We start from the raw sequence: 233,004 nt of genomic DNA, 5'->3' as shown, positions 1-233,004 counted from the left end.
TGTGATTTCTGCTTGCACCTTGACGAGTGCATTTGCTAGTATCTTGCAGGATCTTTATGCATTGTGTGTTTTTGGAACCTTGGAGTGTTTTTGCTACCTGACTGCTTTAGTTACAGTGCAGACCGCCTTCGTGTGCATGCCCTCTGCTGAGTTCATTCAAATTTGGGACTTTAATCTGTGCCCTCACTAGTCTGTGTTTAAATCTGCGTTTGGTTCTAGATCGTTGGATTGGTTATGCAGTACGTTCGGTCACGTGAAGAAGAAAGATTTTGTATGACTCTATGCAGTCCTGTTAAAAACAAACTACACATAAGCACGCAGGACATTTGATAGCTTGTGGAAAAGACCTTTAGGAGCAATAACTTGTAGTAATCATTTTCTGTATGACTTTATCAGTGTCTCACGTCGCTGCAAAGGAATTTTGGCTAAAGTTTCTGTTCAGTTTTGCTACAGTTAATCGACATCCATTAATGCACTGCTCTCTTAAGGTCCTGCCACAGTGTTTCAGTCGGGCTGGGGTCTTTGACTAGGTCATTGTAGCACAGTGATTCTTTTCTTCTTCAACCTTTTGGCTTGTAGAGTTGCTGCGGTGGTTGAGATCATTGTCCATGACCTAGTTTCAGCCATTAGCTGTCAGACAGATGGCCTCACATTTGACTTTAGAAGACTTTGGTATACAGAGTTCATGATTGACTCGGTAACTTCAAGGTACTCAGGTCCTGTGGCTACAAAAAAAAACCTTAAAAGCCCAAATCGTCACCCCTCGACCACCACGCTTTTCAATTGGTATGAGGTACTGATATGCTGTGTTGTGGTGCACTTTGATCTTGTGTGTCCAAAGGACGTTGTTTCAGAAGTCTTGTGGTTTGCTCAGATGCAACTTTGAAAACCTAAACTGTGCTGCCATGTTCTTTTTAGAGAGAGGAGCCTTTCTCCTGGCAACCCTTTCACACAAGCCATACTTGTCCAATCTTTTTCAAATTGTACTTTCATGATCTTTAATATTTAACATGATAAGGGAGGCCTGTAGAGTCTAAGAGCTCTTGGGGTTTTCCTGCAGTTACTCTGAGCGTTGTATGGTCTGACCTTTGGGTAAATTGCTGTGACGTCCACTCCAGAGAAGATTGTGACACTGTGTTAACGCACATTTGTGGGCTCCAGACCAGCAAACTGCCAGAATGTCTGCTTTTATCGAGGTACTCACACTGGCTGATAATTAATTAATCAAGTGCAGTTGATTAGCAGCACCTGGCCGCTACTTACCCCCTAATTCCTATGCACAGTTTTTTTTTTTGTTGTTGTTGCTTTTTTTGTTTGTTTTTTAACAGTACTGCAAAAAACTGGACTCTTGCAAAAAACTTCCTTTTTTCATGACTGTACTCTGTCTAAGGTATCTTAGACAGAGTACAGTCTGCACTTAAATACAGGCTGCACTTAAATACAGGCTAAAATTTGTAATCTACCCTGAGCATCTCATAAACGGTTAATTTCTGAATGTGACCCTTGGTGGTCAGGAAGGGGAATAACGATCTGTCAAAATAGAGCTCAGGTCCACAAAGCCTGCTTTCAGTGTGGAGAGCCAGATATGTGAAGTATATAATTGCATGCACTGTTTAACATTTATTACATTCAGTACACCATTGCGGTTTGTTTATCGTAACATACCAGGCAAACAGAGTAAATGTGCCTAGGCAAATATTTGCAGCACTATATCAAATTCAGCTACCAAATTAAGGATATCAGAGAGGCCAAATAGGGTCGCGTGTGAAATAACAGAGTTGTTAGGCCATTCACTGTTCCATACACACATGCCCTATCACACGAGTGGTTGAAGTGTTTGCACACAGAGCTTTGCTGCCTGCGGGCTTATATATCACACTGTGTCTTATTAAGAGCTTTTACAAAATCTGGCTTTCACTAGCCCCCCTTAGTCACCACTGTGAGGGTAGCGGACTTCGGGACCTTGGTTTGTACACAGCCCTGACTAAATGCTTTTTCCTCCCTGAAAAGATTGGGGGCAGTGCATGTGGATGATAGATAAAAGCAGAGAGTGGAGATATCATAGATGTTCTGAATATATTCACGGGGAAACTGGTTTAAACTGATATCCTTTAAGGAGATCACATATATTCAGCTTTCCTGGATGTCATGGCTTGAGGTGATTAAATTTACTGTCTATTTAGATGTGCCTCACGACAACCTTTACAGCATTCCAAAACATACAAAAAGTGACCAATACTGAAAAAAACATTCGACTCTTTGAAAATGTCATTTATAACCAGATTGTCTAGTAACTTGTTGTGATAACCATGGCGACAGTGCAGTATTAGCCTCGTGTTGCAAGTTCAGCTGTCACAAAGACAAGCCAGACAATTTTGCACAAAAGTTATGAGCAGTGACCACTGACCCATAAATTGTCTCCAGCTGCAACGCTGAGCCACAGAAATGACTTCACTGTAATCGTTGAAAGTTGTTACAAATTCTGGGTGTAGCCTATGTCCTATTCCTATAGTCACCAAAATAGAGGACTCCATTTTATTATAGAATGCTGGGAATTCCCCACCATTTCCTCTTGCTCTTGACCTCCCACCCTCCATTGTATGTGCAAGGAGAAGGTCTGAGGCCGGAGAAGAGAGCGCAGCTCTGCCAGGCTGACAGATCGGCTTGCCGTGCCCTCTGCTGCTCCGTCTGCACTGCGGCTCCATTGTTCTGCCCTTTCAGGTCGAGCCCCCGGGCAACTCCTCAACATTGTGTCGGACAGACCTGCAACCTGATACCACAGCAGCAGGCGCCTGCCTACATCCCCATGGAACACTGATGCTTCATCATGCACTGTATATGAGCATGTGGGTGTGTTTGAGTATGTACATTAAGTTTCAGGAGAGAAAAAAATTTTTTCTATATAAAACTATGGTGGAGTAACTGTTCACCACTTTAGTCTTATCTGTCGAAGATGTGAGCGATCAGCGTGCAAGCAAATCACTTATACGTTCATCACATGGAAAAAATGTTTACATATTCAAGGAACCATAAGAACAGGGGCAAACCTTAGACTACACTGCAGTGGTATGTATGTCTACACAGGCTTGATGCTCTTATTTAGCAGCAAACTATACAGCCGCAGTCACATCTTTACAGCAACAAGAGGAAGACTGACATCTTATCTCACCTCCACAGAGAAATGGAAAAACTGAGTCTGAAGAAGCCTATAGCAGACACAACACAACAGCCTATACACATCAAAGCAAACCCCAACCAAGCTGAGCATGCCGTTGTGTGTCACTGAGGAATAGTCCTCTTTTTATGTAACACACAGATGATTAAAGAGTTCAACACAGCAAGCAGACTAATGACTCCACTGGGTTGCAGGGGAACTCAGGAGAGAAGAAGGCAGGGCCTCTGGAGAATATGTGCTGAAACAGGGATAGGTTCTAAAATATACAAATTTATTCATCAGAAAGCAGTCTTTTTTATGCCATCGTTGTGTGCGTATGCGAGTGTGTGCAGGTGGCAGAGAGTGAATGTGAGCAAGGAAGGCGGAGGGGGAGAGAGGGAGAGAGATGAGAGAGAAAAGGATATAGCAAGTCTGATAGTATCAGCCTTCTGTGAGCTGTACAACATCAAGCAACCAGCAACAAACACTGCAACAAAAAAACTGCAACTCTGCCATAATGTCAGTTCCACTTTCTGAATCTCTCTTTTTTTCTCTCTAATACTATAATGTGTATTTTTAAAAATCATTAATAAGTCATCTGGCACCATTTAACAGAGTTTTTCATTTGCTTTTGTCCTCCGTTTGTGAGACATAGCAAAGGAGGCAGAAATATATGAATACACATACATACACATACATAATCCATTTTATTCCAATTGTTAAACTGTCCATCATTATTACAGGAAGGATTCATGACCACAACCTAAATTTGATTTTTTTTTTAAAGTACTTACTATACTATACAAGAAATTTCCTCGCACAGCACACAATAGATACTTTTCCTACTCTTGAAATGATTTATCATCAGTCATATTCATGTACTGTTTGTGCACGGTTATTGCTGTACTGGTGTTAATTCCAAACACACCCACAAACTAGTCCTTAAAGAAACATTTTGTATTTGTACAGCAAATTCCACACAATTTTTCCCTGCCCAAAACAAAGTTGATTTTCCACCATTTTTTCTAATGCCTGTCATGGGATACTAAAGCCTGTCTCAACACATACTGGAGTAAATGAACAGAGCATAGCATACCAGGCAGATTCAAGTTATATCATTAACTTTGTACTGTTTTCATCTCTTTCATTTGTCACGTTGTTGTATCAGTGGATAGCTCAGTGCAGTCAGTACATGTTTGTGTGTGTTTTTTTTCCCTTTTAAATCCAGTAGCCATGTGAACGGAGACGTCTAAAAATTACAACAAAGCAGCGTGTCTTAAATTTTGGGGAGATTCCATTCCCTCTCTTGTTCACTTAACTCTGAGTTTTTTGTAACCCATTGTGCTCTGAGAGGAAACATATTTCATCCTTAGATTGAGGTGCTATTTTTACACAAACAGGTAGCAGAGTGGCAAAATGAGTCAGTGGTAGAAAATTACATCATATTGTAAATATATAAACTAGCCAGCTGCTTTCGTAGGCACATCTTGTTAAAAGGTTTGACTCCAGAACTGCCTTAATTCTTCATGGCATAGATTCACAAGGTGCTTATTTTTATTTTTTTGTTATTGACACATATTTCTGCTGTAAATCCATGCCCATCTACTTGTGCATTTAGAGATATTCTGCTGCATATGTTGGTTGTAGCAAGTTGTTATTTGAGTGACTGTTGCCTTTCTATAAACTTAGAAAGGCAAGAGTTCTCAGATCTCTGGTCTTAACAGAGATGTCGGCCATGGCTGATTACATATTTACATCAACATGCAGTTAAGCACCTGTACCGAATGAAATGGCTGGTGAATGTATACTTTTTACACAGCTTCTATATGACTGAATGCAAACATTTTAAAATATGTTAATGACAATATGTTTCAAATGGAAACAGGTTGTTTGTGTAGGTATTTCCATCCATCCATCCATCCATCCATTTTCTGCTGCTTATCCAATTCATGAACTCCGGGGGGCCAAAACATATTCTAGCTGCCAAGAGGCAAAAGTGGTAGATTTTGAGACCTTTAAACATGACCACAAAACATGTATCACTTTATTTTCTATCATTATTATCTTACATTGTGCACACACTATATTGAGCAAACACACATTTCTCTAATTAGCATACCGCACTTTGGAAAATTAAAACAGTTTCCTCTTTTTACTTAGTGGTGTTTAGATCTGATTTGATTCTGCATAATCTGAATCTTTTTCTAAGGAATCCAGGAATTGTTTAATTTCAGCATTATATCCTTAGAAGCTTTGCTACTCCTTCTATTTGGTTTAAGGCTTCCTTTAGAAAAATAAAAACCCACAATGGTACAAACACACATGTTTTCCTTATCCCTGGGCATGGCATTGAAATAGTAAATGTAAATCCACTAAATTGGTTACTTCTCACGAGTACAATCGAGAAGGGATGACAACATAAACAATGGTGCAGAAAGTTGTTCAAACCAGCTGCACAGTGCTATTGTTAGGATTAGAGGGGTAATCTCATGGCTGGAAAATCTCATACTACAGACACCTGATCAGCCAGGGTGCTTGTTCCTCTTTCATTTTGCAGTTATTGCAAACAGCATTCCTCAACATTAGTCATATTATCACAATATACATTTTTACCTCCCTTCATGAAATGTCTATTATTTTGTGCCATGCCTTACATATTTGTACAACCTGTACTACAAGACTGGCAAGAGTTTGTAGTTTTTACCTTGGCAAAGTAAATCTTATTTGATCAAATATTTCTTATGATAAAATGAACATTCACTATGATATAGATAAAGTGAAAAGTAGTGCCTAAAATATGCCTGTAGCATATGAGTATTACACATGAAACAAAGCAGAGGAGGGCTGAGACTAGGCCAAGAGATGAAGGAATGAAAATAGAAAGGAAGAGAAAACAAAGAGAAATGAGAGCTTGTGTTTGTCTGTATGGGCAGAAGGCCTGCAGAGCTTGGCAGGAGTCCTGCTTCTGACAGCAGCTGCGGCCTCAGTTTTATATCTTAAGGTGGTGCCTTGACTCCACACCAGTCTTTCAATCTCCAGCTCTCATGTTTTCAATCAGAGGGGACCATAAATTATTGTCAGCAGTAATCACAGCTGTCCATGATGGGCCTGCTGAGGGGTCCCAGCCTGTCCTGGTGCATTAAGTCACACTGAAAAGTGGCACCTCCGATATTGGCAGTGGGTTGGACCTGCAAGCGGCCTAAGACACATCACAAAAGTTAAGAAGAGGTGTTAAGAAGAACCTGAAGCAAATGGAAAAGAAATGCTTTGTTGAGACTATCTCGCTTTGACTTAAAAGATTTGATTACTTGCACATGACAACCAGTCAAAACACACGAAGACCAGTTTCTAAAGAGCTGTAGTTATGCTGCTAAGCTTCAGCTTTTTGTGGCAAATGAGTATTTGATATCTCTTCAATTTATATTTTTTGTTCTAACCTCAGGGGAATTTCAGGGATGAGGTCTTGAAGTTATTAATGAATATTTAAATTTGAGTGAGCCCTTTATTCCGTAACAGTGGAACGCAGTGCAAATGAGACTGTACATCTGTGATCAAACATGATCATTAGCTGTTGCAGTCTTTTAAAAAAAAAGAAGACACGACGTTATCTGTTTGTAGCCCTGGAAGAAATGACAGAAATGCCTGTTAGATTTCCACTAAATGCTGGCACAGCTCTCCTCCCTGAAGTCGTAAAGCAGAAAAAGTGGGCTTCCCCTCTTTCTTATGTCCGCAAAATTCATCTGGCTCCCCTGGCAAGTTGCCCGGGTAGTTGTGGCATGGTCTATGTTTTTTCACGACAGCACTGTTATTTTGCTGTGAAAACTCAGCATGGGGTGGCACACCCACCTCTGGCAAGACACTGCTGTCAGAGCTGATCAGCAGAGAGCAGCCTTCCCTTTCAATTAGCCTTGTCTGTCTAAGAACAGGGCCAGGAGCACCAGCATACAGCCACACAGGCACCCAGTGAAGGAACAGCAAGGAGAGCAGGTGGGAGAAGAGGGGAGAGATGGAAAAGTAAGCCCCAAAACTCCAGACGGGGACTGAAATACCCTCCACTGCTGTGCACTAAGTCCCTCTGTACCAGAAAGGGCCCTGCCATGGCACGTCACAGTAAACACAGGCAGGCTCCATGGAAACATGGCCATTTGGCACAAACGCATGGGATGAGATATGGCACCAATGAGGCAGATAATTCCCTGAATAACTATATCTTCCCCCTCATGTGCTATCACAGTGAATAAGAGTGTAGTGCATGTGCGTGTGAAAGGCAAGGAAAAAGAGAGCATGCAGGAAACAGCCGTCTCACATATTACCCATAGTCTTACTTGGGATAAGAACAGTTTATAAGCCAGTGATCAAGATACAAATTAGAGGCTGTTCAGGAGCCTATAAACAGCATTGAAGGATCTTCAGGAAGAGCACTGGGAGTGAAGAGAAAGGATAGCAGCCATGCCCCTAGGTTGTTTATTACAAATGCCACATCCAGGTGGGATTTGCAGAGTTGCACCCTAGCCAGCATCTTTCTCTCAGTGGAAAGAGCCTGAGGTGGAGGATGGTAAACATGGGCAGCTGTAGCACAAGCACAAATCCACCCATATGCTTGATGGAGAGTTTAGAAAAAACTGCTAAGAGGAATAAATGTATCAATAACTTTATTAATTCCGTGGTTATACTTAGCATTCAGCATACTGCTCGCAGATTTTATCAGCAACACTACCTGTTTAAAGTCCATTAAACTTTTAAATAGCTTAAGGTTAAACAAAACACCTTGTTCATTTTTTTATTATTATTATAAACTTTGGTTTATAATAATAAATCCAAGCAATACAAAGTGACAGAGAAGGAAAGGACATTGTGATATGCCCTTCCAGATTTCCGTGCTCCTTTCTCCCTAGATGCCCTACTGTAATGAGTATCATGTGTTTAACTCTGCTGTAGAAAGTCATTGTACCTATAAAACCAACGGCTCTGTCTTGAAACCTTGAAAAGTCATCACTGGCTAAACCTCAAAGGTAAGTACAGGTAAATGTGATAAACAGACAAAATCAGCACAGTTAATTCAAAACCTGTCGCTTCTGTCATGCAACCTCCCATCTAATTAAAGCAAACATTGCAGTTGTTGAGAATATAATGTCCCTACAAGGACAAAAAATACTTGTTCTGGGAATTTAAGTAAGATCACATGGTCATCATTGGCAGATTGAATTTGCCCAGTCGTCCTGCACTAGCAGATACTTGAATTTCCCCTTTTTTCTAAGCATTTTCTACATTGATGGGAATAAGATGAAGGTAATCATCTGTACGTAACTGGCAAAACCCCAGTCTGCTGATTGAGATACCCATGTGATGTGACTGAAAGGTCCAGAGCACCGTTAGTCATCTACTGTTTCCCTGGTAAATGTTTTACACTCCAAAAGACACCTCAGTTGAATGACAGACAGCTGTTGCACTACCGGGAGCTCTAAAATGTTTGCATCCCATTAAGTCCAGTATAAAGCCATCAGTTTGGGACATATTGCTCAGTTTGTTTGTACAGCTTTGTCTTTCGTGTCATAACAACTGGAAGGAATATGACAGGCCATTGCTGGGTTTTGTACAGATGAGGACACCAAACAGCGTATCTAGTAATAAATTTGTTGTCAGTGGTATAACACAGACACAGCATTATGTTTGTTATGTGGCAGGGGTGATTCTGTGTGCTCTTTTTCCCCCATTATATGGTTAACTCAGTATCTCAGCACACTTTCAAGTTATTCCAAACTCCAAAATCCTGTCGGTCTTTCATTTCTCTAGTCCCATATGTATCCTGTTCAATCCATATGTAAGTGAGGATATGATTCTGCTTCTTTGTTCTTTTGCCATTCACAACTATCAAGACGGCATTTGTGGATAATTTATTTCATCCTTTTCTGACCAAAGTTATCATGTGTATTTTCTTTTTGTATTGCCAAATCACACCGCACGCTCAAATACAACTTGAACTTCAAATATTAGTGTGCGTGGTCATAAAACAGCAATAAAAGAACACATGAAAATTTTGAGAATTTAGCAAAAGTACAGAGGGAAGGACAGCACCCTCTCTTGCCTTTCCAGCTGATGTGTGGGATGAGGGCCCCTTTGGTGAGCGTTGTTGTCAGCCGAGACAAACTGCAGCTCCTGGGAGTGCCCCAGATCTGACAGAAACCTCCCCCTCCATCAGTCATGTCATCTGAGTCAGTGAAGGAGTCTGTGCCCTGCTCGCGGTCACACTAACCAGGAGACACAAGCTGTTCCTCTCCAGGTGCTCATTAATGCACTTGTCCTTGATACCTCCACCGTACAACAACACAAAGACAAACACATGCCTGCCGTGTTCTAATTACACTTGCGCGCACACACTCATGAGGATGTGCATCATACATTTTACTAAGAGACTTGTAAATGTCAAACAATGGCAGACGCCCCTTTACTCCCCCTCCTGTTTTTCATCTTTTCTTGTTTGCGCTGGGTGCAGTTGGGGAGAACTGTTGTTCCAATGCAGGAAAAGATGGAGTGAATGTAATGCTATGTAAAGATGGTTCAAGTCTTTGAAGTGGGGGACGTTGGGGACAGCTGACAGCAGAGCCAACATTGGAGTGGAGAGCTAGGCTGGAAGAATTCATCAAGCTTTTCCAGCAATTAGCATATGGGTCTAATTATCATATGAAACCGATCCTCCATAACTAGCTTCTGCCTCCAATATGACTTTCTATCTTTCTAAATTATCGCCCATCCCACTGAAAAATGGTGAGCATGAATGACCCCTGTATTGTCTTATAGCTCTCCTCTCCAAGGCCTGCTTGAATAACTACCATACCTCCAATGTTCGTTTTTCCATTATGCAGTTAAGCCAGACAGTTAATTATCCAGGAGCAGGGGAGGCCAGGTCTCTTTGCTGGCTGCGATAACGATATGCTTTGCTGGGCAGAGAATGAAGAGGGCCAGCCCATAGGGAACCGTGCTGATGTCAGGCAATCTTTCAAAAAAGGCCCAGGCAATTAGATGCACCAGTGCTACCAGGGATGACTAGTGTTATTGAGGATACTGGCTAGCCTCTCTAATGGGGGTATTTAGGGCAATTATGATAAAGATGTCAAGGCGACCTCCCTGCGATTGCTGCTTTTACAAGGGGTGCCTCTAAGTGCAAGATCACAGAGCAGAAATAAGGAGTGACTAAAGATGTGGCCAGTCCCGTGTGGAAGTCTGGCCACCAGCAGAACTGCACTTAAGACTCGTCTCATGTGGAAAACACTGTCAAGAGGTGCTAAATGGGATAATCTGCCCTCGGAGTTGAGTTTTATGGGAATTTTGGAGTCTATTATGACAGTCTCAAGAAAGTAAACACTCAGTGCTCAATTAAAGAGTAAAGCCCGGCTGATTTGTTTCCATTTCGCATCATACCCGTTCAGCACATCTGGCCCAGGGAGACACAGAGCACTGTTATTATTTAATGGACGAGGGAAGCTGACCATCTGTAAGGTAGAAGAGCCCCACAAAGGGGCCTTTCATGTGGCTACTGTTGAACACTGCTTGCAACTGAACTGAATTGTTTCCATACACATGTTCACCTTAGCCATCACCTTTCCACCACTGCCGTTCTCCAACTCACATCAAAGTTACAGTTCAAGGACATAACTGAGAGCTACTGGTCACCACACACACTTATACCTAGCCCGCCCATTTACAGAGTTAGCATATGCCATCCACATGGCTGGCATGACACTAAACACACACTGACTAATGTCTGAAGTAGGTTCAAAGAGGTAACAGCAGAGGAAAAGTGCAACGTGGATGCAGCATGTATCCTCGTTCCTCCTTTAAAACAGTCAAACAGCTGGTCGTGTTCTTACAAAGCGCTCAGTACATTTCCATGATTGTTTTTATACCGTGTCTGTGGATAATGCACCATGATATCCCTCTCTCTGTAATAACCTCTCAGGGCAGACATTAGACAATCAGGAAACAGCAATCCCACTATCTAGATGAAGTAAAGCTCTTCAGTGAAGCACATTCCAGAAGTAAGTGTTTCTTTTGGTTGTAGTTGATGGAACAGAGCCATACGCTACTTCAGAGGGACCATGGAGATTAAATATAAGGTTTAATGCAATAAAATCCTCAAAGCACACTGAGCCTCTCATTTTAATGTTTTAATAAAGAAGTGCTGCTCAAGAAAATTAAAAAGGCAAGAGACATTAAGCTTAAAAATCAAAAGTTTTGGTCTTGAACCGTAGTGCCACAGCTTTCTATATCACTTTTGAGCTGTCTGTGTGTTTGGATGGTCTATTCAGACGTGGGGCATATGTTATATTTTCCAACTGGCAATATCATGGGAATAACATTTGTTGTTAAAGGATCATAGTGCACAACCTTTAACATTTGGTGGTGATGGAAATGGGATGGGCTTGCTAGCTTAGAAATTTGTTGGGCAAAGAAGTATTGAGTTCCATATGATGGTTTGCTTACCAGATTCCATGTACACGTCAATGCACAACTCTGAAACACTGAGTCATTAGAAATCATGGACAATGTTGTAATCTCAACATTAGCATTTCAGCCACCACCATAGTGGTGCTTTGGAGCCAATATTTGTACAAGAGGGCAGAATGCTTAGCTGGTGGTTAGCAAGTTGCTATGTTGCTAGTTAGTGCTAAGTAAAAAACAAACAAGCATAACAAAGTTATTCACCAAAAACTGAAGCAAGGCTGTAACTTACTGCAGGATATTTTCTTTAGCAGATAACTACCTCAAAAATGCTCTAAAAACACTACATTACCACATTGCCACACCGCCTTGTTTTATACTGTTTATCATATCATGTACAGTACAAAAAAATGGACACCACTACTTGTTTTCTTAATTCCATGAGCTAACAAATTGCCAATCTTTAGCCAATGAGCATACCCTGGATAACTGTCCTTTTTGAAACACAGAAAGATCAAATGAACAAAATGGTTCTTTTATTCAGTATGACCTCAAATGAGTGCCCATTTCTTCAAACTTCTAGTGCAACCACAGCTATCATGCCTCGCTGGTCATTGTAAAGAAAGCAGATTTTAGACACTTCATGTTGGCTTGAGGCCCAGAAAAGTCCTTTACACCGTCTGTGGGATTGGCTAACCCTTGGCACCATCCTCAAGTGGCCATTAGAGAAGGTGCAGTTTGCAGACAAGAGATGTCAAAGTTATTTTACACCGAAGGCCACATACAGCTCACTTCGATCTTAACTGGGGCGGGTTAGTAAAACTGAAAAACTAGCATGAAAAGCTGCAAAAAATTACAGTTAAAAGTCCAAAACTGTATGCCCTTCTTCATATTTTCCAAAACTGTTCAGCAGGCCAGATTGGAGTCTTTGTCAGGCCAATTCTGGCCCCCGAGCCTTATGTTTGACACGCCTGTTATAGATTATGTTGTGAGGTTTGATGTAAGTGATACTGACACAGATGCATTCAGATTTGTCATTTTTAAACACCATTTCTAGTGTTATAAACTAGAATGTCATTCATATAATTTATTTGCCACATATGAGTTAAGTCCAAATGCTCCAGAAAAAAAATACTAAATTTTCTCATCTGCATTTTTTTTAAACTGATAAATAAAATACTGCCATATGAGCATTTTAGTCATTCTACAAAATGCTACAAAGTATTCCAACTTTATAAGCAAATGGGAATACAAGCAATCAATCAGGTCAGGTTTGCCCTTCTGGAGAAACAAGGCGCCATTCTACCCCACCATCAGTCATGCACCACCTCTGCTTGTCCTCTTGCCTATTTTCACACCATCTCTTTCACTCCACACCTAACACAGTGACTTATTATGTTATCCAACTTGATTCCCCTTGATGTTGCTCTCTTCTGCTCTCTTTCTGCCCATGAGTTACAATCCCATCTTCAAATGTTTGGCAGATTCAAGAAAGCAGGGGGGGACAGAAGGAAAAAATATCCTTTTAATATCTACAGTCAAGTGTCTTCAGTTGGTGTGTGTAAAGCTTCTATGTTTTGCACAAGGTCAGTTAAAAAGTATAGGATGTAAAAAGGCTTTCCATGACAAATTGCTCCTTGTAAAAATAAAATTTATAACACCAGGATCATGTGGATGTGTGTTGTCTTCTTGGGGGGTTAAGTCTTCACTCCAGTTTAACAAAAAAAATGAAAAAAAAAGTCAAAGCATTTCCCAAAAGGGTGCAACATATGCCTGTACTATATAAGGTCACCTTTAAGACTGCTGTGCTACACAGCTAAGAGGTACAGGTAAAACACCTGGTAAGCAACAACCCACAACTTTAGATTACAAGTGCAAATCGTCATGAAAATCACTGAAAAAAAAAGGCAGGTTAAGCAAAGTCATCAACTACAGCCATTTGTTAATCAATCGCAGCAGAAAGATGTATTTCTCTTAAGGCAGATAGATAATCAAAGGCTCTGCATCAGGTCTGAACAAAGGACCAGCATGACCTGCTGTGTGTACATAAATCCCAGCTGTAATGATGGATGGCTACTTGGCAGAGTGTTGTTCTACGGTGCAGTTGAAGAAGAATCCCACTGTGACTTCCATCCACCATCACACACACAAACATATTTAAACACCACATGTACCTTTATTTACAGATGCTGAGATGGTGATGTGTGACCACTGATTTAAGGTGTGTAATGAAAGTGTATAAAATTGGTGTTTATGCATATGTATGTTTTCGTGTAACACACAAACATAACCGTTCACTTGGTCTGGTTACATCAGAGGGGTAGAAAAAACAGTTCTACCTCTGCTGTTTTTGACTCGTTCTTTCATCAACAGGAAGATAACAAAAGAAGAAAGAAGGGAAAAAAGCAGACAAAGAGAGTGAGAACAAGACCCACCATCCTTTCAGGAAGGACCCTGCAGGGTTTGGGGCCCTGAAAAATAAGGCTAATTTGAAGGTCATTTAAAGAGCGCCAGGCGTTGCAGCTCAGGAGGGGGGCCTCAGAACAAGTGCAAGGGGAGCGGCTAGGTTTGCACCGCTGTGAGGTAGTCGCTCCGACAATCCCTGGTGCTCTTCATCAATCTCTCCCATCCACCAAGAGCCTCCTCTGACCCACATACCAGCCAGGGGGAGGGGGGTTGCCTTTCTTCCATTATTGATATCACTGCATCACACAACCTGAACTTATATGAACCAAGTCAGCAGAGGAGGCACAAAAGGTCAGAGAACCACAGGCAGACATTTAGCCTCTCATTCACATTCACAGTCAAAGGTAGGTGACTGAACCCCCTTTTTTGATATTCCTACTGTAAACTAAACACTCGGTTTGGAAGTGTATTCTTGAAGATGGGGGTGTTAACTGAGTGGTCTTAAGCAAGAAGAGAAGGTATGCCAAAAGAGCACTAACTACAGTACAGTACTGTGCAGAAGTCTTGAGTCACTCCACATATCTTTATATTTTGCTTCCAAGGAAGCAGACATTCTTCTTGAGCAATAGTTCTCCAGGCTTTCTGGAAATATTTCAAATGTCTTCTTTGGAAATTGTTTACTTTTTCATTCATTTTCAGTCCAGTCTTTGTACCTTTTTTTCTTTTTTCTTGTGTAAACTCAAGACCACTTTGCAAAGAAGCTATTTTAAATTCTAACTTTCGGCTCTTTGGTGCCAGCAGACTGTTGCATGAACATATAATTCGTTCCAAATTTTTTTATCTAAATCTACAAAAAAATGCCAAAAAACACAGAATCCGACAGGCTGAAAATAGTATTTCTACACTAACAAGGTGCTTCACAAAGTGCTATTAGCTGAAAACATGCCGTGTCGTGACAAGGTGTGCTTAAAGTATTTGAAGAAACTGAACAAGTTTCTTGTTCGGGAAAAAAAAAAGGAGAGACAAGTCTAAATAAAACTGTCTATAGCTGATCATAGTATATGTATGACATGACATATCTGAAAGTCACGTCCTCAAGAAATACAGGGGACCTGGGGACTGCATCTGGGCCTTTAGCTGAGTCATCTACTGTTCACAACAGTTGTGTAGTGGATCTATATATATATTCACTCCTTACACACATTCCAGAGAGCCCAAACGTGCCACTGGACTAAAAGTTGTTTAGCTAAATGTATTTGAAAACAAAAACATACATGCTATTTATCCGTGTTTGTGTACAGCACTTTGTATCTGCTGTGGCTGTTTTTAAAGCACTTTATGATAGTATTGTATGGTACGGTATGTAACGTACACAGATATACACGTACTGTACACATCGCCATTAGTTTTGATATCAGCTACTACACAGACACGCACACAAAGTTTTAAAGATGGTGATAATGCTGGTACCCTCAGCAGTCTAAGACTGCTATATGTGCAATTCTTTTTCTGACAAAGTTGTACTTTTGTATTTTCTTACTCAGTTGTATATAGCATTTGTATTCTATTTCATTCCATTGTACATAGTATTTTATTTTATTTTATTTTATTGCATTGCATTCCAGTGTTTTCTAATTTCTGCTACATAACTTTGCACTTTTGCTGTAACAAAACAAATTTCCCACCTGTGGGACTAATAAAGGTCATCTTATCATCTTATCTTATCTTTTCCAGCTTTATTAATGCATCAAGAGGAGTTAGATGGTTACCTATTAAATTATTAAGGTTTTACCAAAAGTCAACTGCAAACATTACTAGCTGTAACTGTTTGGATATTAAAAGTAAGATCTTTTGATAGAGTACAAACACAATTAAATTACTATAAATTTCAGATTTCTTTCCTGGTTGGTATCAAGGTGAAAATGTGTACAAGGCTCGAGCACTATTCACCAAGGAGCTGCACCTTCCTCTCATCTCTCTGAGGGACATCCTTGGCAGTTGTTTGTGTGTATGTGTGTGCCTCTTTTGGTGTTAGCTTGGAGGGATATAGAAAAAGTCCTTTACATCATTTTGGAAATGTCTTGAGAGCAGTTGCTGATCTGTGTTTTAGCACCTAAAGCTCGATTGCCGGTTGTGGAACGAGCCAAAACCCTCCAATACACATATCTTGCTGTCACAGTGCTGCTAAAACTGTGTTTACGAAGGAATATACATGCTGTCAGCACACAAAATGGCTAGTCTATTGGTTTAGACCGCTATTGTCTAAATAAAGAATAGCAATATCAACTCCAAAGCGCCATAATCTTTGATTTTGACACTGAACAGAAAGAGAAGAATAAGCTTTAGGGGAGAAACAATAGTAGATTTGTTTTCTGCGTATGTTTCAAATTAGGCCATGGTTTAGGTAAGGATAAACACTAGTTTAAGCCATTCCAAGTGTTTACCACAGCAGAGAATTGTATGCATATGAATAAAAAACACTATTGTTTAACAAAGCACTGGAATGGAAGGATGCTGCTGGATGCAGAGAGAGCTTATCGCAGTGTAACTATCACGTCTTTGCTATAGATGGCTTAAGTCGGTTCAAAGGAAAGGGTTCCTGGCTTAAGTGTCCGCCTTTGTTTCTACTTCTTAACAATGGCATTACTTTCACAAATACTGTGCCACTGGATATGTTCCTCCAAAAACCTCGCTTTATCTAAAGTGTAGCAGCTGTCAAGGCATTTGCATATTTGCTGTGAGTCAGAATATGATACATTTGTTGAAGGGGGAAACCAGTTGTGTGGTTTAACAGTTAAAATTATGATTTGTCGAATCGTGTCCCTAAATTCAGACTGATTTAAATTCAAATGTAATAAACAATAGAGTCGTCAAAGATGAAACAGGAATATCAGAGCTCCTATAGAATTATTAATGATTTAAGGCATTCCTGAAAGCTATGTCACATTAAATGTTGTCTGCTTTATTTGGCCCCACGCTACAAACCATCTCTGACAACAGGGACTCGAGTTTATCGCTGAGGGGTGGGTGTCTGTGGGTAAACTAACACAGGAAGTGGGGACAGCTGTCTAAAAGACAGGTTCTACTTTGTGGCTTCGACAAATAACTGTGACATATTTGACAAGCATGAGCACAATATGATTGATGAGTCTTGCTGATTGAATACGACTGCAATAAGAGCTGAGTTTATAGGCTTCATTTATCTGTGAATTGGACCCATAAATTGATTGCTTGTTATGCAGGACTGGCACATTCCTGTGTGGAAAGTTAAAGCTGGGTATGCGAATAATAAAACGTACATTGTAAATTATTACAAAAATATATACATTTTGCATTAAACTGCTTGTAAAAGAGACAAAAGGATCTTTTGAAAAAAATGCATGATGTTGTTTTATTGAGTAGAATGACTCATGTCAAACTAAAACCGCAAGACCTTAAAATTACTAACAATTCATGACAACGCCATTAACTTTGCATTCATTTCCCCTTTTGATTCAGCTCATTGTGGAGTATATTATATTTCTGCATGTTCATAACGCCATCCCTTCACAAGCCGGGGATGGTGTGGTTTGTTACTTTGCCTGTTTGTGACCGCAAAGTTGTGTGGCAAAGGTTTACCATACAAGCGCAGAGAATTCACCCATGCTTCCTGTGCAACTGCATGCAAGACGCAGGTTTTCTGACTAATTATGTGACTTTTTAAGATCCCAAGTTTGGTTTCTGTAAAAACAGTGGAACATCTATGTTAGCAGCACATTGAGGAGCAGTTGCCCTGCTGCCTGCATGTTTTATTTTTTCTGCTGAAGAAAAACCCAACAGACAAGGAAGTTTTCAGTTTTCATCTAAAGCTTTGGCTTTGCTAGTGATGTTGACAAGGTTGCCATGAGCCCCTTGAACTGTGAACAGAAGGGCAAGTGCTATAGTGCCTGAAGGCAGGTTTCTATGGTGACTTGACAGATGAAAATTGAGTAATTGCAAGCTAAACCCAGGTAGGGGTTTGTCCGAAGTAAATTCAATACTAAATAAAAGCATTGCTTTTGTATTGATTATTATTTAAAGAGCTAACATGTATGATTTCAAAGCAGCACTTGAGAAAGAAAACATTCATCATCAAATAGTTATAATCTTTAAATCCTTGCAGGAAGCTTGGCTTGCCTTCTCCTTTGTCTGTCAGAGAAACGACCTAAAATAAAGTTATTCACCGCTAATGTTTTTGGAACGATTCCATGGAAAATTAAGAACATGGAAAGTCAGAGGTGTATAGGGTAAACATACATTAAAAACTGTTTTTCTTCCGCAGTTTATATGGGCTGTAGCTGGCAAAGATCTGGCCTGGAAGCTCTGAAGGGTTATCTTATATCTTCTGTTCCTACTAAGCAGTGCAGACATAGGAGTCTGTGTGCAATGCAACATCTCAAAACTACATGAAGAAAACACTAAATGTTCAATGAGGTGTGATAGTTTTTAAATCTCACGGTTTATATTTGAATTAAGATTAAGGGAAGATCAGTTTTGCTGAGTACAAAATACTGCTTAAGCTTTAAAATGCTCTGTAGATAGAAATGCTCTTTTGTTAACGCGTTATCTCGCTACATGACACTCTTTGGAGCTAATATTAGCGTAAGAACATTTTGTTAGAAAACTTGACCAAGAGTTGCGGATGCGAAAGTCCACTTAAAACCCAATACTACAGTAAAACAAAGCTAAAGAAGAAGAGACTACTCTTTTGGAAATCCTTCCCGTTTGTACTGTGTGTATACCATACGTTTGTGCACGGTGCAGTAAGAATAAAATAGAAGAATGTGCGTTTGAATGGCGTTTGGCAGTGGTGAGCAATTTTAAGTACTCACTCTCCACCTCTCATCACCCCCACACACTCTCTTGAATATCTACACATACACACAAACACACACACAGATGTCAGAGAAGCCTGAGTGACTCTAGCCCTGTCACTGGGTGCCTACTGTGAAAACACTCCCCCCTCTCTCCCTCTCCCTCCCCCAGCCCAAAGCCCCCTCCCTCTTTTCTGGACGCCAGCCTGACATACCAGACCTTGTTCGTTAGCGCATATTTTTACCCACCGTTACTAAATTAGGAAGCCAGAGGGAGCAAATGGTGTGTAGCTGCCAAGGCAGAAGAAGAAGGGTCTGATCAGGCCTGGGTTTGTTGAGGGCCCATGCCAACCCTACCAGCTTCATTAAGAGCCACTTGGGTTTCAGAAATAGAAGCCCAACAGGGACTGGGGCCAAACAGAGCCCTGAATGGCCAGCCAAAAACTCACGGGACAAACAAACAAATAAACGAGTTGTCTCATGGCCTGCCAGAATCAACCGGCAGCAGCCATCCCAAGGAGCCATTAGAAGTTATCTTAGGCAGTCTTGGACACAAAATGTGCCCTGCCCCGAGTTTAAAAGTGGTGACAGTATACACACACTCCCAGCAGCACGATACAGAATAAATTAACCTAGAAAGCTGTCTCTGGAGACCAATTTCTCAAAGCAGCCACAGAGACGTTATTTCTTGTTTATTTGGCATGAATATTGGGTACTGATGTAAGAAAGTATATTTTCACAAGGAAATGTACATTTCCTCCTCCTGCTATGGGTATATAGCTTTTATATTAAAGCACAAAATGATGGGAAACACAGGTTATCGGCACTTTTACAGCAACATTTTAATTTGAAGGCCTTTTAGTTCTTCGAATACACCTGTACTAACAATTTATAGCCATACAACTGTACTATCATACCCTTTATAAAAAGGAAGAATGTTGCACAGCATCGAAACAGACTGCATACCCAGTGACAAATAATAAATTAACTTAATCAAGGGGAAAGCATGTTGCTGTGTAGAACACTGAATCACACTTATTTGCACGAGATTTGGACAAACGACAGAGCTTGTGTGCAAACAGCATACTTTAATCTCTGGATGTGTAACTTCAGCAAAGTACAAACAATTAGAGAACACAAGAAAAAAACTCCTTTAAGCAGTAAAATTAGAAGCCATGGAAGAATGTCTTTCAGGTTCATTGTTTACCATCTCATCAAAGTGGCACCTCTCAACCTGCGCACCACTGCGACTTCAGCCCATTTAACACCCACCCATTAAAACTAATGAGCTTACAGATGACATTGAACAACTTAAAGGTCAATGTTGCCTCCCACCCATAGGTACATTAACCAATAAGCATACAGAGATTTTTGTTTTTTTTTAATTCTGTGGTCTACGCAGGTTGTTGTCATCATAAAATACGTGTGAAGGCGTTGTGAAGTCATAAGTTTTTGCCATTTGTGTGACTGCTGAAATGTGCAGATGACTAAATGGTGATTTTTATAAATCATAAGTATCTTCCTAAGAGCTTTAAGAAAACTTAATCCAGAGGATGAAGCCTGGATGACACAGAAAAAAAGAAAAGAAAAACAAAGGCCCTGAGGTATACATATTTGCACTTTAGTTTGAAGTGCGCATGCCCTCAGGGATGGCCAAAACCTCAGCCATCACTTCTTAAAACAGCAAAACAATATTATAATACTCCCTTGAGCTCAACAGTAAAACCCACGGTTTGTCTGAGTCCACAGCTCTTGTGTTGCTACACTGACATCTTGTGGCCTTATTAAGACGATAAAAAAACAAACCCTGATTTTAATGAGACAGTTCCTTTGTCATTGACTGTCTTGACCCCTCTCTTACCTCGGGTCATAGGGAATTAGAGACAGGGTGCACAATGGACAATTCACCAGTGCATCAAAGGGGCTATCACAAGAATACAGACAATGACACACCTATGCACCTTTGCACCTATAAACTTAACAAGCATGTCTTTGGTATGTTATCGGGAGATTAAAGCACCTGGGGATAACCCAAGCAGGCACAGGGAGAACATGTCGACTTCTCACAGAAAGCAGATTTTGCAAATTTTGTATGTCAAAAACCTTGTCTGTTTTCTTCAAGCCAGGGGCTAAATGGCCACTGGGAGGTTTTATGGTGGCTTGAAGTTTGTTTTTGCCTGCTAGGAACAGTCAGGTTTTTCATTGATTTTCAGGCCCTTAAAATCCATCTTTCAATGCGCACTTTTAAAAAAAAAACTCCGTAGCTAGGACTGTCAGGTGTAAGGAAGCTGATGTATTCCATCCTGTAAATTGCTGCCTCAGTCTCAGCTGTCCCCTGTTCACAGCCAAAAATATATTTCAGGTTTTTGAAAATGGTCTGTACTAATGTGTTGGGCTTTGAATACTAGAGCAAATTAAAATGTGGGACACCATCTCAGTATGTAGAACAGCGGGACAAGGACTAAAAATGACATGCGACATTACACAAAGCTGCACAGCAGTTCACTTAAGCGGTTTGTTCGTTCATTAAAGCAGCATTGGAGAAGACCAGAGATAGGGGGTAGATACAAACCCTGCCTAGAGGTGGACAGATGATCCAAATATTAATATTATCATTACCAACCCTGGTATTGGTATTGAATCGATACTAGTGGAATAGGATTAATACTTCACCAGGATAATCTGGCATACTAAGGGTTTGCCCAGTGGGCCGATGCGGGTCAACTGAAGGAGCGCTGTGCACCAACCCTACAAGCACTCACAACAGTCCATTTGTTCATTTTCATTGCAGACAATGTATTGCCCAATCAAATCTCTTAACACAATCAGACCCTCCCCCACCTTTGATGTGCACTCATGAGGCTTGTAAAACAGAGTTTAGTGTGGAAGGAGTGGCAAAAAACTAAAAATAAATGCAGAAAAATGTGTCAGATTAACCGACATGTTAGCTGTCTCTATTGCTGCTGCACCGTCAACACCAGCAACAAGTAACAAGCCGTAGAAACGTGCAGCAGGAGGAACTACAGTCACAACAAGAGAGTGAGGAAGAGACAGAGGAAGGGAAATTAATGTGGTATGAAAACAGATGAAGGAACATAATTAGGAAGTAAAGTGAATGGCTACATTGACCATTAGCTAAAGTGTGGCTTTTAATTATCACATAGTGCACTGCAGCTAAGAACTAACCCAACAACATAAAACATGTTGCTGTTTATTTTTTGTTGTTTGTTTGTTTTTTTGAGTGATCATGATGGGCTGCGTGGACCAAAAATGCCAGGGCCGATTTCTTTTGTCCCAGTCCAGCCCTGATGAAGCCTATTTTCAAACAACAGCAGAAGACCCAAAGTGCTTTAGAGACACACACATTTACATTCCAGGTCTCAAAAAAAATTGTTTCAAAATACATGAGAAGCTGAAAAGTGAGTTTAGTTGTCGAAAGTAAAATCAGAGTGATTTAATGGTCATTATAATGTGTTTGGAATAATTTGCTAATAATAATTCATCTCATAAATCATGACACACTGCTCTCTCCCCTACATAGGCTGCCTTTGTAGGTTATAAGTACTGGTATCGATATTGGTATCAGCAATACTGACCCTGTATTTACTTGGTATCGGATCCAAAATGTGTAGAATTGCATTAAGTCAACCGCCTTAATGATAAATGAATCACAAGAAAAAGAAAACGTGGATGTGGCTATTCTTTGATTTAGTGACTTTCTACCCAGGCTAGTTCAAAAAGCACACTGAAAGAGCGTTAACAAGAAGACTGAAACATGCAGGCGCAGTTTAACCATTAACGATTATATCCGGTTTGATGTATTTCATTAAACTAAGTCGTTTTGATGATGTTTGTGGTCACATAAAAAATCGTACTACACTTAAAAACGACGTGTTCGTCCACGAACAGTGTAGTTCTTGAATGCTGCCCGCTCCATGATATGCCAGTTTGCGCCTTCAGGAAGCGCTTCAGCGGTGAATATTTTTCAGCAGCGGACCCTAACGGCATCGCTGAACAGAGCCTGGCTTTGGTTTAGCTTGTAAGAAGATGTTTTTTTTTAGCTATTAATTGCTAGACCGCTAAATGTTTCCGGTGAATAACGTGGACGAGGATCCATTGTTGGTCACATTAACTTGCTACTATCGCACGCGCCGTGTGTAACCAAGGAAACCATTGTGCTGATGGCAAATAAACAAATGAATTAATAAAATTAAGCAATTTAGTGATGACAACCAAGTGAGTCATCAAGTGAGTATCCTTTATGTTTACCTTTATTTGTTTAATTCGTTTAATTAGCTCCGCTAGGTAAATGTTGATCATTTTATTTACAGTTAAAAAAAATTAAGCGTTTCTGTAAGGTGTTGGTAGTTTAAGTGGTAGGTTAAATAAACGCAAGGATTTACATATGTTTCCTTCCAGGAAAAAAAAAGTGTTAACATGACTTATTCGATTAAACCTATGGATGTTCCCATGAAAACATGGCAAGCAGAAACAGGGGTACATATTTCTTTCTTTTTCATGGCTCAGATGTAGGGAAACCTTCACAAATAAACAGTGCTAAGAAGAAATTTATATAATGATTCCTCCTGAAGAAAAGCTCCAACACTTTTAGAGGCACGCTCGAGCCCATGAGGATCATTGAGAGGTGAGTATACGGTATAGGCTGTAGTGACACAAACTACCCCTTTTTTTCTTTAGAAGTCATATTGCAGCGTTTATGTACAGATTTAAACATTACAAACAAAAACAAAAAGCTCCAGCCGAGTCCCTGTCCAGCACATAGACCAATCCCAGTCGATCAGGTTAGTGCCATCTTTGAAGCAAAAGTGGGGGGAAAAAAAAGAGATCTGATTATGGTGCAGCTCAACTGCTAAGTGATCATTTTGGGGAAAATTTCAGTTGTTTAATGTTTGGTTTAAACACCCTTGAGCTTAAGATTTGAAAATCCTTAAAGCTGCACCAAAAACAGCTCGAGTTTTCCTCCCACATGTTGACATTTTAAACTCCTAACATCAGACAGCGCTGGATATGTGCTGCAGTGTACACCAAAAAAAAAAAAAAAAAAAGCAGTGATAAACAGGCAGTTATAACATAAAACACGAAATCTGTTACAAGTATAATGTCCAGAATATAGTCACAGCCCAGTTAGATGGAGCTAGCCTGGGGCAGAGTATAATCCAGGGCGTAGTCAGGGCCCATGATCCAGAGTCCAGAAGAAACAAAGGCAAAGCAAAAAGGAAGTGTCTGTCACTTCCTGTCAGATTTCACGAAACAGAAATAAATGCAACGATACAGTCAAAGTCAGTGAACATTATAGAGCAGGAAATAGACCCACCCTGCAGAAAAGCAAAAAAACCCCTAAAAACTGTCTTTCTTGTGTGCCATTTGGTGACTCCGGTAAAGATGGAAGTATTCACAAACTGATAATAGTGCAAGAAATGTTACGAGTTCTTTCCAGGATATAGACACAGACCACACCAAGGCAGTCATTTAGCTTTTGTCGAACCATTGTGGATCTCACGCTAATTAAAGCTGTGCAGATTTTTCATTGTCCAGCTATTACTGATTGCTTTTTGTCATCAATGATGTTTTTAAACCAGGTTTTATCCAAAATAACCTGACTAAAACAAAGGGAAACATGATCACCAAATCTGGTGTTTTAATATTTTAGCGTTTCAGTTTTTATTTCTCTGAGATGTTATTTTGAATAAAAGCCATCCCTGATGAATTTGACTGTTCTGGTGTCAGGCGCTGAAACACACGGGAGACCATTTTGCATCCCAAAGCCTATAAAAAGCAATAAATAAAGGCTGGGATGCAAAATAGCTGCACAGAGTACCTGTGACATTTCACACTCTGAACTCCTGGACGTAGCCACAGCCCAACACAGACAGATAAAGCAACTCTTAATTAATCTGAGGACACAATCAGTTAACGTGTGACACCAGCTGACAGATTAACAGGAAGTTTTGTTTTGTTTTTTGTGTTGTTTTTTTGGCTTTGAGTTTTTCATTCTCGAGCATTTTGACAGAACAAAATATTAAACAAGAGACCTAATCTCCCCAAACAAGGCAACCTGCTTCAAGAGCATTCCCTTTTTTTTTTTTAAACAAAAACAAAACAAAACAAAAAAACCCCAAAGAGAACCACCCTCCCTTCCCTCCCCACCCAAGGCTCATGTAAAGAGAAACAGAACAAATCAAAACAAAAAAAAAATGTATAATACACATCAGGAAAATACGTTTTTATATAGTCAATAAATGGTTGTTTTTTTGTGATGAGAGAACTCTATATCTAAGTTTTTCCAGTGGTAAAAAAAGCACCTCCTTTAACCATTGTATGTATGAAGGAGCCTTATTAGACTTCCAGTAGAATAGAATAAGTCTACGGGCAAGCAATGTAGCAAATGCAATGGCATTTTCCTGAGGAAGTATGTATACGATTCAAACAAGATCTCCACTCATCATCAGATAAAACCACCTCAATGTCTTTTTCCCAATTATTTTTAGTTTTTTCCAAGTAATAGGCCTTAAGCTCTGTATCAGTTTGTATATGACGGAGATTCGCCTTTTGCCAAAAGAATCCATTTCCAAAATAGTATCCACTTGATTTTTAGGAGGTAGGTAAGGAAAAGAAGGAAACAATGTTTTTGCAAAACTTCGTATTTGCAAATATCTAAACATATGTGAGGTTGGTATATTGTAATCTCTCATCTAAGCGTCAAAGGTGTTAAAAGTTTCTCCTGAAAATAAATTGTAAAAAAAAACTTCAAACCAATATTATGCCAAATTTGGAATGCTTTATCTGAAATGGATGGCAAAAAAAGGGTTAAAAGCAACAGGGAAAAAATTACTAACCTGTTGCAAACAGAAATGCCTTCTGAATTGAAGCCATATTTTAATAGATGTTCTTACAACTGGATTTGTTATTTTCTGTTTTTGAATTAGAGCTAGGGATGAGGTTAAGAGGGGAAGTGGATTAGACATCAGTTCCATTTTTACCCAAGCTTCACCCTCGCTATTTTCATAAACATATTTCCAATGCAATAATTTGGTGAAAAAGATAAAGATAGATTTTGGCAACCCTAGCCCACCAGCCTCTTTTGGTACTTCCAAATATGTTTTTTCCATTCTGAGATTTGAATTTTTCCAAATAAATGTTGCTATTAATCTATCTAAATCTTTGAAACTTGATTTGGTTATGAAAACAGGAACCATTTGGAAAACATAGAGAAACTTTGGTAAGACCGCCATTTTAACTATATTTATTCTGCCTGCTAATGAGATTGGAAGTATTGCCCATTTTTTAAAATCTTATGATGTTTGTTCTAACAAAGTGTCAAAATTATGAATCCGCAACTCTTTCATTGTGCGGGTTATATTTATTCCCAAATATTTAAACGTTTCTTTTTCTAATTTAAAGGGGAAGGCAGAGAAATCTTGCTCTATGTTATTAATAGGAAACAGTAGGCTTTTCCAATAGTTCACAAACTACACTTTACAGTAGCCTATGTGCAGCACACCCAGATGCTCGATAAAGTGCTCACTGTTGTCAAGGCGCAGGCTCAAATGGAAGGATACAATATGGAGACCACACATTATTTGCGTGAAACTTAATTTTATCTAGAAACAAAAAGGGGAAAAAAATCGAACCCTAAATAATTGCATTGCACTCATCAATAATGTCTTGTGCGGAGATGTGCTGTATTTAGTAAATCAAAAACCAAAGCAAGCAAATCTAAAAGGTCTGGAGGAAAGAGAGAGAGAAAGAGAGTGGTTTATGTACAGTATATCTGCAGAAGATTAAAAAACCAAGTTTCCAACATTAGCTTTTGTGCTTTGTTAGTCAGACAGAACACAAAGTTTGGATTATATATAATAATATAAATCCTAAATAAATCCATTAAGTTGGGCAAGGTGAATGACAGTGCTAGTATATGGGGAGCGACACCTGAAACTAGCAGAGGCCCATGCTAGATTTGCTAAAGCATATTTCAAGTTAAAAGGTAATTTTACATAGATGCTGTGAGTACATTGCGAATCTCAGTCTCAATATGTAATTCTGGTCTGGTCGACCTTTACACAGACGTAGTTATGACAGTGATTAGCCATTTTTTTACATGTTGCTGTTTGGGTTTCTTTTTGTAAATGGTGTAAGGAGAATGTTCAGATCCGCTTTGTATCAGTTTTAAACTCTGCCCTATGATCTCTCTCTCTGTGTGTGTGTGTGTGTGTGTGTGTGTTTTCCTCTAGGCTGGGGACTGCAGGCCCAGACGCACTCGGCTCTTGCAAGAGAGGTGCTAAATTTTCTCTGTCCACCTCTCCAATCACAGGTGAAAAGGTTACGATTTTCACATGTCTTCTAAATGTAAACCTCACACAAGGTGGTGCGTTCCCGCTCACGGTCAAACATCGTTACCACAGTTGCTGATATAGTATTATATATAGCAATCAGTTCAACTCTGCTTCTCTCAATGACTATCGCCCTGTAGCCCTCACCTCAGTAGTGATGAAGTGCTTTGAACGCCTGGTCAGAGACTTCATCATTTCTTCACTACCAGACACACTGGACCCACTACAGTTCGCTTACCGTCCAAATCGTTCCACAGACGATGCCATCTCTCATCTCCTCCACACATCACTCACTCACTTGGACACTAGAAGGGGGAATTATGTTAAAATGCTCTTCATAGACTACAGCTCTGCATTTAATACCATAATTCCCTCCACACTCACCACCAAGCTGGAGCATCTGGGACTCAGCTCATCTATGTGTCAGTGGATCTCCAACTTCCTAACTGGCAGACCACAGGCAGTAAGGATGGGCGGACATGTCTCAGCCTCCACCACTCTCAGCACTGGAGCCCCCCAGGGGTGTGTTCTGAGCCCCCTGCTGTACTCTTTGTACACATATGACTGTGTGGCCACTACCAGCTCCACCACCATCATCAAGTTTGCTGACGACACCGTCGTGGTGGGCCTGATCTCTGATAACAACGAGACGGCCTACCTGAAGGAGATTAGGAATCTGGAGAACTGGTGCCAGAGGAACAACCTCCTTCTAAACGTCAGTAAGACAAAGGAGCTGATAGTGGACTTCAGCACTAAGCAGGAGAGGAACTACCAGACCCCCGTCATCAACGAGTGCCCAGTGGAGAGAGTGGACAGCTTCAAATACCTCGGAGTTCACATCACGCAGGACCTGTCATGGTCCTGTCACATCAACACCGTGGTGAAAAAGGCCCGACAGCGTCTCTACCACCTCAGACACTTGAGAGACTTCCAACTGCCCTCCAAGGTGCTCAGGAACTTTTACTCGTGCACCATGGAGAGCATCCTGGCGGGAAACATCTTAACCTGGTTCGGGAACAGCACCATGCAGGACAGACGAGCTCTACAGAGGGTTGTGCGGTCAGCTGAGCGCACCATCCGCTCCGAGCTCCCTGACCTGCACTCAATCTACAGCAGGCGGTGCCGGACCAAGGCCAGGAAGATCGTGAAGGACCTCAGCCATCCCAACAACAGACTGTTCTCTCTGTTGAGGTCAGGAAAGCGATTCCGCTCCCTGAAGACCAACACAGAGAGACTGAGGAGGAGCTTCTTCCCGCAGGCGATACGGTCTCTCAATCACACCACCACACAGTACTGACCCACACATATGGTTCTTACACACACACTGGACTTTCTGGACATTGTTTTTGCACAACACTGGTCACTATATTCTTCATTTCCAGTTAATACTTGTACAGCTGCTGTTATTGTGTATATATTTATTTATATTTAGATTTCTTCATACATTCTTATATAGTTCTATATTGTGTATTGTGTATTTTGTTGTACAGTTATTTTATTTTCAACTTTAATTTATATATTTTATCTTATTCTTCCCAGTTAAATTTACCCTTCATTCTAATTTGTGTTGTACAGTTATTTCATTTTTAACCTTAATTTATATTTTATTCCTTCCTAGTTAAATTTACCCTTTTTAATTTTGCATATTTATTTCCTATCTTATTCATAGCCTTTCCTTTTTTTGTTTTCTTTAGGTCACGAGCAGTTGTCCAAGCATTTCACTACATATCGTACTGTGTATGACTGTGTACGTGACAAATAAAATTTGAATTTGAATTTGAATTTGAACTCAGATAAGCTGAAAAAGTCCTTGACTTGTGAACTTTGCCTGGGGCAAAATTATCTTTTCTGAAGGCAGAACATATCCTGAAGCAGCTTCGTAAGTGCAGTGTTATCACCCAGGAAGAAAAGATAAAGACTGAGCTGGAAATATCTTCTGGGTATACAGGTATTTTAGTCAACAGATAAACAGCTGTAAACATAAAATAGAATTCCAAATTTGCAGCCATTAGTGTGTTATATTAGCTGCTACTCAGTTTTCTGATGATCTGATAATTTCCTCTATTTCCTTAAACTGTCATGCTCATTAAAAATAACTGAAACACTTATGCTTAAGTATGGTACATTATGTTTTAAGATTGGCCACAAGATGGCGATAGATTTCTGCAGATTTGCACAAAACTACCTTTTAGGATGTTTTTGGAAAGGGGAATTTTTGCTGACCACTTGTAAACAACAGCCTTTCAAACCAGAATTTCCCCTATGACTGTCCAGTCTGCTCGGCAGTAAGCAGGGGTGTTTTGTAATGGTGTTTATAGACATGGAATGTAGGACTGCTGCATGGCAACCCAGTTAATCATTAATGAAGCAGAGGCACAGATGGGAAAGAAGCACATATTTTTAAGCATTTCTCTAGGCTGTGGACTGCAGGCCCCAGCCTAGAGAAACTAGCTTCATTATTTTTTCTCTTTTTGTTTAGTTTGGCTTCCTCCTTGGCTCATAGAGATAGTGTAAAGCTTGAAGTTACTCTATTAAATGTCACTTCCTTTGTTTGTTTCCTCTAAACAGGCTAGCATTTTTATATAACTGATATGTTTACATCACTTTAGAAAATACATTACCACCATATGGTCGTATTGACAACAGAAGTCCTAAGGGCACTACTGCATGCTCAGGATAAGATTAAAGAATTAAAGGATCACGGTGACAACACCTTCCACAGATATCAAGTCCTGTATGCACTGTTACAGGAACTTCGTGGCCTGGCAACATAAGAAATAGCAGGCACTTGCATAGTTTAAATCATGGGGTGAAATTAGAAGCACAACTGGGAGAGAAAATATAGTGTTGCCTGGGTTTAGGCCAACATACGAATGCCTTTGTATTTATTTTGATCCTGTTGCTTGCTTTTCAATGCATGCATCTTAAGTCACTTATAACTAAGAGCACTGAGGCAAGGTGATGTAGACTCAGAGGAATTTGTAAATGATCCAATTTTGTTCTGTTTCAGAGAGCCAGAGTTTGTTGACATGATGTGTGTAATTGAAAAAATGTGCAGACTCTGGCTGGTGTGTAAGCTTACTAAATCTCTTTTGTTAGGTGATGAGTAAGATTTTGGCATGCCTCTAAAGCTCTATCGGTCACCACTGTTGTGATGGAAGGGAATGTTCCCACCAAAGCCTGGAACAATAAGCTCAGCTCTAGCTATGGATCCTGGTCCAAATATTTAGGTCCATTTTTGATTAACACACAAGGTGTGCACTAACAATATAATCAGTAGATGGGATATTTTTGTGCCAAACCTTTATTGCTGAAGTTTCAAATTTGCTGTGTTGTTCTTATATTGGCAGGGCATAGCCAAATAAGATGACATGTTTTTTTTTCTTGTTCTTTATCTTTAGTTTCGTAAATCTAGAGATTTTGAAAGACTTTATTACATTAAACATTTGGAAATAGTATTTCCAAACTTATCTCTAGTTAGATAATGAATTCATATTTTATGAGTCATAGATATTCCCTCCAACCTTAATTGACAACTCGTGTTTATGGTCCGTATTCACTGACATTTAGTCTCTGTTTACCAGCTTTGTGCAAAAAGTTTCCAAAGTCTGAACTGTAACACTTTGCAGCTGTAGTTATTAAATTGTCTTAGGCTATTGATTGCATAGTTTTTGCAGTGTAAGTATTATAGGTCAGATGTCAGTAGTATTCTCTTGCTTGGAATGAAGTTTTTTTTTTCTTTTCAAAAAGAACCCCTTTCTCTCAGTTTACTTTTGTTCAATTAGCTTGCTGAAATAAACCAACCTTTACTGGTTTATCTGATTTGTTGTAGGCCATGGTTGCCAATCAATACCCAAGACAAAACGGGAATTTGTTTCTCTGTGATGCTGAGTCTAAATGCTATTAGTTTGAAGCACCATACCAGTATGCTGGATCAGATAGCTGTTTTTTAGTCTCTCTGTTTTTACTTTGGTTTGCCCTTACTATATCATTTTCCAAATGAAAGCCCAACAACCTTGCGTCAGTCATGTACTGGAAACGTTTACAATAGTGAACTGTGTGGCTTGCTTGGCAACACATCTACAGATCCCTAATTATATTAATTTTCCTGCCCTGTGGGCTTTTGGTATATTTCAGTGGGATGTGACATATTATCCTTCTGCCAGGATGTGCGTAAGGAGGTAGGGTGAATTAAAAGGATAGAGAGGCATTGTATCTGTCTGTCTGTCCATGCAGGCAAAGCGGTGGGGCTTGAGCCATGCTGGAATGTAGTGATGGGTTCAGCCGTAACTGCTGCCCTAAAAGGGTCTAATGTGCCTGGATATATGGGTGGGGCACTTCTTCTATCCATCAAAGTCTGTTACCATAATCTTAGATTCATGGGAAAATTCAAAGAAATGAGCACTCACGCTGTTTTTGTAACCTGTGCTGCTGGTACATAGCCAGTAAGCCATAAATACCTAAATCCAAGCAGTGCAACGATGGGAACATAACACTGTTAGGCTTAGACTTTTGGTTCCCATATACTCTGCTCCTAGTAAAACAAGAAAAAATACAATTTTGATATTATGATAAACTGTGTGGCTTTAAATCAAATGAAATTCTTTTAAAGGCTGATATTGTGTTCATATCTAGAGAGTGTATAGAAGTGAGTATTTGCCCTCCTATAAAGGCCAGGCCCTTGACTGGAGAGCTGAATTAAATTTAGAGTCCCTTAGTTGTTTAAAGCTGTTGGCACAGTAGCCTGATGGATCCAGTGTCCTCGAAGTGGGTAATGCTGCCATCATATCATGCTGTCTCCTTCCTCTCCAACTCCCTAGTTCTGTATCAGTCAGAGAAACTCAGTATGACAGGAAATGACACACAGTTGTGGTCAGAAGTTTACATACACTCGTCATGAATGACATGGTTTTTTGGGTCTTTTAATTATTTTTGAACAGTTCTTTTTACAGGGTGGAATGACACGACTTTAAAAACAAGAAATGGGTACACAAGTTTGAATTTATTCATCCGCACATTGTCAAAAGTATACATTCAGGATTAAATCTATACATACACCCCCCACTATGGGGCGATCGTAGCTCAAGAGTTGGCAGTTTGTCTTGTAATCAGAAGGTTGCCGGTTCGAGCCCCAGCTCGGACAGTCTTGGTTATTGTGTCCTTGGGCAAGACACTTCACCTGTTGCCTACTGGTGGTGGTCAGAGGGCCCGGTGATGCCAGTGTCCAGCAGCCGCGCCCCAGGGCGGCTGTGGCTACAATTTCACCTTGATTGGACACTTTTGGTACCCAACAGGTTGACGTCAGGTTTTTGGGAAATATGAAACCCTATGAGCAAGCACTTTGGCAACAGTGGGAAGGAAACACTCCCTTTTAACAGGAAGAAACCTCTGGCAGAATGAGGCTTAGGGAGGGGGCAGCCATCTGCCGCTACTGGTTGGGGCGAGAGAAGGAAGAGCCTGTATTTGAGCCTTTATGTATGCTTTTGACTCTGTGTGAATTAGAAAAAATCAAAAATTATTTCAGACTTGTGCATCCAATTCTTGTTTTTTGTAAGTAATTGAAAGATGTATGCTGTGCAATTATTCCATCCTGAAAACTCAAAGAAATAATTGAAAATCCAAAATTACGATGAAATCCATGCCAGTGGTGAGTGTATATAACTTCTGACCACATGTCAATAAAAAAACAAACAAACAAACATGCAAAATAAAAAAGCACACAATAACAAATGGGTTACAAATTGGTATATACCATTGCAATGGTATATACGCACATTAAACCTGTGAGAACCTTCACAGACATATTAAACCTCCAAGCTACCCTGTTCTGTCAGTTCTGAAAGTGTAGTTTCCACTGAGGCTATAAGAATCTCCACTTATTTAGACATCCTTAAAATGAGAGTTTAATTAGCATTGCTACCAACAGTGTTGCATTTAACTTGTGAATAGATGCAACAAAAAGAGTCGGAAAGGCACATTTCCCTATTATTGTCTGCACTGCACCAAGCCTCAACTGGAACCATCAGCCAAAGCTCTTTTTTCTCTCTACAAGGCCTCAACCAGGCTAGACAACCTTTAGTCTTATTAAACAGGCTCATAGTATTAAAGTAAAATGTTTGTGGTTATATACTAGACACTAATTTTCTGGCAGTTTAATAATTGCACTATTACTAATAGTCTTTTCTTTGATGATCTTCTAGATGGAAATCAAAGTACAATGCCAGACACAGAATATACAGACACAAAGATGCAATGGCTTCAGTGTACTCCTATCACCTGCACAGTTCTATACCAGGAAGATCATTGTTCCATAATGGAAAGACATACCACAGATTTCTTGTGGATATAATTCAACATCCTAATTATATCCTAACATAGTTGGTTTATGGTATGGGCAATCAAAATGATCAAGGACTGCATGCATATGAAACTTAGACTCAGGAGAACATTGAGTAACTTCCTGTCAATCTGAGTATTTGCATGTCTTTCTCTGTAGAATCTATAAGAGACAGAACAAACCAAAGAAAGCTTTAAGCCAGTGTCAGAAGTCCCTGCAACTGCTGATGGACTGTAGTAATCCAGAGAGGACCTGCTCTGTCTATAGGGATATGGCCACTATTAAACAGGACCAAGGCCACAGAGCATCTTTCCAAGACAAGCAGATTCAAGTTAACACAACTTGCACATTATATACAATTCTTCTGCACAACATATACAAACACAACGGCTTCCTGAGATACTGATGTCATTTGCCAGTCTTCCTTCAGCTCTTACTTGGTAGTATGCGATTTCTCATTTTTTCATGTGCATGTTTCCGTTAGGCTCATGCCATAGCTGTGAGTCATGGCCTAGAGGAGCTGGAGGGGGCTCAGATCTCCCACAGCCTGGCCCTCATCCTTTCTGTTGCAGCAGAACCCCATCACAATGGTAAGTCTATTCACAGATACAGGCTGGGCCAGAGAAGTTAATTGGGACTTAAATATTCCACTGTCTATATGTCAAATGGTGTAATACAGAATCCAGCTTTATGGTAGCCTTTTTGAAGACCTCAGTATCACTAATGTCAACAATGGGCAATCTATTCTCTACTGTAGTCATATAAAGCATAACGTCTGGAAACTGTAAAGAGAATACAAGGATTTCTTAGTTACAACCCCAAACAACTGATCTCACTATTAAGGTGCTCATATTGAAGGTATTAGCTAGTGCTGCCAAGTTTTCAGAATCAGTTATTGTCAAATGTGTGTGTGTTATGTGTGCCTGTGTGTTTTCCCCTTTGCTGTTTTAGATTCTGCAAGTCACTAATTTGATCAAACTTTAAAAGCATAGAAGAACTCTGTAGGTCCACAGGATCCTGCTTTTATTGTTGCCCAGGATGACTTCTGTCACTTTCTCCTAAAGAATAGACAAAAACAGGTTACGTCCACTCACAAACTACGATCTCTATAAGACAGCCAGATTTCCATAAGATTATTTTGAGGCACAGAACGTCATACAAAAGTTTAAAAGGATGAATCCCCTTAAAGTTTCATTATTTACTTGCTTTATCTGGAGATAAAGTAGGAAATAAGAAGTTATTTACCTGTTGTACCACTGTAGAAATGTGCAGAGATCCAGAGAACCTCTCTTGATTTTAAAAGATTTGTATGACTTGGGTGCTGAGGTAGCCGATACCCTTCAGCTGATTGGATGAGTGGAGATGACCAAGGGCAGAATAAGCCAGGCTTACAGGACACTAACAATAATCATGTGTTACAGAGCACATATTTGTCTTGGTTAACACCTGTGTAGGTGTAATGCTGACAGAGGACTACTTACTGTCATTGAACATGACATCATAGAATTTTAATAAAAGGTCAGTAGTTGTCGTCACCTCTGACAGTAAGAAGGCGAGAGGTCATTTCAGAATATCTAGTCATTTTGAGTTGAGCTATTTCCACCATCCCTCTAGAGCTCAACGTTATCAGAGTTGCATGCTAATCTTGGAAGGCCTCTCTCTGGTGTAAAATATCCTGAAGAGTGACTTTGTGCTTCTTTGGTTTGGATGGAGTCTGACAGATGGGCAACACTTTTGGGAAGGAAATTACAGTTTGCTGTTTTCAATTAATAGGAGGCTGACCCCAATTACTGCGGTATGTCTTTATGTCCTTTGAAACAAAAGTGGCATTTCTGTGTCAATCACCACACAAGCACTGAATAAACAGCAGCTCTTTAGTTCATTTAATTCAATTTCTCTTTTCATAGCTCTTACAGGTTTTCTTTATTCCTTATGTAATGAGGTTTTTTTTAACATGCTGTATATTATTTGCCACATGAGCTCAGTTCTACCAGCAACAGAACACTGGTACTAAAATATACCAGGAAAGGGGGGATTGCTCCACACTAGTAATGACATGCCTCTAAGTGAAGGAGCCTGGTTGCTATGTTGCTGTGTTATTGCTGTTAAAGTGCAGAGTCGGGGTCCAAGTATGACATGGAACACCAGGGCTCACTCTTCTCTGTTCGCCGTTCAAGTGGTAAACTTTCTGACAGAGAGCAGATATGCCCGGAGTGTTTATTTTTCACTGCTTTCCTCATGACATCACTCAAAATGAGTAACTTTTTCTTTTCCGAAGTTAAGCCGGCTTGTGTAGCAGATACAATGCATAAGAAGTTTTAAAAACAAAGAGAACAATAGCCCACATACAGCTACGCTTTTGACATTTTCCCCCTTCCTCTGAAGTGCAGCTGAAAAAAAGGCCTTCCATTACATCAACCTTAGCAACAGTGAAAACATTCAGGAGGCCAAATGGATCTGTTCCATATTAGCAGTGTTTCACTTTCCCCGGTGAGGACGGTAACTTTTCACTCTTCTTTTCCCTGCTTTAATAAAGCTCTCTTCAACTGTTATTTATGGTGATTCTAGAAATGGCTGACAGCCATTCATCATGTCTGCTGTGTCACTTTGTGTGGGCACATTGTGTAATCATATACGTGTTTCCCGATGAAGGTTTTGATTTGTTTTTTTTGGGTGGGGGACTTACATAACAGTTTCTTATGAAGTTGCTTATTTCTCTCTCGCTCTCTCTCTCTCTCTCTCTCACTCTCTCTCTCACAACAACTGCCTCATACCGAGTCTTTATTTTACAGCAGATTGCTGATGGGTCTTCATAATAAATCAAATCCTGCTTGTTGATCTGACACTCTGGGCAGTTGGCACAGGTGTTATCTAAACCTTGGGCAGCTACAGTGGTTATTTTGGTATGTTTAGTGCGTTCACATGTTGCTAGGAAGTGGCGCTTCCCCTCCGAGCTTGAGTTTCAACACTTATCTTCCATTGACCACTCTCTCGGCTATCTTTTTTCCCCGTATGTAGTGCCTGAAATCCAGAGATCCTTGTATGGGCGTCAGCACAAGAAGACCAAAGCAGTAAAAAAAAAAAGCTGTGGACATGCTGGCTAGGTAAATTTGTGAAATAATCACAGTGTTCTTATGTTAAGAAATCTGACAGGCCTCACCAGTCAACACTTACCATTTATTTCTTTTTGATAATATGATTACATTAGGGTAAACCTAACAGACACTTATAAGAATGCAGCTCATGTTTCATGTTTTAGTAAAGCAACTGTGTCCTCTATGTTTCTCAGGGCACCAGAGGTGGCTGAGAAGAAAGGTAAAAGGAAAACGACCTCTAATCTTTCCACTTGTACCATCCAGTGGTAATAATTAAAACTTCATAACTGAACACACTTGTTTTGTTTGTTTTCAGTGTGGTTTAAAGTTTAAGCCAACGGTTGATATTCCGTCATGATGGTTTTTGTAACTAAATGGTTTTTGTCATCTGGCAGTACTTGATTTTTTGTCAATTTGCACTTTAGGTGAAGAAAGTAAAGTCTAAATAAATACTCAAACAAAACATACACATAATATTTTTTAATGATGTTATAATATTGGGGCAATTTTCATCTAAGGACTGGAATTAGTACCAATATAAGCAATGGTCTCAAAAGAATTCAGAATAAATCAATGATTTCAGTCTCTCCATTTGACCTTTATTAAACACTGTATTAGTCACTCATTCACTAATGAGATAATAACCGCATAAAGATTAATAACAAACACTTTAGGTGCACTGATATAGGAGTGTTTGAGTTTAAAGAGTAAATCACAACAAATCATGAAATGAAGGGTTCTTTTTGTAGATTGCTAATTTATTTTATTTGTAAAAGCATGGCATTCATGCCAGATGTTGTATTTTTGGATTGCTTTACCATCATACCAGAAAGTTGACTTGCAAAGACTTTTCAGTAGTTAGAAGTAAATTATACAGCCGCTGTTAGAGAAAATAAGCAAAAAAAATAACCAGACGGTACACATGCTATTTCATTTCTGTTTCTGTAACGCATACACAACACAACAAACTCTAGTCAACACTCAATGCTAAGCTGATGATCCAAAAATAGGTGCGGTTATAAACACACTCGTAGGTCAGAGCAAAGTTGAATCCTTCAAGCCAACACTGAAAGCCAACAGCTGTGGACAAGCCATAAGTGCTATACATGACAAAGATCAAACCTATGTGTGATTACTTTTTCATCACTGCAACATCCTTTTAATGCAAAACACCTCTGCTGCTACTTTAATCGTTTTATCTGGATATTGTTTTCAACTTGACAGCCATGTTTGGAATTCTAAATGGTCCCATTTAGAATTCCAAATGCAGTGTTACCCCCAATTATATGCTCAAAACAAAATCTTAACTGTTTGCAATTTACAAATGTTTGGCACATGTTAAAATAGACTTTTTGTTTTATTTTTTAAAAACATGCTTCTCCCTTGGGGGTGCTGGAGCCTATCCCTGCTGTCATAGGGCGAGTGGCAGGATACACATTGGACAGTTACACATTTACACCTATGGGCAATTTAGAATCATCAGTTAACCTAACCAACTCCACATAGACAGTCCCCAGCCAGATGGTGGAGTTGAAATCTGGACCTTCTTGCTGTGAGGCAACAGTGCTAACCACTGCGCCGTCCCTAGAAACCCCAAGAAATCACTTTTAAGCTTCACAAGAGCTTTGTTAAGACAAATTCTAATGCAAATAGATCTTCTTTTTTTTTTTTAACTCTCATGATATTATCCTCAGTCACAAGGTCAACAGTCTTGAACACATGTTAGCAATGACTTGTTAATATAAACCACTGTGTTCCAGCATGTGCTGTGTACTAACATCATTCCATTTTCTAGAGGTGCTCAAAACATAAAAAATTAAAGCCCTATTCTGCAAACAGTGCACAGCACCTTGTAACCCAGAGAGCAATAAATGCTGACCAAGGAGACTTAACATCATGGCAAGTACAGCCACGACATGATGGTTGGGTGGATTATATGCTGTAAACTGTAGAATGAGCTGTTTAAGCTGTTAAGTGTAGGTTAGTACAAAATGAAGCACTATAAAGAGAATAATCAAGGATATTCAAACTGCACCTTATGAAAAGCCAAACATACTAGTACAGCACACAGCATTGCCTACCATTAAATATGGCTACAATATGTAGATGTTTCAGTCCTTACACAATCTAGCCCACAGGGATCTCTGCAGTCAATGGCAAAAAGAAAAATTCATATATGAAAATCAGATACTTTTAACTAAATAGCTAGTACTCTGTTTTAGGTAATCTAGTCTTATGGATTATAAGTACGCTTGTTTACTTGAAAAATAGCATGAATACAGTTCCTGCAATCACCATTAGTATATGCTTTGTATGTTTAAGTAAACATACCGTAATGCACTGGCAATTATTCAATTTGAAAAAAGTAATCAGATTTAGTTCTTAGTCATTAGAAGGGCTTTCAAGGTAAACTGTTGCGATTCTTTTCTCCTGTGAAATCTTCACTGGCATCTCCAGGACTGGAGGCTGCAGCTCTTGCTCTGAGGCAGCCTCGTCATGGCCACCGTGTACATCCATCTGGAAGGAAAATGACTTGTCTGATGGCCCCAGTTTAAAATGTTTCTCACTGATTTCAGATGCAGATTCTCCTTTGTCGCTGAAGTCGCCATACTCCACGCTATGAGCAACATTATCTTCTCTGGAAACTCTAATGCTGTATCCTCCTCCCGCCCCACTCTGGAAGGCTTTCTCGATCCCTATGTTAGAAGACTTGAGCGCTGCCATGATCTGATCTTCAGATAGGTCATCTCCTTCCAGCAGCCCAGATTCTTCCAGGGTTTGAGAAACATTTAGCTCTGCAACTATAGTCATGGTTCCATTGTCAGTGGACTGTTCCACTCTTTTGACACCGACGGCTACATTCTCTGGACTTTCACTACTCACTCTGGTGAGGAAAGCTAACTCCTCTTTCAGTGGTCCCGACACTGAACTTTGTAGCTTCTCAAGAGCTCCTTTCAGCTGCTCTTTGGGCTCCAAAGAGTCTTCTCTCAGGTACTCAAGCACTGCCTCTTGCACTACAGGTGAGACCCGAACCTCTTCTTCTATTATGCACTCTGGAAAACTCTCTTTGGCAAACAACCGGTCACCTGACATAAACTCATATTCATCACTTTCTTTTACAGTCACTTTTTTCTGGGGAAGGCCATCATCTTGATAATACCTCTCATCCGACAGGTCATCTACAATTCCATAATGGCCATATGAGGTTATCCCGCCACCCTCCTCAGATTCAGAAAGATTTTCATCTGGTGTGGAGACAAAATACTCATGAGACTCTTGATCATGGGAGAAATGTGGATATTCACTCTCTCTAGAGACCTCTTGGACTTGTACAGATCCAAACTTTGACTCATCTGTGTTGGATTTCATGACATTATCATCCCCCCTGCTACCTTGAATGCCATGAGGGATATTTTCTGGCTCCTCAACTTCAAAATATGCAGAAGGCTCATGAAAAGTCAACCCGGACTTCTGCTCAGCCTCAAGTTCTTCATCACTGTAAGACTCCACTGGTTCCTCGATGATTTCCACATTGACTGACTTATTTTGTAAGTCCCCTCCTCCTTGCAAGCCACTTAGCAGGTTCTTGACCATGCTTCCTGTTGCCGTGTCCTTGATGTCCTCTAGTGACACTTTCTTCACACCTTGTTTCAACAGTTCTTCCAGGGCATTGTCCTGAGAAACATCCAGCTCTTCCTCCACTTTGGACTCCAGCACGATTTGTGTTTTAGTCGTGCCATCCTCCTGCTCAGTTTTCTCCACGTGATATCTGACTTTTGAATCTCCTGCTGAACAGACCTTGGCTTCCAAACCTGCTGGTTTTATCACTTTCTCAATTATTTCTTCTACAGACACAGAGTCTAATATCTTTTTCTCAGCTGGGCCTATTGTAAACTCTGTTCTTCCTTTGTCTTTGACCTTGCCGTCGACAACGGGGCCTTTTTCTTTTTCATCTGACACATACTTCTTGCTTTCGGTCTCGGTTTCCGTAACTAGGCTCTTCATTGATGGTGACACCACTCTTACTGATTTGGTATCAGGAGTAGAAGACTTGTCAGGACTCATCTGGCCCTCTGTGTGTGGGAGCCAGATGAGTTTCACAGTTTGCTCTTCTGCTGTTCTTTTTGGTACACTCCGACTGACTTGGTTTTCACTATGGCCTGCTTGCTTATCTTTGGTTGTAGTACTGGTGGTGGTAATGGTAGTAGCAGAGGCAGAAGCAGCTGCCCGAGCTTTGTTAAATGAGATCATATCCCTTCTGGATGCCGGACTCTGATGGCGAGCTCTTCCTGTAACTGAAATAGGGATGACCCTAGACGGACTTATGGACCCAGAGGAAGGGATGGGGGCTCTTCTCAAGCTTGAAGTCGATGGCATGTACCTTACATCCATGTGCTGTTTGGTGGTTAAGGTGGAAGCTCTTGGAGTATAGCGTCGGGCAGGCATTTTGATATCTGAGTCAAAAGTAATTAGTAAAGAAGTAATTAGTAATAATTATTTGATGAATTGACATTTTGTTTTCAGTTTTGCTTAATAAATGTGTAAATGATTTATCCAAGTAGAAACCAGTCTTGCAGTGTTTTCCCATCATTATCACATCAATAAAAATAACTGAGAAACATACCTATTATTCTTTCTCTTTGATGTTGATTCACTCGCTTATGAGCATCTTGCAGACTGATTCGCTCACCCTCCAGAAGAGCCCTAAACAGAGACAAGGCAAATTACATATGAAGACAGGGGCAAAAAGGTCCTAACTCAAGTTAATTTCTCAAATATTTTCAAAACATCAAAGACAAGTACCTCATGGGATCGTGTACATCCTTCAGCTCTGCCATTTCAACCCTCTCAAACTAAACACAACTGGCTTACGAGAAGGCATGAATGCTGTACCTGACCATATAGGGTAGTAGTCTTAAAAATTCAAATAAGCCACCGTCATTTAATATCGATGCATTACTAGTATTTGAAACAGCTCACCTTTCCTTGGCCATGCTTCAACAGACATACAATAGCAAATGAAACGAGCAACTTCTCTGGAGAGTGCCTTCCGAAAGACTGGCCTAAAAATAACGCCCACAAAGCATGGCTGTCTATGCTTCCCTATGAATCCCAGAGCAAAAACGGACACGTGACACATACAAAAACAAATGCCGCTGCCACGTCTCTAATAAGGTATTCTGTCTATTCCAAAAGTTCAAAACAAACCAGTTGTGCCTGTGGAGAGCCTGCCATATAGAGGCAAGCTAAAGCTAAAATGCTAATATCTATCACCATCTTTGATATAAGTCTGTTTAAATGTAGGTCAATATGAGGCAAGAGGTTATAATATGTCAAGGGTACATTGATATAACATTCCAGTACAGTGTTTACCCACTGTTTTATAAAGAGCTTTGAGATCTTAGCATCTCCCTGTGTCATGAACATGAAGCCAACACACTGAGTGCTATAACAAGACAAGTTATTGCTTATAAAATCAGTCCTCCTTCACACAATATGCTCTAACAGCTTTACTTAAGAATCATCTATAGTATGTGTAGTATTTATGTAACCTTGTCAGACACTAATTTTCAGTTAAGCAGCTCGGGGTTTTTTAAACTGTACAGCAGTCTCCACTGTTGGTGCATGGAGCCACTGCAGGTGGGGTGTGAGTGAACAATGAAAAATATGAATCCAAGCTATATTAGCTTAATGTGACTTTTGTTTGAGATCTTAGATTTGAGCGATTAGTGCCAAAACCAGGGATGAGCAAGCAAAGTATGTCTCCTTATGTAAATTATGAAGTTAATTGAGTTAAGATTAACTTGAAGAGGTATTTGGGCTGGTTTAATCAGTAATCTGATTTCAAAACCATAGAAATATCTCAGAATAAAGAAAGCTTCTGCATTTTAGCCATTGTTTCTACAATGTTTTCTACAATTGTTTCTTAAGAAAAGAAAAAAAAATAATGATTCCAAACAAATAACCATTACTGTCTCTGTTTTCACATGCGCTCATTCCCCAAAGGAGTTCTTCATGAACAACACAAAAATCGTTCAAAATTGTTGTAGCTTACACTTTTTAAAGTAGACTGACTGTTAGCAACACCTTTGCAAAAAGCATCTGACAGCTTTTCCTTGTATTAAACGTGTCTCTAAAACATTTAAGACGCCACATGTACTTCTTCTATGGAAGACATTTCCCCTCACAGTAAGGGAAGCAGTGAAACACATACTCCTATGTGGTTCTAGCACCCAGGTATGGTTCATATCACATAATAAAGGCTTACTGAAGAGTTGCATAACGCTGACTGCTGATTGTCTCTCATAGTGTTTTTATTCGTGCCATCTGTGCTTTTCATGCTAACACAAGTAAAAATGGCTTCTGGGAAAAGACTTAAACTTGACGTGACATAAAATATCCATTTCATTTATTTAGACAAAAAATGAACAAACTAAATGGTTTCATCACCTGTAAGTAGCAACCTCCATTCCTAGATCCATCTTCACCTGGAGAAGCTGCTGATGCTCTCTCATTTTTTGTGCTATAACATCAGCCATCACATTCCTCTCATGCTCCAGCTGTTCAATAGTCATCTGATGGTAGGGGGGGAAAAGCAAAAACAGGAAACCATAATTCATCTCAAGGCAGCTTTTAGTGCTCTTAACAGATTTGAAGTTTTTAGGCGTGTCCTCTCAAGTAGTGCTTTGTGTATTGTGCATAAACCCTCTCCAGTAATGTTAACATTTGCCTTCCTTACATACAGATAAACAGAGGAATGTATTTGGTGTGACTTTACTGAAGACAGCCCTGCAGTGGGTGGAAAGAGAAGTGGTATGTAACTGACTGGCCTGCTTTAGACTGCATCTTCAGGCTAATAAGGATTTGTCAGTCTGACAGCTAATTGGTTTAAGTGGCTGGTGTAATCTAGCAGTTGGACGGTATTAGGGCGGAAGTATAGCGTTTGTCCAGCTAATGGAGCTATGCTGTCCTGGTATACTGACGTCAAATGTTGTGCACAATCCATATTTTTTAGTTATGGGTACATAAACTTGACAGGCCTTGCTCACTGTTGAATAATGACCCCTCCTTATTTATTGTGTAGCGTTTTGGTACAGACGCCAGAATGGTGCAGCGTGTGTATATATATATATAAATTTCACATTATTGGAATGTGAATGTAAATGTGAATGTAAATTTCACATTATTAGAAAGATCGAAAACATTTGTAGCAGCCACTGTGAGCTGCAGCTGCATGAGTACCTTTAAGGACAGTGGGTGTGGCAGGGCAGCAAGGGACAAGCCGCTCCCCCGTCTCCAAAATTAGAGCTTATTTTGCGGGGTTTACTGAAAGTGGTTTTTCGTTTGTTTGTTTGTTGATAAAACGAATCAAACAATGCCAAATTAAACATTTCTTCTACTGTAGCACAATTAATTCGTCCTTACCTGATACTGACTGTAGTCCACACGGAATTTTTCCTGCATGTGCATCAGTTGCTCCTCAAGTCGCATTTGAATCTGCCCTTGTTTTTCCGCTTCCGTGCGTAATTTGTCCAACTCGGACGCATACAGCATCTTTTCCCTCTGCATGTCGTTCAGCATTGCCTGGTCCGCTTTAATTGACTGCTCCATGTCTTCTACCGTCTTCTGGTACATTTCGAAGGTCTGAATCCATCCTTCGGACATACCGTGGGCATACTCCTGCACCTCTTCCACGGAGACCACCGGAGGCCCACGATAAGTTTGCCTGATGATGGGTGCCACTCGGGACTCCACCTGACTGCAAAGGCGGCTCACTTCTTCCCTGTGTGCATCCTCTAAGCGTTTATACTCGTTCTCTAGTTGCAGCAGCCGCTGCTGGAGTTCGCTGTTGGTTTTGTGAGCGTGATGAAGCTCCTGCTCGCAGTTCTTTAGTTCGCCGCTGACGTCCCGGCACACATCGGTCTGCTCGCTGCACAGACTCTGGATCATCTGCAACTCCCGCCATAGCTTCTCCCTCTCCATCTCAGCCTGGGACTTTTCAAACGACAGCTGCCCCACCATTCTCCGCAGGTCCTGCATCTCAGCCCTGTACTTAGTTTCCCATCCGGTAGTCCTCACCTGTCTCAGTTTATTTATTTCAGCAATGAGATGCGCGTTTTCTTGCTCCAGCTGCTTGGTTCTGGATAGATACTGGGTAAGTCTGCTGTTGAGCTCCTGCAGCTGGTGCTTCTCGCTCTCAAAAGTTCTCTTGAAAGGGAGCATTGTGGTAACTAATTATCTCTGTTAAGTTAGATGGAGAAAAATGTCCGGTGATTTTATTTATTATTTAGGAGACGGATTCTCCCGGCATCAATTTGCGTCTTCGTCCGTGGGCGCGACTGTGATGTAATTTGTGATCGGTGGCCTTTGACAAGTGCAGGAGGAGGAGGAGGGCGGGTCCTTTGCTGCATCATAGCAGCGTCCCGAGCGTGTCCCTCCGTCCCTGTCCGTTGTTATGTTGCGTTTAAGTGCTCTCTGAAATACTATAATGCTAAACTCACCGCAACTATAAATAAAAGAAAGGACAAGCTAAAAAGAAACGTACACGAGTTAAAAAATGATAATAATTGAGGTTTAAACACAGTATATTGGTTTTGGCTACATTTACCTTTTGGCTTTTTCTCCCACATGTAAAAGCCAGTCTACATTTAACTGCAGCTATAATATAGCTCCATATTAGAATGTATAAATATATATTATTTAGAATGTGTGTTACACTTAAAATATATTCCCACTGATGTCGTAAGCGTCTAGTTTGCAGATTTGGTAAATTTGCTTTTTCATTTTGCTTTTTCAATTTTAATTGAATCTTTTTTACCCTAATACTTTTTAATTCAGAAGATTTACTCTTTCAATGAAGTGCTTGCCTTTGTTGTTTACTTGCCATAATAGACCGATAGATTCTTCACCCTGCATGGGAAGTTATTGTGTTACAGCACCAGGGTAAATATTTAAAAATAGAACATCCTACAATAAATAAACACAAGTTAAAGTAAATGTGCCAGAGGCAGAACATAGTGATGGCTTGATTCTGTGAGAGTGCAAGAACTTTAAATATATCCAACAGCGATTTAAGGTTAAGTTGAAGGAAAGTAAAAGGTAAACTGAGATTGTGCAAGAAAGTAGTTAATATGGATAAATACAACGTACACACAGTGGCGCAGTGGGTAGCTCTGTTTCCTCACAGCAAGAAGGTCTTGTTCATGTTCTCTTCAGATTCCTCCCATAGTCCAAAGACATGCACTTAGTGGGGTTGGTGACTTTTGGTGATTCTAAATTGCCTGCAAGTGTTATTGAGAGTACAAATGCTAGTCTGTCTCGCTGTTTTAAGTTCAATATGATTTGTGGATGGCATAACTTTCCTGAGACACCTGAATGCATCACCCTCACAGGGGCATCACATTTATCAGAGATGAGCGCCCCCAAGCGGACAGTAAACGAATAGCGAAAGCTAAAGAAAATCTATCTACGTTTTAGTATCCTTGCATGAAATCCCTGAACTGCCGTTACAGGCGCTGCAATCTCGGTTCGGCTATGAATAAAAGCGAAACTGTGGTCGTTACAGGTAAACTGTAAATGTTCATGTCCTCCATAATCGCACCGGACCGACTTTTATTTTGAATTGGCAAATTCGATTTACTTTTAAGGTTTTGGACCTTTTCGACAGTTCTTGACCAACACCAGCTGGGAAGCCGCCAAGGTAATAACGATCAACGCCACCGGCTGACTGAGTCTGAAAATAACTCATTTGAAAAATGATTGCAGGGGTTGAAACTGATCGGACTGGGGGAGAATGTTGACGTCCATGTGAGGGAGTTACCAGTGAGTTACTTGAAAACCCAGAAAGTTATTGGTGAGCTCTGGCACACTCTTAACCCAAAGGTAAAAATAAAGCGAAATGTGACTTGTAGACTGATCACCTTATTAGTTTAAAACTTAATTCTGTCAATAGATTTCCAAAATGTTTATTGTGCTTCTTCCAAATATGAAAAATAAATAATAAAGAAATCCCACCACAAGGTGAATAACTCACTCTTGTGTTTGTGTGCATTTACTTCAGTTTGCTGTACATCTGGGTTTGGCCAGAGGCTCCAGTGTGGTGATTTTGGAGCAAACGGGGAAGAACACTGGCTACAGAGACCGAGATGTCTGCGGCTACTGTCCAGAGACTCGCTGCTGCGTCGAAGGGGGGGCACAGAAGCTGGAGTCAGTCATTAACATGAGGGCAGTCTCAAAGCACTTCAGACAAGCAGGGATGAATGTAGTTTATTCAAGAGATGCTGGCAGGTAGGCAAGTGTTCCAGCACGATCAAGAGTCACTCTTGAATATGAGATAATGGCTGATTTCTTCTTTTTAGGTACCTGTGCGATTTTGCATATTACTGCTCACTGTATCATGGTCAGGGGAGAGCAGCCCTCATCCATATACCCACATCTGGTACCTTGGCCTCAGCTGACAGACTGGTGCCTCTGCTGCAAGCCCTCATTCAGAAGATCCTGGAACAGCTGGAGGAGCATTCAAAAACAGGAGTTCCCCCTTTTGTGTCAATGAGGTAGATCGTGATCCATAGCAGATACCCACTGATTGGTGTGAATGGAAAATTAAATATAGCAGGCATTCGTAGTTCTCATTCATTTATTTATTCAAAATTTCAGCAAAAAAAAAAAGAGAAAGAAAATACAAGAAATTCTCAGATACATATTCAGAGAAGGTGTTTTAAAAAATACACCATCTCAGCTATAGGTGTGAAAAACTTTGAGGCCTCAGATATAGAGCTTGAAAGAAGACAGTCTAGTGATTTTTCGTTTTGATTATTTCTTTCCCCAATCTAATGAACACACAGATTTTGTGAAAGCATCATAATAAAATAATAGTAGTAGTAGACCAAGGCCCCTCAGAAGGTACAGGAATGCAAATCATTAAAAACCGAGGCGCAGGATGATGATGAACCTCAAACTTATTATTGCAGTTTAAATGCACTGATGCATTCTCCATAAACCTGACATTTGCATGAAGAACATTCTGAAGAATTGAAATGTTGACAGACGACTAAACTGTAGTGTATATTTATGCTGTTTAAGCCTAAGGTAACGCAAAAAAAAAAGTATCGCGTGAAGCTGTAAACTATCGTCTTTTTCTAACCATGATTACTCTTCACCGTGACTACCCGTAAATCTACGCAACATCCCTGTCCTATACATGTCCACGAGTTCATTGTAAATGTTGTAAGCTTTGACAGGTTCGTGATCTAATGGTAACTAGTTATTCAACAGCTATTCACCTCAGAACAGATCAGTGTCTACTCTCAGAACTGGAAAGTTGACATATACCATAATACAGCAAAAAAACAAAAACAGAAATGCATAGATATGTTAAGTAACTACCTAAGCTGTTTGCTTGTCAGTGGTGATTTTTAAACCGTTGTGATATTAAACAGCAATCAGACAGTTTTATCTATTTTTTTTATTTACCAAGAACTTTAATTGAGCACCCAAATTTCACATTAGAAGTTACCTGGTTGCCTATCTGTGATCCCATTTTCTTTTCTTATTGCTTTTGGGTATTCATATAAATGCAAATTATCTAATGTTCCCAGCCCATCAGCCCTTGCACTGAGTTAACGCTCGCCAAGTAGCCACTGCGAGTTAAAAAGTAGCACTGAGGTTTCTTTTGTTTTTGTTTTTTAATGAGACGCTTTGAGATGTAAAAGCTACTTTGCCACCTTTTCACGCTTGTTCTCTCTCTTTTTTTCCCCTCCTATTTTGTGGTGACAAAATAAGATCTACTGAGGTGACTGAACCAGCAGCATTACTGTAAGTATCAGTTACAACGGGCCAGACAAAAAAAACGGGGGTTGCAGACTTGACTTTTGATAGAGCAAAACAACTCTGAACGGACAGTGAGGGAGTGGCACCGATAACGAGAGTGGAAATGAACGCTGGGGTCAGAATGTCTTGGCATTCAGACTGGGAAGGAAGGGGAAGGGGGATGATGACATTCACATAACCACGAAGAGTTTATAAGGGTAGAAAATGACACTGTTTTACTGCTCTTGTGATTCCAACGTGGAAATCATTGATTTAGGGGTTCCTACAGAAGTTAGAAATACGTAGGAGGCTGCTTTCCCCATATTATGGAAAGTTCACAACTATCTAGTTTTTGTTGTTGTTGTTCTGAAAAAGTGAATGCCATCTGTTTGCTTGGAATAAAGTGAGAGGTGGAGTTGCACCGTATGCTCGCAGCATCACAGGCTGCAGGTCAAATTGTTTTATTGGAGGTGATGAAAAAGTTTCCCTTTTTAAATATTTCCCGTTTTATATCTATCTATATATATATATGTATGTATATACATTTTTTATTTTAGACTTTTATATAAAAGCATTTTAGAAGAGGAAAAATTAAAAGTTTTTGTCTTTTGAGGATTTGAGGTTGTGACATTTATGTTTGGAGATGGAATGTGTGGTGTTGAGCCCTGGCCTCCTGTCTTATCACGTACTGCACCTGCCTCAGTTAAAATACAGTGTAGATCGATGTCCTCACATAAATACTCATTTACATTTAACATTGAGAGCAAAACTACACCGTACTAACGGCTGCTGTTCAATTTGAGCAAACGCGCGGGCCTTTTTTTTTCTAAAAGCTTTAACCCGCTGGGCCAGAAATGGCCGGGGTAACTTAACAACACTTCCATTCCATCTCCTGTGTTAGTCCGCTTCGTGAGGTTTATCTAGATCCCTGTGGGGGTTTAAAAAAAAAACGAGAAAGAGTGAGATGTATTTGTTTTCCATACGCATACATATATTTAAAAAGAGTGAGGTAGATATACTTAAAGGGGGGAAAAAAAAGAAAAGGTTTTAAGTCCCCCAGTCATGACACCAAAGAAAATGCATACAAAAAAATCCAACTTTATACTGAATCATGGGGCATTTATACAGTGATTTAAACTGATATCACAAAAGGAAAAAAAAAAAGAAGAAGAAATAAATAACATTTCTACAGAAAAAAATAAAATAAAAGAAGGGGAAGGGGAATCACCAGGTAACATGAGCAGAAATCCTTCAAAACACTTTCAGTATTCAGCCATTCGTGACATTGAAATGCGTTCCCTTCCCTGGATTTTAACCCATCCTTTATTTGGTTTTAAGAAGCAGTCGTCGTGAAGATTAAACAATAAGTCTGAAGAAAGGAAATCAGCAGAGGGAACACTGAGCTAGAGGAGGGAGTAGAAGTGAAACGGTTAAAAGATGGTTGGCATATATTAAGGCAAACGAGACAACTTAATTTAGCCCTATCTAATCGGAAAAAAACGAGGCAGGACGTGGATGGGTTAAAATACCAGATCTGGTAAATATCTCGTATACTGGAACTTATCCTGACTTCAGAAGGGGGGGGGGGGGTCATGATGATCAGGAGCAGGAAAGGAGGAGGAAATGGTGAAGCAAGTACAGGATGATGTTGTGAGAATGTGTGGAGAAAGCAAAGCCTTAACTTTGACCTGAGATCGAGTCGCACCTAGTGGCCAATGCCAGGCGCAGTGCTAGACAATAAAGTACAAAAAAAGGGATGCAGAAAGTACACGCTCTGCTCACAGACTGAGCCAAGGTGTCCGTTCTAAATAATAATAACATTAATAATAATAATAATAATATAGACATCCAGAAATAGAGAAAGAAACATTTCATAAAAAGAAAAGGCAATTAACAAAATGTAGTGTTGCAGAAAACCTTTCGGGGGTCACGTTTTGTGATTTAAATTGGATATTTTCTGAACAGTTTAAGGGTATTAGAAATGGACTGTTGTGGAGACCATAAAATACCAAACCTGAAGGATTTCTTTATATATATATTGGATGATAGATAGATAGATATATATATATATATATATATATATATATATATATATATATATATATATATATATATATCATCCAAAAGAGGAAAAGAATAAAATAGCAGCTTTGTTCTGTACAGACATAGAGGCAAACATTTTTTAACCGTAAAAAGGTTTTAAAAAAGTGACAAAAACCAATGAGTGTATAAAAACGATCCTGCAGTCAAAAATACAACTGTAAGACCTTTATATGTGTTTGAAATGTAGATAAACTATTGACTGTTCTAAAAAGAGACCACCTGTGACTTGAAAGCTGTCTCTAGGCTACTAAAATCACCTCATTTTCTGTCTCTTGCGTTGTATTCGGTACAGCAGTGCCGGCGAACCATGTTCACCTCCCACTGTGAAATGCACAATTGAAAATCTCAGAAAAAAAAGGTTAGAAGAAGTCAAAGTGGAGCCAGAGTTGTATTCGTAAAGTATAAAGTTCAGTGATTTGCTCATTTGAAGTGCGACCTTCTGATGCTTTGATGTTTTCAGTCTTTTTTTTTTTCTTTTTTCTTTTTTTAAATAAATTAAACAAAGACAGAGGCTGTGACTCAGAGTTGGCTGTGCTTCAATCACATGCCTTCTTCCCTCAGATGTTTGAAAGATGAAAGTAATGAAGGGCATGTAGGTGGGCAAGCAAACTTTTGATTAGCCAATCAGCACCACGGCTTTTCTCTTTTTCTGAAAATCTGTCAGGTGTTTGTAATGCTCTCACATATTTAGTGCTTTATTAGTCTTGCTGACCACTCAGTCACATTTTAAATAGCCATGGATGCAGGCTGTAGCAGACATCCGTGGCCAATTTAGAAACACCAATTGACCTAACATGCACGTCTTTGGACTGTGGGAAGAAGCCAGAGTACCTGGAGAGAACCCACAGAGGCACAGGGAAAACATGTCAACTCCACACAGTGTCTGCAGCCAGCGTTTGAACACAGAACCTTCTACTTTGTGAGGCGACAGCTCTTACCACTATACCACTGTGCCGCCATGTGATTGGTGTGCACACAGAAAAAGAGAAAAATTATTACATGGGCTGAGAACAAGTCAGCCAGTCCTCAGTTTTGAGATGGAACCAGTAAAATCTGCGTTAAACATAGAAAATAAGTGATAACCAATGGTGAAGGCAGCAAACTCCTACACACAGCTGCTCCAGGAGCAGTGACAGATAAACATGAAGACTGAAAACAGCCAGGCAATCTTGGCATTATCTTTCACACAGACAACTCTGAACCACAATCGTCAGTAAGAAGGGACACCTTTTAGGAAACTGAAGAGAAAGCATGATTTGGCAATAGTCTGGCAGAAAATAGATCTTCCTCTACCATTCTGACCTACACAGGACAAAATCCCATAGAAACATCAACAGTAAAATAAAATGAAAAAAAAAAGATCTTAGAGGATCAGAAAAGTTGGAACCTTTCTAATCCTCACGCAACATGAGGCAGTCTGCTCATGTGAATACAGTCATTTTGATGGAAAGTAATTTTAGAAATGGAGCTATGCTGTATTATGTATTATGTGTATAAATACACACTTGAATATCCATCACATCACCTCTGAAATCGTGAGGAAAAAGTGCTCTTCTGTTGGTTTTGCTGGCAGATATGCTTTAAAAAAAAAAGAAGATTTTCTTGAAGTTCATGTGTAAATCTGTAAGTCAGGATACATGCCTGTATCGTTTTCCTTCTTTAAGGACTCTTACATAACAAAGACTCAGATACAGGCTGCGCAGGATGGAGTTTCCCAGTGTTGAGCTTGAGCCACCAATTGCTCTGTGCTATCTTGTTTTCCATTTCTTCCGAGTTTATGTTTGACCTTAAGAGTGGAGAGACCATCTACTGGCAAACAGTAGAAGAAAGCAATTTCTTACCTCATCCATCCCTCCTTAAGAGACAGATGAGAGGTCTGTGATACCCTGTGTAAAAGGGGAAGGAGGAGAGGGCTGGTCTGATATCAGCAGGCTGATGACTGGGGCAGTGGTAGCGCCCGTTCGTTCTTTCTGACCCCGTTCATGTGTGCATAGGGTTGTAGCTCATCAAAACTGGGCCGCAGCACCACGACAGGCCCGTTGGCCGAAGCATGTCCTGAGTGCTTGTCCAAGGCTAGTCCTGGAGACGCCAAGGCTGAAGCAAGTGGGCCGGGAGGAGAGTTAGAAACAGGTCCCAGTAATGGCGTACTCGGGCCTTGCATGGGGGATAACTGATGCGTAGAAGGAGGAGACATGCCTCCTGCACACCCAGACGAGGAAATGACAGCAGTCGACGGCTGCCTCACGGATGAAGGGTCCAGTGGAATGTTCTCCATGTTTTCTACCTCCATGTCCAGCTCCTCTGTGTCCGGCGGCTTGTTCTCCTCGCTGTAGAAGAAGCTCACTTCCCTGAAGGGAGGATCCAGTTCGTCTTTGATGCTGCTGATGATCTCCAAGAAGGACGGACGCATCTTAGGGTTATACTGCCAGCACATTCGCATCAGTTCAAACCTGAAAGATAAATGACAAAATCATCATTTTTGTCATTTCTGTGTAAACATTTCTCACACACCAGCTTGAACTGACAAACAGAAACTTCTTAAACTGCAACATATCAGCAAACTTTACAACCGGTAAGGACAGGAGGGATGAAAACAGCATGTGGCCCTGTAAGTCTTGTTTCTGTCCAGCAGGTGGCAGGAGAAACTGAAGGCCCCTTTAGGGCTTTTTGGCACTACATCTCAGTTCATAACACTGATCATGAAGAAAGAACAGAGACTGTAATATCAGCGTTGGTAAAGTGTGCTACACTAGATTTTATGCTTCAGTTTTTTCTTTAAAAAAAAAGAGGGGAAAAAAGGATGTAGTTATTGTAAATACCCGTCCTTACCACTTGTAGCTGCTCATTAATTCGAAGCAGGTTTGTTGGCAGGTAATCTTGGTGAGCATGCCTTCTCTTTAAGTACTGTCCCGTAAAATTATATAATTAAAACCCTGTAAGACTGTGGCCAAAAGACTAAATATATGTGCGCGCGTTCCAAAGTTGCTGCAAGCTACAAGGCTTTCAGTGGCAATAATATAGTAAGTAAATCCACAAACTATTTTTATGCCAGTTCAATTGTTTTGAAATTTTGCCGTTTTTTTTTTTTTCCTTCTATTTTGGGGGTTCCGTTTGTTTTTTCTTTTTAACAACAAATACAGTAAGATCAGAAATGTAGCATGCACTCAGCAGAACAGTAAATCATACTTAAGGTTACTGTGCCAGGCCAGCAACCGAGCTTTGGGAATGTCAAAACAACATCATAAACGGGAGAATTATTACAGTTTTGTGTGGTGCTGGACCGCACACCACAGCTCCAATTATACACAAACAAGCTCAGAATACTCTCTAAGGCCCGCTGACATAAACACCTTGGCCATCGCTGCTCCGTTCTTGCTGTTCCCTCTGTCTTGTTTTTCCTAGTGGTCTCTTTGCCATCTAGAATAACCTCTGCAGCTGGGTGCCAGCTCCTCTCCGCGCCAGAGGAATTATGGGTAAAGCTTTCTTAAGCACGTGCCTCGCTTCATGCTCTGAAGCAGCAGGGGGCGGCTCAGACTTGTTTTGCACATGTGCAGGAAGTGTCTCAAAGTTGACGTTCAGATGTCCGAGCTCGGGCAAGCAAGGACCTCCCGTGAAAAAGGCGCACGGCGCTTGGAAGTAAGGCCGATGCACCAGAGTAACCCGTCTGCTGCAAACTTCCGACACCGTCTCGCACGAGGCTTCTTGATGCAAATTTAGAAAACAAACACTGTAAATCCTGACTTCTTGTCAGCATCCTGCCAATCGTGACCCACAGGCCACATGCTTTGGCTAAACTGACTAACATTGGACCTGTGAGCAACACAAAACAGATTACATGAGCTTTACTTGCACTGCATTAAAACTCCACTTGTTCTTTAGCTGTGTTTTTCCCCCCCCCCCCCCCCCCCCCCCCCCTTTTTTTTTTCCCCCCCCCCCGAATCACTTCACATTCAAATTTGAGTGCACCAAATGTGCTGTATAAATACAGCTGAGCAGCAGCTATTAAGTTACTGAGATGGCGGCTCGGATGGTTTGCCTAGGGTCTGCTTTTTTGTTTCTGTTTTTCTTTATTTGCTCTGGCTGATTCGATATCTTTGCTTGGCTGTATGTCTGTATCTGTATTATCCTGCGAATTTGCCATCTGCACGGTATTAAAATATAGTGAGAGCTCATGTGTGTTAACGTACTTGGCCAATAAACCGATTCTGACTTCACTGTCCGATATACTGTATACGGACGGTTACAAGCAAATATGAGATAGTCGGTGTCAGAATTATAAGAAAATCTTCACTGGCCTGGATAAAGCAAAATATTCACAGAAGAGATGGGCCAACAAAGCTTGATAAAAATCAGAAACAGATGCAATTTCAGGCCAAGTGTGAGTGCAAAAAAGTCTCCAAACATCTATGCTAAATGCTTAATAAACCTGAACAGGAATCCCTGCCAGATCTGAAAAACTTCACACGTGCAACCTCCCCGGCGTGGCAAAACCTTGACGGATAATAGCGTGTAAGTGATATTCCACAGAAAAATAATGATGTTTAATTTAGTCACATTTATTTTCCAATTCTGAAGGAGGAAAAGAACTTTTATCTCTGGGAAACTCTAGACAGAAACATGAGAATAACAATCAGTGACCAAAGCTACCTGAGAAACAAAGGAAACAGTACAAGTAGGAGACATTTAAGGCTCTCGAAATATGACTCATCCCTGTTTGTGTTAACCTGCCCACTTCCACTTCTTCTGTATCTTTCTATTCAGTCTTTGTATGAACTCTCTGGCTTCACTGCACTTGGGCAATCTTCTGGAAATCTCCATTAAGTCACTACAGCAGAGGCGACCATCGACAGTGGCCTGACTTCCATGTGTGCTGCTAAGCCCCGACTCCACCACCTCTGTAACACAATCCACACACTCCTGTAATCAGGACAAAACAGCCACGCTGCCATAGAAACGCGAGGTTTGTGTCTGCACAACACTTGATCCTCTTTTTCTTTTTTCTTTTTTTTTGCTACTCACACTCTTTCTAAGGTGAGGTCAGCCGTGGAGAGTGGGAGGGGAGAGAGCAGAATGCCTTCTTATTGAGGTCAGAGACGGAGAATCGAAATGCATGTATGCAGCGCTGCATGCCGACGAGCAGGCTGTGCTCGGGCTTTTCTTTCCCCTCTAACTTCCAAAGTGTTTGATTGATTGACTGATTAATTTAAAGTTAAATAATGATAACTTTCTCATCCACCACGCTGACAGACAGGCACTACCTCCCTCCGTAGTAGGAATGAGGGGCATCTTTCACACACTGATTGTGGCATCCCTTCTATGGGCCGGCGCTGAAGGCTGAGCAGGGTTCTCACTGCCAGCTGACCACTGAAGCTATGTCGTCAACGGACCACATTTATCCTGTGACGTTAATGTCGGCCCTCGTCCTGGCTCTACCTTAACTTATACACACGATATCCTTCACACTCAGAGCCACAACTTAAAATAAAACAGGGCAAAATATTAATAGGACAGAAGACATGGGTGGCTGCGGCTGTAGAGGATAAAATATCCTTCATAAATCCAAGCTGATGTTACTTAGTTTTATTGTTCTTAAGGGCAGGGTCACAGATTTGAAAAAAGAAAGACTTACAGCATGTCAGGGCAGTTGTCAGGTTTGTCCAAGAGTCCTCCCTCCATGACAAAGCGCAGCACTTGTTCATTGGACATCCCCTGGTAAGGCTGTTCAGCTAAGGTGGCGATTTCCCACAGCACGACACCAAATGACCTGCAGCGAGAAAAATTAGGCAACATATTCAAGTAATATATTGTGGTATTTTATGTGATGCTCTTTCGGCTTCCACAGTAAACGTTTATTTTAACCATCGATCAAGCACACATATTCTTCTATTGCTTAGGAATAAACTTTACTTTGAAGAGCCTATCCTACATCATCGCTCTAAATTTGAAAGAAATGACATCCATTATGTTAGTGACTAAATTGTTATCAGGGTGACCTGAAAATGCCTCACCAGTAATACTTGGTAACCATCTAATAAAAGCAAATAAAACTCCCTCCACTCAAAATTGAGCTGCACTGTTTGCATACAAACAATAAGTACAAATCATATTTTTTATATATATTCCTTTTTTAATAAGAGCCACATATGGTGCTTGTTTGAGAGCTGTTGTGCTTGAGATGTGCATAAATGTCCAACCTAAACAGAGAGGAATATTCTAGTAATGGTTTTAGAGGGAGTAAATGTCAAACAGCCTGACTGACTGATACAGAAAAGGTAATAAATGCCTTTTAATATACAGAAGAGGGAAAAAAACTGATGTCAGCATGATAACACGCTCACGGTGACAGGCTGATGCTAGGCAGGTATCTGATTTGGCGTGCTCTGTGCCTTAGTTTATTGTGTTAAGTTGGTGAGATTTACTGGAATGTAGTCATTAAAAAATGTATTAGAAGATTGAAAATTCTGATCTCGTGATGAAGGAAGATGAAAAGGCAGAGAAAGTGGCTGTAAAGCAGTAAGTGGGATTCATCTCCTGGGTGCAGTGAATGTCTGAACCAAATTTAATCTAAGGCTAACCGATAGTTTCTGACTTTTTGTTCTGTCCGTGTTGGACTGAAATACTCTCACTGCCATCCATCGATCGCAGTACTAACAGCGCACAAGCTGAGCTGACACTGCTGACTTTATTTCAGGCTTCATTTTTTTTCTTTTCTTTTTGGAGTGTGTCATGTATCCTTAGGTCATATCTGTCCACAAGTTCCCCAAAAAGATGAATGCTATTTTAAATATTGCAACTTTAAGTTCCCCAGATAATCTGCACTAGAATCCAAAATGAGCGCAGGATGTCGGAGAGCTGGTACTGAGCATTTACCCTGCTTCTTATTTTAACTTCATGACGTGTGGCACGGTATGTTGTAACACAGCTTACATGATTACAATACTGCAGGAAAAACCTCAGCATGAACTATTTCTTCAGTTTAACTTCAAGACTGCCTCGCGATGACCACAATATTTGTTTACTGTACTACTTTGGCTAGCCAAATTTTCAAATGGTATGCTTAACTTAAAAACAAAATAAATAAAATAGGCCTATTACAATACTGCACACCAGGATCTCAAACAGTCACCTACTCATGATGACATCAGGGTTATCTTACACTAAACTTCTTTACAACATCAAAGGGGAGGATATAGTACACAAATTGTGGAGGTGTGTTTGTGCTGGCACGGCAACCTCTCATTTAAAGACATCTGGAGCAGTTTAAGCCCACTCTTAGGGACTAACCCGTGACATTTGGGGAAACAAACATGCAGGGGGTTCTAGTAAACAGTAGTAAAACACAGGAAAAAAGTAGCAGTGCTGTAGGCTGGGAATCTACGAAACAGTGGAATAATAGAGTTGTCAGTAAATGGAAAAAAAAGAAGAAGAGGAATACTCCTGGCCTGTACTTTTTTGCCAGGAATTTCCAAAGAGGCAGCCAGAAAACCAAAGGTTTGGATGCTTTTGGAAACAGTAGTCATGATTTAAAAAAAAAAAAAACTAAAGTAGAAAATTATCATAAGAATATATTATCTAGTTTTTTGCCACAGCATGAACTGTTTTAGAGTATACACAAGGACAAAGGCAAAAAAAATATTGAGGTGGTTATGGAAAACTTAGCATCTTTCTGGATTTAAGGAGGTTCATACATGTCTAATGTAGGGCTGCCACAATTAGTCGACTAGTCACGATTACATCGACTATCAAAATCGTCGACGACTGATTTAATAGTCGACGCGTCGTTTGAAGCTTTGTAAGATCCCAAAAGACGCAGGAATAAGTAGGATTTAAGAGTGTAATAACGGACTGAAACAGAAGATGGCAGCACTGCATGTACAAGGATGCCAGCTGCCGTTAAACCCCGAAGAAGAAGAAGAAGAAGCTGTGTCCCAGAATTCATAGCGCAGCCCAGCTCAGTTTCCAACAATGGCAGCAGCTAGTTAGTTTTAATATTACTCTTATTATTCTTTCTGGGTCACAAAATAAGCGTGTAGCATATTTTCAGGTGAGAATGTAGCTGTGTAAACCTCAAATATCGGCTCAGTTTATCAAGACACAACATGTTTTCAAAAGCGCTCCGACGTTTTCGGAGACGTCTGTTACCCACTAGCTCGATAGCTAGCCGGGGTTACAGGCTCACTAGAGCCGGTGAGAACACCGGAAATCGTTTTCAAACCCACTCAGGTGAAACATATATAAGTGACTTAGATAACTTAAAAATGTTATTGTTTGGCTTTTTTTTTAGTATTTTATTTGTTCCTGAGTAAATCGGTTTGGCTGAGCTTAAAGTTATAGTTTTTACACAGCTGAATAAACATCAAGCAGACAACTGATTATCAGAAATGTGAGATGCTCGAGAAAATACTCCGGTGTCCTGTTATATTTTAGATAGCAAGGAGTTTATTAAACTTCACCGAAACAATCTGCAAATTTCATTAAAATTTAATAAACTATCATCTTGTCTTTATTTTTAGTTAGCACATACCTTAAACACTTAAAACTGTAAGCTAATGATAGTTATATAAGAGCAGATGCTGCTGGTGCAATAAGCTGTACATCCAATGGATGCATGATCTGATTAGTCGACTAATTGCAAAAATAATCGGTGACTATTTGACTATCAAAATAATCGTTTGTGGCAGCCCTAGTCTAATGCAGGCTTGTGTATATGTAAGAGTGATTTGCTGCCATACCAGACATCAGACATTGTAGTAAACACGCCATCTTTCAGTGACTCTGGAGACATCCAGCGGACAGGCAGCAGGCCCTTTCCTCCTTTTCGGTAGTAGTCCGTCTCATAAATATCTCTGGTCATGCCAAAATCTGGAGAAAAAAAAATGAAAGCAGAAGTTGAGGAAGCCACTAAGTATCACTCATTATGTGTGGGAGAGGAAGCTCCAGAGAGCTCATCTATCCCTCTCACCTCTTCCCTCCCCTCTGTCCATCTACATTAACGTGCTTGGGTCCGACACTGAAATCCAAACAGTTTTTTGTCAAGGCCGGCAGAGCGGGGGAGGCTGAAGGCAATATATTAACTTGACTTACCTCCAATCTTCACAGTGAAGTCCTCTGCTACCATGCAGTTCCTCGCTGCCAGATCTCTGTGGACAAATTTGTTGGCGTTTAGGTACGCCATACCGTCTGCGATTTCTCCAGCCATCTGGATCATCTTTTTGAGTGGGGGTAAGACCTGGCTGGTGGCGTTCTGCGGTAGAGCAAGAGGCGGTGAGAAGAGAAACTCCATGAAAAGCACTATTCAGTCAGTCGACATATCACGCCTTTCTGCTTTAATCAGCTGAGCGAAACAAAGCGTAGCGTGGATGATGTATAAGGGTGGCAGAAGAAATTGTAAAAATTAAGAAAGAGAGCAGAGGTGTGTGTGTGTGCACACGTGGACAGGTTGCTTACTTCTTTGCGCAGGGAGCGCAGGTGGCTCTTGAGATCTCCGCGAGTCATCAGCTCCATAATCACTAAGGTTGGCTGTCCCTGAGAGACCACGCCAAGCAGCCGCACCTACATTAATCACAGCAGTGCAGAGGGGTCAGCTCTGATAAAACAAAACTGTGTCCAAAATACATGCTACATATAACTTCAAAATAGGTTTTGTTCACATAGGAAAATATGAAATATGCTCAAAACTTTAAGCTCTGAAAAAAGTTTTTTTTTTATAAAAAAAAAAAAACAGCACAGAGTTCATTCAAATAGGCAAGTCAAGTTCAGCTGTGATCCAGCAGATTGATGATACCCTTCTACACTTCTACAAATCTCTTATGGCACCTTTAACCTGCCTGCCTGCCTTTGGTGGATCATATTGCTGTTCACCCTAACTCGTGCCAAGAATACCCCAGAACAGAGCCATGCCACCAAATCCAAATTACTGCACATGTGAGTATTCACCTATTACAGTGGTCCTGACTCAAATCACTTTGTATTTTCCACTGATCAACACCATTCTCCCACAAAGCAAACCACAAAGGAAAAGTCTCTCTAGACTTTCTCACTGTTGGGTTTTGTGTGATTTCTTGTTAGAATAAAATGTTTGGCTTCCACTAAATCTAGATAACATTAAAGACCACCACATAGTGCATTCAGTAGCAATAAATTACTAGGCAGTAAGGTAGGTTGTCTGACTCAGAAGCACACTAGGTTACAGTTCAGCTCCATCCTGCATTTGCAATTTAAATGTGTTTTTTTTTTTGTTGTTGTTGCTTGGAGCATTGTTAAAGATCTTTATCCTTAAAAAAAACAAAACAGTGACTAATAAAAAGGCTTTAACAACACATCCACGTTATGCAGTTTCTGATGTTGTGATCACACTGAAGTGAGAATATACAGTATATCCTGGAGTCTGAACTGCAAGTCATGCTGCAGCTGTCGGAATAAAGACAACCACAGCGTACTTGAGTCTACGTCTGCGAGGATCAATTTCATCTCGTGACTGGATTCATTATGACAATACACTGGTTTATTATTAATAACCACATGAGCCAGATGGTAAGGATTTGATGACGCGTCCAACTTACCACATGGTGACAGTTGAACTCCTTCATGACAGAGGCCTCGTTCAAAAACTCAATTCGCTCCCTCATGCTGGCCGTCTCATTGACCGTCTTGATGGCCACTCTCGTTTCAGGTTCGTCCTTCACTACTCCCTTTGCGATGCCTTCGTACACCATGCCGAAGGATCCCTGGCCCAGTTCCCTGTGCATAGTGATCTTCTCCCTTGCTACCTCCCACTCATCTGGGACATACACTGGTGTGGCACAAGAGACAGCGGGTCACCATCAGAGTTTAAACACCCCACCCAAAAAACCCAATGAAAAATAGACCAAATATCCAACAGTCTTACTCTCAGTAGCACTGAGGTACTCTGGATTGACTGATGCATACAGGACGCCGTTCCCCAGTCTGTCACTGTTCCTGTTAACACAAACTCAGTTAGCCTGCAGGCAAGTCTGATTGCAGATGCTGTGTGCAATTTTCAAGAGGAAGTCTACTCTTTACCACAGGGGAACGTTAATGAAAACAACACCTATTAGCGCTGATTAACATTACACTGATCATTAAGCTTCGTGAGCATAGCCAGGCAGAACAGCTTAATCAAAGAACTTTTGTCAGGCAGTTTTAAAAGCGCGTCTGCAAAAAGATACTTGCCTCTTTTTGTTCACATAGAAGAGGATGGTGATGAGGCCGGCGACAAAAATTGTCACAATGATGGGAATTATGATGACCACATACAACGTAACACCGTCATCACCTGTCAGAGAAGATAAAAACCGATGGTGTCAAGTCCTATTTATTTTTCATTCCTCTGCATTCCATGTAATTAGGGAGAAGTTCATTACGTTTAGGTGGAGACACATAGAAGAAAACACTTTCTGTCCAGGAGCCGTTTCCTGCCGGGGAAGTGGCACGCACTCGGGCGGAGTAGTTCCCCGAGCCAAGGTTGGTTAGTCGAGCTCCTTTGTACCGGCGGTAATCCTGTCGCGACACACACTTGTGCTTCTCAGGCTGGAAGAGAACAAGCACACGCTGGTTACTGCTTGGAAGAAAACATACCATCGGGTTAATGTTCTCATCTAATCAAAAATATGATTTCTTGTTTCTTATTTCAGGTGAATAAGGTTTGATGGCCTCCAATCAGCTTTCTATTGTGTAGAGTTTGTCATTTGTTTTTGGTTTTACTCAGTGTTTAAGCCCTGCGTGCATGAGCATGATTGGAGTCTGGTGTACGTTTTAAACATGTGAATCCTTCACTGAGCAAACACTGAGAGCCTTTTCAGTTGTTTACAATATTTGGATAGTCATGGATTCCAGGCTTTTCAATGTTGAAAAAGGAAATGACCTATGATAATAAGCTATAATTACCCCAGTCCAGCTCACCTCATTACCCAGGCGGAACTTGATCTCATACATCAAGATGAGTCCATTGGGCATAACGGGCTCTGGCCAGTGCAGCACCACACACCCCTCGATTTTGTCACACCTCTCAAAAATCACCTTGCCCGGGATGTCATCCGCTTTGACTGGGGGAACAGGCACAACCACGTTAATATAAACAAGGATATTTAATTTCAGAAAAGGTGCCAGCACATTTCATTTTCCATTTTCCACACCACTATGTTACCAAAAACAGCAGGGATGCTGTGTAAATGAAAACAAAATCAACACAATCACTTGGAGTCATTTTAAATCCTCAATCTATTTGAAAACTGAGAGATTTTATATTTTTATATTATATTTATATTTTAACCCTCGCCACCTTTATTTCCGAAAGGCTCAGCTTTGTTTTATACCCACTCATGGTACCGACCTCCTTCCAATTAACCCAACTAAGTGTGAGATGTTTGACCAAGTGTTTTTCAGCATTATACACCTTTTCCACTGTTTTTTGCCCGATATCCAAAAAACACTGGAAAAAGTAATATTTGTGACTTTTTCAGGTAAATAAAAGAAATGCACTCTCTTTATATTTGTCAGCATTACTGAAAACAGGTAGTTGAATGCAGGCTTTTTACTATGTTTCTAACCTGCAGGTTTGGTCCTGGAGAAGACGAAAGCTCCAGCGCTGCACTTCCCCACCACCTCGTTGCACGCATGGATATCAATGCGGTAGACGGTGAAGGGCCGCAGATTGGGGATCTCTAAATACTCTGTTGTGCTCTTGTCTTCAGTGAAGGGGAACTCTACGTTAGGAGGAATGCCATCTGTACTGTTATCCCCTGCGCCGAGAGTGGTATTCCCTCTGCCGCCCTCATAAAACAGTGTGTTGTTTGCTGTACCAGAAAGGTCTCTGCGCCGACGCTCTTGAGGTCTGAAATACAAAGACACAATTGAATATAAAACCTGTAGCACAGATCATTAAAATTCAATGAGCAGTGCTGGGGAAACAAAAGACAAAAAGGTGCATTGTATGTCCTGGAACCCTTATTGTAGCATGTCAGTGATGGTTTATACCTCCTGAAAAAATGTTTGCGCAAAGCTAAACATCTTTCATGGAAAGCACGGAGTGATTGCTACTCCCAGTTGTGCTGTGCTTATTAGGTCATTAGATCACTGAGAGGCTGACTGACAGAGAAATGCAAAAAACAGACAGTAACGCTAATGTCCAACATGCCCCTGATAAAAAACAAACAAACAAAAAAACCCAAAAGGTTAAACTCTGAAAAGTAATGTTTAGCCTTCAGTTCACTCAAAGTTCATATGATACTGGGTGGAGCTGCCAAGACCTGGACATCATCATAATTGAAAGCAAAGAGGCGATGACAGCTGTGACCTTAGCAGTAGGAGATACCACAGGACATCTTGTCCACCTGTGAAAGATGCAGGGTGGTCAATAAGACAGACAAAGAAAAAAAGCACTTGCTGTGACTGAGAAGATAAAAGCGTTACTGATGCCCTTTATAAAGCTCGTACACAGACATGTTTGGGGGTTGTCTAAAACCGAATGTGACAATGAACAAGTGACTGGGTTTAGACAGCTTAGCTCAGAGAAAAATAGCAACTTCAACTAAATGACTCAAACTGTACACTGAGAATTAGAACTGCAGCTACTTTTTTTAATAATTTGTTGTTTTTGTAATAATTAATAGATTCATTATTTGGTCTACAACACCATTAAACAGTGTTTTTAACAATCTGACTAATAATTCAAATCCATAAAATCTACTTTTTGTAATTTTTTCATGAGATGAACAGAAACCACAAATCCACAGAAAAAAGAATTTGTTCCTATAGTCATGTGCAAAAATCTTGAGCCACCGCTTCTCTCTTTATAACGTTGGCATTTACATCAACACTGGCAAGTGGTGCAATACAGAAACAACTGTGTTTGTTGTTATAGATGTATAAATATATATATTCTTTATTTTATTTTTTATTCTTCTTTTGCACTGAGAGAATTGCACCTCAATTTCATTGCTGTAATGACAATAAAGATTCAGTTCTGATTTCTTTATATTTTGCTTCCAAGAAGCCAGACTTGCTTTTTATTTTTAGAAGTTACATTGAGTCGAAGTTCTTCATTCTTTCTAAAGGTCCTTCAAATTTTTTCTTTGGTATTTCTCTGATTTTCTGAGCATTTTCAGAGAAACTTTTTGTTTTGTTTAGTTGTTAAGCAACTTAACACGAATCTCTGAATCATTAAATTGTTATAAAAGAACCCAGCTCGAGGGATGCAGCGGTGTTGTTCCTACGCATAGCAGATAACTTAGCAAAGACGTATTTCTTTAGTTGCCAAAGACAACAGGTCCAGGTGAGCAGCAATGGACAGAGGAGGTCAGGAGAGATGTGTCTGCAGCATTTCGGCCAGTGGTGTCGTGGATTTTGTCGAAATTGGTGGAATGATCAAGTTATGCAACACCATTTTGAACGTGTAAGAAAGGCAAAGAGTGATAATGATCCCAAACACACTGCCAATGCAAGTAAAACCATACGGGATAGCAAAACACACAGTGCAACACGATCAGTCATGGACCGGCCTACCCAAAAACCGGATCTCAAGATTATTGCAGCTTGACAAAGAACAGAACAAAAAACAACAAAAATTCTAAGAGATTGGAGAAGCCCGGAGAACTATTCATGAAGACGACTTTAAAAATTTATAAAGAAAGCTTGCATGTTTGCACATTTCAATAAACTTCTACACCTGTTTCCCCATTTTCCTAGCAAAATATAAAATTGAAGACTTTTACGCAGTACAGTAGACTACCATGTTAAACTAAGAAGCTAACTAAGCAAAAGCTACAGAATGCATGTTTTATTTTGCTTACTTTTGTTTTACTTTAAAACAAAAGTAAGTCTGTGAATTGGGGAATGGGAGTCGATTGCACTGCCTATGTGCGCTTCACTGAGTCCTCGGAGCAGGGAGCAATGGCCCTAACAAAATCACACGTAATTGTGGTCAGCTTAGTGCAGTGGCAGTAGCTATGCTGGAGGCTGGATGGGACTTCTTCTTTTACGCAGTACAGCAGACTACCATGTTAAACGAAGAAACTAACTAAGCGAAAGCTACAGAATGCGTGTTTTATTTTCAAGTCGACCTGCAGGAAGAGGAGTGCACAGACAAAGACAGAAATGTGGGAAAGGCAGTTTCACTGACATGTCAGCATTCCTCTCTGACAGCTAAAAGTGCTGCAGTCCAGCAAACCAAAGCCCAGCCTTTTAGTTATTACTGACTACATCACACATACATCAAAACTGACAACATGGTAGAGACTACAGACAAAAGACTCGTGACACTGATTCACTCTGACAGTAGCCGTTCATCAAAGCGAAGAAGAAGAAGAAGAAATGAGCAGGCGACAGACATTTTATGGCTTCGACCTTCTGTATGGGCGATAATGACAGTGAAATAAGAATCTGCTACCTGTCACATGCTTTGTAGCTGTAGTTACTACAGTGCCCTGACCTCACCTGCTAAAAAAGCTCTACCTTTATGCATCGGAATCCAGAGAGGAAAGCCGTGACTACACATTCACTCTATGGTTAGTGGGGCACATTGTAAGCAGTTGACACCTCATACAATACAACAGGATCATGGATAATAGTGAAATATCTGATAGAAGAAGAGGCAACATCAGGGAGTCCTTTTCACCTCATCTGTACGTATTCATCGTGAGGCAGCCCCCTTCCTTTTCCCCATAAATCAGTCTGCTTTCCTTATTTTCTACTTGTCTTCTACGGCTGATGGGGCTCTTCCCTCATTCATTTAGATTCCAGATGGATTCACTGTACATTTCCTGGCAGCTGCCTCGTTACAGGAAAGAAAAAAGAGGAAAAAAAAGCCTCGGACAAAGAGAGCATGCAAGGGAGGAGTAGCGTGAAGTGCCGAGTTGAGAAGGACAGAATGGAAAACATTTCCTTTTCTTTCTCTTTCTGTTTTCATGCACCCTCTTTTCCCTCACCCTGGGTCTAAACCCTGAACTTTTGAGAAAGAAAGAAAGAAAAAAACTCCCTCATTTTCCCTAGAGTGGTTTGTAATAATGTTGGCTGTGTTACAGTGGAGAGGCTGTGCATACACTGGCCGAGCTCCTCGCTGAGGGCCAGGGACCTGCCACCCGCCAGTTTCCTAGACACTTCTACTGAAACAAATCAGCACAGCCAGAGAGAAGAGGAGGTGTAGATAGATAACAGTTCAGCCAATTTTTAGCAGTTTTCCTCCAAAACATATTGATCAAATTCCATGAACAGCACTACGAAGTAAAAGGTCAGTGCTGTTCAATTAAATAAACTTCATCATTTTAACAAATGAATATCCATCAGTCTATCCTGTCCTATCCTATCCGAGAACTGTGGGAGAGGAACACTGAAACATCCATAGCCACGAGCAAGTGAAATGATAACACAACACAGATGTCAGTCCTGTTGCGGGAAACAAAAGCATAAGCAGCTATTGTGTAGCCAAACGAGACTCTTTAATCTCGTCTCTCTCCTGGGTTTGTTTGTTTTGTCCAAATTGCTGCCTGGTAGACCCCATCAACCCCTGTGCCACCGTTGCCGCGGCAATAAAAAAGCCACATGAGTGCTGAGGAGGCTTTGGAACCTACTCAGCATGTCTCCTTCATCTGCTCCACCCAACAAAAGGGCCGGCCTCAGCGGGCCAGCTCAGCGTCCGTCAGGTCCGTCCACACCCGTCATGCTCAGATCTTGTTCGCTCCACAGAGGAGCCATTAAACCCGTTCCACCACCTCAGTCTTCGCATTGACCCAACAAGGCAATTACATTCAGTGCTCTGATAGCTGTCTGCACTTGAAAGGGAGGTCACAGCCTATAAACGGTTTAAGGAGGCCACTGATGTGACATACCTTGCCAGAAAGATGGAATTGTGGAGGAAATTCTCAAAAACTTTCAAGAAGACACGGTCGTCCTTCTCACGGTCCTTCTCTTCTGGTGTCTTCTGGCAAGCACAGCACAGGACCTTTTCTGGCCCTGCTAGGTCTGACTTCGTGGGCTTTGTGTTCTCTTCCATGTCTGTGAGCTCCGACGCCGGGATTCGGATTGGGATCTTCAAGTCTGTTGAAGAAAATATGAAATGAAAAGCCAGGAAAAAAGAGTGTTTAGCAAGGGTGGGATTTAACCTTACCAATTACAATGGCCAGCTTTTTGTTTTGGCAAGCTAAAGCTCTTCCAGGTGATTGTCCTCTTTTAACTGTGCATTAAGATTAGTTTAAAAAACAAATAATGTTTGTACGATGCAAGAAAGACTGAGTGGCCTTCGCTAAGTAACTGGAAAGGTTTGAAAGGTCAGAGAATAAAGACATATTGGCTGCTTATTAGAATAAGGAGGAGTGCAGACCTTTGGAGCAGTAGTCATGTTGGTAGAGCTCCCTATCCTCAGCTTGACGCTGCCAGCGGACCAGGTAGTAAGTGAGATTGCCGTTGGGCAAAAGTGGAGGTGACCACTTCACCACCAGCTTTGTTGAGGAATTACCATATGCACGGGCATCTTTAGGCACAGACGGCACTGTACCAGGGGAAAGACTAGATTATTTTATGTTGTTCATGTGTTTATATAGTTGCGCAACAATAATAATGTAAAACTGAAGCCAGAACCAAAAGTGATGGTCACACTTACACGATGGGTGTGTGCGAATATAAATGATGTCACTCTTTGCTCCAGTGGCATCTTTGTCGCTCTCTTGCAGGGTGATGGCCTTCACAAAAATAGCATACTGAGTCCAAGGCTTGAGGTGCTGAAGTCTGACATTTGGGTCATTGTTATTATCTTTAGGAAGATCCACATCCACCATGTGCCAGCTATTTGAGCCACAGCCATCCTGGCCATCAAACTCAGTGATGTTCTGGAAAGGACTGAAAAAAATACATTAAAAAAAGAATTTCATTAAAAAAAAAAGACAGTTGACATGAAAGTAAGACACTAAATTACTTTATGCTCAGAGGCTAATAATAAGCCTTTGTGTACTCACGATTCCTTGTAGTAAATGATGAAGCTGATAAGGGTTCCATTTTTGGGGGGCTGGTAGCGCTCCCATGTCAGATTGATCACATGGCTGGATGTGATGTTGGATTTGAATTTCAAGATATGGCTTTCACCTGGCCACCGGTGAGACATATGTATAAAGTAAAAACGTGCACACAAGCTGAATGACTGAATGAATGAATGTGGACCAAAAATTCACACGAATTTACTCACAATTGGCTCTTTCGCCATTGTTGCGGAAATCCCCTTCCTCTGGCTTCACAGCTATGCCAGTTTTATCCCACATCTTGTAGATCTCAGACATGCAGAGTTTGGGGTTCTGACGGAAGAATAGACGTCCACTGCTAATAGTCAGGTTGTGCTCAGTCCAGTTCCACAAGTACTTCAGATTCTGATTGTTGATGGCGGAGAATGAATACATGCTGGGAGAAAAAGATCAAAAGACTGTAAGAAGCACCTCGTATAGTCTCTATCAAAAAAACCAAACATAAAGTGTTTCACAGGATATAACGTTCCCCTAAATGTTGTTCAAGGAGCTTTTTTTTGCCACCTGGTGGTCCCACTAAGGACCAGCAGATGTGGATATTACGGCCTCGGCTTTGTGTGTCTCCCTGAAAACAAGCCTCCATTACTACAGACGAGGACATAAAACAGAAACTGTCACGCCAACACTTTTAGCTCTACCAGTCCAAGTACCACAGATGAACACCTCCAGAGGGAAAGGAATGCCTGCCACCCTCAACAGCATTCCTTGGTGAAACTTAACCCTGGAAGAAATGATAACAAGAAGGGCGACAGGCCCCATGACCCCTTTGGCCATCACTAAAAAAAACTTTTACTCGTATCTTGGACTAGTGTTAATATCACAGTGAAGACACTAATGGACTGTACATTTAACTTTGTTTAAATCTTACTGAAAATGTATTATCATCATTATTATCTTCATTAATATTATTATTAATTCATCTCTTCATTGACCTATTGTGCTAAATTACAGTAACGTATTAATTTTCGCACTCTACTGGAACAGATGATAATAATAATAATAATAATAATAATAAACTGAGTCATTTTATCTCGTTTCCCTTTAAGGTCACTTTCCATTTAAGCCAATGTTAGTCTGATTAGCTGCTTCTGGTGGGCGGGGTTTTATTACCATATTAATCACAGCTGTTCCCTCAGGCGTCATACGGAGCCAAGAGTGCAAAAAAACCCCCCCAAAAACTGAGATTTTGTCTTTCAGGCATATTTGTATGGAAGTCTACCCCATTATTTGAAACGTATCATAGCAGCCCTCTTTAGACCAGCGAAGTCAAACTTATTTTAAAGGCCCGCATACCGCCTGATCCTAAGTGGGCCGGATGAGTGAAACTTGCATTCCTGTCAGTACAAAGAAGTTCATCTACACATCTAATCTCTGAGATATCTTAACGTAAGATATAGAGATGCAATTTCAACAGCACATCTTAGGTTTTATACATGATAAATAACAGATCCCAGAAAACGTTCTACTAGCTTGCTTCCTGTATTTCCTGTAAGCATTGTTTTTCTTGATTGATTAAACATTTCCATTTTTAAAACTGTGATTTCTATAGACAGTGGAAAAAAAGGAACATTTTCTGTCATTTAATTCTTTAACTAACACCTGACTATTCTGATAAGGTATAAATGGCTGTGGGGGAGGTCTTTATCGGCAGAAAAAGCCATAAAACGTATGAAAATCCAATAGTAAGTCAAAAAATTTATACTCTCCTTTGTATCCGGGCTGCTTCTGGTGTTATGTTTAGCGCTCCTGCTTCAGACTGAGTTGTTTTAACTTGATTTGTATTTTTTAACTTCCTTGTCTGTAAAATATGTGTTGCCTTAGTAGCCACAGTCACTTATCTAGCCTTTGTGCATGACATTTTATAAGGATATTGCGATATCTGTGAAAAGTGTTGCAAAAAGCATTCTTATCAACAAGAGGTTAGTTTGACATCTATGGATGTAAAGCAGTATGCTTGCTGCTTGGCTCCGATCCACTCTTGTCCTCTAATTCCCTCTCGCTTCGCACGTGCATGCTACCACAGCCTAAAAGTGCAGACGAGCCTTACTTGTCGATGAGTTCCTGCCCCTTGATGTAACGTAGGCTCTTGAGGAAGGACAGCGAGCCAAGAGCGTCGGAGTGTCGAATCTTAACATAGCCCGTCACTGTCTGGATCAATCCCATGAATCTCTCAAGCTCGGGGGCTATATTATCTGAGGACAAGAGATTTAACAAAGAAAAACAAAACACATTTGGTCACACAAAAATACAAAAAAGCTATAAAGAAAATCTATTGCTACTGTGATAACCAATTTGGTCTTCATCCAAATCTGCCAATGAACACATAACGGATTAATCTTTATCATATACAGGGATTACCTTTGAGCCACTCTATCAACTGAACAAATAAACAGGATTATAACATAATGTGATAATTGGGTTAGAGTGCAAAAAAGCACATGTGATGTTGCTCCACCCGGCCCTTCTGCTTTTACTATACCTCCAAACATAATAAATGTAGGGAAGTCAAGTGCAACAAGCTGTAGTATAGTGAGTGTAGACAGTAAAAGTTTACTATTAAGTATCATGTAGCAGATTCTGGCCAAGTTAAATAATTCACTGGCTCACACTCATCATTTTAAGTGTACAAAGCTATAGTTTGCTTAGCTGCAGCATAGCAGTGTAGTGAAGTCCACACCAAAATGTAAAGTACATGTGCTTCTAAGAGGAATGTTCATTGTACAGAGCTGCACTCACTTCCACGGCGGATATTGATGTCCAGATTGCCATCGATGACGGTGCAGTCCTGCAGGAACTCGGCAGCATTCACAGAATCGATGACAGTGGATCTGCAGACCTTATCACACGGGCCATTACAAGCACTGCATAGCATACTGTATAAAGAAGAAGCAAATATAGGGGTGAATGAGCAAGAAGAGCCATGTGAAAAAACTAAACAAAAAAACAAAGTGTCAGAAATACAGAGAAAAACTTTTTCTACCACGCCCTGAAAAAAATTTGCTCACTCCCCAGCTCCCAAGCATTCCAGAGAATTCATGCAAATAATTTCAGTGCATGATACAAGGTCACCTCTCACACGGAGAGTTTAATCTTTTATGGGCCCTTGACTGAACTCGGTTTCGTGAGAGAGTGACTCATTGTGTTGACCTCAGAGACAGAGCAGCAGTCGTATGGCCAAAAAAATATCCGGCAGCAGAAAGGCTGCATGGAAACTTTACAGACATACAAATCCGAAAGAGACAAAACGGGACAAAAAGGGTGTTTTTATTCCTCTCTCTCTCTTTCGAGAGATATATATATATATATCCTTGGTTGGGAGATGTTAAGTACAGGAAGTTTTAGGACACTCAAGCCAAGTCTCTTCTTAATACCTTTATTTGCTAGCCTGTAAAATCTACCAGTGGCAAGTGTTGAGCACATTTTACACTTTCTAAGTAGTCTGGGAAAAACCTTGAAACATTAATAGCCCGCATACTCTAAAACCTCTAGCACTTCCAGTTTTGCAGAAAGGAAGTTTTTGAAGAGCCGAGGTCAGGTGAAGTTCAGCTGAAGGATACTTCATGCAAATAGATTCATTATGCCTAAGTGCACAGTGCTTTAGTGTATGTGGGCACTGCAGAATAAACATGCATCTACTTCAGAAACAATACCAAGACCTGTGGCTCTCCTTTTGATAGCAGTCAGGTTATAACCCTTACAAATTCAAATACAGAGTATTAAGAATGATGGGCAAGCCTGGAAAACACTTAATATAATGTGAATGTATTTACGTTAACGTATATGTTACCATGGTATTTCCAAATGATCAGGGCCTAAAGTAAGAATAAAGGATTCATCTTTACCGATTAGTCTCGTTACGTGTGAAGCCAGAGGGACAGTCGAGCATACACTCTCCATCGTGGATGACAAAGTGAAAATCGCTGGCCAGATGCACTTGAGCGCACAGTTCCATGGTAATGCAGCGCCAGCCCTCAAACTTGTAGGTGCCCGGGGGACAGTTTGGGACACACCGACCCTCGTGGTAGTAGTGGAGACAGGCGGAGCAGGACATGTCATTGTTGGGTTCGGTGCAGCTACCGAGGCACTGGTTGTGGCAACACTCCCCCTTGTCCGTACAGGCAAGCCTACATTGTTTCGGGCAAACTGACAGAGACAGAGAAAGACACGGTAAGTAAGTGTCAGACATATAGAATGGCTTGAGAACACCCTAAACAAAGAAAGTATGCAAGGATAATGTTCCATATACACAGGTCTGCAGAAAGCATCATTCCATCCATATACATGGAAAGCCGGATGTAGGAAGAGAAATAGCAAGACACCCAATTGAAAAGCAAAAAAAAGTTAGACATCGCATTAAAAGGAGGAGATAAGGAGGAGATATTTGACTTCTTGGGCCTGCTGTGCTTGGTTTTAGGCAAGAACAATGCATTCTTTTACTTTCAAATATTCTGTCATGGTGGAAGAGAATCACACCCTTTCTATTACAGCGTCTAACAAAGAATCACTTCCCACAGAAAATGATTGTGCAGGGTGTTTCGAATTAAGCTCGAGCCCCATGAATAATAGTCACTGTTTTTTGGGCATCACTCAGAAACCAAGCAGCAAACAATATGTTATCAATAAAGCGCGGCATTTTCCCATTGCTTGGAAGGACAGACAGTTAGTCAGATTTATCTGACTGAGCTTGAAACGGGACGGTTAATATACGAGTCATCATCACTAGAGAATAAGTGTTTCCAAGTCCAAACTTTGATGCAGGAAAGACTACAGTTATGAGAAAGTACTCATTCAGCTAAGAACACACTACAAAACCCCGATCTTTGCTTGTATGTAGTCTTCCTAAGTACTTGTGTTAATCCCATCTGTCTTACTCTAAATGAACAGTGACATATGAAAAACAGCAAAAGCAAAAGGAAACGTCTGTTTTTAATGTTCAAAAGCATTTATTTTTTTTGCTGTAGCCTATTCACAGAAAGTCTCCTCAGGAAAAACAGATGTAAAGAGAAGAAAGCAGACGTTTCCCACCGCTAGCTAATCATGAGACACAGGGGTGCCCTAGTTTTAGATAAGCCTACTTCCATAGACAAAACACCTGGACTGTGTGTGTCTGTGTCTGTGGGAATCTGTGTGGTTGTGAAAGGCCTGGTGACACTGTACTTTATACAAATAGCAGCTGAGGAGTCACTTGGGGGGGGGGGGGGGAAGCTGCCCTCTGTAACAGATAATAAATCTATTGTTTTTTGTTAATTGTTATTTATCGCCGTTTCTTAAATCTGCCTAATTTACATAGAAACTATTTGGAAAGAGCAATGCTTTTTGCGGCCTCCACAGACGTTTGTTATTTAGATTTTGAGAACGTAAGGGTTTACCATTTATTGTTGTGCTTTTGACTACAAGATAAATTTCTTTGCATAAAATGAAGTGAAAAAATGAGGCAGAGGAACTGTGATTTCTCCATGCAGTCAGAGCTTAAAGAAAACACGAGTACACACACGCCATCAATATGTTTTATGTGTTATTTTTATATTATTATTAAAATTCGCACAGCCATGACAATACACAAATTACTTCATTCATATTGTTTCAGCCTTCCTCGTAACACACGCCATTGTCTGAATGAAGAGTGCACATGTGTGTCCAACGTGTTAGCATGCATGTAGATATGTGAATATTTGTGTACGCTGCAGAAAAGGACTCTCTGCTCCGCTTGTTTATTTGATTTTAAATTAAAGGCAGGTTTGGGTGCATTGCGTTTCATTTGTGTTCAATTTGTTAATCAGTAAAGAAAATTAAACCCTTGTGTTGGGCTAATCTCTGGAAGGGTACTTCCCCTTGCTTCACAAAACATCTGTGCAGGTTGAAACGGTTCACGGTACAGATCAGCACTGCTGCGGAATAAATGCATACTCAGTCTGAGACTTTCATTTCTGCAAGGTTTCTCAAATACATCTTTCTTATATTATCAAAACAAAAATTATCAGCAATATTCTTTGAAGGAGGTAATGCACACAGTTGTATGAAATCTCCATCACTAAATTATAGCTTCTTTAATAAACCTTTAGGTCTTTACCTTTGTTAAACTGATTGGAAAGAGGTGTTCTGATCATCATTGCAATGTGCAAGTAAAAGTATGTATGCCTACACAGATATTCCATTTTAAATAAATAAATAAAAATAATCAATTTAGAATTCCCATTTTTTCATTTACAAAATCTCCCTTCACTTTAATATTTTTAAGTTAGTTACAAAAATTTAAGAAATGTGTTTTTTCTTTTTAAAAAAACAAGAACCTATTCTCAATAAGTGTTCTTATTATGGGCCACATATTGGTTGTTTCAGTAGTTAATGACAAAAAAAATTCAAGCATTTGAAGTACTGGAATCACTAAAATTTGAATGAGTTATATGACCAGAAAGCTACTGAACAGCGTATTTAAATCATTAGTTTAATTACATGCCACATTATAATTCGTAATCATAATTATAGTTCTATACTGCACCACCACAACAAGTATTTGCATGATGACATGAGTATAATACTCAGCGTGGGAAAGGCCATAATGCTATGTATATCCTCCTCTACGCACATTTTCTGTGACGACAGGAGTCGAGCGGCTCCTTCACAAACAGTATATTTTCACCAATAGTGTATCTAACTGTTTTGGATTGGGTCCAGTACAAATACCAAAGATCTTTTTTTTAAACTACAGCATCAAATGCCAACACACTCACATACTCGCATGTAGCAGCTATGATTTGATTAGAAACATGATGCTGACTCTAGTATGCCAGAGCAGGCCAACTGGTGCTGCACATTTAGTAAGAAAAAAAAACACAGCGTGGCTTCATTTTCTTGGAATCCTACCAAAAGGGGGCAGCCAAAGCAAACTCTAATGAGCCTTATTGGAGCTTCTTTCTGCATCATTTTAAACAACTCCTCAATGAAGAAAAAATCCCAAACATGCATACCTTCCTACAGAGGAAAGCAGACAGAGGCGAGGAGGGGGAGTAACTGTCTTAAATCCATATAAGTCGACCCGGTTTCACTGCGTGACCAAACAACCCGTGGTATCAAGGATACAATCCCCTATTTATAGATGGTCGTAATGCAGCCCTATTTCCACGCTGCTGCTCTCTACACATAGCTATGCTGGGTAATGTAGGTTTCCACTACTTCAAAGGAAAGGGACTACCTAACAAGGGTCTCCTCTTAAGATAAGTTGTCATCATCCTTGTAGTCCCCCGGGTAAATGTTTAATATGAACTAAAATGCATCAGGAGCATCAGCAGGTCTGGATTTGACCCTTTTTGAGAACACACTGCATTAAGTAACCTTTTCAAAACTTGCAAATCCCACCCCCACCTCCCTGCAGAAAAGTCAGATTGCTGATTGTTGGGTTAGGGGACCTTATAATGTTGTTCCTCTCTCACAGTACTTACACAACCCTCCTCTCTCCCTCCGCAAACACTGTCTGGTCAAACATCGGAGCCAACCAACAGCCTACCCCCGCTGTTCACCAGACCGCTGCGACACGAGGAGTGGCCAGGTTCGTTTCATTAGTAGTAAATGGCACAACAATCCGCACAGAGGAATCTACTTCTGAGGAGCCGGCGAGGCCCTGGCTATAGTCACCATTAAATATAGCAGCAGGGGGAGGAAGCATTGCTAATAGGGAGACAGGCTGACAAGTTTAGTTTTTGTTCTAAAGGTATTATCCAGCTGCCGGGCTATGAGAAGAATCTGCAGAATGTTCCAGGCTACGGAGAATTCAACAAGGAGAATGTTAATCCCTATTAACAACTTCCACAACTAGCTGCAAACACGATTACAGAGCAGTCAGAGGAGAGAAAATCTTACAGACATGGAAAATGCAAATACAATATGAGAAAAATGTAGGCATACAACAGATTTTATAGGAAGTGCATTTGTCTCCCACCACCCATAGCCCCCTACTGAACCCACAGCACTCACCTCAACACTGTATGAACCAAAAAGCAGCTTTAATCTTATAACAAGATGGTTCAATTTCAACACTGTTTGTTTTCAGGAGGGTGTGTGTGTGTGTCTGTCTGATGGGTGAGAAGGTTCAATGTTATTGGTTCAAACTGGTGCATTACTTGAGAGGAAGAGGATTGCAGTGCAGCAATTCTCCTCATCTGAATGCGAGTCATGTCTTGTTTGCCGGAGAGCACACTGCGCAAGTAGACTACTACACTGTTTACACTGGAAGGCTGGTGACATGTTTACAGCCAGCTGGCCACTGCCACCTCTGAAGATGAAGTACGCGTGAAAATATAAGTAATGCGGTAAAATGTTACACTAACCCTAAACCAACCAGGTGCAGTCATGCCGAAACGTTCAAATTATCCAACAAGCAATGTTTCATTCTTTAAGTCATTCTGCACATCAAAGTTCAGTGCGTCTTCCCGGAGTCATTTAGAATAAGTAGGAAGACCGACAGACAGCTAGGAAATCATTCATTATTCACAGTGGGGCTCAGGGGAGAAGGAGGGGGTGCCGAATATAGATGGGTAGGGTTTTACACTGTTAGCTGTCTGCTGGACCAATAGCAGCTGGGAGGGGAGGTTCTTTTCCAGATGACTGACATGTTATTGAGTCTGGAGCAGAGATGGTAAACAAGTCCTCTCTTGAGCAGGCACTGGGAGGGGGAGTCGTAACCATAGTGATTAAGCATGACCTTTCCACAGATTTAGAGAAACCATAAGTTAAGGAAAAACCTGAACAGACCCTTTAGTGGAACATTCGTAAATAACAAACCTGGCTGGGCTACGCGGAAGGTGGGACAACCTTTCAGGATGTAATAGGTAACATTTAAACTGGCAGTGATTTTAAAAACGCGTCAGTTTGAAACAAAACCATACAAATACATTATAATTAACACAAAATGTGCGCTTTGAAAATATTGCACATTCATAAAAAGAACACAACCACCACATACTTTGCTGTGACTGCCTATGAAGGCTGTTAGGATAGAAGCCGTGCACATCAGGCGTCAATCACACCGCCGGTGCTGCTTTACGTTATAAATGGGGTCGTAGCTTCATCAGGACGTAATTAAATGTATCTCTATATCACCTCCATTTATGAAAGCATTCACTCGACTGCACGCTACAGTGATCCACTGCACTGGGGGGATGCACAGCCTGTCTGTGCACAGTCAAGGCATTTGAGCTCAGGTTACCAGCTCTGAAAGCAGACTGTAAGGTAGCTCAACTGTACAGTAGCAAACAGCAGGGCCTATCAGGGCCTGTTTAAGTCCAGATCCCAGGCTGACCCTCCCATCTCCCTGAGCTCAATCAGGCCACATCCTCATCCGGCAACCCGATCCTCCCCGGGAGCCCCCAGTGGATCACTCCAGACACTTGTTTAAAGCACATCAGCCCGAGCGGCTGGAGAGAGGATGCTTCCTCTACTCACAGCCAAAGGCAAACCGCATCAGAGATTCCAGTGCGGTCTCACTCCTACAGCGATAGAGTCTTAAGTGCTGGGATGATCTAATCTAAAGAGGTTTTGTTTTTTCTTTTTTAAATACTTTTTCAGGCAGATTGTGTCTGGCTGCGCACGTTCGGCAAGATCGACCGTTTCGCTGATCAGAGGGGGTTTTGTTTGGAAGAGGAACGCTGCACGGCATCATGATGCGATTTTCTCGTGCAGACAGCTGGCTCAGATGAGCTTGCCTAAATCTCTGTTCGGGCCTGCGCACAAAGGTGTGTGTGAGCCCATTTCTCCCTGTCCCACTGATTCTGGGTCTTTTCCACTCCCATGCCCTCTAAAGAACAGCAATGTGTTTTTCACACAACTATGTGCTGGTCTGTGTGTTCAGGCATGCGTGGTATTTCCCCTCACTCGAGCTCAGTCACAACAACAACACACAGGCACGCACACATGCGCCCGTACACACACACACACCTTCTTTAGGCCCTCGGGCCTTGGCCCAATCTGCAGCTGTTGTTGTTGTTGTTGTTGTTGCTTTGTTGTTGATTGATTGCACCCACTAAAAAGACACAGGTATGCAGCACCATATGTAAGAACTTTGTTTTTATCACTGTAGAGACAGAGGACGGCCTGAAAGCTATTAAAGTGCTAAAACAATGGAAAAAGTGAGTAAGAATATCCTTCAAAAGTGACATTTTACCACACAGATTAATATATTCTATGCATTCGGATGTTACCAGGCAAAATCCTCATTCTAACTAATCATTGAACAGTAAAAAGCCCAAACATTTAGTTAATCGAGGTCTTTATATTAAAGTTAGAGATGCACCCATGTTAAATAATTCGGTGTTTGAACACCATAACCTTCTTCTATCTTGTAATTCTAGCTTGAAGCAGTTAATGCATGGTTGACAGGACAGGTCAGTTAGAGTGACAGAAAATTAATTGGCAACTGTTTCGATAACAAATAGTAGTTTTAGTAATTTCCCCAGTTTCATTAGAAAAGAATATTAGATGGAAGTCAAATAGTGGGGCCTTTCTCTGTATCAAAGCTGACCTTCTGAATCCCTGTGGGCCTGACTTCTAGTCGACTAATAGCCCCACAGTCCCAGCTCATCACCCCTGGAGTGTTTTTTGTAGCCATGAAGATGAGCCTCTCCAGCAGCTCTCCAAATTATCCTCAAGACTCACATCTAGTGGTTGTCATGACTCAGAGGGGGAGTTCAAATTAAAAGCACATTCAGCTGCACTGACAAATCTAAAGAAGGCATTATTGCAAAAACTGACTGTGTGACTCGTACCTAATGGTTGGCAAGTAAGTGCTTCGCCTGACATGTCTAAAGTTGATCTGGTCATGAAGACTTCACAGAGATTTACAGAAATGTTTCAGCTGCAGGCACTGAACTTAACAAGCTAAATAAGGTCCTTAGATAGACATTAAGGATGGAAAGAGAAACTTTGCAGAGAAGTTGGGCATTTTTTCAGAGGTTCTGAGGTGTTTCCTCTTACTAAAGGTGCCTTCTAAAAATACCTGCCTTCCCAGATCTCTTTCATTAAATACAGTGCGTTTCCTGGCACTCCTCTGTTGACTAACTGTTTTGCAAGCCGAGTGACTGGTCAGGGTTAGTAAGAGCCCGCATTGCACTCTAATCCCTCCTGTTAAGTGATTGTCTTCATAGCTGTTAGTTACATGTATACACTGTAAGATGAATCGTTACAGATTTATTTCGCAACACTGGAAAAAAAAACAACATAGCTGGTCATAAAATGAACAACTTGGTGCTTCCTTTGGCTCAAGCGCTGGATGTTTGCAGGCACAGTTTAAAACCTGGCTGTGTACCCACATGCCACCAGACAGAACTTCCAGCCATATGGACCAATCTTGATTCTCAACATATTCCAACCCACTCCAATCTAAACTTTAATAAACACCTTTAAAACACTCCTGAATTTTAGTGCTGCTTGTACAAGTTGCAATCAGGGAAATGTGTAACATCTTAGTCTGCAGACAATCGTAGCCAATCATCATCGGAACATCAGAGAACAGTAACGGTTCTCATACCAGAGCATATTTCTGTAAATGACCATCGACAACTCTGACACACGGTGCCCAGACTTCATCCTGGTGCGCCATCCGGCATACATTATCCCTGCTTGCATGACGTCTGGATTCAACATGACAAATCTTCATTTCACATCGACTTCAAAGAGGTCCTAATCCCGATTAAGCACAGCAACATTTGCCTTGAGCTAAAAAGCTGATGGGGATATGTTTGTGCTCATTGCAAGCACTCCCACCAGGTTAAAATTGAGATCTCTGCTAGCACTGAGGAGGCCATTAGTTGATTGCTCCTCTGTGATAGCGAGAGGATGATAAAGCCTAAAATTGCTTGAGATTACTTTAAATAAAAACATTTTAGAAGTTAAAAAAAAGTTATACAGCCCACATTAAAACCTCTGTATGTCTGCAGACACTTTCTGGTTGTTGGCACACACAGGCAGACTGCAGTGTTGTTACTCTGCCCATCTCTTCAGTGCATCGCTCTCTTTTCTTTAGGATACACACCTCAGTATTTGGCACCTTAATGGAGCCACCGATCCCAATAGTCGCTTCATGAATAACATCTGGGTTAAGGATTTCCTTTTTCCTCCCTTTGATGTTGTTATAGAAGCAAGATTCGATTTGATTTGATATACCTTTATTAGTCCCACGAGGGGAAATTTCATGTTAAGGCTGCCGACCTATTGCACACAATGGCGGCGCCATCTTACCCTCCGACCATACGTACATTACACAAAAACATCACATGGGGAAGACAGGTCAGAGAGGTATAACAATGGAAAATGCACCACATGAGGAAAGATAAGCTTCTCCAAGATCTTATCCGTGCTGCACTCAATGAGCCCATTTTGAGAAACTCACGCCTCATCCCATCATTTCAATCCCAGCGGGCAGCATTGTGGGGGTTTGAACAGCCGGTTCCGCTTCCTTAATTCTTCGATACGTCAGGCCAGCTCCGATCAGCAAGAACCCTGTTATCATGGTTCCGAATAGGTAGATATCTTCAGCACTCAGGCTCACCCAAGCCCAAACTTCTCATTGAGAAAGGGGTGTCAATTGCATTCAGGGACCAGTTGATCAAATCCATAATTCTCTTTTAAGTTTTAGAGAACGGACTGTGAGAGAGTGTTCCAGGGAAAAGTAATACAAAAAACACGAGACTAGACAAGGACACAAGAGGCTAAGCAGGGAAACTAAGGGAGGGGAGGAGAGGAGAGGAGAAAAGTGCGACCGCCTTCGTCAAGAGCAAGAGCAGAATTCTTGAGCAGAATTCTTGAGTGTTCATGCACAGAAAAACAAAGGACAAGCACCAGAGTTAGGATGAATCACTCTCTTTATCTAGAGAGCCTGCACTGAGACTTAAGGCTAGGTCTTTCAAGTGTAATGGCCTGATAAGCTACCACAGTCCCAGATGATGTCACAGTAAAACAGTATTGTACTGATCCAGTAGAATACACACAAACCTCGTGCTTGTTTTGAACATTTCCTTTTGGCACAAGGAGCTAAAGGTTTGCAGTTTTCCTCATAAACAGTTGAACAACACAGAAGAATAGAGGCACTTACTACTGACATGCACGCTGATAAGGCCAAACAGGACCGGTGACGGGAAATGTTTGGCAGCATTCAGCAATTAGCTCATTCTCACTCGATCCTTTCACATCAAAAGGGTGTGACTGGATATCATAAATAAGGGCTACTTTACCTTAAACATCCCATTAAATCCATGTGTCTTAAAATGACAATAAGCCCAAAAGGGTGGCTTACCATGTCAACGTAAAGCCACGAACGACACTAAAGGACCACTACAGTGTCGTCAACAATGGACTTGTTAAGGTTTATCCTTATTAGTAATTGAGTAACAGCAACACCCAACATCATGCCAGTTGCACAAAGCCTTGCAGCGGGAATGAACTACTATTTACAAGTCTCTGAACAAACTGTGGGTTACGTCACTTTCAGCAAGTTTCTCTCACAGGCTCAACGCAGACGTAGCTCCTCATTTGTAACCTAAGTTTCGGTGTTAATCGGATTTTACCATGACGCAAGTCCCCCATTCACTTCTGGCCTCGAACACAAACAGTAGTCATGATAAAGAGCGTGTGGAAACAATACAAAATGACAAACTGCAGCTCTCCACCTAATCTGTACCATATTTGGTTTTGGGGCAGTGTTTCAATGGCAGTTCAGCTAGAGCATTAAGTGAGACCTCGCTTCAGGACCTTCATATGCCATACATAGAGCGTGGACTCAAAGGTCAGAAGCTAGAGACCGGTGACCAGACATGGGGCAGAGGATGGATAAAGCTGTGCCTGACCTCACACTGCCTATGTGGATGGAGCAGGACAGCTGACAGGCCTTAAACAGTCCCCAGCCCACACTTCCTATTGGCTGCCTGTGACATCATGCTTCTATCCCCATTTTTTCACCTCCTCTTTTCAGGGTGGGTGGAGAGTTCAGTTCTTCCTCCTCCTCCTTCTCCCCCGTCTCTCCTTCTCTTCCCCCCCATCCCACACACACAAATACACTCAACTTTCTTTGCCCCTTTTAGGGACCTCAGCAGCTTCAGGAGGGAAGAGAGAAGAGGAAGGAGGGAGCAAGAAAACGAAAGAAAGATGAAAGAACGATTAAAGCATGTAGTGTGGAAGCTTTGCTAATTTTATCTACATTTCTAGACAGAGGTGTGTGTGTGTGAGAGAGAGAGTTTCCTCCAACTTGTGTGGCAGGTACATGGCTTGTATGACTCTCAAACGAAGCACCACTGCCACATCACACTTGTTTATCGTTAAAGTGCTCCCCGATGGGTCAGCGTGTGGTCTGTAAGCATGAAGCAGAATCTGCATATAAGCCATAAAGTTTTCTTTTTCCTCTCTTTCCTAGGCTCTCGGACTTGAGCAAGTCCTTCCTAATTAACACATGCCAAATGAGGAGTTTTGTCTGGCGTATCGTGCTTCATCGTGTTATTGTAAAACTCTGGGTTTGACATTTTCACTAGAGGACAGCTACAGCTGGGCTTTTTCTTTTTCCAGTAATGAAACCAAAAGATTATTAAAGCAAAAGAAAACTAAAAAAAGAGAGAGAGCCACAAAGGGAGACAATAAGAGGAGGCATATTGGGAAATAATTGCTTAATATAAAAATATGCGCTGTAAAAAGAAGAAGAATCAGACTGTTTTTTTAGTGTTTTAAACTAGACATGCAGCAGAGGGATGCGGCTTTTTAGGGAGATTTAAAACACAAAAATGATCAAGACATGCATTCTATGCGTGATGAGGGACAGTGACTAAGGGCTGAGATTCCCCTGCTCTGCGACAATCAAACCTAGTGTTTAGTGCCGGATCACATCCCTCGGCGATAGATTAGCTCTAAGTCGGATTAAGGAGGAGTCAGTGCATATAGGAGAGGTGAAGTGTCATCAAAGCGCTGCAAGAGGACTCAAAGACGCTGCAGTGGTTAGCAAGCATGAGGCAGGAGGGTTTATTTGGGACTTACGGGAAGATGGAGAAAGATCTGGGGGCGGGTTTTTTATGTTGGGCACAAAGCACAAAAACTACATTTGAACACACTTTCAGCTCGTATAGCTTGTCCTGCTATGACACCAAAAGCTGCAGCTTAATCAAAAAGAAAACCTCCACAGGTGTGAACACACTATAAACCCGGAGCATTCAGAAGTCGACACAGAGGGCAGAGAGAACAGATGCCAGTGCAGAGGCTGGGAAATGGACACAGGGAACAAGACTGCTTCCAGCTACAGGAAGCGTGCTAAGCCCCCACCATGTTAAACATAAGACTTCCAGAAATGATTGAAACAAAATGCCCATGCTTTCTCCCCACCAAACAAACAATAGTCTCCTTTGTGAAAGCCCGTGGCTACCAACAGTCAGGGGAGATATAAAGACACAGTTTAGAAAGAGCGGGCATGTTTCCCCCCTTCTTTTTTGAGGCTGCAGACAACTCTCTCCTTCAGTTTGGACAGACGGGGACATAAATGTGGGGCGCACTAGTGTGGCCCACTTAGGTGCCCCCTGCTTAGAAAAAAATGCTTTTGTTTTCCTGTTGTTACAGGCCTCAAACAACTCAAGGAACAAGGCTGCAACAGTAGCGGAGCACCAGCAGGGGGTCAACGCCATGGTAGAGAGGCACGCTAACACAGCAGACATGTTACACACATTCATTGAGATTGTAAACACAGGGCTGAGGAACCAGTTTTTTCCCCCCTTGTTGTGACCTAAAAATCTGTTGTATTCCATTAATGGTTCAGTGAGCGTCTTCTAAAGCAACACAGCATATCTACCACAATCTCTCACACCATCTGAACTCTGATATTTCAGACTTATTATCATTCCTTCAGCTCCATTTTAATCAGCCCCAGGGTTTCCCCGAGCAGATCACTTTACACAAGTTTTCTGTCATCCTTAAAAGATCCCTCTGCTCCTCTGACACACATGTGGTAACCTGCGTAAAGAGGACACTGCACCAACTGCAAGCACAGGATGAGCCGATTCTATATTTACCCGAGAACTGCTGTATCTCTGCTGTCCCCAGATGCAGTAATTCATTAGTTATTTCATAAATGTCTTGTTAACTCTTATTGGTCTGAATGCTGCTAAACTGAACATCATAAACTGTAATAAATGGGGGTCCCGAGGCTATATTTTTTCTCTTCAACAGAAGCACTGGATCAGCTCTGGAATTACTTGAGAGAGAAAAAAATCATATGCCTCATAACACATGACTGTAGTATTTAACTCCACCGAGGAACATGCAGATGATAACACAACGAGCCCTTTATCCTACTTGAATTGTGTGTTAAATATTAATCATCAATAATGCAACATATTCTTATTCTACGTAACATCAACTGGTGTTAAAATGCTGCCCACGCCCCGATTAAGACCATAACAAGACACCATGGGAGAGTAGAAATCGCACCTGCTAGATCAGTGATTTCCGCCGGAATGCACTTATTCAAACATGAATGTGCGCACAGATATACACACACACACACACACACACACACACACACACACACACACACACACACGCATACTTTTGAACAGCTGGTGCTGGGCTGGCTGGCTACATACAGCCAGGGGACAGATAGCTGGCTGAGAGAGGGAATGGGAGCACGTTGCTCAATCAATGAGCCATCAATCACACACTTACACACACACACGAACACAAATGCATACACACAGCAAGAAGGAGCAAAGACATGAAACAGGAGACCATATCCTTTAACTACCACTCAAAAGAAAGCCATCAAAGCGCTGGCTCTGGCTCCAGGCCTTTTTCCATGGCCAAATTTCCAGTCACTGCTTTGTCTTGTGGTGGTTTCATTAGAGCTACTACTAGACTCCTCTGTGTGTGTGTGTGTGTGTGTGTGTGTGTGTGTGTGTTGCACCACAGCAGTTATCTGCTATCTAACTAGCTCACTGCTGCGGGGTTTCTTTTCTGCACTCTGCTGAGCTCCCAGACAGCAAGAGGTTGTGAAAAGGCTGGCAAGGAGGCGGCAGCAATCATATAGTAAGTAGCACCTTTCTGTTGTCTGTTTGGTTCCTGTAAGGAAAAAAGGCGAGTGAGGAAGTAAACAAAGCACGTCAGAGAAGGGACTCAGCAAGTGATTACTGTTATTTATAGCTACTCTTTTCCTGCTTTGGCAACACCTGTACAAGCGGTACGTGATAACTTATACCACTTAAAGGGGGGAAAAGAATACATGGCACAAATTGCAGTTAGTTACTCTGAATAGTTGGATTATTTTAGTCGAAACATTGATTTTTATTTGAAAATGAACAACCTAAACACACCAACACACACACATTCTCGTTTTGATATCTTAGTGAGGACATCTAATTGACATAATGCTTTCCCTAGCTGCTTACCCTAACCCTAACCATCAAAAACGAATGCCTAACCCTAACCCTCAGCCTAACCTAATTGCAACCCTGACACTAAAACCAAGCTTTGAGTCTCAAAAATGCCTTCAAACTTGTGAGGACAGGCACTTTTGTCCTCACAAGTGACTGTTGGTCCTGACAAGTATAGTAATTTTTGATTTTTGGTCCCCACACAGATGTCTAAACAGGTACACACACACACACGCCTATAATTTTACCAACAGGAATAATAATAAAGTTTTCAATGATAAATGCGGATATCCATCCCTGTTCTTAAATCAATACTTACATCAATTCCTGAACACCCATGAAATCAGGTGGGCCTGTGTCCATTAATTGTTAATTGTTTATGTAAATGTACACAGCGGGAATACATCCACAAACAAAAAAGTAATCCGCTTGTAAATCAGAGTCTTCAAATGATTTTAATAACAGTCCAAACATGACTCATTTGGGATAATTCCAAAATATTAGTTCTTATATTTGAAAAGCTAGAACGGGTTAGCGGTGTTATTTTATCGGTGACTCAAATGGTTAACGGATTATCTCAGTTAAAGAGAAGCAGGAAAAGGCGAGCGGCATCGCCATCAGCAGCAGGATCAGCAGCGTTAATGTACACAGGGAGGAGTAAACAACACCAGAGGACGTCCTCGTGTCCCTGAGCCGCAGTGACAGCATGTCCTCCTGTCTGCACTGTCATTCTGTGTCAGCTCTCATTACCTACAGCACTGCACGAGCAGCATTGAGTGACTGACTGGCTAATGGCACCTGCTACCTACTGCTTTATGGATGACAGCAAGGGGCTGGGAATCGCCATGACAACGCAGAGATTGCACTATGCCTGACCTCGATCACGTGGAATAATCTGTTCGTTTAAACATTATTACTCATTTATGCAACACAAGAAACCGATTTCAGTTGATTTCTTATGTGTTAAATATCTATAATTTACACAGAAGACACAGCAACCACTCAACTGCTGCCTACATCGGACTAAGTTAGGTCCAGTTCACATAGTGGCGGTTCGGCTTCGCCTTGCCATCTAAACCTAAGTTGTGTTTATTCGCCTGCAGCCATATTTCTGTGACAGCAGATATAGGGGAATCACAAACGAGAGAATAAGCTCCGTCACTTGAAACAAGACTCCCCTTGGATCGTCATTTTTCCTCTAATGGATAACAGAACAATAGATGCCTCTAACTCACCACTAAAGGATCACTGTGCCGTCATTGTACAAGGGGTACAAGGGTCAATTTCCACAGCAAAGAAGAAGAGAAGATGCACTCTCTGTGATCCCCAAACTCTGCTTTGTTTTCTTGGGTAACATTTTTTTTGTTGAAGATTTTAAAGACTTTCTGCAAATGATATCTTGAAGACAGTAAAATGAATTAACTAAAGAAAAGAGATTTACTAAAAAATGATTCAGTATGCTTGTATACCGTCTCTTCCACCTGTCTAAAACTATTTCAGCTGGAAAAAGGGGGAAAAAGGTGCTTATATCTACTGGAAGATTTTAATTAAATAACAATGCAAATAGTAAAGTTGTGTGGTGAGCCCCTGGGAATCCACTTAAAAACAAAACCCAACAAGAAAAAAAAACACTGGGGCAGTTTCACTGTGAGACAACAGGAGAGCACAGAAATGATGTTTACATGCTTCCACAGCACATGGTTAAACAAGTGCAAAATCAAGATGTCTCTCCTAACTGTAACTGGCGAAGTTTACAAAATGTTGAGGTGTGCCTGTTACTCCTCGATCTGATAACTGATCTGCAGTGGCTGCTAAGCGAGCAGCTTCAGACGGAAGCACAACCCAAATTGGGCCTTTGTTCCAGACTGCACAGTGTCTCAGCAGAGGCATGAACAAAACACAACACAGACGCACACGAAGCCTGAACAGTCACTAACGCGCACACACACAAACACACATAACTAACTCTACCACAAGCGCCTCTGAGCCGCGTCTCACCCACCCACACACATATACTAAACACAACCTAACCCGCCTCCCCTCTCACTCTCTCTTGCTCCTTTTATTCCTCTCGGTCTCCCGCTCCCTCCCCCCTAACCCTCATTCATAAAATGGCTGCTTCACAACTCCAATTCCTGGCATGGAATTTATGGATAAGGGGTCAGGAGCAGCAACAGGCCAGGGGGGACTTGTTAGTTCTATTTTTCCCCTCCCATCTTTTTCTCCTCCTCCTTTTTTGAATAAAAAAAACCAACCTACACCAATGTGATTTGTCCACCTAATTCTCCTCCACACATATGCCAGCCTTCCTCATCTCTACCCCAACCCTCCCCTTTCCTCTTACCCACTCCCCTCCAAAACAAACCTGATACCCTTGTAGCCTAGCAGGGAAACTAAAGCTATGCGTCTGGCAGAGGAAGGCAGGCACGAAGTGGAGAAGGGGCAGGAGCAAGTGCTGGTGGCTTCTCCTAAGAGGCCAGCAAGAGGGGAACGGGGACAATCTCAGGTTCCATCCCTGGAACACAACCTCCATGTTTTTGCAGTTTTACTACATCACACGGACACACATGCAAACTCCCAGGGCATGGGTTAAAAACAACAGGACATTGATTGCTATAGCATTTGCTCCGAAAACACCAATCTATGTTAAAGGAGCAACAAAATGGGGCAGCTTGAATGGCCGAGAAACTCATCCCAACCTGCCAACACATACCTGTGTTGGTATGAGACAAAAGTGTGTGTGTCAAGGTAAATTTGGGCCTATTGCATCAGTTTTCCTCACGACACCACTCTGCGATATCTGCTTCTGAAATCACACAAATTAAAACTCACTCAATAACAGCACACAAACCCTGAGGTGCATGTCAGGTTACACCGTAGGTAACAGCATAAAGTTTCAGATGGGGTTGCGGTTACAACGTAGCTACGGCGTAGATTTCCCGCTGAAGCATTAAACCCCAATAACAATCCCTCTCCTCCTCCCAGCGTCTCCCCTGTGCTGCCCCTGGAGCCCCCAGCAGAAGACGGTACGAGCAAGGAAAGGTCGAGGCCACGAGATGAACGGTCCCACCTCTTGCTGGAATGAGCCTTAATTTGTATCGGAGACACAATGAGGAAGGTCATTCTTAGGATGCAATTTGAAAAAAACAAAAAACAAAACAAAGAATCAGCCATATGCTTAAGTCGTTGCTGCACGTCTGCCGTTTCTGCATCTCACATCAAAATGAGGACACCGGACGTAAGACCTGCTGCAAAATGACACTGTGCCGTGGTTACATAATCTTTGCACTAGTAATGTAGCTGTTACTGTGCCCTGTATCTCATAAAAGCAGCAAATTTAGTTGTTCTGCTTTAACCAGAATACAGTGTTCCCCCTCCTAAGCCCACACGTTTCAGCCCACCCATCCTCTTCTTGCCTATCAGTCCTGGCCTTATTCCATTCAAACTTTTCACAGATGGGAACAGAATTGTGTTGATGTGCATTCCATATTCAGTGTAAATGCATCAGTCACACCACAGACCAGGGCGTCAGAGGGTCAGAGGTGGAAATGACAGACCTGGGCTCTTTATACATGCAAGGATACGTGAATATAAGATCCCATATCTGAGCTGGCAGTGCAAAACAGGGCAGCAGTAATCAAATGAACTAACATCCAGGCTGTGTTGCATGGTGTGGTTACGGTTGCCTGGCTATTTATATGTGTCCCTCCTTCAGAGAAGGAAGTCGCTCCTATTGGATCCAGATGTGAGCGGAAGGACAGACAACAGCTCGACTGAAAGGTAACAGCCTGGATCCAGTTGCTTAAACTACTGTGCTATCATTTAGGACACAGCAGCATTACTCCTAATGGCAAGGACAAAAACATTACTACACATGTACTACCACATAGACTACATTTGTCTTTGAAGTGTATCATAAATGAGAAGGTGGACGGATGTGAATTTTAAAAATGTGTCTAAATAAGTCAACATTCACACATTTAAGCGTTTCTGAGAGGTGAACGTCACCGCTCACCTGAGGCTTCAAGGGTTCAATTACGCTCTCGGCCAGCCAACTACCATAACTTAACACTGCTCTCCTCCTCCCTCCGTTTAGCCACAGTACTTGAATGTCAGCAAGTGCCTGTGAAGCAGGACTAAATGTGTTGTGACCGCTGGTGGTGATTTGCTGGTAGGCAGCACCCCAGTGGGCCATGAGCCAATTGATCTACTAGTAGATCCCATGACACATGATCAATTCTTAGGCCGGTCTCCTAAGAGCTAGGGTCTACAGGCATTTTCACATGCCCTCTGGACTGGGTCAGGAGAATCAGGACAATACTTGTACATGTAGGAGGCAATCTGCTGCACATGCATTCTCACTATTACACAGAACATCTATAGAGTACAAATACTATGCTTGGTTTGGGTGAAGGTGCTGCCCGGGTTCAGGGTGCACACATAATGCCCACTGAACAAGTTCTCTATTCTCCAGACAGTTACTTTCGCTATTCTACATGGGTCCACACAGACTCTGTAGTAGGATGCTGTCAGTTTAGAGACTCTTTAATTGTATTCTTAGAACATCTCCACCAGAGATTTTAAAACACAGGTGTCGAACTCCAGGCCTCGAGGGACGTTGTCCTGCAGGTTTTAGATGTGTCCTTGATCCAACACAGCTGATTCAAATGGCTAAATGACCTCCTCAACATGTCTTGAAGTTCTCCAGATGCCTGCTAATGAACAAATCATTTGACTCAGGTGTGTTGACCCAGGGTGAGATCTAAAACCTGCAGGACACCGGCCCTCGAGTTCGACACCCCTGGTTTAAAGGAAAGTTGAGCTGAGAGAAGAGAGGATATGATGTCCTGGATATGTTTTGTACAGAATGAGCTGAAATGATAGAATAACTTGTCCATCTGTTCAGTGTACAGTTTCATTCTTTTCTTGTTCTTCTGTCTTCTTACAGCCACCGGACATGATGTGGCAGACAATAGAGGCCGTGGACAGCTGTTAATCTAGTAACATCTGGCTCCGTCAACCCACATTTTTCTCTCCCATAGTGAATGGATACGGACTATTCTCAGAAATGACATGGTGATCCCTTGATCCGCTCTTGCATCAGATATGTCTGGCATGAGATAGCTGAAGCTAGCACAGACGTGTGCACACACACACACACACACACACACACACACACACACACACACACACACAAGCATCATTTGCGGTTATGGGGCATGAGACATGAGGTCTCAACAGGAGCCATTGTAGACTGCACTACCAGGCAGCCACACTGGGGCCCAATCACCCCTCTGATATGGCTCGAGTCTGAACACCTACGTCAGCCCACAAGCAGCCCGCGTGACGTCAAGCACATGTGTGCTTTGACCAGAAGCCTGCACGAGTTGGTTTCACACAGAGAACGAAAAGGAGGACGGAAAGGGAAGAGAGCACAATCTTGATGTCTCAACTATTTGTAGCCCCTAAAACAGAAAGTGAGATCAGCTTTGATTAGAACACGCAAAATAAAACAGCAGTATTAGTATTTCGCAGCAAGCATCACTGTCAGTCTAATGGTATAATTATACGTCTGCTCTCATATAACTCTGAGGCATTCTTGGTGCCCACAGTAGGCCAATGTTCAAATAAAATAGCACTCTCTGGTTGACCAGCAGCTGCTGGCTTATATATAAAGAGAAGTGATACAGATGCCAAAGGAGACAGCAATAAAAGTAAATCATTTCACCAGTCAAGGGTACATCATGTCAGATCGAATGGGCGGGTTTCTTGGAATAAAAAAAAAAAAATCAGACCTTTGTAAGTCAATATTGCCCTTTGTTCTTTGTGCTTCTTGTGTAATACAATGTTGTATTCTGTTTTCTGCGTCAGCGCAGGGTAACGGAATACAACAGTCGTGTTTGGTGTTGTATTACATTAGCTAATAAATGACATCCTGATGCTGAGTTAACTTTGTTGTCTGTTTGGCTGGATAAAATGTGCCAGAAGGAATGTCTCAAAGGCAAGAAAACACACAGAAAAAAAAGTAGGTTTGGCCATGAAATTAAATCTTGATCTTTCTCTATCACTGACACAGCCACAAAAACACCCCTGCACCCTCCTGGTACCCATTCTGCTGGCTCCAACCGCCAAGGCCACCCGCCACGAGGGAAGCAGCAGAACGGTCCGGTTTCCACAAGCCTACGTGCTGCACAACACAACCACATAACTGCGTACATTGGGGTGGGGGGGTTGGGGGTGGGTGGAGGGGGGTGTCTACCCTCACAGTGCACCCCATCACCCTCAATCACGACACAAAGACGTAAAAACACTTTGGCACGGGGTACAGCATGCACGCATGCGTCGATAATGCTTTCTTAATGATTTTTGCCACTGTCTAGTCAAAAGAGGACATATCGTCACTGGTCCACAATATTCACCCATCAATACATTACAAAACAGTTTTGAACTTGAAGCCGTTGACCAATGAGGAGTAAAGACTAATGTGCTTAAGTCAGAGACCAGACTGCCCACTGCTCTCGTAAGCCTGTTTGACCAGCTGTCTATCTTCCTAAAGACAGACTGGAGAGCACTTTGCGTACACACACCCACCCACTTGAGGGAGGGAGCACCAAAGGCACTCCAACTTCCAGACATCCGTCCCATCTGCTCGACCAACCGCCAAAATCAAATCACAACAACAGGAGAGGACCTGCGCTTGGCTTCCCTCTTTTAACCTCAAGGAATTAACCCTTTGAGGTTATGCGTGACAACCTTGAGCATAGCCCTAATTCTAACTGTGGGCATTCGAAATATCCTATTTCTCTTTTTATTAAGTAGTTCTTCAAATTAGTGGCAATCAGGGAACAAAGGAAATAACCTTTCTAACTGAGAGAAAGGTCAGGAGTTAGGATTACCATCTAAGACGTCTTAGAACTCAGAAGGTTAAAACATGCACATTTCTCTTCATAACACATCTAATGTACAAGTTTCCAAGTGCTAAAAAGGCTCTGAGTCAACTATTAAATCTAATGTGTATGCTCACTCAGTGGTCACTTCATTAGATGCACCTGCTCAAGTGTTCAGTAACGTAAACTTCTAATCAGCCAGTCACGTAGCAGCAAACAACTGGATTTGGGCATGTAAATATGATCAAGTTCAAACCAAGCATCAGAATGGAATAGAAAGGTGATTTAAGTGACTTTGAGCATGGCATGGTTTTAATGGCATGAGTATTGCAGAATCTGCTGATGTGCTGAACTATTCTCACACAACAGTCTCTAAGGTTTACAGAGAATGGTCCAAGAAAGAGAAAATATCCAGCGAAAAAGGCAACGTTGATATCAGAGATCAGAAAGAAAGGCCAAACCCCTTCAGGTGGTGGGCAACAGTAACTACTAATCATTTTTTACAAGCATGGTGCAGAAGAGCACCTTGAAGCAGATGGGCTACAGCAGCAGAAGTGCACAATGGGTGCCACTCCTGTCAGCTAAGTCAGGCTCACAAAAATTAGACAACCTAAGACTGAAAAAAAAACTTTGCCAGGTCTCATGAGGCTCAGTTTTTGTCAATATTAACCAAAATCTCAGAGGACGTTTAGAGCACCTTGATTAGTCTATACCCTGGAGGCGAAAGGGGATCCAACCTGGCAACAGCAAAGTGTAACTAGTGAAGTGGCCAGTGAACATATAGTTCAACTTTAATAGAGAATTTGCAATGTTAATCTTTATTATTTATATACACTTTTGTCTATCTCGATTGTAAAACATTGTGTTATCCCTGGTATTCAGCCCACACATACTCTCAACACTGTACATGCCTTCTCTAAATCTGAAGCCGTGATTCCATTTCATTGAACTTGCAGTGTACATTACTACTCGAGAGCACGTTAGGTGTGAAGGCAGGAGCTATAAGTGAAGAGAGGTTGTGAGTGCACCTTGCAAAGAGTGTGTTTCAGCCTCAGGACTGCATTTTCCACAACACTCCTGCAATTCAGAGCTGCCGAAGAACATGCTCAACTCATTAGAGCAGAGTTCGTTAAACCTTTCTCATCAATGTACCTGCACTCTGCTCTCCATCCTCCCACGTTTACTCTGTTATTAACCAGACAGCGCTGTGAGATAAATGACTACATTAATCGTCTTTGATAGCTCAGGGATTTTCCTTGTTCGCGGGCGGGAACAGTATACGGTACACGGTGATGGTCAGGGCCATTTTGTAAAACTGCGTACGTGTCTCTCCCTGTGTGCAAATGTGTGCAGGGACTGAAAGCAGCGGAGTTTGGATCACTGCTTGATGGATAATTTGTCCCTGCGTGTTCAGTGTCTCTGCTGTAAATGAAACACATGGGACATGGCAGCAGGCTCTTAACCCCACTTTGTCCGATGGCTGTGTTTGCTCTTTGCGCTCTCCCTCTCTCGTCAGAGGTGAGCCTCTAGTTCTCAGATTGCCGCAGCTGTCAGGGAAGACCCGAAGGACTCTGGCTGTTTCCTCAGTTCACAGAGGAGTTAATGCTCTCTGGCTTTTTCACTTGCAGAACCATATTTTTCCTTTCCTCTGTATCCTCTTCCTTCCTTGGGGGTATGCTGTGAAGTTGTAAACCTGAGCCACAGGTGTCCAGCAGTGATACGCGTTTTGCCCCCTCCCCAAACGCATCAGTTTAGCATACAGTTTATGAGAGCAATGCAGGCAGGGCTTGTTGTGCAGTAATGTTGTATTATTATGGCACCTTTCTCCTGAGGGTACCTCTAATCCAGTTACAGATTTAAACAAGGGAAATGGTTCCAAGGCATCCATCCCACTTATCCTTGGATCACAGGGAGAACAGAAAAGCTTGTTGCCAATCCTGCAGGGACTTCAAAGGGTTCAACCGTCCAAACATTTGTAGAAATTTGTGGAATTCAGCATACTTGATTGCACCTGAACTACAATAATACCTAAATTCCAGCTCGTTAATTAAATCCTGTGATGAAACCGACAAAACACTGAAACCTGGTTTGTGGGAGGCATGTGGAGGCAGAGGACCACCTCTGTTAATTCTTATGTTTTTAACAAAACAGCAGGAAAAGTGCAAAACACAGATTTTTACTGTAATCAATTATTAACAATAGCATTAACAGTTATTAACAGTTGTAACAAGAACACTGACAACTGTTTTAAATACATTCCACATCATGCATGAATCCGTTTCCTAGATCTAAAAGGATAGCTGGCTGCAGATTAGCTTCTGATATTTTTTAATAACATTAAGGCAACAGCTTTTAAATTTAATACTTTCAGTTCATATTCTGTAGTGAAAATATGATGCAAAATGTCCAATTTTGCCCTATGTCTTAATAGAAAATGGCAAAAGTAACAATGTTAATCATTTGAAGTTGGGTTAAATTCTGTCTATATTAACAGGCAAAAATCAAATATATAAAAAAAACACAAAGAAAATCCCATAAACTCCTTGGCGGAGGTATGAGAAGAACAACATGATCTTCTTCCTGATTTTCAGGAAGAACACAATCCATTATTGCCGGATAATTGCCACACATAGAAACCATCAATAGTTCATACAGCTCTAAGCCGAGCCAACACACATACAGTGGGGCAAAAAAGTATTTAGTCAGCCACCGATTGTGCAAGTTCCCCCACCTAAAATGATGACAGAGGTCAGTAATTTGCACCAGAGGTACACTTCAACTGTGAGAGACAGAATGTGAAAAAAAAATCCATGAATCCACATGGTAGGATTTGTAAAGAATTTATTCGTAAATCAGGGTGGAAAATAAGTATTTGGTCAATAACAAAAATACAACTCAATACTTTGTAACATAACCTTTGTTGGCAATAACAGAGGTCAAACGTTTACTATAGGTCTTTACCAGGTTTGCACACACAGTAGCTGGTATTTTGGCCCATTCCTCCATGCAGATCTTCTCGAGAGCAGTGATGTTTTGGGGCTGTCGCCGAGCAACACAGACTTTCAACTCCCGCCACAGATTTTCTATGGGGTTGAGGTCTGGAGACTGGCTAGGCCACTCCAGGACTTTCAAATGCTTCTTACGGAGCCACTCCTTTGTTGCCCGGGCGGTGTGTTTTGGATCATTGTCATGTTGGAAGACCCAGCCTCGTTTCATCTTCAAAGTTCTCACTGATGGAAGGAGGTTTTGGCTCAAAATCTCACGATACATGGCCCCATTCATTCTGTCCTTAACACGGATCAGTCGTCCTGTCCCCTTGGCAGAAAAACAGCCCCATAGCATGATGTTTCCACCCCCATGCTTCACAGTAGGTATGGTGTTCTTGGGATGCAACTCAGTATTCTTCATCCTCCAAACACGACGAGTTGAGTTTATACCAAAAAGTTCTACTTTGGTTTCATCTGACCACATGACATTCTCCCAATCCTCTGCTGTATCATCCATGTGCTCTCTGGCAAACTTCAGACGGGCCTGGACATGCACTGGCTTCAGCAGCGGAACACGTCTGGCACTGCGGGATTTGATTCCCTGCCGTTGTAGTGTGTTACTGATGGTGACCTTTGTTACTTTGGTCCCAGCTCTCTGCAGGTCATTCACCAGGCCCCCCCGTGTGGTTCTGGGATCTTTGCTCACCGTTCTCATGATCATTTTGACCCCACGGGATGTGATCTTGCGTGGAGCCCCAGATCGAGGGAGATTATCAGTGGTCTTGTATGTCTTCAATTTTCTGATGATTGCTCCCACAGTTGATTTTTTCACACCAAGCTGCTTGCCTATTGTAGATTCACTCTTCCCAGTCTGGTGCAGGTCTACAATACTTTTCCTGGTGTCCTTCGAAAGCTCTTTGGTCTTGGCCATGGCGGAGTTTGGAGTCTGACTGTTTGAGGCTGTGGACAGGTGTCTTTTATACAGATGATGAGTTCAAACAGGTGCCATTCATACAGGTAACGAGTGGGGGACAGAAAAGCGTCTTACAGAAGACGTTACAGGTCTGTGAGAGCCAGAGATTTTCCATGTTTGAGGTGACCAAATACTTATTTTCCACCCTAATTTACGAATAAATTCTTTACAAATCCTACCATGTGAATTCATGGATTTTTTTTTCACATTCTGTCTCTAACAGTTGAAGTGTACCTCTGGTGCAAATTACTGACCTCTGTCATCATTTTAAGTGGGGGAACTTGCACAATCGGTGGCTGACTAAATACTTTTTTGCCCCACTGTAAATGCTTGATGTGCACAATTGTAACGACTCCAAACATATGATCACAGAGTCAAGAGAGAGAAAAGGACCTTTTCCTTTAGGGGAGAAGTGGCACCAACAAACGAGTGCGCCCGCACCGACTGCGCAGAGCCCACGTACCCTTCAAACATGGCATTTTCCAGTGCAGCTCATGAAAAAAAATAATAGATGTGTCGTCACCCCATAATCGCCATTAAGAGGAATAAGAAGTGGGATTTTCTAAAAATAAACTCATTTGTTGGGGTCTTAGAGGCTAAACACTGCATTCTAGAGAAGCTGAGCTGAGTGCAAGTGACGTGCCAGCGGATCACTTACCGTCATGCATTCTTAATTTAAGCTGTATCCCTCTTGAGGGGGCCTTAGGTAACCTTACAAATGCATGAGGAATATGGGTTAAAGTGTGAACACGTCTCCAAATAAGGATTACTGGATTATAGGAAAAAGCTTTTTTTTTTCACTTTAGACAATTGTTAGTTTGGTGTATGAAGCCTCAGAAAACACTAATGTCTACAAACAAAACTTAACCTGACAACCCCGAAGACGTCATCCATATTTTCCATGTGACTGACAGCAGAAGAAAGGATACATATTATCCCATTTTCATACATGTAGTGCACCCCTGAACCCCCCCAACATCACCCAACAGCAGTGCATGTGAGAAATACCCCACACAGTCAGTTTTTATATTAAGCTGTCATTAACCATGTCAACTTCTCAGTACAAATTCTATATAATGTTGGAATGTACTGATGCACAAACAGCACAGGTGCATTCATTATTAGTGAGCTTGTGTCATGTGTGGTGCCTCCTGCATGCATACATGAAGGCAGCTCCTTCGCTTAAACCACACAGAGTATTTCCCTGAGTGCAAACGCATCTGAAACAGACCATTTTCTTCTGCGTGCTACATGTGAGAAAGGACAGCTGTGGAAAATATCCCGACCCGATCTTCTGAAATTGTCCAAAGTTCCTGTGTGAAAACAGCCACAGAAACCTAAGTAAATGATTCGCCACGGGCATGAACAAGACGAGAAGTAGTGAGAAATTAGGTTTCTGGAGGACAGGGGTTATGTCCTCTTTCAGTTTGTGACATTACGTGAAGACAGTACTGTTATCCTTTTGTAACAGTGGAAATCAACTGTACCGACAGCTAAGTCGCTAGTCTTATATAATCCCTGCCCAATCCAAGGCACTTTTTCTTTTTTACTGTGAGGTAAACGGGCCAACAGTACCCAGAGTGCAGAGAGGTGGTCTTCCAGGTTAGGAGCTGTCGGGGTGAGAATCAGCAGAAGGGTGAGGAATTAACAAGTGTAGCAGGAGAACAGTTGGTGATGGAGGGTCAACAGCTTTCAGCTATTGGTCAGAGTTTATCAGACAAAGCAAGCAATGAGGAAACAAAAGGTATTGTTTCAGATCTCCCTGTGAGAATCAGACCCCCCCCCCCCCCCCCCCCCCCCCCAACATGTAGTGTCCTACAAAACACTGTCTGTGTTTAGAGCATTTCTTCACCAAGCCATATATCTGGGATTTAGTTTCATCAGCCACATATCACCCAGGGAATAATGCCAACACTGTGGCAATTAGACGATAAGTTGCAGTAAGCCTGAGTCAATACCAGTTGGCTCATTTAACAGAATCTGCCCATTGTCTGCTCTCTGTGACATCTCCCATTCCTCGCCACCATTGTATCTTCTCTCCTTATCTCTCTCATAGACAGAGGAATCTTCAGTATGCGACAAGAATGCCAACAGGGAAGCCAGCCACAAGACTGAATTTACGTAACCCTGGAACCAGGGGTAAAATGTTACAGAACAGACAAAATACAAATATGGCAAAAGCTCAAGGGAAATCTAGAATGTCATGAGGGAGAAATCCATGTTGATTTTTACATTCAGTTCAAAAAGTGTCAAAAGATGCCTCGGAGGTCACAGACCGCAGGGCATCAGAAAGCACTAGTGAACAATGAAGGATACATTTTCTAAGTGGAAATAAATTAGCCAAGCGAAATCAAAGAACAGCGTTTTCTTTTCAGTAGCTTCCTCATGTTTCTGTTTAGTCCATTTAAGACATTTTCTTCTGGGAGTTTAATGGAGCAACACACATTAGAAAACAAAGTTAGAAGATTTATGGTCATATGAATTGTAGCGACAGGCAAAAATCCAGAAAGGGACGAGAGAAGAGAAGGTAACGGAGAGAGCAATGAACACCTCGGTGTACAATAACAAGGGGGCCGTGCACCCATGATCTACAAGACATCAATTCAGAAACGATATCGGGAGCGACAACCGGATTAAACTCAGATTAAACAAAACACATTGGAGCCAATAAATGAGAACAGAAATCTAATTATTCTCACAATGTCATTTCAATTCCACCGACAATTAGCGGCAAGTCTGTAATAGCCTACACTGCCTAATAGTGCTTGTGATTTAACTTAAACAGAGTCCAAACTAAACTAACAGAACATTAATGGCTATTTGTAAAGAGGCCATTGGTGCACAAAAGGCTAATTCATTCCTGCTGAAGAGAGCAGTTTAGTTAGAACAATGACACTGGGCAATGAGGGTATGAGGCCACACTTGAACTGGCTTATGATCTTCACAGTTAATCAAAGCCAAGGGGGCATGGGGAGGTAGAGAGAGAGAGAGAGAGAGAGGAGAAAGTGAATAGCAGAGAAGTCCAATAGTTAATCCTAGCCACAGTCTTTACTCTCTGAAGATGCCCATGACAGACCTAAGATGGGGAAGGATGCCAAGCGACTAACTGGAAAACTCACTGCTTCAACAGTCACGGTCTGGAAACGTTTTAATAAGCTGGAAACAGTTTCCAAAATGGTTTACGGTTCCGATGCCGACCAGAGACAAAGGCCTGCATTGTGAAGCCAGAGCGTGTATTTTTTCTGATCAAATTTACTGCCAAGAAGCTGGGAACAGGCGACATACTCAAGAGCAGTCGCTGTTGTTTCTTTAGGCCTAACCTCCCCCTACCCCACACCCGCCTACTCCACCTCCTAAAACACTCACACACACACACAAACACAGCCTTTTCCATCACAAAGGCAGACATGCGAGAGCTCCTCCATTGAGCTATGTCAGAAAAAATGCAACGCTGCAGACCATCCCCACAGTGGCCCGTGGCCAATATCTTGAATCAATCTTCAGCATGATAGCCCTAATTTGGGCCATTCAAAGGGTAAGTATTTACATGAGAAAGTCAAAGTTGGTAAAAACCACGAGAGATTCCTGGTATGGGTGTGTCTGTCAGTGACAGAAAAAAAAACAGAAAGCAGGGTAGGAGAAATAATGTCGCAGACAAACACACTTCCAAGCACAATGCTTCTGTATGTCGCCCTGACACCACAGCCGTTTTCCACAGTTCATCCAAACATAACACACACACACATACACTATACATATACAAACAAATAAATTCTCCAGGCAGCATTTTACCGCACTGAGGTTGCTTATTACATTTTATAGTTACATTTTCATTTCTTCACTGCCAAATATTTCAGCAGCCTAAGCTGATGGTGATTACTTAATGAGAAGCCTAACCGTTTGGCTTGGTCAGAGATTGGAGTTCTGGGGGTATTTCTGGGACCCGAGGAATCATAAACACGTGACTTGGTCTTGTACAGATGTCAGTCTGGATGTGTTCTGACTGCTGGATGGACATGGATGAGCATCCATCTCACTTGCTTCTTCTCAATTCTTTTCCACTCTTGACTTTTTTTCTCCTCCCCTCCTCTTCCTCAAGTAGCCGGCCTCTCTGTCAGGACACGACCCGCCCAGCTCATACTCCGTAAATCAAGAGCGACATCTCTGTTGTTGCACTTAAAAAGAGGCGACGGCACAGGCTCTCTTTGCTGTGCCCCGAGAGGCCGCTTCCTCCCACCGCACCGGAGCCAAGAGCTTAAACACAAGCTTGTGTGCAGCATTTTCTGACACCCGCAGGCACTAAGCGACGCGCCAAATGCAGATGTGTCTGTCTCCATGGCGGCACCGAAGAGCTCACTGGGCAGAGCACGTACTTACATGCTAGGAAATAACAACCCCCTCTGATATTTACATACACTCCAATGCAAAACAACACTGGGCTAGTGTCTGCTGCCATGTGGCGTGAATGGAAATACACACTTACTTAATTGTAATATACAATGTTAAAATTTGTTGGGAGCAGACACAGATTGAGTTTTAGGGATTAACTGTGATTTTTCTTTTTTGTGCATCTACGCACAATTAAGAAAAAATAACAAACATAAAGATAGCTAAAAAAAAATGAGCCACACATTTGAATAAAAAAAAAATGTTGAATCCCAATTCCAAGAGCTTAAATTAATCCTGCAGTGGAGGCAGTCACTAGAAAAGGTCACATTCTCAGGGGGTATCGCTGCCGGTCTTAAATATTATATTTACTTAGGCAAACACCCCTGTACCTCAGCCACTTTGGGCTTTCACTTAATTAAAACTCAGTGGACAGAAAGGTGTAAAAACAAACCATTCCTTGATTTGAGATTCTACATGACAGCTTCTCAGCAGGCTGAGGTGTGCAGGACCTCTGCAGAGATACAGAATACTAATAATACCACAGAGTAGGCCAGGGTCCAGCATATCTGACTCTACATCTACGTGCCAGTAAAGCCACTGGTGCCAACACAGTGGCTCACAATGTGAGCCATTCACAGAGTCTGTGCACCCACTGTCCTTACACACAAAGAGGAGTCCTGCTTCATCACACGTATCAGACGGCCACATACAGTGGGGCAAAAAAGTATTTAGTCAGCCACCGATTGTGCAAGTTCCCCCACTTAAAATGATGACAGAGGTCAGTAATTTGCACCAGAGGTACACTTCAACTGTGAGAGACAGAATGTGAAAAAAAAAATCCATGAATCCACATGGTAGGATTTGTAAAGAATTTATTCGTAAATTAGGGTGGAAAATAAGTATTTGGTCAATAACAAAAATACAACTCAATACTTTGTAACATAACCTTTGTTGGCAATAACAGAGGTCAAACGTTTACTATAGGTCTTTACCAGGTTTGCACACACAGTAGCTGGTATTTTGGCCCATTCCTCCATGCAGATCTTCTCGAGAGCAGTGATGTTTTGGGGCTGTCGCCGAGCAACACGGACTTTCAACTCCCGCCACAGATTTTCTATGGGGTTGAGGTCTGGAGACTGGCTAGGCCACTTCAGGGCTTTCAAATGCTTCTTACGGAGCCACTCCTTTGTTGCCCGGGCGGTGTGTTTTGGATCATTGTCATGTTGGAAGACCCAGCCTCGTTTCATCTTCAAAGTTCTCACTGATGGAAGGAGGTTTTGGCTCAAAATCTCACGATACATGGCCCCATTCATTCTGTCCTTAACACGGATCAGTCGTCCTGTCCCCTTGGCAGAAAAACAGCCCCATAGCATGATGTTTCCACCCCCATGCTTCACAGTAGGTATGGTGTTCTTGGGATGCAACTCAGTATTCTTCTTCCTCCAAACACGACGAGTTGAGTTTATACCAAAAAGTTCTACTTTGGTTTCATCTGACCACATGACATTCTCCCAATCCTCTGCTGTATCATCCATGTGCTCTCTGGCAAACTTCAGACGGGCCTGGACATGCACTGGCTTCAGCAGCGGAACACGTCTGGCACTGCGGGATTTGATTCCCTGCCGTTGTAGTGTGTTACTGATGGTGACCTTTGTTACTTTGGTCCCAGCTCTCTGCAGGTCATTCACCAGGTCCCCCCGTGTGGTTCTGGGATCTTTGCTCACCGTTCTCATGATCATTTTGACCCCACGGGATGAGATCTTGTGTGGAGCCCCAGATCGAGGGAGATTATCAGTGGTCTTGTATGTCTTCCATTTTCTGATGATTGCTCCCACAGTTGATTTTTTCACACCAAGCTGCTTGCCTATTGTAGATTCACTCTTCCCAGTCTGGTGCAGGTCTACAATACTTTTCCTGGTGTCCTTCGAAAGCTCTTTGGTCTTGGCCATGGCGGAGTTTGGAGTCTGACTGTTTGAGGCTGTGGACAGGTGTCTTTTATACAGATGATGAGTTCAAACAGGTGCCATTCATACAGGTAACGAGTGGGGGACAGAAAAGCTTCTTAGAGAAGACGTTACAGGTCTGTGAGAGCCAGAGACTTTCCTTGTTTGAGGTGACCAAATACTTATTTTCCACCCTGATTTACGAATAAATTCTTTACAAATCCTACCATGTGAATTCATGGATTTTTTTTTCACATTCTGTCTCTCACAGTTGAAGTGTACCTCTGGTGCAAATTACTGACCTCTGTCATCATTTTAAGTGGGGGAACTTGCACAATCGGTGGCTGACTAAATACTTTTTTGCCCCACTGTAATTTCAAAGACAATCCATAATGCTCTCATTGACCTCATCGTTTTCATCAGCGCACACCTAAGCAAAAAAAATGTAAAAAAGTAAATTCCTCTCCCACCTCACTCTCATGTTCCAAGCAGGAATAGTGCACTTTTATTCCTCTTGGTCATTACATTTTTTTGCTTTTATCCGGGATGTGGAAAATAGTAGGAGACCCAAACTGACCGATCCGTGAAAAGTAAAAAGCGGAGGCGGCACAGTGCGTGATGTAAGATGCCGGGTCTGTCTGATTCCACGGCACTGGCATGCTATGTAAAGATACACTGGAAGAACAGCAAACACCAGTTTAAATAAGAAGAAAAATGATGAAGGAGAACAGGTACTTGTAGTACAGGTAGTTGTTATTCAAAACATTCAAAACATAACCAGTTAGCACACACATAACCATCATAACCAAAAACTCCACAAAGAGAAGCATCAAATGGGCATTTAAAGGTCAGCTTGAGTAAACCGTGCAGAATGCTATAAATTAAAAATGAAACAGCAACATTGAAGACAAAAACAGACATTTAGCAGGTTTTTGTTCTACTTCAATTTGAAACGGGTCAGCGTCGACTGAGTGACTGAAAGGCTAAAAAAAAAAAAAAAACCCTAATTAGTAAAATGTCGTAAAATAATTTATCTGAAAAGGAAAAATAGAAGACGAAGTAACATTCATTAGCTTTGAGTTCATTTTGTCTTGTGCAAAATCCCAAAGTTGTCTAGAGATGGAAAAGTTCTTTATTGCGTCATTTAGTGCCTGCGGGTGTCACAAGTATATTTATTATGTTTTTAAAAATGAATTATGTGAGCCATGAGTTCAGCACCTTGTGATGCACCTCGGGCAAGCCGAGACACTCACCAACCACAGAGCAAAATCTTACTGTGGGTGTTGTTCTCTCTTACAGCCTGAAAGCGCCGTCACTGGGTGGCCTTTCCCTAGCAGTCACCACGCTGGATCTTCACAGTGCTTCATGAAACTCCTGTTTAACGGCATCACTTTGGATTCAAACGCTGCCTTTCCAGGAAAGACCTACGCTTAACCTGCTCTGACCCTGTGTCACTTTTTCTGTGGAAATGTTTTGCACTTTATATAACTTTTGTACGACTCATCTACTCTTGTCTGAAAATACCTGCGATCGATTAAAGTGTTTTGTCACAGGCTGGATTTTATAAAGCCTGAAAACAGAGAGAAGAGGAGATACAGGGCTCTAGTTCCTTCTCAAAATGTTTCAATTACAATATCCTGAAAAGCTGTTCCGTTTTTTCTTTCTTCCCGTGATGCTAAAAACATGTTGCCTAACCCAGCTCTAATGGCGATGATGTAAACACAATGAACCACTAATCTGAGAAAAAGAAGCCATGAACCAGAAGAAAGGGGAAAGAAACCTTTACATGCGTCGATTTGAGCCTGAGGAAACTGTTCCTTAGTGCAGATGAATGACTCACATATGCACAGCAAAAACATGCACGTCACACCGCTAATTAAACAAAAGCTATTTTTGTCTGAGCACGCTATAAGCACGTACATATATACAGTGCATACAGTAGGTACAGTACATGCCGAGAGGCAGTGTCACACATCCTTTCTCATCCATCTTTGGTCCCCGGTTTATTTTCCAGATGACACACATCTGGAGGTGGTGGTTTTGACATTTACTTTAAACACGAAGCCGAGTATTTTGAGTTAATCTTAGTCCTTTAAAAAGCTGCTGTTGACTGAAGGACATGCTGTTATGAAGAAAAACGCTCTTTGTGGGGGGGAAAAAAAATGTTAATGGACAGATTTCAAAACAAGCTCGAATTCAGCGGTTATGATATCCCTAAACAGGAAGTCCGTTTGCAGTTTTGAAAAAGAGACAAAGGGGAAGAAAACACACTCTGAAATCTTTACTGTAAATAAAACATACAGTGGAAACAACGGCCATTGAAGGCCCTGCCTTCTTAGAACAATCAGGAACAAAACAGCAGGAACAAAAAGATTTCCTAGTTTTGTTGATCCTAACCAAAGAAAAATAAATAAAAGTTCCACTGATGTAACGCTCGCATATATGAAAAGGAATGTGGCCTTTTGCTTTATGCGAGGCTATTTTTACGTACAGAAAGAGCAACAATCTAACGTGTTTGAATTGGACTATGGCTCTTTTTTTCCTGTCTTTCCTCCCCAGCACCACACTAAGGCTTCATTCCTACCCACTAAAATATATACTGGTCAAAAAAAAAGTGAAGGGAACACATAAATTACACATCAGCTCCTGACAAATGGAATATTGAAGGTGAAAATCTTTACTGACAAACAGTGCATTGTGTCTTTTGCTGCAAATAAAGTGACAATATAAACAGTAAATGGAATCCAAAATCTTGATTATAAATCACACCAAGAGTAAAAGTTAAAAATTGCCCAAGTGTTCTCTTAATTTTGGGAGTTTTTGTTTTCCAAGGAAACCAAAGTTTGAGGGGTTTGTCTGAAGACGAGCATCAGTGTCATTACCTCACACACAGGCAGACCAAGGGAGACACAAACAAAAGGGCTGGAAGTTAATACCATATATTATGCAGGGAGGTAGGTGGAATGCAACAACAAGCTTCTTACAAGCAAGTACATGCCTGGACTGGAAAAGTGCTAACAACAGTACATATAGGACAGAGCAACTTCTCAGAAGGGTTGAGAAACAGACTACAACTCAGTGAATACACCTGCAGGGTCTTTTTTTCCCAGCTGGGGTGAAACAATGGACGTTGACTTACTCATCCAAAGAAAGCCAAGCACTTTTTTAAAACCAGATCATACATAAAAGCAGAGGTGCAACAGAACAAAAGCTTAAGCTGGGATGACAGAGGAGCGCCTACGCTGAGTAAACGAGTGTGAGTAATAAAATATGAATGACAATGGGTGATGTTTACATGGAGACTGTATGTTTATCAGCCACAGGGAGGAGCCTGATCCACACTCAAGTGCAAACAAGGCCTGCAAAGCCTTTCTGTAATTGACGCAGTAATGGGGGTGGGTGGTGGTGGCAGGGTTGAACTGAAGTCCCGACTGGGACTTCAAAGGCGCGCTGGACGCTTATCAACCACTGTGCGCTCGTCAAACAGAAGAGGATGAAATAGATGAAAGGAGAGCTAATGCACCTCCTCTTTTACCCCCAACAGGCTGCACTTTCTGCTCGATCAGCAGACCTCATGAGCCAGGCTGTTATAAGGAGGATGCACAAGCGCGCTCGGACCAAAACACGCATACACAGCGGGTCGGTTGGCGCACTTGCTGCTGAATTAGCAAAGCCATCACTCACCATTTTCTTAACTTTTAAGCCAATAAACATAAGAAATCGGTAAGTGCTATGGATGAAATCATGACAGCTACTGAGCTCAAGTGTGCTGTCGGATGACAGCTCTGTGAAAAGACAGTATGTGGGCATAAAACATTAAAGCGTACCTTGTGCCTAACTTCAGCCCTTCTCTGTGGTTCACCTTATACCCCACCCTATCCCTACAGATTCTCAATAATCTTTAATGTCCTGCAAATCTAAAGCCAATTTAGTGAGGATGAATGAGGAGAGTGGCATCTCCCAGGTGACGCGGCCTTTCCCTTCCTTTAAGCAGCGAGCAGAGATAGAGCTGCAGTGCAGAGCTCTAGAGACCTCTATATTTATCTGACACAGTAACAAGCCGCTGTCTGACTGCTTCATAGTGCAATACAGCTGCAGAGCTTTCTTTCATCCAACAACCCCCCCCCGCCACAGACACACACACTCACCATCCTCCGCACTCTACATCCCCTTCTCGGACATTGCTCTGCTGTGGTCAGTAACTGGGAGGAAATCAGCGATGATCTAGTGACATGTCATCTCTTTGAAAGCTTTTATGAATGAAACTGCTTTTGCATCCACGCCTGCCGGAGGAGGAAATACAGCGAATCCTGATCGGAACTTCACACGCTGCTGGATTTCAGAAGAAACCATAATTCAAAGTTGAGAGCCATAATTCATCTTGGGGGCCACCCTGATGCTAACAAAGCACCAGCTGGTGATTACTGCTTTGGAGTGGCCCATTGAGGCGAATGGCCAAGGAGCTGCTGGTCTGCCAAGAGAACTATGCCAAGAGGGCTGGAGAAGGCAGAGGAGCCCCAGCCACCCAGCCCATTAGGCTGCGCGTTGACAACTGCACTGGACTCTGGGGATCTCACCCAAACAAGACGAAGAGAGGAAGGGGAGGCAAAGGACAGGGTCAAGGTCATTCTAAGCCACTGACAGAAAGCAGGCTAATGACATTAGACAAGTTAAGACTCCTTCATCGATTGCTGACACCGAACATTAGATGGGGAAGATTTTTTAAAGCGCCAACCTTATCCAAAGTTTGGTTCAAACTTCTGTAATCTAAATCCTCATGCTGGTAAACTTGAAATAAGGCCTGAAAGGGAAGTGTGTGGTTGTCAGAGGCATTTCATCTAGCTGTGTAATTCATGAGGTTTCCTTTGTAATTTTATTATGTCCTTTCATCTCCTCATTGTACACATGCTCCGAAAAAGAACAGACGGCAAATCACCACTGGCACGCCGAGGCCTGCTCGATATCTCCTTTAGAGATAGCGTACGCACAAAAGAGACACGTACGAACACAACCATAGGATCCGTGATTCATCGTTAGTTAAGCAGCTGCAGGATACAAAACGGCTCTTAGTAATTATACATGTTTTATATTTTTATAGTTTATAGAAGTAATGGAAGAAAACAAACAGAGGCCAACAGTTTTTAAAGAAGCACACACATTTTGGCCATGTGTGGTGAGGAAGGTAGACAAGAGTAGCTCAGATCCTCCTTTGGTCTCCTCGCCACACATTTAAAGGGAAGAGAATAGAGGACCAGTGTTTCTGTGACCTGAGTGAACCTACCTAACTATTCTGGCAAGAAAAAAAAAAAGGATACTCTTCTCTCTCTCTCTCTGTGGCATGCCAGCATACATCCTCACCTCTGCAGGAGAGATTTGTCAGCAGGAGATTTTGTTTTTTCCCCCACTGTGGAATTAACCCATGCTCTGAGCTTACTTGCAGGCATGGCGCATTATCTCCCAGGAGCCACAGCCAAGTCAGCCTAGCATGAGTAAATGGCTGCTGTGGCTGGAGTTATAAAGAGGGATAGAGCTGAGGCAGGCAGGCAGACAGAGGCACAGTTAAGGCACCGAAGGCAGGCACAGGCAGCAGACACAGGCACTCATCTCTCGCACCTCTCACAGAGGCGTCGCTAAGAGGTGGCGATAGCCCTCATCCCGCCCTGCCATTTAGAGCAGGACTGAGGGGAACCTACCACAGAGCTGGGGGTGGGGTGGGGGTGTTATAGTATTGAATGAATACTATGAATACTATGAATGAGTAGTGAGAGCAAAGGATGAGTCACAGCTCCTGAGCTGCGCAGCCACAAGCCAGCAGGCAGCCTAACACTAGAGGAACTGGGTGGCTCAAATAGGCATCAAACAGGCTGGAAACACATTACACACTGGGCTGACACTTACACAGGCTCTCTCTCTCTCTCTCTCTCTCTCTCTCTCTCTCTCTCTCACTCACAAACACACACACACACACACACACATGCACAAACACAGCAGATACAGTCACAGTGGGCACAAGTTGAGGAAAATTTGTCAAAAGCGATGGCACGTGAGAGAAGAGAGCATATGTCTGTATGTTTGGATGTGAGTACAAGTATGTCAGTCAGTCTCTTTGGAGCCTGGCAGCGAGACACACAGGTTCTATTTTGGTCAATCAAGCAATCCTAGGAAGCGGATCTAATCTGTCAGTGCTTTGAGAGGAGACCTTTGTAGGCCACAGAGGACAGGAGTCGGATAAACTCACAGAGTCAAGCATTAATAGACAATAAGCCTTGCTGTTCATACATGGACAATAGCACACTGTACAGCCGTGTCATCATGACTCGGTGAAACTTTGCAAACTTGCAACCGATTCTAAATAACAGAGAGGGACACTGCTGTTGACATTAAAAGTTAGTAAGAGCAGTCAACACGTGTCTGTGGCTTTTCACCACTCTTGGCCCAAACAGCGAAGTGAAATAATATCCGTTTCAATTTTGTCTTTGCATGAAACTCAAAACACATTAAAGTCTGAGGAAAAATGAATTCCTTTCTGACCAATCGCAAAGTCCAAAGGCAACCAATAAAACCAATTGAGCAGAAGAACTATTTGTAACCAAGTTGAGTTTTACTTCAACAAGGCTCAGGTTCTGGGTACTCGGTGAAGAAGGTCTCTGTTTGGGCTAATGCACCAATATCATCTGCAAACGGGCCCTGAGCATGACATTTATGAATATGACGTAGATGGTGGGAAATGTGGCAAAGGCCATGAGAGGCGAAAGAGGAGAAGGGAGGGTGGGTGATAGGATTTAGATGGGATGACAGCGCAGAAAGACACGTCAACTGCTTGTAATTAATATCCTATCAGAAAAAACCTAATGATGTATTGTCAAAAAAAGAAATTCAGATATGATTTATATACTGTAGCTGCACTGTGTATCATGTAATGTCAACAATTAAAAACACTGTAAACGTGCCACAGCAAATAAACTGCCTCAAGGAAAGCAAATAACAATTTCACTAAACTATTCTTTTATCTAATGCTAACATAACCACTGACTGCCAAATGTGCTTCAATAAGTCAAATAAAATGTGAAGACAATATAGTAAATAAAATCTAAAAAATCTATGCCTGATAAATTCAGAGAAGACAATATATTTTCCCATGTATTACACACACACACGTGCAAAGAAACCAATTAGTAACTTGTTTTTGCTTCTCTTGTCCTTGGTTTGAAGAGACATCTGAGAACCCAGAAAACAAAGGGCTGCTGTAAAGGGAGCTTTATTTGCTATTTAATGCATTTATTTTTGTGACACCATGGAGTTATAACACTGTGAATCAATAGTATCCTGATCTCATGGGAAATAATAGGGGCCATGCACAGTGTGCCAGCAGGGTTGCAGTATGTTGACTACATTCTCTTTTAGTTCTTGGTAGAAACCACACACAGGCAGGAGCTGTGGTGATACAGTGATATAGTGAACATGGCAGGAGACACCAAGACAGATGGGACTTTTCCATGGTCAGTCTGGTGGCTTTAGGATGGTGGGAGTGAGTGACTCTCCTCACTTTGTCACCAGCGCTGGCACTCCGCCCAAGCTTTGTACAAACTGGAGCAAAGCGCAGGCAAGTAGTTTGTGCCCAGTGGAAACAGCGGATGTACGGGAATTTGTCATGGTGCTGAGCATGCCCCCAGGAAAGCACTGGATTCTCAAGACTGGTATTTGAGCTGTTTCCTGTGCCTGTAACCGCAGGACTTTGATAAGCTCCAGAAGCCATTAAATATTCAAAAGCTTCGTTGTATCTACTGTTGGATGTTGGTTAAACAAAAGAAGGGGGAAGGCACGATCATATGAACTTGGCTCACTATATTACACAACAATGGCTGCATACACCAAACAGACCACACACACACACACACACACACACACACACACAAATCAGTTTAAAACTTTATTATTCGAAATAGCACATAAAGTTTCTCCACGGCTTTCCATGTGTAGTCCGCACACAGCCTCTGCTGTGTATTTCCCCCCTCTTTATCCCCTCACAACTGCAATGACTAAGCCAGCAGGAATGTCTACCTTATATACTTAAAGTGGCAGACACAATTCTACTAACTCCATGTTACGAGAGGTGTAGAGATCAATAAATCTAGTTTATTCTTTGCAAACCCACCGTAGAACCACTTTGCACAAATGTATTTAATGAGTGGTTATTTCCAGGAAATTTGAATGAAATTAATCAGCAGAGAGCCAGGAAAACAACCAAAAGTAAACTGGCTAGTCAGTGTGTAACCATACTCTTACAAAACACCAGGTATGGGCGAATTTGGAGAGGTGGTGATTAAATCCCTGCAAACACTAAGGTGTTAAATAATCATTGTTTGAACATCCAAGGCATAACATTAGCTCAAAAATGAAGTCGGGCCAACTTCCGAGTCCTTTTCTTAGCCATCTGCTGGATTTTTCCATGGAGCAATAGGATAAAGAAGGTGCAAGCACTGATAAAACGTGCAACCTTGACATTATCGTCATTTCCTCTTAATTTACCAAGCGAAACATCTATTACTGAAAGACTCAAACACTGCATACCACAGAGTTATAATTATTGGTGGAGAGATGATCATTATGCACTGTGAGAGACCAGAGGCCCATTAGAATTGAGATTTCAAATACTCAAGGACCTAACACCGTCTGAAACCCAAGCTTTGTGACATTTTATATTTTCCTTAGTGGAAAAAAAATACTGTTTACTCATTTTCACAAACTACAGGACTAGCTGTTTAAAAAAAGCACTTTCGACTTATTTTTAAATGGCACCGTTTTGACACGTTTAGATAAGACCGACTGGATGCCACAGTCAGAATGATTCATTTTGCTCTTTCTATTATATGTGGGGAAGATTTGTGAAAACTTAACAGCATTGGGGCTATTACTCATCAGGAAGAATACTAGATCGTATCTGCCTGTGAGACCTTGCTCTACAGTAAAATAGTGGTTTTAGGAGGGGGTTTGTTTTGTTTTTTTTTTTATTAAAAAACCCACTTCAGTTCTGAAGTGGATTCAGGTCAGAGCACTCAGGCCAGAGATATCAAGTAGGTCTTTGGCAGAGAGAGAGCAAACATATTACTAAATGCAAAGTAATGCAAAGTCTCCGAGACTGGTGCAAAGCTCTCCCAACAGCCAGGGCTCCAGAGCAAAGTCTGTGGTCTCCTCATGCTAAAGTTTTGACTTACCCTAATGTCCCACTACTCTTAAAAACAATAAATAAATCATTATGACGTGCATTTGTTAATATAAAAATAAAGCATGGCAGACATGCTGCTTTAAATTAGACAGGGTAAGTTAAGGTTGAGAAACCAGACCGGAGTGCCTGCAAGGCTGAGCATACCATAAATGAATATTCTATTGCATAAAGACGTGAGCTATGTGAGAACCAGCGGGTAAGAGAGTGTGTGCCTCCCAGTGGAGCTATGAAGACTAGCCGGCCCTAAGACCAGCCGTGACTACAGCGGCATGCTTAGTGTTCATCTGCCTAATTGCAACTGCCTATTGACTATGCGGATTTGGATAAGGTCCAGTAAAAAGCAGGACTGTCTACAGCAAACACAGAGACCTGAGGAGGACATCTGAAGCAGGCCACACTTCTTTAGTCATGGGATCCCCCATAACTCAAAGCAAGCAGCTGGCAGCGTGGAAGGAGCCAGGGTCTCGCCAAACAAGCTTGGTGGTTCTGACCAGTGTGTGTGTGTGTGTGCATGTGTGTGAGTAAGTGCCTTTTGACAAGTAAACAATGAAGAGATATCTGACAGCCGGAGCTGTTAACAGCCCCTGATAAGCCCTGCAGAAAAGAGTTAGGTGAAAATAGAAAACGAAACACCAGCAGAACAACTGACAAGGACAATCAGAGATGAGACTGAGGCTAAGTGAAGTGGAGAACGACAGTTAGGAAGACGAGAACAGACAACATATACAAAGAGGAGGGAGTAACAATGAGGAAGGCAGAGAGGATATACGAGGAAGCATGGGGGTTATAGATGAGTGGGAGGAACGGGGCCTTTTTCAACACTCTGTACACTGCCCTTCAGCGAGACATTGGCATTGAGCTTGTATACTTGACATTTGTCTGACATTTCCCCTCCATGCCCCTCCTCCTATAAACAGCTTCTCTATGCATCTCTCCCTGCCACTAAAAGGCACCCAGAATTTCTGCTCCAATCTGCACTTCTCTGCACAGTCACTCCTACTCACGTCCATCCTGTAGTAAATCCAGATGTAACGCAACATATTAAAGCTCACTTCTGAGAAACCCTGGTCTAATTCACCCAAACCTGGTGTGGGAAACAGTATCTGGTGAGCGGACAAACATTTGGAAAGGCCCAGAGGGCAAAGCAGTGAGCTAGGCAGACATCACTCCCTCTTCATGTTGTGTAATTAAAGAGGAGACCGGGCTGTATTGACTAGAATACCACTGCATGCCCTTGAAGGAACATCTGTACTGGAGAAAAACAAGGCAATTATACAAAGGGGCGGAGGAAGGAGGAGAGAGGAATCTTAAGCGGGGAGGAGAGACACATCAAACCTTTATAAAAACAAAGACAGGCACAAAGCCTGGAATATTACAAGACATCACAGATCTGCTCTAGCTTCATTGTATCTTATTTTTGCCTCAGTAACTCCTCCTTTTTTACCACTGTGTAGCTAAACCCAGACCCTTTATCTGCAGCCTTGAGACCTCAAGGCCTTCTAGATGAATGCTTTTACCCTGACCTCGCCTGGGCCTCTGAGAGAAGTGAACTGGTTCAAACAATGCTCCGGCTCTGCTTCTCAAGTCCGCTTTGTGAGAACAACAGAGGGTTTCACCACAAAACCCCACATAGCAGCTAGTGTGGGAAGAACAGACGTGACTAAAAAGTCATCACAGGCGATTTGCACCTTTTACTATGTATGGTATTTGTAAAATATGCCCATTTAAGATTTCAATGTTTTTGAACAAAGACAACCATACAAAACCTTGTTCATTTTCATTGTGTATTGATCAAAGGGCTGATAACATACAGGGAGCACCAGCAGGTCACAAAACGCACACAGTGAACACCATTGCTTTCCTATAGAGATCGACTTGGTCAATAGGAAAACGCAGCAAGCTTGATTTCCACTGTTTATTCTGAGGTTCCCTGAAGGGATGAAGGACAGGGGTGTTTGTGACTTCAAACTAATCCTAGCACCTGCACAGATGCCTTCAAAAATGGGCAGGGGGAATATTAAAAAAAACTGTTTTCACACAAAAATGTCATCATGTGCTAGTTTTAGTTACAGATGGTTAAAAAAACTCAAACCTCTGACGCATAGATCGATGAGCCCTTTTGTAAATGTGTACCTGACTCCAACTTTGAATAAATTTTCATGACCTGTAACTGAACTTCAAACCAGAGACAATGTTGGACCAAATCAGTCTTCAAGCTAAGCCTTCATGTTGCTCCCATCTAGACACCCTTATAGTTTTGTGTGCATTTTGTGACATCATCTGCCCGCAGGCAGGCAGAAACACCTGACAAAGTAGTTGCTGGAATATATAAGTGTCCTCCAGTACCAAACAGCAAACAGCAATAATTACTTAAATTCATGGAAAGAGTGGGTGAAATGTGTTAGACAACAACAACATAAAATTCCTCCAAAAAGCCTCTTTGCTCATCTTTTTGGCCTATAAAGACTCGAAGTGGTTGACAGAGTTGTTTTGAAGAGGCATGAGATGGAAGATCTACTTGTCCCAGTTTCTGATCTGAAAGCACAAACTGTCTCACACTCTAAAATCTGTGAAAAAGACAGTGAAGATAAGTAATGTGACCACAAGGTGCTACACCCGCCTGCTGTATGGATGCACAAAGTATCAGATATTCATAAATGAACTGACTCAACTCTACAGAATGGAAGGAATTTAAATGCAATGAATATAAAAAAATATGACCCTCCCCTGAACTGTTAAAAAATGCATGACCCTACCGCAAGGCCAAAGTTAAACAAGAATTACCCTCCCCCCCCTTATTTTTCAATATACCCCTTTTCATAAATCGCAAAATGTCCCTCAGGCAAATATTTAGCTGACATGGTCCAGACAGGTAGACTACCTCATTTCTTGGCAGGGCAACTTTAACCTCAACTGAGTATGCCTCTCTAATACCTGGTGCTCTATATTGCAGCCATCCTTCATTCCACAAATAGCCTGATCTAAAGACAAGGTCTCTGTAACGAACAGAGAGGAAATGTTTGCACTGGCCCATGGACAATCTGACTGCCTGACGGAAATGAAGGAAAAACACTGCATAGATTCATGGGATTTGTTCACTGGTGAAGAAATTTACAATTTCTTCATGTTTGTGATGCTGGAAACCTCCGAGCTAGATCAAAGCCACGTCCGCATTTACTCTACTGCAGCACAAAGCATCGCTCAAACATCGCCATGATGAAAACTACCAAGAAGTTCAGGGTTACCTTTCTGGCAATGGTTGGAGGTCCAGCAGCGGTAGTTACGATTGTCATTGAACGTCGTCTGCTGACAAAGAGGGTTATCCTCCATGATCCCCGGGCAGACGTTGTCACATTCCTTTGCCTTCTTGTTCCCGTTGATAACATTGTTGAACTCAGTATTCATAATAAATGACCAGTCCACCGAGTCCAGGTAGCAGAGCTCAGGGTTCTTTTCGATCCTCATGGCCCCACGGGTGATGTTCCTCAGGTTGTAAAGCCCAATGTCTTTTAAGCTGGTCATCTCATAGATCACGAGGGCGTAGTTGTAGAAGAGGTTGTGCCCACGAATGACGCTCAGGTTGGGGAAGAGCACACTGAGGCTATCGAGGCCCGAGACACGAAACAGAAGCAGGTAGCCGGTGATGACGGTCAATTTCGGGAAGCTGACGGAGCGGAAGTCCTCCTGCTGGCTGTTGTTGCTGGTCTTTTCGTTGATGAGGAGGATGCGCAGGTAGCCCTCCACCACCGTGCAGTTCTCAAGACGCTTAAATTGATCGATGTCGTTTCGGAGGTCGATATCCGGGCCACAGACTGCAACACACAGAAAAAAAATCTTTACTGTTTTCTTCATTGAGAAACAAAGAAAAAGAACAACAGAAGAGTATTACAGTACATATGCATCATATACACAGTTTCAGCAGTGTTCGATGGGAAATACAGCCTGGAGATTGTGTATGCCAAAAGATTTCCACGTAAGTAATCTTCTTGAAACATAATCTTGTTAGTACAGTAAAGTTGGTACTTTGCTGGCAGTTTTTCATATAGGAAAAACAGCATGTTTACACCAAGTTCCTAAGCTGCATGAAAGAAATTAATTTATTCTCACTGCTCTCTCAGGAAAGGAGTTTTTAAGTGCGACACGGGGGGAGAGGTTCTTACCAAGGTCAGCTGAGGTGAACAGGGTGATGAGAGAAACAGTCGCTTACTTTCACAATAAAGTGCGAGAGTTAACATGTTCATACATCTTTTGTATCACATCAGACAAAAACCCTGCATTTCGTTGGAAGACATGTGGTCCTTCACCTCAGATAACCCCAACATTTAAATAAGCTATTTCTCTGTTCTCGGAAAACAGCACTTGAAACCACAAGGCCTGGAGCATCCCTTCACACCGCACACACACACACACCCATATGCAAACAGACAGAGAGGCAGGCAGGCAGATGCATACACACATACACACACACACACACACAATAAAAAAAACTGCATTTTTTATTGACGATAATCGGCTATCCTATTAATTGTGCAAAACAGCAACTACACCAAGGGAAACCTTATCGCAGTGAAACATGCAATTACATACATGCTGTATGCAGTTTTGGATGCGCCAAGTTAGTCATGTCTGTCCCCAGGCGACAAGGTGTCGACAGGTTTTGTTAGAAAAGCAAAAAAACATGCTTCCATGGAGCACTGGAAGTCATGAGTTACTTCACAAGTAACAGTCATCAATCAGCATGAAAATAAAATACAAGACAGTAAATAGATGCTCAGCCAGTCAAAGAAGAAAGCAAACAAATAAATAAATAACTCTTGGTCCTATAATGACACAAAGGAAATTTATAAAGAAAATCCTGGGTATATGATTAGACTTAGATATGACATCTGCTGTACTTGCCTGTTCAGGTAACATCCTACATTGTCTTCAATTCTTTGTGCACACTGAATACCCTTTGAATAGCCCAATGCAAGAAAGGTAAATGCTTCAAAGTAGATTATACAGTCTCACTTCTTCAGCACCTTTGCAAACTTTATTCAAACTTTTATTATTTTTAATCATTTCATAATGTATCAATCTGTTTACCAATTCACTGTTTTTCTGTTCATCAGTTTTCTTAAGCCAACTATTTCGTCCGTTATCACATAATTGTCTTTTTTTTAACTTAGCTATTTAATCAGTTCATATATTAATTTTACCTATTTTAACATTTTACTCCAGTGAAGTTAAAATAGTCCATTTTTAATTCAAACATCCATATTTTACCCATTTCCCCTGACTATTTCGTTCCATTTAGTGATTAATTTTAGAGAAACTGACTATAAATCACATTTTTCTCTATATAGTTTTTTTCACATTCCTTCATACAGCAGCTCAAGTACTCTCTGGGGTAAATACACCAGTGTTTGGGAATCAACTGTCAGTCAAAAAGCCTAAGAGAAATCTTCTGTGAATCTCAGAAAAAGAACAACTAATTCCCTTGCATTGTATGTTAAATCGTTATGAAATCAGAATATCTTCTAGTTGCATTTATATATATTTTTTAACAGTGTCTAAAAGAGGGTTCAACAATCAGCTCAGGAAATGCAATGACATACAAGCTCTTAGGTTAAACCTGTTATGTTCTTAAAGGCGCTTAAGACACCGTCACCGTGAGCAACACGGTGACGGTGTCCATCCAATGAGGCAAACAGACATGTTTTCATTGTCTTGTCAAAACACTGTCTACTGAGAGCTAAAGGATAAAGAAAAGAGCTAAACAGTTTCCACTCCCAGCACGAACACTATGCCTCCAGATTGTTTTTCTAGACTACAGAACAATGACATAGAAATCTAACAAGCATACAAATAGTTCTGTTAGTATATTAACTTCACTTTACTCATGGTTGTTTTTCTGAAAAGAAAAAAAGGGAAAAAAAGCCATGTTTGATGTGCTTCATTAAAGCTATTCTACCAAAAATAGAAATTGTAATCTTTATGGGGGTAAACGGGCTATATTTGTTCCTGCAGGGGTGTTTCACATGTCCAAATTTAGAACGGAAACAATTACTCCAGTAGAAAATAGTATTTGCTTTCCCCAATCAACACCAATGCCCCTGGGCTCCACTCATGAGCCATCGAGCTGCATGTCTTCTTTGTTTCATTGAGAATTTTCTTCCAGCTTCTCCAGCAGCCGGGGGAAAGAGGGAGGAGGGGTGGAGCCACTCAAATACAAAGACTAATTTGTTTGTTAGTAAAGAGAAACTCTAGGCTCCACTTCCTGATGGGGGCATTAATAAAATCAGGAGGCGTCTGGCCAGGGAAGGATAAGATTTCTGCCAAGAATAGCTATCAGGGGCCATCCTGGTGTAAAATGGCAGCAAACAGAAACCGCTATGCAGTAAATGTCTTTCTGAGTGCCGTCGACACAAAGCAGATTTACGCTCACAAAGAAAGCCAGAAAGAATAAAATGAAAGGAATTACACAGACTTCCTCTTTGTGATTCCCTTGTTCTACTCATTAGGCATGTTAAGTACCAGGAATTCCAATCATTTCCTTGCAAAAAGACCGAGAAAGACATTGCCTCAAACTAAGCCTCCAGGATTCTCCGATTCTTGCCAGTCAGCTCATTTGTTGCGAAGACAACGATGCTTAAATAAGATTAAGACGCCAAATCCTTTATTCATTATTACATACACCAGATACATTTCAGCAACAGCGTCCACATAACATGATAACCCCAAATAACACGCGTCTCCTTCTCTCCTCCCGTGTACCTTTGCTCTTCACACTGCTGAGTAAACACACATATCTTCACAGCGTGATGGGATCCATCGGCTCGTGTTTATGACTGATAAACCTTGCCCTGTCTCTCTGTGGAAATGTCATCACACAAACACACGCACACACCAGCACAAGCACGTGCACGGTCAAACGTGTCCCCGTCGAATGAAATCGAGGCAAGTGGCTGCCGTTTATCTCAGCTTCACGTAAAATCAGATTCGGATCCAGTAAACATACCTCACACGTAAATAAACGCCATCTCGGTTTTGGCTGAGAGAAAAAAATGAGATAGCAATCTGGGACCACATGCCGTGCTGTTTATCAAAAGGCCACAAACTGAGCTTTCTGGGAAAACACTTGTATTGGAACTGTATCCTTTATCAGACATCCAGCTGTAAACTCCGGGAAGGTTATTAGGGAAGACTCCTCTTCCCTGTGTTTATTTTGAAGCGATTTTAAGGGTCCCGAAAACTCTGTGACCCCTGCAGTTACTGACATAAAGTTGTTGGTGGGCTCTGTGCAAAGTGCAAGCAGGGATGCATAGAACTGTTTCCATTGTGGATTAATCATTAATTATAACACAAAAAGAGGAAGAAGAACGACAGTCTTAAAGGAAATTGTAAAAACAGAGCATGTGGGCAGAAAGAAATGTTTGCAGACTTTAACAGACAACTTAAAACACTCAATTACCAGTCTGCTGACTTCCATTGAATATTCTGCACTTCTTGTTATTTAAAATCTGCATTTTTTTATTCTTATTTGAATTCCAGAAAAAAGCCCATGTTGATCATATCGTGTTAACTACCACTTTTATTAGTGTATATATACTGAGCCTAGGTTAGCTGAGATTTCCTATTTCCCTCTCATTTAAGGCCAATCATAAAGGGTCTGGTTTTATTTTCAAGGGTTGCCTAGCAACCAAAGGCGCTTATAGCAAATGATCAACTTCCTGAAATTGTGTTTTTCCAAAATTATATGAATTCTCAACCAATAAAATCAGTATGATCATTAAAAGGTTCGAACGGTGAAGGAGTTGGCCACTTTGCTGTCCTATCCCCTCACACCTGCCACATCAACTGGCTCTAATCCCCAGCATACTGGAAGTCATCTGACCAGCAGTGTTGTGGACCGTGTCCACTCAGTGGACCTTACTTCAATCACTGTGGCTCAGATTTCACCAAAACCCCAAATGGTAACATTACCCATCACAACAACTCTCAGACAGGCACTCCCCCTCACCCAGAATGAGGGAAGAGGGCAAGAGGTAACAGGCTGTGTTTACATACACACTGCACACGCTCAAAACAGCAATATGAATTTGCAGTGATGTAATTTCTTTAAGGAGGGAGTGTGAAAACCTATAGAGAATTTGAAAACTAAGAAAAATGTCATCCGAAGGATTTTGATTTAATGTCTGGAAAAGATGGATGTAGACAATTTGATGTCACTTCTTGTGATGGAGCTTAGTGCTGACGGCCTCAGCCTTCACCACCTCTGTGGTTTGAAACCAGATGTGACGAGCATGAAAGTTAGACCTGACTACGAAACCGAGGGGAACTGCACACTGATGTGGTAAAGATCACTCAGGCACAGTTGTTTTTGTATTAAAAGACAATGACTTTGAGGTTTCAAGTTCATGTCTCACCTCTTGGCACCTTTTTGGACACTTATTTTGAAGTTACCTAAAGTAATAGTATTTTAAATGTTCACCTGATTTTGCCCCAAAATACAGTTTTAAAAATATATCTTTTTTCATTAGTTCTTTGACTGTCAGCTTCACTCTACAGCCTTCTGGTCTGCTGCATGTATAAAAAAAATGACCTACGTAAAGGAATATAAAGTAAAATGCAGTGTTATGATCTTTAGTGTTTAACACTCAACAGATTAATATGAGTATAGAAAAGGCTTCTTGTAGACATTCTGGGATCCTCCGCGCCACGGAGGATAGATCAGCACTCTTTTTAAACAAACAGCTTTCTACTGATAAAGCGAGTGCCATCCATTAGAAGAGCTAACATTTGCAATCATCATCTCGCAAATTGTAAAATACTCTACGGACCATTAAACCGGCAGCCAATGATGATGTATGTGCAGTCGGACGGATACTGCATTTGAGCAAATCCAGTGACATGCCACTTGAAATAAAGTGTTTAATTAAGCATTGTAAACCTCAGCTGGCAGCCTGGAGGAGCGGTAGGCCAGCATTTGACTGCACTCTCACAAACTAGCCCAGTGACACACTTTTACATCCTTACTCAGGGGCACGCCACTGACTCAGGCTGCCACGCTGAGTCCTGCTGCAGTACACACTCGATGCTGCACAATAAACTTGCATGTGTGCACACAACACAGGGCTGTGAACGCTTGTCACACTCTTTTGGTGCAGTGTGACTAGGCATTCCTGCATCCAGTCTCCAGGAAGACCTAAAGGAAGTGGGGGGGCTTTATGTAACCACAAAGTACACCTTAGAGCAGAGTGACAGCAATCATATCTGAGCCACTTACCCCGTCATGACAAAGAGTGCTGAACTTCAAATATGCCATACCCCAAAGAGAAAAGTAGGAGGGGTGCCTGTCAAACACAGTGTTCACTGATGCTTGATTATTTATTCCGTCATTCAGGTTTTTTCCGAAGCAACATGTTCTTTCATAAATAACTGAACAGGAACACTGGTGTACCCGCACGGAACAGGACAGCGGGTGCTTGTACTTACACGACCCCACTTTTGCCAGTGACATATCTATTTATAACTCTAATAGCAGTGGTGCCAAGTGATGAAGTTAAGCGCATCAGTCTGCATACGAGACTACTCCGTGCGAACAGCACAAGCCAATAAAACAGTTCACAAACTCACTACTATTCCAATCAACAAAACCGAGTCTGTTTCTCTTTCAAGAGTATTTTTGCACAATCTATTTCCAAACACCGAGTCTCTATCGCCCTCACACACTCCCTTTAGACTTTTAGAGACTTGTTTGCTGCGCATTTCGACGCCATGGCATGGAAAGTTTACTGTGGCGAAAGTTAAAAAGTAGTTTAATTGCATTTTATTGGAATGGACAGATTACAGAAATGAAGAGAGCAAAGAAGGTTTTTACCCCCTAGTGGAGCACTGGAAATTCTGTCCCTCTACAACCCGGTGAAGTAAACATCATCCTCGAGTGATACATTTGCATCTCTAATGTTGTCCGCAGCCTTTGTTATGAAATTCTTTGTTCCATGAGTTCTGATGTATTATGCACCACAGAGAGCCGAGATCTGAGGGCAACTGCCTATCTTCCAACCCTCAGATGTGCTTGTGGCCTTCAGAGGGGGAGAACATGACTGTGGTACGACTACCGTGTTACTTTTATTTTTCTTCCATTTCCATATAAACCGAGGTCAGACTATCAGTTTCCTTACTTATCAAGATATAAAGCATATGCAGCGTAGCTGACAAACACATTCAACTCAAGCACAATTGATGGGCTCAAAGCAGAGAGATGCAATTGATGTGAGGCGGGCAAAAGAGCAACTTGTGGTGATGGGTGTGCCAAACAGACTTAATGTATATACGAACAGCAGATCATGATGATATGATAAACTGAAAGTTTTTTACAATTCAGATTATTGGCGTAAACACCACCAAAGAAATAAAGATTTGAACTAAAGGGGAAAAAATCGAAATGAACTCCATGACTATCTCTGTTTAATCTGGGAAACTTGATGCAAAGTGTCACAAGAAGCTTTACTACAAAAAGCTGGAATGCTTAATCCTCTCTATCATTCAATTTCTTTAGTTTTTCCTTTTTTTTATTTTTCAAAAACTAATTTCTTTGTGCATTTGAAGCAGAAGCTTTTGCCTTTGAAAACCAAGACAATGAGCCATTAGATATAAACACACTCCATACAGCCAGGGACTGGAGAGGGAACCCTCTTTGACCCCCATTGATCAGCTGTTCTATTTTAGCACTGGCAAAAAGCAGCCTTGACTGTGGCAGCTCTCAGTACATTACACAGGATTAGATCAGATTAGATTTATATGTAGATATAAACAAAAACAGTTTTTATTTTATATGATTTATCATCCTATTCTAAATTTAAACCATGAAAACAAACTTTTACATCAATCAAAGGCAACAAAAGTGGGCAGACTCCTGTGAAATCCTGCCATTTATAAAACTGAATACTTGGGAATAAACTGAATACACTGGGTCCTACAAACCCTTTTGATTTTTTTGATTTTTTTTTTTTACTTTTCCCCGCCTTTAAGGGTTAATTAGCATTAAGTGCACACATTTTCACGTCATGCCAAAGAAAATTACAACGTTATTTGGATGGTTAGTATAACGTCAGCGGACATTTCTTGCGTTTTACAAAAGAGCACGCTGTTAAGGCTGGATTTATGTGTCTGGCGCTGCTGTATTTCAATACTTTCATTAGTTAACAGTGCACAGATCTATACAAATGTAACAATGTTTCACTTTTTTTATTTTTTTAAATTATATTTAGATATATAGGCACTCTTCTGGCATTTTACATTTTAAGAATCAAGGGATCGCCAGATTTTTTTTAAAAAATAATTGGCTGTTCGTGCGCAGCGACGCCACACTACGAAATGTAAAATGGCCACATGGTCGTAGTAACCTTCAGCTCAGCTCCCTGGCTTCATCCCGTGCTTTCTGGATGTCTAATGTCAAAAATCACACCGGTGTCTGCTTCCATGTCTTTACGCGTTTCTCGATAATCATGACAGTTTCATCAAATAAGACGATATTACGCACAACAGTGACTGTATTTGGTTAAATGCGCGCATCAACTGACGGCAGCTATACCACATGGTCCTCTTCAGATAGCATAAGTAAGGAGCACAAGTCGGTTTTGTCGCATTCCATCGTTTTGTCCAACTACAGGTATTCACTCTGATTATTTTGCAAATAAAAACAATAATTGCAGCTAACGCATATCCTCCACTAGTGGGGAAAAAAGGCGTTTATGCAAGAGGTTAAACTGGGTTACAAAAGCAAATTATGCCTTTAGGCCTATTCCTGCTCAAGCGACATGTTCTTCATAAAAACAATATTGATTAGAACTAAATACTTACTCTCTCCATATGTGGACCATATGCAGATAGTGGAGACAGACAGCATCAGACCCCAAAACAAGATCGGGCCACCCATCGGTGCTTCTGATTTTACGTTCCTGAACATTATTCTCCTCTTCAAGAAAAAATAAAAATAATGAGAGTAAAAAGGAAGTAAAAATATTTAAGTTGTGCACATCAGCTCAATAAATCAGAGCCTTCTCACTAAAAAAAATTTTTAAAAAAGGAGAAAAAGAGAAAACAAGTGCCTCGTAGCCCAAAAGCTTCTGATATCCTGATGCGTGGTCGCTTATCTGTCTGTATTTGCTCTAAACATATATATAAATGTGTACAAAAAATATTTAAACGTTGGGGGGTGGAATACTAAAACACTCTGCTATTTTTGCCAGTCACAGGATGCTTTGACGTTGGCTGGTATGGCACACAAGCCATGATTTTACTGAATAAATGATGGCAATCCCCATCTTCATTCTCCATCTCTTAAAAACAGCATGCGCGTAGCCTACACAGCGCGACCAGGCCCGTTAATACAACAAAAAAAAAAAAATCAGACTTAAATCTTAGCAGCCTTTACCACCATAATAAATTAAAGCCAGTGTCGCTCACAAGAATCCCCCGTGTGAATAAGTGTGTGTGAGGAGGTGGTGGGCTGAAAACGCGTACAGATCCACAGGGGTGGTGGCTGTGAGGTTGAAAAATGAATGAAAAACCTGTTTTTCCGTATGCTATTCAAACAGCAGGGTCTATCGACCCCCCCAAACCAAGCAGTCCTGGCTCGCAATGAGAAGTTGCTTTAAAAAAAAAAAATCAGCAAATTTTCAGCCCCTCAGCTCCGACTTATCTCCGCCGTCAGTCGGGATTTGCAACTGAAAGAAAATACCAGACTTGTGCCACGCAAGAGAATGGGTCTCCAGCTCTCCAGCTAGACGACCTCGGCTGGAGTGGGGAGGGAGAATATGTCTAAGGAGTTGCTCTCCAAGAGTGTTTCTTGTTTTGCCTTTATAGCTTCGCACAAAAGAGAAAAAGAAAAACTCCCGTCGCGTGTGTATCCACAGGCTGAAATCCCACGGTCCGCCCTCGGTTAAAGCACACTACGGGTCTCCGCCGCTCCTCCGTGGAATCGCTGCTGTAAACAAGAGTCGGCTTCTCTCACACAGAAACACAAAGTGTTACGGATAAGGTGGTCGGGAGCAGGATACAAAAAACGGAGCGGATTTAGACCCGGCGTGTCTCGAACGACGGGGCAACCCAAACAAAACACACACACCCCAGCCGGATGTGAGTGGGAACACTTTTCTGCTGTCCCAGCTTCTAAACTTCATGTCATTGTTGAGAACAGTGACTCCCATGTTATTTAATACACCTTACCCCACAATATGGGCCACTAATTCCGTCATACATTAGCTAATTGTTTAACTACTACTTAATTAAGTATTTCATGTCACTTAGTGGACTCTTTCATATGCGTATCATTAGGTTTAGTCAGATATTTCGTTTCTGCTGTTAGTTAACAACTTAAGCGGTTCATGCGGCTGTTTCAGATCTTAAATATTTAAAAGTGATCATTAAAACCACTAGTCCTACCTTTAGATTACGTTTTTTACAATATTTGAAACATCTGTGGCTCCTCCCACTGGGTTGCTTTGACATTATTTTGGTTAATCCTTAATTTTTCTGATGCTGTCAATTCTTTACATTAAATTGTGTTGTTTGTTTATTTATTTGTCCTTCTTACATATTTCCTGCATCCTACAGAAGTACTCAGTGGAGTTCTTGTAGAGCTTTAGCTTTTAAAAGAAGCAAACAAATTTTATTACCTTTTCCTGAGTTGATCCTATTTGTATAATTCAAATATCCCAGTCATTTGAATTATATTGGCCACATAAGTGGTTTTCAACCTGAGGGCTGCAGGCAGCTCTCGCCCATCTCACCAGATTTCCAGCACATTATTTTTTTTACTCTTCCAGTAATGAAGACAAATGAGTATCTGTGACATATTTATATAAATTGGGCATTTTGTCTGTGAGGCAATAACTGAAAAGGTGGTTTGTTTTTAAATGCCAGTTAGGTCGTTTTTTGTAATCATTATTTTAAGGTGGTATAGCAATAAATGTTCTTTTGTGTAACAAACTGAAGGTTAGTTCAGTGTAAGAATTTGGCTTTTAGGACAGAGGAACAGGCACAAAGTTATTTTTTTTTTATTGTCAGTTAATGTGTCCTTTGCCTAACAGAGCTTTGAAACATTTATCTCAGTCAAGGTTAAAGAAGTTTTACATTTTGTAAAAAGAATTAGGTGGGATAAAATATAACGTTGTTGGCACACAAATCATGTTATCTGAGATGGATTACTTCAAAGAGTGCACATTGTTGACTGAATAACTTTGTGCTCCAGAGCGAGTCAAAAGATTACAATGTTTACAGTTACAGTGAGAGTTTAGCCCTGAAGAATTTTGCCTTTGTTTTATTATCCAAGTACAGACACATCTTATTTTTCTGTTTAGTTTAAATATGCATACATATCTTACTCCTCTGGATTTGTTCATAATAATTTTTTCAAAAGGTAAGTAAATAAATATTTGTGAATGATGTACTAAATAAATATGTTTTTCTTTGTTGTAGGAGGGAGTGAATAATTGTACTGCATGTTTCACTTCATTTTAGCTGATTAGATTATGTTTGGGTGGTTTCACTGGTTACTAACATCCTCGTAGTTACCCTTTATCACCGTTGGATTTCACTTGTAATAAGAGGTACTGACAGGTGATGAAATTAATTTTTAATACTAGCTATATTTCCTACATATTTTCCTTTATAATATGCATTTTGCTGGGCTAAAAACAAGATCGGCAGGTCTGCTCAATGAAGTGAAATGTGGACTTTAATTTTTTATGGCTTTTAAACTCGTCTTTTCGCAGGTCACTGCAGATTTGTCTAAGATTGAAAGGATCACATTCGAGTAACTCAGCTGACGACTCTTATGTGTGACAATGTTTCATATGGTTCAGAGTAGAAATCTTTTACACTGTTCTGTTCATGAAACTGTCTGATTTAATACACTTTAAGGGTTGCAGGACTTCTGGCATACAGGGGACGACGTTCAGTGTTTTGAAGTCTATTTAGTGCTCAGGAGCTGTACCATAGGTTACGCTGCGCACTATCGTCACGGGTAGGGTAAAAAGTAAAATCCGACATGGACATATAGTCAAGCGGGGACTTGAGTTGTGCTTTTATCTTTCATTCATCCAATACACGCAGCAGACAACACGCTGTGCAAGGAGCGTGGTTATCGATCCATACCGCACAGCATCCCCTAACTGGGAACATGTGAGCCTAACTAAGGTTAACTCCAGCGGATATTTGTAATTAGTTTTCATTTTGAATGAAAGCGGGTTGTCTTTTATCTCCTTGTTCCTTTACATTTTGATTTACGAACGAAATTAACGATGTCGTTGCAATAAATACTATGAGCTATGAATTATAAACAGCAGCATCACTGATCTTTATTTGGGAAAAGGAACTGCTGACTTATGCTTGCTTCTCATTGTATTTTCAAATAAAGCTACATGTATTATAGTAATGGAGTCCTTTAGTTGCGTAAATATGTGATATGATATGAAAATTAGCAAAAACATATTACAAAAACAATAATAATTTAAAAAAAAACCTCACATATGCTTGACAATCGTAAAATTCCGGACATGTACTGCAATGTTTTCTAATGAGAAGCGGCGCAGTTTTTTTCAGTTACCGTATGGTGCTGTGGTTGCTGAAAAGGGTGTTTAGTTGTCGCCCTCTGCTGGAGAAACGTGCGTATTATATTAAAATTATTGTGGAGAAACTAAGTATGCTTGTTCCTCTGCTTGGTAGCGTAGATCAACTCGGTGTATTTAGGCATGTAGATGTCATGAAGACGACCTGCTGATGTTGAAACCAGCCATCAGAACAGGGAAGAAAGGTGATTTAAGTGACTTTGAATTTGTTGGTGCTGGTCTGAGTACTAAGGAAACTGCTTATCCAATTGGATTTTCCCACATAGTCATCTCTGGTGTTTATGGAGAATGGTTAAAATGAGAAAACATCCAGACAGCGACAGTTCTCTGTTCTCCGTGTGAAAATGCCAGAGGTTTAACTAGAACAGCCAGATTGCTTTGATTTGATAGTAAATCAACAGGTGGTAGTGTAGTAATAGTGGATTAAAAGTTAATGGGCACATTTTAAACCCTTTAGTGCTATGTGAGAATTGTTCAAATGCCAAAGCCTACCTGAGTATTGTTGCTGACCATGTCCATCCCTTTATGACTGCAGTGTCTTTATCTTCTGATGGTTGCTTCCAGGAGGATACCACGCCATACTACAATCTCTAATCATCTCAAACTGCTTTCTGGAACATAACAATCCACCAAATTGAAAAGCACCTTTGGGATGTGGTGGAAAGTTGAAAAGGGAAAGTTACGTCATGGATGTGGAACCGACAAATCTGCAGCAACAATGTGATGCTGTCATGTGAATATGGACCAAAATCTCTGAAGAATGTTTCCACTGTCTTGTTGAATCTATGCCATGAGGAATAAAGGCAGTTCTCAAGGCAAAAGCAGGTCTAACCAGGCATCAGGAAGGTGTACCTATAAAATGTCTGGTCTACAATTCTCTATTGACAATTAGGTTTTCCTCAAAGAAGACTCATTTCTTCATTGCCTGTTTCTGTTTTCTCCCCAAACACTCCCAAAAGAATCAGAGCACTGAGGAATTACTTGTTGATAGAAACCCAGCTCCAAAATTGTGATGTTTAAAGTGTCTTTTAACATAAGAAAGCAAGTACAGAGTTTTTAGAACATAAGAAGATACCATGAAGTTTCAACATCAGCTTGTACGCAACTAGACCTGTAAAAAGTCAGCTGTAAACATGTCAAAGGATACTGGTCGTTACAAGCCATGTGGCGAACTAATGATGATATTACAGCCCACAAAGGTTTTTGAGGCTGTATGGGAAGCCATCATTAGTAACCTATTATGCATTGCACATGGATTATAATATGGGCTATAGAATTTTAGTCACATTACTGCATTACACACGTTGCCACAAATTGAACATAAAATATAAATGACAGCATGTCATCAGCCCATTTTCCCGCATCCTCCAACTTAAGCTTTCCTATCCATCCATTTGTTACCATTTTATTTTTCTGTTTTTGTAACAGCATGCACATATATTTTTAATCAAAATTATATTATTAAAACTAAAATTATTATTGTTCTTCTCTGGGAATTTTCCATTTTTTCAGTTTTACCAAAAAAAATAGCAAAGCACATTATGATTTTTTAAAACTATATTAGTGAATATTTTTCAGTATTTTTTGAAACCCACGAAATAAAACACACCACAGCAGGAAGCAAAAGTGTCGCAGTGCTGAAATGGTTCCAGCATGGTGATGCAAAAAAACAATCCACCTTAAAAAAAAGTGCACAAAGTAAATGTAACATCAATGCAAAAGAGACATTCTGATTTAGACAATGTAAGTAAAGGACCATACGCTGGATAAGTGATGTGAAAAATGGTTACAGGTTACATTGATTTTTTTTAAAATCCAACTAAATGCTATATTGACATTTAAACTTCCTTATATTTTGCCAGTATTTCTGATAATCGGTGTACCACTGCATAGGTCACACATTAAATACACTGCACTGAAATCAAGTGAACTATCGCTATAGACTAATTTCAGTCCTTTAGCTCTAGAACAAAAAGACAATCTGTTTTATTTTTTGCTTTTTTTAGAGTCCTGACAATTCACTTGTTGTTACAGAAACATTTGACTGTGCAACAATATAAATCTAGCTTTGTAAAAAGTGAGACCTGCACAACAGATTAAATGTGCCATTTAAAGGAGCAGTGTGTAGAATTTTAGTGACATCTGGTGATGAGGTCGGCATTACAACCAACTGAGCAGCCCTCACTTTAGCTACCAAAGCATCTTTTCAAGCATGCAGTAAAAACTAAAGTGGCTGCAAAGCCTTAAAAAATGTTGTTACTTACCCACATCCCCTGGATTTATCCAGAGAAAGTAACATCACAGCAAGCCCTGCTAAAGTTGTAACAAATGCAAAAGACTCTCTCTAGAGCCAGTGTTATTATTATTATCCCTCTAAGTCTGAACTAGGGCTCCTAATGATTAGGCTAGTAAATTTATAGTTTTGGCCTCAATGCCCTACCTCACTATTGTTCTTCTAGACAGGTGTCAAATATTTTAGTTTGTCGGTGCATTAAAACTTATAGTACTTAGACTAGATCCAGAGTTACAGGGTAGTCGTGAATCTGAAAAATCAAGTCTATCTTTTGCAACCCATTTGGCATCTGCTACAACCAGATCTTTTTAGTGAAAGGTACACGGTGGCCTAAAAATACATACCCAAACCAAAATAACTACTACAAACGACCCTTGTTTAACTGGCAACATTATGTTTTTTCTCCCTCGATGGGAGGGAGTAATTGGTCTGTCTGTCTTTTCAATTTTTGTGTGATGTTAGATACCGATTACAGCTCGAGCTGATTTAATTTTGGTAAAAATCAAGGTCATATCAAATGTGAAAATCATAAAAACTTTATATCACTCACAGTTTCTTTTGTAGATTAAATTTAGACAACAATAAACTACACCTTAGTGGACATGAGTACCTAGATTGACCTACCTATTTGACCTTGACCTTAATTGTTAGCACCCAGGGTCAAAGTTGACCTCAAAAAACAATTTCAAGAAACTTTCATGTGAAAGGGCATAGAGAGAGACGAACAACTACACTATTTTTCAATATGGCGCCATACAACGTCGCGATGACATAATCATATTGTAATAAAAACAGATAGAGATAAGCATGTTGTAATAAAAACACCATAAAACCGTTTTAGGACAGCCCTTGCCCTTCAGGAGGCGCTGTGTTCTTTCAGTGCTATTGTTTCAGGTATAATGTAAGCTTGCCTACACACACATCCCTGGAAACCTGAGTATGTGAGGCTGACAATGGCCCTCAAACTCAGAACAAGAAAAACTTGTCAGATGCTTTATAGTAGCAGCATAATAATAATACTTGTGCACTGACCATCACCCTTCTGGCTTACAGTTTCAGCTACTCACTTGCTTCACGCTCCAACCCGTGTTGCTAAACGAGAAGTAGAGAAAATAAACAAGTTGACAAAGACACAGTCAAACACGTGGAGAGCAGGAAAGAACACATACTGAAAGCAATAATGATCAATCAGTTCAAAAGTTCTACCTGTCAGGGTAGGAACCCCCACCAGAATACTGATTTTCTGGCTGCCAACAATGGTAACTTTGTTCTTGTTGCCATCACATGTCTTCTGCACTTTCTTTGATTTCGGTGACCAGGATGAGAATATTTTTAAAAAACACACAACAGCCACCAGTCCAGGTACATCCACTGCTATGACTGTCTGGTTACACAGTCAATCTAAATTCTGTCAATGACATAAAAAACACAATAAATACAAATAAGGAGGACGAAACGCTTATGTTACTGTTCTTAATGAGTTGAGCAGCTGTCTACAATTTGTATAATTAAAAAATAATATAATTATAAAATTTGTATAAAGTTATGAGCCTATTTCAGGCAACTACTTGTCAACTTGACCCTGACACACTGTGACTGGATAAGACTACTGTTGTTAACTTACGATGCTAGCTCCTGGAGGTCATTTTTACAAACCTATCCATGTTTCCCATACTTCCTGCTTCTGACTGCACCACATAAATATATACATATTATACAATAATATTTCTTATATAAATAATACAAAAAAACTGACTAAACAGGTTTTCTTGTCCAGGAAAAATTATATGACTTTTTTTGAAGAATCAAAATTTTAAACCACCTTAGGAGTGGAGTGGGGTGGGTGGGTTAACTGTGAAGTTAAACGTTAACATGACTTCAGACTGGTTCCAGTAATTTTCCAGCAGGATAGAGTCATTCTTTGTCTGGATAGTTTCCCCAGGAGTGGGAGGGCACAGAGACTGCATATCTATATTGGCACATAAACCACAATCCAGCTGCTTTATTGAAAGTTTTTCAAACCCATTTATTGTTGGCTTACTGAAATAAACAACATAGATGCTAGTTACAGTGAACAAGGTTCTTAGAAAGCAGATTTTTTATTTTACCGGCCAAGCCACAGCATTCACCCTGCTGCCATCTGGCAAGTATTACAGAAGTACTGACTGCTGCTCCAGCAGACTTTAGGTCAGTTCATTTCCTCTGACCACTCACTTCATCCTCCGTCAACATGTATAAAAGTATTTTTGTTGTTGTTGTTATATTTACAGCAAAATCATTATTTTTTATTTATTTTTTGTTAGTAATATAAAGGCACTACATCATTAACTGCAGAAAACAAATAGTGTGATTGATCGTGTATTTTATGGTTTTAGTGTGTTAATGATAAGCATTTGCCTTGCATGTGCTTACTGGTTATCAAGAGCTGGTCTAATGTGGACTCTGACCATGAACTGGCCATGGAAGATGATGTTATAGCAAGCGGCTGTAAAACAAACCGCTGTAAGCTCTCATTCCTCTCAGTATCTACTGCACTATTAAAAAAAAAACTTAATTTAAGACGTAATTTAAAAGCTCCGGAGCCACATCATCGTGTACTTGAATGTTTTCTGGAACTGTATATGGCAAATAAATGTTTATTAATTAATTAATTAATTAACTACTAATGTATTGATCTGTGGTGCTGTTTTTATTATGAAAATAAACCACTCTTCAGACAAACTAAAATCAACCATGCTGACATTACAGATCTTCTAGTATCTCGATTCTCTCTTTCACCACTGCTGCAGACGCCAAAAATATTACAGTTAACTGTCTTTCCCTGTGGTTGGCTTACCTCTCTGCAGTGGAGAAGTTCTTCAGAACCACCATGTGCAGTAAGGGCTTCTCCCTTTGTCTCTGAGTCACGCTCAGTGTGGCTCAATCACCTGGCAGGTGCAGCAACACAGTCCGTTTCAGACGAATGACACTTAAATGAAAAGCATAATAGCAGCAAACATGTTCAAACGCTGCTGTGAAACAACACATAAGGGAAAAAAACATCAATGATGTAGCTACATAAAACCTTTTAAACTCTGAGCGGGATCATTATATGTATTTCACTGCATATAATTAGAAGAAACATGATGCTGCACATTACGACCAAAACCAGGAGAAAACAAACACGTCTCATTGTGATGTTTGTTTGTTTTGCTTCAGCGATGGTAACTTAAATGCAAGCTCAGATAAAACAAAAAACTGAGGTCTAAGCCATGCACTTGGAAGTCTGGTTTACTGATAATGCTTCCAAAACCTCTGCCCCACAATTGAGGTCATGAAGACAAAAGAAAAAATTTAAACCGAAACCTAATCCCGCAGACATCTCAGAGAACAGAGGTCTGTTTTTAATATTCGTTGTTCTCTAAAGCCATCCCTCAGAGTCGTTCCTGCAGTGAGATAGACTTAAACTTCCAAGGGGTAGACTAGCTGTCTCTCCTATCACACACACAACTGGGATATTGGCTCTTCTTGGAAGGTTCTTCTGGGATCGTCTCCTTCTTGCTGTTTATTTTTCCCCAATTGCCAAAAAAAAAATTGAGAGAACAATAATGTTTTGTAAATTTTTCTTTTCAATTTTCTTTTACAGAACATTACTTTGTATTGCAGTTTCAGTTAAATAGAAGACTTAAATCATTTTTGCTTTACATTATTTACAAAGTCACAGCTTTTTTGCAGATGAGGGTTGCATCTTTGGACGTTCCTGAATTTATAAGCAGTATAGATCGATATTCCTCAGTTAACTTCCAATGATTACTTCCTTCAAACCATCAACTCTATTAGACCCCTTTTGATAAGACTGTTTAAAAAGTCCCACAATTAACTAATGTATCGATCTTAAATATGATAAATCTATCTTTATTACTAGGGTACCTACCACAGGCTTTTAAGATAAGTTAAGATAAGTTTACTATTACTTAAAAAGCCTCTACTTGGCCCAGCTGTCTTAGCAAATTATTGACCAAACTCCAACCTTCTTTTTACTTTAGTTTATTTAGCAAATTCTAGTCAGTGCAGAAACGGCACTGGTGAAGGTTATGAATGATCTACTTATGCCTGCTGACAGTTGATTAATCTCTGTGTTTGTCCTGCTAGACCTCATATCTGCGAAACAGATTTCCATTTCCTCATGAAAATGGGGAGTGTTTTCTATACAGAGCTCCACAGGGAACCGTGCTGGGACCAGTTCTATTTACTTTATACAGCCTTCCCTCGAATAACTTTCTGTTATTTGCATCACAGTCTTCTGATGCTAACTGAACTGACTATTTATGCACAATAAAAAAAAAAACATTAAAAAAACAATCAAATACAAGTTCCAGCTGTATAATAATCATCCACATAATAAACAGTGTTAATTATTAATATTTTAACATCAGCTGCAACTTTGTTATAGCTTTCCAGATAATGTTCATAGATGGTTTACAAACTAGTTATTAACAAATTCATGAACATTGCTGTCAAATTATTACTTATTACTTCTAGTAAAACACACTTAACAGTTGGTGGTTATGTGTTACTGATTTTTGCACTAGAATCTTCCTGCATTACAAGTGATGACCTAACCAGAAAAAAAAAAACCTTTATTACAATACATTTTAGCATAAAAACAGATGGTGTTAAACACTAGGGTTAGCTTCTGAGAACGCCTCAAGTTCTGTTTTTTTAGCCATCAACTGTGGTTGTTTGAAAAGTACAAGTCCGTCCCCTGCAGGATCAGCGGTGCAGAGTATCCAGTGATTGTTGTCCTGTTCAGCTTTATGGGAATCCAAGAACGTGTGAGCCGTCAGCTCATACTCCTTGCCGTACATGGTCCTGCAAGGACACAACTGTTATGCACAAATGAATTCACATCTTGGTGGTCATTATTAAGGACACAACAGATGGTTGCTTTCACATGTTCTTATAGCGGCTGTGGAGCTGATTAGCTAATTGGACCTGAGTAGCAGTGCAATTTTAATGTCATTGTAGCAAAAATGTACTGTTTTCTTCTTTACTTGCTCCTTATGTATCCTAGAGTATTGTTTGTTATTGCTAATGTGCTAACAGACATCTAAGCTGATATCATAAATGCCCAACACAACTGGTTTGGAGTTACATTTGAAAAGAAAATTGAAAAATACCAGAGGACTTGATCACCCAGAACAGCAAGAGCCTGGTTTGTTTTGCAATGTACAATCAGCACCTTCACATTAGCCTAAAAAAGCATAGACAAAACACAATTCTTAATGGCAGTGAAAGGAACATAATGCATTTATAACACTGATGCTGCAGCAGGTGTAACCAGGAAGATACAGTAAACACTTACAGGAACTGGCAGACCCTCATATTCAAGTCTTTCCTGGGGGTCAAAGTAAACTATCTTCCACCATGACAGAAAGGAATCGCTGTCTTCCAGGCTTACTTCTTGGAGGCGAGACTTTTTTGCACACTTTTAGGTCAAAATATATGATAATAGTAAAAATTCTCACAAAAAGGGGGAACATAATTATGTCATCTTGCACTAAAGTATGTACAGTATGTACAAATGCACAATTTTTCCATTAATTTTTCATTTAAAGCATTGTCACAGTTATTTTTGCTGTAATTAATGTTAAAACTTAACTTACCTTTTGAAAACTTTGCAGGTCACTCGTCAAGTAAAGCTGAGGGAAAGAAAGGGAAAGAATACATGTAAATACAAGAAGCAATCATTCAAATTGTACATACATCCCATGTGTATATGAGACCCTGCTTTGATTCATGTTGTAACATTAGTTATGGTACTTCCATGTGTTTGTGGTTTTCCTTTCCTGTGCGTTTTCTGTTCACCCTGTCTATAGCTTGCTGTTTTTCTGCATCTGTTCTTTGTTCTGCTTTAAATTTTCCTCTTTCATTTTGAGCGTTATTCCCTTGTACTTTTTCATCCCTTCTGGGCTATTTTACTTCATTATCATCTTGAATGACTTTACCTGTGTCTCATTTATTCATCTTCCCATGTGCATTTAGTGTGTGTCTGCCCTTAGGCTTTGCTGGTTCATTATGTCGTGCCTCCTGTGAACCTTTCTCTATTTTGATTTTTGTTTTCTTGACAGGATATTGGATATCTACATTTAGACATAAGAAAAAAGCATGGCATGTTAAAAGTTCATTTAAAAAAGACTATAGTAACCTAGAAGCCATTTAAATCTTGCATTAAAAAAGGGGATTTATGGATGGCTAGATAATCCTGAGAAATATCTGTATGCAAGGGAGAAAGTCGAACACTCTCAGAAAGCAGTGAATTAAAAACCAACATGACTTCATATCTGACATTAATGCATGGCCTTAACCCAGTAAACACAGTTTGTTGCTATCGCCACAAATTCAAATTAAAACTCTCCTAAGGTAATGAAAAAAGCATAGTATAAAAAGCCAATGTGTTCTTTGGGACCTAACTCTTTAGAGATGGACTGAGGTGATGTGCAAAAACTATTTGAACCATCACAGTTTGAAATTGTTTTTCATCCTCTGGGATAAAGAAAAGAGGGACTGTTTCAATTTTTTTCAGCTTTCACTTTAAAAGCAAGAACCCACAGTAGTATAAGAGTGTGTAGTGTGTCAAGTGACCTACAAGGGTCCAGGTGCCAAACTAGCTTGACTATAGTCCACACCTGTCACAAATGGATCACACTGTGTTAAAAAGAACGCAACTTAGTGGTAATTGTTTTTTTCTTAGAAAGATAATAATTTAACCTTCCAGTAATTGGCACACTGACAAGATCAGGTTTTTAAAGGTAATGTCATAACTTATATAAAGCTACTAAAATACTATAATAAACAGACTATTCATACATATTGGCTCATTTGTACAGGCCATCCTTTCTGGTATTACACTTCAACACTGTATCTACTACCAGTAATAAACACCTTAATAAATCCTCTAAACTCAACACATCTAGTTTAGATCAGTCCAAAGACATAACTGAAAAAACAGTGTTATATAATAATCAGTGCTTAAAAGACTTATATCCTCCTCTCATACCAAGAACACAACTGAAATAACTGACAATAACTGTAACAAACATACTAAAGGATTTTTATGTGGAAAATCACTGGAATGCCCATTCAAGATACTCTTTGTATTCAACATGTAATTAAAATGTGTATTGTGTGTGTGTGTGTGTGTGTGTGTGCGTGCGTGTGTGTGTGTGTGTGTGTGTGTGTGTGTGTGTGTGTGTGTGTGTGTGTGTGTGCGTGTGTGTGTGTGTGTGTGTTCACTTACTCCCCTGGCAAAGCCACTTGTTGTCTTTAAGGCAAAACTTTGCTCAAAATGAAGAGTGGATCCCTCAGGACTGCCATCTACACTGATGTCACACAAGCAGATGTTGCAGATTTAAATCAGGGTGTTGCTATAAGTATTAAAGTTTATGTTAATGTAAATTTGAGGGTGTTTACCTGGTAATGACGAAAGCTGTGCGTGTGCACGGCTGGACACTCCTGACAGCGCTGACTGCACACGGAGCTTGAATGCTGGGAGAAGGAATCTTTGTTAAGCTGTTAACATCAGCATTGATGCTCACTGCACTGCACTCCCTGTTTCCTCCTCCCATGTTCACTAACATCACAATATCACCAAAGTGCAGAGTGCCATCATTTGTCACGGAGAATTTCACCTACACAAACAGATAAAGTCCCTTATTAGCACATTGCCAGTGTGATTGGTTTCAACAAGTATTTTATTAGGTTAAAACCCATTTTACCGGTTTTAAAATGTTCTCTTTGAGGAAGTCCATTTTCTGGCCAGCAAGCTCACCCCTCTCTTTTTTCTCCAGATGTTCTTTTACTTCATCCTGGAGAAAAAAAATAAGACATCAAGTAAGTACTCTTTAACACAGTTTTCTTTTCAGTCCCACCACTACTAGTTACTGTAGCAAGTAAAGCAAATCAATTACTTAAAAACATTTACAGTAGCATTAAACCATTATTACAAAAATTATTTGTAATCTCCCCAATTCAGTATTTCAGGATTATATCTAGCTGCGTGACATTTTGCGTTTGTTTTTGTCTCTGTGCAGTTGAACCCTGAAAACTTTACCCCAATAGCTATATCAACGTATTTTTGTGTTGCCTACAACTCATAAAACGTCTAGCACTGAATACTTTCTTTAGGTGTGAAAACAGGACTATAAACAGTCAGATGTAAAGTACATTTCGAAGAATATGGGAATATTTTGACCATGAATTGTAAAAGGCTAAATGTTTATTAAAAAATTCCAAAAATTAGCAGACTATTTGTTATTATTTATTAGATCGATGCCCAGTTCGCAGTAAGTCTGTGTTAACTAGAACCTCGTAACCCCGAATCAAATTCACTTCCTAAACATATATAATAACACTGAATTACTACCAGTGCTATTTTCAACCCATTGCTGGTTGAAACATTAAATGTTCCAGTAGTTTTTTTTCTCTCTCTCTCTTTTTAAACAAACCTCTTTTAAGCGCTGCTCTTCAAACCAGTTTCCCATTTTCACAGGTGTGCGGTAAGTTCTTATATATGCCATTTTTCACTCAGGCAAAACTGCGAGTACATGCCGGAAAGTTTAACAAGTTTAGCTGCTTTAGCTATTTTAGCTTGGTTTGTGATGTAGTCTCTATGGTAACGGTGTACTCGTCAGTTCTCGCTGATCGTCGCGAGACGTCGAGGTTGTAATTAGAAACAAAACAACTGCAGTGTAGTACATTCATACAGCCATATATTTGTGTTGTGGCTTTTTAATCCGCTTTAATCTTGCTTGATTTGATTTTTTTTTTAAAGTTTTTTTGCTCTATAGAGCAATTGTATTGTTTTTGTGTGTTTTTTTTGAGCTGTTTTTTTTATTTTATTGGTATTGACTTGAGCCACTTTATTGGTAATTGTATGTGCTTTTTTCTGTTTTGGCAACTGTAATTTATTTGCAACATTTATAAAGTATATCTTATTTTAAAAGGTTCATGGTTTATAATTTGTCCTATTTGAAATAGAATAACCCATGCATGTGAGATCTAAAAGTCATATTGTCATATCATATCAGCCGCTCACTTTGGAAGTCATCACAGCGGATCATCTGCCTCTGTCTCACTCTACCCCAGGCATCCTCTTTTATTACACCAACCCTCTGCATGTCCTCCTTCACTACATCCAGAAATCTTCTTTGTGGTCTTCCTCTTTTCTTCCTACCTGGCAGCTCCATATTCAACATCATTTGTCCAGTATATTCACTCTCTCCCCTCTGCACATGTCCAAACTATCTCAGCTACGCCTCTCCAGCGTGACCTGTCTCTCTGATACATTTTCATATTTGTCTTTATTGTTACTAATTATTCCCACCAACATACAAAAGCACAAAATAAATGAAAAAGAATTTCTGTTTTTCATTTAAGAGTGGAGTAAAACAACATGTGGTCACGGAGTTGCAGAAAGCATGTAGTGTCATACAAGTTTATTTTTGTAATCCTTCACAGTTACCTATGCAATAATATTCTGTGCTTTAGAATAATACTATATGCTTTATCATTTTACAAACAGTTAAACTCTAACAGTTGTAATCCAAAGACTTGAAGAAAAATGTCCACATATCTGCTGTACATCTTTCTCTGTTTCTCTCTGTATATTCTTTCAGTGGCCATTGGCCCTGCCTCTGGCACCAGAACCATTCATGTGACTCGGTTTGTGGTTTCTTTCTATCGGTGGGTCACTGTCATCTTCCTCTTTATCACTCCTATCATCGCCTTCCAGCTGCAGGATGAAAATAAGCAAAGAGGATAAACAACACAGACAGAAATAAAACATACCCCACATTCCCACACATCCCACATGCATGGACACAGAGACATCTGTAAACCCACCTGGGTAAAGATAAACTTGTAAACCATTCTTAATATGAGAGCAGCCCAGTACAGGTGGAGCAACTGGAGAACCAACAACATGACGTTGAAGAAATAGTAGCCAAAGAAGGCAGGATACAATTCCAGTGGGTACACCCATGTACAGTGAATCAGCCTGTGGAAAACACACTCGTAATATTTTAACATATCACACTAAGATCATCAAGATCATCACTAGGGTGCAATTTTTCTTTTAAAATACTTACCAAAAAGGAAAAACAATAAGTCTTGTCACCATAAAGACGACTGCAAACACCACAAACATGCCGTTAGAAGTCTGCTGCCACGTGGCGTAGTTGAATACTTTTGCACCCTATAAGGGGGGAGAGTAAATACATGTTACCTATTTTGCCATCAAATATGCCTAAAGTAACTCTATACTTAAATCTATGTATATTTTGACACATTAAAAAAGCCTCCAAACACAAAGAATGAGTTTTCTTATTTTACATGCCACCTCAGAAATTGTTCACTGCCAGATTTTTGCTGGATCACCACCTTTACAATTTTTTTTTTTTTTTTAAGAAAAAAAGGTCATCATAAAAAAAATACAGATGCAATCATTTCAAAAGAGTGGCTGGCTGAAGTTCAAATTTTCTTTTTCTGACTAACTGACAATGCAACACCACATACCCATAAGTATAAGTACCCTCACTAAAGCTAATACAGCTACAGCACTGACCTCGAGTAGGATGTCAGAAGAGTCATGAACAACCATGACAAGGGTTCCGATACGGACGAAGTTTGAAATCCAGGAAAAACTCAGGAGAGTCAGTGTGGCCATATGATGAACCACCTGCTCTTTAAAGTCCTAAAAGTAAACAAGACAAATAAGACACAAAGATCACATAATACAACAGGCTTTGCCCCCAAAACTGTATTCTAAAAACACAGAAATCTAATCTAATAATAATCTAATGACATTATTACATTAAATATTTTTCTGTCTCAAAATGTGCCTTTGGGAGATGATTACACATTTAAGTGTGATTCATTTATGTATAGTAGAAGCAACAATTTTGTTTTACGTTGCTCATTTTCTTATTATTTCTAATATACAGAAATGCATATGTTGTGCCTGAATAATTGAAACCTATTATTTATTTATTAAACATTTATTAAAAATGTTTATTTATTAAAAAGCTCGTGATTGTCCTTTGGCTCTGCATAAAACATAGTGGGGGAGGTTGTATTGTGGGTAGAAAACAAATCCTCCAAGATTAAAATAAATGAAACTACTTCATTGTCACTCTACACATTTGTACACTTACTTTTCGTTTCACATCAAATGTGAGACTGAAGACCAAAGAAAGATAGAAGCCCATTTCCAACATGTAATACCAGTACTGTGATGGCAGAAGGGACTGTGTGGGGACAAGCAGGTGTGTTTTTGTGTCATTCATCATGCTGTACTGTGTAATCCATCGCAAATACCAAAGGTAAAGGCACGTACCTGTTTAGGAAAACCTGCCCAAACTTCCCTTAGATTATAAACCCAGGGTTTCTAAATCCAAGGAAAACAGTAAAGCAGAGAGTGTGACGTGAATATCAGAGAAACAAACCAACCAAGCTGGCTGTTCACTAATGCCTTGTAAGGACAGTCCCAGTACTTACATCATAGAGAGCTAGGATTCCACCAAAAAATGCAAAAAGATAAAATGCACATCTCCAACTGTTGACAGGCAAAAGCCATAATGTCACATATTTGCATAGACATTAATCTTTTCATATCAGTGCATCTTCAGTTCACACAGACATACGCTCACCTGGCTTCACTGAACCTCTTTCGAAGCCCTGGTCGCTCCTGGTTCCTTCTCCTCCTGAACCACACCTGAACTCTCCTTTCTGGCCAGCCAGTCTTCTTACACAGAGACCACACGTCAGCCTGAGACACAACAGGAGACATTCCAGTGTTTATAACCTTTCCACATTTGGACGCACCCTCTCCAAGGTTACACAAGCAGTAAGCTTTAGTCTTTGATTATTAACACACTTTAACAGTGCAATTCCACTAAAATTTGTGGCAACCAAACATGTTTAAAGGGATGTGATGCACACGTAAAAAGACTTTATGATGTTCCATTAAAATGCATTTTACCTGTAGCTTATTTGAACAAAAATCTGGATTTGTTTTTCTTTTGTACTTTCAATCATTTACTATTTTTTTTTGTCATATTTGTCACCCTTACATGTTTCAGATCATCAAACAAATGGTATTATTAGACAAAGATAACCTGAGTAAATAGTAAATGCAGCAGTTAAATTACACTTTTAAGTATTCAAGGAAATAACCAATCCAATACCATCAACCCTTTCCTGACATTTCAGGAAAGGGTTATAAAGGCTTTGGGACTCCTTGAACCATAATAAAGGCACTTATCCACAAATAGAGAAAAACCTGGAACAATGGTGAACCTTCCCAAGACTATCCAACCTATCAAAATCACTCCAAGGAGGCTCGTCCAGGAGGTCGCAAAAGCGCAGACCTCATTTGCCTCAGTTAAGGTTAATGATTCAACCATAGAAAGAGACTGGTCGAACATGACATCTATGTGAGAGTTTCAAGGAGAAAACCACTGCTGACCAAAAAAGAACACAAAGGCTCGGCTCATATTTGGGGAAAATATTCTGTGGACTGGTTTAAGTCCTGTTACATGTGACATAAAACTAACACAGCATTTCAGAAAAAGAGCATCATATCCCAGAACTGCTCTCCTGCTTCAAGACCTGGATGACTGAAGCTCAAGCGCGGTCAGATAGGGAGACACATATCTGAAACCTACCAGAAAATTTACGTTAATGGCTCAAAAAAAAAGTTTTTTTTTTAAAATAAAAGGTTTTAGATTAGCGTAATCAAAGTCCAGTCTTAAATCCAATTGAAATACACTGTCATGACCTTAAATAAGCCGTCCATTGTAATGTGAAAGATTAAGTTTCAGTTATTCTAAAGACTTGATTATACACTCAACAAAAATATAAACGCAACACCTTTGTTACTGCTCCCATTCCCCATGGGATGGACGTAGAGACCTAAAATTCATTCCAGATACACAATATAACCATCCCTCCCAAACAGTGGTCACAAATCAGTCCAAATGTGTGGTAGTGGGCACATCTGCTATATTGAGATAATCCATCCCACCTCACAGGTGTGCCACATCAGGATGCTGATCTGACATCATGAGTAGTGCACAGGTGTACCTCAGACTGCCCACAACAAAAGGCCACCCTGGAATGTGCAGTTTTTTGCGCTATTGGGGGTCTGGGGACCCAGAACCGGTCATTATCTGGTGTGACCACCATTTGCCTCATGCAGTGCAACACATCGTCGCATGGAGTCTATCAGATTGTCAATTGTGGCCTGTGGAATGTTGGTCCACTCCACTTCAATGGCTGTGCGAGGTTGTTGGATATTCGTGGGAACTGGTACACGCTGTCGTATACGCCGGTCAAGCACATCCCGAACATGCTCAATGGGTGACATGTCCGGTGAGTATGCTGGCCATGCAAGAACTGGGACATTCTCAGCTGCCATCTGCCCTGAACAATGTGAACCATGATTCATCCGTGAAGCGCACACCTCTCCAACGTGCCAGACGCCATCGAATGTGAGCATTTGCCCACACAAGTCTGTTACGGCGACGAGCTGGAGTTAGGTCAAGACCCCGATGAGGACGACGGGCATGCAGTTGAGCGTCCCTGAGACGGTTTCTGACAGTTTGTGCAGAAATTGTTTGGTTGTGCAAACCAATTGTTCCAGCAGCTGTCTGGGTGGCTGGTCTCAGACGATCTTGGAGGTGAACCTGCTGGATGTGGAGGTCCTGGGCTGGTGTGGTTACACGAGGTCTGCGGTTGTGAGGCCGGTTGGATGTGCTGCCATATTCTCTGAAACGCCTGTGGAGACGGCTTATGGTTGAGAAATGAACATTCAATGCACGGGCGACAGATCTGGTTGACATTCCTGCTGTCAGCATGCCAATTGCACGCTCCCTCATTGCTTGTGGCATCTGTGGCATTTTGCTGTGAGACAAAACTGCACATTCCAGGGTGGCCTTTTGTTGTGGGCAGTCTGAGGTACACCTGTGCACTACTCATGATGTCAGATCAGCATCCTGATGTGGCACACCTGTGAGGTGGGATGGATTATCTCAATATAGCAGATGTGCCCACTACCACACATTTGGACGGATTTGTGACCACTGTTTGGGAGGGATGGTTATATTGTGTATCTGGAATGAATTTTAGGTCTCTACGTCCATCCCATGGGGAATGGGAGCAGTAACAAAGGTGTTGCGTTTATATTTTTGTTGAGTGTAGTTCTTGATAACAAGGGTGGCACAACCAGTTGTGGGGTTTATGGGTCATTGCTTTTTCACATAGGTCCAGACACCTTTTTTCCCCTTAATAATAAAAAGCATAATTCAAAAACTGCATTTTGTATTTACTCTGATTATCCTTGTCTAATAATAAAGGTTGTTTCCATCCATCCATCCATTCGCTTCCGCTTATCCTTTTCAGGGTCGCGGGAGGCGCTGGAGCCTATCCCAGCTGTCATAGGGCAAAAGCGGGGTACACCCTGGACAGGTCGCCAGTCTGTCACAGGGCTAACACATAGGGACAGACAACCATTCACACCTAGTGGCAATTTGGATTATCCAATTAACCTATCCCCACAAGCTGCATGTCTTTGGACGGTGGGAGGAAGCCGGAGTACCCGGAGAGAACCCACGCAAACACGGGGAGAACATGCAAACTCCACACAGAAAGACCCCGGCCTGATGGTGGAATTGAACTCAGGACCTTCTTGCTGTGCGGCAACAGTGCTAACCACCGTGCCACCGTGCTGCGGTTGATGACCTGAAAAAATATAAGTGTAACAAATATCTGTGTTGTTCAGCACTTTGGTCTGCCTGGTGTGTTCTTAAAGTGCTATACAAATAAACGATGATGATGATGATGATGATGATGATGAAATATGTCTGAAAAAAGAGATCAGGGTGGGGGCTTCACATCACTGTATTATCCATGTGTTCGCAGTAAAACTCACTTGAGAAGGAACCCGTGTTTGGCTGCAGAAGTATTTTTCTAGTATAGGGTTTTGTTCTGCTGGGAGACGTATCTTGTCCCTGATTCCCCAAAAATTAGCCAGTGGTGTGGCAAAGTACCTGAAACAGCACCAAAAACTGGTCACTTCCTCCTAAACACAAAAAAGTCCTGGGATTCTAAAACCAGATGACTGCGTTACTAATCTCATTGACACACAGGCATATTTACTTACATACTTTGCGGTCTTACCTTTCAAACAAGTATCTGACTACAAGCAGGCAAAGGGCACAGGGTAGAGAGGCATAAAGATGAGACACTTTCGCATAGACACGACCTTCCTTGTCCTCTAAAGCAGACCAGGACAAATTTCCTGGCAGCCACAAACGGTCCCACCAGATCCACTCCCCAACTGTCTGCAACATGATGCTGGAAAACACACAAAAATTACATCTAACTATCACTGTTACTCAAGTAAATAAATAAAAATCTTGTTTCCAAATTCAAATGAATTTTTTTCTTTTCTTTTCTTGTTACATTTCCCTCTTTTCTTTTTGTTATCATGAAGATCTCCTGCCAAAGTAGTGTGACGCCACTGAATGAGCCACGTACATATTCTTGAAACTTAACAGCGGTCACTAGATGGCATCAAGATCAGGCTGCTGCTATGATCCAAGCACATTCACAGCCAAGAAATCTACCATATGGTGCCAACTTTTCATCACAGCAGCAATTTTTGATTCGACTTTCCACTATCTTCAACTCGAATATCAATTCTCGATGTACTGGCAGTCATGAATGAAGTGAGCAATATACAGAAGAAGAACTGCGTAGATATCAAAGGGCAAGAAAGATAAAGATGGGTGAGGAGCAATTCAAAAGGGAGATTAAGGAGAAACAAAGTCCTTCTTCTCGTGGACTCTGATCATAACTGTAGATAAAAGTGTGTTTTTTGAGCAGTGAGAAAAGTACTTAAATACTTAAAGCGAGCTGGATTGTAACTGGTTTAAATGATCAGTTAAAATATTTGCTCTAAATTTACTCGCTACGATAGACTGAGTCATATCAGTGTGTCCCTGAGCCTCAAAGGTAGTTAATAAGTCAGCATAAGAACAGTCAAATGTGCCCACAAGCGGTGTTGTCTTGACAAGTTCTAACAATAGAGAGGGAAGCTGAGGCAGACAAAGCGAGTGAGTGTACGCGACAAAGAATGATGAAACTAGAGAAACAGTTAAATATGGTGTAAACTCCAATAATTCCAGCCTTCCGCTTGATTGAAGTTATTACATCCTTTAGTTTAGGTAACAAAATACATAAAAACTAAGTATGGAAATGTCTTCCCAAACACACACTCACCTTCAGTGTCCCAGTGTGAGTAGTGTCTGGTGTTTTCCTCTGCCAGTCTGTTACTCATACAACTCAGTGGTACTCCTCTTATCCACACCAGGTAACAGCACTGTCCTGTGATCCTAGACGATTCCTCTTCCTGCTATTGTAAAGCCATTCTTCATAGTTATAGAAAGCAAATATCAGCTCAGTCTGCTGCCTCACTTCATCTGTACAATGTGTCTCATTGTGTGGCACTAGACTCCAGTGAGCATGTTTCTAGGCATGCGTATGGTCGCTCACCTGAATGGGATCCTTCCCTCCCACTTTGTCTGCTCTTGTGATCACACCCTTGTAGTTGCTGCAAGTCTTTTGAGATTAGCACAGCTGAGCACTGCAAACACCTTGGAGCATATTTGCATGTTCACTTGTAAGCTGCAAGAGTCAGAGGGTGGGAGTATTTGCGTACCCTCACCTGCAAAAGAATTCCCTTGGAATGCCAGGAAAACCCCCACAAAGGTCCCATTCATTGGCAGGGCAGGGGAGGAGGAGCCAGGGCAGAAAAGCAACTGACACACAAAGAGAGTGAAACATCACTCTGTATACATAGCTAACTGGGTTGATAACAAACTTATTAATACAAATGAGATGACCTTGGACTTGGTTTTGGTTAACAGAAAGTATTTCCTTTTTCAGTTTTCTGTGCGGAAATAAAAGTAATAATTTCAAGGAACTTATTAAAGCAGTCTAGTGATTATTTTTGTGATTTCCCACTGACAATGTCAAGCTTCAGATGTTGAAAAAATAAAAGTGAACATAAAGCAACTCGTTACTAAAGCATCCTTAATAAAATGTGGAACAGTAGATAGTTTTGTTTCAACATACACCAGAAGGTGGCGATAGAGACAACATAATACATGGACCTGCTTGTCAATATACTGTACATGAGTGACGTGTTATAAATGTAGTGGTGGGTCTGCTGAACACTTTTGTTCAGTTTGCTTTCTCAGAGAAGAACAAGCTGCTTTTTTACTCGTCATAGCAGGTAACTGAATATTTCAGTGGGTATATTTTGATTTTGATCTGTTTATTTATTTTGCCCTTCCTGACACAACATCAAAGAGATTTGTGTCTCCTCCCAGGAATAAAATCTTGTTAGGTCAACATGTAAACCATTATATGATTCATACAAAACTGTGCGAAAAGTCTTAAACACCCCTCACTTATTTACATTTTGCTTCCAAGGTGCCAGATTCTCTCATATTTCTTTAAAGAGGTCTTGAGCAATAGTTCTCCAGGTTTTCTTAAGTTGACTCTACAATAATAATAAAAAACAAAAACATTTTGGCATGGTGTGCACACACTGCCAGTGAAGTAAAAACACACCGCGAGGCACTATCAGTCATAGATTGGCCTCCCCAGAGCATTGAAGCAGTGTGGGATTATCTTACCAGAGAATGAAACACAAAGGACGCAAACATACAAAGGAGAGCTTTGGATGTCCTTCAGTTAGCCCGGAGAACTATTCCTGAAGACTACTTAAAGAAATTATAAAAAAGCTTGCCTTATAGAGCATAGGCTACGTTAAAGGCAGCCATAACAAATACTGACTTTAAAATCAGCTGCGATCAGTATAATATTTAAGTGTTTCCTGTCAATAATCAAAGCCCTTGTCCAAGGAAAAACAGCCTTGAGGTTACTACACAACTTTACAATGAAGAACAAACATGAAAAACATGGGGGTCTTTTATTATAAGTTCATGTGTTTATATATCAAAACATCTAAAGATAAACGTAAATCTAAAAGCACATGAGCTGATTCTAGCTGCAATGAATACAGTTTCATCTTCAGCTGGCCTACAAGGCAGCACTGCTGCATGTGTTGGACTGGAAGTAACAGAGGAGCATTGGCTACTGAGATGTGAGTGTAGGCAAAAAAGAACAGCCCAAAAATATACACAGAAATAAAACAGAATACGGTCCAGTGGGTTTTTTTTCACAGGTCATAGCAAGGAGACTTTCAGAGCAGTCTTTCTCTGAATTGCCCAGCACCCCCATTGTTAGGTTTAGCCCTAAACCACTGAGCAGTATAATGAGGAGTAACATGATAAAAAGGAGTTTCCATTTATGTTTCCTTTCACACCACAGGTATATGCAGTGGGGACTGAAGGGTGTGCCTCCAGGCACAGACAGGAGAAGGTTATCTGAATAGTCCTCTCCCTCCCTCCTCCACCCTCCTTCTCTTCCACTTCGCCTTGCAGCTCTCCTCATACTGGTCTGTTGCGCTTCAGTTCACTGGGGGAAGGCGGGATACGGTCTTCCAGCTTTGTAAAGCTGGTGGAATGGCTAGGCTTTTTAGAGTGCTCCTCAGGACCCTGTGCTCTTTGTCTTGGAGGCAGGGTTAAGCACCGGGCTTTGGCCCTGGAGCGTGGCTGTTGGGGTGGAGGGCCTTTCAGCACAAACAGTTCAGTTGAGGCTTTGTGCTGTTGGGCAAGTAGAGGCTGTGTAGATGATGCGGATGCCTGTGTGTGTGTGGGAGATAATGGGCTGGGCGAAGCTGATGATGAAGGGTCCAGGGAAACCAGGGGAATAAGTGTGGACTTCTGCTGGAACCTGGTGAGGCTGGTGGAGTGGCTGGGCCTTGGCAGGCTGTAGCAAGCCTCAGCCCCTCTGTGGCGAGAAGGCAGGGTGGAGCATCGGGCCTTGGCCTTTGAGCCTGGCTCTCTGGGAGGAGGTGCAATTAATGAGAAGCTCTTAGTTTCATCATCTGTTGTTGTAATCCCTTCCGTGGAGATCTTCAGACTCTGGGATGATCCTCTTTTACACGATGAATGTGACAGAGGTTCAGCATCTTTCTGGCATTCTTGTTTGGAGCCTGAGCGGGGAAGCTCCATATCTTTAATTGTGCCCGATGAGGGTTCTTCATCTATATAACAAAAAACAAAAAAATGAATTGTACGATGCAGACAATATGTTTCACAGACAAGATGAACAAAGAAAGAAGAACTTGTGCTCTGTTATTAAATTGTCTCCTCTTACCTAAGAGGCCCAGCTCACTCATGAAGACGTCCAGATCTACAGTAAAATTTTCATTCTCAACTTCCTTTGCTTCATCTTCATTTGTTCTCTGCCCTCCTTTCTCCTTTTCATCACTTTCCTCTTGCTCAAACTCTTCCTTTCCACCTTCTTCCTTCCCATCCTCCTCCTTAACATCTCCTTCTCCTTCCTTTTCTGTTCCTTCGGCCTCTCTGTTTTCCTCTTCACCTTCATCTCCTCGCTCTTCTATACCATTTACTCCACCTTCTACCAATACATTTCCAATCTCTGGATCACTGTCACTATCTCTGCTCCTTGCATCCAAATTGATCTCAACCCCCACCACTTCCTCTTCCTCCACTTGTACTTCTTCTTGATTTTCTGGTGGTGCCTCCACCACAATGTCTATGTTGGTGGGGAAGTAGGGGGCTGAGGGTTTTGTGGAGTGAGTTTTGGCACGTGCTTCTTGGTCTTGAGTCAGCAGAAACTCCATCAGCAACATGTTCTCTTTCTTCAGCTGTTCCCGCAGAGATCGTGGTACATCTGGGATCATCCAGGCAACTAACATGCTGAGGAACATGGCAAGGTTCTGATAGAAAAAACAAGTAACAAGAGTTTAGATTTTTATTTTTAAAGAGGGTTAAATAGTTTTGAAAGCCAAAAATGTATTTGTTAAAATAATTTTTTTAAAGGTACCTATGGTAAATGGTAAATAGCCTGTATTTGTATAGCGCTTTACTTAGTCCCTAAAGACCCCAAAGCGCTTTACACTACATTCAGTCATTCACCCATTCACACACACATTCACACACTGGTGATGGCAAGCTACATTGTAGCCACAGCTGCCCTGGGGCGCACTGACAGAGGCGAGGCTGCCTATAGGTAAGAAAGCACTATTTTGCTGGATTAACACTGAATGCCATTAGGCAGTTTGCACACTCACTGAGATCACTTTTTATTATAAACAGATAAATATCAGATAAATAGGTCTGGTCACAGTGAAATAGAGGACATATTAATATAAATTATCCAACTTAATATCAAAGACAACACTACTGACAGATAAAAACTATCAGCAAATATCAGAAGAGGAAAAGTTGGACTGGTGCATCTCTACTTATCTATACATTATATTAACATCCTTTGAGAAGTCACATATCAGCGGGATAGAAAGGTATTCATGGATTTAAGTAAAAACAGAGCTGGAGATACCCTTTCAGACTAAGTGTAGCATATGTCCTACTGTAGCTAAGTAATATTGATACCTGGAAGAAAATTACGAAGGCCAGTTTTGCAGCCAGGACAGACCAGTACTGTTTAGAGAAGGTGTATGAATCTGTTGCCCACGGAGGATCTCTGTAGTCTTTATACCTGACAGAAAGATACACTGTGAGTATTAGCACAGAGAAACATGTGAGAGCATGGAAAAAAATACACACAAAAAAGCTAAAAGCTATCCAAGCCAAGATTTGACAATTTCTTAAAACTCATCCTTGCACACATTTACAGTAAAAAATAAAAACAATTCAAATCCTTTCAAATCTCAAAATTGATTCTTATACTTCTTTTTCTAACCTCTTATTAATTTCCACACAAATACTCCACAAAAAGTTTTATGAATGTTTTGTAAATGCACTAAAACAAAAGCCTGAAACGTCCCATTTTATATACATTAAGCATTCAGAAGTTTCTCTCAGTACTTGGTTAAAGCAGCTTTGGCAACAGTCACGGCCTTTCTTTGGAATGATCTTACAAGTTTGGCACATGATTGTTTTGGAAGCTTCGCCTATTCTTCTTGGCAGAACTGCCTGGTGTCACTGCACAGCCACGTTCCCGTCTCTCAGGTCTTGCCTGTGGTTGGGTCATTCTAGGCCGTGTTTTTGTGTTTGGGGTGGTTATTTGTCATCGGTTGCAAAAGACTTCCACTGAAAATTAACATTTTTTTCTGCAAGCATCTTTATCACTATCCCGTCTTGTCTTCCACGCCTTGTTGTAATAAAAACAAACAAAAAACAAAACATAAACATCCCCATTGCATTACGTTGTCACGAGTGCCTTAGTCTGTACAGACAGTGTTAATGAAGTCGGATCTATTTTCTCCAAACAAAACTATAAACTGCTTGATAAGAAACTGCTCCAAAACTTGCTACACTACCACGAGGGCCTGATTGGTGGACTGCTACACCAGTGATGGTCCCATCTCCACATAAGGATCTTTCATAGTGACCACTCGCTCATTATTTAAATGTGTGAACAAGTCCACGAGGGGCTGGGAGACGATGCAGATATGCTCTCCCTGGCGCTGCGTGATTTTCTCTTAGGTGTTGAATTTCCATGCACAGCTTAAAAGACATGCATGTTAGGTTAAATGGTGATTCTAAACTGTCTGTCTGTTTCTATGTGTTGGCCATGTGATGAACTGCCAACCTAACCAGGATACACTCTGCCTCTCGCCAAATGACAAGTGAGATAGACTGAGAGAGGAATAATCCGTTAAGAAAACTGCTGGCTGTGTGGCTGAATGGATGGATGGAAATTTTGAAGCGGATACTGGATGGATATGAGCATGAATCACAGTATGTCCCTCAGCGTCTGCTCTGTGATAAGCCACTGCTCTTCCAGTATCATACAGGATACGCTACGGTTTGGCCTTCAATCTGACATCCACCATCAACAGGAAGAATTTATATCGACAGGTGTGTGCCTTTTCATATAGGCTGTACCCAGTTAAGTTGCTGAAACATCTCATTAATTTTTAACAGGATGCGCCAGAGCTCAATTATAGCCCTGTAAGGTCTGAATACTGAAGTAAATTGTTATCTTTAATACATTTAACAATACCTTCAAAAAAAGTTTGCTTTGTAATTTTCAAGTATCCATGAAGACTGATGAAAAATGAATCTGACACATGACAAAATGTGGAAATCTTGAGGAAGTCTTTTTGTATATGTTCCAGGTAAAGCGCTAAGCTGCTGGACTAAAGGATTTAAAGAAAGTTCCAGGTAGGTCAAGGTTAATAGAGTGACTCTGACCTGCACATGGATACTCCAGTGATAAGGGTGGTGTTTGGCGCTGTGCCAGAGGGGAAGTTGCTGACATCGAAGTAGGACAGCGAGTGCTCCGTGTATCCGCTCATGGTGCCATTAGCGCTGTACATGTACTGGTAAACCATTCGTGGAACAAACTCTGATGTGAAGGAGATGACAAATGCCTAGAAAGACAAACAAGGGGTGAAAGTTACATTAGCAATAAATAACTTTATGGTCCAATAATAAGAATAACGTAACATTGGTAATACTGTCTACTTTTTTGTCTGTAGCTTTTAAAGAAATATTACACTTTAAAAATAATTTGGTGTTTTAATTAAATTTTTGATTTATGTCTGTGTTAAAATATTACAATATGTGATTTGAACAATTATACCTGAGCCATCAAATTGACAAGATTTGTCAAATATATTATTGTCAGGAAGGGTTTCTGGTGTAATCTGCCAAAACAAACACGTCGAGCTGTGGCATCCCTTTGAGAATAAATTAGCCGAAAGCAGTTTATATATAGATCCAAGCACCACAGATGAGTGCTCCACCACACAATAAAGGATAGCGGTAAGCAGCATGTTTTGTTTTAAAAAGTGGGGTTTTTTTTCACCATTTAAAATGCAATAATATCTACATAACTATCAAACATACAATAAACGTGACATAACAAAATGAATTGTAGACAAAATCTAAAAACATATATATAAAGAAAGTATTATTCCCCTGATGTTTTCATATTAAAAAAGTGTATTATTTTGAAAGAAAAAATGATAGTGATGACATCACTCAATTCCCAGCATTTCCTCTGACATATTTACTGAATTGCTCACAATAAGACCAATGCCTCTTTTCATTTATAAGAACTTTTCTCTTTTATTTTATAATTTCATAAAAAAGGTTTAGTTTAAGATTTTACCTTACCTTTAGTGAATTGTAAGAAAAAGAACAAAATAAAAACTGATTAAATTAATGACTCCAATTTACAGAAAACATTTCTTTCTCATTATTAATCCTCCTTTTGTTTGGTATCTCCAAACTGAGTGGGGCTTTTTTTCCGATCACATCAAGCAAGGTGTTTAATATTTGATTTCGACACATTAGTAATTAGTAACTGTGTGGGTTAGGATATATAGGATTGCGTTATTATTCATTTTTAACTGTAACTCTAATATTTATATTGTTATTAGCAAATACACAAATAAACAAATGTCAAACAGCCACAAGCTGAACAAACCAAACTGTAAATAATAAAATGAAATCTTGTTTCCTTATCCTAAAGAGGCTGAGGAATAATATTTTGTAAAGCCTTTAAACTTGCCAAAAGAATATGGTAACACCAGTGACAAGATGAGTGACAAATAAAAAAGGAAATCAGTATTTTTAAAAATTTAATTTGTTGCATGTCTGTTGTGAAATTTGTAGACCTCTAAAAGAGCCAACCAAAAAAGTCCCGACTATTTCAATTTGCAACTTACATTATATATTATATTATATATTATATTATATTATATTATATTATATTATATTATATTATATTATATTATATTATATTATATGTTTAAAAGTACACTTTGTTACAACTGTTCCACATGTGTTTGCAGCATTTCTATGCTATGACACAGAAATGCTGCAAACCAGCATCAAAGTGAAAGGAGGAAGATTTTAAGTATACTGCAAATTCAAGTATATGAGCAATTAAAATAATTTAAAGCTGCATTAAAGTTGCTTTTGAGCTCAGAGACCTGCAAATTGTGCCACACCTCTAGCTGCCATAGAGTGCCTTGTTACAATATTATGAATTTCAGTAAACAGAATTTAATTCGATGGACTGAACATTTGCACTTATTCAGCAAGGACATAGCAGCAGCATTAAGTTGCAGTTAAACTGGAGTTCCCTTCAGTATACACTTCTCTGCCAGAAGTCAAAGGTTATAGAGAGAAGACTCATACACGCACACACACTTACATTGGTGATGACAGAGAATTTGCTGATTCCACAAAGGATGTTGTACCAAATCCCTGGAGATAGCATGCACATGAAAAGAGACAAAGGGGAGGAAAGAAGTGTGTCAATCCATGTGTATCAATGTGTGTGCGCATGCGTGTATTCATGTAAAAGAAAGGAAAGAAAAAGAACTTGATTAGAAATTTAGGGATAGGGTTTTTTTTAGTGTCACATTCACACAGAGGAAGACAGAGAGGACATGAGCACATGTGAAATCTGTACCTATGTCTTTGCACCTCACAGCATCGGGACGCCGGATTTCGGTGACAAATTTTGCAGCGTCGAGGCGAATCTCGATGACATTGTTGAGCAGCGCAAACGCTGGTGCCAGCGGGAAGGAGGCCACAAACAGAGTCACAAACCCATACTGGATTACTGTATATGTCAAGACATGCACACATGGTTACATGTTAATGCAGGTTCGTTGCAGTATTGAATGATTTTGTGAATAAATATATATCCAAGGGACCAGAAGAGACTTACTCATTTCCATGTATTCTGGACTGACACCTTCAAACGGTTCGAGGGTGAAATCCTTGTCAAACTGCTGTTTCGGTCGCTTCTCCTCTGTTTCACTGTCCTCATCTTCTGCTCCTCTATTCTTTCCTTTTTGTTCCTGTATTGTTCTGTACATCTTTTTCAACTTACTGTAAAACAGAAAAGATATATTTACAGAGTCAAATTACAGATTCAAATTCTGTACATTAAGCAGTATCTGGGAACACTTACGGTACGAGTATCTCAAACACATTGTTTTGGATGAGTTGTTTTCCGAGCATGATCATGCTGAGCTGGATGCACAGCTCAATGAGGCAGCCAGGAGGGGCGCACTGTAGAAGGCAAAACACACATTTACATAAAAGACTACAGATCATTTATCTTACACGTACATACACAAAACAATAATCACTGATGTGTGTAGTGCAACAAACCTCCTCCATGCGATAGTCTCCAAAGACATAAACATAATCGCCAGGCCGCCCAGCAAACCTGTATGAGGAGAGGACCAAGTCACGTGATAAAGGAATGAAGACACACAGTGCAGAGTGAGTAGGACAAACTCATCTCAGCAAACTAATCATGGGGCAAAGAGTATGTTTGTGTGAGACAATATATATGAAATGTAGCATATGAAGAGGAAATATATTTAATTTGAATGCAATTTTCCATTCCTTTGCTAAGTAAATACATTAACCATATAGGAAGAGAAAGATTGTGTTGCCTTATGCAATTTCAACAGCTTAATTTCTATCATACTCTGTCACAGTCTGCATAACTATTGCCATTAAAACTGTATAAAAATGTATTCTTTCACCATTTTTTAACTAAACACTGGCATAAGTGAGATGACAAAAGATTGAAAGTGATAGTACTCCATTATGACTTTGTGGTCACTCGCATTTTTCCCTGTTGGCTGTATCTTGGGCAGCAAAAGACGGCAACAGGTTAACCTGCACTCGACCCATGATTACAGCCTTCCCTGTTTGCTTCACAGCCATTGGATACAAGCCAGACATTAGAAAAGTATCTCTCCTGCAGTGCTAATTTTAGAAAACTGGTGACAATCAAAATGGTTAATTATCTCTACCTGTGAGACGACAGACAAAGAATAAAAATGCTGTGTAGTCCCACATCAAATGGGACCCCAGGTCACTTTATGAGCTTGTGAAGAAAGACAAAAATACAGACCTGCCCTTGAAGAAGGCCACATAGAAAATTGGTGCAAAGGCGTTCATGGATTTGAGGAAGAAGGACTTGAATATTAGTCTCTCTTCAAACTCCTCCGTTGTCTTTGGAAGTTCTGTTGAGACATGACTTAATTCTATTAATTCCAATTACAACTTTAAACACATCACCTGCATCATCAGTTTCTTTATACTGGTTACGTTTCACTAACAATATCACCAAGACCTGTTGTACTAAAATACATGGTGAAGTATCTAATCGTGTTAGATGATACAGTTAGTTACATGAAAATTAAAACTCAAACAGCAGAAGGCTTAAAGACAGATCTTGTAAAACAGAGTGGACAATGTTAGAGCTGTCTCAACAACAGTGACACCGTTATAATCAGTAAAGATGTTTCTAGAATAGAATCACTGTGGCTTCGGGTGGTTTTCATCTCTGTGCTGTGTTGCCAGTTTTGTGTTCATACATATAAAGATAGATCACATGTGTGTCTTCACACCTCACCTGCTTAGGATGAGGTTATGTGCTGGAGTGTGAGACTGTAGCCTCAGGTTTATACTGTCAACTGATAATTTTGTGACAATGAGTTTCAGGTAACACAAAAGTAATGTAACAAGTACTGTAATGAATTACTTTCTCCAGGGAGTAATCAAGTAATATAAATTCAGGAAAATGCGGTAATGTGTAATGCCTTACTTTCTTGAGTAGTAAATTATGTTTGCTGGTGAGTGTCCAGTTTTATAACTTGTTTTACCTTCAAGATTTTACTGCTTTCTGTCTCCAATTTAAACAATTTCAATGATTAAACTTTCTAACAGCATTTAAAAAGTACCAAGCTCAGTTAGCCACACGGCGATCGCTCCGTAGACCTCTTCCAACACCAGAACAACCAGCATATTGAGGATGATGCCTGTGGTTGTGACTGTCATCCTAACGCTGGCCTTGGCCTCCGGATCAGGGTTCATGGACCACACACTCAGCATGCAGATGCGGTAAACTGCCACCCCGAACACCGCTGAGAAGGTGATGAATATCTGAAGACACAAAAAGTTTATAAAAACTTTAAAGTTTATATTAAAATATAAAAACCTTCTGATTACTGTTAAATACAAACAAATAAAAATACAAATAATGATAATAATAATAATAATCTCCCTTAAGAAATCAAATCAACAAAAAAGAAAGATAGAAATGTGAGAATAAGAAGAAAGTATGATTGCAGTACCAGCAGTAGTAAGGTGGATATATTGATGAGATAACCTGGCATGTGATCCTCTATGTCCAGTGACTCGGGCTCTTGCTGCCAAGAAAACATGCATATTATTTTTGTTCTCATCATCGGTATATGAGTTAGCACTGTGCATTAATGCACTGCACATGTTCTACACACACACATGCACACACGTTTTTGTTTCTGTCTGGCAGGTGCGTGTTTGCCATCTCAAAGGACAGAAATCCCCTCCCCTTCTTCCTCTGCTCCCTTTTCCCTCTCCAACAGTAATCTGGGCTAATCTCAGGCAGGTAAGCTGCTTTGGACTCAACCATCCACAGTAGGTGTAGGGGGGTTTATTATGAACCAACATAAAGTCATACACACACAGGTAGTCTATATTAAATCTACAATATATGAAAAACCCAGATAAACTGTAAGATTTGCTTTTCTGGCAGTAATTAACTTAACTTCATTGAGAATAAAGTAAATCGGGGAGTGACATTATCTGCTAGCAGTAATGAAAGAAGTTTAAATACAGCCCTGCCCTTTACCCCCAGCAGCTCTGTCCACATAATGTCCTGTCACTCAGGGCAGTGTAGTGATACCTGGTAGGCCAGCATCTGGTCTGTTTCTCCATCTCTACCGTCCCCAGACTGAGTCATCTGCAACAGAGGAAAAAAGACACAGTGAGTGAGTGAAATCTGTGTCTTTTGTGTGGCAAGTTATAAAACTGAATGTGAATAAAAACACACATTATACCTTGTTTGCAGACTGTGCTTTCATCTTGGCTTTTTTCTCCTGCAGTGCTTCTTCATATTCAGGTCTCAGCTCCTCCTGCAGTACACACACACACACACACACACACACACACACACACACACACACACACACACACATTTAAAACACATGCACTAATGTCTGGCATCTGCCATTACAAAACCATTTATTTTGTGTGAATTATTTACACCTTTAATGTAAGTGATTTCAATCTGCAACTGTGACCATTAACTGAGTTTTTCAATTGCTGATGTTTAGTATTAAAATTCTTAACTGTAGATACACAACCCATTAAATGCCAACACATTAAAACATTAACAATGAATTTATTTCACAATGCATAAAAAATGGCTACAGAAACTTGCGGGTAAAGAAACCTGCCCACCTGGACTCGCTCCTTCGGGCAGGAGACAAAGTGACGAATGAAAGAGGCAGAGACAGATATGCACACACAGTTAGAAAGGGAAGAGAGAGAGTAAGAAAGATTAGCTGTTTTCATAAATGAATGCTGTTCATGAACTCTGTAACACACAACAGATAATTCTCTGTGTTATATATTTATTCAAAAATAGTTCATTTGAATAAGAATTTGGAAAAAAAAAAGATGGATGGACGGTTCTGGGGAGGGGCCACATGTCGTTGCTATGAATTTCATGAATTTCAACTATTTCTAAGACACACTCATTGGCTAGTTTATTCAGTACACCTTGCTAGTCTCTGGTAAAGACCCACTTGAGCCTTAGACTTAACAAGATGACAGAAACCTTCCTGAGAGATTTTGGTCGATATCAACATGACAGCATCACACAAGTTGCTGCAGATTTGTCGGCTGCAAATTCAACATGGCAATCTCCCATCCCACCACATCCCAAAGGTCCCCAATTGAATTGAGATCTGGTGTCTGTGGAGACCATTTGAGCATAATGAACCCCTCGTGATGTTCAAAAAACCAGTATGAGATTATTTAAGCTGTGGGCCATGGCATGTTATTCTGGGGGAAGCAGCCATCAGAATAACATGGTCATAAAAGGATAGACTTATATTCAGGCAGGCTGTGGTGTTAAACAATGCTTAAGTGGTACTAAGGAGCTAAACGTGTTCCAAGAAGATATCACCTACATCATTAAACTGAACCGTTGACACAAGGCATGACAGAGTCTTTCTGTTGCTCATGTTTCAAAATCTGACCCTGCCATCCAAATGTTGCAGTAGATATGGACCATTTTTTTTTCTACTGTGCACCTTTGGTGAGCCCAGAGTAACTGCAGCCTCAGTTTGTAGTTCCCAGCTGACAGGAGTGGCAGCTATCCACTTCAAGGTTTGATGTGTTGTGCACTCAGAGATGCTCTTCTGCATTCCTTGGTTGTAACAAGTCGTGATTTGAGTTACTGTTGCCTTTCTGACCTCTGGCATCAGTATGGCATTTTCTGGATATTTCTCTTTTGGACTTTTGGATCCTTCTCTTTAAATTTTAGAAATGTTTGCGGGCGAAAATCCCAGTAAAAAACTAAAGTAAACAGTTTTTGATACTTGGACCTGGATCTTGGATCTGAGATCTATAACCATGACATGTTTAAAATCACTTTATTCCCCATTCTGTTTGAATTTTAGCAGAGCATGTTGCCTAACGTCTATATGTTTAAATGGATGGAGTGGACGAATGGAGCTGATGTTATGCGATTGGATAGCAGGAGTACCTAATGAAGTGGCTGGTCAGGGTACATTCTCATGTACGTCCGCTGGATAATCTCAAGCGAAGTTCAAACAGCTATAGTTGTTCTAGGCTGTGTCTGTGTATGTTATGACCCTGCTTTGTCATACTATCCAGGAAATACCCTTTAAGAACTCGCCAATCCCATTACCACACTTAACACCCTAAACACATGGATACATGGGTGCCTACAGGTATGTGTATGTAGGGGATGGGCGGTGTTCTGAAACAAATGATAATCTACAAGGTAAACCACAACTTATCCCTGCCGTCAAGTGTCAAGAGGTTAAAACTCTGGGCTTGACTTACATGGGTTATAAAAATAGAAAGTGAAAAAATAAAATTATGTAATAATTTGATTGATTTTCATTTTCAGTTATTAGAGCATAGTTTTTTTTAAATTGTACAATATGCCAAATCTACTTCATTACCTCCTCATCCTCGAGGCTCGTCAGGTCCCACGTATGTTTCAGATACATCTGCCGCCTTTTCCAGTGCTCAAGAAACCATGCAGCTACAAAAAAATGAACATAAGGAATTCAGAGAAATTAAAAAAAATATAACGATTTAAAAAAAATTATTTGCATTCACTAGGTTAAAAAAAATCTATTTTGGCAGGAAATTTATTCACAAACATATCCTAAATGTGAATGTGTTCAGAAAATTAAATAAGCCTGTTTTTTTACAAAATAAGTAGCTTCATATCTTAAAATGTATATCTGGGTAAACTGAAAGTTGAATTAAGAAATCTAAGTGTTTATTAAATGTCTGTCTATCTACTGGAGTTGCTGTGTTAAAACTTACTGCGTATGCTGTAACAGGGATATGCATTAAAGTGTGTATAGTTACCCCACAGAGACATGAAAATAGCAAAGAGGACAGTGGCTCCATTGTCAAACAGGTATGAAGCTCGGGCCAATGAGCACACCGAACTCAGACGCCAGTAGTCGCACACGCCATCACAAAGTGGACACATGGTGATGTTCAAGCTGTCATTACACGTCTCCTGACTTAAATACACATGTTAAAACAGCACATGCATAATAACATTAACACTGTGTGTCAGTAATACACTTTTGATAAGCACAAACAGATTTGAAGACTAATTAGTATCTACCCACCTTGGCACATTGGTATCCACAGTAAGTATACCGTATAGGAAGACAATGATGCCCAGTACTGAAGGAGGGATGAGGAGCTGAGTATAAACACCCAGCCATGCAAAATACAACCCAATCTGTTCTCCAAAGTACTTTCTGTAAACAAAGGAGCAACGTGCAGGCTATACATTTTTGTCAAGTGGAAATGTGAAGAGCCAAGGACATATGCTATTTTAGACTCAAGCGGTGTTCAATTTAAAAACACAAGAAAAAACTGATCTCACCTGAGAAACATTAGAAACCTTAACGTTTACTTGGCACATCTATGAACTTTATTATTAATAGTAGAATTAGTACTTTTAGTTTAAAACTTTGACTTGGCATCTCATCTATAATAATAATAATAATGATAATGGCAAGCCTTAAACACCTATATTGTTTCTTAAAGATCAGTATTAGTGGCTGTAATGAACAATACACTAAAAGCTAAAGCTATAGCTAGAAATTCATAGCTCAGTACCTGATAAGATCTACAGGCTGGTATTTATGCATGACTCCATAGTTAGCCCATTCTTCATGGAGGAGCTGAAAGATGCACAAGAACATGACAGAAAAGTTTATAACAGTTAATAACTAAAATGTCAGATGCAATGTTTTCAGGCCTTTCATTATAAATGTCAGACCTGTGGACCTCACCCAGGGTGTTGATAGTAAATAATCAAACTGTATTAAGATTTGATTATGTATGAAAGAACTCAAACTACTGGATCACATATAGATTTGTACATTGTATTATTTTTAAAATATGTTAGCGCCTAAGCGCTCTGAAGCTTGGTTAGCAACAGCAAAGATTTTATCCCTTAAATGAATGTATCACCTCCATCGACGTCATCAAGGATGTTCCAGAGGGAAAAAACATTTTGTCAACACATGCTTATCCACATCCAGTTAGAGAAAACTCACCTGTCTATCATTTCTCTGATCTTTCCGTCCTCTCCTTGTGAATGACCCCTAAAACAGAAAAAGTGATCAGCTCTTTATAAGACACATAGTGGTTTACTTTAAATCATATTAAATCCACAGGATTGAGTGAAGATGAGGTTTTTAGGAGTTGTACATTTTTTTGTTACTTATATACAGTAACTGAGCAGAACAAAAGCACTTCAAGCAGAGGTCTTCATTTTACTTACGTCATGCAGAGGGAAAGCAGCAACATAGACACCCCGAGCCAGTAAAGAGTTGATGCCTTACAACACAAGAAGGTAATGTAACACACAGGCAGTTTAGCTACGACTGTCAGCATGACTCTGAACAATATGAAACAGAAAAAAAGTAGATCTCACCGGTAGTTTGGCAAGAGTGTCTGCAAGTAGTACGTGAAATAATCTCAGCTACCTAGAAGCACACGTAACATAGTATAGAAATTTTAAGTGAGCTCATTTATATTTAAACTTTAGATTTCAGAATCTTTTTTTCATGACAAAAACTCCCGGACTCACTATTCTGCTCCGCGTCGCATTGTCAAACAGAGTCTCTGTTGACTTGATGTCATAGCTGTAGGGACAAAATAAATTAGGGTTAAAAATAAAGGCTGTTCTCAAAAGTTTTGCGAATGGCAAGTTCCTTTTTTGCGTGTTTCAGTGGCATACAAAGTTCTGAATTATCTTTATATTAAAATATAATACCTACTGAATACCACTTTGATTTTTCAGTCACCAATAAAACTATGTGTGTCCAAAGCTAAGATTGTCCTTATTATTCACCAGTAAGTGTGATCATCTATGTACTCACAGATGGAGTTTGTCTCTGATAAAAGGGTGTTTGAGGGTTTTAAAATTGACGCGTGTCTGGGAGTCCCTCTGGATGTCAAAATCGGGGACGTCCGGCTGAAATGGTGTGTTGATTTTAGTGGCAACAGAATCCCACATCCCAGCAATGCCTGTCCGTTTCCGCAATTCACATTTCTACAGAAAGACGACACACATGAAAAACATTTTGATCAAAGCTACTTGGTCATTTTCCACAGTTTTCCAAACTGCAAGTCCCCGAACCAAATTAAAAATCTCAAAAAAAAAGCTCAAAATGTACTAAATAAAACTGGAATTTCACTGACCAAGATATGTTACTGACTGCGTGAAACTGCTGACCTTTTTTACTGCGACTTTGATCTTCTGCAGCTCCGCTTCTCGGCTCAGTATTGACCATGGGATGTGCAGTCGAATAAACCCCATGCCGTTTGACCTCTGCACATCAGGACACATATTGCCAGAGAGAGTCATTAGAAATGTGAAGATGGCAAAAAATTACATTCATAACTAAAATATATGCTTCTCTAAACCTGTCAGGATGACACATTTGATTATATTTGATGAAGCTGTTTTGTAAGAAATCCCATTATCACAAATCCAGGACCACTCAATCCTGCAAAGTATGGAAAACTGCAGATAACTGTTGGGACGCTTTCCTGCAAATTGCAATGATGTACCCAATTATCGGTTCTGATAATACGAAATGTGGTCAGTTACTGAGCTTCTTGAGCTCTGTCTTCCTGTCTGCCAAAGCAATTACTGCAGTGACCACATTGCTAGGCAGGCACAGCATCACAAGCTCAAACATCACCTCCCAGATATGGCTATGTTGTGCATTTACAGCAGTAAATCCGTAACAGCCTTTTTCACATGTATCCTGAGCCTCAATGGGGACAAGTAATGAATATTGTAAAACATAATAATGTTATTGCTAGCTTTAATAACAAAAAACCTTTCGATGTTATAGCTAAGACATGATCAAGCACACTATTCCTTTACATATAAATACTTACTAGTCGCAGCCAAATACATGTATGTGGCAGCCAGCACACGCTTCACAGTATTAACTCACTGTTTAATAAGGTCCTATAATCTGGCCTTTGGCTTCGCCCTTACAATCAATGCTCTTAATCCCCATGTAAAACAGCAGCCAATTTAACCTACGAGCTCTGCACAATCAAATAGACAGACAGAAAAATCACACACTAAATGCATTTATGTGCAAAGACACAAATAGGATAGAAACAAACCCTTTGTACATTGTGTTCATGAAAAAACAAATCCGGCACTATTTTGTTGTTAGTTGTGTATTTTTTAATTTATTATTCAATCATACACCACTGAAATTAAGCATTCTATTGTGCAGACGAGGCTTCTAGCTTCAGCGGGCAGGCTTATGGTTTACCTGCTGGGCAGCTGTCCAATCATAGGATTTGTGGTCGAATCACTTAAGGGCAGTCCAAAGCTGTAAACAACAATATTCACTGTGAAAGCTCTGTAAAAGCACATACACACCTCCTTATCACGCTCAATCTGTAGCCCAGCCTCCAGCAGGCCTGCTTCAAACTCCTCCCTCATTAAAGCTTTTTCCTCCTCAGTAAGCTTAGACTCTTCCGCGTCTCCCGCATGAGCTCCCGGCTCCCCAGACTCTGCTTCCGCTTCCCATCGACCTTGTACCGGGATTGGCATTGGTATAGGTATCGGTAGACTCCCGTTAGATGAAAGGGAAAGACGCGACTTTGATGTTCTCCTTTTTTTGTATTTGTAGCAAAGCACGTAGTCCACTTTCCTCTTGCCATCAGCAAAAAAAAGCCCAGGGCCAAGCTCAATGCCAGACTCCTACCAAACCAGAAAACAAATATTATAATTTGGCTGAGTGATGAGATAAAGGCTGTGATTTTAGGGCGAATACTGTACAGGCAACGTGGCAACAGTTTAAATGTGACATCTCCAGAATAAGAAAGCAGAGCTGTAGGAGGAAAAGATGCGCTACAGACGTGGGATGTTAAAGCCAGCGTTCAGGTGCAACCATACCGGAGGTGGAGGCTCGTCATTGTCATCGAGGTTGACAGGGCCTCCATTGGCGGCGTCAAGTCCGAGCCCAGACAGTGATCGGGCCAATGAAATAAGCTTCTGTGAGTGAAAGGACGATGACTCACTCATTGCTGTGGTTAAGGGCATACATTCGTTTCCGTTTCATCCCTCTGTGGGCACATGAAAGAGAAAACAAGAGTTAAGTGTTGCCAAAGGCCTGCCAGGAGAATATTAATATATAACTTAATGCAACTGTTTTGTGCTCTCATTCCTGTAAGTAAAACTTATAAGTATAACTTATAAAGTGATGACATGTTATCTAACATTCATTAGACCTCCTAATTAAAAGAACAAGGAAGCGAGTCAAGGTTTATTTTAATTTACCTTTAATTATTATGTTTTTTTTAAATGCCCATTTAATTATATATCAAGTCAAGAAGACTTTTTTTTTGTCGACCTAACAATATACACTCATGTATACAATGGGATAAAAAATCATTATTGTATGGGAAAAAACAAATAATAAAACTGAGGCAAATGTTGTCTTCTCAGTCTTTTTGCAGAAAATATGAAATATTTAGATTGATCCTTAATTTAAGGTCAAATAATATATCTGAGAAAACAGTAGGGGCTCTTTCAGACTGACAGATAAACTCAAAGCCAAAATTAAGCTGTCTTGTCTCCCTTTTTTTTACTCAATTGAAGCTGTAGGCTCAGATTAAGCCCACACTGCAATCCAAGCAGCACAGGCTGCAATCTGTTGGGACAATTTGGTCGCTGAGCTCAGACTCTGGTGCTAAAGAATGAAGCGGCATCTCGAAAGACTGTGACTCACACTCTCGCTATTGCTGTGAATCCCTTGAATTCACAGAAATAAAATATGGAGTCATTTCTTTGGCTTGACTTGGAACTCTACATTAACTTTTCAGCACAATGTAGACTTTTACACAGCTCTTTTTGAGGCTTTTGGAAGGTTTTTTTTTTTAAGTCTTTTTAGAGCAGATCAGGTGAGGCATAGCAAAGAGCAACAAAGTCAGCTATAAGAGTTAGACATTGTGATCACCAACCCAGGACAGTGAGGTTTGTGGCCCATGTGAAACCAAAAGGCGAATTTGACCTTTGCTTTGAGCACGTTTGTGCATACTAATGCACTGAAACAGGATCAGAGCTCGTAAGATTAAATACGTCAATTTCACTTTCATTATTATTGTTTTCTTCGAGCTTCAGTTATTCAAAAGATGTAACAGTCCATTTAGTTTTTCTTAAACGTAAATTGAAAAAACAAACACATTTTATAATAAACTATGACTAATATTTTAACAGCGGCTTTACATTTCACTCTGCACAGCCAAGAACAGCATCATCCTTTCATCTCTGTCTGATGAATTCTCCTAAAAAAAAGTGTTTAATAAGTATAATGCTTTCTGTTTTTATTCCTCCCTTCTATCCCCTCACAGGAAAATGTTTGAAAAAACTAGCATTGCTGAACATAGTAGTATAAGATCACATGTCAAAAAAACTGACAAAAAACAGTTACAGTCCATTTCGATGCAATATAATATTGTCCATGTGCTTTGAGATACTATTATATTTATGTTTCTGAAACTGATAAGAGGTTAAAACATGTCAAATCTGAAAAAATCTTTCTCTATTTAAAAACTTTTATGTTGTCACCAAAACATCTCAATATGTGTTTTGATTTGAAATCTTTATTCAGTCTGAGTGATTTTTTAAGCAATATGTAGTTTTTCCCCCCTGCATGATCAGTACAGTACATTTTCTTTATCACTATTTGTATATTGTCATATTTTTAATTATCATAGCATGTTTTTCAGTGTAATTTGCTTAGTTAGGGCTATAATTGATGTGCTACTGTATAAAGATGTACAATATAAAGAAAACAATTTTTTTACTCAGATGCTACGCTAAAAAAATGTTTTGGGGGTCAGGGGATCTTCTTCTGTTTTTTCTGGAGTTTTGGTTCCCAACTGATGATGTTTTGTTATAATTCCTTTCATCTGTTGACCAATTAGAGCTTCAGAAAAACAATGCCAGCTATTTCTTTTCCTTGGAAAATTACCTGAAGGATTGAACACAACATTTTTAAAATTTAAATTTTTTAAATATTAAGATTACTTCTTGGAACCGAAAATGGTCACAATGTTTGCATCATGATTACACTTTGTATGTTGGTAAAATTGTATTAAAGTCCTACCAACCTAAAATACTAAGCCTCCAGTTACACAATTACACTAACAGCCAACAAACCAGCATGAGTACAACAAAAACGACAACAACTTCAACAGTCAATCCCCTTACACATATACACAAACATCCACGATAATCCCAGTTATCCAAGAGTCAGCAAACACAGCTTGACACACACTGGCAAGACATTGCAGGTAAAATTGCAGGTTACTTTCTTTTCTTCTGCATTTTTAGCACAAAGTAAACATTCAAAACAGATATTGATGTTCCTGTTTGACTACACATGGTCTATTGGACATTTATGATTGGTCTGTTTAATTATGTAATGTAGGTAGGGTGTTTTAGATTTCTCTCTAATAATTTTGCAAACGGGTCTGGTTTGTTGTTTTAATTTCATTTCCATTGGATGTTCCATATTTTGAGCCCTATTCAATTAGCTTATTAGTCATAGTGCCATTTCTTCTGTGGCTGAGATTCTTGCTAAAACTGTTCATATATAATAATATTTATGCACACTTTGCAGTTAACCGAATTAATCATGTCCCATTAACATACCACAGAGGTCCATCATTAATCTGCTGGAAATATTAAGCCTGGAGCTTGGGTGCTGGACCACATCTAAAACTCCTTTCTGTGTGACAATTAAGATTTAGATTCACACAGTTCTCCTCTTTCCTCTCGTAGATCCTGAAACCTTCCCCACACTTCTGTCATCATCTAAAGCCACCACTGACATCAGTTTCCCCCTCCCACAACACTCTTATAGATGTATGCCTCTTTCCAGCTATTAGGTCAAAACTAAGACCTCAGATCTAGAAAAACAAAAACAAAATACAACTGGATTAAAAAAAAATTGGTCAAGAAGTTCTCTTCTAAGAGAATATTATTCCCCCAAATTATCCTTTTTGGATTTCATCTTTTAATCAATAAATTAGCATCTTAATGATAGTGTGGTGATTGCCCCTGACTACTAATATTCTCCTCATGTTTTATTTATTTGAATATTTTTTACTGACTTTTATCCCCCAAGTCTGTTTTATGACGTATATGTCCTCCTTTCCTGGTAACTTTAAAGCAGGCACCGGAGGAGTGACAACAGAATTGCGTGTGTCTCAGCATGGGGCTTATAGGCCTGTAAGCTTGCTGACAGCTCAACCCGAGACGCCGGGGGTCAGATGTACCTGCACACTAACTTTAATGTGGCGCTGCTCTAATACTGTCTCTCCTGAAGCACCCACCCATCGCTAATTTCAAAGAACCGCTTGTTACTTTCCAGCACAACAACAGCAAGGAGAGCTCAAAATGACTTGCATCAAACTTTCACTCGAGCCTACAGACTATCATTGAAGCCTAAATCTAAATCAGCATAAAAACATCGACAAGAGACGTCATCAAATTATCTAATTTTCATTTTGACTAATTAATCCCTGGGCAGTTGCTTTGGTGATTCGATAAATATGTTTAATTGGATGCTCGTTGGCGCAACAGTTGTGCGCACGCAGATGGTGGTTTGGGGAAAAAAACACAGTCTCAGCACACTGACACGCACCACTACATCCATCGGGGGATTTCAACAGTAGCAGTAGCTCAAGTCATGGGTATTGTAAACACTTGCAAATAAATGAGTGGTAAAGTCCAAATGACCCTTATAAATCGGACACCATAGGATATACCTGTATATGCCTCAGTGCTGGATAGCAAAATGATGCGCGCTTTTTTTAAAATTTGCACTTCCGATGAAAGAAAGCGAAAAGAGGACTCACCAGTACTCGCGGAGGATCAGGTCTTCGCCAGGGAGATGATTGACAAGACGCGCGATTTGCACAGCCTGAGGGGCTGAGATGGTGGACAATCCGCGCGCGCTCCCGCAACCCCTGGCTTATTGCGCGAGCACAAGACGGCTAATTCCCTGACCGTTCCATACTGAACGGAAGGAAGGTGTGAAGCATATTACTGGATACAAGAGGGGTGTGTGAGTGTAGCTGTGTGTGTTTGTAAGCTAAGAGGGAAAGGGTTTACAAGTGACCCTTGAAACTGAACCTCGGCTACCCTCTGTAGGCTCTGAGACGACACTGAAAAAAATGTCAAAAATTATATAATGCCATATGTAGTAGTGATAATACAAAATATTTTAAATAAAAAACTTACATTAGCACTTATTTTGACTTTAACTGTCCTGCTTCAACTACCTGCAGTGGAGATGTAAAAGGTCTTAAAAAAAGACATAAAAATTCATAGTGAATGTTTCCTGCTATTGAAAATAAAAGCAAAACTGGCTCCCTTGAGTACATTACATAGTGTTCTAAGCATTATTTATTGTAATACTTTTATTATTACTTCCTTGTTATACTGATGTGTAGTCAGTCACACGAATTGTATGTATCATGTGTATTTTGGGGCAGTTTTTAAAGAGCAACGTATTGAAAAGCGGTTTTATTTTTGTATCTCACTGTCCAATCCCTCACTAGTTTCATGCAACTCAGTAAAGACACAGTAGCGCTGAATTAAATTGAGTAAAAAAAAACAAAAAACACCCAAGTGTAAAAGTTGCACTTTTTGAGCAACATGGTGTTTCTGGATTCGCACTTAATGTATATTAAACTTATTCTGCAACGCTGTGAAAGAGTAAATGTCACATGTTTATATACAAACATTTAACAAACAGTAGTTTTTATGAATACATTTCAACAGAAATAATCAAATTACAACAACACACAAAAGGTGATGCTTACAGAAACAGGTAAGTTTGTTTTATTGCTATTTGTCAAGGTAGTTTTTTTTAATACTGCTACATTTTCTTGGATAAACACAAAGCATCAACCTTTATAATCTCTGTCTTCTATTCTTTTTCTTCCACTCTCTAGGTGCAGTGTCTGGACAGACAGTCGCATTTGGTTACAGACAGAATTGTGTGGTGGCTACGAGTGCCATTGGCACACATGACAGGAACGTTGAGAGGCTCTGTCTCTACCGCAGCACAGCAAACGCACTCCTGCTCCACAGCAGCCCTCTGCAGGGAGTACATGGACTTACTGCGACATTTGCCCTGACAGACAGAAAGACAGACAGATGGAAGGGTACACATAACAACAGGGAGACAGAAAGGACAGGATGGTGAGGGACAGTGTTACGATTTCACTCAAATTTGCAGGTTAATCCTACAGGGGAAAAGATTTAATCATTCTTAAATGTGTGTGCGTGTGTGTGTGTCTGTGTATCTTACCTCACAGTAGTACAGGTCTATCTGGTGCTCTGATTGGCAGTCATCCACCTTGATGTAGTCGAGCCTTCCCACTGTCTTTCGGCACTCTGGCTCTGTACCTTTACACACACACACACACACACACACACACACACACACACACACACACACACACACACACTATTGTTAAGATCCAAATAATTTAAAAAAAAAGATAATTTACTGCTCTTGCAAAGGGAACAGTTCAACTCACACGTCTCACAGCAGGTTGTTCCAATTTGACTGACTTTTCCCTGGGAAAGTAAAAACAGGAGAGACAATGTTATCATACATTCCTGGGAGAAAAGGTATAGATAAGGGAATACTGTGCGCTCAATGAGAGCTTTACCCCTTGGTCTAAGCAAGCTTGGCGATTAAAAGACGGGCAGGCTGTCACTTTGGTCTGCAGCACAAGATTTCCTTCACTATTCAGACCACATGTATATGAGGTGCAACCATTCTCGCTCGTCGTATTGACCTGAAAGAACACGATTCATTCTTACAGTATGTAGCCACAAACAGTACGACTGGCATGAAAGAGTATTATAAGCTATAGCACTGCATAGAATAGACAACAGAAGTTGTAGCGTGGTATCATCTTGTTTGCATAGGACTTACTTTCACACTGATGAGTTTTCCATCTGGTTGTTGAACGAAGCAGGCGGTGGGAGCACATCGACCACAGCAAGTACCTTCCTCCTTCTCCAGAGTGTACCCCTAAAAATGTGGAGGTTAGTTTTAAGTGTCCATTAATGTAAAAAGACATTGGGAGTTTACTACTGCAAATACAAAGACATAAGATACCTGGATTTTGTTTTCTAAATAAAAAACATCTTATTTACCTTTGTGAATAAAGTGAATCATGGAAAGATGATGTGGCTACAGTTTAATGATGAGCAGGGAAGGAATGCGAACAGACAATTAAGGAATGTGGATTTGTGATTGTATTAATCGGTTATGATGAGGATGAGAAATGACAAGAGTTAAAACAGACAAAATAATTTGAGGATGGCTACCATGGGGCAAGAGGGACAGCTTGTTTTCCTGCAGGACAGTTCATATTTCCTGATTGGACCATCCACTATCCTACACTGACAGCGTGTACACGCATCAACCATCAGCTGCTCCCCTGCCTGTACAAACACATATACAGTATATCAAAATAAAACATCATTTCCAAATGTCTTTTTTTATACCAAGGCAGCTACTACTTCTCTGAATGACTTACCCCTATCAGCGTGTGGTTGAGAACACAGGCGTTCACAGGAGCTGCAGAGAGAAAAGCACAAATAATTTCCACAGTCGTTTGTTAAAAAGTAATTCAATCCCCAGTTTGTGTAAGGTCAGATCAGGATAACAATCTCTGGGATGACACCAGAGTCATCTGTTGGACATAAACTGCAACTGCAAGTTGTTATGAAAACACTGTGTGGATGATTTGACTGAAGGGAAAGTTAGATGAATGCAAGCTTGATGATTCATGCATCGCTTGCGAGCTAAAGGGCAGTTTCCTAACCCGGTGCACTGGATTGTCTGTGTGCCTTCTGAGTAAGTCTATGAGTGTATGTGTGTTTACCACAGTGGCAGCGGGGGCAGCAGTCCTCGGTGTCACAGCGTAACTCAGTCCCCAGTGGGCAGGATGGAGTATCCGTAATCGAGCAGCTGACATTTGAAGCAGAGATGAACACCTCATCTCTGACTTTTATGCACTGATGTAAGACACATTTATTATCTGGAGACTTCCATCTGTCACCCACCTAAAGACGACACAGAGATGAGAATTAGATCGATAGAAAGATGAATGCCTTCTTATGTGAGGTAGTAATAAATTTATATGCAGCAGTGAAAAAATAAGACAATAAAAAATAAAGTGAAAGAAACGACAAAAAAAAAAGACTTATTTTTTTGCAGTAGGGCAAATACTCCAAATACAATGGCTTGCAAAAGTATGAACTTATCCACATTTTGTCACATTACAGCCACAAACATGAATCTATTTTATTGGAATTCCACGTGAAAGACCAACACAAAGTGGTGTACACATGAGAAGTGGAACGAAAATTATACATGATTCCAAACATTTTTTTACAAATAAATAACTGAAAAGTGGGGTGTGCGTAATTATTCAGCCCCCTTTGGTCTGGGTGCAGTCAGTTGCCCATAGATATTGCCTGATGAGTGCTAATGACTAAACAGAGTGCACCTGTGTGTAATCTAATGTCAGTACAAATACAGCTGCTCTGTGATGGCCTCAGAGGTTGTCTAAGAGGATATTGGGAGCAACAACACCATGAAGTCCAAAGAACACACCAGACAGGTCAGGGATAAAGTTATTGAGAAATTTAAAGCAGGCTTAGGCTACAAAAAGATTTCCCAAGCCTTGATCATCCCACGGAGCACTGTTCAAGCGATCATTCAGAAATGGAGGGAGTATGGCACACCTGTAAACCTACCAAGACAAGGCCGTCCACCTAAACTCACAGGCCGAACAAGGAGAGCGCTGATCAGAAATGCAGCCAAGAGGCCCATGGTGACTCTGGACGAGCTGCAGAGCTCTACAGCTCAGGTGGGGGAATCTGTCCATAGGATAGCTATTAGTCGTGCACTGCACAAAGTTGGCCTTTATGGAAGAGTGGCAAGAAGAAAGCCATTGTTAACAGAAAACCATAAAAAGTCCCGTTTGCAGTTTGCCACAAGCCATGTGGGGGACACAGCAAACATGTGGAAGAAGGTGCTCTGGTCAGATGAGACCAAAATGGAACTTTTTGGCCAAAATGCAAAACGCCATGTGTGGCGGAAAACTAACATCACTCTGAACACACCATCCCCACTGTCAAATATGGTGGTGGCAGCATCATGCTCTGGGGGTGCTTCTCTTCAGCAGGGACAGGGAAGCTGGTCAGAGTTGATGGGAAGATGGATGGAGCCAAATACAGGGCAATCTTGGAAGAAAACCTCTTGGAGTCTGCAAAAGACTTGAGACTGGGGCGGAGGTTCACCTTCCAGCAGGACAACGACCCTAAACATAAAGCCAGGGCAACAATGGAATGGTTTAAAACAAAACATATCCATGTGTTAGAATGGCCCAGTCAAAGTCCAGATCTAAATCCAATCGAGAATCTGTGGCAAGATCTGAAACCTGCTGTTCACAAACACTGTCCATCTAATCTGACTGAGCTGGAGCTGTTTTGCGAAGAAGAATGGGCAAGGATTTCAGTTGCTACATGTGCAAAGCTGGTAGAGACATACCCTAAAAGACTGGCAGCTGTAATTGCAGCAAAAGTATTGACTCAGGGGGCTGAATAATTACGCACACCCCACTTTGCAGTTATTTATTTGTAAAAAAATGTTTGGAATCATGTATGATTTTCGTTCCACTTCTCACGTGTACACCACTTTGTATTGGTCTTTCACGTGGAATTCCTTTTTTTTTTTTTTTTTTTAAATTGATTCATGTTTGTGGCTGTGATGTGACAAAATGTGGAAAAGTTCAAGGGGGCCGAATACTTTTGCAAGCCATTGTAGCATTAATGAATAACATGTACACTAGGTTTGATAGTGGTACAAAAAGGAGACATGTTGTACGGCTTTATAGAGAATAGCAGGATGGATTTCCTGAAGCATTCTTTATGGCAGTCGGCTTTAATAAGTCCGGTGGAGAAGGAGCTCTGCTGGCTCTCTAGTGGACTGGAGTTGGTGCAATGGGTTGTCAGTGATGGAGAGCAGTTTGCTGAGTGACTTCTTGTCCCTCACTGACTCAAACACTTTGAGATTCATAATTATGCAGCAATAATTATTTGCACATATCCTTCAGGCATGTCTGATTTCTACACACACATACTTGTCTAAGCTTTCCACTGATAAGTGTGTCCCCTCGCATCTCTCCCCCTGACTCCACACAGCTGGTTGGTGTGCACTTTCCACAGCACTCTCCTTCTGATGAAGTGTATGTTGAGCCCTGAAATACATATTAAATATATATAGGAATGTATCACTTTAGAAGCACAAGCTAAATATGCGTCTTTGGTGTCTCTGTGAATCTCACCAGAGGACAGGCCCGGTCACAAACAGGCGGTTTGCACTGTGCAACATGGAGAGACGTGTCTTTGTCCTGCAGCTCGGTGCAGATGCACTTCTCACAACCTTGCTCCCATTCACTCCCCACTGAGTGAACCACTCCACCAACCACACACACCTAGAGACACAGAGGACATAAAGCTTGCAGGACAAACAACAAACATATTGCACTCAGATTTGAATCCAAAAATACACTCACCTTGTCTGGCAGGCAGTTGGTTTCTGTGCACCCACAATCGTTGGTAGTGGAGGACGTGATGAACCCAGTGGGACAGGTGTGGGTGGAGTTTTGGCAGCTGCAGTCACATTCAAACACGTCGCAGCACTTTGTCTTTCTCACCGACAGATGGCGATGTGGTGTACAATTGGGGGGAGCTTGAAGAGGACACTCTTCCTTTTTGCACACTGAGACAGAAAAAGAGGTGAATACGGCTGTGTCAACATGCGCTCTGTTTCATGACTATGTGTGTGTTTACCCGTGGGGCCGGAGCATCATAGAGAATGTATTAATGACTTACCACACTCGTGTATAGGCTGACATTCCCCGGGGTTTTTCAGGACCACAGTCTGACCGTCCTCACAGCGGGGAACCTCAGGCAGGTAACAGCTCACTAGATCACAAACTGGAAAGTGACAGCATGGCTCAGTGTGTTGCAAGTTGGACACATGATATACATTTGGTAACACTATCCAACAAAGTATAAAAAAATGAGGATAGATACTGGGGAATGAATTAGGAGTAACTATGTTATTAGTTATTAGGAGTTAAAGTTGAGCTATTTGGACCATAATAATTTAATAACTACACTGAGTGACTGACCACACAGTATAGTAAAGCTGCTCCTTGTTGCAAATAGAGACTATCCTTTTTTACATACCACACTCATACTCTGGGCAGCACTTGGACTCTGTCTTCTTTCTGAGGACCTCACAAGGTCCACACACTGGAGCTACAAACAGACACACATGATTAATTTAAAAAAGATGGCAGTTTTTCTTCTTCTTCTTTAGTAACACTACAAAAGCAGACGCAAAGAGCATAATGAGGAGCAAAAGAAGGGTTTCTGACTTCTGACATCGTTGCAGGGCCGGTCAGTGCAGTTGATCCGTTGCTGATCCAAACACATGCAAATCAAACATGGGTTCTCTTCTGGTACCCAACTCTGCATATACTGTACAAACACAGACAAAACCAGGCTCGTGTTGTGAAGTTGGTCATATTAGAAATAAACACTAGAGGGCAATCAAATCACATTTTAGTCTCTAACCTGTTCTCTAAGTGTTTGCCTGATAGTATTCCAACAGCATATGTGTTTATTTATTTTAACTAAGAACTTGATTTTGCGTCACTGCTTCCTAGCAGATTCAGTCACACTTTTCTTGTTTTGTGCCTCACCGTGTATGTGTGCCCATGATGGTCAACACACTGTCCACATGCTTCTGGCGGTATACACCGTCCCTGATTCAAAACTGTGCCTTCAGCACAGAAACAGCCTTCAGTCGGCGTGTCCATACAGGATGACTCGTTACTCCTAGCAACCGACCAGTCGCCTGGCAATGACTGTATGCTACCACAGTCCTGCACGCAACCTGTCCGACATGAATCATACTCCATGGAACTCGGGCACTGTAACGCTGCAACACAGAACAGTGTTAAGTTTAGATCTAGGCTCAGGTGTTAAAATGTTTTCACTGGAGTAGAAGATAAACTCGTCTGCAAATCAGAAAATTACTCACGGCAGAGGTGAGGGCTCCTCCAGTCCACACACACACCTCTTTGTCTACAGAGGCGTGCATAGGCTGAAATGAGCTCGCACACATCTGACTCCTCACATGCCTGCTCTTCACACTTGGTGAGGAAAACCTGAACGGGAATATATGCATGGCATGGTTCGAACACCTCGGAACGTAGAGCTTGACATCCCATCGCCGCTCCAGATGCACACACCGCCCTTCGTCTTGGCAGGCACACACCGTGCTCTACAGCTACAGTCCAGTCTAAGATGAAAGCTGGTTGGTCGGTGGTCGAGGTGCCATTGCGTAAAGAAAGGACATTCAACTTCTCCTCCCCACAGCCACCTGATAAAACAATATTTGGGGCAGTTATCAGAATAAAAAGACAAATACAGAAAGCCACTGGGTGAGACATGCTGACTTTTGTCATATATTTGACAAATGTGGGCTCTTAATATAAGTTACCGCAAAGTCCAGCAGTGTGCCCCGTCGTAGTGGAGCTGAGTAATGTGATGGTAAACTCATTGCTCTGAGGTGTGAAACTCAGAACGTAGCCATGATCCGATTTCAGCTGCAGCATCACTCCGCCATAACGCACCAGCTCAATGCCAGAGTGCCGCCACGGCAGTGCAAGCTCTTCCTCTCCAATCATGGCCTGCTCAAATAAACATATGCAAAATAAATGAGCAAATCCTTACAGTTAATGCAGACTTCTTAAACATAACATATATCATATATCTTACCGTCATGTCATCCTTCAGCAGCACCCTATATGAGCCATGGATCACCTCCATGGCTTTCATGCAGACTTGGTGGTAGTTTGCCGAGTCTTGGCAAGGTCCAGTGTGGAGTTTGACCTCTGACCCTTCACTGGAGCCTCTGCTGACAGTGAGAAGTGTATAGGAGCACAAACCCTCCCCATCCAGCCTAAGTGCCAGGCCATCAAACCTCACTACATGGTTGGTGGAGCTGCCCATACACATGCCTGTCAATACATTTGAGGCAGGAGGGAAAACATGTGTTTGTACAGGAGCCAGAATCTTGTGCTCTATTAACACTTAGTATAAATAGAAAGGAATGTTAGCTCCCAGCATTCATTGTTAACAGCAAGTACACAAATAGTCCACACTTTATATAGATGGACTAGACCTAAGAGGCTATTGGATCCTTTGGATGTACGTACAAGGGCATTCCCAGTGGCAGTTGCAAGTCTCCTGGACTTTAACAGGTGGCATGTTGTTTCTGCAGGCTGGAGGCTCCAATCTGTCACAGCTGACTTTGTGATTCTGTACTGTCACCGCCCCACTGGGGTGGCAGAGGAGGGAGTGACAGCCATCCTCCAGCAGCCATGACTCACCAGGCTAAGGCATGTAGAGAGAAATGCACAATTTGCTAAAAGTAAATCTTGTAAAAGGTTACATTAATGTTGTATCTAGCAGACAGTACTCACCTTTCTCTCATTTCCATTATCATCAACACACACTCCTGGTGGACCAGCTAAAAAAATACATACAATTTTAAAATAAATAAAATATATATATAACAGAGCACATAACATTTCCATTACTGTCAATTTCTATCATCGCTATGTAATGAAGATTTAATGTATGTGTCTCTGCCTGTAAGCACCTCTGCAGATTCTCTCTGTGTAACTCCTGTCCAGAGTCAGCAACATCAGTAACTGATCCATGCTGTTCAGATGGAGAGTGTTGTCTTGGTTGCCCTGGCGACCAAGCACTCCAAGTTCACTCTTGTCATAGTCTGGTCCAATCCCAATTGGGAACACTGATACACCTGAGGGAAGACAATCTTATCAGTGAAGCTACACCGCAGCTATAACAGAGGAAGATGAAGGATGGAAACATACCAACTGAAGTTTTTACTGAGGTATCCAGTGTGTTAATGATGATTTAATTACCTGCTGCCAGTGCCTCATTAGCTGCTTCCCCGACATCATCAGTTGATTTGTCCATCACCAGCATCACCACAGCCTTGGCTACACCAACTCTTCCACCACTGATTGGTGAGATCGATGTCTGCACAGCAAATCTCAATGCAGACCCTGCAAAAAGTGAGAAAAATGACTGCATGTGATTGTGCATCTGTCTAAATATGTGTGCATATTAGTTTAAGCAAGCTCCTTTACCTAGTTTAGGGGCTGCAGGAGTCCTTGTAGTAATTCTCTCCACCATCCTCAGGAGGTCTGATTTGCTCTGTTGATCACTCCATAGGAATTCTGCTGTGTTGGTGTCTCCATACTGCACAACACTCACAAGAGTGCCACTGAGCCCTGCACACATACAAACACAGAACTCACTGTAGAAAGGTGCTTCTTTAATAATTTAAACATGAGTAATATTGTTCTTTCAAGGTCAATAATGCTAAAAAATATATATATGATTTGATCTAACACGAATAAACTAAAGCAATTTAGTAACTGTATTGTTCTCATGGAAATCTGGTAAATATCAGTTGGGGAAAAAGACATACTTCAATATTTTTCTTAGAGCCTATTTGGCCCTTAAACATGCTGCATTTCTGAAGAAAAAACCCCCTGCTAAAAACAGTGATTGCAAACTAAATTAATAACAACACACCAGTGAGAAAAATCTGCATATAAGAGCTGCATCACACCTACCTATGTCAGCATTACTGATAAAAGCTTTAACAAATGTCTTCATGTCCTCAAGCTGCCCTCCAGACTTCAGCAGGAACAGCACATCCAGAGGCTTCTTACATGGCACTGTGCAAATATAAGACTCCAAGTTAATATAGACTAAGAAATCCCTGAGGACTGTTTGATGAGAATAAACATTTCTGTTATGGTACCTGAGACTGGCAAGCTGGCATGTGTTGGGACAACTAGTGGTGGCAGTGTTGGTGAGCGGGGTCTGACTGTGGTGCGTGTGATGTTGACTATGCGGTGGACCACGCTAGACAGATGGCTGTAGTCCTCCACCATTAATGGACGCTGAGGAAAACTGAACTGAATCAAGTCCATTTCTTGTATCTTTGGTCCAACACCAATGGGATACACATGAGTCTGGACGCTGGTAGATGGTGGGCGCGTTACTGTGTCAGTTGGTGGGTTTTCTGTCACAAGGAAAACCAGCTGAGGTGGGGTTGGACGAAGAGAAGGCTGGACCGTAGCCATTTCTTGAAAAGTGGTAGTGATAGCTGCTCCAGTGTTTGTCTTACTACCACCCCTCCAACGAACCTCCCTCAGGCGTTCCAGCAGGCGGGTTCTGTGCTGCCTTATCTCCCACCGACTGATCTCCACAGTGACTGTCACTGAGTATTGGATCACAGTGATGCGAATCAACTCCTCCTCCTCTGTCAGTTTTGTGATAACTTCCTCCAGGAAGAGGAGCGACTTGTTAAAGTTTATTTCACCAACAGCATCAGAGCCTTCTATGATAAATGTTACATCTTTGGTTGGAGAAAGAACAGATGGCGATGTGGTAGTGGGCGATAGGCCAGACGGTGCTGTAGCTTCAGGAGTGTTGGGGAGGCGCCGTGTGGGTTTTGTCTCCAGATGAAGAACTGGGGAAGTGGTGGTCGTGGTCTTTTGAGGTTTACCCACTGTGGTCTTTGTTGCTGGAGGTTTCACCACCTCGGGCTCCATTCCTAAGGTGCAGAGGTAATCTGTCAGCTCCAGCAGCCGATCAGGCAGCTCACCTGTGCTGCTCAGCACATAGGCCCTGTTATCAGGATTGGCCTTGGAGATTTCAGTAATTTGTGACATATCTACCCCAGGACCCAGTGCCACTGTTAGGGTGGTGATGGCCTTCTTTCGGAGCATCTTTACAATGGAACGGATAGGGCGAGGGTTGGGACTAGCAGCCAAGATAATGGCAATGCGGCCGGCATTCTCACGCTTGTTCTTGTCATAGATGTTGATAGCCAGATATTTGACGGCCTCATCCATGAAAGCGGCATCTCCTCCTGTGTAATGAAGCTCACGCACAGTCTTCTTAAATATCCACTTCTGAACCTAGAGGCATAAGAGAGGGAGGAAAAATAGTAGATCAAGTATTCACATGTAGACTTTTACTATGAATCTGTTTCAGTGAGCCAAAAAAGCTGCTTTTTACCAAGCTTGATTAGTCATCAGCATTATTCAATGCATCCACTTGCTTCCTGTTGCATTTTAGTTTCCACTTTTTTGCTGAATTTAGAAGGCTGTATATACGAATTTATGTTTTTTTAGTGTATTAACTCTGACTGGATTGATTACAGCAGAAATAACACTTTAAAATCTTTTTCATTCTTATTTTACTCAAACATGAATTACTGATAGTTAGAACACCAACACAAACATGTGTATCACATGTTTCTGTATCAACGCAACCAAAACTCATGAACACACCAAAATTAAACTCCTTACAGACAGATTTTGCAGATATTCCATATTTTGTGCAAAAATACCCACTTGCTGAGTCACACGTGCGTGCAGTGTTTAACTACCTGCAGATCATATGTTTTGACTCCAGAGTGGTAGAGTAGCACTGTTGCTCGAGTGTGAGCTGAGCCCATGCGGAATCGTTCAACCACCCCAAGTATGAACTGTTTTGCAGCCTCAAATTCATCTTCAGTCAGAGCTTCTGATCCATCCAGTAAGAATGCTAGGTCCATGGCACGGTCACACGTGCCCTCAGGCATCAACGTGGTGAAGGGAATTGTTGTGAAGGTGCCATAGGTGGGCGTCGGTGTGGGAGTTGTGAACATGGTGGAGGAGGCACACGCTTCACAGCTTAATGTGTTTTTGTCACAATGACTATAGTAAAGAAACAACAAAGCATCATGAAATATAATTGCAAAGCATTCATCACCAAACATTTGGTTACCAGGGTAACCTCGGTTCTATGTAAGCCAAGCCTGGTGAGAAGCAGAAAACCGAAATATTCAAACTCATAAGGAAATGTTGTGATGAAGTATTACCATATCCTGCACTGGTCGGGGTCATTGTGATTCAGGATGACCTTGTTCCCATGGGAGATTCTTTGACCCTCATGCATACACACCTGACAATGAGAGGGTTCAACACATCGCATGGCCACCTCATCCAGGAGTTGTCCTAAGAACATCAAAGTCAGTGTAAAAATCCCCACAATATATTTTTGTCCCGTTACATTCGTGCGATATATAAATCCTGAAAGCATTCATTTAGTGTTTGTTGATACCTGGAGGGCAGTAGGCATGGCAGCCTTCCACACATGTGAGCGAACACTGGAGGGGATCTGGATGTTGGCAGGTGACTGGACAGGCAGGACCACAGGTATTGTATCTCCACTGACATAACTCCTCCCCTACACCTGGGATTCTAGGATTCAGCTCCTCACAGCTCAGTGCTAAGGAATCAGAACATTGTAGCATGCACTTTTCAGTCATTTCACTTAGCTACAAAAAAATAACTTTATTATTATAAAGATAACTTTATAATAATTGTGATATTAGACTACTGATAAAAATGTGCAATCTGCATTCTGATATTCTGAGTAAAATCATGACTTTTAGCACAAAAAACTAGATGCGACTAGATGGGACTTCAATTATTTTTGTTAGTTTGGTCAAGCAGTTATGACTTGTGTTTTTTATATCATAATGAATTCTTCATACTCACGGCAAAGATCATTTGATCTCCAGTTGACGAATACACCACTCTCTGAGCAAGCCTGTGCATAGGCGGCAATAACATCACAGAAACACTGGCAGTCACCCACTGATGGGCACGAGCATGCTGCCTCCACACACATCTCTACATAAGGCTCTGCATCCACCTACAGACACACAGGCAAAGGTAGAGGGTAAAGAGTATAAACCCAAAGCATCTCACTTGATCAGTTAAAGTTTGCCTGTAATTGCTCACCTGACTGTTGCATTCTTTAAAGAGGGAACCAGTGAGGATACGGCACGACTGCTCCACTGTTACCAGTTTGACAATGTTGTCGGTGCAAGGAGCAGGTATCTACACACATAAAATAAAAACAGCAAATTGGTGCGACATAGTTTATCTCTTTGTGAATTTTCTTGTAGAATGTCTCTATCTATTCTGTGCCAGTGCACTACTGAAATATATGCAAAGAACTGCAATCGTCACCATACTTGATTTCATTGTAATAACATAAAAAATGTATGCGAATGATTCATTTTAGTTTTACACTACTGTGAGTTGGTTGCCTGCAGAGATTTTCAAGTAGATCAGTCACTGTGATCTAAATATATTTTTAATGTTTCTCGGTGGGATATAATGAATAACGCTGACAATGAAAGAAATCTAATTTTCAGCCCTGTAAGCCCACAAACAGTCCTGGTGAAGTACAATGCTCAGAGATAGATCTAAATATTAGAAATCATCCGATATAGGATTTTTAAGCTACTGATAGTGACATATTTTTTCTTTTAGACACACAAAACATCAGCAGATTTTCCTAACATTAGTTATGAGTAGAGAGAAAATATAAATTTTTCCATTCAGCAAGCCAGCCCTTTAAGTCTAGACTTTACCTTTGTGAGATCAGCACAGCTGGGAATGACCTTCCAGGAGTTCCCAAAGTGTGAAGAATCCACCTCTAGTTGGTGGTTACTGCTCATCAAGTCGTTGTTTACATTCCCATCAAAGTTACCACACAAGCCGCACACCCGACCCTACACGCAATAATATTTAATATTTTATATTATGACTAAAATGAAAAAGATTCAAGCGGTCACAATTAGTCATAATACATCAGTACCCTGTATTCAGGTGAGATGTGAACCAGGAGGCGGGTTCCCATATCCCAGCTGAGGGAAATGTGTTTCCCCAGCTGCAGAGTGTAAAAGTGACCAGATCGGACAATCTCCACCTGTGAGCCCTGCGGCACCGGCCTCTTCATCTTCACCTGAAAGACAGAAAGGTCATCATTACAGGTGCATTTGGGATACTGAGAGGTCAAGTCTCAAAAGCTTACAACTTGACTAAGTTCGTTTGCAGAGTGTCTGAGTAAAGCAGGACACAAGTTATAAATGTACTTGTGTCCTGCTTTACATTACACTAAAAAAACTTTTAGTTGAATCTAACTGCTGAAATATACAAGGCAGTTTGTGGTTTTGCATCAAACTGCATGTTTCTACTGTACTTGAGCCCTCAAGGGTCTTTAGACAACATGTCTCATTCACACAAGCACCTTGTTTTTTGGTGTTTAAGTGCTTTGTATACTGTATACATATATACTGGAGCAGCCAGAGCTCAAATCACCAGTCTTCCGATTTGTAGATGACCTGCTGTACCTCTTGAGCCACAGCCTGTCATGATTAGGCTGTGTGCAGGCAGGATGAGGACCCAAACGCAAACTCACGGGAAAACAGGACTGAACTCAAAATACAGCTTTATTGCTGACAGAAGATGAAGGCGATACAAAATAATATGAACCTAAACTGGGAAGTCATAAAGGAACTGACTCACGAGGAGACACACGGAGGGGCACACAGTCATGACGGAGAACGCGACACTGAACTGAGGGGGACGCAACATGACACATACTGACGATAGACTGTCAAAGTAAAACAGGAAGTACACAGAGGTTCAAGAGAGAGAGAGCACAGACATAACGGGCTGGGGAAAACATGGAATAAAACACAAGGAGGGGAAACGAGGGTTCACAGATACACAGAGGGGCACACAGGGGGTAATCTTAACAGAACAACCTAGGAACCAAGGCATAAATAAAGAACAAAATACAAAACACACGAAAACTAAGAATACTGGGCCAACATTGCCCAGGACCATGACACAGCCTCCACTAATAATTGTACTGTTGAAATGCCTAAATTATAAATATAATGTTTAAAAGCCAAACATCTAGAATGAATTTTGTGAATGAATGAATATCAGTCTTTAGATAAATATTCAAGTAAGTTAACGTTAACAACATATTTGGTTAATAGCCTCTCTCGAGAGTAAAGACATTATTTCAAGTTTTACACTTTTTCACATGTTACAAGATTATAAATCCATTTGGACTTTGCACTAATACAACAAATCACTTAATAAGTTGCATGTGTTGATGTGAATCAGTATAAATGAATGTTTGTGTGTTACCTCTCCATGCTGCATTATTATTAACCCTCCCTGGTAGAAGATTGTGACAGCTTTTGCACAGCGGTGTCCCACAATTCCACAGGCCTCGTTTTCCACCAGCACCCTAAAGGAACCGTCTTCCCCACTACACATATCCTATTGATATGTGCAAGTAGAGAAAGATAGGACAGGACCTGATTAACAAAGAGTGCATGTACTTCATAGTCTGCAGTTCACTTTGGCGCCCTTTTTGGAAGTCCTTCTCAGTCTCTTACCTGGACTAGGACATACTGGCAGAGGCCAGGGAAAGAGTACTTTAAGCCATCAAAAGTGATGTAATGCCCTTCCCCCACGGTGCGGCACACACCATCACACACTTTCTCCGTGCATTGCCACTTTCTGTTCTTGCACACACTGCAAAACAGGACACCTGCTAAGCAAACACAGTAGAGGTATTTCCTTTAATGGACAAATATATTAACAAGCATTTTACCAGGTGTTGCAATCCACAGAGATGGTCTGTCCTGTTGCATATGGCCTGTTGTTATGGTAACAGGGACACTGCTCCGGTGTAATGCATTCTCTGCGGTGACGCACCTGAAATCAGCTTGATTAATCAATCAAATCACTTTATATGTTCACTTTGTTACTTACAGCATGCACACAACATAACAAACCACCTACAGTGCCAGGTGGACAGAGGCAGCCTGGGATGCAAGCAAGACTGACACAAGGCAGATCCAGATTTTGGCAGGTTCTTGCACACTCCAGACCCTTTTCTCCTGCATTACACTCTGCGCGAATGAGCGGAGGAGGGCACTGTGTTGACCGACGCTCTGGATACATAAAAAAACGAATTAATTAAAAAAAAAAAAAACAATCAAGCAAGCTTCATGACAAAAATCAAACATTTGCCCGAGACACACTGATCAAGTTGTTCAGGGTTCAACTGTCAAATGAGAACTATTAATGAGAACTGCTTGTTTTTTACTAGCCATTATCATGAAAAAGGTTCGGGAACTGAAACACTCAGTTATACCTCTGGATGGTGCTGGGTCATCATCATAGAAGAGGTCAGAGAGCAATGAAGACGTTTCAGTGGAGCTACACCGCATGGAGCCCTTCTCACAGTAGCTGCACTCATAAGCAAAGACAAGATGGCAAAAATGATAAAACAGTAAACCACAGCAGCTGTTTAGAGTTTAAAGTTCTGCATAAGCATGCATAGTCACTGACCAAATACTGTTGTGATCTGCATAGACATCATCAGGCTGGTAGAGCTGTCCATCATGCAGGCAGGTGCACTGGTCAGCCGTCACACATTCACCTGAGGAACTCAGGTACTTCCCAGTGGGACAGAAACAGCCCTCCTCACACACCCTCTCCCCCTCACAGCCAGCCTCAGCGCCAGACAGAGAACCACAAGTCCGGTCACACACACTCCCACATGCCTCATACACCTGTCCTCCTGTGCACTCCAGAGCTGTGAACACCATATCAGGGAGGATTAGTCATTTATTCTCACTAACCCATTAGAGATATTGCACTATTGAACTGTGCAGCACTAATGCACAAACCGGGTCTGAATGGAAACATTATCAGAAAATAAATAGCACTCTCACGTAATCCACAAAAATCTGAAACTTAGTGGTGAAAAACAATGTCATATTTAGTTCTTAAATAATCATAATAACCACAAAAATATATCAGGAGAAAGAAATGGCACCATTTGAGGAAAGAAACATTTTGCCAACATGGGGGAGGATATATTCTGCTTGCTGTAGCAGACAGTGGCACAGGAAACATTGCACAGGAAGAGGAAGAATAGTTTCCAGTAAAATTCCGCAAATTCAGTCAAGAAACCAAAACTTAAAAAAAAAACATGATGTCTACAATAAGACAGTAATCCAAAGCAGTCTTCAAATTCACAAAAGTCTCAAGATTTTAGGGTGACCCTAACATACACATAAATGAAAACCATAGATCCGGCAGAGGACATGCTTGTAAAATTATCTAAAAATATTACAGAAAATGAAATGATCTATAAATAAAAATGCATACAAAATGATTCTAAATAAACCACAGAAAGAGCCAGAAAGAAGAAAAAAGAGAGAGAGAGAGAGAGAGAGAGAGAGAGAGAGAGAGAGTGTGTGTGTGTGTGTGTGTGTGTGTGTGTGTGTGTGTGTGTGTGTGTGTGAGTGAGTGATCCAATCTAAAAGTTACCACAGAGCGAAGGAGACCTCCAGTTGAGCAGCACTCCTCTTGCTGAGCAGGCAGCTGCATAGGCGGACAAAGCCGAGCAGAGGCACTCCTCACCGTCCCCACACGCACACACATCATAACGACAGAACTGCTGGAACGGACCGGGATTCACCAGAAAGTGGCACGGACTGAACACGTCTGACATCATCACTGCACACGCCTCTTCTGCAAAGCGCACTGGTATCGAGGTATCGTAAGATTAGTGTTAAGTCATTACTGGAGTGATGTCTGTCTGTGTGGGTTTATATACCTCTTTTCGGATTAACGGCACATGGATCAGTTTCAAATTTCTGAGTGGATTCACAGTCTCCATTGATCCTCCAAGCCTGGCCAAAAGAGTGAGGACTAGCCTCAACCAGCCCAGAACCAGTCAAAAAATCATCACCTTGGTTACCATTGTAGTTACCACACAGTCCACAGGTCCGGCCCGCCCATTGTGGACCCAGCTGTGGAGGCAGACAGAATTCAAGATAGTTTTTTCCCCATCTTTTCATACAGGGGTTATTGAAAGGAAACATCTTTAAGATATACAACTTCTTTAACCTTTAAAAGCACACGGCCCCGCCCATCCCAGTCCAGACGAAAGTCCTCACCAAACTTTACACGTACTGAAGACTGAACAGATCTCTGGATATGTAAACGGCCTGTCAAATGACACACGTAGAAAACTGCCTGGTTAAAATCAGTTAATATTAATGAACGACTCACGCAAGTACTCAGCAGAGCTGTGCTGTTAGAGCTAATGTGTTGCCATTCTGAAATCTGTCAGAGTGCTTCTCTCATATATGGATAACCATCTTACAGGTATATTTACTTAACTTATATGCATAAAAGGTCATTTAAATGCACTTTAAAGTAGCATACCGTTATGCATTGGGGTCTGGATGTTCATGCTGTTGACAGAAACAATTCCTCCATGCTTCAGCTTGACTGTCATGTCCTCCAGAGAGGGCAGACTGAGAGTCACTGAGCGTGTGCACACAGCATCCTGATCATCAGCGCACTGAAAGATAAAAAGCAACCTAAATGCTGTAAATGATGAAAAGCCGGCAACACGGGAGTGACAGAACGCTAACAGGGTCATTCTTTGTGTAATTGTGTAGTTAGTGCAAGAACAAATTCCAAATTCCAAATTTATATTATATTTTGCATTGAAAACCAAAGCTCACTTTTACCTGTACATTTTCAATTATGATAGAAAACTCATTTTGTGAGCAGTCCTTTGCCAGCAGATACTGGCAGTGGCCAGCAAAAGTGAAGAACTTGTTGTCAAAGCTCTTGAAGTGAGACTGGCCAACAACCAAGCATTCACCTACACACCAACAACAAGGATATGACATCAGAAATGAGGATTATATTTCCCAAACGAAAGTATTAGTGAGTGTGTATTATTGTTCATCTCTCTCACCAGGACAGCCTTCATTGGTGCATTCCCATGAACCGTGACGACACACACTGCACAAAAGAGACATTTGTTTGAAGGAAGCATATTTTCTATGTAACTATTTCTGTGTATTTGCGCCTGCACTGCTTTCTCACCAGGTGTTGCAGTCCTGAGAGACCGTGGCTCCTGGTGGGAAATGTTTTCCCATGTGCGCACAGGAACACTGGGATACCTCAACACAGCGATTACCATCCAAAACCTTGCCAGCTGAAACACACATGCATGCCATGTTACTACTAGAAACAGTAAGACGGAGACAGGAGAGAGATATCGTGAGCGAGGGGTTACCAGGACACGTGCAGCCATCAACACACTCTTCCTTGCAGACCTCCTGGATGTTGAGGCTATGGCAGGTTGTAGAGCAAGACTTGGTGCATTCACTGTACTGCATGCCAATTGGACATTTGGGGACTTTACACAAAAGAAAAGCATATATAAATAATGCATGTCATGTTAGAACCTGCTGTTAATTTTATAGAACTAATAAACTAATAAACTCACAGCACTGGCTTTCCTGCGACCAGCCGCGAAGAAGTATCCCATGAGCGTGGCATGTGCGAGCATACTCCAGCAGGATTGGACAGTAACAATCTTCGGGCCCTGTCTGATCACAGTGACAGGCCTCCTCCTGACACAGCAGCAGGAATGGTTCGGGAGAGACCAAGTGGGCGCAGTGGAGAAACACACTAGAGGTCTGCAACACGCTGCAGCTGGACAAAATCTACACATAAGCACAAACAGGCAGAAAATAAGTTGTTTGCCTCTTTTTAGGTCTAACAACCTGTGCAGCTGAATAAATGGGGAATAGAAACCATGTCTGAAACTTCATCAGAAAATATGTTAAATGCCAAAAAAAGAGGAAGAGTGGATTAACATCTGGTGGGTGAAAATTGTGAAAATGGCAATATCATAATGATAGAAACTGAGATTTTGAATAAAAGTGAAAGAATACATATTCATCAGTTTTGTAGTGAACTGAAGGAGATGCTGATAGGATCCTATGGTTTCACACTAACATGAAATTTGTACAGTTTTCTCACATGTGGGTGTTTCACATGTGCAAAATGTTCTTTCAAAATCCAACTGTTTTTATTTCGTATCTGCTCACCCACAAAGACTGCACAGGCTACAGAGTTGCAATCACACCTGTCAGATCTGTCCGCTTACCAGCTGTTCGTTTTTTTTTTTAAAGAGACTGGGCTGTCGTCCCCATTTGAGCATATTGAACCTTAATCCTGTGTATGAAAGCCAAAATGCCTTTATAAAAAAGAACAGATGTATTAAAAATGCCAAGTCTTTCTAAAATCCTAAGTCAGAGATCTGATACAATATGAGACATTTAAGCACAATTTATACCTTTGTCGAATAAAAGTTAAAAGTAGAGATAGAATAGTAAATGAGACTAATAATATGTATTTGGACATCAACCAAAGACAATGGGGGTTATAGTTGGCACTTTAACTCCAAAACCCACCTGATTTTAAAATATACATTATATGTTTGTAAAGAAAAATGTTTATTTACAAATCTTTATGAGTTTCTGTGTGTGCAAAAAAATATAACCTATTGCATATTAACAGTAAAAGAAACAAAGACAAATTAGAGCATAATACACACAAAGAAATATCAGGTGCTTTGTTAGGAAGTGAACCACTGTAAAATACCTTTTTTATTGTGAGGAGAAATGTACAAAGCTTTTATTTAATGACTTGTGTCTACACATCAGATATCATGACACGCCTACTATCTAAACGTGCATTTGTGTTAACTACCCTCTCACCGTGGAAGTTTCTTTTGTTGTGTTACAGGATTTTGATGGATTTGACACACGCTGACAGGACTGATCAGCTCCCTTCACTGCCCACGAATTTGCAAAGTCATAAGTGTCCTCTGTTAGGAATCCTGAAAAATACACAGGCACGCACAGACAGAGAGACAAACAAGTTGACAGATTTGTTCTTAATCTCATCCTACCACAACTGTGTCTTTTGCTTTCTTTTACTTTATCTTTTCCTGTACTCGGTTGTTCCTCTTCCTGTTGCTGAGTGCTGGTGACTCAAATCGTTTCCTCTATTCCAGTAATAATAAACTCTCCCTAGTTTCACTCTTCTCACAGTTGCATCTTGTGGGCTGTATAGCACGCACATACCTTCCTGAGCAGTATATTCATCGGCAGTCATAGAGTTGAAGTTGCCACAGAGCCCGCAGGTGTGGTTTGCATGGCGTTTGGTCAGGGTCAAGGCGATGTTGGCAGCATTATCAATGGTGACAGTGAAGCCAAACTCCTCACTCCAGAGCTTGTAAAAGCCGAGCTCTGAGCCCACAAACACAGAGTGAGATGCATAGGGCAGTGACAGCCTAGAAAAAAAAGACGGCATAAATCAAGCTCCTGCAGAAGCAAAATAGCGAGGAGCTTTCAATATTTATACACACAAACTTAATGCTGAATGACAGCGCTAGTGTGCTACCTTTTTTCTCCTTGTGAGAGCCATCCGTCTACAGAAAGGTGCAACTCAAAGACATCCCCCAAAAATAGCGTGACTCCAGTTTTTTTGCCATTTTGAAAGTCGCCTGCAGATCCAAAGCACATTTTGAACACACTGTTACTACTTTGTACCACCACCATGGCAGACTTCGCCAAATAAGACAGAAAATTAAAAGTGAAGATGACTTGTAAACAGTTTCCAAAAGCCAACATATTGCATCAACGAGGCAACAGTTTACACACTAAACTACACAAGATAAGCCTGGCACACTATTAAAATTCAAATCTTTTTCTGAATCTCTTTATTGAATTTGAGCGTGACTCACCCAGCAGTGTGAAGGAGTGGTGGTTGCAGTCCCCAGCCAGAAGGTAGCTGCAGTCTCCAGGAAAGTCATACAAAACACCATCGAATGTGTGAACGTGGTGCCGTCCAAACAGACTGCATCTCCCTGTCATGCTCGCTAGACAAGCTGAACACACACAAACAGAGTACACAGATATGCCGATGTGTGCTGAAGAAGAATTATAAGAGATTTCATATGAAGCACGCAACATATGTCACTTTTTGGGTGTAAAGATAGAAACGAAACTGGATATTCTCCAATATAATACTCACAGGTCAGCTGCAGGAAAACCCAAATTCCTCGCAAATATCTCTTTATGTAGTCCTGGAACACATAAACATATATGCTTTCATTTTCATCACAGCTTAAACTAATATCTTTATTGTCTGATGTACAAAGATCGTGTTATTTTGTGTGCGATGTTAGGCCTGCTTCAAAACCCCTTTTTTTTACTTCTATAAACTCCAAGTACTCATACCTCCATGGTTCCAGACTCCAGAAACAGCAGACACTATCCCAAATCACGACGTTAAGACCTCGCAGAGTCCGGACATTATAAAGTAATGTGATGGTCAAGCATTGGCTAAACTAAGAAGAATTTCAGCCCCACTGGAAGCTCAGTTTTATAGCAAAGACTGAACCCAACCCAACTTTCATAGGCTTTCTCTTAAGTCCACTCCCCTTGCCAGGTTCAGACAAGAGGGAAAGAATGCCTTTCTGTCCACAACTTGGAGCCTGCAGACTGACACCATCAAACACACTCAACGGGACAATGCCAGGATATGCCCACTGATCGCCTGGCTGAGTGATTAGTCTACACATACGTATCTGTATCGGTGCCAAGCCAAACAATCCTTTTGGTAAAAAAAAACACTTACTAAAGCGATCTCACGCAATTACACTGCTTCGATAGTGTCACATGCACAAACACACTTGTCTTAACGGCGCCAAAATTACACACACATATACACACACGCACACATAATGGGAACATGTGATGATCAGCACTCTCAGGTGGAAACTTATGTTGTCTCTGGACAAAGCTGAGGAAAAAGAAGAAGAATATGTTTGGTGTTTTCAGATTCACAACCTGTATCACAATGTCACAAAAATAAGTATTTATATAAGTATGAAGCAAGCATAAAGTAATTATAAATAAGTAAATAAGAATTCTGCAGACTGAGGCTGTTTCTTTTGCTTTCACTCTCTTTATGTAACTCTAGGCTACTAAATACGTAATGATCAGGGTCTGTGGAGACTACCTGATCTACCTATCTGGTGTAAACAGACAAAGCACCCAAAATGTTCGCACAGTATGTATGATCTATCTAGTGTTGAGCTAGAAATCACCTGTGGAGCTGTGTGCTTCAAACACACCGCAAACCCACGCAGACGTTCATAATCTGCCTGATAGAAGGCGTCTCTGCTTGAAACAAGGGTATTACTGACATCACTGAAATTATGTGTGTAACCAAAAATGTCCTGTAGTGCGACAGTGAGATGCCAAGAGATGTTTTTCAAAACAGACAAATGAACATGCGGAATTTGGAGAAAAACAAAATTCTAACATTATTACTTGCAAATGTGCCTACATGTCTTCTGTATAGCAGCTCTGATAGCTCTGATATAATAACTTAACTGAAAGGGCATGCAGAGCTTTAGGTAGTCATTTATATGCATGGTGAGGCAGTTTTGGTCAAGTTGGTTATCCTGCAGAACCACCCCCCCCCCCCCCCCCAACCACACAAACAAATATAGCAAATATAACCAAATTAAAACGAATATATGCAAATTTATGTGTATTTTTTTCTAATTCAATAATTTTCTGGAAATAATGTCATAGCTCAGGCTTTAAAGGGTTAAAGTGGGGGTTTTCTACTTATTAATAAACCGCCCGTGAAATAATTCAGTCCTACTACGGATATGAAAACTGAAAACTTTATTATTAAAAGCTAAATGTAGACAAATGGCATCATACTTTTCAGGCTTTTTTCGAGCATAGCGATGTTGACTCTTTCACAGCTATGTTGTTAAATTAAATTAATAAAATTATAAAAACATTAGGTAAAACAAAAATGTATACATCATCTATAAATGGTAGCTAATTCATTGCCCACTTAAAAATGGCCGTAAAACGTATATCTAAGCGTGATATACCCTGAAGCAGGACTGTTCAGACACAAGACTAATGTACAGCCTTCATGCCTCACAGATGCTAATGCATTCAATTGCAAAGCTGCTTGTTTCATATCGCGTTTAGAAGTGAGAGCGTGTAACCTATAATCTGTCTGTGAGCTATATATTGCTGGCGAGCACACAGCCTGCTCGTGCACCGTGTTCATTCATGTACAGTATATTTAATCCGTGAACGCGCTTTCCTTATTCCTGGAGAATTACGTCATCGCAATGCCCAGAGTCCTGCAGGAACTTGCATTCAAATGCCCACAGCAGGGTGCTGTTAAGTGTACTGTTCCCACTATTGTATATAGGAAAGGCACACATCGAGACTATACTGAAAAGCAAGTGCAGGCTGCAATCTGAATAAATCGAAAATCGTGTGGAGATGTCAACACTCCTACATCACCGGAAATCCCACAAAATCCCCGAAAATAACTAATAGAACCATATCCACTTGTTTTTGGTCAAATAATTAAATAAAGAAGAAATTGTAAACAAAAGTTTTCAGGAATAAAGACAGAAAGAAGAAGAGCCATAGGAGGCTGTGCAGCCGTGAGGGGGCGGACCACTACAGGCGCGCTCCGCACGACGCGCGTCAGCGCCGGCGCCTCGGCAAATAACCTCATTCTGCATACAGGCTGTTATATAGTGGCTCTTCTCCTCTTGAATTTGAGATAGCGGTACAAGTGTGAGTCACAGTTCAAGGACCACCATGGCTGCACTGTCGGGGGGTGAGACGTGCATCAAATACCTGATGTTTGCCTTTAACCTGGTGTTCTGGGTGAGTCCGAAGCAAGAAAATATTTTATTCTCGTGTGCATCCTGCCTGTTTTTCTACGTGTGTGTGTGCGTGTAGGTGTGCGAACGTGTGTGAGGTTTGCGTAGGAACATGCGCATTCGTGTGAGCGCAGGTTACTATAGTGAATAAAATTACACGGTATAGACGTCCCAGATGCAGAATAGTGCCGAGTGCTCACGGTGTGTGTCTGTTACTTAACCCCGGATTGTCTGAGCAGCCGCATGAATGAATTATGGCTCTGGCTGCCACTAAATACAAAGTGTCCCAATGTTTGTGGAGACCGTGCGGGCTGGAGAATAATCCCCAGTGGCCAAGTGACCCAGTTCCACCGCGCAGACTAGCCACTAGTGATGGGTCGTTCGCGAACGAAATGGCTCTTAGAGCCGGCTCTTTGACGTGAACGACGCGAGCCGGCTCCTTATCGCGAGCCGTCACGTGGTTTTTTTTTTTTTTTTTTCTCAGCCTCTCTCTCGCACTTTTTTTCCGCTTCACTCTGCACGCGAGCCTTGTGCTTTACGCTGGGCAGAGGGGGGAGGGGCGGTAGTTACACTCAGTAGCACAGGAACAGAGAAAGAGAGGCAGGGACAACAACATTAGAAAGGTATAGTAATCATCCACAACTATTTTCGGTTGCAGATGATAAAGGATTGAGAAAGTTTATTCATGCAGGTCCATATGACAGAGAATGTGCATGTTCTTTTAGTTTTCATATTATAATTTATATTTAATTGTGTTGTGGTTTGCAGTGTTTTGTGTTCTTTTCACTTTAAATTTGTGAAAGGAAAAAGCTGAAAATTTAAATAGTTAAAACTTGAAATGTGAATAGTTGATTTTTATATTATATGATTTATTTATTACATTTTATGTGGAGTGAATAAATAAAAGTATATTTACGGTGGCCCCTAGAGACAAAGCACATACAAACTTCAAATCACGTACGAACTCTGAAGCATGTACAAACTCCAAAACATGTAAAAACACGTACAAACTCCAAAACACGTAAAAACACGTACAAACTCCGAAGCACGTAAAAACTCAGAAGCATATAAAAACTCAGAAGCACATAAAAACTCAAAACACGTACAAAAGACAACAGAAGTGCTCCAGGATGCTGGGCGCAGTGTTGAGCCTTTGTTATCTTGTGGCTACACAAGCCAGCAAGTACCAACGACCGGATTTGGTGTGTCGTAGTAACAGGTAAATGAACTTTTTTTTAAATTATTTGAATATATATATGAGTGCCTGTGTATAAATACACAAACAATACACACATGCTTTCAATTGTGTAATTTAAGTGATCTAGTAGCTCTGCTTTGGAAGTTCAGTTCATGCTAGAAATGTGTTTTGGAGTTTGTACGTGTTTTGTCTCTAGGGGCCACCGCATATATTTATATATAAACATATATAAATAAAACCACTTGTTTTTATGTTAGTAATTCCTTTTGTGCATAATTTTATATTATTGTTAATAATAAATTAATTAAAGCAACAAAACAACCTGAAGAGCCGGTTCGGAGCCGAAAGAGCCGGCTCTTTTTAGTGAGCCGAACCGAAAGAGCCGGATATCTAAAAAGAGCCGGAAATCCCATCACTACTAGCCACACTCTGGAGTTTGCGCGCATGGCATTTTAATACTTGCAATGAGGGGGAGGGGGCTTATTGTGGCCGAGATATAGCCCCAAAATTAAGTAATTAACATTTCCGCCCCTAAAAGAGTTGTTAATGGAAGTCTGTTTACTTGGCGGTGTGCGCGCGCACATGCTTGTGCGTGAATGCTAGATATCCCATGTAGGTTATGTGTGTCCCGCTGTCCTGCGCACCCGCAGGGTGTGTCTTGCTGTGCGTGTTTGAGTGGGATGTGTGCGTGTGGTTTCAAATGGTTGTGTTGCCTTTTATGCACGTTTGTAATCTGCGACGCTATACATAGAGCTAAGTGTAGCATTAATTACAGGGCAGACAGATTTCCCACAGCATGTGAACGCTACGTGTGAGAGAAAAAAATAAGTTTTGAGTGTTAATAAGATTGATGAAAATAGGTCATTAGAATCACTTTTTAAAAGTCACAAATGTTTCGAAATGGAGAAGCTTTAGGAATACAATACATTATAAATTACAGTATAACTCTTAATCAGCAGAATTTGTCAACACACAGGGACGCTTCCTTATAACTAGCATCCTCATTTAAACAAAGACACTTCCCTTCTGAGATAGAAACTAACCAGGGTCAAAGCTCAGTGCAGCTTTTGTGTCAGTGCACACAGAGCAGAGTTCGCAAATTTTGCTTGGACTGGATCAAAACCCACTTCTGGGTGCAGCAGAAGCTGTAGGTGTAATGGGAAGCAAAAGTCGACCCATTCACTGTAGGTACGAGTTCAGATACCAGAGGATTAAATGTGTCGTCAAGCAGGTATTTTAGGAAACGTTTACATGCCTGGACACAACCCCTCTATCTACCAGATCATAACACCCTCTAACTATACATGGAACAACAGGTTGAAAGAGAAGAGTTACTTTGGCCACTCCCTACCTCCATAATCAGGTGACTCTGAAAGGCACGGTATTGAGAATACTCTCTCTTACCACTACCTTTGCGTTGGCTTCTTCCTGGAAAAAAAGGCACTACTTTGTCACAGTGGTGAACTGTTTAATGTGACTCAACATGGCTCTCGGTGGGGGAATCAAATGTGTGAAATATCTCATGTTCATCTTCAACCTTTTCTTCTGGGTAGGTGTATTTTGCTTTTTAATTAATTAATTATTATTTAAAAAAAATTTTTTGATCTGGTGGTTTGTGTGATAAAGAAAAGGGGAAATGTTTCAACTTGTGTTACAGTTCTGTAACAAATTTCTACTAGCTAACATATTTTAAAGGATACAGGAAAACTGCAGCAATATGGCATAAAGTATTCAAAACAAGAAGCATTTGTCAAAACGTGAGAAGAAAAGGCAAAGTGACACTCCCACGCTTTCAAAAAAAACTGCGTGCCACCTTTCTTCTCAAAGTTAAACATTTACCAACCTATCTTTGCCGAGGCTTGTAAGTGGCCTTGTACACACGTTTTTTAAAGTCCTAAACTCTGAGTTTTAGAATACTTTCTCCGCATATTTCAAATAACTTGCTACTATGTGTTCATGTTAAGTGAAAATGTTAAAAGGAATGTGTGCAAGCTGTGGCCATGCAGGCTCCCTTCTCTGTTATCTGTCTCAGAGCTTAAGAATCAAAAGTGTAATGTTCAGTTTCAGTTTACTTTGGGCTATTTGTTTTATTTTGTTTTTTAGAAACATGAAGCTGTGTAGGTATTGAATTGTAATATTTGTAGGTGTTTTTTTGATTGATTTGTAGACAAATAGAAGTAATTACTGTGAAAGGAGAGTTTCCACAATGAGGCACTGTTTATTAAATTATATTTGAAGATTTCTGTTTGAGTACTGTGAAACTGTAAGAATGAAACCAGGAGAAACAGCTGGTCAGTGCAGTGTTTAAAACTCAGAGGCATAATTGTTAACCGATGCTTGCTGATTAGGTTGGCAAGCGGGGGATGGTGCATGCATGGACATGAAGAGAACTGAGTATGAAGAGTTTTCTTCTTGACTCAACTTTTAATGAGCAAACAGTATGCAAATTGCATGGTCCAAATTGCAATATATCTTGTATGTGACAACATATATTTTTGTGTGTTGCAGCTCGCCGGCACTGCTGTATTAGCTATAGGACTGTGGCTAAGATTAGACCAGAAGACCAAAAGCTTATTTGAAGAACCAGATTCTTCATATGTGTTTTACACAGGTAAGATGCAGGGATGTTTATTATATCATAGCTATTTATATAAAAGCTATTTATTCTTCTCTGTATATCACATGTGTTGTGTGTGTGTAGGTGTATATATTCTGATAGCAGCTGGAGCACTGATCATGGTGGTGGGCTTTCTGGGATGTTGTGGTGCCATCCGGGAGTCCCCCTGTATGCTGGGAACGGTTTGTACCACTTAATAATCTTCATAACTATCATATTCTATTAACTAATTTTGATCTAACTAACATAAAAATTTTAACTGTCTTAGTGATTTCACTTAGCTGCACTTGGACTTTTTATCTCACTGTCACAAGTGTGCTTTACGGACGAACCTTGGGCTCACTCAAAAGATATGAGATGTCTGCCTTCATCTTTGTTTACTGAACTGTGTGAAGGCCACGGAAGAGTCTCTTAGATTTCTCTGCACTAGCTTCCACCATCCTGCTCCGTCTGGCCATAATCTTCTCTTCTCGTATTAAACCTCTCAAGAGGAGGAGTAAATGAAAACTGGGTTTGGCTACCCTCAACTGACCTTATGTGTTCATACATGGGCGCAGAAGACATGCGCGCAAGCATGCCTGGAAGCAAACAGTCAGCTGAGTTTAATTTAGTCTTTTTCTTTCTGCAGTTCTTCTTCTTCCTGCTAATCATATTTGCCATTGAGGTAGCTGCTGGAATCTGGGGATTTTCTAACCAAAGCCAGGTAACATTTTAACAAATTATAATGCTAACTATCAGGTTGAAAACACTTTACACAGACCTAGTACACTACAGGAATCCATGTGAGAAAACACTGCCAGATCAGAAAAGACAAACCAAATCCAAAAAAGCGAGTCGAGTGAAGGGGTTTGGAGATTTATGTGTCTCTGTGACATATATTATATCATCGTTTCTCTGTTTACTGCTGTTTTGCAGGTGGTGAATGATATCACAGGATTTTACACACAGACGTACAACAACTACAAGTCAAATGGAGACGAGCACCTCAAAGAGACACTGCGGGTGATTCAAGCTGAGGTGAGTCTCTTTCTAATTCAGGCCGACTCTGATCTTATCCAAAAGAAATTTGTCACCTACGGTAGAGTCAGATAAATGTTGTTTATTATTTCTAGGTGAAACTGGTTTTCTAGGACAGATTTTTTTTGTATTACCGTTCTTCATGAGAATTACTAAGATCAAAACCACAGCTGCTATGTGTGAAGCTAAAACTGTGAGATGATTACACACAACAAACTATACAGGTAGTACAAGGAAAACGTGTATCTAGTGATAACAACACATCTACCACCTTTTCTAAGTCTCACATCTTAACATGCTGTATCTCAGGCTTAATGTCTGCATTAACATGTGTCGCAAACGCTATTAAGAGAGGTGCAGGCTTTATTTGGATGATCTGTATAAAAAGGATGGACATGGTCTCCAAAATGAAGCCTTAAACCTCCATTCTATCTAATGACCAACGATGAGTGATTCCTCAGATAGTCCATAAGTGTATATGAGAAGGGTTAATTGTCAATGTTAATTAACAATTTAAATATATATGTATATAAATATATATATATATGTGTGTGTATATATATATATGTTATTGTATGTTATTGTAAAAGGTTTATATATATATATATATATATATATATATATATATATATATATATATATATATATATATATATATATATATATATATATATATATATATATATATATATAACCTTTTACAGTAACATAAATGACAGCCCAGGGTGTACTTCAGTGTGTGAGTCTACAAACCATTAGGTGATGCCACGGTGACTATGTTTAACTTCCTAGGACCACATTTTGGGTTGTGTAGACCACAATACTAAATTTTGCTCTACATAGGGCCTGATATCCACTTACAATGACATTATACTGCCACTGTTCTATCAAAATTTAAAATGAATATCCTCTTATGTGGACCTCATTTTTCTCAGAAACAAAAATCAGGTGAAAAAAACGGTGATTCTTTGTTTTTACATTCATCAGGTCCCAATCAGCCCAAATAGCAAAGTTAAATTAAAAATGCCAAAGGAGCTTGCAAAGAAAGCTGTCTGGAGACGCCTTTCTTTGCAAGCTCCTTTGACTACGATGACCTGGATGACTGAGAACCTTCACAGACTTAAATGAAAAATGCATGCCATGGAAAAGCACATTTGGGGTGGGGTGAGGGTGTGGGATGGGGGGTCTCTGTTTTCATCTGCATTCATGGTCATCATGTTCATTTACAACATATATTCATATATGCTTACAGCTGAACTGTTGTGGTCCAAATGGGAGGTTAGAGGAAACAAACACAGAAACTTGTCCAAAGGGGGAGCTGCTGGAGGAGCTCATTACTAAGGTATGACTATCCTGTGTGTGTGTGTGTGTGTGTGTGTGTGTGTGTGTGTGTGTGTGTGGATAGAGATGGAGAGTGGAGAAATCAAGAGGCATGCTGGCATGCTTCATCTCTCTGAGATCTGTGGCAATTACTGTAAATCAAATGCATAATCATGGTCCAATGTGTGTCATAAGTCTGTCAATCTTCCCTTTGCAGAGCAATCCCCTAGTCTCTTTGCAGTGTTACCATAGCAACAGTGGTTTACAGGAGCCCACATGCCCTCAGGCTGTCTTTTATGTGTACCATCCCACAAGTCATGTTCAGAAAGCTCAAAGAAATTATTACTATCTTTTGCAGAGCTGCCCTGATGCCATTGAAGAGGTGTTTAACTCCAAATTGCACATCATAGGAGGAGTAGGCATTGCCATCGGGGTCATTATGGTGAGCGCATGATTGGTTTAACTCTTAATGCTATTGTGCTGAATGAGGACAGTCCAGAAATGAGCTCAAAACTTGTAACACTCTTTCTTACAGGTGTTTGGGATGATCTTTAGCATGCTCCTGTGCTGCGCCATCAGGAGGTCCAGGGAGGTGGTGTGACACCCTCTCGAAGTCCTCATTAATGTTGCATGATGTCATTCCTAGAGTCCCACGACTCTCCACTGCCAGTAGAAACACTGCTCGTTAAAGGGGGGGATAAACTAAGCTTAGGCTGGGTGCACATATTTCTGATTGCATTATACGTCAGCCTTATCTGTGCTGCTGATGCTTAGGCCCACTTTCCTGGACTAGATAGCTGTTATGTGGTTATAAGGCCCAATTTTAAAATGGGTGTCATCTGTTATTCAGTGGCAGTGTAGTAAAAAGAAATGTGTACTTTTGTGGTGATTTGACTGAAATTAGTGTGTGAACAGCTAATTATCTAAACAAAACATGATACTATTGTATACTGATAACATTTCTATTGCTGTCACTTGGGGTCATCTACTAGCAAGAACATGGTCCAGATATAAAAAAACAAACACAAAAAAGCAAACACTTCTGCACAACACAGCCGCAGCAGTTTTACAGTTCCTTTTTTCATGCAACTTCTTAAGTAAAATTAAGGTGACGAGTAGCCAGCTGAATACCGAGCTGTTAACTTTAAGCTAGAGTAGCATCTTGATTCCTTTATTTTCATGACATTTGATTTGTTCCTGGTCCTTATCCTGATTTGTGTTTGTAAATGTTTTCCTTTTTGTATTTGTAAGATTTCTAATGTTAGCTGTTTATATTTTTACGTGCAGTTTGACGATGCATTTTGCAGTGTTCTCTTCAATTTAGAGATTGATTTATATCATATGCACTGTTTCACAGAGACAAAATTTAACAATAAGCGCCAAATAAACTAAAATGTACTGAGTCGACTATGAGTTTACTGTAACAATCATAAAGTTTATTTATAGAGAAAATATAAACAATTCAGTATAGGAAAATAAAACGTGCCAGCAAGGGAGCATTTAAGCATTTAAATAGAGAAATAAAAGTGGACCATAAAATAATATGACCTGCAATTATTCCCAAACGCTGTAATAGTAAACAAGTTGGAGAACATTTAACTGCACCTGTTCTTAGGTCACTTGGTAACATTCATAACTACAATGAAAATATAAGAGTTACACTGATTCACTGTTAGACTGAGCTTTATTTACATTTTAGATTTAGCTGCTCACGATACAGCATGCTGCAAGAGTTAGACGTGCGTAGGTGTCTCCATAGGACTGACAACAATGACAGCTACACTCAAGCTTGTTTCCTTTTTCGCAGTAGGAAAAAGAAAAAAAAACATTGGGAAAACTCCCTCAGCTTCCCCTTCTTTGATATTGGCAGCTATCAGCTGACTGACTCCCTTAGAACACAAACAAAGACAAGAAGTGTCTTTGTTTCTTAATTGTGCTGTTACAAATATTTTATGGAAAATTTTTGTCTTCAAAACTAATGACACGGTAGTTACGGTAAACAGTATGACTAGTTAATGTCTTTATGACTCACAGTTTCCATCTAAAAAGCGGCGAGTATAAAAGTAAATAGAGTTTGTGTTCCTCTGATTACAGCACAAGGAAGCATGCTATGATTTGGTTGTTGACAGCCGGGTGTTGCCCTTCTAAATGCCTCAATCGTTTTTTGGAGATAACACTGATTATAAAAAAGGACTGTTTTGTGAGATGATCTGTATTTAAACCGTTTGTGTAAGGGACAAACTAGCAAGGGAATAGGCCAGGAAAATAGAAAAGGAGAAGAAATTTTAGAGAAAATCTATGAATATGAATAATACTGAGAAAAAAGGCATTAACACATTCTCGCTTGGAAGGTTTGCAACACATAAAAATATTTCGCAACTGCACATTCCGTATTACAACAGTGTTTAATGCCTTCTTTTTTACTGCCAGACCTTGCCTTGATTCAGGACAGGATGCTATAGACCACTTTAACATTTTACTGCCACAGAAACTGCAACCAACCACAACATGGTCATAAAACTGAAAATACCATCTGTGTCTTGCAATAAAAATATATTTTGTTGGAACAAAATATACACAGTGGCAAGGTGAATAGCACTGGTTGCCTCACAAAAAGATGTTCCTGAGTTTCCACCACCATGTCGGGGCCTTTCTGTGTGGATTTTGCATGTTCTCCTTGTGTTTGCAGGGGTTCTCTCCAGGTTCTCCGGCTTCCTCCCACAGTCATGCAGTCAAGACATGCAGTTAGTGGGGTTAGGTTAATTGATCATTCTAAACTGTCCATAGGTTTGAATGTAAGTGTGAATGGTTGTCTGTCTCTATGTGTTAGCCCTGCAACAGACTGGCGACCTGTTCAGGGTGTACCCTGCCTCTTGGTCTATGGTAGCTGGGAAAGGCTCCAGTTCCCCCGTGACCCTGACAAGGATAAGTGGAAGAGAATGGACAGATAGTTGGATATATCTTGTGGGTATAGAAAAATCACTGTGCCAAAAATGTATTAAAGTGCTAAGTATTTACTCCATCTTTGACATGAGGGAGCACTGAGAGAAAATATGTTTATGGCTTTTATCTTAACTAAGACACAATCTCAGTCCTCGCCTTCGTCCTCTGTACCCTCCCAGGAAGTCCTGGTGAGTCTACGCGACTGGGTGTGTAAAGCAGTGTGTGTAGGCAGGACAGCGTCCACCTTAAGGAGACTTGCGACACACTGCAATACAGCAAGAAGTAGCTGGTATTTACAGGAGACAGATTCAAGGCCCAGATCCAACTCTGAAACTTTTGACAATTTGTCACCCTCTCTACAACAATGCAAGCTTAGTTTACCATCCCCCAGAGGCCCTTCGACCTGTATAGGGCTTATAGTATTTTCTCGTTTATATACAAGGCTAAAAGGGTGGGAATCATTTGGAAACTTACTAACAAAACTTATGACCCTTCTTTGAGACTCCAGGAAATGGTGCGGACTGTGAGAGTAAATCTTTTGAGGCACGCTCAGTAGGGCATTTGCCAAGAGCTGGGAAACAGAAGCATCTATATTTAGGTCAGGGGAAACTGAGGAACTATGTCCATGTTGTAGGAGGGCATAGTGTAAGAGAAGCTCAAATAACCCACCAGCAGATAAAACACAGCCTGGCTTTAACACACACTTTTGAATGGGCTGTATAGCGATGGATCTGTATGCGGTTTCCTCGGTCAGACTATCTGTATGTAAAGATGCGCCTTTATGCGACTGCAGGGTGCTCTTTGATGTTGTGGTTGCAGCTGCATGCATGGGCTCCCAAGTTCTAAGTAGCATGTGAATGGCATCTTGTAAAGCACATGCATACTGCTCAATCTGTCCTTCCCCTGGGGCACAGATGATCAGACTGCAGGGTTTGATGGTGATTCTTTCTTCCGAGTCCTGGAAAGCCACATGGACATACCTGTGGAAGAGACAAAACCCATACATTAAACTAAACAAAACAGCATTAATTCCTGTTTTGGAGATTACAGATAATGCTAAACTTCCTGTTGCTATCTATAATATTATACGAGCACACTACATTACTCAAGACGAAGTGTGTTTTTTATACCTGTGGGCTCCGAGCTGTATCGGCCGGCAAAAAGCCAGTGTGGCTACGTGCTCTGATTCAATCATTGAACAGTCCCAGATTGGAGTAGTTCCACTTAGCTGGGAAAACAGAGAAAGTTCATCTTCACTGACACATTCTACAAGGCACATCTCTGCCTGTGTGGCTAAAGCCAGGACAGCAGCAGACTGTTTTACTGCAGACAGAAGCACACAAACACCCAAAGTCTGCAGCTTCGCAATAATACCCTGCAGTGAGCTTTCCATCCAGGAGCTAAAGTGTAAAATACTTCTCTCCTCCTTCATTCTGCCTCTACATCCCAACTCAAGCACGTCTCCTGTGCTGAGCAATGTTGGTTGCAGCGACCCGGTGAGAACTACAGCTTTAACTGGCTGGTGGTCAGTCTTAAGCGGTGGCGTGGCAAAGTCCCTGTGGATTACCTGCCCCTCGATTAAACGTGAAGAGCGGACAGGAAAGCCCGACACAGGTGTATGGAGGGCAGGGAAGTAGTCGCTTACAAGCTGCAGAGAGAATGAAGGTAGTTGATTTTTAAACTTCCAGTGACTGAGCAGCTCACATGTGAGGTGACTACTGAAGTCACAGTGCGTGTAACCACAGCGTGTGTGAAAAAATGATCTTAGCAGCTTTTGAACACAGAGATTGTTTGTGAGAGATGGCGTTTGTGCTTCCACAGTGAAATCTTCCCACGAAATGCAGCCTCCATAAGGGACCACTCCCGTAGCAATGAGCTCATCCAACTCCTTCAACCCAAATGCTAGCAGTTTGTCAGCCAAGTGTCTGGCAGTGGAAGCCTCTGCTGCTTTTGTTGAGCTATAAGAGTGTGACACATTAGACTCCTTGCTGGCTGCTGCATGAATCAACCGTAGCAATGATGCCAGCAGCAGGATAAAGGTTTTGGATCCATCGCCTGTTGCAGAGCTATGCTTCCAGACACACTCCACCACCATCCTAAAATGAGGAACACACAAACACGTCACCAAGGAGTTAAACCTAGAAAAATATGTATAATCATTCAAGTAAATGTTTGACTGTTAACCTGGCCAACGGATGCTCCAGATGTAGTGCCGTGAGAATGCGTGTCCCACTGCGGCTCAACATCGCCTGTCCCGTGTCTCGTGTGAACAGCACCTGTCCTCCTTCAGGGCCAAAACTGCGAAGGATGACCGCCTCCAAGACACCGACTGCCTGCAGGACATGTTCCATGTGTAAGTGCCCCAATGGCGGAATCCTTTCTCCCAGGAATGAGCACAGACTGAAATTTTAAAAAGTCAGAATTTAAACTGCGACCTGCAATAAATAAATAAATACATAATATATACAAACCCAGTATTTTTATTCTTTAAAACATGAACCCTCCTAATTAAAACACTATTTGGATTTACACACAACATACTGGCTCGCTGTAAAGCGGTATTTAAACATTAGTGTTGCATGCAGTGTAGGAAAGGTGTCAGGATAAATCTACCATGGCTGCCTGTGCTTGGCAGACACTTAAAAGCCTTTCAGAGGATATAGAGACAATTAAGTAGACAGGTCTCGACTGCCAAATCAGATATATGGTTGGTAGACTTGGGATGGCTGGCGGGCCATGATTTAATTAAGGGATCTAGGACTTCATGTGTTGGAAGTTGACCTGACTGCTTAGAGAAGCAATGAGAGGGCGTAACTGTAGACACTATTAGATCCTACCTAAGTGAGAAAGCAGTAATGATGATGAAGAATGTTAACAATATCTGACTCAGAGGCGTGGCTGCTTGTCTTTTTTATATATGTGGAAACAGGAGCCACACTGGGATAGAGTGGGTTCAAAGGAAATCGAGGTTTGACTTTGACTGATCGTATAATGACAAAAACCAAAAATTAGTGCAGTTGAGGGTTTGGAGATGTAATTGCAAAGGAAATCCAAATCCAGCTTTTCTGAGAAACACAGAAATCTTGGCAATGTGATAGATCCTTAAAAGCAAAGTAAGAAAATCAAATCTATGACAAATTATGTAGGTAGGTTAGAGAGTGGAGAAATATTATTTTGGTTTACAGATCTATTGGTTTCCACACTAGAAAACTGTTTACCCAAAAGCTATTGAACCATACTGTATTGAACAATATCTATAACAACAATGCTTAGTGAATATTTTTCCGTTAAACAACATTAATTATTAAAGCATGGCAATAAATATATAGTATGCAAACCATGTTTGTTTGGTTTTTTCTCGGAGAGAAACCGTTTACTTAATGAAACAGAAATTATAGTTTAACAAATGGGCAGAAATAACAGGAAAATGCTCAGATCTTTGTCAAATAAGTAAAACAGACCCACTGCCTGCAGTGTACAGCAGGGGACTCATTTATATGTGTCACACACGTCATTTGAACGGTACGTAACACTGAACCAGGAAAAGCTGTGCAGTAGAAAAATAAAAATTAGGTTCAAGAGGAATTTACCTAATAAATCAAATCTGACGCACACAAATCTCTATCTTGTTAGAAATGTCGATATATGACTTGTATTATTATGTATTTTCAGTGGCTTTTATGTATTTTATGCATTGTAATCTAAATGTTGACACTGTGGGCCATCAATATCGTGAAAATAAGCAGAAGAGTTCTTCTCTATGATTAATCATAAACGTCTCGGCTCTTACACCCCCCGACCTCCACTGCAGCGCACTTCCAGAGTCTCGAGACAAGGCAGGCGTACTTGCTTCTAGACACGACTTATGATGGATATCGGATTTAGGGATATTATAGGGAAATTGTTAATTTCTGGAGGACGAAAACGTCCACGAGGTGCACTTGCTCAAAAGCCTAGCACAGTTAGCTTTACCGATTGGGGCGGACTATATTCAGTTCTGCTCTATGAAATGTAATCGTCGGAGATTCTTTTTTTTAACTACTGTTCTTTATCTGCCAAGACCATAAAAACCACAAATAAGAGTTTCTTAGCACGAATCGTCAACCTTACTGTAGCTTTAACTACAATATACGGCAACCGGTATCATAGTTACTATGGTTACTATGCTAGCTACGTTAGCCAAATAGCTAGACTTAGAAAACAATTGAAACCACCGGCGGTTTCCGCCAGCCTATTTCATTTAAAAAATCCGGGTGTGTTTTAGAATATCTTGAAATATACCTTCTCTGATTTCTAAAAAAAATAAAACGTGGCTTGATTTTTCAGGACTTTGCTCACCGTTAGTTAGAAAGGATCGCTCGCCTCTGTGCTTCTTCTTTGGTTGAGGTACCTTGGATTAGAAATCGCTGCTTCCACCTAGTGTATCCAGCCAAAAATGATCACAGCTACACGACATTTGTTGATCTCTTTCCAATGGTTTGCAATTTAATATACATTTAGGAAATACTGCCGGATAAGTATACCAGATATACTTAGTTGAGTTCTTTCCCCGCCACCACGCCACAAAATACAATAACGAAATAACAACAAAAAGACTTTAGTTCATATCAAAGTTATATTTATTTTATCTATCTTAAGGCTTTCCAGGCTGTTCTCGCTCCTGTCGTTAGCTGATGTTTGTACGAGACTTTATTAGCGACAATGAAAACAAGGCAGCATTCAAAGCCTGTCTGTATTTCTTCACCTTGGGGTGCTTATGGATATATTATCGCTATTAACCTAAAAAAAAATACGTTTAAGGTTCTTTGTTATTGATAAATGAGCCACATGAGAGCTGTTACTTACTTTAAACAGAATTTATTATTATTATTATTTAACTTTAAACAGTTTTCTTCGGGCCAAGAACTGCGTGTGACGTCACACTGGCTACCTGCTGTGACCTATCAATGCGTTCTTCGGGGTGGGCGTGGCTTCTGACATGCGAGGCTATAAATAGCCAAGAGCAACGCCAGTAAAGCTCAGTTCACAAAGCATTTATGCATCAGAGCAGCGAGTGTAATTTAAGCGCATTTAGTTTACAAACAGCACACATGTCTAGCACAACTCCAACTACACATCAAATGAATCCCACTTCTCCAATTCAGAGTTTAAATAGTACAGACTTTAACATGAATACTCCACTCACTTACACCTCAGTGGAAACTTGGGAGTTACTCATCAACCACTTTTTTGGTACAATTGTACCACAGTGGCAATCTCTGGTACCCTTCAAACCAGAGTACTGTGACCTTCATCTGCTTTCCACTTTGTTAACAGACATGCTGAAGTTTTGTAAAATGTTAGTGAGATCAACTAGGGAACCCACAGAGAATGGAGATCCAACCTCCATGCAGACCTCTGAGGTCTGTCTTCAGTCCATGGGCACAGACTGCCCCGAGAAAACAGAGGATACAGGAGCAAAGGACAGCATCCTGAATGAAAGCTCTGTGGATGAGCACGGTGATAATGAAAACTTAGAAACTCCAGGACTGGAGGCTGAAGCAGCCCTAGACTGCATATCTGTGGGTAATTCAAACACACAACTCGAAACAATAGACACAGCAAAGCCAAAAAAGAGCTGTATGAAGAAAAACTTCACAGCTGATAGAAAAGACTTTGACAAAACAGAATCTTGTCTCCTGGAAAACAATGTGAAGCTAGAAGTACCTGAGTCTGACACTGAGTCTTTAACTTTTTCTAGTATCAGTCTGCTGTCTGATTCTCTAAGTGAAAGCTCTGTAGAAGACCAGGGATTGGAGGCTCAACCAGTTGTAGGCTGCATATCTGTAGACAACTCAAGCTACAGAGATGAAACAGAAAGTCGAGGACTGAAAGATGAGGCAACCCCCAGATTTCAGGGATTCCTCAGTGACAGTGAGTCTTTAACTTCTTGTCAGATCAGTCCACTATCTGATTCTCTGAGCGAGGAAAAGTTGTGTGTCAACAAAGTTATTCAGATGGTGGTTTCAAAGGCCATAGACAACGTCGCCTCTAAACACAAGCTCTTCACAGAGCGCCTCACTCCTGACTGCATTGGTGATCGCCTGCTTGAGAAAATGTGGCCAGAAATTAATGACAAACATTTGGATCTATCTCCAAAAAGCCTAAAAAATATCCACGAGGCCATTTTAAAGGATCTTTGCAAAACACACAAATGCAAGGAAAAATATTTGATTTTTAGTCTGAGGGAGCAGCTTGATAACATTACTGTTCCAATCTTCACCAAACACCTGCTGGGATTACCAAAAAGAGTACTCAGTGTATCTAAAAACTGGGACGAGTACTGGGAGCTTGTGGAAAAATTCACTAGAGATCTGGTAATACACAGTATGGCCGAACTAAATGAGACGACGACATGGCATTCAGGAACAACTGACTTCATTGTACAGAGGCTTAGCCAAAAGATCTGGAACAAAATTTTGTCCAAAAAATATAAAATCTCCCTAGAGAACATTGAAGAACTCAGCTTGACAGTATACAATGATCTCCATGAAAAGTGGCATTCTCCAGGACAGTTCATGAAGTTAAGCAACCCAACGGTTGACGAAATAATTGTCAACACTTTCAAAAAGCATGCCAAGCTGAAGAGACAAAGTATCATCTCTAGGATTTTCTCATGTGCACACTAAATGAGTGCAAATGAGAAAAAGGTGTGCTATTTTAAGACAAGCACACGTGCTTGTCTTAAAATATTTATTTAAATTGGTCCATCTCATCTAAACTTAGTTTTAAAACCAAGTTTAGATGAGATGGACCCATTTTAATTGGCAAAAAAAAAAAAGAGTGGTTAAAATAACCACTCTTTTTCTCCTGCCTTCCTTCCCTCATCCCCAACTGGCCAAGGCAGATGGCCACCCCATTCCTGAGCCTGGTTCTGCTGGAGGTTTCCCCCTTGTAAAAGGGGGTTTTTCCTTCCCACTGTCGCCAAAGTGCATGCTCTTGGGGGTTGGAGTTTCTATGTATTATTGCATGGTCTTGACCTTGCAATAATACACCTTGAGGGAAGTGGAGGGGGGTGGTTGGCACCGTTTCTTAACTTAAAATGTCCAATTACAACAGGACATTTTAAGTTAAGAAACAGTGCCACACCAAAATAAATAAAAAAAATAAAAAATAAAATGAAATAAAAATACATTTTGTGTTGTTTCATTTCATTTGCTGAAAATGGGATATCAGATTAGTTTAGTGTGTAAATAAAATACCTTCCATCTGGTGTTGTACCTCTCTCTGTCTTTCTGTAAGGTAGATCACGAGCCAATATTTTCCCCATGACTCCACCAATCAGCTCGTGTCAATCTGGAGTTTACCTGCATACATCCTGTTCACTCTGTCAGAAGTTTGGCGCCTGCTAGTGATTTAGGAAACACCCCCAGATTGCCTGGTGATAGTCACAGTTTAGTGTGGGCAGTAGCCTGCTCAATACAGTGTATAATTACGTATATATCTATAACGACTCATTACGTTATAACTACATTAGTGTACTTTGTTTCCTTAGCTCAGGCCTGCTGGAGATTGCCTTTACTCTCAGAGGGACTTATCCGAATTAAAACAGGTCTCTTAACGTAGAGCATAGAATAGAACTTTATTAATCCCTTTGGGGAGGTCAATTTATTGTTTATTTTTGAGCATGTGGTTTCTTTGTCTGTTCTTCCCATCCTCACTCAACCTTAAAAAAGCAGTGCAGCTGCATGGCTGCAGATGTATGTATGTTCCCTATGTTTGCTAGTACCACTTAATTAAATAACCTGAGCTCTTTTTACGCCTCCACTTCACAGAATTCAATAATTAAATAACAACCCAAAAAGTTTCAGTTCTATTTATTGTTCATTCTTATGGCTTTGCACCTCTGACACACAAGGATAAATTCAGCAGCGTGTGAGAAAGAGGAGGAGAAAGTCGGAGCAGGGAGCACCAACCTAGAGATGAAGAAGAGAACAAGAGAGAGCAGACATGATAGCCAAAAAAATATTGTGATAATAGCCTATTTCATTTAAAAAATCCGGGTGTGTTTTAGAATATCTTGAAATATACCTTCTCTGATTTCTAAAAAAAAAAATAAAACGCGGCTTGATTTTTCAGGACTTTGCTCACCGTTAGTTAGAAAGGATCGCTCGCCTCTGTGCTTCTTCTTTGGTTGAGGTACCTTGGATTAGAAATCGCTGCTTCCACCTAGTGTATCCAGCCAAAAATGATCACAGCTACACGACATTTGTTGATCTCTTTCCAATGGTTTGCAATTTAATATACATTTAGGAAATACTGCCGGATAAGTATACCAGATATACTTAGTTGAGTTCTTTCCCCGCCACCACGCCACAAAATACAATAACGAAATAACAACAAAAAGACTTTAGTTCATATCAAAGTTATATTTATTTTATCTCTCTTAAGGCTTTCCAGGCTGTTCTCGCTCCTGTCGTTAGCTGATGTTTGTACGAGACTTTATTAGCGACAATGAAAACAAGGCAGCATTCAAAGCCTGTCTGTATTTCTTCACCTTGGGGTGCTTATGGATATATTATCGCTATTAACCTAAAAAAAAAAAAACGTTTAAGGTTCTTTGTTATTGATAAATGAGCCACATGAGAGCTGTTACTTACTTTAAACAGAATTTATTATTATTATTATTTAACTTTAAACAGTTTTCTTCGGGCCAAGAACTGCGTGTGACGTCACACTGGCTACCTGCTGTGACCTATCAATGCGTTCTTCGGGGTGGGCGTGGCTTCTGACATGCGAGGCTATAAATAGCCAAGAGCAACGCCAGTAAAGCTCAGTTCACAAAGCATTTATGCATCAGAGCAGCGAGTGTAATTTAAGCGCATTTAGTTTACAAACAGCACACATGTCTAGCACAACTCCAACTACACATCAAATGAATCCCACTTCTCCAATTCAGAGTTTAAATAGTACAGACTTTAACATGAATACTCCACTCACTTACACCTCAGTGGAAACTTGGGAGTTACTCATCAACCACTTTTTTGGTACAATTGTACCACAGTGGCAATCTCTGGTACCCTTCAAACCAGAGTACTGTGACCTTCATCTGCTTTCCACTTTGTTAACAGACATGCTGAAGTTTTGTAAAATGTTAGTGAGATCAACTAGGGAACCCACAGAGAATGGAGATCCAACCTCCATGCAGACCTCTGAGGTCTGTCTTCAGTCCATGGGCACAGACTGCCCCGAGAAAACAGAGGATACAGGAGCAAAGGACAGCATCCTGAATGAAAGCTCTGTGGATGAGCACGGTGATAATGAAAACTTAGAAACTCCAGGACTGGAGGCTGAAGCAGCCCTAGACTGCATATCTGTGGGTAATTCAAACACACAACTCGAAACAATAGACACAGCAAAGCCAAAAAAGAGCTGTATGAAGAAAAACTTCACAGCTGATAGAAAAGACTTTGACAAAACAGAATCTTGTCTCCTGGAAAACAATGTGAAGCTAGAAGTACCTGAGTCTGACACTGAGTCTTTAACTTTTTCTAGTATCAGTCTGCTGTCTGATTCTCTAAGTGAAAGCTCTGTAGAAGACCAGGGATTGGAGGCTCAACCAGTTGTAGGCTGCATATCTGTAGACAACTCAAGCTACAGAGATGAAACAGAAAGTCGAGGACTGAAAGATGAGGCAACCCCCAGATTTCAGGGATTCCTCAGTGACAGTGAGTCTTTAACTTCTTGTCAGATCAGTCCACTATCTGATTCTCTGAGCGAGGAAAAGTTGTGTGTCAACAAAGTTATTCAGATGGTGGTTTCAAAGGCCATAGACAACGTCGCCTCTAAACACAAGCTCTTCACAGAGCGCCTCACTCCTGACTGCATTGGTGATCGCCTGCTTGAGAAAATGTGGCCAGAAATTAATGACAAACATTTGGATCTATCTCCAAAAAGCCTAAAAAATATCCACGAGGCCATTTTAAAGGATCTTTGCAAAACACACAAATGCAAGGAAAAATATTTGATTTTTAGTCTGAGGGAGCAGCTTGATAACATTACTGTTCCAATCTTCACCAAACACCTGCTGGGATTACCAAAAAGAGTACTCAGTGTATCTAAAAACTGGGACGAGTACTGGGAGCTTGTGGAAAAATTCACTAGAGATCTGGTAATACACAGTATGGCCGAACTAAATGAGACGACGACATGGCATTCAGGAACAACTGACTTCATTGTACAGAGGCTTAGCCAAAAGATCTGGAACAAAATTTTGTCCAAAAAATATAAAATCTCCCTAGAGAACATTGAAGAACTCAGCTTGACAGTATACAATGATCTCCATGAAAAGTGGCATTCTCCAGGACAGTTCATGAAGTTAAGCAACCCAACGGTTGACGAAATAATTGTCAACACTTTCAAAAAGCATGCCAAGCTGAAGAGACAAAGTATCATCTCTAGGATTTTCTCATGTGCACACTAAATGAGTGCAAATGAGAAAAAGGTGTGCTATTTTAAGACAAGCACACGTGCTTGTCTTAAAATATTTATTTAAATTGGTCCATCTCATCTAAACTTAGTTTTAAAACCAAGTTTAGATGAGATGGACCCATTTTAATTGGCAAAAAAAAAAAGAGTGGTTAAAATAACCACTCTTTTTCTCCTGCCTTCCTTCCCTCATCCCCAACTGGCCAAGGCAGATGGCCACCCCATTCCTGAGCCTGGTTCTGCTGGAGGTTTCCCCCTTGTAAAAGGGGGTTTTTCCTTCCCACTGTCGCCAAAGTGCATGCTCTTGGGGGTTGGAGTTTCTATGTATTATTGCATGGTCTTGACCTTGCAATAATACACCTTGAGGGAAGTGGAGGGGGGTGGTTGGCACCGTTTCTTAACTTAAAATGTCCAATTACAACAGGACATTTTAAGTTAAGAAACAGTGCCACACCAAAATAAATAAAAAAAATAAAAAATAAAATGAAATAAAAATACATTTTGTGTTGTTTCATTTCATTTGCTGAAAATGGGATATCAGATTAGTTTAGTGTGTAAATAAAATACCTTCCATCTGGTGTTGTACCTCTCTCTGTCTTTCTGTAAGGTAGATCACGAGCCAATATTTTCCCCATGACTCCCCACCAATCAGCTCGTGTCAATCTGGAGTTTACCTGCATACATCCTGTTCACTCTGTCAGAAGTTTGGCGCCTGCTAGTGATTTAGGAAACACCCCCAGATTGCCTGGTGATAGTCACAGTTTAGTGTGGGCAGTAGCCTGCTCAATACAGTGTATAATTACGTATATATCTATAACGACTCATTACGTTATAACTACATTAGTGTACTTTGTTTCCTTAGCTCAGGCCTGCTGGAGATTGCCTTTACTCTCAGAGGGACTTATCCGAATTAAAACAGGTCTCTTAACGTAGAGCATAGAATAGAACTTTATTAATCCCTTTGGGGAGGTCAATTTATTGTTTATTTTTGAGCATGTGGTTTCTTTGTCTGTTCTTCCCATCCTCACTCAACCTTAAAAAAGCAGTGCAGCTGCATGGCTGCAGATGTATGTATGTTCCCTATGTTTGCTAGTACCACTTAATTAAATAACCTGAGCTCTTTTTACGCCTCCACTTCACAGAATTCAATAATTAAATAACAACCCAAAAAGTTTCAGTTCTATTTATTGTTCATTCTTATGGCTTTGCACCTCTGACACACAAGGATAAATTCAGCAGCGTGTGAGAAAGAGGAGGAGAAAGTCGGAGCAGGGAGCACCAACCTAGAGATGAAGAAGAGAACAAGAGAGAGCAGACATGATAGCCAAAAAAATATTGTGATAATAGCCTATTTCATTTAAAAAATCCGGGTGTGTTTTAGAATATCTTGAAATATACCTTCTCTGATTTCTAAAAAAAAAAAATAAAACGCGGCTTGATTTTTCAGGACTTTGCTCACCGTTAGTTAGAAAGGATCGCTCGCCTCTGTGCTTCTTCTTTGGTTGAGGTACCTTGGATTAGAAATCGCTGCTTCCACCTAGTGTATCCAGCCAAAAATGATCACAGCTACACGACATTTGTTGATCTCTTTCCAATGGTTTGCAATTTAATATACATTTAGGAAATACTGCCGGATAAGTATACCAGATATACTTAGTTGAGTTCTTTCCCCGCCACCACGCCACAAAATACAATAACGAAATAACAACAAAAAGACTTTAGTTCATATCAAAGTTATATTTATTTTATCTCTCTTAAGGCTTTCCAGGCTGTTCTCGCTCCTGTCGTTAGCTGATGTTTGTACGAGACTTTATTAGCGACAATGAAAACAAGGCAGCATTCAAAGCCTGTCTGTATTTCTTCACCTTGGGGTGCTTATGGATATATTATCGCTATTAACCTAAAAAAAAAAACGTTTAAGGTTCTTTGTTATTGATAAATGAGCCACATGAGAGCTGTTACTTACTTTAAACAGAATTTATTATTATTATTATTTAACTTTAAACAGTTTTCTTCGGGCCAAGAACTGCGTGTGACGTCACACTGGCTACCTGCTGTGACCTATCAATGCGTTCTTCGGGGTGGGCGTGGCTTCTGACATGCGAGGCTATAAATAGCCAAGAGCAACGCCAGTAAAGCTCAGTTCACAAAGCATTTATGCATCAGAGCAGCGAGTGTAATTTAAGCGCATTTAGTTTACAAACAGCACACATGTCTAGCACAACTCCAACTACACATCAAATGAATCCCACTTCTCCAATTCAGAGTTTAAATAGTACAGACTTTAACATGAATACTCCACTCACTTACACCTCAGTGGAAACTTGGGAGTTACTCATCAACCACTTTTTTGGTACAATTGTACCACAGTGGCAATCTCTGGTACCCTTCAAACCAGAGTACTGTGACCTTCATCTGCTTTCCACTTTGTTAACAGACATGCTGAAGTTTTGTAAAATGTTAGTGAGATCAACTAGGGAACCCACAGAGAATGGAGATCCAACCTCCATGCAGACCTCTGAGGTCTGTCTTCAGTCCATGGGCACAGACTGCCCCGAGAAAACAGAGGATACAGGAGCAAAGGACAGCATCCTGAATGAAAGCTCTGTGGATGAGCACGGTGATAATGAAAACTTAGAAACTCCAGGACTGGAGGCTGAAGCAGCCCTAGACTGCATATCTGTGGGTAATTCAAACACACAACTCGAAACAATAGACACAGCAAAGCCAAAAAAGAGCTGTATGAAGAAAAACTTCACAGCTGATAGAAAAGACTTTGACAAAACAGAATCTTGTCTCCTGGAAAACAATGTGAAGCTAGAAGTACCTGAGTCTGACACTGAGTCTTTAACTTTTTCTAGTATCAGTCTGCTGTCTGATTCTCTAAGTGAAAGCTCTGTAGAAGACCAGGGATTGGAGGCTCAACCAGTTGTAGGCTGCATATCTGTAGACAACTCAAGCTACAGAGATGAAACAGAAAGTCGAGGACTGAAAGATGAGGCAACCCCCAGATTTCAGGGATTCCTCAGTGACAGTGAGTCTTTAACTTCTTGTCAGATCAGTCCACTATCTGATTCTCTGAGCGAGGAAAAGTTGTGTGTCAACAAAGTTATTCAGATGGTGGTTTCAAAGGCCATAGACAACGTCGCCTCTAAACACAAGCTCTTCACAGAGCGCCTCACTCCTGACTGCATTGGTGATCGCCTGCTTGAGAAAATGTGGCCAGAAATTAATGACAAACATTTGGATCTATCTCCAAAAAGCCTAAAAAATATCCACGAGGCCATTTTAAAGGATCTTTGCAAAACACACAAATGCAAGGAAAAATATTTGATTTTTAGTCTGAGGGAGCAGCTTGATAACATTACTGTTCCAATCTTCACCAAACACCTGCTGGGATTACCAAAAAGAGTACTCAGTGTATCTAAAAACTGGGACGAGTACTGGGAGCTTGTGGAAAAATTCACTAGAGATCTGGTAATACACAGTATGGCCGAACTAAATGAGACGACGACATGGCATTCAGGAACAACTGACTTCATTGTACAGAGGCTTAGCCAAAAGATCTGGAACAAAATTTTGTCCAAAAAATATAAAATCTCCCTAGAGAACATTGAAGAACTCAGCTTGACAGTATACAATGATCTCCATGAAAAGTGGCATTCTCCAGGACAGTTCATGAAGTTAAGCAACCCAACGGTTGACGAAATAATTGTCAACACTTTCAAAAAGCATGCCAAGCTGAAGAGACAAAGTATCATCTCTAGGATTTTCTCATGTGCACACTAAATGAGTGCAAATGAGAAAAAGGTGTGCTATTTTAAGACAAGCACACGTGCTTGTCTTAAAATATTTATTTAAATTGGTCCATCTCATCTAAACTTAGTTTTAAAACCAAGTTTAGATGAGATGGACCCATTTTAATTGGCAAAAAAAAAAAGAGTGGTTAAAATAACCACTCTTTTTCTCCTGCCTTCCTTCCCTCATCCCCAACTGGCCAAGGCAGATGGCCACCCCATTCCTGAGCCTGGTTCTGCTGGAGGTTTCCCCCTTGTAAAAGGGGGTTTTTCCTTCCCACTGTCGCCAAAGTGCATGCTCTTGGGGGTTGGAGTTTCTATGTATTATTGCATGGTCTTGACCTTGCAATAATACACCTTGAGGGAAGTGGAGGGGGGTGGTTGGCACCGTTTCTTAACTTAAAATGTCCAATTACAACAGGACATTTTAAGTTAAGAAACAGTGCCACACCAAAATAAATAAAAAAAATAAAAAATAAAATGAAATAAAAATACATTTTGTGTTGTTTCATTTCATTTGCTGAAAATGGGATATCAGATTAGTTTAGTGTGTAAATAAAATACCTTCCATCTGGTGTTGTACCTCTCTCTGTCTTTCTGTAAGGTAGATCACGAGCCAATATTTTCCCCATGACTCCCCACCAATCAGCTCGTGTCAATCTGGAGTTTACCTGCATACATCCTGTTCACTCTGTCAGAAGTTTGGCGCCTGCTAGTGATTTAGGAAACACCCCCAGATTGCCTGGTGATAGTCACAGTTTAGTGTGGGCAGTAGCCTGCTCAATACAGTGTATAATTACGTATATATCTATAACGACTCATTACGTTATAACTACATTAGTGTACTTTGTTTCCTTAGCTCAGGCCTGCTGGAGATTGCCTTTACTCTCAGAGGGACTTATCCGAATTAAAACAGGTCTCTTAACGTAGAGCATAGAATAGAACTTTATTAATCCCTTTGGGGAGGTCAATTTATTGTTTATTTTTGAGCATGTGGTTTCTTTGTCTGTTCTTCCCATCCTCACTCAACCTTAAAAAAGCAGTGCAGCTGCATGGCTGCAGATGTATGTATGTTCCCTATGTTTGCTAGTACCACTTAATTAAATAACCTGAGCTCTTTTTACGCCTCCACTTCACAGAATTCAATAATTAAATAACAACCCAAAAAGTTTCAGTTCTATTTATTGTTCATTCTTATGGCTTTGCACCTCTGACACACAAGGATAAATTCAGCAGCGTGTGAGAAAGAGGAGGAGAAAGTCGGAGCAGGGAGCACCAACCTAGAGATGAAGAAGAGAACAAGAGAGAGCAGACATGATAGCCAAAAAAATATTGTGATAATAGCCTATTTCATTTAAAAAATCCGGGTGTGTTTTAGAATATCTTGAAATATACCTTCTCTGATTTCTAAAAAAAAAAAATAAAACGCGGCTTGATTTTTCAGGACTTTGCTCACCGTTAGTTAGAAAGGATCGCTCGCCTCTGTGCTTCTTCTTTGGTTGAGGTACCTTGGATTAGAAATCGCTGCTTCCACCTAGTGTATCCAGCCAAAAATGATCACAGCTACACGACATTTGTTGATCTCTTTCCAATGGTTTGCAATTTAATATACATTTAGGAAATACTGCCGGATAAGTATACCAGATATACTTAGTTGAGTTCTTTCCCCGCCACCACGCCACAAAATACAATAACGAAATAACAACAAAAAGACTTTAGTTCATATCAAAGTTATATTTATTTTATCTCTCTTAAGGCTTTCCAGGCTGTTCTCGCTCCTGTCGTTAGCTGATGTTTGTACGAGACTTTATTAGCGACAATGAAAACAAGGCAGCATTCAAAGCCTGTCTGTATTTCTTCACCTTGGGGTGCTTATGGATATATTATCGCTATTAACCTAAAAAAAAAAACGTTTAAGGTTCTTTGTTATTGATAAATGAGCCACATGAGAGCTGTTACTTACTTTAAACAGAATTTATTATTATTATTATTTAACTTTAAACAGTTTTCTTCGGGCCAAGAACTGCGTGTGACGTCACACTGGCTACCTGCTGTGACCTATCAATGCGTTCTTCGGGGTGGGCGTGGCTTCTGACATGCGAGGCTATAAATAGCCAAGAGCAACGCCAGTAAAGCTCAGTTCACAAAGCATTTATGCATCAGAGCAGCGAGTGTAATTTAAGCGCATTTAGTTTACAAACAGCACACATGTCTAGCACAACTCCAACTACACATCAAATGAATCCCACTTCTCCAATTCAGAGTTTAAATAGTACAGACTTTAACATGAATACTCCACTCACTTACACCTCAGTGGAAACTTGGGAGTTACTCATCAACCACTTTTTTGGTACAATTGTACCACAGTGGCAATCTCTGGTACCCTTCAAACCAGAGTACTGTGACCTTCATCTGCTTTCCACTTTGTTAACAGACATGCTGAAGTTTTGTAAAATGTTAGTGAGATCAACTAGGGAACCCACAGAGAATGGAGATCCAACCTCCATGCAGACCTCTGAGGTCTGTCTTCAGTCCATGGGCACAGACTGCCCCGAGAAAACAGAGGATACAGGAGCAAAGGACAGCATCCTGAATGAAAGCTCTGTGGATGAGCACGGTGATAATGAAAACTTAGAAACTCCAGGACTGGAGGCTGAAGCAGCCCTAGACTGCATATCTGTGGGTAATTCAAACACACAACTCGAAACAATAGACACAGCAAAGCCAAAAAAGAGCTGTATGAAGAAAAACTTCACAGCTGATAGAAAAGACTTTGACAAAACAGAATCTTGTCTCCTGGAAAACAATGTGAAGCTAGAAGTACCTGAGTCTGACACTGAGTCTTTAACTTTTTCTAGTATCAGTCTGCTGTCTGATTCTCTAAGTGAAAGCTCTGTAGAAGACCAGGGATTGGAGGCTCAACCAGTTGTAGGCTGCATATCTGTAGACAACTCAAGCTACAGAGATGAAACAGAAAGTCGAGGACTGAAAGATGAGGCAACCCCCAGATTTCAGGGATTCCTCAGTGACAGTGAGTCTTTAACTTCTTGTCAGATCAGTCCACTATCTGATTCTCTGAGCGAGGAAAAGTTGTGTGTCAACAAAGTTATTCAGATGGTGGTTTCAAAGGCCATAGACAACGTCGCCTCTAAACACAAGCTCTTCACAGAGCGCCTCACTCCTGACTGCATTGGTGATCGCCTGCTTGAGAAAATGTGGCCAGAAATTAATGACAAACATTTGGATCTATCTCCAAAAAGCCTAAAAAATATCCACGAGGCCATTTTAAAGGATCTTTGCAAAACACACAAATGCAAGGAAAAATATTTGATTTTTAGTCTGAGGGAGCAGCTTGATAACATTACTGTTCCAATCTTCACCAAACACCTGCTGGGATTACCAAAAAGAGTACTCAGTGTATCTAAAAACTGGGACGAGTACTGGGAGCTTGTGGAAAAATTCACTAGAGATCTGGTAATACACAGTATGGCCGAACTAAATGAGACGACGACATGGCATTCAGGAACAACTGACTTCATTGTACAGAGGCTTAGCCAAAAGATCTGGAACAAAATTTTGTCCAAAAAATATAAAATCTCCCTAGAGAACATTGAAGAACTCAGCTTGACAGTATACAATGATCTCCATGAAAAGTGGCATTCTCCAGGACAGTTCATGAAGTTAAGCAACCCAACGGTTGACGAAATAATTGTCAACACTTTCAAAAAGCATGCCAAGCTGAAGAGACAAAGTATCATCTCTAGGATTTTCTCATGTGCACACTAAATGAGTGCAAATGAGAAAAAGGTGTGCTATTTTAAGACAAGCACACGTGCTTGTCTTAAAATATTTATTTAAATTGGTCCATCTCATCTAAACTTAGTTTTAAAACCAAGTTTAGATGAGATGGACCCATTTTAATTGGCAAAAAAAAAAGAGTGGTTAAAATAACCACTCTTTTTCTCCTGCCTTCCTTCCCTCATCCCCAACTGGCCAAGGCAGATGGCCACCCCATTCCTGAGCCTGGTTCTGCTGGAGGTTTCCCCCTTGTAAAAGGGGGTTTTTCCTTCCCACTGTCGCCAAAGTGCATGCTCTTGGGGGTTGGAGTTTCTATGTATTATTGCATGGTCTTGACCTTGCAATAATACACCTTGAGGGAAGTGGAGGGGGGTGGTTGGCACCGTTTCTTAACTTAAAATGTCCAATTACAACAGGACATTTTAAGTTAAGAAACAGTGCCACACCAAAATAAATAAAAAAAATAAAAAATAAAATGAAATAAAAATACATTTTGTGTTGTTTCATTTCATTTGCTGAAAATGGGATATCAGATTAGTTTAGTGTGTAAATAAAATACCTTCCATCTGGTGTTGTACCTCTCTCTGTCTTTCTGTAAGGTAGATCACGAGCCAATATTTTCCCCATGACTCCCCACCAATCAGCTCGTGTCAATCTGGAGTTTACCTGCATACATCCTGTTCACTCTGTCAGAAGTTTGGCGCCTGCTAGTGATTTAGGAAACACCCCCAGATTGCCTGGTGATAGTCACAGTTTAGTGTGGGCAGTAGCCTGCTCAATACAGTGTATAATTACGTATATATCTATAACGACTCATTACGTTATAACTACATTAGTGTACTTTGTTTCCTTAGCTCAGGCCTGCTGGAGATTGCCTTTACTCTCAGAGGGACTTATCCGAATTAAAACAGGTCTCTTAACGTAGAGCATAGAATAGAACTTTATTAATCCCTTTGGGGAGGTCAATTTATTGTTTATTTTTGAGCATGTGGTTTCTTTGTCTGTTCTTCCCATCCTCACTCAACCTTAAAAAAGCAGTGCAGCTGCATGGCTGCAGATGTATGTATGTTCCCTATGTTTGCTAGTACCACTTAATTAAATAACCTGAGCTCTTTTTACGCCTCCACTTCACAGAATTCAATAATTAAATAACAACCCAAAAAGTTTCAGTTCTATTTATTGTTCATTCTTATGGCTTTGCACCTCTGACACACAAGGATAAATTCAGCAGCGTGTGAGAAAGAGGAGGAGAAAGTCGGAGCAGGGAGCACCAACCTAGAGATGAAGAAGAGAACAAGAGAGATCAGACATGATATAGCCAAAAAAATATTGTGATAATAGATTTTCCTCACATCACCCAGCCTTTATTTCTAGTACACACTACAACAAGTAATAAGAAATATTTAGTGGAAAAGAGAATACAGGTCAGGTAAAAAAGGAAAGTCAATTTTAGTTTTTTATTTACCTGAGCAGCAGATTGCAGATACTAGTATTAAAAATACTCCAGTAAACTCTGAAGTACTGATTCAACTTGTTTACTTATGTAAAGGTGAAAAGTACAGGCTCTGCCATATACTCAAAATAGTAAAGACAGTAAAATTTGATATTTCAATGACATTTCTACCCGCTATTTTTGTGCAAAGCTAAACTTGCTATATCATAATAATAGAATTATATTAGTACATTAGAATAAACTCAAGTATTTTCTGAGCCACAACATGCAAAAAACATGGAGACACAGCTTCATGACAGGAATTACAGGAATAGATTATTTAAGACAGTAAGGGAAGGCTGTGGTTTAGGAGGGAAAGCTGCCACGGTTGTGTTTCAAGTTCTGTGTTAATATGTTTAAGTATTGTATTCCTGGGTTTGGTTATCCTTATTTCTTAAGTCTTAGTGATCTTAGTTCTTCTTCCCTTGGTATTTATCCTTGCCTGTGTTAAGTCTCTGTTGCCTATGTCTCCCCAGTCACTGCGCTTTAGCTTATACGTCTAGAGTTGGTGTCCTCTGTCACTACGTGTTCCCTGAGTCCTACCTCTAGGTTGTTTTTTTTAATTTGCTGTCAAGCTTCCTGTTTTATTTTGATAGTCCTTGTCCTTGTCCTTTGTCAGCGTATCTATTTTGCTTCCTCCCTGCGTCGTCATGTCTAATTAGGTTCAGCTGTCTCCCTCCTGTTGTCTACTCTTTACCTTGTGTGTATATTTAGTGTGTGCTTCCTTCTGCTCCTTGCTGGTCTGTCTGCATGTTGTTCCTTGTGTGTCTCTGTGTTTCTTCTGCCCTTTTTCCCCATGTCTGCTGGTTCCTCATTTCTTGCCCATGTTTCCATCCACAGGTTATTTGTTTTCCTTAGCTTTTCCCCAGTTTTGGTTCATTTGTCAGTTTTTCTTTCCCTCACCAGACGTGTCAAGAGCATACTAATTGAAGCATAGATGAAAAATGGACAAAAAGTGCCCCATGCTGAGGTTAAGCTCAACTAAAGGCAAGCCCACAGGACCTTCTGGGGCCCCTACTTTTATAGGTAGTGGTCTACTACACCCATCCTCTCTAAATTTCCATTCTTGATCTCATCTCTGGCAGGTGGTGAACTCTGAAAAGTCAGTAAATTCCAGTTCCTTTGTTCACCACCATTAGCAGGTCACTCTGACCTGAAAGACTTTAGGGCACAGGTACCATCTGTCTTGCACTATAAAACCTTTGATGCTGTGCAAGACATGGCATCCAAACACAAATCTTACTATATTGATTACTTGGGCTCAGACCACCCTATGTGTTGTTAGATAAATGCAGGACTTCCAAAATAGAGTACATGAAACATTAAATGAGAAATGTAACGAAGTGTCACATGGTGCCAACCTTCATGACTTATAGTTCAACTTGAGATAACATTACACTCTTCAGTGTTACATACTGTTTCATTGGGAGTTTTTTATATATAAATGAGTTATGATCATAAATTTACTGATTAATTAATGATTTCTGAGTAAATAATGATTATACTCTTAACATATATTGTTTTCAACCTGAAAAAGGTCAAAGGTCATACTCATGAAATCTATATATGATAAATGTTGGATATTTGTATTTTGTTGTAATGTGTCTCTGGTAAAAGTTGATTATACAGCTTCTTGTCCTAAAATTAAGCTTATTTACTAAAATAAGGCCAATAATTGTGATTTCTCACAGGTGAACGCAGGATTAGCAGCACATCTCTGGCCTGCAGGCCTTCTCTATAATTAATTCACTTAAAGCATTTAAAACAGTTTGTAGTGACCAAATAAAATACAGTGCTACTATTTTCTACATGTCACAAACAGCAACTTACATTGATCTCCATGTTTCCCAGCCCATCCCCCAAACCCTCTCTTTTCCCTCTGTCTCATCCCTCCTTCTGTACAGTATCTCTAGGTCCTCAAGGTGAATGAGGCGGGGCAGGAACCTGATCTCAGTGTTGCTGCAGAAACCACATCCTAAGTTTCTAAATCAGGCAACATCGTCCATAGATAGTATGAGACAGTTCTGCAGCTACTGCCAGATGTACAGATGCGCGCATGCACACAAACACGCACGCATATCGAGCCGTCCACGCTGAATGTAAATGTCCTCTATTGCTGAAGTCTCAGTATGCTAACGAGCTGTTAAAATGCCATGTCACTACACTAATGAATATACATCAGTGGCCTGGTGAGGGTGACCTGCGGGGATGGGACAGAGGTCACAAGAGGTGGGGTGGCAGAAATCAGGACCTGAATGCACAGAACAAATTCACCAGAACACACACACACACACACACACACACACACACACACACACACACACACACACACACACACACACACACAGAGGGAAGCAACACAAGATGACTGAGCTGCCATTTCACCTATACCCACCCCACCCTTTCTCTCGCGCTCGCTCCTGATCCAGCTCTCGCACACCTGCACTGTTCTTCTTTATGTCTAAGAACGCACAAGACACAAAAACAAAAGGACAACGGCCAGCGTGGTGGTCCTTACCTCACCGTTCTCATCTGCGTCTCGTGTTCTGTCATCTTTTATCTTCCTCCTGCATTTTTGTGTAAGGAAAAGAATTGCCCGCAAGTCCGAATATTGCTGCTGGGACGCTTTAATACAGGTATGTCTCTATTTTCTATTAATTTCAAATGTTGTTTCATCAGTTGAAATGTCTTTTTCTGTCCTGACTGTGGTGAACCTAAATATTAACTATGTGAAGACTCATGAATACACAATGGTAAATATTTATTATATTGTCTACTGGATACAGTCTTGGTCATTTAATAATATGTAAAATCATAACTAGCAAAGGGAACTTCCTCTGAAGGAACAAACCTTTGGAGGTTGATATATATGCTAAGCTGTATATTGTCTAAACATTTAGGTGAATTTGACACCTTTTATACATATTGTTACATATTACATATTACCTTCTGTTTTGGAATAGTCATACATGTTGATTAAGTGTCTTGCATCAAATTAGCTCTTTTTTCTAAATGTTGTAGAATCTGTCATAGGACATGGACAGCTGAACATTTTATCATGTATTTTGAGCAATGCTGTTTAGAATACACGATAATATCACCAGTGTCAGAGCTCTGTAATATTGTAGATATAGTGTTTGGAAGAACTCCTGATTCCTTTGGGTATCCCTTTAATTCTGCTTGCTCCTGCAACTCTTAGTAACAGTGGTGTATCTTTTCAGACAAAATTGGTGTATGATCCTGAAAATGCAGACATAAAATGAGATCAGTATCTGTGTGTGATCCCATCTGCTGATTCAGCCTCAGATACTCAATCCTCGCGATGTCTGCAGAATAGAATATAACGTACCAAAACAGTTTTGCATTTGGGAGCCAACTTTTGGCAAATTAACTTCCCCTCACTTAGTTTGTTTGCCTTTGTTAAACATCACCTTGGCACATGATTTTCACCTTTGGCAGCTCATTGTGGAACAGCAGAGGTCCACGCATGACGCTTCAACCTCCCACCTCACCAAACACCTCCATGTCAGCAGTTTGGCAGAAAGAGAGAGAGAGAGAGAGCAGCTTTCACATCCTGTTTTCAAGTGTTTTTGCCAGGCCAGCAGAAACAAGAGAAGTCATTTCTCACTGATGGTACAGCATCTATAAGCACATTACTGCTATCTGATCAATAACAAATATGGAAACTCTCCTTTGTGTGTATCCGTGTTGATATTGTTTGTTTGGATGGTTCTACGGAAAGTTTGCAACAGTCTTCTATTTTATGGAAGTATAATGTTCGCTTTATTGCACGTGCTGTGATGTTTTTAGGGCTGAGCAATCTTTTTTCTTCATCTCACCAGTTTCTGTCGTCACTCTTCTAATAATGACTGGGAACCGCCGAGTTGAACCAAGCACCTCAGCTACCCCTACCCATCTGCCAAATGCAACTACCACGCCAGACCAAAAATCTGGAGGCCACAGTCTTAATAAGTTCATGAGTGAACTTCACAGCATCCACAGTGAGTTCGAGAAATGACTTAATGATAAAATGTATGAATTAACATTTGTAACCAGGAAAATTAGGAAAAAGGATTATAAAAATTATGAATGTGAGCAAGTTACATTTTTTTCTAGCTGCTACGGGGATTTGGTAAAGTATATGAAGAAATTAAGAAACTTGTGCACTATTAAGAAATTTGAACATCTCACATTTCTTATTAGTATTATCGGTGTTTTCCCAGTCAGCTGGAGGACTGGGATCGGATAGCTGCAATGATTCAGTCAGATATTATCCCCTAACAGCAAACAGTAATGCAAGTGATATAATTTCAACAAATATTTTTGAAGGCCAAAGCACAGAACAACATCTAAAATGCCATATTTGACACATTTGCTTTTATGGAGCAAATATCCCACATTAAACATATAGACATATTTTAAATGATATATATTTAATTTTAAAAAACCCTCCCTGGTAGTAGTGCATTACAAGTTTGTGTGACAATCATAGTTGGAAATCATTCTTTTTATATTTTTGTTGTTGTACTTCAGATTAAGTAAGTCAAATGTATTTATATAGCACTGTTTACAGATATATGTTGCATTATGCTACAACAATTAAGAGACAATACCAATAGACAACAACATTAAAACAGAATAAAAACTTAAAAAGAAGAAGAATGTCAACTGAACGCCCAATTTAACAGTATTCTTTTCAAAAAAAGATTTCACAGAGATAAACTGTTCCAGAGCCTTGGTGCCACAGACTGAAAGACTCTGCCCCCCCTATTCTTCAGTCTTGTATGAGGGACAAATAATAGATTTTGAGATATGTAGTCTGGAGCTTTTCCATTTAGTGCTCTGTAGGGAAGTGTGAGAATTTTAAAACAAATTCTAAAATCAACTGGGAGCCAATGTAAAGAGGATAAAACAAGGGTGATGTAAGATCACTTGCCAGAGTGCATTAGGAGTCTAGCTGCAGCGTTTTGTATTGCTTGGAGGCGTGACAGAAATGATTGATCTAAGCCAGTAAATAAGGCATTAGAATAATGTAGGCGCAATGACACAAACACATGAACAATTTTCTCTAGTTCAGAGAAGATTATAGCTTGCAATTTAGAAATGTTCCTTAAATGAAAGAAACTAACTTGAGTTATACATGCGTACCGCTTGGACAGCCATATGCATGCACGTTTTTTGGAAAATTTAAAATTGCATGCCAAATGACAAAAATGTAATCTTGGAGATGGTGATGTCCCTTGAAACGACACTTCAGAACAAGCACTTGAACTATGCTGTGATAATACCATGACATGACAGATGACAACACCTTGCAATATGTTTTAATCTGGATTAACATAACTCCAAATTATGGTTTAAAATTTCCATGGATTGTGCCCTCATAGATAACACTGTAGAGCTGTACAGTTGATTTACAATAAATGCAAAATTCCATAAAGACTTGAATTATCAGCTATTCAACAAATAATACAGGAACATTAGGGTTCATTGCACTATTTCCCAGTGTTCACTTTATGTACTCTTAATTCAGACAATGTAGAAATTTGTTTTATTTCATTTTGCCTTAAAACGATTTTAAGAGAAAACAACAAGAACTAAATTTTTTGTCAAACATTTATGTATGATTAATCTCTGTGCTTTGTGGATTTGCAGTGCCATCATGGGCTGTCGCTGCCCTTTGTATTGTGAGCCTGTGTATGGTGCTGTCCTGCGCTGTGTGCGTATGGAAGAAGTTCTTAAAAAAGGGGGACAAGGGCAAAGAAAAGGACAAGAAAAAGGGGAAAGAGAAGAGTAAGGGAGGTTGTGACACTGAAATGGATGGAGGTTACAATGAGGTAAGCTGTAAAAACACACAGTCTGTCTCCCCCCCCCTCTCCCGCCTGCAGACGCATTGTCCTTGCAATGTATCACAGTCCTGACATCCGGGTCATCCAGGACTACTAAAACTGTCAGTGTGTGTTCAGACATATGGATGTTTTGTACTCCTTCATGTTGTAATAAGAGTTGAACTATGGTGTGAGATAACTTGTTCTGGACTTTAATCAAAGCTGTGTGTCACACATTGCTCATGTATCATCTATTTCTGTGTCTGGTTGTGTGAGGGTACACAACATACAGAAGGAACATCCTCACAAGTTGTAGCACAGATTACCTGATGTGATGCATGTCTGTCTGCATGCAGTCCCTGAAAGATGAATGTGACAAAGAAACAGAGCTGTCAGATAACGAGCCCGAGGAAGACAAGAAGCTGGGCAGACTACATTTCACATTAGACTACAATTTCACAGATAATACGGTGAGTCCCAGCTATTCACTATGATGCGTTTTGCCCACCATCTGCCAGCTCTCAAAATGTCACATTTGAATACTTTTCTTCTCCCTGTCAATTAGCCAGAGTCTCTTTTCTCCCCCTTACATTCCCCTGTTATCATGTTCCAGCTGGTGGTAGGCATCTTGCAGGCTGCAGAGCTACCTGTGATGGATGTGGGAGGAAGTTCTGACCCTTACGTTAAACTCTATCTGCTACCAGACAAAAAGAAAAAGTTTGAAACCAAAGTTCATAGAAAGACCTTAGAACCCAACTTCAATGAGACTTTCACATTTAAGGTAAATTGTAATACACCAACATAAATAAAGGTCATTTCCCCTGACCAGCAGCTCTGTTAATATATGTGCAAAATGACTGCCTTTAATCATGTTCTCTGCTCTGCAGGTACCATACACTGAGCTGGGCGGGAAGAGCCTTGTGATGACTGTGTATGACTTTGACCGTTTCTCAAAACATGATGCTATTGGAGCTGTGAAGATACCCATGAGCAGTGTGGACTTCAGCCAGTCTCTGCAAGAGTGGAGGGACCTGCAGAAGGCAGAGAAGGAGGAGGTAGGAGAATATTATGACAGGGGGAGGGTGAAGAAGGGAGGAGCACAGAAGATGAATGCGTTTAGCTTTTTAAATACTACACAAAGCATTTCAGTCTTAGGAACTCCAGCTTCTTTTACTAATTAATAATTTATGCATTAAAATTTATTAAACATTCATCGAATGTGATACTCTTCTTTTTCACTACTCCTTGTGTGTATTAGAGTGAACGGCTTGGAGACATATGTTTGTCCTTGAGGTATGTCCCTACGGCAGGGAAGCTGACAGTGGTGATTTTGGAGGCCAAAAATCTGAAGAAAATGGATGTGGGTGGATTATCAGGTGAGTTAAGCAGCAAAAACTTTGAAATCATCTCAGATTTAAAGCCTTTGGCAATAATCTTTTTGACCTTTTTTTAGTACTGATAATTTTCATGATTCAGTGCAAACCAATTAATACAAAATCTAAACATCTAAACATATGTCTCTCTGTGTAATTGATGATTTCACCAGGTGCTCTCTTCAAACTCCAGATTTGGTAGTGCTGGCTCAGTTTTGGTCTTCTAAATGCCTTTTTAGTACTGTGCCCACTTTCAAAAAGAGGACAATTGATGTTGTGCTTCATTGATGGAGTTACTGCATCCATGCCAGGCCGTTGGTCTGCTCTGTGACATAAAAACTCCCTGTTCTCATTTCCAGACCCATATGTGAAGATCCACTTAATGCAGAATGGGAAAAGACTCAAGAAAAAGAAAACAACAATTAAGAAAAACACTTTGAACCCTTACTACAATGAATCCTTCAGCTTTGAAGTACCTTGTGAACAGATAGAGGTACACATTTTTAATTGCAAATACAAGCACACAAATACAATAATCAGCACTGATATTTGTGCATCTGTATTTTCATTTGTAGAAGGTGCAGGTAGCAGTGACTGTGCTCGACTATGACAAGATTGGGAAGAACGACGCTATTGGGAAGGTGTTGCTGGGCGGGAACAGCACTGGAACTGAGCAACGCCATTGGTCAGACATGCTGGCCAACCCCCGGCGGCCAATAGCCCAGTGGCATAGCCTTCAACCAGAAGATGAAGTCAATGCACTAATTTCCAACAAGAAATGAAAGCCTGGAGGGATATAAAACTCAGCATTTACCTCAAATACTTCTAATTTTTGTTCCTTTAGAATGTTAAGCAGCTTAACTGACTAATTCTACTCAATGATAACTTGCTTTAGCCATGACAATATCCAAGTCTTTAAAACAGGCTGCAAGCTTTTCATTCCCTCCTCCTGCTTCTGCCTTATCAAAGATGCATCACTATGTACAGTGTTATTAAAGCAAATTACATTTTTTTACTTGTAAGTGTCATCTGTTCTATGATGTCCACCAAGAAAATTACACTTACGCAATAGACAAGCCAAAGGGCTGAAAATAGGCACTTGTATGGCTGCTATTAAGTGCCTGATTCATTCTTTTGAAATTCATTTAGGTACGTTAAATTTCTATTGTATTCCACTGTAACATTTTACAAGAAAAATAATATCATTAAAGGTTAATATAGTGCACTGTGACTGAGGAGCCAAGAAAGAGAAGCCAAGATAATTTCTAGGCGGCACTTACAGACTTGTTCCTTTGCTCTAGCCAAAGTGGAGAGTGGGAACAGGCCCAAATCTCAACAGGAATATTTTATTTTTCCTGTCTTGACAGAATTTGAAAATAGGAATTTGTCACATTTGCCTTTCTTGTTTTGCCACAAAAGTAAACCATGGGCATTTCTAACAGGGACTAGTGATGAACACAGACTTTGTATAGCCATGCAGAATGCTAAAAGAAACTAAAGCAAATAAATTGTTTTAAGCTCGTAATTGCATAAGCCACAAAGTGGCAATTTCTGCAAAATAACACAAAAAAACCCCACTTCACTCTTTAATGACAGGTCTTTATTTCTAAATTTTAACCGGTGGGAAACAGTATTTGTTAATCCTAATTGTGCATAAAATTACATTAAACCATGACCCATCCTTTCTCATTTTGGGGATATAGGTGTTCACACATTTTTTTTTCTTTGATTAAAAAATATATCTGTGAAGTGCAGATGGCCGCACGATATAGTGTAAAGTAATAATGTGCACATAGTGAGCGCTGTAGTGTTTTGTCCTCATGTACACATAGACAGACAAATAGGAATTCCATGAAAAAATTATGGAGGAAGTTCATTTTCATTGAGGAACAACAAGGGTGCATTATTATAAGTGTAGATAATAGCTATCCTAATATATGCAGCTTTAATTATTTTAATAAACTGGTCCTTTAAACAGCTCAGAGGGAAAGGCCTCTGTGTATGCTACAAAGCCTAAAGCCCCACAGAAAAATAATATTTTTTCTCAAATAATTAATTCATTGCCATGCTGCATTTTGCTGTGTTTAGAGAGGTTACATCCATTATAGTAAACAGGCATGTGAACAATAATGATACCATAATCGCTACTGCAGTTACTGACTTTAGGTGGGAAAGCTCAGGACAACCTCACAACAAATCTATTTTTGGTTTCAGTTTTTAGGGATCTGACTTTAAAAGTAATAATAAAAAAAAATGTTCAGATTGCTTTGATAAGACTGCTTCTGTATAACAAAAGATTCAAGTGTAAAACTCTGAGTTCGACATCTCAGCTGCCTGAGGAGACCCTGACTTATCCTGTCTATGCAGAACTAACTGGATAATTAAGTTTTACCATGTGCAAAACCCACAGGATGTTACCTGAAATTAATAAAACATTTAGTGTGTTATCAGTTCTGTTCCCTGTAGGAGATTTACACTAATGTTTGGTGATTTCATAGCTGTAATGAGTGATTTTGCAGCCAGTGCATTAAGAGCAAGTTTTGTTTGGATTCTGTAAGGCTATAGCTTATGAAGCAGTCCATCCAGTGCTAGTGGTGTGGCAGAGAGACCTGTAAGTGTGCCAGCGAAGCAAAACTTTCTATCCTGTCCCCAGCAGGGCTCCATCACTGCTGAATCCCCTCCTTCTAAATCCTTTCTCTCCTCATTTAACAGTCCTTTGGGGCTGCTACAACATGCATCAGCATGAAAAAAGCTGAAGTGTATTAAATTATTGTGAGAGATCCCATCTGGAGGTGCTGAGACTTGCGACGTCCTCCTTTTTGTCCTCACACTAACTCTGTAAACTGCAGATGTCGCTGTAGAGGCATTTTGATCAGAACTTAAAATCATGGACAGGCCTACCTTTGGCATTTTTCATGGAGTCAACTATGTAATGGTGACATGATATGGGTTTTTTTTACAGGCAGCAAGCAACAAAGTGCTGAAAGATACAATTTAAAATAGGTTATTTGCTTAATTGTCTGCTATGTGTACAAACAACAATGGTCCATCCCATGTTAATGACTTAATAATATTTTTTTTCTTGAATGATTCACAGGTCCATGTTGAGAATGGAACAATGGCGCAGATTATGACTGTCACCCCACAGCAAGGCAGGCTGGGACTTTTTGTTTACATGTTCTGCTCTGGCTCCATCTGGGTCTTTATAGCTTCCTTCCACAGTCCAAAAACATGCATACTTACTAAATGTAGTAAAAAGATCACAGCTGACACCAGATGACACTGGCGAAGTGTGGTGGCAAGTGCTGTGCAATAACATAGCTTTGTCTGTGTTAAGTGTAGGTTGAAATAAAGTTAACGTGAAAGCACAGATTCTTTGTTATGTGTAGCAAGA

General features: G+C 40.7%; 15 protein-coding genes and 1 long non-coding RNA gene across 19 annotated transcripts; 9 read left to right on the top strand and 7 right to left on the bottom strand.

Moving 5' to 3' along the window:
* The first annotated feature begins 22,818 nt into the window (after positions 1 to 22,818).
* Positions 22,819 to 36,891, top strand: ttc23 (tetratricopeptide repeat domain 23). The gene is given in 8 exon segments (XM_086298576.1): positions 22,819 to 23,079; positions 23,359 to 23,476; positions 27,084 to 27,171; positions 34,004 to 34,109; positions 36,538 to 36,596; positions 36,598 to 36,623; positions 36,809 to 36,847; positions 36,849 to 36,891. Coding segments are annotated over 7 exon segments (378 nt in total). The 5' UTR covers positions 22,819 to 23,079; positions 23,359 to 23,459.
* Positions 36,892 to 37,351: 460 nt separating this feature from the next.
* Positions 37,352 to 44,977, bottom strand: synm (synemin, intermediate filament protein). The gene is made up of 4 exons (XM_086298574.1): positions 44,040 to 44,977; positions 43,065 to 43,189; positions 41,239 to 41,318; positions 37,352 to 41,068 (listed from the first exon to the last, which is right to left on the bottom strand). The coding sequence occupies exons 1-4, from the start codon at positions 44,835 to 44,837 to the stop codon at positions 38,997 to 38,999; spliced, it is 3,075 nt and encodes a 1,024-aa protein (XP_086154700.1). The 5' UTR covers positions 44,838 to 44,977; the 3' UTR covers positions 37,352 to 38,996.
* pgpep1l (pyroglutamyl-peptidase I like) lies at positions 43,906 to 64,738 on the top strand. Of its 2 annotated transcripts, XR_015130203.1 has the most exons (8): positions 43,906 to 46,179; positions 46,262 to 46,314; positions 46,380 to 46,496; positions 46,675 to 46,901; positions 46,973 to 47,167; positions 48,396 to 48,428; positions 55,287 to 55,485; positions 63,101 to 64,738. XR_015130203.1 is itself a non-coding variant. In XM_086298575.1 (7 exons), exons 1-7 carry the CDS (start codon positions 46,101 to 46,103, stop codon positions 55,381 to 55,383), a joined length of 801 nt encoding a protein of 266 aa, XP_086154701.1. In that variant the 5' UTR covers positions 43,906 to 46,100; the 3' UTR covers positions 55,384 to 63,081. The 2 variants fall into 2 exon arrangements, 1 of the variants encoding a protein (XP_086154701.1); XM_086298575.1 differs by lacking the exon at positions 63,101 to 64,738 and having other exon boundaries at positions 55,287 to 63,081.
* On the bottom strand, positions 50,546 to 125,332 carry igf1ra (insulin-like growth factor 1a receptor). The gene is made up of 21 exons (XM_086298573.1): positions 124,188 to 125,332; positions 115,586 to 116,152; positions 72,394 to 72,694; positions 71,288 to 71,424; positions 70,599 to 70,743; positions 68,719 to 68,927; positions 68,492 to 68,618; positions 68,140 to 68,375; positions 67,861 to 68,028; positions 67,370 to 67,577; positions 63,095 to 63,378; positions 62,448 to 62,590; positions 61,910 to 62,075; positions 61,719 to 61,821; positions 61,414 to 61,484; positions 61,088 to 61,317; positions 59,973 to 60,077; positions 59,610 to 59,769; positions 59,258 to 59,387; positions 56,155 to 56,289; positions 50,546 to 52,975 (listed from the first exon to the last, which is right to left on the bottom strand). Exons 1-21 carry the CDS (start codon positions 124,291 to 124,293, stop codon positions 52,450 to 52,452), a joined length of 4,257 nt encoding a protein of 1,418 aa, XP_086154699.1. The 5' UTR covers positions 124,294 to 125,332; the 3' UTR covers positions 50,546 to 52,449.
* On the top strand, positions 85,421 to 91,875 carry LOC147324635 (uncharacterized). The gene is made up of 4 exons (XR_015130204.1): positions 85,421 to 85,591; positions 88,921 to 89,173; positions 89,651 to 89,715; positions 90,884 to 91,875. It is a non-coding gene; the product is annotated as an uncharacterized LOC147324635 (long non-coding RNA).
* A 9,511-nt stretch (positions 125,333 to 134,843) lies between the features above and the next one.
* Positions 134,844 to 138,934, bottom strand: cfap161 (cilia and flagella associated protein 161). The gene is made up of 8 exons (XM_086298572.1): positions 138,737 to 138,934; positions 138,008 to 138,097; positions 137,703 to 137,920; positions 137,530 to 137,611; positions 135,896 to 135,931; positions 135,595 to 135,717; positions 135,410 to 135,483; positions 134,844 to 135,101 (listed from the first exon to the last, which is right to left on the bottom strand). The coding sequence occupies exons 1-8, from the start codon at positions 138,806 to 138,808 to the stop codon at positions 134,906 to 134,908; spliced, it is 891 nt and encodes a 296-aa protein (XP_086154698.1). The 5' UTR covers positions 138,809 to 138,934; the 3' UTR covers positions 134,844 to 134,905.
* A 777-nt stretch (positions 138,935 to 139,711) lies between these two features.
* On the bottom strand, positions 139,712 to 147,297 carry cers3b (ceramide synthase 3b). The gene is made up of 12 exons (XM_086298571.1): positions 146,844 to 147,297; positions 146,571 to 146,719; positions 145,467 to 145,643; positions 145,219 to 145,336; positions 141,938 to 142,056; positions 141,786 to 141,843; positions 141,625 to 141,675; positions 141,443 to 141,535; positions 140,854 to 140,982; positions 140,378 to 140,484; positions 140,133 to 140,286; positions 139,712 to 140,022 (listed from the first exon to the last, which is right to left on the bottom strand). The coding sequence occupies exons 3-12, from the start codon at positions 145,637 to 145,639 to the stop codon at positions 139,903 to 139,905; spliced, it is 1,122 nt and encodes a 373-aa protein (XP_086154697.1). The 5' UTR covers positions 145,640 to 145,643; positions 146,571 to 146,719; positions 146,844 to 147,297; the 3' UTR covers positions 139,712 to 139,902.
* A 971-nt stretch (positions 147,298 to 148,268) lies between these two features.
* On the bottom strand, positions 148,269 to 169,059 carry ano2a (anoctamin 2a). The gene is made up of 28 exons (XM_086298569.1): positions 168,923 to 169,059; positions 164,952 to 165,121; positions 164,433 to 164,756; positions 163,257 to 163,352; positions 162,901 to 163,073; positions 162,609 to 162,663; positions 162,453 to 162,504; positions 162,300 to 162,355; positions 162,073 to 162,120; positions 161,630 to 161,694; positions 161,131 to 161,265; positions 160,859 to 161,019; positions 160,441 to 160,523; positions 158,684 to 158,695; positions 158,281 to 158,355; positions 158,127 to 158,183; positions 157,534 to 157,608; positions 157,141 to 157,342; positions 156,309 to 156,420; positions 155,552 to 155,609; positions 155,349 to 155,449; positions 155,103 to 155,266; positions 154,842 to 154,994; positions 154,581 to 154,633; positions 152,609 to 152,787; positions 150,842 to 150,947; positions 149,580 to 150,165; positions 148,269 to 149,466 (listed from the first exon to the last, which is right to left on the bottom strand). Exons 2-28 carry the CDS (start codon positions 165,096 to 165,098, stop codon positions 148,808 to 148,810), a joined length of 3,987 nt encoding a protein of 1,328 aa, XP_086154695.1. The 5' UTR covers positions 165,099 to 165,121; positions 168,923 to 169,059; the 3' UTR covers positions 148,269 to 148,807.
* A 518-nt stretch (positions 169,060 to 169,577) lies between these two features.
* vwf (von Willebrand factor) lies at positions 169,578 to 191,479 on the bottom strand. The gene is made up of 53 exons (XM_086298568.1): positions 191,284 to 191,479; positions 191,078 to 191,129; positions 190,788 to 190,931; positions 190,445 to 190,547; positions 190,126 to 190,334; positions 189,757 to 189,878; positions 188,478 to 188,697; positions 188,265 to 188,387; positions 188,072 to 188,183; positions 187,941 to 187,987; positions 187,708 to 187,844; positions 187,397 to 187,535; positions 187,076 to 187,176; positions 186,783 to 186,978; positions 186,494 to 186,709; positions 185,507 to 185,753; positions 185,310 to 185,404; positions 184,955 to 185,106; positions 184,764 to 184,867; positions 184,546 to 184,684; positions 184,292 to 184,426; positions 182,946 to 183,092; positions 182,719 to 182,859; positions 182,081 to 182,179; positions 181,835 to 181,991; positions 181,395 to 181,562; positions 181,153 to 181,288; positions 180,679 to 180,988; positions 179,041 to 180,205; positions 178,850 to 178,954; positions 178,358 to 178,501; positions 178,130 to 178,273; positions 177,841 to 178,005; positions 177,662 to 177,708; positions 177,395 to 177,572; positions 176,955 to 177,196; positions 176,677 to 176,866; positions 176,215 to 176,556; positions 175,874 to 176,112; positions 175,547 to 175,649; positions 175,356 to 175,427; positions 174,996 to 175,100; positions 174,677 to 174,882; positions 174,446 to 174,595; positions 174,242 to 174,358; positions 171,977 to 172,157; positions 171,629 to 171,669; positions 171,417 to 171,533; positions 171,019 to 171,117; positions 170,750 to 170,878; positions 170,615 to 170,654; positions 170,383 to 170,480; positions 169,578 to 170,205 (listed from the first exon to the last, which is right to left on the bottom strand). The coding sequence occupies exons 1-53, from the start codon at positions 191,287 to 191,289 to the stop codon at positions 170,020 to 170,022; spliced, it is 8,562 nt and encodes a 2,853-aa protein (XP_086154694.1). The 5' UTR covers positions 191,290 to 191,479; the 3' UTR covers positions 169,578 to 170,019.
* Positions 191,480 to 193,572: 2,093 nt separating this feature from the next.
* cd9a (CD9 molecule a) lies at positions 193,573 to 201,319 on the top strand. Of its 2 annotated transcripts, none has more exons than XM_086298566.1 (8): positions 193,573 to 193,764; positions 197,467 to 197,569; positions 197,660 to 197,757; positions 198,204 to 198,278; positions 198,491 to 198,592; positions 199,845 to 199,934; positions 200,271 to 200,354; positions 200,448 to 201,319. In XM_086298566.1, exons 1-8 carry the CDS (start codon positions 193,696 to 193,698, stop codon positions 200,511 to 200,513), a joined length of 687 nt encoding a protein of 228 aa, XP_086154692.1. In that variant the 5' UTR covers positions 193,573 to 193,695; the 3' UTR covers positions 200,514 to 201,319. The 2 variants fall into 2 exon arrangements, with proteins under 2 accessions (XP_086154692.1, XP_086154693.1); XM_086298567.1 differs by lacking the exon at positions 193,573 to 193,764 and adding an exon at positions 196,309 to 196,507.
* Positions 201,320 to 201,577: 258 nt separating this feature from the next.
* bbs10 (Bardet-Biedl syndrome 10) lies at positions 201,578 to 207,712 on the bottom strand. Of its 2 annotated transcripts, none has more exons than XM_086298559.1 (4): positions 207,194 to 207,712; positions 205,040 to 205,255; positions 203,986 to 204,951; positions 201,578 to 203,835 (listed from the first exon to the last, which is right to left on the bottom strand). In XM_086298559.1, exons 2-4 carry the CDS (start codon positions 205,204 to 205,206, stop codon positions 203,001 to 203,003), a joined length of 1,968 nt encoding a protein of 655 aa, XP_086154685.1. In that variant the 5' UTR covers positions 205,207 to 205,255; positions 207,194 to 207,712; the 3' UTR covers positions 201,578 to 203,000. The 2 variants fall into 2 exon arrangements, with proteins under 2 accessions (XP_086154685.1, XP_086154686.1); XM_086298560.1 differs by lacking the exon at positions 207,194 to 207,712 and adding an exon at positions 206,656 to 207,070.
* On the top strand, positions 207,134 to 210,698 carry LOC147324627 (uncharacterized). The gene has a single exon (XM_086298563.1). The coding sequence runs from the start codon at positions 207,892 to 207,894 to the stop codon at positions 209,521 to 209,523; it is 1,632 nt and encodes a 543-aa protein (XP_086154689.1). The 5' UTR covers positions 207,134 to 207,891; the 3' UTR covers positions 209,524 to 210,698.
* A 295-nt stretch (positions 210,699 to 210,993) lies between these two features.
* On the top strand, positions 210,994 to 213,634 carry LOC147324626 (uncharacterized). The gene has a single exon (XM_086298564.1). It carries the CDS (start codon positions 211,686 to 211,688, stop codon positions 213,315 to 213,317), a length of 1,632 nt encoding a protein of 543 aa, XP_086154690.1. The 5' UTR covers positions 210,994 to 211,685; the 3' UTR covers positions 213,318 to 213,634.
* Positions 213,635 to 214,623: 989 nt separating this feature from the next.
* Positions 214,624 to 217,428, top strand: LOC147324625 (uncharacterized). Its single transcript, XM_086298561.1, has one exon. The coding sequence runs from the start codon at positions 215,480 to 215,482 to the stop codon at positions 217,109 to 217,111; it is 1,632 nt and encodes a 543-aa protein (XP_086154687.1). The 5' UTR covers positions 214,624 to 215,479; the 3' UTR covers positions 217,112 to 217,428.
* A 989-nt stretch (positions 217,429 to 218,417) lies between these two features.
* On the top strand, positions 218,418 to 222,080 carry LOC147324624 (uncharacterized). Its single transcript, XM_086298562.1, has one exon. The coding sequence runs from the start codon at positions 219,274 to 219,276 to the stop codon at positions 220,903 to 220,905; it is 1,632 nt and encodes a 543-aa protein (XP_086154688.1). The 5' UTR covers positions 218,418 to 219,273; the 3' UTR covers positions 220,906 to 222,080.
* Positions 222,081 to 224,953: 2,873 nt separating this feature from the next.
* On the top strand, positions 224,954 to 230,565 carry syt1b (synaptotagmin Ib). The gene is made up of 9 exons (XM_086298565.1): positions 224,954 to 225,045; positions 226,252 to 226,410; positions 228,065 to 228,246; positions 228,594 to 228,707; positions 228,851 to 229,018; positions 229,125 to 229,292; positions 229,496 to 229,613; positions 229,970 to 230,103; positions 230,186 to 230,565. Exons 2-9 carry the CDS (start codon positions 226,275 to 226,277, stop codon positions 230,390 to 230,392), a joined length of 1,227 nt encoding a protein of 408 aa, XP_086154691.1. The 5' UTR covers positions 224,954 to 225,045; positions 226,252 to 226,274; the 3' UTR covers positions 230,393 to 230,565.
* The last annotated feature ends 2,439 nt before the right edge of the window (positions 230,566 to 233,004 follow it).

The sequence above is a fragment of the Aulonocara sp. 'chitande type north' Nkhata Bay genome, linkage group LG7 (genome assembly GCF_057382095.1).
Source record: "Aulonocara sp. 'chitande type north' Nkhata Bay isolate Kocher_YH1m ecotype deep benthic linkage group LG7, A_spYH_male_GT1.1, whole genome shotgun sequence".
NCBI lineage: Eukaryota > Metazoa > Chordata > Actinopteri > Cichliformes > Cichlidae > Aulonocara > Aulonocara sp. 'chitande type north' Nkhata Bay.
The sequence above is the reverse complement of the archived record's forward strand: the minus strand, read 5'-3'. Positions and strand labels throughout refer to the sequence as shown.

Excerpts from the sequence above, each read along its gene's own strand:
- cers3b (XM_086298571.1), bottom strand. The coding sequence starts at position 145,639 with ATGTTGCAGACAGTTGGGGAGTGGATCTGGTGGGACCGTTTGTGGCTG. Across the intron at positions 141,844-141,937 it reads AAGAGGTTCAGTGAAGCCAG|TTGGAGATGTGCATTTTATC; the intron begins GTGAGCGTATGT and ends GCCTGTCAACAG. Across the intron at positions 140,287-140,377 it reads CTTATTGTTTTTCCTTTTTG|GCTGATTCACTGTACATGGG; the intron begins GTAAGTATTTTA and ends TGTTTTCCACAG.
- LOC147324624 (XM_086298562.1), top strand. The coding sequence starts at position 219,274 with ATGCATCAGAGCAGCGAGTGTAATTTAAGCGCATTTAGTTTACAAACA.
- LOC147324627 (XM_086298563.1), top strand. The coding sequence starts at position 207,892 with ATGCATCAGAGCAGCGAGTGTAATTTAAGCGCATTTAGTTTACAAACA.
- cd9a (XM_086298566.1), top strand. The coding sequence starts at position 193,696 with ATGGCTGCACTGTCGGGGGGTGAGACGTGCATCAAATACCTGATGTTT. Across the intron at positions 198,279-198,490 it reads GATTTTCTAACCAAAGCCAG|GTGGTGAATGATATCACAGG; the intron begins GTAACATTTTAA and ends GCTGTTTTGCAG. Across the intron at positions 199,935-200,270 it reads TGGAGGAGCTCATTACTAAG|AGCTGCCCTGATGCCATTGA; the intron begins GTATGACTATCC and ends TATCTTTTGCAG.
- igf1ra (XM_086298573.1), bottom strand. The coding sequence starts at position 124,293 with ATGTTCAGGAACGTAAAATCAGAAGCACCGATGGGTGGCCCGATCTTG. Across the intron at positions 62,591-63,094 it reads CTCCAGGACCAAACCTGCAG|TCAAAGCGGATGACATCCCG; the intron begins GTTAGAAACATA and ends CTGTTCCCCCAG. Across the intron at positions 61,318-61,413 it reads GTACCTCAGTGCTACTGAGA|TGTATGTCCCAGATGAGTGG; the intron begins GTAAGACTGTTG and ends GTGCCACACCAG.
- LOC147324625 (XM_086298561.1), top strand. The coding sequence starts at position 215,480 with ATGCATCAGAGCAGCGAGTGTAATTTAAGCGCATTTAGTTTACAAACA.
- vwf (XM_086298568.1), bottom strand. Across the intron at positions 190,548-190,787 it reads CCACTCCTTCACACTGCTGG|GCGACTTTCAAAATGGCAAA; the intron begins GTGAGTCACGCT and ends TTGGATCTGCAG. Across the intron at positions 184,868-184,954 it reads GCCTCTGTCCACCTGGCACT|GTGCGTCACCGCAGAGAATG; the intron begins GTAGGTGGTTTG and ends AGCTGATTTCAG.
- synm (XM_086298574.1), bottom strand. The coding sequence starts at position 44,837 with ATGCTCCCTTTCAAGAGAACTTTTGAGAGCGAGAAGCACCAGCTGCAG. Across the intron at positions 41,319-43,064 it reads ATGGAGGTTGCTACTTACAG|GGCTCTTCTGGAGGGTGAGC; the intron begins GTGATGAAACCA and ends GTCTCTGTTTAG. Across the intron at positions 41,069-41,238 it reads TCAAAGAGAAAGAATAATAG|ATATCAAAATGCCTGCCCGA; the intron begins GTATGTTTCTCA and ends CTTTTGACTCAG.
- LOC147324626 (XM_086298564.1), top strand. The coding sequence starts at position 211,686 with ATGCATCAGAGCAGCGAGTGTAATTTAAGCGCATTTAGTTTACAAACA.
- pgpep1l (XM_086298575.1), top strand. The coding sequence starts at position 46,101 with ATGAAATCCCTGAACTGCCGTTACAGGCGCTGCAATCTCGGTTCGGCT. Across the intron at positions 47,168-48,395 it reads CCCCCTTTTGTGTCAATGAG|ATCTACTGAGGTGACTGAAC; the intron begins GTAGATCGTGAT and ends TGACAAAATAAG. Across the intron at positions 48,429-55,286 it reads ACTGAACCAGCAGCATTACT|TCTTTGTATGAACTCTCTGG; the intron begins GTAAGTATCAGT and ends CTTTCTATTCAG.
- syt1b (XM_086298565.1), top strand. The coding sequence starts at position 226,275 with ATGACTGGGAACCGCCGAGTTGAACCAAGCACCTCAGCTACCCCTACC. Across the intron at positions 228,247-228,593 it reads TGGATGGAGGTTACAATGAG|TCCCTGAAAGATGAATGTGA; the intron begins GTAAGCTGTAAA and ends GTCTGCATGCAG. Across the intron at positions 229,293-229,495 it reads AGAAGGCAGAGAAGGAGGAG|AGTGAACGGCTTGGAGACAT; the intron begins GTAGGAGAATAT and ends TGTGTGTATTAG.
- bbs10 (XM_086298559.1), bottom strand. The coding sequence starts at position 205,206 with ATGGAACATGTCCTGCAGGCAGTCGGTGTCTTGGAGGCGGTCATCCTT. Across the intron at positions 204,952-205,039 it reads CTGGAGCATCCGTTGGCCAG|GATGGTGGTGGAGTGTGTCT; the intron begins GTTAACAGTCAA and ends TCCTCATTTTAG. Across the intron at positions 203,836-203,985 it reads ATACAGCTCGGAGCCCACAG|GTATGTCCATGTGGCTTTCC; the intron begins GTATAAAAAACA and ends TCTCTTCCACAG.
- cfap161 (XM_086298572.1), bottom strand. The coding sequence starts at position 138,808 with ATGGCATATATAAGAACTTACCGCACACCTGTGAAAATGGGAAACTGG. Across the intron at positions 137,921-138,007 it reads AAGAGAACATTTTAAAACCG|GTGAAATTCTCCGTGACAAA; the intron begins GTAAAATGGGTT and ends CTGTTTGTGTAG. Across the intron at positions 135,718-135,895 it reads ACCTGCAAAGTTTTCAAAAG|TGTGCAAAAAAGTCTCGCCT; the intron begins GTAAGTTAAGTT and ends TTGACCTAAAAG.
- ano2a (XM_086298569.1), bottom strand. The coding sequence starts at position 165,098 with ATGCCCTTAACCACAGCAATGAGTGAGTCATCGTCCTTTCACTCACAG. Across the intron at positions 163,353-164,432 it reads AGATTGAGCGTGATAAGGAG|AGGTCAAACGGCATGGGGTT; the intron begins GTGTGTATGTGC and ends CCTGATGTGCAG. Across the intron at positions 155,267-155,348 it reads GTGTTTGAGATACTCGTACC|TAAGTTGAAAAAGATGTACA; the intron begins GTAAGTGTTCCC and ends TCTGTTTTACAG.